This window comes from Vanessa atalanta, chromosome 8, assembly GCF_905147765.1.
Source record: "Vanessa atalanta chromosome 8, ilVanAtal1.2, whole genome shotgun sequence".
Lineage (NCBI taxonomy): Eukaryota > Metazoa > Arthropoda > Insecta > Lepidoptera > Nymphalidae > Vanessa > Vanessa atalanta.
The window spans coordinates 4,961,820-5,191,748 of NC_061878.1; the positions used below are offsets into that span (position 1 = coordinate 4,961,820).

The 229,929-nt window shown below is 31.4% G+C and overlaps 13 protein-coding genes across 20 annotated transcripts; 7 read left to right on the forward strand and 6 right to left on the reverse strand.

Moving 5' to 3' along the window:
- Positions 1 to 11,898: 11,898 nt before the first annotated feature.
- LOC125066004 (zinc finger protein 273-like) lies at positions 11,899 to 18,369 on the reverse strand. Its single transcript, XM_047673881.1, has 10 exons — positions 17,939 to 18,369; positions 17,738 to 17,867; positions 17,534 to 17,663; positions 17,242 to 17,438; positions 16,889 to 17,067; positions 16,212 to 16,407; positions 14,570 to 14,685; positions 13,795 to 14,057; positions 13,529 to 13,556; positions 11,899 to 13,076 (listed from the first exon to the last, which is right to left on the reverse strand). Exons 1-10 carry the CDS (start codon positions 18,061 to 18,063, stop codon positions 13,010 to 13,012), a joined length of 1,431 nt encoding a protein of 476 aa, XP_047529837.1. The 5' UTR covers positions 18,064 to 18,369; the 3' UTR covers positions 11,899 to 13,009.
- Positions 18,370 to 19,342: 973 nt separating this feature from the next.
- Positions 19,343 to 25,402, forward strand: LOC125065763 (zinc finger protein 675-like). Its single transcript, XM_047673574.1, has 8 exons — positions 19,343 to 19,535; positions 19,629 to 19,758; positions 20,026 to 20,155; positions 21,287 to 21,411; positions 22,084 to 22,226; positions 22,627 to 22,828; positions 23,838 to 23,956; positions 24,908 to 25,402. The coding sequence occupies exons 1-8, from the start codon at positions 19,447 to 19,449 to the stop codon at positions 25,041 to 25,043; spliced, it is 1,074 nt and encodes a 357-aa protein (XP_047529530.1). The 5' UTR covers positions 19,343 to 19,446; the 3' UTR covers positions 25,044 to 25,402.
- A 68-nt stretch (positions 25,403 to 25,470) lies between these two features.
- Positions 25,471 to 27,979, forward strand: LOC125065949. Its single transcript, XM_047673809.1, has 2 exons — positions 25,471 to 25,735; positions 27,381 to 27,979. The coding sequence occupies exons 1-2, from the start codon at positions 25,471 to 25,473 to the stop codon at positions 27,977 to 27,979; spliced, it is 864 nt and encodes a 287-aa protein (XP_047529765.1).
- Positions 27,980 to 28,043: 64 nt separating this feature from the next.
- On the reverse strand, positions 28,044 to 30,613 carry LOC125065983 (zinc finger CCCH domain-containing protein 10-like). Its single transcript, XM_047673851.1, has one exon. The coding sequence runs from the start codon at positions 30,257 to 30,259 to the stop codon at positions 28,754 to 28,756; it is 1,506 nt and encodes a 501-aa protein (XP_047529807.1). The 5' UTR covers positions 30,260 to 30,613; the 3' UTR covers positions 28,044 to 28,753.
- Positions 30,614 to 31,335: 722 nt separating this feature from the next.
- Positions 31,336 to 34,782, forward strand: LOC125065761. The gene is made up of 7 exons (XM_047673567.1): positions 31,336 to 31,486; positions 31,556 to 31,766; positions 31,840 to 32,157; positions 32,630 to 32,735; positions 33,657 to 33,772; positions 33,923 to 33,984; positions 34,631 to 34,782. Exons 2-7 carry the CDS (start codon positions 31,581 to 31,583, stop codon positions 34,704 to 34,706), a joined length of 864 nt encoding a protein of 287 aa, XP_047529523.1. The 5' UTR covers positions 31,336 to 31,486; positions 31,556 to 31,580; the 3' UTR covers positions 34,707 to 34,782.
- A 4,824-nt stretch (positions 34,783 to 39,606) lies between these two features.
- On the reverse strand, positions 39,607 to 55,251 carry LOC125065869. The gene is made up of 4 exons (XM_047673717.1): positions 54,832 to 55,251; positions 45,689 to 45,823; positions 41,864 to 42,050; positions 39,607 to 40,508 (listed from the first exon to the last, which is right to left on the reverse strand). The coding sequence occupies exons 1-4, from the start codon at positions 55,004 to 55,006 to the stop codon at positions 40,451 to 40,453; spliced, it is 555 nt and encodes a 184-aa protein (XP_047529673.1). The 5' UTR covers positions 55,007 to 55,251; the 3' UTR covers positions 39,607 to 40,450.
- A 1,021-nt stretch (positions 55,252 to 56,272) lies between these two features.
- On the reverse strand, positions 56,273 to 64,242 carry LOC125065807 (E3 ubiquitin-protein ligase SMURF2). Its single transcript, XM_047673641.1, has 12 exons — positions 64,046 to 64,242; positions 63,909 to 63,947; positions 62,666 to 62,807; positions 61,904 to 62,004; positions 61,516 to 61,765; positions 60,403 to 60,615; positions 60,155 to 60,255; positions 59,840 to 60,072; positions 59,362 to 59,556; positions 58,823 to 59,062; positions 58,508 to 58,695; positions 56,273 to 58,165 (listed from the first exon to the last, which is right to left on the reverse strand). Exons 1-12 carry the CDS (start codon positions 64,098 to 64,100, stop codon positions 57,517 to 57,519), a joined length of 2,406 nt encoding a protein of 801 aa, XP_047529597.1. The 5' UTR covers positions 64,101 to 64,242; the 3' UTR covers positions 56,273 to 57,516.
- Positions 64,243 to 64,545: 303 nt separating this feature from the next.
- On the forward strand, positions 64,546 to 66,502 carry LOC125065715 (probable isoaspartyl peptidase/L-asparaginase GA20639). Of its 2 annotated transcripts, XM_047673492.1 has the most exons (7): positions 64,546 to 64,593; positions 64,885 to 65,081; positions 65,171 to 65,367; positions 65,450 to 65,563; positions 65,682 to 65,850; positions 65,992 to 66,093; positions 66,213 to 66,502. In XM_047673492.1, exons 2-7 carry the CDS (start codon positions 64,895 to 64,897, stop codon positions 66,383 to 66,385), a joined length of 942 nt encoding a protein of 313 aa, XP_047529448.1. In that variant the 5' UTR covers positions 64,546 to 64,593; positions 64,885 to 64,894; the 3' UTR covers positions 66,386 to 66,502. The 2 variants fall into 2 exon arrangements, with proteins under 2 accessions (XP_047529448.1, XP_047529447.1); XM_047673491.1 differs by lacking the exon at positions 64,546 to 64,593 and having other exon boundaries at positions 64,718 to 65,081.
- A 2,203-nt stretch (positions 66,503 to 68,705) lies between these two features.
- On the forward strand, positions 68,706 to 73,347 carry LOC125065739 (CDP-diacylglycerol--glycerol-3-phosphate 3-phosphatidyltransferase, mitochondrial). Its single transcript, XM_047673529.1, has 7 exons — positions 68,706 to 69,420; positions 69,580 to 69,735; positions 69,834 to 70,051; positions 70,304 to 70,374; positions 70,482 to 70,577; positions 71,436 to 71,562; positions 71,981 to 73,347. The coding sequence occupies exons 1-7, from the start codon at positions 68,844 to 68,846 to the stop codon at positions 72,104 to 72,106; spliced, it is 1,371 nt and encodes a 456-aa protein (XP_047529485.1). The 5' UTR covers positions 68,706 to 68,843; the 3' UTR covers positions 72,107 to 73,347.
- Positions 73,348 to 73,465: 118 nt separating this feature from the next.
- On the reverse strand, positions 73,466 to 155,426 carry LOC125065740 (rhomboid-related protein 3). 3 transcript variants are annotated; one of them, XM_047673530.1, is made up of 9 exons: positions 155,253 to 155,426; positions 155,007 to 155,030; positions 153,853 to 153,951; positions 153,034 to 153,099; positions 77,384 to 77,496; positions 76,651 to 76,768; positions 75,535 to 75,720; positions 75,022 to 75,345; positions 73,466 to 74,904 (listed from the first exon to the last, which is right to left on the reverse strand). In XM_047673530.1, the coding sequence occupies exons 1-9, from the start codon at positions 155,424 to 155,426 to the stop codon at positions 74,671 to 74,673; spliced, it is 1,338 nt and encodes a 445-aa protein (XP_047529486.1). In that variant the 3' UTR covers positions 73,466 to 74,670. The 3 variants fall into 3 exon arrangements, with proteins under 3 accessions (XP_047529486.1, XP_047529487.1, XP_047529488.1); XM_047673531.1 differs by lacking the exons at positions 153,034 to 153,099; positions 153,853 to 153,951; positions 155,007 to 155,030; positions 155,253 to 155,426 and adding an exon at positions 82,306 to 82,539 and having other exon boundaries at positions 73,471 to 74,910; positions 75,073 to 75,345; XM_047673532.1 differs by lacking the exons at positions 153,034 to 153,099; positions 153,853 to 153,951; positions 155,007 to 155,030; positions 155,253 to 155,426 and adding an exon at positions 82,306 to 82,537 and having other exon boundaries at positions 73,471 to 74,907; positions 75,073 to 75,345.
- Positions 155,427 to 157,596: 2,170 nt separating this feature from the next.
- LOC125065712 (spermatogenesis-associated protein 20) lies at positions 157,597 to 164,479 on the forward strand. 3 transcript variants are annotated; one of them, XR_007119638.1, is made up of 7 exons: positions 157,597 to 157,858; positions 159,392 to 161,014; positions 161,093 to 161,301; positions 161,432 to 161,652; positions 161,950 to 162,085; positions 162,716 to 162,898; positions 163,188 to 164,479. XR_007119638.1 is itself a non-coding variant. In XM_047673487.1 (6 exons), exons 1-6 carry the CDS (start codon positions 157,710 to 157,712, stop codon positions 162,829 to 162,831), a joined length of 2,454 nt encoding a protein of 817 aa, XP_047529443.1. In that variant the 5' UTR covers positions 157,597 to 157,709; the 3' UTR covers positions 162,832 to 162,979. The 3 variants fall into 3 exon arrangements, 2 of the variants coding, with proteins under 2 accessions (XP_047529443.1, XP_047529444.1); XM_047673487.1 differs by lacking the exon at positions 163,188 to 164,479 and having other exon boundaries at positions 162,716 to 162,979; XM_047673488.1 differs by lacking the exon at positions 163,188 to 164,479 and having other exon boundaries at positions 161,950 to 162,070; positions 162,716 to 162,979.
- Positions 164,480 to 166,648: 2,169 nt separating this feature from the next.
- Positions 166,649 to 173,226, reverse strand: LOC125065986 (ubiquitin carboxyl-terminal hydrolase nonstop). 2 transcript variants are annotated; one of them, XM_047673858.1, is made up of 8 exons: positions 173,132 to 173,226; positions 172,770 to 172,946; positions 172,218 to 172,453; positions 171,874 to 172,039; positions 170,338 to 170,448; positions 168,943 to 169,082; positions 168,127 to 168,759; positions 166,649 to 167,421 (listed from the first exon to the last, which is right to left on the reverse strand). In XM_047673858.1, exons 2-8 carry the CDS (start codon positions 172,887 to 172,889, stop codon positions 167,367 to 167,369), a joined length of 1,461 nt encoding a protein of 486 aa, XP_047529814.1. In that variant the 5' UTR covers positions 172,890 to 172,946; positions 173,132 to 173,226; the 3' UTR covers positions 166,649 to 167,366. The 2 variants fall into 2 exon arrangements, with proteins under 2 accessions (XP_047529814.1, XP_047529813.1); XM_047673857.1 differs by having other exon boundaries at positions 173,026 to 173,170.
- Positions 173,227 to 176,071: 2,845 nt separating this feature from the next.
- On the forward strand, positions 176,072 to 215,419 carry LOC125065585 (cytohesin-1). 2 transcript variants are annotated; one of them, XM_047673279.1, is made up of 9 exons: positions 176,072 to 176,213; positions 176,353 to 176,426; positions 201,930 to 202,062; positions 206,938 to 207,136; positions 207,718 to 207,979; positions 210,027 to 210,145; positions 210,627 to 210,738; positions 212,146 to 212,276; positions 212,390 to 215,419. In XM_047673279.1, the coding sequence occupies exons 1-9, from the start codon at positions 176,135 to 176,137 to the stop codon at positions 212,526 to 212,528; spliced, it is 1,248 nt and encodes a 415-aa protein (XP_047529235.1). In that variant the 5' UTR covers positions 176,072 to 176,134; the 3' UTR covers positions 212,529 to 215,419. The 2 variants fall into 2 exon arrangements, with proteins under 2 accessions (XP_047529235.1, XP_047529234.1); XM_047673278.1 differs by lacking the exons at positions 176,072 to 176,213; positions 176,353 to 176,426 and adding an exon at positions 180,359 to 180,867 and having other exon boundaries at positions 212,390 to 215,418.
- The last annotated feature ends 14,510 nt before the right edge of the window (positions 215,420 to 229,929 follow it).

Genomic DNA, 229,929 nt, shown 5'->3' on the forward strand with positions numbered 1-229,929 from the left:
GCATTATGTTTCAGTATTTGATTATTTGTATGTTTTATATTATAAATGTAACATTATTTACTAATATAATTCCAAAATAAATTTTCAGTGCCTTAAGGAAAGTTAACTATCAATAATAACAAATAAAATATAAGTTATCGGTCGTTCTTCGTTATCATTTGTAAGTGAATCTTTATAGCAGCGTAATCTTTACAAAAGTCCTGTAACTGTAAAGATTACGTGAATTCCACGATCTCGCAATAAATCCAGACGTGGATTACGTTTACGGCCTTAATAATGTCATGTCATACCTACCTAACCGTACCTACCTATATACCATAATATGGACTCTTTATGAAGCAATGTCTCGTTCCTCGCTACGCTCGAATATTACAAATGTGATGTTACTGGTATATAAATATGTGCGCGATTTATGTTGATAATTCATCTCGTTATATGTGGGGAAGTAAAACTGTATGTTAAATTCAATCATTTGTTCAGCTGAATTTGTAATAAGCTGGACCTTTACAGTAACCGTATAGTAAATATTTTAACAATGAGAAAATACATACTTTAATCATAAACTCACTATAAATTAGTGTAACGTAACTTACTCTAAGCCTATTCCGTAATAAAATAGGACTGGGCCCAATTGTATTACATTAATGACCTTAAATTAAAAGTTGAATTTTACCTCTAAGCTCTTTTTCGTACTGCATTATTATCACTATGATATTATCATTTTATTAAACTACTAATTGTGCTTTATATACTAACTATTATTACATAATCCTTCCACATGGAATAATACTTATGCGTAGCCGTCTCAGATTTGGAAATTAAGAATTCTATTATTTTATACTAATTTGATTTATTCCTAACAAATACAAAGGTGCATGATGAGGATGCGTTTGACCTAATATTTGAATGAATAAACAAACAGTTTCAGTAAATACAAATTACGGCCCTCTTACTGTGAACACACTGTGGACCTTTACTATTTGAAACCTAGCTGACCGTTAGTCAAGGTCCGTATAGCACAAAGGTTCGTTTGTACCCTACCATAGCGAGAATACAAACTTAATAAATAAGATTATCCTTTATCGTCCGGCGGGCGTTTGTTTTTATTTTTCCATTAATTTACAAAATTAAGTTTTAAATATTAATTAATATATTTTTTTAATTTTTAGTTAAAATTATTTAGAGTATTATAGAATACAAGGTAAACTATATTAATAGGTACAAATTTTATATAAATATTCATGGAACCTCAAATCTTAGCAACCAAGGTACAGAACCTTCAAGAGTATAGAAAATTACGTTTGGAATTGGATTTTTGAACAATACTGTATCAAGAATGAAAGACGAGGCGGGTACAAAAGATCCCTTATTACTATTATTATTCTTCTTTAAGATAAGTTGAAGTGCATCCAAGATAAATCAGACAATGAGATAAAAATAAAATAGAAAATCAGGCTGCTACTTTACAATACACGATGTATTGATTATTTGTATTTGAACATGTCTCAGAGATAAAAACTGAGTATAACTTCTGTTATACTCAGTTTTTCACTCAGTTTCACTCAGGAGGTTTAAACATATCATATCAAGTCAAATGCAAATCAATGAAGTCCGAACTTATCAAACATACATTCACCTGTTTTCGAATATAGTAATATTTTAACAACATCCAAAACAAAACGACAACTTAAGCGAAATCTAGGACAAAATTGAGAAGTCATAGATAAGTCATTCTTAATTGTTTCATTTAATATCGTTTTGGCGCCAGAGCGACAGAGAAGTGGAGATCCTAATTATTATGTTACAAATTAATTTGAACATTTTCGTTTCTATCAGTCAAATTTGTCAATAATATAGTTACTTTAAGTCGATAAGTACTTTACATACTTTGGAAAATAAGAAGACTGATGCGTTCACTAACAAAGATAAAGATTGGAATAAAGGCTTGGAAAAACATGACAGTCATTTTAACTCGTGTCCATTATAGAATAATATACGAACAAAGAAGTCATTGAGTTAAAGTGTAAAGGTTAAAAACAACACATAAAGTTCTCTGTGCAACGACAGGAAATGTTCTGCTCTTCAACAGTATTAAAAAAGTCCAAATAATAACGATTGATAACGTTAATGATCAATTAGAGCTTATTGACGATTGAAATTTACAATATTTTATTATCTGTCAAATAACTACTAACTGTTTATCCGGTTTAGCCGGGTTGAAAAATCGGCCCTAAAATTGTTAACTCGTCGAAATCTCTAATTCCCTTCTCTTGTTGACCCCCAGGGCAGTTGCTCCGATTGCAAACATTGTTTCAGTTAGGACAAATGCCACAAATTTATGAAGTAATTCGCTGTTTTATAAATCCTCCGCTTCTTATTTAGTTGTTTAAATATATTATAAAAAGCAATATATAAATTGTGTTTTATTCTATTAATGTAATCAAAGATATTGTTGGGGGAGATATTTATTACTTATGTGTTTGTCAGCGACTTAACTAAAGCAGTTTTTGTATTTTAATTTATTAATTATTAACTACATTTTCAATAAAGAATTACAAATGATAAAATTATTAAAACTGCACTTACTTCGTAGTATTTCAGAAGTTGTCCATAAACGATATGTAAAGTCGCTAGACAGTACATTACGGATGACCTTATTTTTCAACTTTTGTAAAACTTCTGTTTTAGTTCTCGTACGGGTTAATTATTTTTTTTGTGTTTAATTACCTAATACAAGACTATTATACACAGTGGATAGACAAGGTGGCAAAATTATACACATTTTGTATACTTTAGCCTACCCCAGCTATACCTATATATACCCTAGTACACTTTATAGATCAAAGCTTAATAGATTAAATTAATTTTGTAGGATAAATATTATGCAGGTATATAATTTATTAGAAATAACTGAATTAAATATATCCTTCGAATATTCCAGTCACAGTCAATTACTTCCTAAATATTCTTTTACGTCGAGAAACGGAAAAATGTGGTTCGCATTTTTGATAAGCTCGCTTTGTTCATTGTCAGTTCGCACCTTATTAAAAATACAGGAATATTACTGCGCAATACTTCTGTATAAAAGTCGAATACATTATTAATCGGATTGAGCTTATGATGAGTATTTATATATTAGTTAAGGTATATTTCAAGAATTATGTTTGAGTTTCTCGATAAGAGCTCCCCAACTTCGTTTAAAAAATATATCCGGTATTTGATAAATGAATAATGAATATGATGGCGAGACTGGCGTTTCATCGCTCGAGACCATAATTTTTTAGTGCTTTTGAGAATTGCGTACTGTTTGCTGTAAATGTCACTCTGGCGGAACGTTAAAACTAAAACTTGCCATCCGTGGTTGAGCGTCATCGACGGATCGCCGTTTATTTTGATTTCGCTGAAATTTTAATCAACAGAAAAATAATTACTTTATGATAGAACTACCTATTATTGCAACTTATAAGCCCATAAACAAATGTGTGTTATATAAATATATATATATATATATATATATATAGGTAAGTATAATAGGTAGATAGTTTTTTGATATCAGGACTTTTTTAGAGTTTTTAATGTACAGGCAATTTAAAAAGACAAATGTTCTATTGTTTAGACAGCTAGTAAAATAAACGATGTTCATACCGTAGTTTATACAAACTGATATATGGAATCATAATCGAGTTTTTCGTGTTATTCTTCATTATGTTATTCTCATTAGTTTTCTATGTTGGCTTGGGTCTGGGTGTTTGTGGTACCGTCGTTACTTCTGATTTTCCATAACACAAGTGCTTTAGCTACTTACATTGGATTCAGAGTAATGTATGTGATGTTGTCCAATATTTATTTATTATTTATTTATTATGTACATTTGTTACATTTGTTACATCGGAGGAAGTGACGGAATAGCGTTATCGTTAGTTGCAAATTTATAGTTTATTTCTAATTGGAATTGTTTTGATTGTATTTTATTTTTTTTAAATATTAATTTTATTTTTACCGATCAATTAGAGTTAATTCTGTAAATACGCTTGTTCGAGGTGGATCATTGAGAGAGGGAATAATTGTGTAGTGGAGATAGGACCGCTGTCATGAGAACGAGAGTCGTATGTCACAGAGAACTGTTTCACTTCAAAATATATATTATTATAAAAACAATTCTATAACACAAATAGAAAATGTATATCAAATCTTCAGCCTTACCACCCGTAACATACGACAATTGCAATCACCGTCTGCAGTTTCCCAAGGGAACCTCCCTTCCTAGCCCCCGCTTCGTCGAGGTAATTTTATTATACACTTGAAATCCTTTCGAGAAAACGTAATAAATTTCCCTCCTTAAATCAGTTGATGTTTGGAATACTTCGGGTTTATGTTCTGTACTTACTAACAAACTAACAATTTTGAAGCGGAAATACTAGAGGAGGGGTTAATTCGGAAAAGATGTATATTTTTAATGTTCTTTAAAACCACACTTATCTTGTATTCCGAATGTACTCAAAAGCGACTCTTCTTATTGATATGGAACAATAATATTAGATTCAGAATAAAAATATTCAATGTAGTATATTATTAATTTTCATTTTGTATTAACAGCATTTTCTCTCCGTCTACGATGACGAAATTAAACTATTATTTTGTCATCGTAGATGAAGAAAAAATGATTGGTCGGAGCACTCTCCAAATAAACGCTTGTAAAGCTATAGCTTTGCATGATATATCAAAAAACTTATAGACAAATGATGGATGAGTCCCTTCTATACTCGTATCTTTGGACGTCTGTGCGTTAGATGTATTAACAACCGCAAGCGAGACACTAGAGCCTCAAATCAATACTAATGTTAGTAAAATAATGAGTACAAAGAGAATACCATGCAGTGACATCGACATGCATGATTATATTTTATTTGGTTTGTTTGTATTTTAAGATATATCACGGGATAAAATTTGTGAAGTTTGGACGAATAGCTCGTTTACGAATATAAATATAGTAAAAACATTTTTTATAAATATAATCGATATAGAAGCATAACAGAAAAACTTGGAATTGTTGGAACATCAAAAAGACATCAAAAAACAAAGATCTTTAACAACTACGTTATTTATTTATAAACTTATTTCCAAAGGCACATTTTTCTCTCAGTGTTTATATTCAATGTTTTATTCATCATCGTTTTCTTTACAAAGTAGATTTTATTGCCTTGATATTATAAATTCAAAAACCGTACAATACTTACAAAAATTGTCTCTCTTAATAAAAATATATAAAGGAAAGTATACATTTTTCTAAAAAATACTCATTCAATTAATTTCGACTACACATTGGACTACAGTAAGTACAAGGATTTAAACAATTTATGCATATAGAGGAACTCTATTAAAAATATTACGATAGATATGATACAAGATTTTTTTTGAAAAAATGGTATTCAGTTGGAGCAAGGTCCGCTCATCTAACTTAGTGGTTGTTTGTTGTGCAGTGTGTGGTCTTGCGTTGTCGTGAAGCAGCAGTGGCCTAGAGCGATTGACCAATCTCGGTTATTTAGCAGCTAGTTCTTCATTCGTGGTTTGTAGTTTGAGCAAAGTAACACAGCCGTCGACGCTTGTTTGCAAGTTCAATTCACTCAATTCATGAGGTACCCATCGTTCAAGTTTTTTTACTTTTCCGATTTGCTTCTAGTGGATTAATACAGTTTTATCACTTACCCCGAATCCTGCAGCTATCTCCAAAGTGCTTTGTGATGGATCCGCTTCCACGATAGCCTTTAATTCTTCATTTTCCACTTTGGTCCTCCACGGGGTTAGTTCTGAAGGTCGAAATTTTCAGAACGAAAACATTGAAACCAAAAACGTACCGTGCTTTCTTTTGCGACACCAGCACCGTACACATCATTAATCCCTCGGGCTGTTTCTGCAGCACTGGTGCCACAGTAGAATTCGTACTCGGTAGATATACCGATATTTCATATTTTCCATTGTGCGGTAATAAGCGACACCAAAGAAAAAAATAATGAGGAAAAAACAAATGAATTACTGTTTTCAAAACTCAAATATACCAGCTAAATGAATTTAAAAATTTGAATTTGGAATTCTTAACCAAAGAGAAGATATTTCAAAGTGGTCAGTACAACAAATGCTAATTTCACATCTAAGAACCTAATATAATAAGCAGAGACACGAGGATCCAAAATCATACACTATAACTGTCACTCTATGTTAATTTATTGTTAGTAAATAATTTTAATTATGTTATTAGCACAAACGAAGCATGCAAATAATACACCAGATACGTTGTAATTTGCACTTTAATTAATTGTAATTTATGTCATGTGACAGCTATCACGTGACAGATGGTTTATGACTCACTTTATGAAACAATATCGTTATGTTATGAAGATATTATTCATGTTCACATCAGTTTATTCAAAATATGTCTCCTGTGTGACATTTTCGAAATAATATTTGCCTTTTGGCATAAATTAAGCTTAGAATATTGAATTTAAAATATTTATAATTGTATGTCACGGATACACTAATATTGTTATAAATCGGAAAGAGTTCTACTACAAATTACAATAAAGAACCCAATAGGAACAATGAAATTCTTTCATAAACTTTGATCGATCATTATTATAAACAGCCGTCGTAAATAAGTCTTTTAGGTATATAAGTTACAAAACATGTACTTTTTAACCTTAATTTTAAATTTATATTGAAAACCGTAATAATATCTGCATTAACTAGCTTTAAAAACTCTATGTCAGCGTAATTACTGCGGCTCCCGATAATTTCTATGAGCACAATTACGCAAGCATGTGAACGTTTCACATTGTAAACGTTGTTAATAAGCATTTCAAACTAACCCTTTGTTGACACTTACCAAGAATGTAAGAGCTCTATATATTACGTGTCTATAGAGCTCTTTACTATAAAATAAAGTAATCAAACTTGTCTTATGAACGAAAACACTAAATAAACGTTATTATTTTCCAAAGTAATTCTGAACCATCATGTTATTATTTGTCTATTTATGTTATTTTTAAGAAAGCTAACAATTAATAATGAGTGGACACCATCTCTATAGAAACGATATACGAAGTACTCACAAACAACTTACATCGTGAATTGTTCGCCAATCAAGAGATCTAAGATGTTATGTTCTTTGTACCTGCTTTTGCATTGGCTTTCTCATTCCTTAACCGAAATACAGAGAGAAATTCAAAACCCTGCCTTTACAATTATTAAGGCATTATTTGATCAATAGAATTTCGTTGTTTGAGTATCAGTGTTACCTAAAAATGCGATATAAAATAGTTTGAATGATTTCAACAAATATCAACATTAGAAAAAATAAATTGACAAACAATGATTGAAATCTATTTCAGTTCTGACATAAAGACGTTTAGTTATTCGTAGCACATAGTTATATAGTATGCTTTAGTAGCATTCCCGCGAGAATTCCTCCATTCGGTCTGATAACGAGGTGATTTCGTTTTCAGTTCTCGTCGTATGTCTTAGTCCTCGTAAAATACGATATTTCACTAACATTAGGTACAGCAAGATTATAGAAAAGAAAATCATTGTGTTAACATTTACTATTCTTTTTTAAAAATATATTTAATTTTAACAAATCTCATTTTAACACTATCACATTTTATAATCAATATTACAATCAATACCGTTTATTCAAACACAACAACTTTAAACTTAAAAAGAAAAAAATGCATTTTACCCAGTTACTTCCGTTAAATAAATTGTCGTTCTATCGTTTTTTTTTTCATTCCGACTTTTAGTTTCAGAGATAAGACTATAGGATAGTGACTGGATACGAGTAACGACATCTATAAGCATAATTACCATAGTAAATATAAATCAATCTAAATATATTAATTAAATTAATAAAAGATAATATATATTTATATTTTATCATTGATACCAGATATCAACTTAGAAGATACACTTATTGTCAATCTGTGTGTACAAGATAAAGAAGCGACAGTTGCAATGTATAATATATCTTCTATCACACTCGACACCGGCAGACAGTCGCTGAATAAACTTTAAATTATATGTCGGTGTATGTTAACTTGTGTTAGAAAATGTTTATTATTCTAAAGCAATGCTTTCGTACTTACTTCGAATTTAATTATTCATCCTCCATAACATAACTCCTATGGCAAATTAAAAAAAAACTTATTCTTACTAAAATATGTGTGTTGTTCTGCTTGAGTTATTTCTTAAAATCAAAACTAACACAACAGTTGATGAGATTAAAGTTGACGTTATATTATATATATATATATATATCAATTAGCTTCATATAATATATACTGTGTACTCGTATAGCTGGCGTAATAATTGTCAAGAGTAGAATGGACGCCCAATGTATTTAGAGAATTTATTACCAAATATTATGTATGTGCATGTTTTGGCCATTGTATTTCATCATCCTATACTATATTGTTAATAAACAATAAACATACCGTATAGGTATTTCCACGAAATACGTGGATTATTATGATTTCTGATAAATCTTTTAATAACTATAATAGCTTTGAGGTATATAAAATTGATACCAATTAAAAAGTTATAATAAATATTTTAAGTATACTTTTTATTTTTCCCACGTTTCGACATGGTTGCTTGTACCGCTGAAAGCTGTTAATCAGGAACTACAAATAAGTAAAATTTAGTATTTAGGTACATCGCGAGAGTTTTAAGCGTAACTACATATGAAACGCAAACAGTTCGCGAATACCAAAATGATATGCATAAATATTGTTTCAGATTACATGACTTGGAAAATATTTCTCTTTTAGCCAATAAATGAAATGATAAAAATATTCTTGATAAAATTTGCAGACGTATAAGCATCGCGTCGGTTATTTTATTACCTTTTTATCAACCACGTACCTACTTACAGCACTGCAGCCATATAAATAATCAGACAGACATTTTACGCTAGACATTTAGTAAAAGTCCTTTACCATTTGCCAACAGACAAATCTCGAGGGAAAATCTACACACTTGTAATTCGACGGGGATAAATTTCTTTCTGACCCTCATGTTATTCGAGTTGGTACAAATGTTACAATTAAGTCAACAATCAATTCAATCAACAAAGTAACTCAGTATATTTGTTTAATAGCTACGTGTTCTTCGAGAAATTATCTGACTTTCGCCAAATAAGCAGACAGCAGGCGATATGATTGGGAAAATAAACGAAACAAATACCTATTTTCTGTCTTACCAGGATTTAATAGAAAATCTTTTCTCTTTGTTTCTTGTCGCAGACTATATTATGGACGAGTAATTTATTGTTACTTATTTCTTTAATGATAGTGAATATAATAATGGTTAATTTGTAACTTTCCTAAGATTATTATTATAATAATAATTACCATCGTTAGATAAGCTATCGGTAAAGACAAAATGTCCCTTTTTCATGCTTATTCAACCACGCTGTTTCGCTAAGGGTTATAATCATCTGGCAGAATTCATCCAGACATATTCAGGTTTTTCGTCACTGCCGAGCACGAGATAAATTATAACTAACACAAATAAGACGAATTAGTGCTTGGCTGACATTTGAGCTGCAAACGAACCACATATTTTAACTGATGATTCGAATTTATCTTCAAAGCAAAAGACTTTACCTAAAAGTATTATTTAGGGGACAATTAGTTAAACAATATTCAGTCTTCTTCTTTCCATTATATGTAAATATCAATAACGATAACGCGAAAAATCAGTATTTAACTAAATATCCGCTAAATAAAGTTTATATATATGATTGTTAAATTGTAGGAGGATAGCGTAATTTTATTCAGGTTTTCAGGACTATTTGAATAATAAAAGGTATATAAAGATATAATAACCCTTTGCTATCTAGAATAATTATCGTCCAAAACGATCTTTTAGCTCGTTCTTATTTTAGAAGCTATACTACATAAATATTACAGCCCAACGACTGTCTCAATGCAACTAATAAAAATTAAATAAAGTACTTATAAGGTATTTACATAAAATTTGCTACTTTTTATATTTTTTTATGTGTGCTAACTTACTGATTCATTTGGTTATAGAACTTCGTGAAAACTCGTCTGGGAAGTTACCACTAACTCATACATTCTCCTGCTAAACAACAGTAGTGTTTTGGTCATCATGTTTGAAGGATGAGTGTAATTGCAGGTGCAAGAGACATAAAATCTCAATGTCTAAGGTTGATATATAGTTGAGTATAAATCTTGGAAATGTCGTATATATATTTCGCTTGGAATAAATACATTTATATATACTTACTATATACAAAAATACAAATGTGTATTTCCTAGATTTTCCGTAGACATTAAGTCTTAATAATCATTCATAAGTTTACATATAGTTTTGCCCGTTTTCACGGACGAATAAACGCATCATGCGAACTCTGCATGAATATTAATGAAACTTGCATGGCAAAAGCTTTTGACCTGAATACTATAGTACACTCAAACAGTAGCATATTTTAAGTTTTAGCACCCAGAGCCTACTAGGTTTGTTGCCCCATATATTAAGGGGAAAACGCAAAATTATGTTAATAAGGTCACATAAATTTTTTTACATTACAATCGAAGAAAAATAACTAGACACAGACAAATAACTTGCTCAGCATAATTTAGAAGTGAGGAAAGAGTTATATCACCTTTACCCTTGTGGTGTCAAGATGATATAATTAACTAGACAATAAGACTTTCAGGTCAAGGATCGGTGTTGTGTAAAGTATAATTTATTAAATATTCCAAATTAAAATATTTTTAGTTTTTAATTGAAATTAGCTGTTGGACATGACGCGTCAATGGAAGAACTCTTTTCCATACTGTCAAATCAAGAAGGAACAGCAATATACGTAACAACTAATTAATGTGGGATACCTGCTTCTGAAATAACCCCTACCACCTACCTTAATCTAACAACATCCTTAGTATCATAATTTAATTGCCATTTATAATTAGACTAAGAGTGTCCGTAAAAGTTAGGTAAATCTTCTTTTGGTACAATTGGCCTATCATACATAATATAGACAATTAGTTCTGTAAAATTTACGGTTAGTATGGGTGACAATTGTTTATAATATTTTACTCAGTTTTAAATTTTTATATATTAACTGTGTGTATATCCAACATTCTAATTATTTCATTTATTTATTATGATTCGTATGTCATTTTATTTTCTATAGAATTGTAAATAAAACCCATGGAAAATATATACGGAATAAATAATGTATTAGTATTACGATACTTGATATCGATTGGCTTCACTATAGCAGTGTAGCAGTTTTTCATAAATAACTACATATACATAAAACTACTCATTACATTCTAAAAAAGGCAAACTGCCCGTTTATATAGTGTTTATAGAAATAACTTAACCGATTTTTATTTGTATGTTAAAAACAGCGTTCAAAACACGCTGAAATGTAGAAATTTTTGAAAACATGCATTTTTAACAAATAATTTGTCAAATCTCACTAATGTTTTGTTTAGAATTTTAAATAGATTCTATTAATAAGAGACTAAACTTTTGTACAGTATTTTTTGTTTAAGTAACTGATAAACATTTGGCGCACAATACCTTCAAAAAATCTCTAATAAACGCTCTTAATATAATCGTCATTAATTGTGCCTTATTTCTTTTTAATTGAATATCCAAAATTTAAATGAATTGAATCAAGAATTATCAGAAATTACATTTATTTTAATATAGTATTGATACCAATAACTAAAGATTTTCATTTCCAAGTTTTTTAGTAGATTTCAAATCTACTATAGTTAAAACATTTTTGACGTTATGAACAGTAAAAATGGATGAAAGGACTGTGCCTACAGTAATAAATAAAAACATAAATTTTATTAAAGGATCTTTATTATACTATGATTAAAATAATTCATTCGTAGCTTACAAAATACATTGTAAAGATACAACTATAGTAATACAAATACAAATTATAATCTACTGAGCATAGTGTACATAATATCATGTTTGAGTTTGGGCTTGTTTGGGGGATGGTTCATACTAGGTATTTTCGTTCAGGGTCTTTGACATTTGTTATAAAATCTTATTAATATATACTTTCACTAGCCTAGACAAGCATAGTTTTATACGTGACTTTGAGAACATATTTAAACAATATATATTTAACAAAAAAATAAAACTTGAAAACAATGGCGAGTACTCTTATTACTAGCATTAACAATCTATAGATTTTAATTTTAAAGCATAGCATCCAGTAAATAACATGGTGGTCGTAAATCATGTAAGATGTTGATTTAGGGGTATGCCCAGCTGCTGAGAATGCGTTTCTGACATGTGATCGTGATTCGTGATCGAATGAACATAGTAACTTTAAAATGGCAAAGGTTTTACGATCTTAATATAAATAGAGATTATTTGTCCTACTAAAGAAAAATATCATTAAATCTATAACAACACGCCGACTGCAATAAATGTTACAAATTGGCGCTAAAGTTAGGTTAGTACCGGTAGCGTCAGCAAACTCGCGTTTATTATTTATGAATAGTTTTTACTTATTTTTTATTGTAGGTTTAGTTCGAGATTTATTACTGCGTTATTTTAGAAATTTTGGAGGATTGTACAATAATTTTAAAAAAAGAATTCGAAATTTGTAGTTCTAAGTTTCAAACTCTAATTTCCGTCACATTGTCATAGCGCATGACGTTTATTGTTCGCATTTAATTACGTTTTAGACATCAATGTTAATGACGATTAACTGACAGATATCAGTAGGGCATTTTCTCAGTGGTCAGCAACCCCTATTAATAATTTACCTATAAATGGAAAAATGAGCGGAAGAAATAAAATACGAGATAGTCATACCAACGATAACATTTATAATACGAAAATCGTGGTTTTAAAGTTGCAATGGCACACTATTCTATTTACATTAGTCAATTATTTGAACTTATACAATTCAAGTAATCTTCAAAACTTCACGCCTTGTATTAGTAACACTTTAAAAATACGCCATTCCTTGAGCATCATACATTTTCACTTCATCCTTCTTCAACGTCAAATCTGGCCTGAAATACATAATTATTAACATTATTTGAAATTTAAACAAATATCGCCAAATCTTGTGAAGTATATATGAATATTGTGTTTAAAATCAGTGGGTAAATCACAATTTGTAATCAATCAATCGAAATTTTTTATCGATAGTGTCAAACTAGTGATGGATCTAAGTGAGCACATGAATGATGCTATCATTAATACAGTGAAAATATCTATAATAATCAGCTATGTTTACAAATACTGAATTTTAATATTTTCAGAATATAAATAAATATAAATAAATATTATTATATTCGATTAACTCGAACGCAATTACTTGTAATAATAATCAAACGAAATAAATAATCGATTTTGTAATTTTCAATAATCATTAGAGTTGCCTGTTTTATAAAAAAAAAATTACACTTTTAGCAGCCCATATCTTCATTTTATATTTTTTTAAACAACATTAATTACTTACATAGCAAGCTGAACAGTCTGCTGCTGGGCTAAGAGGGAAGAAAATTATTGGTTTAATAAAATAATTTAAAACTTTTCCAGAGATTTTTCACACTTATTTAAATTTAAAACTTCATCTTGCAAACTTTGTAATATCTTTAAGTAAAATATTGAACAAAATACAAATCAAGAAGAAAGCTATGCTGTTCTATAAAATTTTTATACTAGAAAATTATTGTACTTGTTATTGAAACTTAGTTCCTTAGATAAATTTGATAAAGGTCTTACCAATAGTCGGCTGTTGTATGATTTGTGTCACATCAGAAACATACATAGAATGTGATGTTTGTATGAAATCTTTCGACTGGTCGATGAAGGTGGGCTGCTGAGGCTGCGTACCCACTATCTGCTGTTGGCGCCATTTTTCGAGCGCATCCTGATCTTCCTGCATCTTCTGAAGTCTCTCAAGTTGCTTGTACGTCGGTTCGCCGCCGATGTAATCTCGCTTCACACGATTGTGATTGCGGATTTCGTGCTTTCGTAGATCTGATCTGGGAATAAATACAATGTTATTTTGCAAACTTTCATTAACTTTAACGTATAATTCGAAATAACTTTATATATTACGTACGCACGTGACGAGTTCTACTTCCTCGTCATAAAAATCGTTTTAATTGTATGCAGAAAAAATATATAATTACAAAAAAATAATAATAATTTACTTATTTCACAAATTTACTCATTCACATTCACAATTTAAATTTGTAATAAGAATAGCTGTTAAATAAGCGACGTGAAGTTGTCTATTTCGACAGAATAGACACTTAATAAGTTTACAGAACAACTTCATCGTATCGTTTTCATAATACCCTGTGCGCGCATATCAGATAAATTCACTGGTATTATTTTCCATAATGCGTAAAAGAAGTATAACGTCAAAAAACAATATATACAGATGAGGCTTTATTTGTCACAAAATATATTAATATGAAGCTTTTTAAAAATGCCGTAAAGATATCAGACAAGCACATAATACAATATAAATAAAAGTCATTGGCCTAACTTGTAGCAGAAGTCTCTCCCACAGTAGGTGCAGGTGTGCTTGATGTTCATGTGCTTGGCGTCGTGGTGCTCCCACAGCGCCGTGCCCGTGCGGAACGCCTTCTCGCACAGCATGCACTGAACACACGTAGTTCACCGATAGCATTATACAATAACGTAATCATATATTTTAATGAATAAATAACATTATAGTTTACAGTGGCGGGATTTGGCGCTATCTGAAATACAGGTTTCCTAGTTCGGTTTCATTAATTTAATGACGAATTAGTCTTTTAGCTTTAATTATTCCGCCACCTGGGGTGTGGGCAATATCTTTTAAGTTTATCTTTCTTTTTTTAAGAAAGTAGATGTGTTTGAATGTTTGATATTCAATGCGATATATTTGTTAGTAGGGCTATGTGCAAGCCCATCTGACTAGGTACCACACACACATCATATAATTATTCTGCCCCCAAAACAGCAGCTTGGTATTGTGTGTTCTAGTTTGAATGGTGAGTGAGCTAGTGTACAGGCACAAGGGACAAAAAATCTCAGCTCATCTCGGTGGCGCGTATGAGGAATGATTAATATTTCTACAAAAACACTACGACGAATTGAAATAAAACTAGTTTTTTTTTTTAACGGATTTAATCGCGACTCAGACGGACAGTCTGCCCGTGACCACGAACACTGCAAAGTGCTCGAAACGTCAGGATGTTAAAATAAAATAATTAATATACGCGATTAAATCCGTTAAAAAAAAACTAGTTTTATTTCAATGTGTAATAATCGCGAAAATCTAAGACAACACTACGACGAATGCTGCGAGCGAGTAACTATTAAAATCATAAGAAACAACTGAAAGTATGTTAATGCTCAACATCTTAATTTCACATGTACTGCTGTGAAATTAAGACTTTCCGTCTAAAATAAAAAACGAGTTTTCATTATCTTTTTTTTAAATCTTGTATTCAAATAGAATGTACACATTTAACACTCAATTAATTATCTTTAAAAATGCATAATTAATGGTAAAGTTGCAATAAAATAATAATGATTGAAATTGGTTTAAATTAGGGATACATCCGATACCGATACCGATACCGATATATCGGCGATACAGCAGGTTTTCCGATATATCGGTATCGGCGATATTTTTCTGGCCGATACAACGATACTGTTCAAATTACATGTTTTAAAAAAGTAATGCAAGCGCGCCTCTTGTTTTGTCATTTTCGTTGCAAACGAGATAATACTTTGTTTTTTAAACAAAAATTTGATTATTTTTTTTTTAGTTACGAACTCTTATTAATGAACCTTAATTACCAATATTTACATTCCAAGTCTGTAACATTTTATTATAATATTTTTTTTTAAATAAAAACATTCAATCTACATGTCTTCTTACATTTATTTTACCTTTATTTAAATTCGATAAGTGTATCGGTATCGGTATCGCCGATATTTTTCTAAGAGTATCGGTATCGGTATCGTTTCGGCAAAAAGGCGTATCGATGCATCCCTGGTTTAAATAATTAAATTTAATTAAATGATAAATATTAGATTTTATCGAAAATCTTATAACAAATTTAAACACATTGTAAAAATATTATTCAAAAAGTGAATTGCTATAAATAAATATCAAAAGCAATATTTTAACACACCTTAAACTGCTTCTCCTGATGTGTCAGCTTGTGTTTGTTGAGGTTAGAGGGGTTGACGAATGTGGCAGGGCATTGTGCACACTTATAAGGCTTCTCGCCTGTATGCGTTCGCATGTGCATCACCAGGTAGTACTTGTGTTTGCACTTGTACGGACACAGGTCACAAAAGAAGTTGAAGGTGTTTGTGTGCACTAACCTTTAAATTATTTCTATGTTTAGTTGGAAAAATAAAAACATTATAAACATCATCTATTTGGAAATATAAATAATGTGATTAATTCAGTTTGGGTCTTCAGTTTGATCTGTCTTAAATGGACATATACATCTGCTATAATATCAACGTGGGAATGAAGCAAAATAATATAATTTTTAAATTTAGAAGCCATGTCCATTGCATACTTCACAAATATTTGTGGAGTCACCCTGTTGAATTTACTACAAAACACATTCAGACATGCCAACCTAATAAATAATTAATATATAATAATTTTGTTTATTATTTATTTATTTTCAGTGTTATCATTGTAACAAAACATTGTGAGGCGCAATCATTCTTATTTATTTATAACTTATGGTATATATTTTTTTCTGCCAACTAAAAAATTATATATTGCATATTTGGTCTGCAAGAGCAATGATTCAGTAATATTTAAGTTTAAATGTACAAAAATACTCACATATGGTTCTTAAGTCTTGCGATGATAGGGAACTCCTTGCCACAAGTAGGGCACTTGTGCACTACATTTTGCTCATGGTTGTGTCGCATATGCTGTGCAATGCTGCGCACAAGCTGCCCGCATATATCACAAGCACGCCTCATGCACTGTCTCTCACGTCGGTGGGCCACTAACTTTTCCTGTGAATAATAAATATCATTATACATTACTTACATTGAATTTGTGTTTATTTATATTATATAAACATTATGTTTTAAAGGAAATTCGATGACATTTGTTATAAAGCATAAGGTCTAAAATTATATTAAATGACAAAGTAAAAAAAGTGTTATTAAAATATTTTTGGTGATTACTTTATTGGGAAATATCATATCACATGGTGAACATTTAAACTCTTTTGTTTTGGGATCTTTCTTTTGCATCAGTCTTTCTCTTCTTCTCCTTTCTTTCTCAGCCTTTTCTTCAGTTTCCATTCGTTTCAATTTCATTTGGTGCAATATTAATTGAAAATCATGTTTTGAATAAGGATATGAATGTAATAAAGGGTCACCTGTAACCATAACAAAATAAAATTCATTTTTTTGTTGATTATTAAGTCAAAAACAAAAAAGGTATGTTTCAAAATAATATTTAATATATATTTACCCATAGGATTTAATATTTTCCGGAATCTCTTATCAGATACTTCACAGTTTTTTTTAAACCTCATTGCTATCTTTAATGATTCAAGACATTCAGTACATATATATTTTGGTAAAGAGTCATCTGCATTTATCTAAAATAAAATTAAAAATATATATATTATAGTAGTAATGTGAAAAAACTTAGTGGAAATATGTGGAAACTTACAGTTATATTAGTGACACTGCGAATAGCTCCCATAATATCACAATCACTGATTTTGCTACTCAATGGTGTACAACCATTTCTTGCACAGACTCTACAGATCATTTCCTTTGATAATTTGACACCTATGTTACTGAAATATATAATTTATGTTATATCTAATTCAAAACTAATATAATTAAATAGTTGAGAAACTTTCTCTACCTGTCCATCGTAAGTTTTTCCCATTGATCACTGTAATGGCTAGTTTCGCCTTCGATAGAACTCGTACTCGGATATGTAACTTTATTTAATCTAGACATCATACTTTTCGTTAAATAAACAGCCATTTTTAATTATTATAAGTCTAGGATGGGTTAAATGCTATATTTTTGTAAATATATTTGAGTTAGCGATCGAATCAGTAAGTACGAATACTTCATGATAGATTTTTAAATATATAATAGTGTATATTACATAAAATTGTAGGTAAGGTTCTAAAACTAGTCATTTTAATATAAAGTGATATAACCTTGAAACTTGGAAACTAAATAAGTAAATCATTAAACTTAAATAAAAGTAGAGTTTGAAGCATAATTTATAAATAAAATACTATTATAGTAGTATAAACGGGGTACTTGGCAGTCAACACTCAACTTACACTCGACAGATGTCATGATGTCAAACAAGAGACAGTTGTTTAGGTAAGGTTGTGCATCACGCCGATATTTACACTATCGATATTCAAAAATGTATGCCTATTCCAATCGAAAATAGAATTAATATAAACAATCCTTAGATGTACGTATTCCATGCAATTTGCTTATAGCACAGCTATATTTTGCGCTACTAACAGTACCTGATTAATAAGTCTTCAGTTATACTAAATCAATACTTATATCCACTCTAACTTTACCACCAAGTTTGGATAACAGCTTCGTCACCATGCAAAACTACGCTATTTTAACGAATGATATTACATCAATTCAATCTCAAAGTTTGTTTATTTGGGTTTTGTTCTCTTATGGTTGTTAATGTATGTACAGACTATAGGTATTATTTAACAATACTCAATATAGGTTTAAATATTCAATTTCAATTAAATGTTGATATTTTTTGATTTATTAAAATATATGTAGATGTCACAAAAAAAATTAAATTTGTTTTGACACCCTACATACAAACGTACATAAATAATCAATATATATACCACTATTCTAGCAATCAACAAATATAGCCTATTGCAATAAATTTTACCTTCGTGAGCGTTTTTAAAACGACCAATAAGTTTTTTGTAAGGTCTGAGAAAATTATAATTATTATTTGTAACCACTGCCGCTGAACTTTTTATTTCAGAATAATCGTTTATCATTGTATTGTATTGTTTCACAAACAAAACGAGATTCTTCAAAATTTAAAACTGCCAGTTTATCTTATTTAAATTAATAACCAATAGCACACAGTGAAAACACATTTAACATGTAATTTATTACTAAGTTAGCTGACTGAAGGATATATGTATATAAGTAAAAGCTATAATAATTGTGAAGAAGAGGCTGAAAAATGTAACATGTTTGACTCCACCAAGTAAAAAAAAAATAAGAAAAAAATGTCAATGTGACAGAAAAACAGACGCAACTTTTATCATATTTTTAACAAAAATAATTAATTCAAAGAATAATATCTACGCTTTAATATTTTCGTCCGCTAATTGTTGACAAATTCAGACAAAAATGACTTCCTTATTGTTACTAAAGTCAATGCTGTTTGCCAGTGTTTTACAGAAAAATAAAAAGAAAAAGAAAATAAAGATTAAGAAACCGTAAGTTTTTCGTATTTCAAATAATATTGATCATATAATTATAATGACTGAATCGACATTTATATTTTATATATTTTAAATCTATGATTTCAGAATACCACCTTCAGTCATTGACTTAAAACTATGCAGGATATGTAATTTAGGCAAAGGCGAGATTCCAATATTTGATAATTGTACGCAACCTAACATATCAGAAGAAATAAGAAACTTTTCCGGTGTAACAGTATGTATATATAAGATCTTAGATCATATGGTCAGTGGAACATTGACTATGTAAGGAGAGTCTCATATGTCCTGTTGTACTAATTTCCAAAAACACTTTTTGGTTTTCAAAAATATTTAACAATAAAATATAATATAATAAATATAAAATATAATATAATAAATATTGTTATATGATTATATTAGGTTAAATATTGTTCAATACCCTAAAATTTTGTTAAAATGTTTCTTATTTATTTAGTCTTAGTTAGTCTTATTTTCTTTGCAGATAAATAAAACAGACAACTTACCTAAGCATTTATGTCAAAACTGCTTAGACCTTCTAAATGGATGTATTGTGTTCAGAGATATGTGCCAAACAAATAACAAAGTTTTGATTGAACTTTCAATCAAAAAAGGTATGCATGTTTATTACAATTTAATTAATTTTTATTTTTAAATTACTTTAATAACATACAGTTCAAATTTTTTAATAAATATATATTAAAGTGAAGAAGTCAGATAACTTCTGTAATATGAAATGTATAACAATAATGTCTGTAATGTTTTTACTCATAGAAAGATATGATTCAATTATTATAATGTTGCTAGTTTTATTGCATATAATATGAGTTTTCTGACTGAACAGAATAGTGTCACCACATCTCGAACTGTAGATTTGGTAAAACTAAGGTTTTTGTAATAATTATTATATGTAATAGAAAATCCAAAGCCTTCCTAAAAAATGATTTTATCCGGCAAGTAACTATTGATAAAAAATCCAAATTATTTTCCATACAGTGTTATAACACAGCCTATCTTTACCTTAAAAGCCTACCTTAAAATTATATAACTAAATATAATTAAATACATAATAAATATAATTGATATTAGTTATATGTGCTGTTACCAAAATATAACATTAAAGACTATAAATATTATTATTTTCAAGAAATAAAACCTATTGTATTACCAGTGTATATCAAGCTCAAAAACCTAGGCAAGTTGTAAAGTCTAGCAATAAGTAATCATTAAGACAACAATTGCTATGAAAAGGCTGTAATTATATTTACATTAGTAGTACCGCATCTAGCCATGCACTAGGGGTGCACATCACTTTTGATGCCCATCAATCATCACTATACTGGTGGCATAGTCACAGCCACCTACAAAATCTAAATGTAAGTCATCTATATTAGCATCTCTAGATGTAAATCTAAATATAACATTGGTTATTGGTGTCCTGCCAGTCACTTCCATGTTTCTTATAAGATGCTGACAAGATTTTATTTTGTGCTTAAATTCCCATTCCATTTGCATGCAAATATATCCCATAGCGCTCAAATGTCTGGTCTCTTTGCAAATGACTGATGCTATGCAATCGCAATTTGCAAATCTCTTACATACAGTTAAGTTGCTACAGGAGTGATACAATCCCTTAGTAAAGAAAGCCTTTGTCTTTAGTATGAGTACAACAATCTAATGACAATTATTGATTTATTTTTAATGTCATATTTAACAAATTATGATAAATTATTGTATAATTTTAGAAGGAAGTTTTGATGAAAGTATTGAAGAGAGTGATGACTCGTACAACATTCCTTCACCAAACTTCTCAGAAGACAACTCAGAGATCTGGGGGTGCACTTCATGTAATAAAGAATTTTTTGACATGGTACACATTGATAAAGTATTTTTAGTATTATTTTAAAGTATCAATTTTTCTTAACTGCATGTAAACTGTTTTTTCGAAATTAGTTATTCTATGTAATAGTAAAGATACGGGTTCTAAACTCGCTCATACCTTTTTTTTATAATATAGATAAGACAGTCAAATGGACCGTAATTTTAAGTGGTCTCTACTGCCACTGATATTGACGCTGTAAGAAATATTAACCATTTCTTTCGTCGCCAATGCGCCACCAGCCTTGGGAACTAAGTTTTAATGTCCCCTGTACTTATAGTTACACAGGCTTACTTCAAACACTACTAAGTATTACTGATTGGCAGTAGAATACCTTATGACATCTGATTTTTTATTATTATTTTTCCGGTATCTCAACCAATTTGCGCCTGCTGTATTCACAAGCAGATTGGTATAAGTCTTTCAAAACATTTACAAAATATGCGATCTCAGCAAAAATATGAATCCAATATTATGTATATTGTACATATAGTATAGTATAATTTAAATTTTATCTAGAATCTTATACATTTTTAAAGTGCAGAGCCTAACAGATAATTCTTAGATAAGTTTTAATTTATTTGAATACCCATTATGGTTGTTTTATATCCTAGAATGTAGAATTTATAATAGTTAAATTAAATAATTATCTAAAACTTACAGGTTTCATACAATACTCACTTAAGCAGTTGTAATAAGAGAACATCAGACGGACAAAAAGAAGCTGAAGATGGAAATAAAAAGACATTTTTGTGTGATATCTGTGGGAAGACTGCTCGCTCGAACGCTAACCTCCTTGTACATATGTATGTAATGTATATATAAGTCAATATAATACATATTGTTTATAATCGAACAATTACTTCTAATATGGTAAAAGTGAGTAATAACGTAGAAAAAATGTTTTAACATGGTTATGTCTGACTTTTTAAGACAGATTTTAATTATATTTACATGTTGTTTATTAAAGAGTATAAACTAGGTCTGTTAAAGAAATTTACAGCTTTCACTTCAGAATAGTGTTTCTCTTCGTTGTGTGTCTAATAACCCCGAGATAGGGAAGATATTGAAGAATTAATTTTAATGTAATTTGACAACATTGTATACAAAAATAACAGTTATCGTTGTCCCTTAAATATATAGTAACATCTAACAAATGGAGGTACATAAACAAGTTCTAGAATTAAACAGATATTTTAATTTTAGGGGTATTCACGAAAATATATTCCCTTTCAAATGTGACCAGTGTCCATATCAGGGACGGACGATGGATTTACTAAAAGTGCACAAACGAACCCACATGGCAGACAAACCGTTCAAATGCTCTCAGTGTCCGAAATCCACAACAACTTCCAGTAATCTCGCGAAACATATGCGACACGTACATAGCACTACTAGACCATATAAGGTACTCTATATACTTTGTTAATAGTTCATAAGTAACATTATTTATCAGTTATTTAACGGTGCTTATATTTGTTACTTGATAACCTGCGCGCTATGAGAATGTGAGGGAACCTTGTCAAAGTATATCGACAATGGCAGATGTTTCGTGTGATTGTAAAATTTTACTCCTGCCTTTTGTAATGTAATAATAATGTTATCATTAAAATATTTTTTCAACCATCAACTTCTAAAATAACTTATAGTACGTGTATCTAGGGATAGTAAAGATAAAACTTTGTCGATATTATGTTGCAAAAACATTTTACATTTGGACTTTTATATAAATACTACCTACCCGTTCCTACTTTATCCGGGTAAAATGAGCATTTTATTTACATTCCGATCACAGCACCATCTACTGGATCCAATCTAAATCATACAGGGTATTTAAATACACATCAAATCGGTCCAATCGTTTAGGAGGATTTCGGTTACGTACACACGTATAGAATATTTATATATTATAATATTGTCAAGGGCCGGATTAACTGTTTTCACGGGTTGTATAAAAGGGACACGGTTTCTAAAAGATAAAGCCAAAAATGTATATACTATACTTAAACAAAAAATACTGTACAAAAGTTTAGTGCCCTTACATATAATATAATAGAATCTTAGTTTAGTTTCTTACTAAAATCCTCAATAAATATTACCGATATTTGACAAAAACGCTTTTTTTATCAATAAAAATTAGTTGCAAAAAAGAGCAAATTTAATGTAAAAGTTTGTAATTACGATTAATTATAATTCTACATTTTTTAACATTGAGTATTGAAACGCGACGCCATAATTAGGATTCCGCGCCGAGCGCTCACAGAGGGCCCGTTTTAATCCAGGTTTCCGGGCGTGTTGAAATATTTTCGAATGCAATTAAACTTCAGCTTTAAATATTGTGAAGAAGCATCGAGCATTTTATGTAGGGTTTTCTATAGTTGAAATGCCTAACGTAATGAGTACTATTTTTGTTTCAGTGTACCTACTGTGATAAAGCCTTTTCGTATCAACATGATATGAAAAGGCATATACGAGACATACATTTACGGCAAGGCACGGTTGAATGTGACGTTTGTTTCAAGAAGTTTAACACCAAGTAAGTTTTAAGGTTATAATACAATTTGATAAATAAATATTTAAAAAATAATAATATTTGAAGCAATTTCGATCATGATTTCTTCAAGCCCGTCCAAATATGTACAACCCACTCCAGTAGCGTTGCTATCGTAGGGCCAGATGGTGCAGTGCACCAGGGCCCTTGAGCTCTGGGGGCCCTCTAACCTATGCTATGAAAAGAGCTTTGAATAGAGATGAAGTATAAATTTAATTTACTAATGATATGTTCAACCCACTGTATCCTGTATCCCATTCTTATTACTATCTATAATTTTGAATGCCAATATACGTTAAAGAGAGGGCGAAGACCCGATTCTTTTTCTATGCACCGGGGCCCTTACCCACCTAGCTACGCCACTGACCCACTCGATACATACACTACCGCCATACAGCAAAACTCAGTATGACTGAGTGAGCCAATGTAACTACAGGCATAAGGGACATGATTAATATTTCTTGTAGTGCCAAAGTCTATGGGTGGTGGCGACCACTTATCGTCAGTGGGGCATTGATATAAAATCAAATCAAAAAAATGTATAGCATAATACTCTATAATATTGTTTTATCGACTGCAACATTTATCAATCCGCAATAAATATTTGCTATCAAATCAGTTGCTATGCTTTAACCGTGGCCACGTGTGGCCTAAGTACCAGTTAGTATCTAAACGTTACTATAATGTCTGCGTTATTTTACAAATTAACCAGTAAAAAGTACATTAAAGATACATTTACGTTTTAAATTAATTAAGATCCTTCTTTATAGTTTTGTAGATGATTTTAAAAATAAAAATTATCTACTATTTAATCATTTAACCTCAAGCTAAACTAGTTAAAATCAGTTTTATTCTTTATCAGTTTAATCGTACCTAAACAGGGATTTAGGTTTTTTTTTCACTGACAGTTGATTACTGCAATTTTGTTGTTGACAGGAAAATTTTACAAGGGCATCGATGGAAAATTCATAAAATAAAAGGCGAACGACATGGACGCTTGCCATCTTATTTGCAATGTCAATTAGACGATGATAATGAGAATAAGACTAATGAGAGTGAACCGACATATTAATAAATATTTTTTATGATTACTTAAATATATTACTTAATAATAAATAATTTATTACTTTCACTACAATAATAATAATAACTATTTATTCTGATGTAGACAATATTTTTTTATTTTTATATAAAATTATCATTTATATTTCTGTAATGGGCATTATAATTTTTAAATGATTCTATAAATAAAAAGTTGTTTTGTTTTCTACTAATTACCATCGCATTTTTACTATGTATCATAAGCTTTAACCTTATCGTCTAAAAGGCACTGGACTTATTATCTTAAGTGAGTATTTTTATAAGGACAGTAACCTTAATAATTGTTTAATTAACGATATATTTTTTCTCTTAAATCAATGTTATAAAGTGATTCCTGTTTGAGACACACTCACTGGTTAGATTCGATACGTAAAGTTTGCTTGAACAGTTTGCTTGAAATGAAATATATAATTCTATTATTATTTATACAGAAATGTGTATCATTTGATCTCCCCAAAAGTGCTTGTAAAACAGACTTAACTATAGACAAAGATCATTATAATGTGACTAAAACTTATAATGTCGATGATGCCTATCCCACTGACGCTCATTACGATACTTACGGAAATCTATTCTTCGTCGAATATGGTCGGAACTTAAATGGTTATTATTTTAATATAAAAGTTATAAAGGACAACACAACTGAAGCTCAAAATATACCTGGTAAGTTATTCATTTTTTTTTTCACTGATAACTTTGATCATGTTAACAGTATTTCTACAGTGTCACTTCCAAGTTTCCAACTATGTTCTGATCTGCAATTGAACAATAAAAATATAGGTTTTCTGTGAAAATATTACTAGCAGATTTAAGCAAGCCCCCTGAGTCTTATCTAAGAGTACCCACCAAATTATTTTACAGCCATGCAAAACTTTGTATTACTGAATTAGGGTTTGAAAAGTTCGTCAGCTGAAAGAGTTAGGATAATTGCCTGAAAGAAACATCCTATATTCTCAAATACTCCATGTCGCGATTGTACATATGTTTTCTCATTTGAGTGCAGTAGTTTTATACTCCCAATGTCTACCATTTTCCTAACTTTATATTTAAAAAATACTGTCAATAACGAAGTTAGTCCTAAGCTTCTTTCACCAAAATATAAAGTCACGTATCGACTCTTCAATACGGAATATTTTAGAGTAGGATTCAACAACAGCGTCGGTAGCATGCGAAAGCGATACAGTATCATCCGTCGAGGATACGAAAAGGGTACCACTGGTTTTTTAGTGGGTATTTTGGTCTACTAGGGCGCGTTAGGCGTCCTGGGCACCGGCGAGTCCTTCATTATGTGGGGAAAACGTAACGAGATTCAACAGAAGCGTTGCTACCATTACGCTTTTGTTGAATCTCGCCACATAACACGTACATCCCGTGTACGCCCCCCGATGAGATAAAATGGGTACCTCTGGTTTTTAGTGGGTATTTCGGTGTAGTGGGATCTGCGGGCGCAACAGGAGTTCTCGCCACCGGCGACCACTGTTAAAATATTTTAAAAAAATTAGTGCTTAAAGATGTGATGTGCATAAACAAAATGATTTTAAAAATAAAGACTATTTTAAAAGAAGAAGAGACGATTATTTCTGGATATTTGGGTTTATGTTAACTTTATTATTATTCTCATCGCAATTTCCATAACGATATTTAGGTATACATATTTGTTTATTGAATTAATATTACATTTATAGTAACTTAGTGATAGGGTTTTTTGCAAGCCTATCTGGGTAAGAACCACCCACACGTCATAATATATTCTACCGCCAAGCAGCAATACAGAAATTATTGTGTTCCGGTTTAAAGGATGAGTGAGCCAGTGTAACACAGGCACAAGGGACATAACATCTTAGCTCCCAAGGTAGGTGACGCATTGGTGACCATCATTGCCAATTTGCCGTCCACCAACTTATATCAGAACAAAAGTACCAACTTGTTTTCAAACTACGTTCTTTTGTTTACCTAATCAAGTTAAAGTCTCAAGGTAATGAAAATAAATATAATAAATACAAGAGATGATCCATTGGTTATATTTGATATATCTTGACCGACGAACGCGGGTTAAAATGCAGTGACGGCGGAGACTTCTTGGATAAAATCCTCCACATGTTCATGACACATGACATGTTCCTTATTCAAAAGTACAATAAAATAGCGTAGTGGACTAAAATCAGATTAAGTTTAATTTATGTCGTCATCAACTCTAAATTGGAGAAAGACGCCTTTTTAAAATATATTTCATTTTTTTGCACCCTATACGATTTTTGTATCACGTTTCTTTTTAAATGAATAATAAAAATATCGTTTATTTTTACAGGTTTACCAGACGGTGAAAGTTATTCTATTGCTGTAGACAGAAAGGAGACAAAAGTATATTTTGGCACAAGTAAAGGAATTTTTGTTTACAAGTATGAATCAAATGAAGCCACATTAGTGTCCAGCCCCGATTTCAAATTAAACATGCTTTTCATCGACAAAGATGGAAATAAATACATCACTGATAGCCCTAACGACACTGAAGAATTGTATTTATTGGCAGGAGGTAAAAAAATACGTTACAGAAGCTTCGAAGCTCTAAACGAAATGGCCATTGATGAAAAGAATAATTTTTACTATATTAAAGAAGATAAACTTTTTGTACTTAAGTCTAATATCTCAAAAGCTATCTTTATAGGCAATGTGTCATATGAGGGCTTGGCACAAATATCTTTCTATGAAGAAATTATTTACGTTGCAAGTGAAACTTTATCATACATACACGAAAATGACAGCGGTCCTTTGAAATTGGTAAAAAATATTCCAGGGAAAGTCACAGCTATCGCATTTGATTGTTATGGTAATTTTATACTTGGGACTTTTGGAAAAATATTCAAGTATGAGGCCAACAACAATGAGTGCTACCACAGAAAAAGTTAGAAGAAACTTTGGAAAACATTTTTTTATATATATTTTTTTACTAAATAATAAAATAGTACTAGTGGAAATACTCCTTTTAATAATACAAAATAAATTACCTATTTTAAACTTCTAATTACATAAAACTTACAATGAAAATTCAAGCAATTTGTTTGCTTGTTACACACAAAAACCAGAAGAATTTAAAACATCAATGTGAACATATCACATTAATCACATGTCATTCAGTGTCAAATAATATGATTATTAAAAAAACTTAATAAGTCTTAAGTATCTAATTTCTTTATAGTTAGAACTCATCAAAAAACCTTAGCATAACTTACACTTACTAATACACAAAACATACCATATTTTGTTCTTTACTAAGATGTAAAGTCAATATTACGTTAAAATCTGAAATCTGTTGCCATTAACTCTTGTATATATTTTACATGTAATCTATTATTTTGTTTATGTAATACAAACAAACTAGTAAAGGATTTATCAATCTAAAATTTTAATATGGTGTGCAGTATAGTTTTTCAAATAAAATTGAGATTTTTCTCATGATGTAGAGACATGGTAAGTACAATATAATATTACAGCATGGAGATGATAGTGCAACCATTAGATAGTTCTTTACTTTTTTTTTATAATAACATGGACTTGGCTAAAAGATGTACAGCCTAGTACTAGTAGTACATATAAAATTAAACTAATGGCTGCATTATAAACTATTTAACTAATTATCTTCTAACACTTACTATAATATCTTTGAATTTCTTTTAATTTAATTTAGTGAGGCAGAATACTTTGTGAGATTATAGGAAATGTTAGGGGCTGAGCTTGTGAATTAGGCAAAGCCATAGGTTGACTAGTGCTAGAAATTGTTATCTGTTGAGTGGATGTTTGGTGAACCAATTGTGGTGCTGCAGATCCTAACTGTTGCTGTGCTGATTGCTGAGCAGCCAACTGTTGTGATTGCTGTGCTAGTTGTTGAGCAGATTGCTGGGCCGCAGCAAGGTGTTGAGCTGACTGAGCCAAGTGTTGTGCGGATTGCTGTGCAGCTAAATGTTGTGCTGACTGCTGTGCGGCAAGATGTTGAGCTGATTGTTGAGCCGCAGCTAAATGCTGCACTGATTGCTGGGCTGCATATTGGGAGGCTTGATGTTGAGAAGCTAGCTGTGGTTGCAGAGCTGATGTTTGAACTAATTGGCGAACTGCAGTTTGAGGGCCATTACTCATTAGTTGTTGAGTTGGTGGTGCTAATGTTAGCTGCGCTGGAGTCACAGCTACCACAGTCTGACCACCACCCATTAGTGTACCAGAATCACTAACTTGCATGAGTTGTTGAGCTCCAGCACTTGTAACAATTAAAGCTCCTGAATTCCCAACCAATTGCTGAGTAGTACTAACTGTTAGTATTTGAGGAGCAGGTGTCAACAACTGAGCTTGAGATGCTGCTGGACCTAGAGCCAAATTTGGTGTTGCTGCAGTGGGTACAAGTGGTAAAGCTCCGGCAAGACTAACAACTGGTGTCACACTAACTGTTGCCAGAGACACTGGTGCTGATGTTCCATGTCTTGATGTTATCACACAAGGTTGATCAGTCCTCACAGATGCAGTTTGTTCTAGTAATAATTCATTCATTGAAGTCAATTGGACATTTTTTTCTGTCAAATCTGCCACTTTCTTTAATAAAACACTAATGTTATCATGTAATAGTTTAACTTTATGGTCTAAAACTTCACAATTACCACACATACTAGTTGTAGACAATGTTTGTGTATCCAAAGCAGTTTCTTCATATGTGAATCTTCGTAACTTAGCCTCGGGTGGTGAGTTATCATCTCTCATGTGATGTTGATTTCTAGTGTAAATTGATGGCTGAAAATTACGCTTGTTAGTCATTTCATTACAGGATACATCCCTTACATGAATATATTTGCAGTCTTGTTTCGAACAAACTCCATGAATAAAAGCCTGACATATTATAGCAGTGTTTCGAGGGTCACGTGGAAATATTCCAGTAGCATAGAAATGTTCCTCGTCTTGTGCAGTACTGTGCAAAAATTTACAGTTAGGTCGAAAACAGCCTTTGTTTTGATAATCGTGACAAAATCGAAATAGTTCCTTTAAGCAAGACTTCGGTGGTATTTCATGTATAAATCGACAACTCTCTCGTGGACAGCATCCTCTAATGAAATCTCTGCAAAAGCTGCTAGCTGATGGAAACAAATTATCAGTATCTTCTAAAGAGTTCATTGTAATTACTGGAATTGTTAAACCTTTACCGATCATGGTTTTGTCGTATTAATGTAAGTCAATACTTATATCCTCCAAAGGTTCTACAAATTTTACTGACATAATATGTAGCCTTCCTGTTCATACCTTAAAAGCCATATAATTTTGGAAAAGTAATTATTTTGTTAATTTATACAGTCGTATTGGATGTCTGCATTATTTTCATATCAACAACATTAAATATATATTTATAAGGCATACATGCAATAGAACACTCAACCACACGAAAACATTTCACTAAAAAAATATTCGGAGACTTAATTCATAGTTAGTAATCTATCTTTTTAACTATACAAACATAGAATAATTCTATTGCCAAAAATTTTCGTGATTACACGGAAACAGGCTACAATTTTTTATAACAGAACACAGATTAACAACAGAAATTACAGAAATTCTTTATGGTACTTTCATAGTACTTTTCGTTCATCAAAATTGGCAATAATTATATAATTCAATGGATCATAATGCTAAATAAGCTTTTGAAATGGCTTTTATAATTGGACAGTAGACAAGCAAGGGATTCATATAGCGCTGCAAGTGTGCGTACCTTAGCTTAGTTTCTCATTTTACAAAGATAATTGTTTGCCAAGCCATTTTGGCGCAGATATTAATTATTACTAAGCGGTACCGCATTTCGGAGGGTAAGAGCAATAAAACGCACCCTGACTCAGTGAAGGTTTGCGTTATTGCAATATATAAGCCAAGTGGCAACAAATTCGCGATGTATTCGCTGATCGCTTGAACACATATTACAGTCAGAGCGCTGTCGATAAATTGGTCCAAAATCAGTATAAAAAGGTTTTGTTGCCATGAACTTCATTTCCATATTTCTTAAATACGACAAGATTGCTCGCTAAATGTAAATAGGAACAATGACCCAACGTAACCCTTATGGCGAATTTGTCCTTTAATGTGGCGGTTGTATATTAATGACATCTTTTGCAGTTTCATTTTGATGATAAAACGTATTTAAAAAAAATAGCTGTTGTCAATTGTCATTTCATATTTGACTTTATTGGTAAAAGGCAACTGGCAACATTTAACTCTATAAATAATAATTAAACAAAATGGCGTCTTGACGTAGAAAAACTTTTCTTAACTATTGTTGATACTTAAAATAATTTGTGTTTCTTGCTAATTTTAATTAAGTATGAAAAGTAATAAATAAATGATCGAGTTATAAAGCATAAAATAAATGGCCTGTTAATTTAGTATAATGAGGTAATTAATATTACACGTTTTATTGTTGGTTATTTAGTTTGTATTGTAAACAAAATATTTGTTTTTCAGGTAGTGCTAGTACAAAATATAAAAAATGTTTAAACAACAGATATCGCCAAGGAGCGTTCATCCTTACCAAACTACTGTTGTTCCGCGTAGTGAAAAACAATTTGCATCGGCCACACAACAAAGAGCAAAATATCCTTGGGCGGAAGATATTAACACGCCGGTTTGTCAAGTTGTAGCTACTGATAGTTCAACCTCTGAAAATGCCTACCATGTAAGTTTTATCACGTAAATAGTTTTGCAAACAATTATTTGTACATTTTAATTTATTTTTCTTTCCATTACAGGTTCCCCAATATTACCAAAGTACTCGAAGGGACTATGGTCCTCCGTCGCCTGTTTACCAAACACCATATGCTACCGGAACATGGCGTAATTATAAAAAAAGTGAAAACCTTCCTGTAAAAGTTATGCCGTCCAGTACTTATTCATTTCCTCCTTGTGCTTCTGCATTTTCACTGCCTCTCTGTGACATGGAGCATGCAAGAACTGTAAATCGTTCTCCTGCTCCGACAGTGCCATCAGTTAGCCCTGAGGTTCCTATTATTGGTGCTTGTGGTGGCCACTGCCCAGGATTTGAATATGTGTGCTATTATATATTACAGGTAAATATTTACACAATAGTGCTAAATTTGTTACAACAATATATCATATTTAAATGAATTTAATAGAACTCAATATATATGTGAACTTAACCAATATAGCAAGTCTTTTAGTTTCAAGCTTAAAATTGTTTTAAATGGATATGGTAACATTGTTGATGCAATTTTTATATAATAATGCTTAAGCTTTCTCCGAATATATTATATCCATATATTTAAAAAAAGTTATATGGCCAACTCCTTATAAAACATTGATCACAAGATGATGATGAGTTTATAGATAAGGGTACCACTGAATTTTCATATGCTTAATTTGTTTAAATCAAAGAGAAAGTAGGTCTTACCTCAGCGATATGACATTTACAAGCAGTTATTGACCTTCAATTTTATAAAAATATTCTGCTGAGAAATGATAGTCAACATTATTATTATTTATTTTATTATTATGAATAATAAAATTTTCCCTTTTTTCCAGGTGATATTTGTAGTAGGCGTATTAACTGGAATCTCTTTATGTATTGCTGGGATTGTGTTGAGGCGGACTAATCGTAATGGTGATTTAGGTGTCTTAGTTTATATAGGTAAGTGACTCGATCTTTTTTTTGATAACATTTAAAAAGGAATACTTATAAGATCGCTATGATGTCTGCCTGTTGGAGTATCTGTTTGTTTGTTTGTCCATCAAACAAACAAACAGATACACCAACATATTCGGGAAGGAGCAAAGATGTGAAGTTGAAATTAATACCATACATCGAGGACCTTGCAGCTGTGATAAAAAAAATCCTCTAAGTCTACATTTAAAAGATATATACATACACTAGGAAAGAAGAAGAATTAGAATCTATTGAGTATATTTTGTTGACCTAGCGTCAAAAAATTTGACAAAAAGCAACATCTTTTAGCACAAGTATAGGAAAAAATTTGAAAACCATAAATTTATTGGTTCAGTGTCTATTTGTCTATAGAAAGAAAAAAATTAAGAATATATTTTTTAAGAAATAACTAAAAAATCTGTGATTTGCCTAAAACTTAAAAGTATATTTTAAGTATGTCAATTAGTATTGTTTATTGTGAACCTTCAGTTAGGAGCCGAGATGGCCCAGTGGTTAGAACGCGTGCATCTTAACCGATGATTTCGGGTTCAAACCCAGACAGGCACCACTGAATTTTCATGTGCTTAATTTGTGTTTATAATTCATCTCGTGCTCGGCGGTGAAAGAAAACATCGTGAGGAAACCTGCATGTGTCTAATTTCAACAAAATTCTGCCACATGTGTATTCCCCCAAACCGCATTGGAGCAGCGTGGTGGAATATGGTCCAAACTTTCTCCTTAAAGGGAGAGGAGGCCTTTATCCCAGCAGTGGGAGCAATGCGAAAATTTACAGGTTGCTAATGCTAATGCTAATAAAAAAATGAACCTTCAGTGCGCGAGTCCGACTTGCACTTGCCGATTTATTTTTAATAATGGTTAAAATTGTAACAAAATGTTATCTTTTAGGATGCCTTTCATCGTGTGTATGTGGTGTTCTTCTTGGTGTCCAGTGTTGTGTCCGTCGTGAGATCAGACAAAGGAAATTGCGTGCCAATTTGCATATTCCTATGCAATCTCTGCAGGTACTGACCTACTTTTATATATAATCAATAGGAAGAATTTATATCATATTAAGATTTTACAGTGTTTTAAGTAAATAAAAATTAATTGATTGCAGATTTGTTGATTTAAAGTCTTCAATAATGTGATAATGTACTTTGAACTTGTTTCAGGAGGTCCCAGTCCAAGCTTGCCCATTACTACCGTCTACATTACCTCATAGTCAAGTATATAGGTGAAATACTTTATATATTTATATTTTGAACTTTTATTTTCATATCATATTCAGCAATACCTAGTATTGTCTTCCAGTTTGAACTACTAGGTTGGTAGGGCATTGGCAATTAAATCAATGTTTAATATGGTGTTTGGGCTTTGTGCTAGCCCGACTGGGTAGGTACCACCCATTCATCAGATATTCTACCGCTAAACAGCAGTACCTGGGGTTGTTGTGTTCCAATTTGAAGGGTGAGTGAGGCAGTGTAACCACAGGCACAAGGGACTTAAAATCTTAGTTCCCAAGGTTAGTAGCACATTGGCGATGTAAGGAATGGTTAATATTTCTTACAGCACCAGTGTCTATGTCCGGTGGTTACCACTCACCGTCGTAAGCTCGTCCGCCTACATATATATAAAAAAAATTATATTAAATATATATTTCTTACAGCACCAGTGTCTATAGGCACTTACCAATACTGATATAGTTGGACCAATTGCTGCACCACTAACCAAAACACTAAAATTACCAAGCAGATTTGTTAAGTGAGACTAATGAAAGTTTTTGTCTGTATATAACTCAATAGTATTCTAGGTTCATTTTACATTTTATTAAAATTGTATGTATTGAATTTATGCAATATGTTTTCATTTTTCATTCTCAGACCAACCACTGCCAATGTGTACCCCGAAGAAGACATAATTGGTGTTCCTTGGTGGCGCCGAACTACTAGAGACTGATTAGATTTAAGTATATTTACAAATCAAATACTTTTGTATCATTAGTGCTATTATTTAAAATAAAATAATATTGCTTTATAAAACATTTTAGTTTTATTTTCTGATCTAGTATGTTGGTTACTATTGGGTTTAACATTGTACAGAATTAATCATAAAAATCCGTTGTCACCGAAATATAATATAATGGCGTCACACTGAATGACTAGGTGGAATTGGACATGATGACTTTCACTATGTTTAAAAATATATTTCATCAATAATAATAATATAATCTCATCATCAATAATTAATAGTACAAGAGGCCGAGGTGCTTCTGAAAGTTGATGTAAAGAATGCTTTTAAATCCTTAGTTAGCCTTGCTTAACGAAGTCTTCTCTAATTTGCCTGAAATTTACCCTTACGTTTGGCAATGTTATAGTTCACCTTCGAAATTATTTTTTGGCGAAGACAATTCTTTCTAACGTAGGCGTTTTTTTAGCTTAGGTATCCATAACTGCATTTCATATTTAAAATCTAAATTAAATATTTGGTACCTAGATGATGGAACTATTGGAGGTAAAGTAGTTGATGTATTTGAAGATTTAATTAAAATTAAAGAACAATTTGTTAGTCGGTCTTAAATTGAATTTTTCAAAATATTAATTTTTTTTACGGAAAGTTTAATTCCCAAAATTATTAGTTCGGCAACGTATATATTTAATAAAATTGCACCTAACATAAAGAAATATTTATAAAGATAGGTACATTTGCCTCCTTGGTGCACCACTATTTGATGAAGGCCTATATAGCGCCTATTCTTAATGATAAAATTGAAATATTTTCGGACAATGTTGACAGATTGGGCATTTTAAATTCTCATATAGCATATACCATCTTAAAACATTGCCTTTTTTTTTTCGAAAATATAATGTACATTCTACGCGCGAGCCCAATCTGGAAATATCCTAGTCCTACCCTAGTAATAGTTGGTAACAATCAAATCGATGTCATCCTTATAAAAACTTTAGAAAAAAATCTAAATTTATCTCTTGATGAGTATTCTTGGACTCAAGCTACATTTCTCACTCCATTTGGTGGCATCGGCGTGAGGAAAATTTCAAGTGTTGCCCTTCCGGCCTTTCTTTCTTCTCTACATAGCATTTCAGACCTTTGTTCACAAATTTTAAAATCAAAATCAGTCAAAATCATAATATTTATGTCTGATTTTGATATTTTATGTCTGAGGCGATAGAGACCTGGCAGGTAAAGTGCCCTAATGATGATATCCCTAAGGAAGTTACAAAACAAAAACTTTCGGATTCGCCATTGGTCCACGTTACACTACACAGTTTGACACAATATTTAACAAGTGTCCAAAACCGTGACAGGCTTCTATCAGCTTTATTAACTAAAGAGTCAAGTCACTGGCTGAATTAATTACCCTCTAAAAATCTTGGGACACTTTTAGATAATGGATGTTTCCGCATATCAATTTGGTCACTGACTGGGAACACTGCTGTGCTCTAAGCACAGATGCCCGTGTGGAAAGGAGGTGGACTCTTACGGTTTATATGGTCTCTTTTGCCCAAGGAGTTCAGGCAGGCTTTTCCGCCACGGTTCTCTTAATGACATAATAAAAAGGGCTCTTGCCACCATCGACGTTCCTGCTCTTACTAAGCCCCTCGTGGAATTAGTCGTGATGATGGTAAGAGACCTGATGGATTAAATTCCCTGGGAACGAGGACGGGCCCGATTCAACAGGGAAATGCTGCTAGCATTCTTGCCAACATTCCACGCGGTCAAGATTAATACAGTAACTGTTTTTTATTCATATTTGTATATATTTAAGCACTTAATGTTATCAATTCTTATGTTAAAAAATTTATCATCTTTATAGTACAAATAAAATTGTACTACTAACTCACTAAATACTACTATTATACATTCAATATACGTACGAACCACCTGTTTAATATATATATACATATTAATCACTACTGGGCTATAGCCTTGTGAAGGCTGAGATTTAAAGAGTTGTATTCTTTGTTTTAAACTTTATAAAAATATGATATCGCCTCCTCGAGACGATTTCATGTTTTGATATAATCAGACGCGTGGTACATAACGTAATGAATACACGTATCATTTATTATTGAATGCGATTAATATGCTTTTGTAAGGCTTTTGTCGATTTAAAACTTGCCTCAAAAGCAACGGAAGTTAACTATAAGTAGAGTAGTTTCCCAGTGTTAAATAATTATTGTAGGTATGAATCAAAAATGTCTATGGTATAAAATAATGAAAAAAAAAACACTAAATATACCTATTATTTTAAAAATAATTATGTAACGTGCTTAATACATTTTAGAAATGAAACGGTTAAAAAGTAATTTGGACAAAGGTAAAGATTTTCATATTTATACATTTATGCATTTTTAACATATTGTCACGTTTTGTCTGTATAGTCCCAAAACGTACATAACTATACCTAGTGTTTTTGTTGGCTTATCTTGTTTTACGGAATATTGTGGCTACTTATCCCCCCCCCCCTCCCTTAGACATAAAAATCTCTATAATTTCATATGTTCGCAGTATCGTATTGTAATCCTTCTATCCGTTAATAAACAAAAAACTAAACCTATAGAAATAGCAAGCTATACAAAATAAATCTTATTTATATGACAGTAAAGTAGATATGTGTCTGTACAATGCACATAATAGTAGATATTACCCCAGCCGCATCACCAGGCGTAAAAAAACGATGCATCCTTTGTCTATTTCATGACCATCACAGACCCTTGATCTTTATATATTATTATATATATTGTCTTCCGTCGCAATCTGGTTCAGCTATATCAATTATCAGCACTATCATTGGAACCTTGACCCCTGCAACCATGTACGGCTAAATCATGTCTCTTTATCAGGTTATCTAGAAATAAACTGCTTAGTATGTACTTAAGAGTTTAACGTACTGTTGTAGTCGCAGTCGAGCAAGTGCACATCTCAAAGATGTCTACTTTTTTTTCGCTTGAAGTAATTGTCGTTCGCATTGTGGCGACGTTTGTCACCTGTTAGGCTATTAAGGTTAAAGCATAGCAACTGTAATTGCTATCAAATATTTGTTGCAGATTGGTATTAAATCAAATCAAAAAAATATAATTCAGTATTATGGACCTATGCAGTAGCATAATACTCTGTAATATTGATTTATCGACTGCAACATTTATCAATCCGCAACAAATATTTCATAGCAACAGTTGCTATGCCCTAACCGTAAGAGCCAACTGGAGCTTAGAGCACTGTCGCTCTTCACTAGGGCGCTATTGACAATGGATACAGCTTCAATGATTTTTTTTTTAAATCTCTCATGATGTACGGACAAACAAACATTTTCAGATCATTAATATAAGAAAGATGTTAAGGTATGGCAGCAAATAATAAAACATTTTATTCTTATATATTTATTTAAATGGAGATTGAAGATATTAAGTACACATAAATATTATAAAATAATTTATGTACTTTAAGTACTAAAAATAAGTATAAGTTAACATCATTCGACACACCATAAAAATCTCATTTGCACCACAAACAAAAATAAAATAAAATTGTATAGAATAGAAATAATACATAAACAGTTTATATTAACTTGATTATTAAAATATAGTATGCTTATGGCTAACTTGTGATTTGCTTAGCTAAATATTGTTTTTTATTTACATTCTTAATATTTTTTTTCTTTATTTTTTTTTTATTGATTTATAGTAATGTCATTCGAAATAATAAATTTGGATATTGCAGAGAGCCTAAAGTACATTTAATATCAATTACATTAAATTACCCTATATTTTCAATTAAATGCTATAGGTACAGTCCATCAATACCAAGTCAAATATACTTATATTTTTGCACAGACACAAAGATATCATCGAATTTATCATACAGCATTGTTATATTCATACCAATAAAAAAAAAAACAGTTATTTATCAGAATTAATTCGAAATGTCATTGTTTGGACATAAACAACCTACACTTAACAACTAATCAGGACGGTCTCAACACAAAATTAACACAATATTTATAGTAGTAATTATAAAAAAAAACTAACCTAAAGCTAAGTCCAATAAGGGTATTTAAAACATATTACATCATATTATTTTTTTTCTATAAATAAACCTCAACAGATTGTAAATAAAATGTAATTAAAAGGAGTAGGCATTATTTTGTCTATTGTATTAAATACTTAAACATTTTCATAAATCATAAAATGTATAGAATAAAAACAAATATTGAATATATAAAAAATTGCAGAAACAGATAAATAATATTAATGTATATTCTTATGGCTAACTTTCAAGTTTGTTAGCTGTAAATTATTATCATTTCAACTTGGTTTTTTACGACATACAAGTGATGCCATCCTATAAATTTTGCATTTCACATATAAATGTACCAACGCATCATATTATTGTGAAGGTGTGAACAACCCATTATTTATTCTTCCTTATAATTAAAAAAATATATATATCTAACATTAAGTTTTCTTCCAAAATAATAATTTATTTTTGTTGCCATATACACGGAGATATAAGTTGGTATTTGTGATGATTCAAATAACTATATCGACGAATTGTTACTGTTTTAATAATATTATTTTCCAAAGGAAACTTAATATCTACTATTAGGTAAAGTAGAAATGTTTCAATGCTTTATTATAATATACGTGAACAAAAGAGTAATCAGTAGTTTGTACGAAATGAACAAAGAGAAACGTTCAAAATACTCACATTTAAATTTCGGTTGACGTTTTATTTTTTATTTTGATATTCAATAAATGTCAAACATCAATGACAAATAAAAACCGGTTCGTAGCTATGAAAATATTTTTCGAATACATCCACTATTCTTATATGTACTTTTTGATATTCAATAAATGTCAAACATCAATGACAAATAAAAACCGGTTCGTAGCTATGAAAATATTTTTCGAATACATCCACTATTCTTATATGTACTATCTATTGAAATGCACATTTTATATATAACCAAAAATACGCCTACATTTTAGATTTGAAACATCAAAAATATGTATGCTACAATACAATGTCATTACACAACTTTATTACTGAAAAACGTTTATATATGGACATTATATCTAATTTTTAAAACTGGACGATAATTTGGCCACATGTCTTCTAAATTACCATTATCATCTACGAAAACTATATTTTATGAATATTGATCGTGTGTATAACATCAAGAAAATATATCTGTAATTTATAATTCTACCATTAAATAGAATTACATTATAGTTCTAAATTGAACACTTTACAAAAAATACTTATGACAAAGGCAGAATATTTAAACAATGTGTTGTTGTTTAATCAAACATAAGTCGGGTTCTACACGTGCCACTAAGATATATTAAGTCAAAAATAAAATAAAATGTAAATAAAATATCACACATATAAAACTGCCGCATATAATTTGTACCGTAAAATGCAATTCAACTAAGTATTGATATATTAAATAATACACCTCAAATTTTTGTCCTTTTCTGTATGAAAGGTATCGTTTCTGTTACGGAAACAAAACTGGTTAAATCCCTATCCAATTTTTAAAAGGCGATTGTAATAAAATAAATTCTTTCTTATATAATTTAAGTACAATCGTCCGTTTGAAAGATTGAAAATATTTTTATAGGTGGACATTTATGTTTCAGAACTCGTTTACAAGAATACCTTTTATTTTTTATCTTTATTTACGCCACAGACGGTCGACCATCAAGCATTTTGTCACTTTCTTCTGCACTGCTCAAACTGTAAAAAATGATTATATTGTATGAGCAACAGTTAGAGAAAGTTCTATTAAAACATCTTCAACAGGTTTTGACTTTTTACACACACAACAAATAAATTATTGGAAAATATTATAAGTGAATAATTATCAATGTGTTTGTTTTTTATTATGAACAAGTTTCTTTTTTTGCTACACAATCACTTTAATGCAAAGAACTAACAATTTTGTAAAAATATATAAATATACAACTGTATTCGAGAATTTGCAAAATTTATAAGAATATTAGTGTGTGTTACGAGACTAGCCCTAGTCTCCAATACGGTGCTACGTCATAGGATATCATAATTAATAATATCATTAATAATGTCACATTATTATTATTATTACATATTATTACAATTATTATTGTAATTAATTGATCAATAATTTGTACAACTTTAGTTGATATTATTTTATAACATTTAATACTGGCATGTAACACTATTTCTTATTTTAAAAGCGATTGAGCTGTCATAAGGAAAACAATTGGATGATTGGGGTATTGTAAAAAGATAGAGAGAGATTGAAACATCATGGTACAACATAATTTTATTTTGCCATCCCGAACTACTGAAATTACATGTGCTTACTAAATAAATAACGCACGAAGGTACTAATCGTGATCGCGTCACACATCTGTGACATTAATCACTATGTAGATCTCGATCGTAAAAAATCAGAAATTTACCAATAATAATGTTGACTGTAATTATTATTATATTTCAAAAATCAAGCATAAAAATAGCGTTTTGTATTTTTTACGATCGAGCGAGTCAAATATGTTTCAACAGATTTTTTGCTGTAAGGCTGTAGTTCCTAAAGTATATTCCACGAAACGAGCTCCCAAATGATATAGTCCTTGTAAACTAATTGGTTCTAGGAGCTCGTGGAATGGACTATAGTATGAAAACGAAGTGTAAACATCATAAACAATAGAGTTCGACACGTGAACCTCAGCTTCGTCAGAGGATTATATCACAATAGATACTGTCCTTTGTATTGTAAAATATACATAGATTTCTCAACTAGCATATATGTAATGTAACTTGCTATTATTTGCTATTTCATTTTAAGTATGTGACATTATTAGTGTAATGTGGTTTATAAATAGCTTGTTGTGTAACGTCTTTTAACGAGCAACATCAAACGTATTTAATTCGATTTACTCGAAAATACAGAAATTTAATGACTAAACTAAAATTCTTGAAACTAACAAAGAGCTGGCGATATTTTATTTTTTATACTCAATGTCAAAATGTATTATAGATTGATTGTGTACAACAGAATGATTAGTTTTTCAAATTAATTTAAAATATTATTAGTTGAGCTCTCTTACCATTCCTTGTTGTCCATAAGGTTTCGCATTTCGTCATCGGGCGCAGGCGGCGCATCTCGTACAGGCGCGTACTGCGCAGCAACCAATGGGTCCGTTGATGGGTTAAGCGCAGTTAGTGCAGCAGCACCGCTAGCTGGTGCCTCCTTGCCTCCTCCCCAGCGAGCCGACCAAGCCCATCCGCCTACTCCTATGGAAGAAACGATACTAGTGTTTTGATTCATTAGCAAATAAACTAAATGGTGACAATCTTTTTCAATTCCACTGAGTATGACGGCCTCGGCTGATTAGTGCCTATGTGGGTGCTGATTTCGAAGACCTGGGTTCAAATATCAGTTGGGATCATAATAGGGAGTCAGAACTTAAGCACATTTGTTTCGAAAAGCACCTGATCCGATATCGGTCGTGTTTCATTTCGTGACATGATACTGTCCCGACGAACAACGAGATAAATTAAGTGTGTGTGTTTGCGCGCATGCTTATTCTTTAATATCTCCTGCGCAGTTGGAAGGTCATTAAAATTGGCCGTCAGAGGCAAAATTCTGTCAGGAGGATATTACTCAATTTCACAATAAATATAAGTAATTAAATTGATGAATAGCCCACAATTATAGTAACTAGGGAACAGATTCCAAAATTATGCATATTTTTATTTAGAACTACTATTACTTATTTTATTCGGTAGGTACTAAAAGATTTGCATGTAAAGAAATGTTTTAGCGGATCTTTAAATAACTAATGGTATTAAAACCGTTAATTCATCTTGTATGAAATTAAACCAGAAAGTATAAACTTCCTTGGTTGGCAAGTGTTCAATGGAATTTTATTAAAAATTTACTCGTTACGAAAATATCTTGCCCTTTATATATATATTTTCGTTGTTTCCGTACACGCAATCGTTAAATCGTATTTGCACGTCACGTTTCGAGGATGTTTCTGAACGGAGAGTGAAGGGCGTTTTGAATACTAAAATGTTTACCTTCATATTCATAAAACATGCAAATCGTATAACGTGACAATTAAAATAATTATTATTCAATGTTATTAGCATTAATACTCACAAAATAATCGTTTCAATTACAAACATCCGCTACCAAATTACTTTCCAGAAACGATCATGTTAAGATTTTTTGGTTATTAAACTTTTAAATAAACCAAATAGACTTTGTTACTAGACCGAAGGGACGTTACATTGAAATGTATCACGCGATGTCCTTGGCCACACGATAAACTCAAAGAAAAAAAAAAGTGTTTTTTTTTTATTCTCTTTAATTAACTTAGTACCCATCGCATACTGGTTTGATATATAACAGTGTTTATTTTTTTCAAAATAAAGTTACGTTAGTGCATATTTAAAATTAATATATTAGGCATATTTTTTCTCTTTTACTTTCGTGGTAACTAATGATTAACTTACATTCGAGACCATAATTAATATTTAAAAGCAGTAGCGTCTGAGATCTTAAAATTGGAACTATTAAGGTCGTATACAATATTGTAAATTATTACGGCTTATGGATGTACTAATAAATTGATAAAATAATCATCATGCTTGACAATTGAAAATAATAAGAAAATGATGAACACCTCTGACGTAAACAAAGGAAACGCACAACCGCCTTTTTAAACATTTTTACAAAATAAATTGGAAATGAAAGGCTTTAAAAAAAATGCACTGAGCCAAATAAATAAGTAAAACGGAAATAAATAAATGTTTATATATTGATTATTTATAATAATGTACACAAATATAATCTTTAAAATATATGGCAATCAGATAACTTACATGAAATTTCAAGCAATCCGATAACGGAAAGGTCAAGGGAAACAGCGTGATTACTTACTTAGTTGACCTCACACACACCCGATACACATAAAGTTTTATCAAATTGATAGATTTCCACCTGTGTTTTACTTAGAAAATTACGCAAATGACCAACCATATTGAATTGCATATACCTAACTATTGTAAGTTTAATTTTTTACAACATATTGACGAGAGATACTTATTAAATATTATTCTACCAATAGGTGAAACTTGTTACATGAATACATTGTTAAATGTAAATTATTTATTTCTGATATTTTAAACAAATATTAATAATGCATTTTTTTATATTTGTTGTTTGTCGTATTATTTAAGTTGTTAATGAGCTAAATATTGCGTTATGTTGGATTAATTATAACACCACATCGCATATTACGGGCGGAACTCTAATACGAAGCTAAGGACATCTCATTTAACAATATGTGAGAAGTAGTTTATTTTATTAATATATATCTATATTAAATAGGTAGCCAACACAATGTACAATCTATATGTATATATATACTAACTAACTATCTAATTTGCTAATAACATACATCACAATTATAGGCTAACTCATCAAGCACAACTCTAGTTGTCACTCCAATTTTATTTTTTTAATCTAAACATCAATACATAAAATACATCAATTATAAAAAAGAAAACAATAAATAAATTTGAACTAGCGTATACGAAAAAAATAATCTAAGTAGTTTAAGATCTACACTGAAACAGATCAACACCCAACCAATAAACGTAGACAGCTACAATGACACTTTACCTCACCGTCGTCGGATAATAATATCATTATTTATATACTGTCGGTTGAATACTCGTCGTGTCGTCGTGTCGTGAAATCTATCAAGCCATTGTATGCCCGCTTTATCATTATCACTATTAACAGTGATGATAATAGACAAATCATCAAGCATATTCACTTAAACATATACACTATTGAATTGAAATATAACTTACTTCTATACAAAATAATGTTTTATTTTGTATAGAAGTACTCTCTTTTATTAAAATTTCGAGAACACTTAGTGTTTCTTTCGCATATAAAAAACAAAACAAATTAAGAAGAAAATACTATTTTTAAAGTCTTATTAAAGCCCATAGACACTGGCACAGTAAAAAATATAAATCAATTCTTGCATCCTCAATGCGCTGCCAACCATTACAACTATGATAATATGCCTTGTGTCTGTAATAACACTGGCTTTATCACCCTTACAATCAGTCATACGCAATGAAAAAAACGGTTGGCGGTTGAATAAAATGTGATAAAAGGCTTTTTCTAATGTGTACTTGTCCCATAGGGGTTGTAAGAAATACTACCAAAAAGTTGTTTATTAAATTTGACAAAACACGAACAAAACAATTTAATAATATTAATTTTATTTCGAATAATATGATATAGACCACCCAAGGTTTATGTAAAGATTAGGTGCTGCCTTGAAAACTTAAATTATTTTGACGCCTTTGAATTTCCTATCGCGCATCCCAATCATCGGAGATTAGAATCAGCACCCTTCGAGTATCGTACTTAAAAATATGTGCCTGATTAAAGCTATGAGTGATGAAATATGAATTTAACCGTTTTCAGCTTTAAATAAACTTACTCGGTCGCTTCGCTGGGCATTACATATAGAAAAGAGGAAGGGTCAACGGAATTCAAAATTATAGCTACCTATAATTATACCTATGGATGATTCCGCGTCAATTGACCATTGCCGACAGATACGTTCAGTAGTTTTCGCTTGATAGACGGAAAAAAATAATTTTGACACACAAAGAAAATATTCATCATATATATAAATATGTATATAATTTTGTGTGTATATTTGTGTGTATAGGAACTAAATATAATAAATTAATCTTTAATGAAGAATGGTCATCGAATAAGATTTGTTTCTATGTCAAAAGAAATAATATGTTCCTATAGGGTACAGTTTCTATAACAGTAGATATATTTACAATTTCTCCCTTCAATCTCGATTAGTAAAGAGTAAAATACTAACCTGCAAATAGCAGTCCAAGGCATAATATAACACCGCCAGCGATGAGGGCCCCGAACCCGTTATCGGAGTCTTGTGGCGTGGGCGTCGCAGGCGAGTTGGAATACTGTACACCACCGGCTATTAGAAGTGCAAGACCTGCAATAGAAATATAATTAAAAAAAAAATTCAAACGCATTTAATTAGTGATTTGCTGAATTTGATTTGGAGCCGAAAATAAAATCTGCTAAATTGTTATAAAAAATCCAATATAAATAACATGTAATTATCAATCATGTTTTTTTTAATTTAAAATCAAGCTGTTTTTTAGCAATTTTGAACTATTTATTATATCAGTGTGTTTGGATTTAAGTGGTTCAGTAGGGTAAATAGCTTATAATCAAGAAGAAAAACCCATCATTTTAAATTGCAACACACAAGTTCCAAATGTACAATTTAATTACTATATTTTATAATACGTCAGATAAGCGTGTTCTATTACTTGGTTATATACGCTCTCTATTTTCGGCATTTGGTCAAGTAACAATGACCGTTTAAATGGTTTAACCAGCTCAACACGCTGAATGCCAACTATAAAAAAAATGTTTGGTCCATTAATCAAAAGCACGATTTTATTTATTTAGCAAAAGTTTAACGAAAAGACGTTTGCGAACTAGAGTTTTTTTGTCAGCGTAATTAACAAGTCACAATAACCCGTTTAAGAGTATATAGAAGTACTTGTGATTGAATTCAATACATGGAGAGAAAACATTTTATAATTGTCGACGTTTATGGAATCTAGACTTTAAAAAATCAAATGCACTTGCATGTGTGGTTGTTAAAACAGGTAAGACCAGTGCAGGTCCTAAAATAGTATCTTTTTCAATCATAATTGTAGTCATGAGAAAATTTTCTACATATAATTGCCACGCTAAATCTAAAGTCAACCTAAAAAAAACTGTTTTTTTCATTCTTTCTCTTATTAGAAAACAAATAAATACTAAACGTTCATTCAATATTGAGTAGGAATTTGTTTTCTAATTTTTGCACAATTTTTTTGGTGATAACTTTGTAAATAACTTCCAAATAGCATTTGCGTCATAAACGACGATAAATTTTTATTTACAAAACTGAATGTACGTACGTCTCTTATTGGAGTCTGCGCTTTTTTCTACTTTTAAATAAAGATCTTTATACAAACATTTTCAATATATAGCCATCAGAATACGCACGTGCAATTGAGTGATTCATGTATGATTATGTGCAAATGATTTGTTCAAATAACGGGTTGTAAACCAGGTCAAAGATCTTTTAAGAATTAGGTACAAGCCCGCTATAAAAAATTCACATATATACCGATTCATTTTAAAACCCGAATCAAATATGGAATATTGAATGCACTTATTTAGGTAAGCTTTAAGCCGATTGAATTTAATTGCTTGAAGTTGTGTTTGCAGTGTGTCTCTTTTACATAAATAAGTTGATATAATATTATGTATATAGTTCACAAGAAATTTACAATCCTAATTTTTGTGACGCGATTTAAAGTTCACCTGTACAAGACAATTTACATAAATGAATGAATTAATATAAAAACTTTGGTGTGATGTAGCAACGCAGTTTCTCAGCTCAAGTATATTTTAATCAATTGTAAAATCATAGGAGTTTTTCATAATAAAGTTTTATTTAAACCGTGTGAGTACTAAAATAAAAAAGCTTAGTATACTAGATTGTATTGTCACAGCAACAAAAGCAGATTCTAGCTCAATTGGTTAAGTGGAACAAGTATGAAATACAGTTTCAAGATTTCACCCACACAACTGCAATATTCATGTTGACAACCTCTTTTTGACCCGTCTATCAAAACATTATGTTTTATTAATTCAATAGAGAACTTACTAATAAAGTAGTGATATATTATCGCATACGAAATTTATGACATAACAATACTACTCATATTATCATTACCTACTGACGGATGTAATTTGTCATAACATAGGTACTTTAAACATAGGCATTATTAAAATGAAGGTTATTCTGCAGTGGCCTATTTTATTATATGTAAATCATTGCAAACATATAATTTCTAGTGTAAGTTTAGTGGAAAAGCGGAGAAAATAAGATCAAATAAAATAACTGCCCATGTTTGACTCTGAACAAGCAAGTGATTGTAAAAATCAGTATCAGTTATGTATTTCGTATCGGAACACCGACACACGTCGAAAACTTGGTACTCTACTATATGCAATATATAGCAATTTTATTTAATGATATTTATCGAATAGGAATGCTTTACATAAGCGTTTATTTTATTATTTTCTAATAAACGGAAACAACTTTAAACATTACAAAACATTGTGAAACTGTAGTCCATTAACTGAACCATTAAATCGTTAATTTAATCGGAAAAATGCTTTATTGTTGTGTTATTAACACTCCTATGTTATCCGTTCAATTAGCAAAAAAGACAAACTACTGAGTTTCTTGCTGGTTTTTCTGGTTAGAATTTATATTCTAAATCGAATCGTATCAAAAGTATTTATTATAGCCTGATTGAATGATTATCAAAGTTTACTTTGATTCGTTTAAATAAAAGATATTAAATCTTCAGATATAAACACATTTTTACAATAACCTTAAGAATAAAAATAACAAAGGTTCCCTATTGCACTTTACAGAAATATATAATGAATGGAAGCTAAAATTAACCGCTTATACATCATTCAGTTAAAATTCTCGCAATGACCCAGTTAGTTCATAAAATAACCCTCGTGCATTCCTAATGAATATCGATTTCACGACACTGGTTTGCGTTAACCGCTTCTTTATATTTCAAGGATATGTTATAATGATAATTACAAAAAACATACCATCCTTAAAAAAACAACAGAAAGGAGCATTTTAAATAACCTTATAATATTTAAAAAGCGAATGATTAGAAGTAACATGTTATTTAAAAAAAAAATAATGCTTGTTAAAGAAAGTTAAAAAATTAATTAATTTGAAAATTCGATTGAACATTACAAACTTTAAATTAATTATTGATTTATATCATATTAATTAATATCAAATAAATAGGTATAAAATAAAATGATGAAATTTAAATAATGATTTTCTTATAACCTACTTACGCAAGTGTTCATGAATTACACTGATACCGAGAATTCGGTATTAGAATTAAAATATAACATAAACAGTCTAAGTTAACGGCATAAACAATATGTATTTTACATTACTTTAATCCCTTTAAATAATCATATTCATTTGTTTTTATAGTTTCGAAACCCTAAAGCCATTTGATATCTAAGATTATTGTTGGTTATAGGTCACGATCGAGGTGCGATCTTTATCGCTCGGTGGTTCATCGGTTACATTGCTGGTGGCTTGAAGAACCATATAAATGTATGTAGAACGACGAGCATAAAGTAAAATAGTCAAACTTAACCACAGTCTTCTGACACACTTGTCACTCGGAATTGCTCTCCTTTTTCAGTGTAAGTACATCATAAATCGATAGAAATATTGATAGTACTGTCAAATTAAGTAATTTAAAAGATTGTGTGAAACAAAATTAGCATTTTACTTGAAATGATTGTAGTAGCAGCCTGAAAGTGTTCCACAGTTGGGCTAAGACCCCTGATGAGCCGATTTCACCTTATAAATTCGATGCCGATTGTTGATGGATGTTTCGGCAGACTTGTAATGTAAATAAGTGTAAAGTATTTGTTATTGTTTGGAATTTTATATCACTTATCATTTTGTAATTTATTAAATAATATTAAAATGTGAATGGTGACAGAGACCGTTATCAACTCATTAATCATGCACTGTAAATGAGTTTTTAATGATGGTATTAATTAAATATGAATAGTAGTGTCTGTTTCTCAGTACTTTTAATTTATCTCGTAGTTATTTAAAATATAAAGGCTAACAAATGGGCGACCTGATGGTAAGTGGTCACGACCGCCCATGAAATTGGCAACGTAAGAAATAATAACCATTTTATACATTGTCAATTCGCCACTTCACGATGGACAAAATAAAATTTGATATATTTTGTGACTGAAATTATACTGCTTCACTCGGTTTTCAACCTAGAGCATTAGAATATAGCTACCCAGACAACACAAATGCGAAAGACATATTTATTACAATTACAATTTGATTAACAAATATTGACATTTACGAGGTTTTGATTGTCCAATGAAATAAATTATTAATGATTCTACATAAATATATACTTACGCAATGACGTACGGCGACAAAAACGTTAGTTTTAGTCATCGTACGTCATTAATATAATATTTGTTGTATGTACATATACCTTATTGTATCTTAGTACTACTAGTATCACAATTAATTCTATCTCTAAGAAAAACAATCAATTTCTAAAATAAATATAAAAAATATTTTTACATTTTTACTAAGGAGTGAATATTTAACAAAGGATAACTAACATTCGAGTGACCCAATTCGAAACACGTCACCCCTTATTTAGGACCAAGAAAACCGTTATGGGTGTCTTTCATTTAAAGAAAGCGGCCAGTTATAGTCAGTTTGCAGTACAGTAGCGTGGTGGCAAAGATAAGCCCGTGCGTATCGTATACAATTAGCTATACTCCTATATGGTATCGAGTGTCCGGTGCGGCGCTTGCGGTCGCTGGTGACTCATCGGGTGGCTGCGTGGTTGGATCACGAATCCTACGTTTTATATAGTAGACTTGTACTGTCTAGACAGACCGATGTACAACATAAGTAATCGTAGTAAGAACAAGTTATAAGAAGTATATAAACTAAGAATAGACACGCTTACCTAAGCTAGTCTATTCTTAGTTTATCTAAACATAAAACGAAATTAAATAAATATATCTACGTTTTAATAATATCAATAAAATTAGGAATACTTTTTAAGAGAACTTTGAAAATATATAGTTCCTAGAAATACTATTGTTACGTAACAGAACAAATGCGTTATCGTGACTCAGAAAATGGCGTAACTTCGTGATGTAGTTACTTCTGTTAGCCTTCAGAATCTTTTTACTCTTATAGGCACACGAAGGTCGACAAACTCGTCTGCGGCTCCAACACGTTTCCGTAATGTAAGTACCTCTTACTTCCTCGCTCCTTGCGATAAGTTGGTTGATTCTATAAACTATAAACTTTGATATGTTATATTATATAAGTTGCCGAAATATGATACGATTTTTATAATTAGACTAATTATTGACTGGCCAATTCTGTAACGTTGATCGTTATTGTTTTGTAATAAGATTCAATTAAATGTAAAGAAAGTCCTTATACTTCTTGTAACGGGTAGTATTTTGTTTTCTGATTGTACACGTGTAGTATTTTGTTACTGATACGGAACACTCTCAGTAAGACAGTGACAAATTGTCATTATTTCCAGTAACTTTATCGCTTTTTTTTAACTAATCATCATTATGAATATAAATTGCTTATTAATGACTTAGTAGTATTACTTCACCAAACTTTATTTAAATATCGTTTGCATATTTTTTTTTAACAATTTGAACACAAGTATACGTATTTAAAAGTATTTACCGACATCATACAGTATAATTATGTGCATAATTATAAAAATTATAGTGAATTCTGTTGTAACATTTTCCTGCATTTTGATTTCTTACTTCTGAAACACTTAAACTTTAACAAATAAAACTAAAAAGTACATTCACGGGCGGTACTGCAGTTTGTTGGTTGTGAGATATACCTGGAGGTTCCTTAAGATGTGTACGTTATCGTCTGAGCAAGAGATAAATTGATGATGATTCAATCATGATTGAATGATGAATCAATCATGCAAATAAAATTTTAGTAGTGCTTGCCCGTATTTAACACCGCAATCATCGGTTAAAATCTAAGTGTTCTATCTAGCAGGCAGCCGAACTGATTTTAAGTCGCCATGTTTTTGTTATCGTGGCATTCCAAAACAAATATGTTTTTTTAAATTATTATTTCAAAGTTCAAAAATATATTGATTTCAAAATCTATCGTAACTTGCCATTCGTCTCTATTATTTATTTTTTATTTTAAAAAAAAAACACATTAACTTGAAGATTTATTATATATTGAAACAGGTTCTACAATAATTTGGAGATAACAATCCACGATGAACTGGTTTTGTTAAAAAGCAAATTAGCCGACAGTTTCTATGAGGAAAGAGATGGAAATATAACTCGAAGTATTCAAACACTTCCTTAATAATTTATAAAATGTCTCTAAAATTGTTCTACGCCATTTACAGTAACTCATACTGGACATGTATTTAAACTAAATTTATAGTAAGTTATATTCGTTAAACTTGTAACGGAAAGTCAAATAGATAGTTATAGATGTTATATCATAAAATGATTGTTGAAGTTTGAATGGTCACACTGCAAGTGAAAGCCGTCTTTCGGCACTAATGTTTCTCTGCCCACTCCTTCAACCTACTACTTCCGTTGCTTCGACCCATTTTCGCAATCACTCTACATTTGGCTTTATGCATTTTAATCCCAGCTTGACGAATTTAATTCAATAATATGACAAAAACGAACTTAGTCACTTAATGTATACGAGGTAGGGCTTTGTGTAAGCTTACGCCATCGGGTGGGTACCACCTACTCAACGGTTATTTTACCGTGAAAAAGCTTGCTCTGTCTTGCTTTGTTCCTTTTAGAAAGATGAGACAGCCATATAGTAATTAAAGGCACAACGGATAACAAAATATCATTTCAAGTCCCCTTTGGTGCTGAACATTGACGGTAAGATTTTTTTTTAATGCTCGTCTACCTACCATTAAAAATGAAGCAAAAACGTTATACCGTTCAACTGAATACACAACATAATCAGGTCTTCAGATAATCCCATTAACGTTACCTACCCTTAAATAGTTTCGATTTCTGGTTTATTAGTAAATAAGGTAGAGAATAGTTAAGCGATTAAAATTATTATCATCAGTCGAACACATACCTACCTAAGAGCTAAAATATTCTTTAAAGAATCAATACTTCGGCATACCGCGCGGTCTTTATTCATTTTGTTTCTTTGTTTATCTCCACAATACTTTAAAGCTATTGTTACTTCGCATTTCATTAAAAATCCAATGTTTCAACGCCCTACATGATCACAATATCAATTTTACAAAACGCATATTTTATGCGTCTATATAGATAAAAATTACGACAAAAATTATGGTTGCAAATATTTAATGTACAGACATGGTCCCATAAGTTTCATTATATGTATAAATGACGTCATCACCCAGTACATGCTTTAGTGTCGGTAATAATATTCAAGGATGTTGTGTTGGCGCTATACAAGTTCGTAGCATTATAATTTACGTCCAGGAAACGGAAGGAATAAAAGGAAACAATAGTAAATACATTCATTATAGTACTTTTACTGTTTCTAGATTTATGAATATATATTTTAATAATATGAAAAAATGTAAATAAGCAATTTTTATTAGAACCCAACAGTCTGTCCCGACTTTGTACTAGTAGGTAAGAATTTAAGTGGGCGATATTTTTTAATCAATGAGTTATTACAATTCGCGAACAGATTGATTCTGTATTCTATCCCATTCCCATAGTGAGTACTATTATATTTTTTGATAGTGTACTAATGCATCGTACAACACGTCCCGCGTATTTATTCACGCGTCTACTAAAATATCTCGTAAAGAAGGACTGGCCATAAGTTGTAAATTAATATGTTTTCTTATATTTGATAAGGATTAAGGATGAAGATTTATTTATAATTTAGCTGTTTTGGCCCTACAAAACTGTCACATAGAGTTTTTTTGTATCTGTTATAGTTCTGGCAGCATTTGGTTCAATTTCAAGGACAAAAAAATGTTACTAAATTGGCATTTTAAGCTATATTATGGGCATCTAAACAAATATGTAACATACAATGTAATATGATAGCTCCATATCAATAAGATTAGTAGTTTTATGTTAAGCCAGAAAAAACTAAAGAACAAAACATTTAGTCAGAGCTGTAAGAGCATATTTCTGCATCTTTTATTTTATAGCATTTTTGGGTATGTAAATAGCCCTAATCCAGGGATTTTGAAACTATTTTGGGCAAGAGAAGTGAAAGCTTTTCCAAAATAAATTATAGTCTAATTCCTTAAAAATTTAGCTGATTATTTATATTAAGATTTTCAAAAAATATGTTGTGTTAATTAACATGGATCGATTTATATCTTATCACCCCTAAATCAGTTTTAATTTTTGTCAATTGCTGAAAAAAGCAATAATCACAAGTTCATTAGTTTTCTATGTTGTCTTGGGTCTGGGTGTTTGTGGTACCGTCGTTACTTCTGATTTCCATAACATAAGTGCTTTAGCTACTTACATTGGGATCAGAGTAATGTATGTGATGTTGTCCAATATTTATTATTTATTAATCACCCCTTGGGATCAAAATCAACCACGCTGGGAATGCCTGCTCTAATCAGATCTCATTATTTATATAACAGTTTTAAATGTTAAATTAAAGTATTTATATCTTAATAATATACCAACATCATAATGACCATAAATGAAATAATACAGGCTTAGCTGAGATGAGACATTACATTTGATACTAAGTGTGCAAGTGACAAGATACAGTGATAAAATTAAAGATGATAATTAATTACAAATGTTCCAACATTTTGTAGAAATACTATTTAAATAAAAATTATTTCTACAAAATATTTTCTTGTCTGTATGTTTTTTCAGTTTTTTTTAAAGATTTTCTAGATATATTTTGATTAAGGCATTTACGAAGTTCTGATGTGTATTACACCCAGTTAAATTAATCATTTCATATATGTCATTGATATTTAAAGTAATTGAACAAAAATAATGGTACTATTTGGACTAACTATGGAATTTCGAATACATTGACCATATTGACAGCTAAAATTCTGTTAAACCTTTTTCTTGAACACTATATTGTATTTTTCGATAAAGACATTTAGATTTAAAAAAATCGTATTTATTATTTTTGTGATGTAATTTGTTATGTTATGAATTATATTACTCAAACCAACAAAATCTAATTAGACTTATAAAAATGCAAAATAAAGGGTTCACTTAAATAGTTTCTAATTGGAATTATATTATATATAGTTGCGATTCAACACCATTGTTAGGAATTAAATGCTTACTTACCTATAATAAACAAAGTGCTTCCAAAGAGGCACAATGCCAGACGTATGCACACAACCCGGTTCAAGCTACTTGTCACCCTTCGTGAGAAGTAGCTGATTGGGCAATTCCAGCGTTGATCATTAGGTTGCTGTTCATAAGTCACCGTTGTTGGCTGATAAACCGCACTAGCAGGCATTGTGATTATTTTAACTAAAAATAACGCACAAAACTGTTTCACCACTTATATGCGTACGCACTTCACTTAGAATGAATCACTTATAGTAAATATCGTATAAGAATATACGTATTACATATATGACAAGTGCACCTTGATTATTGTCCACAAATATGTGGTAATTTTAATGAAAATATGTGTGTTAAATTCGCTATAAAACAAAGAGATGGAAGCTAGCCATCGAAATGGTCGCGATGCGTCGAGAAACTGACATACAGTAACCACAAAAGGGATCTAATGCGATGACATTAATGACAACGTTTGACAGTGACAATAATAGTCTATGGATGTTTCGTTCAACCAATCCACGTAGGGCGTAGGACATAAAGTAAAAATTATACACTGGGGAAAACTAAAGCGTTTTATTAAATTACGCTAAAGGTCTTGAAAATAGAATTTATGGGAATATAATAATGATAGTGTGCTTTGAATTTGAAACGTTACGAATTAAACTCTGGCCCTTATTAATACTCTAGAGAATCTTGTGAATTCATTTTATTTTTATGCTCTAATATTTTATTTAACTCTATGAGATAGTTAATAAGGATGTCTATCACGAATTTTGAATATTGTATATTTTATACAATACGTAGGTGGACGGATACCTGACCTATACGGGGTCCTGAAGTAAGTTGCGATCACCACCGCCTGTAGACTGCTGACTGATTGGTGCTTTTATAAATATTAGCCATTCCTTACATCGCCATAGCGCATAGACATACATTAGACATTTATGATCAACCATCGTCTACCTAATGTGATCCCCGACTAAATACTAAAATTTAGAATTTTTCTTTAAGAAATTCTTGCAGTATTACGTCTTTTGTCCTGAGCTTAAACTTTTTATGATTGCGTCTCATTAGTGGACATGTGTGTTTGTTTGTTTATATAGTGTAGGTATACGTGTATACGTGTTAGGCTTTTCTTGTGTAAGAATGGCTGGCGAAATCATCAGATATAATTTTAAGTTATTTTGAATTATCATACTACAAGATTAAATTGACCAACGAATCGGATATTTATTTGTTAACCATTATCTATTTAATTACGTAGTAAGAATATTCTTGAGTAATAACATCAGATTATCGAAATTAAACGTATGCGTATTACTAAGACTGAGAATAGAAATCGTTTGATACATAATATATTATATCTACTCACCATTGCGTATTGTAATGGATATAGGTTTAGGTGTAAGAAAATACATGGGTAATATTGTGCAAAAATATCATAGTTTATTTTGATGCAAGTTTGTTACCATTAAATCATTTTACATAATATCTAACAGTCATACTTTTCTAAAGCTAAGTCTATGTTGTTATTTAATAGGTAAAGGCACTCATTCTTGTTATAAATATTGAATATAAACTCATGTCACCTCATTAAAATATTTTTTTACAATGATACATTTATGACTATGCTTATGTAAAATTGTTGAATAAATGTAAAGTAAATTAAATAATTACCTAAACTGAATAATTAATTTGTTAATTGTAAAAGTATATACATATTATATTTATAATTCCTGTTTTCAAATAATAAGGCACCTTACTAGCAATTACCTCAAATCCAATAACTTAGTATTAAAATTAATTTAATACCTTGTAACAGAACACATCACTTGTGCTTTGTACTGCAACAACCAGTGACAAACAATAACACGGTTATATTATCTTAAACACGATCACCGATTTAAACATTATGATCGTTACAAAAAATGTTCTATCTACTATGTATAAGTTAGTTGTTTGAAGTCAATTATCAGGCCATATGGAATCATTACTACAAATTTTAAACATTGATTATGATTAAGTTACTAAAATCATGTACAAGCAGACAATATTTGTAAGAAATTTTTGACAATTGTTTCAATTATATAGTTGGTTTTTTTAACGAATATATAGAAATGAGAATTTCGATATTTTTTTATATAATTACACAATAAAGCGTTTCTTATAACTAAGAATTGAAAGTATACTTTTATTTGAGCATTGCACATTATAAGTATTAGCAAGACTTAAACAGTGCTTGAAACATTCTTCAAATGCAAAAAATGGTAATGTTTTTTTTTCCGGTACAAATGATTTTAAAACTCAACCAGATAATAAATAACTTCGAAAAGTACATCTTTAATAATAAGTTAAAAATAATGGAAGTACTTCTTAACTGTAAGGTGTATATTATATTATACTACGGGTAATATATTTCTTTAACAAAGCTATAATTGATTTATTAGTGTAAACTCTTGTATACAGTATATTATTATCAGACTTTTCGTCTATTTTATGCAAATTTCTTTTTTAATTTTGTCATGTCAAAATACAATCAATCCTGTTACTTCAGTCTCATAAATTGCTTATTCTTTTTCGTTTACGTCTTTCGTCTTAATAAAATGATACAGCCGTATCAATACAGCATGCAGCATGTACAAATATAGAACACAAATATCAGAGCCAAATAAGTGTATAATATCATTCAACGGCAAATCCAGCAGTTTCTAGAACAGCTTGTTTTAGTTTGTCGTGCAATTTCTCTTTAGTTGGATATGGTGGAAGATCGAGACGATTAAAACAAGTGTGAGCTTTTGGCAGCGAATCCGGTGAGGCATCAGCTACCAAATGAAGGGTAAATAATCTCGGAGCAGCTGCTCCCGTGGAACCTTGCAAAGCACGGAATCCTGCGAGTGGAACTCTTCTTGAACCAGTCACGAATTGCAAAAGCCTAGCCCGCATTTCAGCGTCAAATTCTTCCACTATTTCCCAGAACCAACCAACGATTGGCGCATCTGGGTTAACATGCTTTAAACGAGTATGACGACGCCAGTCCGCCGGGTCGAGGTCGGCTCTACCGGCGAGCAAGGGCTGCAGGTCTCGTGGAGACAGCGGTCGAAGGAGCTGAGGTGGAATGATATCTGCGAGTCCACGCTGTAAGGCCAGCCATTGACGTTCAGCACCTCGTGTGAATCTATGAGCGACGTATAGTCTTACGTAGTCTCGTTTATTCGCATCCGATACAGGTTCGTTGGTACCACCCGGCCTTAATTCCACGCTTCGTACAGCTCCGAATGATGAACACTCGACAGAAAAGGTTGTATCGATGACTCCAGCTATACTATTTTCCCTAAAATTGAAAAACTAAATTTTAACTAGGTTCCTATGAAGATTTTTGTATATACTACAGATTAATTCTGGTGTAATCAACAGTACTGTATTAAGAAGAAAATAAAATTAATATATATTTTTTTTATATGTAAACATATATTATTTTTATTTGAAAGTCGTATAAGTCTATGGTTGCGAAAAAACATAGCGTTTATTTCCACGGTGATTGATACCAATTTGTTTAAATAGTAATATTTTATTTATTAATGTACTAACGCATAAAGTGTTAAAATATTATAGAATAGATTCACTTTATATAGGTCACCAAATAGCAGTCTTCCAAAACAAATTATATACTTACAACATCCAAGACAATGATCGATGTAGTTCAGGATCTACATCACGTATATCTCGTAATGTAATTGGCCTGCCCAGCAACTGTTTGTAGAAAGGAGCTGTGAAGGCTGCGTCTAGTTGATGTCCGTGAAACAACGCTACTCCCAATATACGACCCGCAAAGTGGAAGTATGATAAATGCTCAGGGTTTACCTGAAGACAAATTGTTTCTTTTTATTTTATGTTGATTTCATTAATATCATTGCACATATAAATAATTTTTATGCAATATTAATTAAAAATGTTACAATTACAATATTCGTATGTTATATTAACTTACCCCTGAATCAGCATTGATTTGTAATGCGTATCTGTCGTCCCCGGAATTTGCATATTGAAAAAGTCCATAGTGGGGATTAAATAATTCCCTTCCTAATAAATGTAGCCATTCTCGGGCAACACCCCCATAGTCCAACCCTTCTTCACCGCGAAACTTCACTAGTAATCGTTTTCGCAACTCTTTGCCTCGTAACTTCATCACGAGTCGGTACGATTCTTCCAGTACTTCGTTACGTGATACCTAAAAAATCGTAGGATATTAAAATTTTCGCCTAAATATAGCTTTGAATTTAACATACTTTTTTATTCATTAACTTTAGTTTTAAACGTAAATAAATAATGAAAACTACAATCTAACTGATATTATAAAGGCGAAAGCCACTTCACCTCTTAACTACTCAACCGATTATCATGAAATTTCGAACAAGTGCTATGAGGGGTACAAAAATTAACATGCTGTATCTAGACAAGCCCCTCCCATAAACGCAGGCGAAGTCGCGGGCAGTACATTTATTATTGAAGTATAGCATTAAATAGTACTTCAATTCGACAATGTCCAGTTTGTGGCTGCAGAGCCTGCAGTTCGGCACGCAGGACCCGAGCCTTGGCTGCTAAGTCGCGTTTATATTTCGGTAAAGCGTCAGAGTCAGGTGGTTCGCTACTGGCAGGAGTAGGCGTCGGGGCAGCTGGCGGCGGGCTGGAAGTTGCTGGGGGGGCTGTTTCTGTAGGTGGGGTCTGCATAAGAGAATAATGAATTAGGTTGAGTTGGTTATAAGATGTCACGAATTTTTATACTTACACAATTACATCAAATCTTTGAAATTACGGTTTAATTAAAGAATTAAAAAAACACAAAAAAAAAAAACAATTTTAAATTTACGATAATTTTTATATATGTGTACATATCATTTAAGGAGTAACCACTGAATTACTTTGACATTAACATTGACATTTTAATTAAATTTCAAATCGTATTTGAACCATAAACACGAAGTATAATGAGTTGAATTAGTCTTACGAGGCGCGCTGAGAGCGCGAGGCGGGGGTCGGTGAACTGCGTGGTGCGGTTGTTGTGGTCCACGAAGTAGGGGCGGCCGGACGGCGCGTGGCGCATCTCCCAGCCGGGCGGCAGCGGGCCGGCCGCGGCCGAGTGGTGGCGCAGGTGCTGCGGCACGCGCGGGTCGTGCCACGTCGACGCGCCCGTCACGCTGTTGTAGAAGTACACTTGACCCTGAGCCGTCGTTCGCATCTCTGGAAGCGAATGGAATCCATGAAAACTTTATCTTTGGTAAAATAATTTCACGATTAGACGAAGATCGACAAATTTACATACCATATCCAGGTGGTAGATCTGTGGCTGCTATGGGCGTTACGGGGGTTGCCGTTGTTGGAGGCTGTCGACTTCGAACTGCTGTCTGTGGTTGAGGTTCTGGTCTGAAATTCAAGATAATCGATGACTACCTGTATTTCCAAATACTTATCATGCTCGGCGGCAAAGGAAATCATCAAACGGAATATAAAGAGAGTAGAGTATATAATATATTTTTTATCTGTTGTTTATATCGAATCAATTAATTTTACCTCAATGATATGGAAGCTGCATGGCTGACATCATTTTCTGATATGGGTGAGGATGGAGAAGCAGGTGACAGTGGAGTGGTGGGTGTGACAGGACTAGTAGGTGCTGGTGAAGGAGATGAAGGTGGTGTAGAAGTTGGTGGAGGTGATGCAGGATTTTGTTCAGCAGGACGATCCCATTGTGTACGACGCAACGCGTGATTTACATAGTACGGCCTGAAAAACAGAATAATAAAGTAAGAGAAAACTACTTATAGTACAAAATTAGACCAACAGAATCATGAATTGCATCATAGTACAGGATTACTTTCGAATAAATATTTTTGATAAGTATGCACTATATACACAAGTAGCATGCATAAGTATACACAACTTTTTAGATTAAACTAAATGAAAATGTTTTGATAGTCCATTAATAAAAAAAAAATTGGAAATAGAACTGCAGTAAAAGATAGAATTATAGCCGGGAAAATAAAATTTATTTGTAGTCTCAAATTCGTGTGTTATTTGAGTAAAATTTGAAATTAATTAATTTTTGTTTTCATTTTCGATTTACATTGATATAACCAATAGTATTTAGTATTAGTATTAAAAACTCAACAAAAGTTTCGTAACTATAAATATGGAAGAGTCTATCGCCGATGTGGGGATAGATATGATCAACGTTGCATTAAAGAGCGTGTTCCTTTTGGAGGCGGTTCGAGTATAGTGTGGGGTGGAATTTCGATGAACGGAACCTGTGTCCATTGACATGGTTCGTCAAAACGGTAGAGGATGTTTGACTGCACAACGCTATATAACAGAAGAAAATTTTACTGTAAAGATAATGCGTGACCCGCTGCCGCTGCACAATTTGAAAATATTGCGAAGAAGAGGATAAACATTGATGCAGTTTATGAGTCCATCGATCAGTGTATTAATAAAATAAATTTCATAATTAACATAACCAAATCAATACCTCCTTTCTCATGCTCTGTTTACAATATGTATTCACTAAATGATTATGAATCACCATTTTATTCAAGATGTAACTTTAATAAAATGATGATTCATTTTTAATAATATCATTAAAAAATGACTGACCGAGAAACATATTTATTTAAATAATAAATTTACCTGCCACTGGATGTAAATCTTTCTTCCCAATGTGGAGGCAGTGGTAAATTTGAACTGCTAGAATTAACTGGTGGGTCTCTGGGTGCACGTACATCGCCAGCTGGGCCTACCACAGCTAGTGGTGACCCTTCCCCAGCGGCGGATGCAGGTTCTCCTCTCGCACCATCACGAGATAGCAAAGATACAATAACTTGACCTCGTACTCCACATGTCTCTCCCGAATTGTCTTCGCACAGTTCAAGACATTGATCTGAATAAGTGATGATTAATGAGTTGAAGGAATAAGTGTAATTACTTAATTTAATTGTTAAAATTTATTTTCGAGTTCCATGTTCCATGTTCCATGACAAAACTTAAAAATCGTTATTAAGTGAAAGTTATTACTTACATCCTGTGTCTTTTAATTTATGTACTGTAGAGGGCAGAATACGAACACAACCAAGAAAACCAGAACCCTGTCGTTTGTGAATTTTACGCTCATTCCATACACTGAAAAAATGTATATTCGTCATTTGTAGAGATAAATTTCTTAACATATACACTCAAAATATAAATATTTTCCCAACTGGTATTCTTTGATACTGGCCAACCTTAATGACTCGCAAAAATAGTATGGTGCACAGACATATGACTCAAAGTCCAATCGGGTAAACACTATTTGTGTGGCATGGAATATAGCACTGCCAATTTCCTAATGTTGATGTCGTCCTAGCCGATTTCGGCGACCAATCTTAAGGAAGATCAGCCAAATATACAGGACAATGTTATAATAGCAATAGTATATATAGCACAGGTGTTTTTGCAAACCCAATTGCACTTTCATAATCCTATGAGACATTAAATTCAACATGATCAGAATAAATTCAGAGACTGGGCCAACAGCTTTACGTGATTTCTGAGGCATGGGAGTGTACACACATACAACAGGCAGAGTTTGGGTTGTTACAAAAAAAAATTCCATAGAAAAACTCAATAACATTAATTGACCCAAACTTGGGACTTGAACCCAGGAACTCAGGATCTGCAGCCTTATAAATGTTGCTAGACCAACTATTGAAAATGTTTATTGTCTCGAACCTAGATTTGAAACATTGTCTCTTCTATAAGTTAGAAACTCGTGAGATATAAATTAACAAGATTCTATATTTACCTTATAGTAATTCCATCACCTTTAGTTAGATATAGGTCATAATGTGTATTCCATTTTGGATCCAATGTAGCTTTAACAGCATTTGTAGAGTAAACTTGACCACTGCCATCTACTGATATTTTTGCAAATGGATCAGGCAATCCTGTAAAAAGAAGATAATAAGTTAAAAAAGTAGAAAAATTGTAATACAATTGATATTATTTATGAACAATATGGAGAATGGGTGGTCTACAGGTGTTATGTATAAAATCACTATGTCCTTTTTAGGGTTCATGTGTGTTCATACCAAATTAGAAATAGACAAAGATTCAGCTGAGTTGCTGCCATATTTATATTACTAGTATGGATTAGAGAGCTTTTGTTAATATTAATCAATGCATAAAAATTCTGCTTTAGAATTAATATATTTCTGAGGTGCAAGAATTAGTTCCAAACATGACATAACAAAACTGAATGTGATAAAATATGTAGTTATTTTTTTATTTATCTCTGCTCATGTGGGATTGCTGTTCCATCATGTTATGAGATTTAGGGATTAATGCACTCGGCACTTGTGTGTTTGTGAAAAAATATAGTTAACCATTGTTTTGATCAAATATAAATGTTTTTTTTTTCAAATTTAATATTTTCTATAAGTTGACAATTAGGCTCAAACTAACATTTTATGTTTTCATGTACGTAAATACTTTTATTGATAAATATTGCAAGTATGAACATATGGTTTATTATTGTTTTTTGGGTTGCATAATAATATAATTATAAACAACATAACAATGTGTCATTTCAATTGATTATATAAATTATGTGTTTGTGATAATTATGTGCAGAAAATTTTCTAAGTCAATCCTTTAATCGCCAATTAGTTAATAACTGTAGCAATCACATATGATCTTTACTTTTAATCGATAATTAACTAATTTCAATTGAAGATCTTATAATGATTAGATTTTCTTCATTGTTATTCCATAAATATCACAGTTATTTGCATGTAAAATATGTTTTTGTATGTTTATAGCACTACAATGCTTATATATAATCACATATTATTTATATTTATTATAGATATTTGTAATACATAGAGTAAATATAATTTAATAGAGACATATTAACAATGAAATAATATTTATATGACTTCCTAATGTTTGTGTATCATATGATTGCAATACTTCCTGTGAAATTATTCAATATAAGTAATCAAATTAACTACATAAATATATTTCTATATAAAGAATTAATAACTTACGAAATAAATCTCTCCGAACCAAATTTCTTGCGCACAGAACTAAAAAGAAAATAATCACGTTAATTAGGGAGTGACAGTCATTCTAAAATTCACATCAAGTTTTGGAGCAGAAATCAGTGAAAGGATCAATTACTTACTTGTTAGTCGAATTTTTAGAGCTCCATATTTACGATTCGACACCGGAGTAGACATTATTCTTTATATCAACTTATCATAACCGTAACAATTATTTATTTATTATTAAATATCGTATTTAATTTACAAACTTACAAACCACCATTTTTATTCACATCTATTTTTTTAATTGCCAGTTGCCACTTGCTACTAACTAAGTTGCCAGGATTGCTTCTCGTCACATTGCAAATAATGTTGTTATTATTCAAATTACAATTTAATTAATTAATGTGGTCATTAGTATTATAATCTCAATGAATACTGCAAAAGATTGAGTTAAAATATTAAATAATCATTTCGATTTGCAATTGAGTAAGGAGGTTAAAAAAACCATAGACTTTATTTAAGAGTAATTTGAAATGTCAGATTTATTTTTATCAATTTGTATCTATGATTGTTTACTTATCTTTAAAAACATGAATATGTACAGTTTCTAACTTCTTATCGTTACTATTTTTATCTATTATATTTGATGAATTATTCATAATTTTATCAAATTAACTGTTACGTCGTAGGTTTTCATCACTTTATCTTATCCTTTATATATTACTGCAAAATTTTGCCTAATTTAAATTGTATTGTTGTTATTACATATATTATGTTATGTTGTTAACATCAAACCCATATTATAATGATAATATAAACTGATTCGTACATCGTTTTATTGTTATTTGATAAACCATTATTGTTTGTCTGATAACATTAGTGTGATATCATGAGTTTACTTGTAAATTTATAATGTAAATTATTCACATGTACATTATTGTCTAACAGACAGTGATACAATATAATAATTCTTTAGAAACCTATAAATGGAGCCTATCATTATTGTTCATGGTGGTGCTGGGGATATTCCGCTAAGTCGCGTTCAAGGGAAATTAAATGGAGTTAAAGCTTCTGCGGCTGTTGGTCAAAAAATATTAGCACAAGGAGGCACTGCCTTAGATGCTGTAGAAGCAGCAGTTGTACTCATGGAAAAAGATGAATATTTCAATGCTGGTTGGCTATTTTTAATGAAATATACGTATGTACATCCAATTATGTATATATTTTCATCATTTTAGTCTTACCTTTCAACTTCTTTGTAGGCTATGGATCTGTATTAAATTTAAAAGGCCAAGTCGAGATGGAAGCTAGTATTATGTGTGGGAACAATCTTGATGTTGGAGCAGTTACTCTTATTAAAGATTTTCTTCACCCAATAAGTATTGCTCACAAAGTTCTCACAAATTCCCCTCATTCGTTGCTGGGTGGTGAAGGAGCTAAAATGTTTGCCTTGGAAATGGTAATTTATTCTCATAAAAAAGAAACATATTGTATTTAAAGTTTTATTGTATTTTATGATGTATTGTTTTATTCTGTTTCAGGGATTCTCTACAGTACCTCCTGAATCTTTAATAAGTGAAAATGCAAAAAGTGCTTTAGCTGAATTTTTAAAGCATGGTGAATTTGGTAGAACTGAAATAGGACTAAGAGATGAGGTATTATGAATTAACTTGTACATCTAATACTAAAAACTATATATTAATTATTTCATTGATGTATATAACAAGACAAATTATAATATATATTTCCATATCTATAGATTTGATTTTACAGGGTGGTGTTGGTACAGTGGGCGCTGTTGCAATAGACTGTAATGGTCATATAGCTGTGGCTACGAGTACGGGTGGAATGAGTGGAAAAGCTGTTGGTCGTATTGGTGACACCCCCCAAATTGGTAGTGGTACTTATGCTGATGATAATATTGGAGGAGTTTCTACAACAGGTTTGTAATGTATTATATTTTTACTCATTTATTTGTAAACAATGAAAATTTTGGTTTTGTAATATAGTATAATTAGTAGTATATTATAATTAAAATAATATTAATAAACATAAAAAATATATTATTATTTTGATTACACAGGCCATGGGGAATCTATTCTTAAATACTGTTTAGCACATAGTATTATCAAGCTAATGCAAAGTGGAAATGATGCAAATACAGCAACTAAATTAGCTGTAAATGGTGAGTACTTTTGTCAAAAATCTTTACTTTTTACTGTGGGACTAAAGGCTTGGAATTTATTCCACAATGCTGCTTCAAGTACCAAAATTATTTACTTATATTTTCTATTTATCTGGCAGGTATGACTAAACGGCTCAAAAATACAGCAGGTGCAATAACTTTATCTAAGAGTGGTGAAGTTGGAATAAATTTTAGCTCAAAGAGAATGGCTTGGGCTTATATTAGATCAAACAAAATATATTTTGGAATAGAACAAGATGAAATCCTTGAAGAGGATTATGTGTCTATATAAGCATTTCTTTAAATGTAAAAATTAAGGCAGTTTATGCGTTGCACATTGTCAATAATTACTGTTTTGTTATTTGTTATTGAAAAAACTATATAAATTACAAAAGGATAACTGTTAAAGTGATATTTTTACATTATATTAATAAATTATTTTATAAGCATTGCTACTTTTATTGATTACAAATCTATCTAAAGACACATCTGTAAGTTTTTGTCAGTGAGGGAACACAAATCTCCTCATTCATAAATATAGATTTACATAAAAACTTTTTTTATTGCAAACTTAGAACGCGCAGTGGTATGGTAGTGTTTATGTTGTACTGGCCGCCAAAAAATCGACTCACCTCCATTTTTGGTAAAAAAGCTATTGTATGGCTTTACACTACCACATATGTATATATTTTAACATTGATAATGGATACTTCTGAAGCAGAAGCTGCCCAAGTCGTAGCTCTTATTCGTAAGGGGTTAGCGAAATGTGGCTAGAAGACTAAAATTAAGTCGTTCAGCAGTGCGAAGAGTGTATAAACGCTATTTGGAGACGGGGGAGTATCGCCGGAGACCAGGATTTGGCAGAGGACGTGTCATGAACCCGACCGATGACCGTTTTATTGCTTTGACGTCTTTAAGAAACCGACATCTTTCGGCTGTTGACGTTCAAGGTAGACTCCGAGAAAGTCGTGGAGTGTCTGTGAGTGAAAATACTGTAAGAAGAAGACTTCGAGAGCAAAACTTAACCCCTCACAAGCCAGCGACAGGACCAAAACTCACAGCATCCCATCCACAAGCGAGATTACAATTTGCTAGGCAGCCGATTGGACACTGGACCAATGGGAGACAGTATTGTTCTGTGATGAAAGCTGAATGTCTATAGTAGGCTCCGATGAACGACGTAACCTCATGCGGGAGGACGCTACACTCAGTGTTGCATTCGAGAAACAGTCCGATTTGGTGGAGGCTCTACAATGTTTTGAAGAGGTATTTCTTTGACGGGACGTACGGAGCTGGTTTTTTTCTGTAATCGTGCTGTTAATGCTGAATCTTACATAACGGACATTCTGGAGCCTCATGTGATACCTTACGCTGCATATATTGGGGATAATTTCCAACTTATGCACGACAGCGCAAGACCTCACGTCGCTAGAATTGTTAAAGACTATCTCAGGGAAGTCGAAATTCCAGTTATGCAGTGGCCAGCCAATAGTCCGGACTTAAACCCGATAGAACACTTCTGGGATAAGCTAAAACGTAAGGTTCGAGCACGAAATCCAATTCCAGAAATCCTGGATCAACTGGAAGCTGCCCTAATTGAAGAATGGGAATGGACCCCACAGGTAGACATTAAAAAGCTAATCAGGTCAATTAATAGGCGTATGCAGGCAGTGATTAGGTCAAGAGGAGGAAACATTCCCTATTAAAGTAAGATTTAGGCATCCAAATTTAAAAACAAACAGCATAATAGTTATATACACAAAAAAAAAATTACGTAGAATTTTATGTTTTTGTGTTTTGTCACATTTTTACCTAAAAAACCTATTTTTGCGCACAATTTCTGTTCATTTTTTATGGTTAATTAAAATTTATTAAAATTATTGATCCAACATAGTTTTGTACACTTAATCAATAATAAAATCGAACTGAGATGATTCCGCGTTAAGAACTGGAAATAAACTAACCATGCACTTTGTGCACAAAGTAACCTTTTTTTATCAGTACTTTAAAAATATTCCAAATACCTTCAATAACACTTACAACTCCTCCAAATCAATATCAAGTGGGTAATAAAATGTTAAATGTATGCCCCATAAGTAAAACAATCCACCTAGTTCGTCGCATAGCTAAGATAACAACTTTGTAAGTAAAAAATTACGAGTGGGTCTATTTTTTTGGCAGGCAGTGTATTTAATATCAATATTAAATAAAAATCGTGCTTCACTCAGTTTTAATTATTTCTAGTAACTTTATCATATAAGTTAAATTTTAAGAAAATACAAAAAGAGGGCCTTCGAAATAACGATTTTGACATAATTATTATTATTAACTATTTTAATTACAATAAGAAAAAAAAAGTCAATTGTAAACTAAAATAATCACATCATATTTTTTTTAAGTCTGACGAATGAGCTACGTATTGCAATATTATTATAATTATTTGACATTGAGCGATTATTTTACAGTGATTTGCATGTTATTTGTTATATTTTTATCTCATATTGCGACAATTCTTTACATCTTATTGTTTTTTTTTTAAATTAACTGTGCTACCATATCGTTTTTGGACATTGACATTGTCATAGACATTTGACAATCAGGTGTTTTTGACAGCGAATATAAAATTGTAATTCACAATTGATTTTAAATAAAGAAAAATATAAATAATAAATACAGACGTTTACTTTTAAATTTGAAACTGTGATACTAGTATAAAATCAGATTAATCTTTTCATGAATTAGAGTTCAAAATGTCATTTCGATTTAAACCAACAGAATTACAACATTTTAATTGGATGTTTAATCTAGCACCATGTTTTCCTGTTAATGCCTCAAAAATAAATATTATAAATGATCCCAACAAATTTTATGACACCATATACGAAAGATTTAAAAATGCCAAACATAGAATTTCTTTAGCCAGTTTATATATAGGCACAGGTGAATTAGAAAAAAAATTGTTAGAGGTTACAGTACATAACGTTAGAAATAGGAAAGATTTAAATTTTCATGTTTTACTTGATTATCAACGAGGCACTCGGGGCAAAGATAACTCACAAACATTATTTCGTCAATTTGTAAATGGTATTTCTGATAGATGCCATTTAGCTTTGTATCAAACACCAAGACTTCATGGAACATGGTCTAAAGCTCTTCCCTCTCGTTACAACGAGATTGTGGGTCTTCAACATATGAAGCTATATATTGCTGATGATTCTATAATATTGAGCGGAGCAAATTGTTCAAATGACTATTTTCAACAACGACAGGATCGTTACATAGAAATTGAGGATCAAGATTTAGCAAATTTTTATTGTGAACTAATAGGTATGCTACCAGTAAGTTATTGTATTATTTTTTTTATTATAATTTGAGGTTTAATGAATAAATTAAAGAATGTTTGTAGAATATACATTATAAGTAAACAATGGATTGATAATCATTATTATTTGATTAGGTATATAATTACAGTGTTTCCCTTTACAGATGAAGTAGCAAAGCATAGTAAACCAGATCATTCTGATTCTATAACTAGTAATATATCTAAAGAAGTTGTTATTAAACAAGTCAATCAAAATATTACATATCTAATTAATAAATGGAAAGACAGACAAGCTTCTAAATTATCATCCCTCAATGAAAGTAAGTATAGAACAGTAACTGCTAACTTAATGCTAGGTTAGTTTTATATTATTTATCTGGTCTTTTGTAATTCATTTTATTATGTTGCTTTCCTTGAGGTATTAAAGATAAAGACACATGGGTATTTCCTCTGATACAAATGGGGGAATTCAACATAAATCAAGATGAACAAGCAACTTGTAAAATTTTATCTTCGGCACCAGAAGGATCTCTTTTTCGTTTAGCAACTGGTTATTTTAATTTGACTGAAAAATATGCTGATATTTTACTTGGAAAATGTAAAGCGAGTATAAGTCTGTTGATGGCACATCCAAATGTAAGTATTCACACTGTAAATTTCTGTAAAATAAGAATATTAATTTTATTATAATAATCAGTTTAATCAACAAATATTTTATGAAAGTTAAAATTTGTGAAAAAATTAAGACAAAACTATACTCAAGATATTAAATACTCAATTTATCAAGGTTTCAAGATATGTTAATTTAGATTTAAAATGGAATGAGTTTCAAAAATGTATTAAATTAATTATACACTTATTAACATGTTTTGCACTATTATGTTTTAGGCTAATGGATTCATGGGAGCTGCAGGACCGGCTGGTGGTATACCTCATGCTTATTCATTAATTGCAAGGAAGTAAGTGAAAATACTATTATTATTATTATACTTGAATTTATGAAGTAAAATTTGTCTAATTATAATAATAAATGCTTGTAATATTTTATTTATACTTTTTTTTGTAGATTTTGGCAGCAAGTTGTTAATTATGACCAAATGAACAGAGTACAGATATTGGAATATGAAAGAACAGGATGGACTTTTCATGCAAAGGGGCTATGGTCAGTTTTAAGACTTTTAATCTTTGTTGTGTTCATGTATTGTACGAATAGTATGAAATACATTAAGCTCGGACAAATGTTGCAAGGATAATTGACATTTTTGCTGTATAATATACTACAACATAATATAATAATATTATAAAGAAGTATAACTTGTTTGTGTATATATACCCTAAGGGTTATCTCAGAAACTAATGATCTTATCCTAAATATTTTTACTGGTAGAAAGCTACATCATTCCTGAGTGCTAAAAGGTATAAACTATATTTATATCATGTTTTTTTTTTATTAAAAATTGCACCAGTGAAAAGCTCGGGCTACTCGCTAGGAAAACAGAATGTGTCAGTAGATATTCTGATATTTGTAGGCAGTGAAGCAACATAAAAAAGTAAAGCAGCTTCTTCTATTCAAAAGAGGTGGATATTTCCCAGTAGTAATGCATTTACGGACTGTTATTGTGTAGCTAAGCCAAAATCAAAATATTAAGGGCTTTTCATATACATTTAACAAGTTTATGGTAAAGTTTTTTGGCGTATTTTCATCTTCTTATCAATTATTTTCCTTAATTGTAACTAATTATAATATATTACAACAATTTTCATTTAATGGTTCATAAACTATCTGACATTTCGGATGGCCATAAGGCTTGTGAACACATATGTCACATATGTTTGCATAATCATTCACAAATACGCATATGTGAATGATTTTGCAAACATATGTAATATTAAACAACAAACATAATTGCAATATGTAATTTTTAATCAACAAACATAATGATAATATGAAACATATATGTATAAATATTCATTATAAATAATATTCAACCTCTTTATTATAATGTGTTTTTTTTTTCAGGTACTATCCCCCAAGTAGCAATGTGCCGTGGGCGACGGTGGTGGGTTCTGCTAACTTGGGCGAGCGTTCAGTACGGCGAGACCTTGAAGCTCAAGCTGCAATATTTACCTCTTCACTCGATTTACAGGTAAATACTGGCTTTTACGACGATTGAGTAGCATTGCTTCTGACTAACGTCACGTCCGTTTGCGTAACGTTACTAGCTCGGGGTCCTCATCTTTCCGCTAGTCGTAACGGTGGTAGCCTGTTTTGTTCAGAGTTCTTTACGACGGGGTGGTAAGAGGCCAGGTTCACGCGCTAACTTTAATACAACGAAGAGACGGCAATCCGACAAGACTGAACAGGTTATAAGCATGACCAACAGCATATTTGCTCTATGTCATCAGTGTGAGAATTTCTTGGCAGAATAACTTTATTAGCCGAATCGAATGAGCTGGCTACTAGTTATATACCCAAAGCAGTTATATAATTGTTATTTTAATGTATCATAATTGTATGAAATATTAAATAAAATATTCTACAGTATAAATAATCGTTCCCAACAGGAAAGACTTCACAATGAGTGTTCAAGACTTCATGACTATGCTTCTGAATGTAGTACAGACTTGCAGAAGAGACAAGCGCCGTTATGGGTACGGGTTACTGTAGGATTATTTAGAACATATTTTTAAATGTAATTTTATATTTCAATGGAACTTGTAGTGTACACAGGATACCTTATATATGTACCTAATTCATATATTGAAAGTTCCTGTACTTGAGACTTTGTTGGCGTGGATGTTATGCAATCCAGGCTAGATTGAATAAAGGCAAGGTAACCTAAAGCCAAATATATTTTAAAAGACGCTGAATCTGCTAAGTTCGCCTGCCTTTTTCAATTAGGATACAGTTAAGGAATTGTTCCCAAAAGACATTAATAATAATTATTTATGTTTCTCTGTAATATTTATTACGAAAAAGACAAAACTATACTAATATGATATAACGGACGCAGGTCAGACATCCTAGTTTCAAAGTTAATTTAATACAATAAAATATATTATTTTTGTATAATTTTGAATAAGTAGTTTTGTATATTTTGTACCTAATGTTTTCTGAACCTTTGGATTTGTTTACAAAATTCTACAGATCACAAATTGAGAACGGAGTTATGGCTGTACATTTCTTTAGTATCTGGACAATACCGTTACACTGAGTTATCAGTATAATCAAGAATACATTGTGTTAAATTAATCTAGTCAGGTCTTGATCCAATAGTAATATTTTTAAAGAAATTGTGTTGCTAAAATGTTGTACCTATATCAAGAGCCAATTAATCTAGTTGTGAAAAAATTTTGCTTATCAAAATAATTATATTTATAAAATGAAACATAACATTGGCACAAAAAGCGGTCTCATCACTGTATGGAATAATTAGCCTTGTAGGTGATCTTGACCATTTTTTTTTTATTTTTCGATTATAAAAAAAAAATCAAAATTTCCGTAATAGCAATAAATTGTGTTATGTATGTTAGATTTCGTTTATACGTCTTATTGGTTTAGGCTTGATATTTGTATAAGTATCTCTCCAAATATTTTTTTTATTATTCCTGTTGGGTTAATAAGAAAATTCTATTTGAGTGTATAAATTATTTTAAGTATGAAATTAAATTGTATTTTAGCTACGTTTTAATGTAATTTTAATGTAAGGGTTGGGATACACTTGAGCTTAAAATATCAACATCCACATTAAAAACTCCCGTTTTTATATAAGATTTAAAAATAATTAAAAAATAGTACAAACTAAAATATACAGTATTACGCTTTAGTTAAATATAAAAATAGAAATATATTATTTTACGTTGCTTTATTCTTATTAAAAGTACTCTAAGAAAAATATCTCGTTTAACTGACAACGTAAAAAATAATCGCAACCTTAAACTGTGCACATGTTAAATAGTATAATTATTATGTTTTATTAATAAAATAAAAAAATGTTTCGTTATCAATCACTTTTAATCGTATTCAATCTTATTTTCTTCATATAATCACATAATTATAATTATCTCGATTCACACTTAAAATAAATTTAAAATAAATTAAATGAAAACACTCTGTAATAATTTATACAAAAAAATCAGTCGGTTCGTGACATTATTTGATTCATATTAAAATTATACAATTAATTTTACATTAATAGGAATCAGGCACATTATATAAATTATTTATTTACTAATGAGTAGTAACATATTCATTAAAACATTGAAGCGATATACCGTGATGGTACAGAGAGTACTTGCACGTGGACGAATTCACTTGGGAAGTTCAGACATTGCAGCGAACATAACAAAAGATCACGTAAAACAAAAACTCACTTTTGAGCATCCTTATTTCAGATTAATATAATCATTGCAATTGAGCAATCAGACAACATAAGCATATTCAACATTCATAAAGCATTTCTCTTTCAATGAGCAATTAATTGAAGCAAATTTCGTTGATATAAAACAGTTTTGATTTAATTCTACAGAACGTAAGAAATTTTCATATTCGAAGCATGGACGCGTTTTATTCTAATCTTTGGTGTGCTGGGCATAACAACGCTGACGCTCAACAAAATGCCTAGTTCAACGGTATTATTATATAAATCAATATTCACCTATGTATGTATAAAACACCTATAATTAAATAGACACGGCATTTGGTCGAGTTGTCAGTCCACACGGAACATATTATACTGTGTTGCGGTAACGCCTTCAACCTATATACTACGGACGCAGATAGTAGGTACAAAAATAGTTCACCTATCCAATACAATTAAGACTACTTAACAATTAAGTATAGCGAGGAGGCCTCGTTAGGAAATAACAGTGCAAAACATTGAAACGGTACAAACTATCTCTCGAAAACGCAGAGAGTGTACGATAAAATTAACAAAGATTCATAAATCTTTACTAAAACGGGCGTACGTCGGTACTCGACATCGAGCTCTCGGGCCTCCTCAAATAATGCTACTTATCGCGTATCACACTAAGGTAAATTGACTAGGCGTGTTGTGAGTCGGTCACACTGACGTGACTGTAATGTTAGGCTTCGACTAGGAGTAACAGAGCGCTCTACGAATACTCGGAGCTCGCTATTCATATAGCGCGGTTTGTGAGCCAGGCCGGAAGAGGTCGTAGTACATCTCGTACAGCACTGTCAGCGGGCGGAGCGAGCGCGTCGAAGCCTACCGGTGGCGGGCGGGCCCGAGCAGTCAGAAGCCGGCGTCGGGCGGCGGGTCGGGCGGCATGTAGTGCAGCTCGTCCACGGGCGCGCTGAACACGTTGTACAGCACCGCGAACAGCGTGCACGCCGCGTACGCGCCCAGCGCCGCCCACCACAGCAGGCGCTCCCACAGCCGCTGCTGCGCATGCTTCAGTACCAGCAGCCCGATGGTGAGCCCGGCCAGAGCGCCCGCCACGTGCGCCGCGTACGACACCGGCGGCGCCTCCTGCTTCAAATAAAACCACTTATTTTAGGCGGAATCAATTTAGGAACCATCTGTGTTATGTGAAGGCATAACTACGTTTTTATATATTTTTAATTAATGAAAATTAAACGGGACCATCGAGGATCTGAGGTCTGACGTATCGTCTGAAGCGTAACCTAAACTCACCTTAGTGTATCGGGCGTGTACCGCGAAGCCGACGTCACACGACGCAACGGCGAGGGCGGCGACGAGTCTCACTGCGCCGTAGCGCATGGCGTGGAAGTTGAGTAGCGCGTTGGCGAGGTGCGCCGCCAGCAGCGCGTACACGCCGCCCGACGCGCCCGCCAGGCACACGTCGGGGTCCAGCACCGACGCTGCTAGCGACCCGCCCAACACTCCCGCTAGGTATACCGCCCCGCAGCGCAGCGCGCCGTGCACCATCTCCAGCGGTAGGCCCACCTGTGTACGACACGCGCAATAATGTTTACTTCTATGTATGTATTTTTATTTTCATCGAGATACATCTAAAACTAAACATGAAAGATTCGACTTGGATTGGATCTATTTTGTAAAAAAATGTTGTACAAGATATTTATTTTCATGAGAAAGCACTAATCTATTTAAACTTTATAAATAAAATCAACTCACCGCCAATTGTACAAGAAGATTAAACGCGAGATGCAGCCAGCCAGCGTGCACCACGCTATAGGTGAGGAAGCGCCACAGCTCGCGGCGGCGATCGGGACGGAACACGAGCGGCGAGTCCACAGGCACGGGACCCGCCGCCGCCGCCACGCCGCCCGCGCCCCACGCGTACCACGCGAACACTCCTAGCTGGCGAGTTCATGACCGATTAATACAATGTATTACCACCTTGAGAATTGTATTGTACTATATGGTATATGTAGAAGCCAATCTTATATTGTAACGAAAAAAAAATTAAGGTCTTAGACATTTTCCTTGATCAGAAAGTATGATATGTTTTATTATCGAATTGAACACTTGAACAACTTAAGAGGCGTTTGTTCGGATTGGAACCTGCAACCTAATAAATCGACTGGGTAGTATCGGCAGAATATATCTATACTTTAACATTACATATATGTTAGAAAAAGATTGATGGAAAATTTGTTTCGTATTTCGTATCTACGAGTAAATACCTGGACTAAATACAATATGTATATAATAAAACATTAATAAACGTCATCTGAAATATTTATGAGTCTAACAATTAAAAATAAACTAGAAAAATACGGTTCTTATAAAGAAATATATTAATGAGAGAAATGTTATATGGGAGTCAAATGAGAAATTAAAAAAAATAATACAAATTACGCTATTTATGGACATGGTCATAAGTGTTATTCATAAAGGAAAACCCGTTAGCGCGGCCTATGTGTCTTATCATCAGCGGAGTGCACCTTGCAGAAATCGTGCGTTTGGAATGAATCAATGTGTGACGAGTGTCCGTAGTCCGCACACGGCGTGAACAGTTCGGCCAACTGTTATGATTCACGTAAACCGCTTGTTTGCACGGATGTGAAATCCGCAATTACACTTTTTAATTAACCGAGGTAACTGGAGCGGGGATCGAACAGCGGTGTTCGGCGCGTAGAAAGTGATGCACCGATTTTCTAGTTCCACTAACGGCAAATAATTCATATTCATAGCAACTGTGTTTAATTGAAATGTATGACCACCGATTTTTCTGATCGTTTAACGACTGCAATTAAGAACTATGAGATTACAATGTCTTTTATTTACCTCTAGCAACGTCACGCAGATTATGAAGAAGGGGGGTGGACAGCATGTGTACCGCTCTTGGTAGTATTTGCGGTCCCGCTCCTCCGGGAGTACCTCCATAGCCACAAGGTGCACCATTCTGAAATAGACGTAAACATATTAATCTGTACTTTGTGTAAAACTATTCCAAACGTTTTAACATGGCTATTTAAGATTTAATGTAAAACGAAAACCGATATCGACAACACATCCAACAAATATTAAATTACTTGCAAAATGACATAAAGTTCTTACATTAACGTTATTTATGGGGTCTATCGACGGTGTAGCAATTTATAAACCGTTTTATTACAAGAAAACACACTACATGTCAGGGTGACATGACAAATAAACATAAAAAATTATAGGAACGTCAATCAAAAACATGAGTTTATTTGAAATGAAACAGAAAACACTAATAATTTTGTAACTTAAATTATTTATTATTGCAGTTTGTTTGGTCACATTGCACTGGAAATTTAATATAAAAACATTGTAATGGGAATTAAATTGACGTCAGTGTGTTAAGAGTCACGGCGTACCAGATTGAATGTAGCAGAACTTTTTGGTGTCATTTTGCTAAAAATATTCCCGTAGACTAAATATGCGCCCTTTAAAAAACACATTTAATAAAATCTATGTAGTTGCCAAAATGTAAAAGTGTAAAAAGCGCATAGTTAAGGTACACTTAGGTATATTTAGTTTTTTTTTTTACCTTGCAAAAAGTGTAGGATCTTCTAATATAAGATGGAAGTCGTTTTCAGAGCTGACCTCACGGTCTCTCTGGTGTACTGCGCATCTATAGCTACGTGTGCGCTTGCCGCTCATCTGAAAAATATATTCAATTATTTTCCTTAGTCTTAATAACATAGCATAAAATTATATTAATTAAAACATTAGATTTTTCAAAATATCAATCACCACTCTTTACAATTATTATCCTTATTAAACGTAGATCAACGTAAGCAACTGCCGAATGAGTCATTCATAACTATTCCTGTGTACATGCAAGATTATAAGAGGTAAATAAATAAATATTTTTTTACGTCACATGAATAAACAAGTAGGTACTGCCCTCAAACTGTTATTATGATTCTTATATAATATATTTGAACTCATATTTATTATGATTCATAAAATTATCATTTTAATATATTGCATAGAAGAAAATAATAATGGGTGTGTAGCATAGTGTAGCGATATAATTATTAAAAATAAATTTAATTGAACTAACATTTTAAAAACACCTAAGTTAAAAAAACGTACATCAACTTCTTATTAAAAATATGAACATAATATATGAATTCTTATGACTACGTTTTACAGGATCAGCGTTAGAATATTTCGTCAACGGCAATCACTGCCCATTTAATGGCAAAAAAGAAACAGATGAATAATAAATTCATCACATTTTTTCTCATCCATTGGACACTATTTTATAGTTGGCTCAAACCGAACTTTATAATGTAGCCCTAAGGTGAATAATAAATATAAACTATTTTCTTAATATATTGGATTATTAGACAAACTTGCCAACTTTTGAACTAAGAGTATAATCTACGCTATTTTTAAACTGAATTAACTATGTAATGTCAAAAAGAAAAAGGAAAAACTAGATCATTGCAAACGGTACCTCAGCGAAATCAACGATTTACATATGACCCATAATAATATGGATAACTAAAAATATTCATTTTTTATGTTCGTAAGTTTTTACGTTCAAAAAACTAGTTTCACTAATGTATTTTTTTGTTATTTATATACTTTAAGTTGAGATATTAATAGCGGAAATCAATTTGACGCTTTTATTAATTTAACGGTTTGTGTAATCGTCTGATCTGCTCGATAAGTATATTGTTTAAAAGGAACTATTGAATTTCAATAGCGGCTCCGCGTTGAAATCGATTATAAGCGATATAGCGAAAATATCATTGTATTAAGTAAATAAATAGTCACCTCTATTGGGTATTTTAAAACAATTATAAATAATCTTCCTAAGAATATTTATGAAATAAGTGAAAGTTTTTTAGAGTTTAGTAGGTAACTGTAAAAAATATTGCCATTAATTTTTATTTTACAAACTATTATTTATTTGTTTAAATGTCTACGCAAGTGCTTATAAAATTTATTATGAATATTACGAGACATAAATGTTCTTTCTTATTATTTTCTTATTTTTATTCTGGCATGATGTCAATTATTCGTAATTAAAAATAAAATCAATGGTTATTTATTATGTACACTCACGTAACTCTACAAAACATTTTCTTTTGAAAATATAAAAAAAAATATGTCTTTATGTTATGGATTTAATATATTTCAAATGCTTTCTTTGAACACGTTTTTATTTCGGTATGACAAATAATATGTGAGACACTTTAGCTTTATGAGGGTGGATTAATGTCGCGTCGAGGCGCAGTTCGCGGGCCGGCGACGGCGGCGGCTAGCTGGCACGCGTCCAGGCCTATCGAGTTATCGACCGCCACCCTCGGAGACAGCATCGACATCGATAAACACATTAGTTCTTATTTTTTAGCTGTTTTTAAGACTAGACTAGCATGGGAGACTGTTATCTGCGATTTCATCAAAAATACTTTTAGAATTATTTTTAGTCGATTATTCTTTTCATTTCTTCAAATATACTTTAATTGATATGTACATCTGTAAAATTATTTAAATGTCGTCGTTTTCGGTCTCCTATATATATACATAAGTATATATTATAACTGTGGGAAGTAATGTGCTAAAAAGTTAATTAAATAACGTGTCGTATGTTGCGTAACTGTTTTATTCACAACTATTAACAAATCTAAAAGGATGTAAGTGCCAGTAGTAGTAGTAACAAGTACCTATGTAATATGAAAATAAACTAGCCAGTTACACTTAAGTGCCATAATTCGTTTATGAGCAAGTTCGCATAGTTATGGGGCAGTGGTAAAGAGCAGGTCGCAGGTGGGCGGCGCGGTCGGTGCGCCGGTGAACGACTGGTCTCGAGCCGCGAGTCGGCCCGCAATCCATCGCAGGCCACCGCATTGTCTCCGCAGTCGTTCAACTCAGTTTCCCACGACACTGCAAATGCCCAATGCCAAAACCTAAATAGCCTAGACGCGCCGCAGACGCCGGCTATATCTGTCGCGGCAACAGGGAGTATGTACGTACCTATATTTAATTTAAAAACAGTCACGAAGAATTTGACTATGTATTTTTTTTAACATTTACTATATTTTTTAAACTCCCGAAACTAAATGGCACAAACCCTTAATGGGATAATATCGATAGATAAGGAAAATCTTTATTCGGTATTCATTTTCTAACAATGTAATGAAAAGTTTACATTGAATCGAAAATATCCAATTAAACTAAAATAAATCAATTTAATCATAGAACAATAAATCGATACACCTCAGGTTTTGCGCGGGCTGGGCGCCAGTGGGCGCACTGAATCCAGCGTGGGCGCCACGTGACTCACGCCGACATCCGACACGTCCGATTCGTATCCGGAACCACTAACTAGGCACTATTGCCGTCTCGTCAAACGAGCGCGCGAGCCTACGCGACGAACTACCCATTTCAATAACTTACATTATTATTCATCATTTCGACTCACAAATATCATACGTGCAATGGAGAGGTCCCAATGCCTTTCAATTCTTATTTTAATCGAGTAGCATTTATTATTTTAAGTAAAGAGTATATTTGTGTATGTATTTGAACTAGGTGGCTATAGAATTGCTTAAACGGGTAAATTTAGCCTTATGTTTTATTTTACTATTAAGTATCGATTAATGCGGCATATTAGTTCGTCGATCTTTTTTCGTTCGGTTCCCTAGGTATTCATAGAAATTAAAAAAAGAAAGTTATTTATGTTAGTAGCTCCTATAGTGCTCTACTAATTTAGTAGAAGTAAATAAAAATACTAATAGTAGGTACATACCTATTCTAAGTATTTAGTTTTAGGATACACAAAGTATAATATAAATAATTTTAACTTCACAACAATTTACGAGTTTCGATGTCTATGGTCAATAAATCGACACAATCATTGGCATTTTATGAAACCATTAATTCCAAATTTCGATAGTTTTTAAAATATTGTAATGTATTGTTTGCGAGCGCTGCAGTTATGAAGTTAATGACTTCTTTAACTGTAAATTTTAACGAGAAGTTTATCTAAATCTAGCATATTAATGGTAGATTTAGTGTGGTGAACTGATGTGTTGGGCACGTGAACGCTGGGAGCGTTCCCACGCGCCCACCTTCGCACTATTATGTTTTAATCTCTTCAAGTCTCTTTGCATTATTACGATACCGTGAAAGTACCTTATACATTTTGCAAGCGAGAAGGCAATGCTTTAAACTTAGTTCATCACAGAGCTCTAAATTTTAAATAGCATATTTTACTATGACAGTTTGGTAGTAAATGGTAACGTATATTGTTTTTTTTAATTCATTGACGTTTTGTCCTCTATATAAGGGCAAACGTGTTGCGACATGTATAAGCTAGTTCCGGTGTATACCTATTGCGTCATTGTTAAAAAAAAAGAAGGAAATTGTCTGTAAGAGATATCAATTAGAATTTAAAATATTTAAATTTTATAAGTAGGATCATATTCAATATAATATTGGTAAAAAATAGCTAGTAAACATAGTATATCTGTATAAATACCTATTGAAGTTAATGTGCAACTTCGGTTACTCGATATTGATTTCGTGTTGCTAATTTTACTTTAGACCTTGCATGTAGTTCAAAGTAGAAAACAGCGTATATATTGAGTAGTCTTACTTAATTTGTTGCACACACACAATATGGAACATGCAAGCAGGTATGTATTATTTTTCATTGTGACTCAAATAATTCGACGTGTTGGTAAAATTATAAATGTTGAAATGGTGTTTCCTAAATGAATAGTTACTGTATTCATATGATCTTAATATAAATGTGTCATCTTGTTAAATAAATAATCTTTAATAAATAGAGCGTAAACTAAACTAAAATTTACCAAGTGAATTTATACGCTCGTCATTTTTGGTAAAAATAAGTATTGCATATTAGTCGATTAAAAATTCGAAATATTCTTCTAAGTCGATTAATACACAAAATTAAAAATCGTACAGTTTATTCAAATAATACATATTTTTCACAATATCTTCTAAAAATAGAATATTATATTTTGTAATTTAAAAATATGGTAAAAAAATAATCAATACATTTTAAATGACTAAACATACGGAGAACATTTTTTTAACTATATGGATATTTGGCAATGGATTTTAGTAAAACGATAACAAACGATTTATGGTTAGAATCGTACACGGATAATCGATATTTTTTTACTATTTTAAGAACAGCATGGATTCGAAGCTTTTTATAATAATAGAATAGCGGAAAAGGTTATTCTAACTGAGTTTAAATATACTTACACGAAATTGAAATAATTAAAACTATATATAAATCAGTTCAGTTCATTGTTATACATCATTCGTGATTAGAAACAAATTTATGTTTACTATATAAATCCATATAATGTGTAGTTTTACCTAATATAGGCGTTAAATGACATAATATAACAACAATAACAGATGTTTATATCATATCAAAATTGTCACCTGTCAAAAATAAGTATTTTTCAAACTTACCCATCACGTATGATTCAATGAAATTTTATCGACACCAAAAACAATTTTTAACGTTATTATATGTTCTACACAACACTTTTAATGTCACTATTTATGAGGTAGTTAATTATTTGTTTATTATATTTTTAATTTGGTAAGACGCTCGACGTTGAAGACGCGATCGTAAGTAGTAGTAGTTGGGAGTATGAGAAACACAACCTCCCCATACGAACGCACCGCGCAGACTGATTTCGCCGACGAGGCGATCGTCTCAGTTTAATTAGTATTGTTCGGTCCGCTGCTCGGCTCGATAGACTTTTTTTATGTTTAGGAGTGGTGGTTGCCATTTGAGAGGGTGGTTCCGGTTCCGAGGGCGGATAGTGCTTCGAAAAGCGTTTTTTCTTAACTTTAATTATTAATTCAGCTTTAAACCCATTTTTTACAAAATAATGGAGCTGTAAAAATCTACATCTTTTTACAGTGCCCTTGTAAGTTGCCGACTAAATTACTAATTAAATACTCGACAGACATACTTTATATCTATTCTAGTTTGTAACTTCTACGGATTAACTTATTTCCACAAAACAGTATCATCAAGAGCACATTAAAAGTCCACCCAAATGACGCGGCGGCCACGATTCATCTTGTGTGCATCATCGAATGTTTGTTTGTTTGTCACTCACGCTCGAACGTTTGAAAATATTCTGTATAATAGTCAATTATATCGTGGATAGAATATTATTTCTAAATTTATATGTAATAAACGAAGTAGGCAATTATCCAATAATAACCTGTTATAAAATATATTTCAAGGTGAATTCAAACTTAATTTTTCATCTGGTACTATATATTATACAATTATTTTTTAAAATTGTAGGTAAGGTTATTGCGATTAACGGATCCAAAGAATATACGAATTAGAATTAGTTTATGTATTTCAGTTTAAGCTTTTTGAAATTGAATGATGCCCAACTGTGGGACATTAACGGGCTGGTATTATTTTTAGGTACTACTATATCTAAGTCACGTTACTTAATCTAATACCATAATAATTTATTTTATATTATCTTTTTAACGATGTAACATTTGTACAATATCTACATATTTTAGTTTTTGTTTGCGTTTGGTAACCTGTTTTATATACAGGATATTTGTCAGTAACGTTGGTGTAAATAAGTATATGATGTTACAACATCTCAAGACCTCAATCAGTTGTTCCAATGTTTTCTATATGTCCATAATTAAGTTTTCATTTTTTAGAAAAATATTCGAACACAATGTTTTGACCATCTACTTAATTTATTCCACTTAAGAGGAGTTACCAGTAGATGTAGACGAATTAAATGTACATGATTATACTTATACTTAACCATTTAAAACCATCATTTATGAATTCATTTCTGCAATAATAGTGTTAAATATATTATATATACGAAATATTCTACCACAATATATAAAAACATTTCCATGAAACTTAAGTAACAATTACTTTATTGGGGCTTTTAAAGTCGGAAAATCATACAATAAAGAACGTTAGTAAACAATGCACGATTGCCTCAAAAGAAATATAGATAATAAAATTAAATAGATAAATCTATGGATTTATCTATTTAATACCATGACCATGTCAAAATATAACTCAAAATTAAAAAATATATTCATTCCATATTATCAATTGGTAAGTGCTTGTCAAGTTCGTTTGATAAAATCTTTACTGTTGATTAAAAATATAATAGAATCGTTTCCAAATATTAAGTACTGTTTAATCTGTATAATATAATCATTGCTTATGTTATCAAGTTATAAGAGGAGATGGCCCAGCAGAGAGAACTTATGGATCATAACGGATGGTCGTGGTTTTGTTTTAAGGCGCCTGTGAGGTTTCATATGTTTAATCATCCTTAGTTTGAAGGTGAAGTGAGAATCATGCAGGTGGAGTCAGCCACCACGTTCTTAGTGAAGGGGGCATTAGCTAAACTGTGATATATTTAGGTTCTGTGACTTAATGCTATCAAAGAACATTTTGGGATAATAACTAACAATAATATTATTGCATCGTATTATTAAACTATTCGTGCTGATAGTTTGTTTTCAAATAAAAACACATCTGGAAAGGATACACCTTTACATTTATATTTGTAATCCATTCCAGATGTTAAGCAATATGGATGATAAGGTCTGAAAGTATACAATAAGTAATGTATTGTCTCAGGTAATCAAGTAATGGCAAAGTTAGAGGTAAAACATTTGTTTTCAAATTGAACACGACGCGTACGGTACGGTGGTAAAACATTTTTTGTAAGAGTATAATTTAGTCTCTGTGTTCAGTTTTGGTCACATTTTGCTAATAGTTAACGTCAGGGCTGTTCAATGCTAAAGTACAATTAAACACCTACACTTTTTTCCATAGTGTCTGCGCCTTATATCATCTTACACGATGCGGATAATTATTTAACGTTTACTTTATTATTTATAGGTAATTATTGATTGTATAATTTACCATTGTGTTCACTATTCCTATTTATACAATTCTGTTTTGTGTCTTACATATTGAAATTTACCAGACCTGTTTGAATTTATTGTATTTTAGAATATGATTTAAGTGAATATTGCGTTAGCAATTTAATGTATTTTTACTTTATTATATTACGTGTTAAACTTCTATTATCTTATACAAAAAATAAAAAACTTATTTAATAAGCATAATCAACTTCATTTAATCTTTAACCACTTAAAAGTTAAACTATTATAAAATATTTAATTATTATTAATAGGTTTCATATTACACCATAGTGTTGAAATACTGTTGAATCTTTGTTTTTTCAAAATTTGAGTGCGTTTATATAATCTAATAGTAAAAAAAAGAGGCGAAATTGTACTTACAACTAATTCGTGACTTTATACTTTCTTATAATTATTATTTTTTTTTATTCTTTTGTCATTGTAAATGACTATAAAAAAAACTGTAGTCGTAATTCCTTTAAATAATTTATAATAAAAAAAATATAAATGATATTTCTGAAATAACTTTTACAACTTGTTATGTCTACTAAATATATTTAATGTACAGAACCTCATGTTTAATGTAAATGAAGAAACAGATGGATCGGCACAAATTTTTGATCCTGGTAATGACATTTCACGGTTTGTTAACACAATTCTCAAAGAGCTTATCGGTCAACACATGGGTGCCTAGTTATTAGCAACAATGGCAGGTGGGCACCATGAGGTTAATTTGCCCAATATTTATTCGCAAGATGGCGTCGACACAAATCGTAAGTCATTATGATCGCCATTTGGAGAGGTGCCTTTACTAATGTGCTTATAAGTCTGTAGGTGAGAATGCTTTTAGGGGCGTATGTAGGTTATAAATTTTCGTATTGGGTTTTAAAAAATCTATACAAAACAGTAACATTTATTTGTTCCCATTCAAAAATTCAAGTATTCAATTATTTTATAAATACTTAATATAATAAGCATTGTACACTATGAGCGAAGATTATGAGATTCTATTCGGAGCAGCCCATGTTTTTAATTAATTCATCTTGTGTTCGGCGTTGAAGTAAAACTTGCTTGTGAAATGACATCAGAACCCAATTTTAACTAATTTCAGCTATTTTAAAAGAAAGGAAAATACCTAATAAATTAAGAAATATTAATAAAACTTAACCAATAATGGTTTTCGATAATATAATACAACAAATATTAAATTAAAAATTTGAACAAAGAATATGCTACTAAAAAAGAGAAACTATGAAATATAATTAATAAATTAAATCACAATAACTAAATAAAAAATAAACAATAAAATCACAGCTACCATTATTTAAAATATTCAAAATAAATATATAAATAGATATGATATCATTTATAAACATTAAAACCCGACAATTGTAAGGCGTTAGCTTATAACAGATCTAGGGAAACTGTTATATATAGGGTTTACATTAATAAACAGAGTGATTCAAGGATGATTTATAATATGTGTAATAGATGCATTTCGTAGCCGGAAAAAATCTTTTTATGTTTCTTCTTCAATGTAAAAGTTGAATGTAGATCCTTATTGCATCCCTGTTAAATCAGGACGGGCTTATAGTTAGCTATAATTATATCTTTATATAACATGAGATTTTCTTTGATAACCGTTAAAAAAATAACTAGAGAAAAGGTATTATATAAATGAACGTACCATAACGTCACTAAAATACGTACCTCAAGATGGCTATAACTGAAAACTTTGACGTAGATAGTTGGAAGAATAAATTTTGATGTTTTTTTTACATTTCATCACACACAATTTAATCATAAAAAATCTAATTAAATTCTTAATACGAGAATCAATTTAAATATATTTAATCTTATTCGTGCTGCATATTAACATTTTAATTCATCATAGTATTGTTTTCAGTAAAAATGTTTTTCAAGTAAATGTCGTATTTTAAAATTTCACTTTACAATCCATTAATTCAAGCACACCATAATCGAGAACTGTTCCGTTTTACTACTGGAGGTAACGGGACGTCAAGGTACTGCATTAGTTAACGATCCCGACATATGGCGCGAGTCTGTCGTATTAATATAAAATTTTTGTTAATCTACTCCAAACAGACAGTCATTCCCCTTTCTACCATGGTCCCAATATTTTTGTAAAGTCATTAGTAGACTTCGAGTTTTTTGATTATTTGACTAACGGATTTAAACTAATAGAAAATTGAAAATTATAAAACGAATTTCTAAATGTATTTAATCGTAAACATATGCATAGTTAAGGTTATAACAGCTAAAATATGCTGCTAATCTTTACACGATTAGCGAAAGCTTGTTTTTTTACAAGGCGGTTAATAATAATCGTGGATCAGGTTGGTGGCTGATTGAAGTAAATTAGCTCCCGTCATAATTTGGACAAATCGATTTAGATCGGACGCATATCTGGCGGTGCTTTTGTCGAATGATTTAGTAGCGCCGGCAAATTGAGCCTTCCTGATCGACTTAAAATCGATACATCGTCTCTACACACATCCCGATGCCAATTACAAGGATTTGAATTTAATCGCCTTGTAATTTATTTAAAAGAACGATTTTATTAAAGTATTACCATTATTACATATTAAAAGTTTCTACAGTTTAAATTTGATAAATATTAGCTTTGCTATTTTTGATTAAATTTCATTTGTGTTACAAAATTTTTTACTTTTTCATTTTGTCAATTCGTAAATAACCTAAGATAGGTTTGTGCTATTTAATGTGATAGGATTTGTACATTACATTTTCAGAAATATAACATTCGTATTATATGTTGCGTAACTCTACTTTGCAACTCATAGAGCTGGAAGAAAAACAGTATAGAATAGCGGCTTGAGATGTGAAAGTGATTCAGTCAGTGAGTCATATGTTACACCACGTTACGCACGTCTATTGCTAATGTGATTGACCGGCCTTGCTGCCCGCATTAACCGAAATTCGGTTACGCTTACGACGACCGGCAGTACACTCTAGCTTCAATCTATCATATTCATAAGAAATACGACGTAGTTTGTCGTATGACTGGTCAATACTCAATATTATTTGCTTTTCTAAGAACTCGAGTACATTTGAGAACATTTGCTGTTCAGTGTGTTTAATAAGGTACGCTTGGCGTGTTATCGAAATGTTTAAATTGATCATTCTGCAGAATATGAATTTGTAAAAAAAATTATAATCATTTACATTTCCTATAAATGATCGGATATAAGGGAAGTTTAATAAACAATAACCTGGGGGCTATGGATGTGTTGTGCATTGCTCTTGACATGCAATCGGTCAAATCCGGATACAAGGCTCTATCACGGAACATGATTTGCGATCGATTTTAAAGACGCGATCGATTTTATCACTTTGAATGTTACTTACATCAAATATTAATTTTAAGTGCTTAGTGATACCTTTTTCAATAAATAAATTGCTATCAAACGTAAAAATTAATTTTGCCATGTTCAACATAGGAATATAATGTTTGCGATGTTCTGTGATACGGCATATAATGTAGATCGAAACGGTAGTATAGTCAATGTTCTGTTTTGAGTAAATTTGCATTTGAAATTGGAGCGCGATGGCACGAGAGCCCACGGCGGCGCTACCAACTGCACCATGCATGCTCCTACGCAATACGCTTCGTTATTATGATGATTACACGCCACTCTTAACCGTTAAAAATCCATACACATTAAAAACATGATACTATTTATTTAAAGCCATAATTTTGTATTCGAACCAAGAATATGATTATTACATAAACCTACCTACGTTTGTTTTCACGATAATATAATGATTGGTATTCTATTTTGAACAAGAACAATTTGAAATAAAATGTTTTTAAACAATTTATTTTTACATAACCTTATCAAAATAGATGACCAAATAATTGTAAGTATTTCGCTAAATATTGATCTTCAAATCAGGCAGGATAAAACATAAATTGTGTGGGAAGTGCGAAAAGACGTGTCAGCGCTGTGTCGGCTCTTACGGCTGGTTGACTGGGGCGGCGAATTTAACGCGAAAACGACTGAGCACTTTTAATAAATATTTTGTATTACTTTATTCAATAAATATGAATTGGGATAATTATAAAAATATAAATACTCTTATATTTATCAACGATTCTCCGAGCGCTGGAAAAAAATAGATTTTCGGCTATTCTCTTCTCTAGAATGTATGACTTTTTTTGTTTAAATCGGCGTTCTTGTTAGTGGCCAACTGATAGTAAGTGGTGACCATCACCACTCGCCGCCTAATCACCACTCACTTATGGAACTAAGATATTACGTATTAAAAAAGGTTCAAAATTATAACAATTGTTCACGTAAAAATAATTACTGCAAGGTATATATTTTTTTTATTACATGCATTTGTCGGGTGACATTCTGCCAACTTGTACATATATATCCCAAACCGCTTTAGATAAACCAAACGGAGCCTTTTCCCTACAGTAATAGAGATTTTGAGTGGTAGTTTTTAATCAAGAAATAATCTACTTATTTACTTACCTACTATAATTTACTTTAATAAGAAACAGTACCTATTAAACTCGGGACTAGTGACTGATACAGCGAGTCCTGTGTGTAAATTAGTACACAGCTTAACGATATACAGGTATTATATCATTATATTCATTTGTGTCGTATGTCAAGAAAATTAGTATTCCACATATGGCGTCAACGATATTACAGAGATGTTATTATAATCAAGGAAATATACAGTGTAAATATATGAAGTTCACGTTATAATACGATGCTGTTAGTCAGCAACAGGCAGCCAAAACACAGAATTGTTCCCGCTTACAATAGATGAGCTCGTATTTACATTACCCGGCGTGATTGTGCTTTTAATAGACAATGACCGTGACAACACGTGCATAATATATGAATATTGTATCTCGTCATATACCCTACAAGAACTACGACAAATACTGTTATTATTATACTTAATCGACGCATTCGTCCACTGGCTAGCTTATAAGGTGCAGATCTCGAGATCTCGGGTTTAAATACCGGACCAGTACAATAATATTGTTTTTTCGAGAGGCCAATTTCATAGTTATAGAAATAAGAGACTGCACCCGTGTTAATGCACTATCTCTCACACGTTATATATTTTCTATGAAGATCGCAAGTCATTGAGATTTGCTGCATTGGTCGATCGGTTATTATTATAAAATAAATATTATTTTTACATTTACATTATTTGTTTGTCATATTAATAAATCAATCATAGGTTTGTATTATTACTATATATACTGCTGCTACTATTACTATATAACTAATTTTATTTGCGCTATTTATTTATAAGTTCTGTGAAAATATCGGAAAAACCATGATCCTCACCTTCCCATCGTCTTGGAGTGGACGATTCGAAATTCATCGCCGATGATTAAGTATTTTATTTTTTGTTTCGTTATGTAACATTGTTAATAATATCTGTCATTTTAAAAATAATACATAAAAAATAGAGACTCACTAGACCTGTATATGTACTAACTTTTGTGACATAGGCCTATGCCTAGTTCAGGAGTCAGGGACTTTAGTAAATGTAACTGTGAGCTGTATGCTAAAAAAACCTCAACAATATTATTGCTATTTTATAATTGGGATTTATATGGGATTATTTTTCTTTTGTTAAATATTGGCGTTCAAAGGTCATATATTATAACAAGATTATGATATGTTTTAATAAAAATAATAGTAGTAAATACATTATTATTTAAACGTAGGCTAAATTTTGAATAATGTAAAATGATTATTTTGATCCATTTCTTAAAAACCACTGTTGTTATCAATTTATTTAAATATATCTTCTTGCTGTTTTTAACACAATAACTTAAAAAATTCTTCAACACCGAGTTGTTATCGGGATAGAAAGATGTCTTTGATTATAAAGAACACAATGTTTACGGTGCATAAGATTAATGCTGACTCTTAGAAAATAGTCTCTATGCAAATGTGTATCTCGTGCCAGCGACAGGTGACGTGCGGCAGCCTTAATTGTTTTTTGTGAAATATTCAAATATTATGACGTTTTTTCCCTTAATTTTTTATATTTGACTGGCGGGTGCGTACCAGGTGGTCTCAGAAAAAGTTCCTTTTTGCTATAACAGCTTGCTTTCATGTATAATGTGGTATATAGGATTGACTATGTAGTCAATAGCTTTTAGGAAGTAAGCGCTATATAACAATTTTAAAATTCAATGAAACACGAATATTTTATTATTATACATATATAGTGTATTATAATTAAAATATAATGATTTTCAATTATAAGTATATCATTGGACAGGATATAATGAATATATTAATTCATTAATTTAAATATAAAAATAAATATATATATTAAATTAATCGGTCACAAGAGTCGTTGTATGATTTTGACACATAAGTTAATATTATGTGAGATTTGATGATTGGCGATAAGTAAATCTTATAATTAAAAGAAACAGAGATAATGATGCATTTTTTATCTAAAACAGTTGTCAATGTGGTGACACTTGATCTTAAGGGGTTACATGCACTTTACTGTGTTTTAACGTAAATATTGTGACAAAAAGCGGCAAAAAATGCGTTGAACTTTCATCAGACAGCTGTTTCGTGTCTTTCGTATCGTGTTTGGATACTTGACAATATTCAAACGAACTGTTATTTTGTAAACAATATGTACATTGTACATACATATATTTCGTGACATTTGTATGTAGCTACCTATACATTCTTATTATATTTTTAAAATTATAGAAATAGCTGGAAAAAATAGTCATATCAGTAAATTTTATAGTTAGTATAAAAATAAAAAAAAAAATCTTTCTTCTACCATCTAATCCACTTGGCGTGTGCGGCTGGCGTGCGTCGGCGCGCGCGCACCTGCTGTACAATTATCTGGTCATTAGTCGGCACGGAACCCGCGGAAACCCAAAATTAGTGCGTGCACAACCCTAATCGTACTCCGCGAACTCGATCATTGTACAATTGAGGTAAAGCTAAGAAGAAATGTTAAGGTATAAGAGGCTTAAGTTCTGTGACCACACATGGTCCGATTTTTATCTCATAATTGCAGGTCTCGCGTTGAATCCTTCATTAGGGGCGTATAGGTCGGGCAAGGTGAGGGGTCCGGAGGGGGTGGTAGTGTGAGGACACAATGGGCGCCCCCCGCGGTATTGTGCGCTAATGTATGCGCGCGCGGCGTCGCCGACAGCGGCCGCGACGCCACAACACAAACATTTCAACGCATCTAATTTATTGTCGTGTCGCAGTGAGCCGTGCGCGCAAAAAATATTGTCTTAAGGAGCAGCTCTGCGAGGCACTTCGATAATGTCACGTGCGAGATTGTAGATCTACGATAACAGGGCATCAGCAGAGGATGGTAAAAAAATCTATAAAACAAGGTTTAAAGTTTTATAAACCAGTAAACACGTATTTAATTTCTCAACTCAATTTAAGCTATAAAGAATAGGAAAAAAATTAAATCATTTAATATGTGCATTAATAAATTGTTAAAATTGATAACGGCCCAGAAATAAATATTTGTCCTCGCTCCACCTTAAACAGAACTGAACTCAGATTTGACGGAGGATGACTCAGTTGTTGAGAGCAATTTTTGAATATTATAATAATATGTAAACTAGTTGTTGTTCCATGGAGCATTCATGCTGTTGTCGTCTATAGATACAATTAGTGACATTTATTAGAATAGCGATTGTGTTAGGATGAATGACTGTTTATATTTGAGTGTCTATTGAATTGAAACAATTACAATGAGCATAAGAAATACAAATGTAAGAAGAAAGTGTAAATAAATATAGTTTTAGTTCAAGATTTTATTAAATTGCTTACATTACGATATACCCTAAACGAAAAATTTGTTAATAAAAAACTCAGTAATCAAATCAAACCGAGATTTTATTACTTAATAACTTTTGTTAAAGTTACACTAACTAGTGAACATCGATCGATATCTTTTTTTAGGCTTTTTTCATTTATATAAAGTTGTACCTAAAGAATAACTTGCTTTAACCATTAATGTTAATATAATATTCGCTTAATATTTATTAAGTAGCAAATATAAACATATATATAACTTGGGCCACCCAGTTGTGAGATTGCTCGTTCTGCTCCTCAATTGGTAGCTGCAAAAACTACATTTGCATAGAGCGCGATGCTTGTGATAGCGGCCACCGCGAGTTCTACTCTCATCACTAGGATTAAGAATTTTTGGATAAGCTACTCGTATTAAAGTGACTAGAAATTATAAAATTATTTTTAGTACATTTGCACAAGTATATATCCCAATATCGTCTCTTGGGTCACAGCTAAAAATATAACATGGAAGTAATAACTTAAAACTATTTTATTCTTATTTGGTCTTATTTTATAATTAGCTTATTATAATTTTTGATAGATTGTAACGTTACAAAATTGAGATTTAAAATTTTTCCATTAAGGAAAAAATTATTGTCATTAAAATAATCTTATTTAAAGTAATAGACCAACGAACATTGTTTAAGTTTGAGTTGTTAAATCGTGATATTTCCATTCCTATTAAAATTTCAAAATATACAAATTAAAATTATTAATATTGAGTTTTACGTAATTGTGGACAAGATTCCTTTTTCGCATAGAAGATCTTACCATTCATGTCTACACTCTGCTCATGATAAACCCACTCTTTGGTTGCGGTGACGAATGTTGATGCCACCCACTGTACGCACGACCCCATCTGCCGCAGCTCCAACAAATACGATATTTATGTCCTTGGTTTATATTTATTTTACTCATTTAAGTGAGCCCTTTACTGAGCTGGCTTTGCATCTTCACTTCGGACAACTTCATTTAGAACCTATTACTTTGTTTTTTGTTAATTAAGAACAGTAGGTACCTAATGTTGCAGCAACTCATTGTATTTTTTTAGTTTTAATATATAAATAAGTTACTTTATAATAATGAACATAAATCTATATTTCAACCACATCTGGAAATATTTATTGATTTAAGATGTTATTTTTGTATTAATAAAATTATTATGTTGAAAATATTAATGTCACGATATAAATATTATATTCCAATATATAAAAACTAAAAAAGCCAAAAATTTATTAGAGGAGTCCTTTGGCCAGCGGTGCGACATTTAGTAGTGCTTACTTAATCTATATACTACTAGTTACTATCTTATGGGTTGTTTATTTTATACCCAAGCCCCATTGACCTGAATTTAAATTTCTATATAGTAGAAATATATTAATTGAAAACGTCCCAAAATAAGTTTATGCTTTTTACTAGACACAATTAACAATACATTTATTACATATATATTAATATAAAACTAATGTGCGTATTTTTATTACATAGAAGGTCGTCTCTCACCGCACCATACCGCAGAGTTAAGGTAATAAATTGCTTGGAATATAAAAATATAACCAATTAAAATTCTTCAGTACGCAAATCTAAAGCAAATTCCGATGTGGGGCTTATTTCAATACTTAATTGGCCGGCGTGTAAATTAGAGGACAATATAAAAATATACCGACGAGGGACGGTTGATCAGCGATCTCGGCTTTATTATCGTAAGATTAATCTGGTTCGCGCGAATTGTGACGATGCGAAATGCGTAATTTTTCAATGAATATTGATTGTGATTTACTTTTCTGCCATTACATGTTGTGCCTTAGTATTTGGTTTTAAAAATTATTACGGTATAAGAAAAAATAGTGGTCTTGACATTTAATGTTGTTTATTCTAATTTGAGCGTGTAAGGTCGATGGTGTAACTATCTTTTCAATAATTAAATAAATTAATTTATTTACCCATAACACACAAACTATTATAAAGTATTTTGTACCCTTTCATAACCCAAAATAAACAGAATCACTTGGTAACGCTTTCTAAGATTAACTTGTTCTCTTTTTTTTCCATTTAGAGTAAGTAAGTAAATGGATTAAAGAGATACGAAATTTATTGCAATTTCTTTAACATCAATATTATCAACGACCAATGGTTCTTTAGTTCATTGTGCCCGATATGGCAGAAACAAATTTTTCTTTTATATTGGCTCATATACAAAACAAAAACATATAATATTAATTAAAATTCAACGTATACGAGACAGCTCCGTGTAGCTGTGTCGAAGCACAGCACTTTTTTCAGTTGCTACAAATACCTCGGAAATTTGGCAAAATCAATAAACAATTAATTGAACAATCAAAAACAGATAAAAAGATGTGTATTTTATTTAAAAAAATTACTTAGGGGTTTGTGCAAGCCAGTCAACAAAAAAATTTTTTCACGTAAACATTAAAACGAAATGATGGTCTACGATCTTCCTGCTTTGAAATAATTTTAAATTCTTTCATTAGATACCAAATATGAGTGGTCCATTACAGACGCATTCCAGAGTGAAATTATTTATTTTGTGCGGGCGTGAGTTACTGGCAGGCCCGCCCCTTCGTTACTATGTTAATCGAGCTACCTAAACGGTATACCTGCTTTAATACCCTTTAACAAATAAACGAATAAACAATTCTAACTTAGGCTATAAGAATTTTCAATTGTGAATAGAGAAATTAAATATCATAATTAATATATTCGTAAATTCTGCTATAATATTTTTTATAGTTTTTCAATTAGATAACGCAATTATTGAGTTCATTTTTGGACTAAAAATCGAAGTGCAAAGGTTTACATTACAGGAACTCACGGTTCTGAATGTTATAATTAGTATACCTAATAATACTAGCCAGTTTTACGTAACGATTAATTATGAAAAAATAAAGGCTATGCTTGTTTCTATGTGTATATATTGACTAGTAGGTCAAAATTACAACAAGTTAAGTCAGAATTGTTAATCAGAGAAAGTAGGCCCTATTCTATTCTGAAACTAGTGAATTTGATTTATGTTGCTTAAGTCTGATTAGCGCCCTCAGAACATATTTTAACGACTTGATTACAAAACATCAAAATTGACCATCATAACATTTAATATAAATGTTTTATTATGATTTAATTTAATTTGCTCTGGTAGAAATTACCAAAATTCTGATGTAATCTGTCCAATTTTTTACAGATTTCATAATTTGTATATAATTAAGAATAGATAAGGAAGTAGACGGACAGACACAAAAAGCGATTTTGTTTTACATCATTTATTCGACAATAATTTTTATTAAGATTTTGTAGAAAACGTATATGAATTTGCATGTTTGTTCGAAATAAACTTTTTTTTCTACACTTATTTCCATTTTTTTATTGGTAGCACTAATATAATAGCTCGTAAACAAAAATATTTACTTTTATTTTAAAGTATTATATTACTTGGAATACCACAATACTGATTTCGGCGGTAGAATATCTGATGAGTGGTTGGTTCCTACCCAGACGTATTTGCCATGCCGTTGTTATGTCATAATATTGTTATTTTAATGAGCCTCCTATAACTCAGCATTAAAATGAAATCGCATTGGTATTATAATTTAGCGTGCTTACTTAAATAATCTTGAGTGTCGCTAAAAATTTACACTTACAAGAATGTTAAGGTTAGTTTAGATACTTTAGAAATTTTATATAGATATTCTAAAAAATTAAATACACTTTGCTTATTAAAAATGCAATGAAATTAAACATTTGTCAAAAAATCGAAAAGGTAGGATAATGTAATTGGTTATTAAAAAGTGCATATATCACTGGGCGCTGAGTGTGGAGAGGCGCATGCGCGTGGGAGACTGGATATGCCCGCCACGCCCCTTCATTAACATGCTAATGCTATCTGGAGCTGCGCTTGCGCACGCCGCCGCCGCCGGCGGTGGTACTGGATTGATATTATGTGATACAATTAACACTACCTATGAAATTATTAGATACCAGTGCATATAACTTGATTATTAAAAAAGCGAATGTATACCCTATCTTTACATAGTTGTATTTATTCTTCCCCATAAAACTGAGTTGCTAAGCCTTGATATTAAATTATAAGGACAATTAAAAGGCTATAAAGTTAAACAAAGGATATTAAATTTACCTTTTTTTATAGTTTATTAATTTAATATCAAAGCGAGAATAATTAAGGTCATTTTCAATTGGCCGTGGTGTTTGTTTGGGTATGTGTGTGGCCATAAGGCGGCGACAATGCTTGCTGTAATGTATGCGCGCCAGGGAGGTCCTCCACGTGGGAAGACCGATCCCACATACACCTTTCTCTTTTACCCATTAATGGACAATTGAGACAGGTGCCGTATTTGGTACTATTAGATTGTTCCTACGCCTACCATTACCATTAAACTTCATAATTTTCGTTAATGTGAAATCTATTGGAACACTTTTCAAGCAGTCGCTTCTGATTTTACTAAGTACTGGAACGACATGTACATAGTTTTGTTATTCGCGATGTCTATGCGCTACGTCCATATCGTAGCACCGTAGCATCTTGTCGCCGCTTGAAGCTCTATGTAATTCAATAGGGCTTTAGTATCCTAATAATAAAGTGCGTTTTTTAATTGGACGTGATTAAATCTTAATAAATCGACTGAGTTTCCCACACGCGGCACAATCGCTCGTAATTACGCCGCCGGCGGTTTCTGTAATTTGCCGATGCCCTGAGGGCCCATGCAAAAATTACGCTGTTTCAGCAACACATCTCCAAAGTGTAAGCTGTAGAGCAAGCAGCAGCTATAAATACTCATTACATTTATGTATCTAGACTAGCCTTTTTCGTAAGCTGCATTATTTTTGGAAAGATTACCAGAAAGATTGAGCATTCAATTGATTCTAGAATTTCTATCTTTAAATATGTGTTTTTGTTGTTAATTCCGGAACAACGATGGTAATTTAAGTTCTAGGTATAAATAAGATAAGTTTCGTTTACTTGGGCCACACATTATAGGACGATCGCGTGCGCGTGGCGGGCGTCTCGGCCGACCGCAAGCCGCGGCGTCTTGAAACACACTCTTCAATTATCAATCGTAAATTCCGATGCCACTACATTGACGATACAACGACTGCGGTTAACTTATTGTCTACCTGTCTTATATTTATCTTAACATGCTTATTATTTGAAAAGAAACTACCCAAACGTTTAGATTCGCGTTTTCCAAATAATAATTTTGATTGGCTTCCAATAAGTCATAAAAAGGTATAAAGTTAAATTATTTTAAATCAACATTTGAGTTACACGTTTAGCTTCAATTAAGATTTTATATTTCATATGACTTAAGGATTTTACCTGCGTTACAAGGAAATATTTTTGGGTACATGATATGGCCATACCAAAAGTAATTTATATTGGAATGTGATATAAGGAGGAGCCCGGGGGCACGCGCCGGTCGGGCGGTTTTAATCATCTTAACCCAGGCTAACTGCTGTAAAACACTACCGAGGTCCGCCACAGCATCAAGTAGGCGCCACGCCCGCGTTCCGCTCACAAACGTTTTAGATATTTATCTGTTCCGACATATATTATAAAGCAGTTATTACACTTTTTTTATTATAAAATGAAAATTTAATATTCAGATTTATTAACAGTCTTAACAATGCTGATGAAAGAATTTCAACCAGATTTTTCAATAAACTCACTCAAATATCAGTGTTAAGAGGACTACAAGAGCTAAGTGCCCTTGAGAATCGCACGCACACACTTACAAAATCGACGAAAACGGCAAGCCCGTGTACTAAGGGTTAAGCGAGGTAATGAGATTACGCCCAAATATTCTAATAGATGGCGCCAAACCGAGCGACGTAAGATCAATCATAAATCTCATAAAAAATAGATAGGACAACAGAATTATTTTTATTTCTTTCGATGTTAGTTAACAAATGATTATAAAATAAAACTGATTCAATTAAACTTACAACATTTTTATTTATATTTTGTATACAATAAAATAGACAGTTAGTTTTAACCTTTTTTTTCTATTATTTATATTATTATACCACAATTAGTTCTTATACTAAATATTGAAACATACCAATTTTTAACATTTTATAAAAGTTTAATGATCTATTTATATAATAAAATCGTAAGTGTTCGAAATCTGTAGTGTAGTGACCGTGGGGTAACATATAGCGTAGTATTTGTTCGTTTTATTAATATTGGTTCATAAAGAAAAAATATATATTCAATTTAAAAAAAAAAAAATCTAAATATTTACTAGAAAAAAATGTTGTCAATTCGATTTGGTTGAATCATTGATGAATGAAAGGTTAATCATAATAGGTTTAATCATAAATCTCATAAAAATAGATAGGATATTAGAATTATTTGTATTGCTTTTGATTGTTATTCGAAAATGATTAAAAAATAAAACTGATTTAATTAAACTTAAAATATTTTTATTTATATTTAGTACTACAAAAAAAAAACATTTAGTGTTAATTTTTTTTATTTAATTTCACTTGTATATATTAATGTTATTACATATTTCCTGGAATCTTGGAATAAATATTACACCCACTTTCAGCTGAAAGTTGGCACACATATTTAATCTCGATGACAATGCACGATTCATGAATTGCTGCTATATTCAATCCAATATGGCGGACGTTACAAAAAAATTTAAATTTATGAATTACGTACAAATGACACTTCTAAATATTCTAGTTCTCTGGTTCACAACAATTAAATTTTTTTTGTTACGACTTTACTTTTTTTTATTATTATTAAAATTAGTTCATACATAACTTTAATTCTTATTATAAACAATCGATAAAATTAAACTCTTACGCAATATAAATAGCTTCCGTGTTATTGTTTTCGACTTTCTTTATTCTGTAAAAAATAAATATATGTTAGTAATTACATTTTTATTAATTATAAAATTATGTATTTAAAAAATATGTATCTTATATGTCATAGTAGTTATAATGAAAAAAAAAATGCTTCGAGTTCATGGGGATCGAATGTAGTCACTTGATCCCCATGAAAGTCAATTGATGTTTTCTGTCCTTTGACCAAATACTCTATCGTAATTATTAAGAATGGTTCGAAAAATCTGATTATATGCGAACTGATTGCACATTTTTCTAATAGATGTTTTCAATATTCATAATTTATAAAAAAAAATATGTTTACTAATTAAATACTCTTACCTTTTAATATCGTTCATATGTATGTTCGGCGCTTGATTTATATAAACGTTTTTTAGTTTTCCTCACGCGTTTCACTTTATTTCCCATATTTACACAATTAAAATTTATAACAAATAATATAATAAAAAAACAAATGCCTAATTACTACTACACTATTTTAACTTAATATATTTATTTACAAGAAAGAATAAAATTTATTATAAGAAAACATGAAACAATGAATTTACAATTAAAATTACAAAAAAATATCTCGTAACGTAATGAATGATGCGGCGAAAAGATCGACACGTCTGTATAGCATCAGGCCTCGGCCGGCATTGTCTGTACACGGCGTTTACGCACACATGCGTACGCATTTTGTTCGAAAATAAGAATATCGGATTTAAAAAAAATCTATTGATTTTACTAAAAAAGTGACACCCAGGTTAAATAGTATATTGCTTGTAGAATAATCTGACAAAAAACCAGAATTATGGAACGTATATAAGTATAGTTATTATTGATTAAAAGATCTTTTTAGAGGTAACTTTGTGATTTTTTTCTATCTTACCAAATTAATTACATCATGTTTTTAAAATAACAAATACTTAGCATGTATCCTGAAGATTATCATATATTTTTTTCATTTGGTTTACTGCATTGGATCATATACTTTTTTGCATTATAAAACTTGCATTTAGCTCATGTAGTCCCCTTAATAAATAGCAACTCTAATTCCTGTTATATCGCCTCAAAACAGATTGTGTTACAAAACTAGTCACGAACATTTGAGCAATAAGGAGAAAATTTGAAGAAAAAACGGTTAATAAATATTGATTCATAACAAACGAATCTATTTGCATATTATTATAACTGCTGCGGGCCAATCGCACAGATTCAAGAACTAGGTATTTCAACATTATAAGATAAATATAGACAATTTCGCGGATTTCAAAATATCATAAATAAGTTATTTTTTGCTACATTACTTGCGACAATCGCACGGTTTGGATGCGAATCGATTCGTTCAATTCCCGTGTCATTTTTGAGTGTACGAGTGACGGTTGTCGGTTGGCAGTTGTCACGGTCTAGGTGTTGCCGGATACGGTTCTCACGGCGCCGGCGCCGGCTTTGACGGCAACAACCTCTCAACGATTGCGGTCTTTAACAGTGTGCATTATTGCTGGTTATCCACTTAGCATTGCGGACCTTTTAACGGAGAAGAATTCAGAACGTTGACATCATAATGACGACCATTTTTTAATATTTTCACTAGTTTCCGCCCGTAGCTTTGCTCGCATGTGAAGGTGAGAGCCGGGGCAGGTATTAAGTACCCTATGTCTTTTGTTCGCCTGAAAAAGTGTATCAATTGTGTAGTTAAGATGTGAAACCGTATTCCCATTCGTATTTATAATGTTATAAGTTAGGATGTAATTTGTATTATACCTAATCCTAAGTTGATTTCCAGAATTGATAACACATTAACTAAAGATTTAATATCGTTCAATAAAAATAATTCCTTGGCGTGTTTGTATAATATTAACCTAAATTATATTAATGTTGTAATTTTAACACGTAATACACAATTTACTTAAATTATATATATACGTGTTTCATTACTATATAATTTTAAATAAAAAAATATACATTTCAAAAGAATAATGAGGAAAACGAAGAGACTGAGGTTAGAGTCAACGTAGCGAATATGGGTCGGTAGAGTGCGCTCGCCCCCGCAATAACGGCGCGCTCATCTCATGTCTCTATGATGTTAATGTTTGCTTACTTCGTAGTGTTCCTATGTTGATAATGAATCTGATTGGTTTGCTTAACACGAACATCGCTTAATCAAATAGCTCGCCATTGTGCTCCATCCGTCGTATTTACTCGAACATTTTATGAGCATATTCAAGCGTTAAAATTTTGCGTGAAAGGTAATTAGCGTGCGCTTTCGGTGTTAAAATTAGTTTTTTGTTTAAGCGTAACTTTTTTTTTAAATCATACATTTTTATACTTTCCGTCTGTCAATTTTTACCCTTTTGAGGTTTCGCTTTCGTGATGATATTAAACAGTACATGAGTTCATTTATTTGGAAAAAAAATTTACACTTACATGTGTAACTATATGTTAATATATAATAATAAAGCGAATATCATTTAAAGTTAAAATAGGAAAATTGGAATTTATTATAACGCCATTATATAATTGAGAGTTAAATTGATACATCACTATTTCAACTGTCTGAATTATTATTGGCTCAAACATTCTCGTAGTATTGATTAAAAAATAATCCACCTTCCAAGGATTCATAAAATTTTCGAAGTAAATGTGTACTTTCAAATGTGCAAACAAATAGTATACAAATCTAATGCAATTAATCGTTTTAACATTTAAACCGACATTTAATTCGAACAGTTTAATACTTTCGATGGATCGAAATCGTTATTGATACAAAGTTGGTACGAAGCGGGGCAGGTGCGGGCGCACCTGTGCGAACGATTGTTGCATTCCGCCGATGTTGACTGCCGACCGCAGACTCTAGATTATCGGGATCAGGATTCTTCCTTTATAAGGTTCCGTACACATGTCATTAAATGTATTTGGTACTAAGAAAAAACCGTTTCATTTTATACAAAATACCTATGCTTATTTAAATATATGTTGTGTTCAAATTTCACAAAAGTCTTTGCCTTCTATATTTTTTTTTGCATTAGATAAATCAACTCGAGTCGTATAATTATTCTGAGCCTGATGATTTTATTCAGAGCTGCGTTACTAATGTAAAACTGTATGGCTACGATTAAAGCTATGTTGAGCGTACGCTTCCAGCGTCTCACTAACTGTAGTAAATTACTAACCGAACAACGATTACTATGACTGATTCCGATTTTTCGAAATTGATTACGAATCTAACCAAGTCCTATTAATAATTATCAATGTAATACAAAGGTGAAAGTATAAATTTGTAACAATAAATGCTCTATTATCACATTATACACCGAATTACAGCTTCTAACAATTATTTTTTACAAACAAAAACAATTGTTTACAGACTAAACATCTAATAGGTCGTAACTTGTTTGCTTTGAATTTAGCACATTTTGTATTTTTTTTTCGATGTGAATGGAGCTTTAGTTTAAGCTACATGTGATAACGAGATCTTGTTTTCCGCCAGTCGTTAAAGCGAGAACAGTCTCATTAGAAATGACAAACCAGTTCAAACATGAGTTAGACACAATCGAGATATGGGGGTAAACTTAGGGCTGTGATTTTTATCAGCATGAATTTTTTTTTAATTATTATTAGCAAACTTATTGATTTAAGAATTAAACATAAGATTTTATTTAACAGAGCGTCATTTAATAAAAACCTCTTAAAAAAAGAGTAGAAAGTTTTTATGCCAGATGCAAAATAATGAAAAATTATTTGTACCTAACAATATAATTCAGCTCATAATTTCTTGTAATAATGTAATGTTACAACTATTTTTGGTAATGATTCCAGCGATACTACTGCATAATACTGCACGTTTGTACTTATTTATACAGTTACTAGTGTCCTCAGCCAGTTAGATGCGCTTGCGCCGGACGGATGCGCCATTGGCCGCTTGCATACCAAGTGGTGCAATTCCGAAGCTCGTCAAATTAATTCTATATGTGCAGGATAAGACTCGAGCTTCAAACGCTTGAATTGCAAACGTATGTTTATTATTTGCATTAATATTGCAGTTTAAAATTAGTTTTAATTCTAGAAGTGCAAATTACATATCATTTTAATTTTATTATACATGTATCCAAGTATCTGTCTACCTGTCTGTCTGCATAAATATGTTTTTGAAAATAACCTATTTATCAACAATAATTCGCTTTACCTTGAATTTCTCGACGTTGTAAATAAAAGTAATTGTCTTCACAAGATTAAATATGAAAATAGAGTGTGACTTGAACTTTTTGAGGCCGAATGTAGTTATCTTTAATATTCTCGCGAGCTCGCTTATCTGAGGTATTTCCCCGAGAGTGGCGCAAGTGAAGAGGGCGCGAGGCGGTGGCAGCGGCACGCGGATGGACTCGCCTGTTTGAGGTTCCCAGGCGATAGCTGCTATCTTCCACAAACACCTCCTTGTTTGAACCAACCGACGCAACTCCATACGCCGCATTTACCATGACTTCTCAAAAAACTGACGAATTTCAACCTTATTTTACGCAGTATAGAGGTCTATTAAATTTTTGAAACTGAGGATTTGATATTTTTATGTTTAGAACATAACAAAGCATGATGTCGCTCGCCTGACACGCGTCGTGGCTTATCTCTGAATTTAAGAATTGTCACTCACCATTTGAATTCTAAATCAGCAAGTGTCACTGTTATTGGTACCAATATGTCATTCGGTACAGATGACCGAATAACGCTTAATGATGTTTCAGCTGAGCAATGATTGTAACCGTTTAATATAAATCGTGACTGAACATACGATTATAAATATAAAATACTGCTTTCTTCTACATTGCCGATGTTTTGTCGCATTAAAGTCCGCATAGCTGTTCAGGTGTAATAAATGTCACAGCACAATATAATATTGAAAAAGTAGGCAAGGCAACGTCTACTTTAAGTCTTATGCTGAGGCTTTAAATATTTATATTAAATAAAATTTAACACATGGAATAAGTGTTTAGAGCCCTCGGTCAACGACTTTATTCAGGTGTACTGATATAGTTATGGAATTTCATAGCATTGCGTTAGTACATATAAAATTATCCAGCGTATTAATATATTTTTAATTGTAAAAATGAAGACACCTGCTTAGAGTGCATCTGCAAGGCCACGTTATAGGTCACAAGGCCGACTCGTTGGCACGCGCCTTACTGCAACAATTCAAGGACTACAGTCACCTGCAATCTATTTATATAGTATAGAGGCCAATGTGTACTCAAGTGTTTATATGGACATTACAGTAATGAGTAAACTTATTTAAAATAAAATGCGTTGACCATCTTTAAATTTTAATAAATATTGAGATAAGTTTCTTATTTTACTTTAACCCTTCCCAATAAAAGAGCCTAGCTTTCTTAAAGTAATAATCTGACTCAATTTTTGTGAAACGAAAGTAAAAAGATTATATTTGAACAGTACCTACGAGTCTCGTCAGCTTTTAACGTTTCCGTCCATAAAGAGCTCGAAGGCCAAAATTAGTTCAGACAATTCGCAACACGAGGGGCACGCTGGCCGTCGCGAATCCTTTACAAGTGTCTAAATCTGGCGACATCCGCGTCGCCGTCGCCTCATTCACTTGCTCTCTTTAACATCAGCTTCAACTAATATATGCAGTAGTCACTTGCCTTTTTCTTTTGCATTAATTCCGCCGGATACATAAATCTGGTCGGTGGAATGCGTATGATGTTTTAACGCTATAGCTATAGTTTTACTCTGTTAGTTTTTAGTTTACGAAACCATATGAGAAAATTACCTTTGTTAAAACCACGCTTACTGACGGTATCACCCGTATATTTCACAGATTTTTATTATTTTAAGATTACACCTATCCATTTTCTCCCTTTTACCCCTCTAAATTTTAGATTACGATGGCAAGAGACGTGTTCTAAATTTTAGTATACTTTTACTGTGTGAAGCATAAATGATATTTATAATTTTTGTGTAAATAAATTGTACACTGGTAGTATGTTTAAATTAGCCCAAAATATGGTTTATTTTATTACTGTAACGGTAACTTTAATTATAAATTCGATGTATATTAATAACTTAAGTTCTTATTTTTATTTATTTATTTTATTTATTTTTGATGAATATATGATGAATATATATAGCAGATAAAATTGCGACGTTTTAATTCTGTTCAGGGATAGATAACATTACATTTAGCGCTATTATAGAATTATTTAAGTAACAGAGAGCAAGGTCTTATGTGTCGTAGGTCATAGGTAGAGGTCACCAGTTAATATCCATAAAAATTAAACAGTAACAAGTTTAAAAATCGCGTGTGTCACGCCACGACGGGATATGATTGACAAAAAGGAGGTAGGTCATCAGACTGTCTGTTAGTAACAATTAATATATTTGACGACCGCATATCTAAGTAAGTACGTATAGAACGTTAATTAAACATTATTTAATATATTAGTAGGTAAAAGCGTACTGTTATATTTAATAGGGCTTATAAATAATTGAATTGAGTTATTTTAACAAAATAGTACCACGGTCCACGAACTCAATCACACTAATAGTATAAGTAAAGAGTACTCGGGGCCTCGTTTTGCTTCTATAATTTATATTGATATAATTTTCAGTATTATACATATCCGACCAAATATTTATATGTATTTAGACGTCATTTAAGTTATTTTTTATTCATTTGTATTTTGATTTCGTACAACGTTCGTACAAAGTTCTCTTTTGGTACTATGTACACGTTACTAGTACGAATGTTTACGATAAATAAATGTTTTGTTATCTATAACAAAACGTCATAAAATATATATGTACACTTATAAGAATATCAAAACCTACTTATAAGATTTAACTAATTTATCATATGATAAAGTAAGTTATTTACAATTTAAAATTCTCTGTGACGGCTAAATAACAGATCAGTATCGAGTTAGTTTATAAGATAATTTATCGGATCGTTGTGGGCGGTGCATTAATAGCCAGGACAATAAAAGGCTCCATCTCGTGATGTCTAAATTATACGAGTTGGGCAGTAAACTCCAATGTTCTTATAACAGGAAAGATATTTTATTTGCAGTATTGTATATTTGAAAACAGATAAGCGAAGTGTTTTTTGTAATATAAGCAGTTAGTATGAAGTCATTGTCTAATGTAGGTGTGTTTATGTAAATAATTTTACATATGACTAATCACAAATATACGTGAATTTAGGAATAAAAGTATACATTTTTGGTGCTTATATTATTTAATAACCTACTAGCACTTTGACAATATCTTAAAATAACGAAGTGCCAAGATTAAAGTGTTGCCATAAGGGCCTACTATTAACGTAGTACTTTACCTTAAATTAAATTAGTTGTCATTACTAAACCAAACTAAAACATATACATAAAAAGTTATAAAATATTATAATGCAATATGACTTAAAAAAACATTAATATTGTAAGTTGACAAGGTGTTTTCTTTTTTTTTGACAGTTTTTTTTTTCATTAGTTATCTTTTTTTTGAGAATGGGGCCTGTATGTCCACAGTAGAAGACGAAGAAGTAGAAGAACGGAGAGTTTTAAATCGAATTATAAAAAGTCATTATGCTTAAATCGCCATTTATTAGATTTGTTAGCGATTTGTTCAATAGTTATTCTTAAAATACATACAATTTTGATATTTACACAGACACTTTGTAACATATTTCAAAAGCAAACACAGTATGTATTAACCGAGAAATAGAAAACTTGAAAACAACAAAACAAGAACAAAATAGTAAAATAAAAATCAGTGAACAAATAAATACAAATAAATCATAAAAGTCGAACAATCTTTCTCTCACTCTATTCGAAGTCAATTGTTTTTTATGTTAATTCATGTTAATTATTTAATTAATACCTGATCTATTTTTTACCAACACCTTATTGCTTTCCGACTTTACGTATCGTTCATCCCGTAAACATTCGGATACACTATCGTGTCTGTTTATCCTTCTATCACGGCCTGTTTCCTTCGAAACAAGCGAATGAAGATCTTTGAACCGATATATATCTAGTATAGTATACACAGTTAGTTGCCTCAAATCTATCTCGTTAATCAGAGATGTATAGTAAATAAACGAATTCTGATTTAAGATATCTTAAGGAATTGTAAGGAGTCAAATTAGAAAAAATAAGAAAATGTTAATATACGATATTTCAAATTAAAGGCGTTATTAGTAATACAAAATTATTATTATGATATTTTTTTAAATGCTTAGCTTAAAATAATGAAGCGATCTCCTACCCCGTTCCCAAGTTCAGAAATGTTTATGCCTTAAAATAGTAAACTAAATAATAAACGGAATATAAGTCGAAAACCACATTTTTTAACATGTTATTCTGTAAATTCCTACTTAATATAAACAGAATAGCAAAGAACGATTAATTATTTAGCTAATGAACTGGCCATTTTCAGAGTTATTATGTTTATACTTCAACAAAATCTTTAGCAATAGGTGTTTCGTTAATATTTGCAATTATTTACCAATTATTTATTTCCAATATTTTTACAGTAATTTATATTTATAAAGAAGTAACATTTTTAAGTTTGGATATCGGATTTCAATATGCCTTCACCTATATATAGATGGACTTCGATTATTATATGTATACCTATGCACTTCTCTTGTAATCAATGTAATGCAATTCAGACTAATGGAGACCAATTTGCAAGGAAAAGTGAATAAATAGTCGAGTCATATTTATTACAGAGCTTATATATTAATCTTTAATAAGGTAATTTTGTAGGCCTTAAAAATATCTGAAAGGAAAATGTGTTACGGCTAATTAACAGATTAAAGTATATCAATAAAATTATTTTAATATATTAAGCACCAAAATCCGACAGACATGGTCTTGACAGTCGAAATATTATCATTATAATTATATTAGTGTTTTTGACATCGATACCAATATCCTGTAATTATCCTACAACACTAGTTATTGTAACGTTTTATTAATATATCAAATAAATATAGCATATAGCTAATTACAATACAATGAACCTAAACATAATAGAGTGACTTGAGTTGTAAGAGCGAAAAACCTAATCGGTATTAAAACTTACATGAAGTAATTAATGTCATTACACAATCATAATGAGTATTAATAGTTTAGCTTGATTCTATTGTGAATAAACATTTGTAAAAGGAAAATATAGATGTTCCCATGACTCCTACGCAATGCGTAATTATGTTATTGCGCCACTCCGATGTGGCATTGTCCGATGTAATGTCTCTTCTAAATCAGGGCTGTTCAGTGCATCGTGTGTGTACTCGGTCTATTGTAGCGCAAGGTTCACACGCACTGTCTAATCTGCTCCCACGAAGTGGAGGTAGCGCTCATACTATTTGTATTTCTATGAATGCAAATAAACTTCCTGGCAGTTTAGGGCAAATTGTTACTTCAGATCTTTAGATTTACCACAATTACATTATTAATGCATAAAACGCTGGTTAAATGGCAATGCGGTAAATAATTATATTTATTGTCAATGGGTCGCTCATTTATCCGATGAATTCTAAGCGTTAATAAGCTCATACAAAAATGTTTTAGATATACAGTACGCCGATTATTGTATTGTAGTTGAAAAAGAGTAACTACTGAGTTTCTTGCCGGTTCTTCTCGGTAGAATCTACATTCCGAACCGGTGGTAGCTTCACTTAAAATAGTTTGTTAAATGACGATTCAAAAGTGCTTGTAAAAGCCTACTTGAATAAAGTATATTTTGATTTGATTTATCCGAATTAATTGGGACTGGAGTCGATTCGGATAATCAAAAATTCTGATAATCGGACATAGACTGGTAATAAAGAAAAAAAACTGTCACACACGGGATAAACTTTATTAAGTTTAAGAAACACAGTTCTAAAACCATTACAGTTGAAATATATCAAAATATATAAAACAGAACAAAAATATTTGGTTTTAATTTTTTATATTACGCTTAGGACCGATTCGGTTAATCGGCGCTCTACTGTAACTTTAAAAGGACTTATAAAAATCTCTGAAAATAAAAGTTGTAATTACTCAATTACAATGTTTAAGATTTCGTAAACATTTCAAAAATGTAGAAAGCGGAACGGACAGACTTAATTGTTCATGTAGATAGATAAAATTAATGACGTTTTAAATAATTTTTTTTCACAGCGGTTGAATGGTATAATTACACAATTTTTAATAGCTACGAATATTTAATAAGCATTCGTAAGAACAAGGTTCAATGAATTTGTTTTAAGTACTGTTTAAATAAAAAAGTTATATCTGACGAAGAGATGACAAACCGCAATTCAAAACAAAACTTGAATTTCCCAATGGAACGCAGCACACTATGTGGATTTTGGATCGTTTATTATATATTTATACGATATCGTAAACATTCTTCAACGTCAACAGTCGTGCAGCCAAGCTGTCTGTATAGAATGCGCTCCGTGTGCCGCGATCGTCTTTTAAATTCTTCATGTATGATGTTTTTCTGGAGACGCAACTTGAATCGTACGTAATAAAAGTATAATGAAACGTGTGTTAAGGCTACCTTTCATAATGATAAATTATATACGTTCGTTTGTACATTAAATATTAAAGTATTTTTTGTGGTTAAATTTGCTTTATTTTTTTTCTCTTATAACCGATGGAACCACTCATATTTTGTAAAGTAATTCTTTATTATCATTTTACGTGGTATAATGTTCGTGAAATATAAAATTATAAAGTTTTTCAGAGAGAAACAGTGAAATAAAACTAGTCTTAAAAAGAAACCGGTATGTTCAATCTTACATCGTTTTCCGCGCACGCGTCATTCATTCAGTGGCACATGAAGTTGCGCGGGCGCAGGTGGTCAATGTCCATTGATATTCAATACATCGTCCGCTTATTACGGCTTTTTCTCCCGTTTCCTGTTGCAGTGTCGACATACTTAAGAACTATTTTAGCACTGATATTGAAACAATACTAAATAAACAAGGGTTTTTGTAAAATCGATATGAATTGTGACATTCATGATTTAATGTTGTCTTAGATTTTCGCGATTATTACACATTGAAATAAAACTAGTTTTTAACGGATTTAATCGCGTATATTAATTATTTTAACATCCCGACGTTTCGAGCACTTTGCAGTGTTCGTGGTCACGGGCAGACTGCCCGTAGTTTTATTTCATGATTTAATTTATACAACATATCTATGGTTCCTAAAATAACTTAAAAACAATATTTAAAACATTTTAATTTAGTAATAGACTTTAAATAATGAAGAACTTTATTGATTATTGTTGCAATACTTAAAATACGTGTACGTATACGTACTAGATACAAGGCTTGTTTAAATATACCGTTACATATTTACTACACACAAATATTGAAATATAAAATCATAAATTGAATACCTTGGCCGTACTACATAATAATTAAAATGTACATCGTTAATGGTAAAGTTGGGAAATGGTTTTGAAATTTTTAAATGTGACAAAATCTAAAGTAAACATATATATATCAATATATATGTTAAGTGTTTCGGTATAATCAATTATTTTGATATTTGTTGTTTTCGATTTTTGTTGTTCTTCGAATTTTAAAGCATTTAAAAAACTATTCTACTAGTCAGCCACTGGACTGTCTGCGACCTCGTTAACGATCCGAAAGGATTTTTTTTTAAGTATAAATATTATGCTAAGAGGCAGACATATGCAGTTGATACCTCAATATACATCGTAACAGCTACGATGTATATTGGCATATATACTGTAACGCAAACTAGCACCGTCGTTGACTTTATTCGACTGAACTAAAGCGATTTATACTGATCTGACCTTTAATCGATATCGATGTTATAAAAAAAACTTTTATAGCGAATCGCCCACCAGCTTCCAGTTGAGCTGTATGGCTAGTACTTTAACACACTTTTATTCGCCTGTCTCTATCTTTGTATATAACGGCATCTTTGAACATAATTTTCACCTACTTAAAAACGTCGGTTTAAAATGAAATTTTGCTGATTTATCAAGGCTCGACGACAATACCATAATATGTTAACACCGAGCTGATCCAAGGTGGTAGACGTAAACCTGGAAACGAATTTGTGTCGTTTCGAACTGTGGGTAGTTTTTTTTATAATTATAAAATAAATTTTAAACATTCTGATACACTATTTAAAAATAATGAATAACAGTTTAAAATAGAGAATTGGCTTGATTATTACTTTTTGGTTTTTGGTGTTGCTGGTCCCAATAAATGCACGGTTATAGTTTTTTCTATTTTTTTTAAGTACGCTGTAATCTTCCAGACTTAGTTTGTAATAATTACCAGAATTTTATTCCAAAGACAGTATATTGACTCATTAATTTCTCTTTCAACGAGTAAACAATTGTTCTGTTATACAAATGATGCCAAAAAACGGTAAGCTACTAGAAACCTGATAATTATAATCGCTGGCATTGTGCTGTTAGCGTTTCGTATTTACTTTCTTTGGTAGGTAAGTAAACTCCCACGATTTCCTCCATCGGAAGCTTTCTCTGCTTGATATGAACGAATTGACAATAATAGCGGGGTTAGTAAAAAAGAAAACACAATAACGGGTAAACGTAATATTAGCAATATTACTTAGTTGGTTTTGCAAGATGATAATTCAACATCATGACAATTTTACATCGTTTTAGCCGTGTTTTGAAAACGTTTAAGTAAAATTATTATCGCTGATATGTATAGTAAGTAGAATATAAATACATTCTCTTTTATGTATACAGTCGAATAAGTACACCTCGCGTGCCGTGCAAAAGTTATTATTATGAAATTTTAGAGTTGAAAAATGAACACGAAATTTGTAGCCTAAACCTTACAGTAGGTGCTAAGCTAACTGTTAAGCATGTATTTTATAAAATATAGCAATATTATTGCCACACATATATATCTATATTACTATATACCAAATAGTTTTTATCATTTATATTTTCTCATTTCATTTGATTATTATGTCATTATTTCATTGATATATTATGTTGTCATTAAATGTAATGTATTCGCTATGTACTCTTAACTATTTTATAAAACCAATTGTTTGGTTTAATTCTAACAAAAACGTGTTCTTGCAAGGCAAATATCTGTATCTAATGACATATTTATTACCTAAAAACACAAAGCTATTATGTTTTGCATCTTAAAACCCGCATAAGTCACAATACAAGTTCAGTGTCGCTTATCCGAGATATTTATGTGACCACCATTGTAATTATAGAGAGTGTCTACCTACGACCTACTCTAATATTCTTTGGGATTAAAATTAAAATCTAATCGGAAACATAAATATATTGCTTAAAATATTTATTAAAAAATATTACAAAGGCCTAGGGGCCTTTGTAATATTACATATATATGATATATTACAATGGCATGCAGAAATTTTAAAACAACGATACAGGACATATGCTATGCGAATTATGCTCAGTTTAAATCAGCTCCGCGAGTCTTCTTAACGAGCAAGACAAAAAAGAAGTTGTTATTTTGTGTGGTTGTGTCAATTCCAAAATAAAGCATATATGACATATTTTTCATACATTATATATATCTATATGTATGTATATAATTGGTAAATAAATACCAATAAGATTTCTGTAGGTAGCGTTTTTAACGAAATATTGCTTGTTTGATTACGTATAAATGTAGTTGTAATTTCGATTAAGCACTAGCTATATTATTAATCCTTCTTTATAAGGTAATATAAAAATATTTAATGCCTCTTATCGACTCCGTCTAGGCGAGGCGAGGCAATGACCGCCCGCCCTCACACGCATTCAAATAATTTCACCGTCATATTTCCTATGGAAATATTGGCCTCCATAAAACGGTTCATGCTGAACATGCGATCCATTATTTAAGGCCGTAATACCAGTTACATGTTGTATTTGAAATGATTTTCAGTCGACTGTGAAAAAGTTACCCGTAACACGGAAACGGAACGACATCTATATCTTTACGTTTCCTCTAAATATTTTAGGCTTTATTTAGATTATTTGTTACATTATTTCAATCTAAATATTTTTACTCAAACTATTTAAAAAATAAAACTGATATAAACAGTATGAAGACTCGTAGAAAATATGTTCTATTCTTTCGTGGATATTACGATACTCATAATATATACTTAAAAGAAACATAATATATGTAACAACCGGTTTTCCCCATGTTCTGTTAGCGAGCCATTGGTATCGAATTGCGATAAATTCGGAGGGGAGGGAGTTGTCGTCGGAGGGACGTCGCGAGTCGCGACTAATGTCTTCCGCTTTTGATGGGCTTCATGCAATCACTTCACTAGACATTTCGTGAGTAATGGAAACAAAACTTGAAGAAATAATTTAAATATTTAAAGTAAGTTTGTTCTACCATTAAAAATATTTTGTTTAATAAATATATACTTAGAAAGGTAGGGCTTCTCGCAAGTCCGTCTGGGTAGGTAACACATTCTCATCATGTATCCTACAGCCAAACGGCAATACAGTACTGTTGCGTTTCCGTTTGAAGGGTGAGTCACTGTCACTACAATTCAAAGGGATATACCATCAGATGTAAGGATGGTTAACATTTCCTATAGCGCCAATGTCTATAGAAAGTAGTGATCACTTACCATCAGATGGCCCAATTGTAAGTCTACCATACAATTTAAAAAAAAAAAACAAATTTTGAAATACGTAGAAAATAAATAATGATTTTATAAAAACTGACACTATGCGTGGTAGGTAAGCTTAATACTAAACTTGTATAAAAAATATGTTTTCATGAGTAAATTTAGCGTGTAGGAAGAACCTTTGAGATAAAATCTATAGTAAGTATTATATATCAAGTTCCTCGGCGCCGTCTACCCAGATCTCAGAGCGTCATGACCTACAAAAATGGTAAAATGGGAATGTATACAGATTATTTATGACGTTCGACTCAGGCCTTTTTTGACGCATGTTTCTAATTAAAATTATGGGGAAAATGTTAGGCAATAGTATTATTGTGTTTCGTATTTTATTTTCGAAATGATTTGTTATAATATTATTTATTAATACATTTTGATTTGTACTACTTTTTTATATGGCTATAATATTTTAATAACTATTTGAAGCCACGGTTTCGCCCGTATAACGTTTAGTTTGTTGGTTATATTAGAGTTTAGTTATCATTATTTTTTTATAATAATAATAATATTTACTAACGAAAATATTAAATTATTAAGGAGCCGCAATAAAATTGTGTTTAGGTTAAAGTTCATATAAACTTCTGACTTTTCGAAGTTATGTTCGTACTATTTTTTTTTTTTTTGAATTAGGTAAATTTGGCATAACACCCTCTACTGCGGCTTATATATAAAAAATAGATAGATATATGGTTCCGCAGACGCAGACAGAAATAGATAGATATATGTTTTAGGTTTACTAAAAAACTTTTTTTGTGTAATACGTAGTAATTATGTATAACGATTTAGTCAACGCATGTGATAAAGTAGCTCAGTAGCGCTCCTTCTTCTAACTTGTTTAACATTTGCCATAACATACTTCAGGTCAAAATTTCAACATTACTAGGAAAAATATATTACTTCTGGGTAATTTACCTTTCTGATGGTGAAATAATTATAAAAATCGGTTCAGTAGATTTAGTCTTTATCGGTTACAATGGACACACATTTTTCCTTTTAATATCCATTTGGATCAATGCATTTTTTTCGGGATAAAAAGTTGCTTATATCATTTTCTGACACCTAAACTAATATAATGCGAAAGATATATCGATCCTTTGTACTGTCAAAGATGAAAACAAATACGGGAAACGTATATTTTACCCGGATAAGAAGTTATCTTAGTGCTGGAATAGACAATAATCTATCTCTGTGCCAAATTTGTTTCAGATTCGTTCAGTCGTTGTGGCGTGATTGAGTAATAGAAATCCATCCATCCAAACTTTCGCATTTATTAGTAAGATTAATAAAATACGACACTGTCTATTTAAAAATAATATATTTTTAAGTATTTTGGAAATTATTTAGTACCTTTTATTGAAAATATGAAAGTAAAGAAGGACATATGTAATTGAATATGACTTTTTTTATTTAATAGAGAATAATATGCTTCATTTTGCGTAAGATTTCTATAAACGAATTACCCTTATTATTGTAGTCACAATAGATGTTCACATGTTCTATTAACGTTCAACAATAGAAATTAAAAGAAGAAAAAAAACAAATTAAATTTAATCATATGTAATTGCTCACGAATTATTCTTTGACATTTTCTTTCTAACATTCAGTCCAATGGTCGCAAGCAATGGATACTCCCGTGAATTGACCATTATTACAATAATTTAGGGTTTAACAAAAGATTCAGCCAGCGTGATGTTGGACAAAATAATGACAAACTACGGTAACAGCCTGTACTGAACGGTAATCCTTTTAAGTTACATTTATACGACTATTACCTTTTATATAATACGGCTTAACAATACCCCAATACGTTGTCTTTATGTGAGTTGGTGAGTAAATCATACGTTAAAAGCACTTTTATTACTTAATAGACATAATGTGTTTATATGATATTGCCTTTATCATGGAGACATATTATTAATTTAATAAAAAAAAAATTGATTATCAAATTTGAAAACGATTTATTCTATTAGTTCTTAAATCATGTAATATAGAAGTAGATAAAAAATATAAATCTTTATATTCGACGCTGCTGATTCTATCTTTATATAGCTTTAGGTATATAATACATTTTTTATTTCAAATATTTTCATATAATTTAAGGATTACAGGATTTAATTCAGACAAATAACTTAAACTAATCTAAGTTGAACTATTTAATATTGAAATTGTTAAATTTTGACTTGAGGAAACCTTAGGTTATTACTTATATTATATGTATACTAAAGAAAGGTTATTTATTAATAAAACCTTTTATTGATTATAAAATGTATTTTATTCTAAGTTACAATTCTTGAATATGTATATTTGAATTTTGTGTATGTACATAAGAATGTATAATAGAAAGGGAAGCCAGACAGACTGGCGCCGTAACGCGTTACGTAACGAAGCGATTTACACTCCCATAAGAAGTTAGCACTTCAAAAAAATTTTATTCATTAGACAAGTACAGTCAAATATAATATTACAAGCAATCAGGACACAGCCTCATTGATTCCATGGTTACTTTTACAATTGATTTTGAAAATATGTCTAAAAAAATAGCAAATCACTGATACCTACCTACATTGTATAATCACTACATGTAATATATGTAGATCAATATGATCATTTACAGCGTCTAGTTTGTGTTGTCTAATAAGAAATAAGCAAGTATATTAGTAAAGTATATTTAATATCAGCATTGCACCCGTGCGAAGCCGGGGCCGGTCGCTAGATAGTAACTAAACCTTGTCAATATTTTTTTTCGTATTAATATCATTCTAAATGAAAACAAATATGATACATTAAAAAAAAAACGTCCATTTTGTTTTTACGACTTAGTCTTTGGTTTTACCGATGTCATGGGGTTTCACGGAAAGTAGCGTCACTGGAAGTTAAGTGGTTGTGAGTGGTGAACAGTTTCGTGCCCTCGTGTTAGTAAATCAAATAAGATGCTTAATTACGGCAACGACTTAAAATAACGTGCTTTGAAATGTTTCAGCAAACACGTCATGAACTATGATTAATTTGGTAAGAGGTTATAATATTAGAAAATAATGTTAATGTATCGCTTTATATGAAGCGTTTTGTAAATGAAACTTAAATCAAATCAAATCCAATACAGAACGGACACACGAGAATGCGAAAGTACCTAGTAGTAAGTCTGTCTATCTCTGTCTGTTACTCTATCACGGCCAAAACACCGAATTCGATGAATTGGTATGAAGCAAGCTTGAACTCTAAGGAAGTACAGAAGCTGTTTTTGTCTAACTGCTGACGATCAATCCCTTAATATGAGTAAAGCCGCAGGCAAAACCTAGTTAAATAATATTTTTTGATTTTGATGGTGTTTGAATTGAACTTAAACCATACCCATATAATACTATATTTTGTTTATATATATATAACATATATGTACATGACATGTAACAAATAACACTATAACATGTGTGCTGTTTAACAATAAGAGTAACAACGCTAATAGCTATACTTTTACAATACAAATAAGGCTAAATTCGTAATTTCTAGAGCGAAACATGTCAAATCACGGCACAGGCGCCGCACGCACACCTTGCCGTCCGTAAATTGGCAGTAGCACATGTCTTAGAAAAAAAGAATATTAACACCCGGCTAATGCTACATATTGGTCCTCAAGGGGTGCCCCATAGCAAGTAGTCGGCTGGATAAAAGGCAACACATTAGATAGTATCGAACTACTAAAATTACGTGATCTGAAATAGATCAATTTTAACAACGCTGTTTATAGCAATCTCCAAGAACATCAAGGTAGGGGAGAATAATATAGTTTTTTTTATATTTAAAATATAATTTATAAAGAGTTTTGCTATATTGTTTATTGAGAATATTTTAACATAATATATAAACAGAGTTAATAAATAAATACAATGTAAGGTACATTGTTTTTACATATACATATATGCACTTTCATTATAATCAGTTCGTGTCAAGCACAAACCAAGAATATTAGCAACAAATGTGTGTACGTGACATGTTTCTTGGATTTTCATTTTAGTTAATAACAAAATGTGAAGGCTAACGAAACATGTGTGTCAAATATTTGAATAGCAATTCCGGCTGGCACCTTAGCGTCCTTGCGCCAGATGTTATCGAAGTGGGCCAAACAAAGTGAATTGATTTGGTGCCTGCACATTCACAATTCATAGTGAGGCGGGTTATGGATCTATTAAAAGCACATTGTTCGTTATAAACACATATTTCTCGTCAATGTCAATTAGTAAGTTTATATATTTAGAACTTCAACATAAAATGTTTATATTCCTTACTTTAAGTCGAAATACCTGATACTAAATAATATTTTATTTACTATGGGAATATCATATAAATATTCTACATAATACTTATTTTACGATATGGTTTTACGGGTACAAATTCTTTACTCGATGGTTCAAATATCCGAATATCGAAATGGTCTTTATCGTTCTATTATAAAATAATCAGATAGATAATGCAAATAATAAACATTTGGGAAAGGTATCAGATAAATGGAGATACGATCTTTTAGCACAAAACAACCGATAACATCATTATACACTTCTATAGATAGACGGATCTTGTTACATAATCCTCTTTTCGTGTTTAAAATGGTAAGTAAGCTATGAGTTTAAAGACCGTGACTTCAAATTTATATTTTTAAAGGAAAAGAATATAATTTTGAATAATTTCAATGTATGAGAGGAAAATTAATTTAATTTGGCTATAATTAAATTAATGACTAATGACTACAAAACGAATTAGCTAAATATGTTAAACCAGGCAGTACACACTAATGTTATTACATTTAAAATAATTAATTTCTTCATAAGTATCAATCATTATAATATCCCGGAAACAGTGCGATAAAATCTGGTAGCCCTAGTTGTATTGGAGGCAGATAACTCGACCGATAAAGTTTCGCTAGCCCTGATTGTGTGACAAAAGGACAACAGGATTAAAATGTAAGTACAAAGGATCATAGCTAAAGCGCTAACAGCTAATCTCGTTTTACTTTTAGAATAATAAGATTATTTATAGTCTGGCGCTTTTGCTGATTCGATAAAGATATAAATCTTTTGTTGCGAAACAGAATACGTGTATTTCAAGGCGTTGTTCGTTGATTCAACTATGACACTATTGATTATATTAGATGTGAAGTATTATTCAATATCGTATTAATGCAAAACGTGACAATTTTATTAAAATTTATTCTTAGTAAATTCTCTGACTCGAAGAAGATTTTAGAGATGATGCCATTTGCAACGCAGTCTAGTATCTAGTAATTTCACAAGTGTTTTACGTGCTTTCAGAGGTATGGAGGTGCTAACTGAGGTAACTTGCAAACTAAGAGAATGAGAATCAAATAACTTTTTGTTGGTTCGATCGATGTTTTGGACGATAGTCACAGGGATCTGTTGCTTCATATCCTTGCTATCAGATCAACGATGCAGTTATATACAAATATATTAATTTAAATGCGTCAAGCGATCCCCGCCTTACCTAGACACCCTACACTAGTAATATACCTGTTCAGGCATCACGTATAAATGTTCCATGTCAGTCTAATACTAATATGTGCTTGAATGTTAACATGCAAACAATCCTTTCTTATTCCAAGATCAATAAGATAATTTATTTATATTTATTGTATTTTTCTGCTAGTGAATCAGCTTGAATTTCTAGCAAAATAAAAAATCTAAACACAATAATCAGCAATTCCAAATAAAATTATTACCTGTACTATTAAGTTAGTGCAAGAAATATTCCACGCATTTAGCAGTTGTTCTGCGTACAACAGTTTAAGCGACATGATTAGATTGAACTATCAACAGTGCATTGGATATATATAATACCCAACGAACGCATTCTCCATGCTACGTGAATGGATTAACTAAAAAACTAAATTACTGACATCGTAATCCTACAATGAGATACCAAACCATAACGAGTTATAAAATTTTATTTATAAAATGAAAATGTGACAAACGTTTAAAAAAAAATGAGAGATTTATCAATTTTTATTACTTTGTGATTGTTTGTCCAATTTAAAATTTAATGTTGAAAAAGTAGTCATTTTATTTAACCAATATTATAAATACGAATGCTTGTTCGTTTGGATGTGTGTAATTCAATCACGTTCAGTCATGACAATTGATCATTTATGAATATTCCATGGAACGATCGATAATATAGTGGAACCGAAGTATCCAACTATATTTATTTTAATTAAAAATATTTTTTGAATTACGCCAAGCAAACCGCGGTTAGCGAACCTAGTGAACGTAATTGTAACAACGGATAATCCTATGTATAGCTAAAATGATATACTTTTTATAATAAAAGTATTTTTGTGATTTTTGGTATTATCAAGTAACCTAAGCTCTCTCATATTCTTCTCATATTATAACCATTCACTTACGTCATTTCGTCATTCCTTAAGTCAGTTTTTCTGTATCTTTAACAGTTATGAAGGTCCATCATGTCATATACCAACCTGTATATTGTTTGATACATTTTTACTTTATCTGTTTTTTACCACTACCCGTAACATAAGCAATCGGAAACAGTTTTTAGGTATTCCCTTGTTTTTGCATCGCATAAATAAAACATTAGAGAAGGGTTTCTTCGACAGATGGACTCTATACCATGCTTATTCTCGTATTTCAAGATCGTAAGGAGTTTAAGATATTATGAATTAGTATTTCTCTGAAAATATTAATTAAGATTTCAAATTATATTTAATTTGTTTTGTTCAATAGCAAAAAATCCTCTCATCGCGCTATTATCGAATAACTTGAGATATCAAAACAGGACACTGGTAATATGTTATAAAACCGCTGCTAAAATATTTTATTTGTATTCTTTTGTTCTAGTCAGGAAACTAATATAAGTCTATCAACTAGCGGGGCTTCCTGCTTGAGTCAAGGGCCCATTAATCGCGCCGCTTTATTAAATTTCCTTCGTTTAAACACAAGAAGACGAGCAATTAATAAAATGGAATGTTAGATCAACACAATCTTGTGTCAACGAAGGAAGTAATACAACGTGTCATTCAACATTTATAAAAACATCCGAAAATACCACGAACGGGGCTTTTATGTTATTTTATATTACAAAAATAATTTGAAAGGGAAAATCAACTAAAAATTTACATACGGAATTTAAGAAATTATGTTTTAGTATTAGTACCGAAGTCATTGAAGTACAAATAAAATATGTAAATTTTATTGACATTGTATACGATTTTTTTTGACAGCATTGTTATATTAACAGCCTTGCTATTGGCTAGCTTATGATGTAGATCCCGTGGTCCTGTGTTCGTGATCAAGCAGCAGAAACACAAATCTTAGTCAGCCCTTAGCTTCAACTCACTACTGTTATGTTCGATCTCACGCCAACCCGATTATTAGAGTACGCGACCTGTGCTTGCTTGTACATTTGAGGACTGTATTATATCCTGTGCAGTTGAATTTTGCTGTTTTCCTCGACTATTTCTTATTTCTACAAGTAATACATATTCTGATAACCATTCCTTATTACTCATATAACTGGTTCAAGATCGAATTTCAGGATCTTTATTTATAAAGACATAATGATTACAAAGATTCTTGGATTTGTCATGTAATGACATTTATTAATATTTACTGTTATAATGCTCGATCAACTGTATCTAAAAATTATTATGGGATAATTTTTTTTATATCCAAGGTGTGATTTTGAATTCTCCCTCGCATATTTAAAAATAAACTGCGCCTTTTTTCATAACATAACTATTTTAATTTCGTCTATATATAGTTTGTGACAGATGCAACGCGATGAATGATAAAAAATGTTTGTAAGTCTTGTTATTAATTGTGAACACTCTACGCGTACTCATTCCATATGTGGAATTCAAATGAAAAATATGAAGCCGTAAGAAAAAACAACTGATCATGGTATACTTTTTCTACTGACGATATTGTGTATTCTAATTGTTCTGATATGTTACCGTGTTCTACTATTATATTGTTCTACAACCCATTACAGTAAATCCGCCCATCCCAGTTAAGTCCTTCTATCGAAAATTAGCTTTGGTGCTCGGTTTGGTGATCATGTTACGACTATAAGTTTACCTATATATACAGGATACCTTACGTAGTTTTTCTTAATAGTCGACGATAACGTACTGTTTTATCCACGTACATATCCATCTCGGTTTGGTTTAACCTAAATTTAAATCATATCAAGCTAGACTTCCGAAACAACAAATTGAAAAACATCATGTAACGCTACCATAATCTAATCAGCCAAGGCGAATACACAAGTTTATACATAAACAGTTGTTGTTATATTAGTTTTGTTACTTACTTAATGCTAAAACAAATACAAATTCAGTTATTTAAATTCCAGAAAATACGAGCTACATACCTTTATTCTAACAAAGTCACAGAGGATTCATGCAGCGTCACTGCTTAAATAATAAGAAGTATGTCGAAGCTGAAACTGTTTTACACATGAATATTTTTATCTATTTTTAAAACATAATTAATCACTGTTACTTGTTATTAACTCATAAGGCTTTCTTGAGCTTTATTTTATTATTTTTTAAACAATTACAATTTCGACGCTGTAGAGAGAATTTATTTATTTACAGTTGAACTTACTTTGTCTTAAATTTGTCTGGAACTGATTACTATAAAGCTGAAACAAATTATAATTTCTGTACCGTTATCAAGTTATTAAAACCTTCTAAGTACACTGTGATACTTATCCGAACGTTGAGGCATGCAAAACGGAAATGACCTATTAGATGGCGCAGCAGCTGACGCGGCGGCGCACGCGCAGCTGTCGGCCGAATTTCATCGAGAGATCGCGAAACGCGCCTTCCGCTTCCTGCTGATTGTGTTCTTTTACTTGGTTCCATTTAGGGCGAATGTGTATTGACATCGCGAATGCCGCGGTTAGGGGAGTATTTATTAGGTTCTTGTAAGTCAACGATTTCAGCGGACGTCTTGTTTTTCAATTGTTCGGGTTCACTTCCTCTGGCAATTTTATTAAAGGCACAGTTGGTATACAAGCGTACGTTTTTCTTTGTCTTTGATAGTTTTTCATTAAAGCGCGTACCTATTGACCTTTGTACTAAGTAAACCTAGAGTGACTTAACAATCAAATTAAAAAACTCGAGAATCTCGAAAACTTTATTATTTAGCCTTTGCTTTTACGATTCACATATTTTTATTATTAAACATTGAAATTTCTGGTAAGTTCAATTTATTTTTATTATTACTATAATTTCTATAGTAAAATTTTAATCTAGACAGTTATATAGATCAGTGTGAGTTACGAGGCGTTTAGAAGCGCTTGTCAGTCTACATTGTGACAACACGCTACTTGGGTCGGCTTCCACGGTAACTGCTTATGCATTGTCGCCCACCATTGTTTAGCAACAAGTGACTATTACCATGACTAGATCTACTAAGCTGTCGGTTCATATAATGCGACTTGTATGAAATTACAAGATATTCCTACACGCTTTGCACAAATACAATAGGTACTAGGTAGTTACATAATGACATTTGTGGTTTCGTAAGACGATATAAATTGAATGACTTCTCTCATACTATTATAATCAATCAAGAATATTCATTTAACTTCGTGTCGGCTAACTTAACACCTGAAAGTAATATAACAATAAGTAAAATTAAACAATTAATTTAATATTGTTAATTTTTTTAAATACAAAAACGTGTTTTAATCATGAACTTAGTTCAGTGTAAACAATTAAAAGTGCTCGAAAGCGGCACGCGACCTATTTGAATACCTGTGTGCTCATCATCGTAGTAATGACCGGAGAAAGAACAAGTTTCATTATAATTCCAGCTTTACCACCGAAGCGTTAAATAATTTCGTTTCGGAAGCAGGTGAGAAAGGTACCGAAAATAAATAGGTACAAGATTTACGAGATTTCTTATAATTAATTATATAAATAGTTGCATAACTTTTACTATACGTATGTACATATATATGCGTTTGTAATTAATACTATAACTGCTGGCTGCGGTAGGGTTGAAATTAAATTCATTTAAAAAAAAATTAAATTCGGTATGTTTTTGAATGTTGCAGAATTTCTACCATTGCATCCAGGGTTTGAGGTGTTTACATCCGCCGTCAAGCGAGAGTTTACTTCTAAACAGAAATTAAGCACATGAAAACTGAGATCTGCAAACAGTGACTTTCGGTTGAGTGTCATATTCTAACCATAGGCTCTCGAAATACTTTCATGCAATTATTAATATACTGTGTAGTAAAAGTAACACATTATATTTATGCACTATGGCAACATGTGTATTACTCGCTACCATCAATTTCGGAGGGTTTAATTTTAAAATAGAAACCGATATTTGGTTAATCCACACATTTGGGTGTACGTCGCACGTGCGTCCGCGCACCTGCCGCCAGCCTAGCACCGTCCCGCCCTTGGGGTTTCGAAACTATTCAATCTAGTTATTGATTAAAATTTTGCCATATGTATGCAATATATATACTGATCGGTAAAATATAAAAGTATTACATTAAAAATATTGTTATTTAAGTAAAATTACAGTTGAAACAAAAAATAATTAACTTAAACAGCACCGATCTAGATGAAATAAGACATAGGCCTTTTTTTTACTTCACCCCTCAAGGGAATAAATTGGGGGTGACGGTTTGTGTGCTATAGGTAAAGCTTTATCCACTTGGGTAAAGCCACAGGTTCAGCTAGAAACATATAAATACCTGTAGTGGTGTATCACACTACATTGGTCCGTGTACTTTTAATTGCATTGTTTTTGTGAATATGCTGATGGTGCTTCGAATAAATAAATAAATAAATTATAAACATACGTATTAACCAAGAATAAATTTTAAGATAGATATAAAAAATAACTTAAATAACTACCCAGTTATTCTGAAAAAAAATCTACCATCGTTGTTCCCAAAATACCTACATTATCTTTACCTCTATACTAATATTATAAAAGCGAATGTAACTCTGTTTGTCTCTCTGATAAATTTATTTTGATAAAATTTGGCACTTTTTATTTAATCAATCTTCTAAGGAACTAACTTTGAAGATGAATAGATTTATGCAAGTTCTTCAGTGTTGAAAAAAAAATGAGCTAAGACTTACAAAATACTGGAAAATTATGTGTAGTGTATATGTATGTTATAGTGTTTGCCATACTTTTTCTATAATTAATAATTACGATTTGCGATACAGAAAATAATTAGTTATATCAGGGTTTTTATAGAATAATGTCCTAATGGTGTTAAATATGGAGGGGATAAAATTCAATAAATTAATAATCTCAATTTTTGAAGATAGTAATGTGTAAATTCATCATATTAGTTAGTTCGCCCTAAAATGATTAAATAGGGGTGGCTGTAAGTTAAAATGAAGTTTCATTCCTTTTAAAGATAAAAAATTATACTTCTATATTTTTGGGCCTAGTGCTGGTAGAAGACAAGACTTTGGAAAATCGGAAGTGCGTACCGTGGGGTAAAAGACCTTCCACACTGCTTTAGGAAGCATTATTAGGATAATTAATACATTTTTTATCTATAATTGAAATATGCATAATTATTATAAATTTACCTAAACGTTAAAATAGCACATTAGCTATAGATTTTCGTGACAAGGTCAATTTGAGATGGTTCAAGTAGTATTTTAACAATTATAAGTAATATTTTCAACGACAAAATAAAATAATACGAAAAAAATCTTGCTTAAAAATTTTCTAAATGTTAAGATTTCATACGTTCAAATTATTTAAAATTGCTCGTTTATTTAATTTGGACAGATATCGTTTTGCTTAATCGGTGCCGTCGTCAATTAAATTGTTTTTACGAGCGTTTAAAAAGCTGTTAAACACCAATTAGCATTTATCGAACTTCCCTTTTCATGTTTAAAAGAAACACTAAATTACAGCAAGGATGATTGTTCATACGTATAGCATTTGTTCGGCATTGTAGAATTATTCAATAAATCAATTTAAATTAAAAGGTCATTATTTTTTTTATAACATAACCATGACATGTTTAATTGTTATTTCTTTTATAAATTAAAATAATTACTGAGTATAATACAGGAGAATTCCCTAGAAATACGAAACTTTATTTTTCAAATAAAAAAAAACGCAGCAGCTTAACATTAGAAAATCTTGATGGATTTTATCGCGTTTTATTTCATTATTATTCTACATAGTCATCACATTCACATCCCCGAGGTGCGGAGGGCTTGTTGAGGTAATGTTGTTAATGAGGGGAAAGGACAATGGACGTACGGAAGCTTGCGTATGTCCGCCGGATGTCAGACCACCGCCGAACATTGACGCTACCAAGTAATGATTTACACTATTTATTTATTATTCAACTACTTATTGTTTCGATTAAATACGAAACAGGCATAATAAATTAAAGTTACCTCTATAATTGGTGGTACTTTAGGGCTTTACTCGGTGATAGGACTTGCAAGACTGTCAGAGTACTCATCACAAATCGGCGAAACTTGATACTATTGTTATTCCAGCTTGTCGGGTAAAAGTAACATCTTAGTAATCCCAAGATTGGGGGCGCGAACTTACAAGGGCGCTGGCTATGATTAGGTGACCTATTTGTACCCATTTTTAATATGCTTTATTTAAATAGGCATTGTTATTTGCATAAAGTAGAATAATAGCATAGTATTTAAAAATTCTCTATTTCAATCCCCTTTCAATCGACAGGATGTATAATAAAAGAGGCGAAATACCATAATTTTTTCCCACGACCAACACAATTAACTCTTAATTGCATTTCCTTGCCTAAAACTTGTAACGTGATTATACGCAAGTTTAGCAGCTTAGGCGTCAGGCTGAGCGGCAATATACATTGTTTATGATACCTTTACATTACACGGCCTACACAATAAACGCAAGGTTCGTCTGTCGTGTGCCGGCTTTGTAATGGGCACGTAGGAACGCACCTTCGGGATAAAGTTGCTTTAAAACAACATTCTCACGTTCCGTATCTATTGTAAACACTAAACGCCGGGGGACGCCCGTTACGTTTCGTTTACTGCCTCTATTGTTCTATTCTACGCTTGTGAAATGTAAACAACGGTACGAAAGTCATGTTATTACTGAATGAAACAGTTTACAAAAATAAATGGAACGAATTTTGTGAATTCTTATCATAGAATGAAGCTATGAATGAATTCGAATCTTGTAATCTTGCCACGTACGCTTCACGACCGGTTGGGTTTTCAATTCACTACAACAGTACTGACGTCATTGAATAAATTAACATGAAGTTTACTTTACAAAAACACTTATTTGTACATAACATTAAAAAAGTGACAGTCCGTAAATGTCCCACAGTTGGGCTAAAAGCCTGCTCTCCACTTCAAGGAGTGGTGTTAGAGCTTATTTCACCACGCTGCTCCAATACGGGTTAGTGCATACATGTGGAAGAATCTCATTCGCCACATACAGGTTTTCTCACGATGTTTTCCATCACTGCTGAGCACGAGATTCATTATTATAAAGGCAAATTAAACCCAGATATGTATATTTTAATTTAAGTGTGTGTAATAATAATATTTTAATTCTTGAAGTAATAAGACAGATACTAGTAACCCGAATGAGTAGTATCTGCAAACATCCGAGAAGAAACTACTATTAGATAATTTTCGTATGCTTGTAACGTAATGTTAAAACTGTCTTCAATGGTTTGTTGTAAAATAAGGCCCGGCGAGTTGCGGTTGACGGCATTGATTGTCGTCATACGGCCTACGGATACGATAATTACGAGTATCGACTTCATTTATGTCCGGTCCGTTTTCCGAGAGACCTTCCGTCCAACGCTTAGTAGAATTTTCAATACCAACTGTACGTATAAACTGCAAGGTAAAATTTTAATGCTGCAAACAGGATGACTAAAAGCAAATCTTTGCAAACTCCATCTTGCAAAAGTTTTCGAAGTTTCTTCATTCATTCTATATGAATCATTCTTTAATTATAACTTTCTCAGAAACACACGACCCATTCCGATGCATTCGATGAATGCAACCAGAATTGTCAACTAACATATCACTAACAAACATTGTTATTTTATGCTTAAACTCATTGGAATATTGTTATGTTTTTTCATACTTATTATTAGTAGGTAGGGTTTCATAGATCCCCAAAATGAGTACCTACCGGCGGCCAACCACTCGCCTAGTCTACTGCGAACTAGAAATACTTTGTATGACTATAAAGGGGAATGAGGCAGTGAAATTTTAAGCTCAAGTGACATAATATCTAGTGACGTACATACATAGGAATTAGGAGTGTTTTATATTTCGTGCAGTACCTATTCTTTTTGCTAAACCATTAGTTGGTACATTTACCCAAGGCTTGTTAAAAAGTAGCTGTGGCGGCGACTTCGTGCGCATTTGATTTTAACAAATAAGTTATTGTCGTAGGAAAAGTTACTCCTTATTACACCAGCTTCCTGCCAGTGAAAGTCCCGTCAATATCTGTTCCAGAGATTAGCCGGAATAGAAAGACAGATAAAAATTAAAAAAAATGTTATTTTGGTATATGTGTACAAGGTACACATATACCAAAATAACATTGGTTATTTTAATATTACAAGCAGACACTCCAATTTTATTATATATTAAGATAAAGAACTAGTAAAAACATTAATTTAAACAATATAAATTTCCATTAAAAAATCCGTATCCTAATGAAGTTATTCCTCCTGGCTTATACCACGCTTGGAAATTTTTAATTGAATCAAATGCCTATTGTCTTCGCTCAAAGGCAATGCCCGTTATTTTAATAAGATCATTGCTTTAATATTAAAGCACGCCGTATTTTCGATGTTAATATAAGCGAGTGCGCATTTGAAACAATTTGTTATGGCTTATGTACGCTGTGCACGCGCAGTCGGCGGTAACGTTTTGGTGTCGCCCTTTGTGTCTCATTCATAACATTTAAAGTGCATGGATGGATGGATGCATGGGATATCCGCTGCGGAAGTCAATGGGTTAAGTGTGACTCACGAATAGAGCGATGATTGACACTGCTATAATTGCCCAAAGCTCTTCAGGGTAAACACAGGAAAAGGCTATTTTTTATTTTGTTAGCTACACATTATTGTCTGTATGAGGCATCATTACGTAGTATAAAACAAAATCGCTTACCGCTGTCTGTCCCTATGTATGCTTAGTTCTTTAAATTACTCAACGGATTTTGATGCGGTTTTAATAGATAGATTGATTCAAGAGTTTGTATATATGATACACGCACAGTATAGTAAAGAAACACTTTTTTAGAGGTTTCCAAAGTGATGTCGAACACATTTTTTGCGCTTACATTGCAAACGCTGGCTTTTCCCTACGAGATAGATAAAAAAATGACTACAGTATTAGTACACCTTAAAAAGGTCTTTAAAAAGTCCGTGATGGTATATATCTATCTCCTAGGGATAAGCCACAATAACTATTCTTTATCCCTTACTTTTTACGAGAAATAATGGCTAATTTTCGAAACAATTTTAAACAATACAGCATTAATCCTTATCCAATTAAGTACCTTAAATATTTTGTGCTTTTAATATAGATCAATATGGCCCTTTACAGATTTAAATTCGATTCAGGATTGATTCAGGGACATAGCGACTTGTATTGTCTAACGACTGAAACACTGTGAACGTTGTAAGACATTCTGTAGTATATTTAGTGGCATTGCACCCATGCGAAACCGGGTTGGTTGCTAGTATTACATAAAAAATACAAAATATTTAGTTAGTAAATAAAACAACTTTGAAAACATGATATGTGATATGGTAGTTTCATTACTTATATTAAAGTAATGACCAATCAGTTTGACGTAATATGTAGTCGAGCATCGACACGTTAAAAATAGTTTTTTTCGAAATTGAAACTTGTAAACAGTAGCGTGAACGTAATAAGTAGAGCTCGACGCTCCACTTTTTGCACTTACGTTGTTCGAACAAGTTTTACCTTGTATCAAATTATGCTTAACGTTTTATCAATGACCACTTAGCATGATTTTACACTTTGTTTACCTTTTTAGACGTTACGTAACTAAAGCCTCAATAACTCAGCAGGGCCGCCTAACAATGTACACTCGAAGGTTCACTTCTGGACAAGTGAGCTTTTACTATATAATAACTATTATATAATAGAGTACAAGTCAATCTGTCATATAATAGTGATAATTATTTTGGCCCAGTGGTTTGAACGCGTACATCGTAACCGATGATTTCGGGTTCAAACCCAGGCAAGCACCACTGAATTTTCATGTGTTTAATGTGCATTTATAATTTATCTCGTGCTCGGCGGTGAAGGAAGACATCGTGAGGAAACCTGCATGTGTCTAATTTCAACGAAACTCTGCCACATGTGTATTCCACCAACCCGCATTGGAGCAGCGTGGTGGAATATGCTCCAAACCTTCTCCTTAAAGGGAGAGGAGGCCTTAGCCCAGCAGTGGGAAATTTACAGGCTGTTAATGTAATACTACAAATATTTATTTTGGAGTAAAATATATCCATCTCGGGAATATATTATATATTTGAAGGTTGTTTAATGTCATATCTCGTTATCAATTCTTGGAATTTATCTGTGGGAGAAAATCCGAAACGAAGTGTTCTGTATGATGGCCTTGTTACACATGTTTAAACATGCTTCAAAGGTTGTAATGGCAATAGCTAGGTAAAGTAACCAAAGATGGTCCTTCCGCACAGATCGATATATATGAATTGAATATGAGATGCATAGATAAAGCAAAAATATTTTCTAGCGATTTATAAAAACAACCTAATTATAATAATAATTAATTTATAATACATATATAAAAAATAAATATAAAATAATCGTGATTGTAACTTTCATTGAAAAAATGAAAACAAATTAAAAACTCAACAAACGTAGGATGTATCATTTCAAAGCGTCTTGTTTCACAAGAATAACAGACAGAGCCTTTTCGCTTAAGTGCACACTCCGAAGTACTCACGTCTTTACAAATATGGAGCAAGAGCATTTTAAAACAGAAATCTTTTCCGACAGAGAAACCTTATCTGCATTAATGGACGCAATCGTAACTCTTATATCGGTCTCAAAGACAGTTAACACTCGAGAAAATCTTGATATCTTTATAATAATTATCTCTCATAATTGTGTAGAAACTAAGTAGAAATTCCGAGCGCGCGGCGTAGGTATTGTTATTTGTTACATTACGTTGTGTTACCGTGGGAATCTCGTCCAAGACTTTGGTGGGTGTTTGCAATTTGCACCTCGCGACCCTGTGCCGGCGCCGGCTACTTCGCACCCGCGCCACACTTCTGATGAACTACAGATATAAGCGATCCTTTATTGGTTTCAATTTGACCTTTTGTTTTTTGCGCCACGAAGGGAAAGTTTCTTGGATTTGAAGCAAACTTCGGTCATATATAACTTGATTTAGTAACATTCGGACGTACTTTGTTAATGTTTTCTTTTGGTGTTTTTGTTTGACATTTTGAATCTTACAAATTTGTATAGATTTGATAGAATCAAGGCGTTTCGTCTACAAATACCACTCTAATAAAAAAGTTTTGCAATGTTGGGTTGCGATTGCAATAATCGAATTACTGTTTTGTTCTTCGCGATTTAAGAATACATTGTATTGTATTTTTACATTAAGTTTTAATTGTCTTTTGTTTTCGTCTTCTATTGTGCATGAATAGAATATTTTTTATATTACACATATATTTATTATGTTTAATAATCATCTTTTTTGGTATTTTCATTAAAAAATAAATATCTTATAACAATCTCACACGTAAATGGTTGAAGTAAACAATATTACTAGATTTCAAAGTAATGTTCTCTCTATATCATTTATCGGAAGATAAGTATCGGAAATCTAATCAAATATTAATCCAGCGAAAGCGTTTTCATCGGAACATCGTTACGGAAAGAGACCTCTAACTCTAAGTCGTGGCTAACAAGCGCCAGAATGCTTTCCAAGCTGAACTTTGAACTACCACTGTTCAAACAAAGTGAGTTCTACCCGGGGTGTGATCTGTAACCGAGCCTTCTCCATTACGGATCGTGGGAATAAGCGCACAGTAAATTATTAACAAAAATATTGACATGCTGCCTACTTAAAAGATTTGACCAAGAGTTGTTTGCGCTGACAGTTTGCCGCTCCCAACAAATACTATTTTTCTAACTATATGGGAAACTGAGAAACAACATAAGGGTGTTTTCGACGTATTTGTTGTTATGGGAAGGTTGGAAGATTGAGTGAGCTTGTTTTATCTTTTAGAAATTTCCAGGTCCTTGTGCACTTTCACTTAACTAAGGATGATATAGTTTAATACGAATTAGTTACTTGCAGTTATGAAGCGATATTCATTTTTATCTTCTTAATATAATTTTTAAGGAAATAAAATTTGCTCGGATATACAGTGTACATTATTAATCACAATAATTCTGCAACTACATGTTATTATTTTTGTGTAAAAACACAAAATATTGAAACTTTTAATTTGTCGTCGTCGATTTATGAAAATTAGTATGATATATAAGTACGAAATACTTTTAAAGATTATTATTCGAAGTGGTTTCCATAAATATTACACGTATTTAACAAATTACAATTACGTATATTGATATTTTTTGTTAAAATTTAATTTAAACTTATGGAGCTATTGATGTCATTTTACTTTAATTACAGTTTAACAAATAATACGCACGATTCTTAGATTAATAACCACCGTAATGTAGTAATTAACTAAGCAATTAATAGGTCGAGTCCATGTGGCTCAGTGAGCGTAGCGGACGGAAATTTGTAGAAAAAAATGCGGAAAAAAGTCTCACCTTAGCATAATTCGATGGGAATCTCTGTCCCTGTTTCTAAGAATTATTTTGCGATTAATTTGACTTGATAAACATAAAGAGGAACCGTCTTTTGAGCGACTGGACGACGTTCCGTAACACTGCGCGCGACGCCTTTGATCACATTTCCTTATTATGTAATGATTTTATTTTATTGTTTCGCTAAATATTTCAAATATTAGCACATATTAAATCTTTGCTTTAAATATTTTATTTCATAACGAGAAGCAAACGATAATGGAACGATAATGGATAGTTCAATTTTTTAATTGTTCACGTCATATGAAGTACTTAGCTTTCTGAACAAATTGTGGAACCCTATGTGTAACACGCTTCTAATTTATAACATGTACGTTAAAAAATATATTTAATAAAAATATGAATTATGTGAAGTAATCTGTTAAAACGTTGAGTTTTGATAAAACGTATCATACGAATGCAACGTGAAAAAAAGTTAAATATCTATAAAACGTTCCCGAAAATGACATTAATTTTGTCATTGTGTCCTGATACTCATATTTATATGAGACTTATATAAGGATTTAACGTTTCATCAAATTTAGTGTATGTGTTGAATTTAAATACTCATTGTTTTTAAACATAAAGTTGTCATAATAGAGGAACAACGTGTAGATTAAGGGACTTGAGTAAACGACTTTATATTTTTTAATTTATTTAGTTTAAACATTCATTTCAGGTCCTCTCGAGTGAAAACACTGCGGTTCATATAATTATTCCCCTTTTATAATCACTTCCGAACGCGACGCGGGCGTATCGCGTCTTTCGTCCCGCAGGGCTGTTGCTTTAGTTTGCCCAGGCCTTTATGTTAACGGTATTTAGTTATAAATAAACCGGCTATATTATTCACCAAAGTCAAAATATCAATATTAATTGTAGGTCCGTGGTGGCGATGTTGTCAGCTAGCCTAGAACGTAATAATCTAAGGTCAGGCAAATGTCAGTTCATGACCCCAGGCCCTTTCTAGATGTTTAAGCCGCTTTTAGAATTTATTTTACACCAAGCGCTATTTGATACAAAATATAAATTAATTTCTGTTTATTTCGCAACTTTCCTTGTTTCATATGATTTTGTTTACAGCAAAAATTGCAATTTTTTTTTTTTATTAGCAGCCCGTAAATGTCCCACTGCTGGGATAAAGGCCTCCTCTCCTTTGAGGAGAAGGTTTGGAGCATATTCCACCACGCTGCTCCAATATGGGTTGGCGGAATACACATGTGGCAGAATTTCGTTGAAATTAGACACATGCAGGTTTCCTCACAATGTTTTCCTTCACCGCCGAGCACGAGATGAATTTTATAAACACAAATTAAGCACATAAAATTTCAGTGGTGCCTGCCTGGATTTGAACCCGAAATCATCGGTTAAGATGCACGCGTTCTAACCACTGGGCCATCTCGACTCTTATTTAAAATTGCGATTGTCTATTTTTTATATTTAATAAATTTAGAAGATTTCTTTCAGATATCAAAGAATATAAACGGTTGATTATTCATAGATATGTAGTATTAGATATATGAATAATAATCCAAATCAAAACAAATATCTCTTTTTATCTAGAATCTTGGATTGTGTTAATATTGTTCTTAGATTCAATAGTGTTTTTACGTTATTTGCTCAAGCCTCGGCAACAAATAGCGCAATGATTTTAAAAATATAGCTTTCAATACTTAATTGAGATTGATAACAAATAACAACAATACCTCTGTGTTAAAAGGATAAACGCCTTTAGCTACATTACCGTCTTTTGTAAAACTGAAAATCCCTAATAAAGAGTATCTGATTACATTTTTTTTTTAATTTAAAATGAAGTAAATTCGTTATAATTTAAATTAGCTTAAGAAAATGAAAGTATAGTTGTTACGACTGCATCAAATAATAAAAACGTGTTTTATGTCTCACTCCACGACATAACATACCTGGCCAAATTTCATTTTAATTCGTGGAACCATTTGGGCGCAATGGCAATATTAGCTTCCGAGTGTATAGTAGTCACGCTGTGAGTTAATCAATTGATTAGTCACAGTCTTAGCATTTCAGAGTGCGAATATATTTTTAAAATAGATTCATATACAGGTATAGTTTAATAGATCTTTAAAACAAATGTCTTTCATACAAATTGTTAACATACTAGCCGTATACCCGATTGGATATCTCATTGGTAACATTTAACTTCCGTATTTGTAATAAAAAAATGAAGAAATTCTCTTCAGAATTTATAAAAATCATATATTTTTAACTGTCAGAGAGAGATATGACCAACTTCCATATATACTTTAATCTTCTGACTTAATTTCACTCATTGAGGTGATGATTTTAGCAAGGTTTATTTTTAACTCATTAACAGAAGCCTATGTACCGACTCTGACATCAGATATATGATGAATCTCCATACAAACTTTCATATGTATGAAAATTTTGCATGAAATTTGTATGATGTTTTTATGATTTGTATGAGATAATTTTCTAAAAAAATATTTGTATGTCCTTTCACTTTTTAATATTATAGGTAGGCGGACGGATAAATTATCCGCCCGGTGGATAGTTAATCACCGCCCATAGAAATTAACGCTATAAGTAATATTAAATATTCTTTACATTATCAATACGTCACCAACATTGGGAACTAAGATGTTAGGTCCCTTGTGCCTGTAGTTCCAATGGCTCTGTCTGACTCACCCTTCAAACCGGCACACAACAATAATAAGTACTGGTATTTGGCGGACGAGTGGGTGATATCTACCCAATCGGGTTTTTACTAAGGCCAACCACCAAGTATCGTCCACAAGGAAATCCTGTGCAACATTTCATCCTGTTAGATTTAGACGGTTTAGACTGTGTGTTTAAGTCATTGTATTAAAATTGTATTAAGTATTCAATGTAATAATACGTATTAAATTATTTAATAATGTTAAGATAAACCCATTCAGATGAAAACTTGTTTTAAATCTCTTCTTAATTTAAAAAAGGTTTTTGGGCCGAATTATAATATACAATATATTACAACTCAGTTTATATTATAAATAATCCATATTGAATTCATATTAAAAATATTTTTAAATCGTTATTTTATCTCAAATCTTCTTTTCTCATTAAAGTATAGCAATAGGAATCGGATGGTACCGAGCATAGAGACGTCATAGGAGTATATACATACGTACTACCTAGTTGATTATAATTTACATAATATGCAAAGAGCTATTCCTAATGATGTATTCAATTATCATATTCTCTACTTATGGTTTACTGGAAGTAAGGAGGAAGTTTGTAATATGTCAGCGACGTGCGTAGCTACGACTACGAGCAATCATTCAATCAGGCAATTGATTGAGTCAGTTGTGAAGACGCTACGAGATTACTCATTATAGCCATTATCCAATAAACACTGGCGCCTGACATCGAGTGCATACAAGTACGATCAAGTGAAAAATTATAATTAATATCATATTTCACTTAAATTCGATATTTAAATATAATAGATTTTTGATTATTTTTTCTATACTGGCTTAAAAATTATAATATGTTTATGATAAATATCACGATAGTTATTTACTTATTTAATATAGAAATACGCAGCAATTTGTTGAAGTGAATAACTCATATTCGACGAACAAAAATAACCGAATATATTTAATTATTAATTTATTGTCAATAGAACCTACATGTTGTTTACTAAAACATTAAACGGATGCTCGCATTATGCGACCAAGGCGCGTAGCTATGACTACGGGCAATCATTCAATCACGCAATCGATTGAGTCGGGAGCAGTCGGGACACCGCGGGATTGCTCATTATGCTCATTATTCAATAAACACTGGCGCCCGACATCAAGTATTTCAAATTTGTATAAGGGCTTAAGTTATTGCAATTTTATATCAGTAATTTGTTGTTTCATTTGTATCCAATCTATAAAAATATATCTTATTTATATCAAAGATAATGACTAGGTATTTAGAAAGGAATAAATTAGTGATATATGATTAGTCGTAGATTTTTAGCATTACATCGTCTTCTTGGAATCAAGAAATGCATACGGCATAGTAATAAGTTTACAGGACATCACAAACATAAGTCATTCACTGGACATTCGAAGCATTTCCTCATTGCCGCACGCGCCGGCATGTCCCACGGCTTTCTTTTTATGGCGCCGTTTGCAGTATTAATGAACGTAATTCCTCTATTGCTTTTTAAAAGCATTCTAGTTATATATTTGATTTATTTCTTTTTACAACAGCATGGTAAAGTCTATCTATGAACGTAGCAAATTTTGTAGATGTACTTTATTAAAGCAAACTTTCAAATAGACATATAACTTTGTAAAAACACAGTATTAATAATTCCAATATTTGATATAATACTACCTTAAAGTAAATTATAAAACATACCCATCATGCTCCTTCAAACTGTTTGCTAAAAAAATTATGTTAGTCAAGCGAAGACTACCTTTGTATTTGAAAACCTCAATATGAAAAAGGTAAAGTATATTAACAAGATGAAGTATCTAAATATCTTTTCTTAAACTTTAACCCTAGAACAAAGATTTCGAATGGCAAAATTAGCGTATTTAAGAGAGAAGCGTAGGCGAGTCATGCGATCATTTTACGAGCACTTATTACCGTCATCCTGTCTTCAATTTCCGACTCCTACGAGTGATCTAACACTGACCTATATTCCGGGATACGATTATAATCAGGTTGATAGTCAATCAAAATGCATCGGTTAACAATGAGAACTAGATCTTCCTTTGTTACGAATACAAGTTCAATAGGCTATTTAATTTTTCTTTCAATTGCAAAGCTGGCTCTAAAACCAATAATCCTGTTTTTTTCCAAGCAATATAACCTTATTTTTCGGATCGACGTCGTTAAGTATAAGGGACGTAAAAGTAAGCTTTTTGCGTCGTCCCATTGAATCAATTTGATGTTTTTTGCTGGCGGATTCGGAAGCCGCAGGTAGAGGGCCTAGATCCGGGTCCATCTTTGTGTAACGCTATTCTTGTGATTTTGTTATGTTTACAAATTCGCAATTTGGGAAGCAATAACTGTCAGAACCCATCAGCTGCATTTTTCGGCCAATTGATGCCTAACATGTACCCTCTCATTGACGTCTAGTATTTACTTTGATCTACAAATAAGTTGTGTGTAAACTTTAAATTCCATTTATACAGTTTTTACTTTTTCAAATTATTACTTTAAGATTGACTGTAATACGATGTATAGGTTGCTATATATTTATATTAAGATAACGAAATTAAACATAAAAAATAGTTTACAAGAGTCGGTGCTGTATATAATGAAGTACAGGCCGGCGATAGTATAATAGTGACATGATTTACAAGCGTCACCGAGCGTAACTGCGAAACAGAGCGGTCGCGCGGTGGTATGTGGCGGAACTAACAATTCGTATTAGCATTTACGGTAATTTACGGTAAACTCGCAGTAAACAATTCTATAGTTAGATGCATTGCGTTTTTTATGTCGATTTATTTTTTCATGTCATGCCTTTAAATGTACATTAATTTTCAATGAGGAATCAAAACTTGGTAGTAGGTCATTGTGCAAGGGCGTCTGGGTGGTGGTGGTACCCACCTAGGTGGTACCTACCACTAAGCAGCAACACTTAATATTGTTGTGTTCCCTTTTGAAGACTGAGTGAGCCAATACAACTATATACACTAGAAGCATAACATATCAGTTCCCAAGGTTGACGGCGCATTTGCGATGGAAGGGATAGTTAAATCCTAGTTATCAATATTGCAGAAAATCCTGCCCTGGTGTAAAAAATGTATAGTTTATTTCGTTGAAATAAAACTAGTTTTTAATGGATTTAATCGCGTATATTAATTATTTTAACATCCCGACGTTTCGAGCACTTTGCAGTGTTCGTGGTCACCGGCAGACAATCTAAGACAACATTAGTTTATTTCGTTTCTTTAGTTATTAAATTTCTATATTGATATATTTTTTTATATCATAATGTGACTTCACACTACACTTCGTATAAGTAGAATTTAATTACTTATGAATAAAAATCAACTTGTCTTACAAACACGGTTTACGGTACTTTTTATTGATACTATCGTATGCATATTAGTTATGTCATTATTCTCATTGCTCTTAAACTTTAAACAAATGCAAGGTGAACTTCAAAATTGTAAATTGTTCATTTGCATTTCGTAATAGTGATAAACAAACAACGAGCTCAGAGTGCCAACAAAGTGTAAAAAATAGAAGGAGCATCATCCGTCATCGTTATAGGGATATAAGGTATAATAAACACCGTGCCGATTCCGCCCGTTGCCCGCGGCTACAGCACCAACAGCGCTAATGTTTACTTTGTCTCTGCGGCACGCTCCTATAGGTAATCCGAAATAACAAATTATGAAATGAATGAAAAACTCCGGTTAAGCTGTCGGCGATCCCTAAACATAATGTTTGATTGTACCCTAATGACAAGGCGCAGAGTCGAAGGCACCTTTTGTATAAAGCCGACGCGAATAATGACACAAAGGACAGAAATTAGTACTTATATCTATTATGCATTGAGTCGAAAATATAAACGAAGATAAGATGTCATGACTTCTACTAAGGAGGTCCTGGTAATTGAGCAATCATCTACTCTAGTCCATTGCGGTAAGCAATGCATGGAAATAAATGAAATTCACATTTTGTTTATTTTGTGGATGTTATGTTTATAAATAATAATAGATAAATTATTTTAGTAAAGTTATTAGAAAAACTATTTTACTTATGTTTGGTAATTTTTTTACACTTAAAGTCGTTAAGCAACTCTCAAGTATTTATATGTATGTGGATATTAAACTACTTATGTAATTATTTGAGCTGAGATGGTCCTGTGGTTAAAACGCGTGCACATTTCCGATGATCACGGATTCAAACTCAGGCGCGCATCGCTGAATTTCTATGTGCTCAATTTGTATTTATAATTCATCTAGTGCTCGGCGGTGAAGGAAAACATCGTGAGGAAACCCTGCATGTGTCTAATTTTAATGACACTCTGCCACATGTGTATCTACCAACCCGCATTGGAGCGGCGTTGTGGAAATAGTACCAAACATTTTCCTCGAAAGGAGAGGAGGCCTTAGCCCAGCAACAGTTTTTTTTATTTATCAAATTTAACCATTTATGATATAAAACTACTAAATTTCCCGGCGTGGTACGGTTAAAATCAAACTTTTATCCCGAGATATTTTAACCAATAAGAGATTAATAATAATTACAATAATACCCACAGATATTTTATAAAATTGTATAACTGAGAACAATCCAGGTGTCCACATAAGTATACGAACGAGTCCCCAAATTTATATGCTACTTATATTTAGGTCGCATCCATGTTTTTTTTTTCGCTTTAAGGTGTAAAATAAAGTATAAAGTAAGTAAAAAAAATATTACATCAAGTCGTTTAAGGGGGAAAATTACGGAATTGTATGCATACATAAATATTTCTTTATAAGGATTATGTACCTGTTTAGATTTATAATGATAAATTATACAGATAACGTCGTAACGGATTTTTTGTAGCTAAAATAGATTACATAGTGCACGCGAGCCGGCCATAAGTCGACCTTGCGAATGTCACCGGACCCGACTCTAGTGCACAATGATTCATGCTTGAATTATTTTTTGATTTTAATATCATTTTACAGTTCGCTGCCGATACGGTAGATATTGTGTATAAAATACCTATACAAAAAGTTAGGTTAGGTATTACAATGAGAGTTACTTTTACACTTTATATAAATTCTAAATCTATATAATCATTCCAAAATATATTAAGTACGTTTGTGTGTTTTTGTAACATGTGACTGCTTTGATATTGAAAATAGATTGTCGGCGGAAATCGAACCCATGACTACGTCCGACGCTGTCACGTTAAAGTTAGCATCAAAAGTTTTAAAGACGTTTCTACTGTGATATATAAGCAGGGTCATTAACTAATGATTAACCCACGGATATTTAGTAGGGGATAATCTATCAACTAAATATAGCTAAAATAGTCTATTATTGTTTTGAAATCCTAGTTGGGCTTTAAATGCATAACAATATTTTAAGTTATTTCATGTAAGTTATGACTATTTTTGAAGAACTACTATTAGGGTCTTTTTAATTACTAAAAAAAAATTAGACACACACATAAACGTAAACGTTTGATTTTAAATAGATTTGTTTCAACGATTAATTTATTATATCCTATTAGTGACAAGAAAAGTGAACTAAATTTTTCTAGCACAACACTCCAAGTGTTGCGACGCCGACGTGAGCGAGTAACAAAGGAGCTCGTCTAAACAGGCCATTAATAAGGAGGCGGCTCGGGACTGGCACTTCCGCTGCGTTCCGGGAACACCTACGCTGGGACAAGACAGGAATAGCAGTACATGCTTCCTAAGCTTAATAGCTATGCGCAATGGGTTAAACGTCTTTGATTTGTGCAACTACAGAGGCCGTTGTGACTTTTTGCAATTTTACACCAACACACATACCCAGTTACATATTTAAAGTACAGTGACAACATACGAACAAACTAATTTTAGACACATGTTTTCATTAATTACAATTTTCGATGTCATACACGATATATTAATTATAATACTACTTTATTTTTTAAATTAATGTGTAATGGGTTTGAGTGACAAGACCGATCCCGAGGATATGATCTAATCAAAACAAAGTCTAATTTTAAGTATTTAGACGATTGTAACTTAATTATTCCCAAAATTGAGTTACATATTATAGGGTTTAAAAAATAAGAACTTGTATAATTGTTTAAATGGTATTTAAAAACTCGCAATAAGAGAATAATTTTGTATACATCAACAGCGCGTAAATAAGTAATAACTATTCTTCCACCACGCTGCTCTACTGCTTGTCAGCGGATATACTAATGTCAGAATTTCTTCCGACATATAGGTACCAGGTTTCCTTACGATATCTTTCTACGTCACTGAGCACGAGATGAATTATAAAAAAAAATTAGAGCTTTAATAATTCAGTGGCCAGGATTTTAATACCAGAATCACAATTAAGATCTCGTTTTGCAATATAAAAGATGTCCTTTAGTCTGATAGCTTTATTTGTAGTAATTACTACAATTAATTACATTTCACATTTTAATATTGTAATACATACACGAGTACATATAAAACATTTGTATAATAACCCGATTGGGCTAATTTTAATTACTCATGTAGGTTTTTGTGCTTTTTATGATATTTTTAAGTCGTTTAATTTTATTTTATTTAAACTAAAATTTTTGGGAAACGAACAAACCTACGCAGACGGTCGTTAATGTAAATTGCGTTATTGAAATATAACTAAAAAAAGTCTGTACCAGTGTCGATTAAAAAACGAACCTTATTTTGCCTTAGTTCTAGTCTAATATAACGCAGTAAATACACCTAATTAAATGATAGTCATCCTCGTTTATTTGAATTAGTGAAAAACATTAACGTTTTTTGATTACTTCGTACGAGTTCCCATACCAATAATACGACTGCGATGACACTTTGGCTTCTCACATTGTGCGATAAACATATGTATAAGTGACGCGCGAGTATAATAATTTACTCATAAGAGATGATTTTATACATAAAGATTTAAAGACGTATTGCGATTATTACAGGGATTACATAAGTAGTTTATAAATAGAAATTAGCTAACGAATAGAATATATAAATGTAGTAATCTACGGAAACTATAGTATACCTATTATCTACCGCTTTAGAGCAACGTTGTTGTCCTAACTTTTATTACAATCCATCTATCCATTATAAGATTTCAACCATTAAATCAACACAACACAACAATTCTTATAAAACAAAAGGTTCGACCACTACTTTTTAAATATAATCTAATCCATCCAAAATATTCCGCACGATTTTAGAATCGATTTTTTGGTAATAAACGTGACCAAAGTTCTCTCAACGATAGTGGCTTTAATAATATCAAATAAATAATCGATCGAATCGCCATCGATCCAGAGCGTAGCGATGCGATACCGCGCACCTGTCACGACGGTAGATCACAACGTTTGATCGATGACGAATTGATTTCCTATTGTTGATGACTTCATCGGAATTTCGACTATATCCCGATTTAGTACATCCCTATCCATCCGAGCTTGACAATTGTTTACACACAGATGAGATTATTTATGGGAAAGAATGTCTGATTAAAACGCCTTTCGTTTATAATCTTCTTTTTACATGTATAATATCATTGGTTTATAATACGAAAGTTTTATATTATAAATTACAGTATAAGTTAAAGGTTTTATTCCATACATTTTATTTATGTTTACTTTTATTAACAAGACGTATATCATAAATAACTAAATTAGGGTATGATATTTTATACAAAAACGGCTTTATTAAATAGACGTCCTTAACTAGCGGTTGACCTTTATTTATTAACGTCCTTGGTGATATATCACTGTAGGCCACCGGGACCGCTCGACTCACTCCCAAGCTCTTTATTGAGACGTGTACTGGAGAACCCAGTATGTTTGTTGTACGGGTGACAAATAAACACCAATAAGGTTTAAATGGCCTAAAAACCATGAAAGCATACATTTAAAATGCTATTTTATACCCAAGGAAATAAAGTACATTTTTTTGTCTTCGTATGTTTGTTATGAGCGTCTACATGGTGTTTATTTGTGTAATTTTTCACGTAAGTGGGAGACGCGAACAGCGGGAGTTCGCCGACAAAGTCCCCGGGGGTGCAGCCACCGCTTCTAAGCGAACGCGCGCCACTGTGTGATATTAGTAATAACGCGACAGTATCCAAATAAATGTTAAGTTTGGACACTAGGGCCAGTGAATTATTATTGTCGATTAGCAACTCCTACACTCGGTTAATAATACTTGGATTTCCTTTAACTCGTTCAATTCAGTCTGTTGATAAAATTCATTAATATTCTACAGAAAAATCGTTCAAATATACATATAATATTGAAATATATAGAACGATAAGAATATAAAAACATTATAAGTACAATCATACTATTTTTATATTTTTTATCTATTTTTATAGACACAAAAGTATTTTATGTTGTACAATATTTTTGATCTTTATTGGCAATGAGTGTTGCGATATCTAGACAGTCACGTTTGACGGTGCGATGCTGCAGGTCAGGGCGGTGGCGGTGACCGCGTAGGCTCGCGTTTTGGACGCCGCTCCGCCCACCCTCGTCTATTGTCTACCCACATGTAGACGTGCAAGCGTGATCTCACTTTATCGGCTAACGATCTAATTAACGTATGAATTTTGAAGCTACCAAAATATCGCCCCACTTAATGATGTTGTAAATTATTATTTATACTCATAGTAATAGTACGTACAAACAATACTTTATTTACTACGTATTTGTACTACTACCGTTATTACCGGCTGGGCTAAGCAGAATATATTCCACAATTCATTATCATTCATTCATATTCCAATGTAGGTTGGTGGATACACTTGTGGCAAATGTCAAATGCTGGTTTCACAGACCTTTTTTTTACCGCAGATCATGAAATAATTTATAAAAATAAATCAAGTACAAAGAAATCAACGGCACTTATCTAGATTTGAACCCTCAATTGAGATTCACGTGTTTTAACCACTGAGTCACCTTGAATATTACCATACCAGTTTCATACACATAATTTAAGTCCCAAAATACCAATATATTCACCTGATTGACGTTTATGGTATTGCTCCGCTCCTAAAGGTTGTAGCGTGAATACATAATTTAAAATGCAAAAATATTTTTTCAAACCGAATTTCTTGTTCCTGAGATTACAGCGTTCATTCATACAAGCTCTATAATATAATAAAATATAAGCTTCGGAAGTAGTGACAAAGTATAATACCTCACAATAATTGCAATGAACCTACTTTACGAAGCTGACAATACGTGAATAGTCCCCTCGGATTAAAATGCCGACGGGCCACCACTGCGTTATCATAAATTCTTTTCAAAATGTCATTATTCAGTTTGCGAATATGGAACAAAGACGTCTATTTCTGTAGCGACTAATGTAAGGTAAACATCGCATTAGTGCTAAGGAACAATTGAACACTGTGTCCGGTCGGACTACGGCTTATGGTATATTTATGACGCTTTCCCAGTAATGGCGGATTAGGAACAAGGAACATCTTGTGTGGCGCGAGGGAGGATAAGTTTAGTTCCGTTTGCGCTAAAAGCATTCAAGATGTGATTCAGTTCAAGTATCATATCGATAGATTTACAGCTCACCCAAGCCATTTACGCACACGCTTTGAACGTTATAATTTTAATAATTATATGTATGTTTTTAGGACTTGAGGCTGCGAATTACAGTCAATAGCGTTATTAAGAGCTAGGTATTTGAGTAGGAACAATACGGTATAGTGAGGATGAAGAAAGGCTTGTGACGTGGGCGTGAGAAAGGTGCGGTGATGCATCACTGCTAATACGCTTAATAAATACGTGCGTCTGCGCAGCCTGTTTGTTAGCTATCCTTGAAAAAATTCATCGAACTAATTACAAAAAACATATGACCTATATAATCTAAATAATTTTTAAATTCTGATAATATCTTTAGCATAAGTATTTTAAGAACAGGGTTGGATATAAACTCTTTATAATCAACCGAATGTAACGAGTTAGGTTATAATATTTCGTATAATTCATTCATACATATTTAATTTGTCTATTAAATTATTCAATTCAAAGTATAATTATTTAATATATTTATCAAAATAATGTATGCTATGTCGTTAACCTCTTAAATCACAAAATTAAATCCATTTAAATTTATACAAATCTAGACTACGAAATTAGCCTTTAATGTAAAAGTCCACATTAATTCGTGGGAACGACAATAGCACATGGTGTGTGACCAGCTCCCAGCGCTGTGGCGATGGTACGATGGTATCTACCTCTCGCTACTCTCACGTCGCGCTAACTAATTGCTTTGTTCACCCGCCATGAAATTATACCATTTATACCCGCATACTTCAAAACAATGACCTGCAATGCTTAAATTTATGTTCTTTTTTTATATAATTAAGTACTAGGATATAACTATAGGCTTACAACAATCCGCGGAATATATTTTGAGTAAGATTATGATTAAAATTTATATTTCACTGTATTTGCATAGAATTTAATGATAATTCAATGTAATTATAAATAGGTATTTTTTACTACCCAGCTCTAGATCATCCCCTCAAGAAGAAAGGAAACTTAAGCCCAGCAATGGGACAGACTTTATACTTTTACTTTTACGATATTTTTATAAGGTGTTTAATAGTTTTGCATGTAATCCGCCGTATAAAGATTGTTTGATCTTTGTTCGATTATAAATGTTATATTGTTTTATTGGACTCCAAACATTATTTTGGGCTTGTTGTGATTGTCCGAGGTGATTCCACGGCGTCGGCGAACACACGCTCGAGGCAGTATGACGAATCCAATTAACAGCACTAACGAATACTGTCGGACGTACACTATTTATGTTTCCTCGCAGTCACACTGTAAATATTTAGTCCTGGACGCGTCTGGCGTAGCCCTTGTCTTATCTCTTTACTGGCCTGTAAACGATTTCATGAACCGCTCGAGCTTTCCTCACCGACATACAGGATACACGTTTGTAAATAATGATTAGAAAATGGCACCCAAAAGAGTATTCTTGAAAGCTTCCTCAGACAGTAATTTGTTTGTTTATTTATACCTTCGCGTTAAGCGGAAGATAGGCACGTGCTTCTGATACGATAGTAAAAGATTCTACCGTAAATCTGACATCGGTATACATACACAGGGGAGCGTGGGCATCGACAGGTGAAGTCGGACGATTATCTGCTAATTTATACGCACCGCTTAACTTCTGTTTTCTCGTATGATATTATTCATTTGGATACACAGTCGAGCGAGCTTGCTAAATATAGTGAGCATCGGCATTCCATGGGCGCCATCGTTTCGACTAACTGTTCAATTGTTGTATTACGCCTTTTTTATTTATCTTATTCAAATGTCATTTTGAGTCGGAGAAGGTTTGAAACTAGCGCTTATTTGGTGTCATGTTCACAGCCGTCACCGGGTGATGTCACCGGGCGCGCCATCATTATGAGAGGGCCCGTTTTGGAATCTTTACGAGCGACACCTCCACATTATATTCGCAATAGTTCATTCACCGATACAACGATATAGCTACATATCATTTTCTACAATTATCTATTGAACTTCCGTATCACTTTTATTTCTAATAAGTTGTCAAAGGTGTGTGTTTGTAACACCAGTACCAATATTTGAATTAATATATTTAATATGTGTCAACTACGATTTCGACTATACATTTTAAATGTATAAAGCGAGACGGTTCGAATCGTATCGTAATCGTACCTACTGGCACCTTTTCATATTATGACTTTCACATTCACGATTTGTGTAGGTTATTATAAAATATAAAATGTATTTTCATAAATATTTTTAAACAATAATGTGTGTAATGTTTAAATAAAAGCATCTCATCACAATAATATTATTTATACAGCCTCATTTTCTTCAGTTCGTTATAAAATCAAAATTTTATTTTATTATTTTTGGGTATCAGATAAGTTTAAAAAAAAGGTAACAGATTCGAGGAAATATAATAATAAAATTACATGATCAAACAATAAGATAATGTTATAATGAAATCTTCAGATTTCCTTCCCATTTTCATAAAAACTATTCTGGATACAGGTGTGTGTGACCACCGTCCGTGAAATGACTGTAAATTTGCTGTGGTGTGGTCCATCGAAAAAAATCGTTACGATTACACGAATCATCAACCCCTGCCGACGATTCTCTACGGTGACCTCCAAGGTTATCATCATTTGTCCTCCTGGGGCCTTTTCGGAGGGATGAACATTTATTACTAAAACTCTTAAATTATATCGTGACAATGAATGTATTTGGAATATTTTTATAAACAACAAATTGTGAGTCTTTAAAAATCTTTATAATTATAGAAATCTTTAAAAATTATATATTTTTTAAAAACCTTAATCGATGGAGACAATATTGTTTCAGAAGGCCAATTATAAAATTACCAATGTCTGCCACCTCGCTACCAACCCACCAATTTTATTTATTATACTCATCTGTTTTTAATAATCAGTATGATTTTATTTTTAAATCAGAATCAATCACAATATGAATGTGTTAAATACACAAAATTAGATAAAACAATACAAAACCTACTATTTGTAAAAGTGACAAGTATTGAAAACATTTAAAATGTGTTGTCAAACGGTAAAAACTTCGCTTGCTGATAAAATCGATACATTGATCTATATCATTATCAGTTGCGAACCCATGCTTTTTTCAGAATACAGTAACTTCGTTTAATAAACATTGTTTAAATATTAATAGCACGCACATTTCGATATTTTCAGTAAAAAACTTACATTTTTGATAATATCAAATGCTCTGTCATATCTATAACATCGCTTTTGTATGCTAATCTTAATGCACATCTCCCGAGATGGCTATCGGTTGGCTCGTCAAAAACAAGATTAAATTTCCAACTCTGGATAACTTAAATATCTAAATCGAATTGTCGACTGGAAACAATACAAAAATGAACAAAACAAAAATGTTCTTTACTATACATACACATATCGACATCCAAATATAAATCCAAAACTTGCTTATTGACCGAAAATGAATTTAAATATATATTTTTTTAAATTACGTAATTCGGTGGATGACAACATTTCAAATCCGATGTTTTCAATTAAATAATTCATATATGCCTAAATATTTAAATGTTATTTAGTAAAAGTGCTTAATACATTTGTTAAAAAGCGTCATTGAATCTGATAATGAATCGGAGCGGCCGACGACGATGTGGCAAAGGTTCGTCCGGGCGCCAAGATCGCAACGATACCGCCGATAGAACAGTAATCGTCAATAAAATCTCAATTTAGATGGCACCGATACCAGGTGAGTTACGGACGGACAGTCCGAAAGAACACGAAAACCTACTTGACGGAGGAATGCATCCCGCGACAGGACCTGCTAACGAATTAGGTACTTCAAATTGGGCGTTACATTAATTTTATTTTTTAATTTACGATATCTTAAGATAAGCTTTGGTCCTAAACGAGTCGGCTTTAGCTATCTTAATTTAAAAGTTTCACTTTGTCTTTCGTATGCTATGCGCTATACTACGGGTAAGTATACTACGGCTTTACTTTTACGAGTATATTATGTATATTACCACTACCCATATTAATGAAGAGTTGACATCTCGCTGACAGCAGCACGCCTACGCGAACGTTAAAAGACTTCGTCGTCTTTTTGCTACCACCTTGCCGTGAAAGATAAGAAGGACATCGAAGTGAGCATTTAAAAATAAATTTGTCGAAAGTGATAAATGATAGATATAACTTTTATTATTTCAAATTAAATTAACGATCCGAGCCGAACGTCTACCTTTTCTCACATTAGAGGTATCTTATCTGAAATGATTGCTTCCATTACCTCGGAGAACAGACACGTTGTTTTGTAGGTGAGGGAAGATAAAGAGATTAATGCGTAAAGCAATTAATTTTGATTGAGGTGTGTTTTATTAAGTAATTGTTTTTGTCCCTTTAGATATGTGAATTCGAAACGCACCGTGAAGTTCTAATATGTTTATAAATTATATTGCTTAACTTACGCTAAAGATTATTTTTATCGACATTATTTTTGTTTATGAATTAATATTTTTTATAATATGAACGATATATAATGATTTCAAATACCTATCATTGCTTGCGAAACTGTAAGCAATGTATATCTTGATTAAATCTTAAATATATTTGATTGTATCCAAGAGATAAACTTCTTCAAAAGAAATAATATAATATTATGAGTATTCTAAAGTGTTTGGCGTGTGGCTCGTTCCCACAGCGAGCTTTAATACATTTTCCATGTTCCAGTTAGCGCCCCATAAATTGATTAAAGGTCTGCGGCGGCGCTCAAGTTTTTTGTGCTATGAGACAGGTAATACTCAGCTTCTCGACGCAACCCAACATTCAAACACATATGTACAACTCAAACAACCAATAATACAAAAAGTGTATACTTTACTTTTAGACATTTTGCAGCTAAATTGCCATAATGGAGTGAACTAATTTCCTGACAGGAAATTGCTTTTCTTGACGAGTGCGTCCAATTTCCCTAAGAACTTAACACAAGTCAACATTTTAACATTCATCATCTATTTTTGTAGCATAACTAATCTGTAATAAAAATATTTTATAGAGAGTTCATATTTACAAAAACAAATATGCATTTGTTCAGTACCTGTAACTTTTGACATAAACAATATAATATGAAAATATGTATAGCGTTTAATAAATTAATAAACCTAGCGATACAAACGTATATACATATGTATGTATGTACTCTACAGTATAATGATGTATAAAAGAAGATTTAGAATATGAAATATCGAAATGAAGTCAGACAGTAATTTACTCGAGGAGTTTTGGTAAGTTCAAACAAAAAAGAGGAGGTGACAATATAAATAACAATTTGGCCCACCCCGTTCGAATGTGGATCGTCGGATTAGCATAAGAATGCTGCATCACAGACGCCCACGAGCCTCCACTGTCCCTCGTTGTGTCTTTATACGTCGAATTTAATTTTGATTTACGATTATCTATACAATTGTACGCAAAAGATTTTTGATGCGACTAAGAAATTATATCCAGAAAACGACAATGGGTGTCGTCAGTGCAGACCTTAATAATTTTATTTTATTTTATTTAAGGTAACTTAACATCATAAACGTTACCCTCGATAATGTTAACCGTTTTATGTCAACTTAACGATTTCATTTTATTGGTAACATTAAAACAAACACAAATTTTTATTTATACGGTATTAGATAAAATGTTTTATGAGATGAAATTTATGAAAATTTAATTAATGTATCAAAACGATTTTTCCCTGAAATTACAACATTTATCGAAATACTTATTTCCTTGTAATGCATTTATTATTTTGTTTAATAACAAAATTTATTTTAAATAAATAATTACGTCAATAAACAATAGGTATATGAGAAATAAATGAAATCTACCAAAATATATGAAAACTAATAAACTGAATTCGGAGAAGTAAAATTATAAGAACAATATATTTTAACATGCCAATTTTCTAAAAGTTATAATTTTACCTTAAAGCGTACGATACGTTTTACAATCTTCTTGAAATACTGAATAACTTAATTTTTATACCGCGTGCCTGCGATGGTAATAATTTACGGGGCACTTTTGGTCGACATAATTAAGCGCTTCTTAAGATTCCTTTATGCAAATATTGCTGGAAATGTACCCGTATAATTAATCGAGGGTAACCTTGCGTTTGACATTATAGTGATGTATGCGCCTTAATCATTCCGTCTAATTATTTTAAAACGCCTCTTAAATTAACTTGAAACCTTTTATCTGATCATCGTGACAAGTTTAATTTTACGATCATGATGAGATTTATATGTTTGGGTATTTTTATATTAAAAGAGCCATTACCATTACCTCATTTACTAACTTTATGTGATTCAATAAAGATATAAATACATTTTAATTTGGTATACACATTTCATTTATTTACTTCAAGTAATAATCAAAATAACCAGTATAAGTATAACTTACGAGTTGCAAACATTATGTTTTTAAAAACAAATAACTACAGAAATAGCTTATTGAGAATTTTCATGACAAGTAATAATTAACGATCATGCTCAACGTTAATACGCATTTAAGATAATATATTTTAGTAAAAAAAATAAATGTCCGTCTAATAAATCGTACTGAAACTTGTCTTATTTCGAGGCGCGACGGTAAAAACCCGATAAGAACGCGGACCCTTTCCTAACGCATTTTATTTCCGTAACTTTTTCGTTTAGTTTTCCTTGTCTTAGTTGATTAAAACGTTTTTTGGTACAGTCTGTTATCAAGGCTCACTTTTTTTAAACGTGCGCAAGCTAAACGTAATCGGCGTTTGGATCTTAATTTAGTTGTCTTGTATATCGAGGACGACGCTATGGGTTATATAACGACCTTACTTTATCCGACAAATGAAATAAATTTAAGTATTCCGCCTCATCACTACATTAATATTTATGTATTATAATATGCACTTATATACAATGACTATGACGGCTTTCTAGTTCTAATGGCTAGCTTATAAGATCGCATAATCCTGAATTTAAATCTCGGGTCAATAATATAAAGTTATGGGCGTTTTTGATTGATATTTTTTTAATTTTTACTAAGCTAATATATATATATTAGAGTTAGGGGTTAGAGAGTGTATTTGTGCTTGCACACTTTTGCTCTATAACACGCCCTGTGCAATGTAATATGCTTTTTAAGCTAAGAAAGGAGGTCTGATATGTATAAGTATGATAGAGCCAAGGCTCTGTCTGTATGTAGAACATACTATATGTATTTTATGGTTTGTGACTTAATCTCTTTTAATGTAACCAAAGTTCCCGATGATTCAGTCCGTGATTTAATAAGACTCCTATTTATTTAAGTCACTATCGTCCCCACACTGCGCCAGAATCGGGTTATATATAAGTTACATGATAATACTTTTTAATGCACTAAGTAAAATATGTAAACATAGAAATACTTATTTAAATTGCTGAGAACAAAGATTTAAATTCAACAAAAAAATATAGTTTTTTAACCGATAAAATATAATGTAACCCGAAGCAGTAATAAAAAATTAGTCGTGAAAAGAAACGTTTTACGACCTTAGTTTTTAATAGTGACTTATATATAATGTTAAACTTAATATTGTGCTAATCTTAATCAATTATGAATTACATACATACTATGTGTTTAACTACTTACTACTACTTACCACATTTACGAATTCTTGAAAAGTGATTGCTGGACTCGTCGCACTACGGGCTTTATCTAACAGTATCTGAAAAAAGTAGACCAAACTTACAACCTGTTAAACGTTTTGAAAAATGGTGCAAATGCATTAGATAGACAGGCAAAGAAATTGGACCAATATTAAAAAACAGCTCACTGTCACAAAGAGACATCAACATACATATACATATAATAAAAACAAATACAGCAAAGTTCTGGTAATCCGGACTTCGATAAACCGGACTACCGGTTTACGTTATTAATCTCGTTATCGCATAAGGCTAATTAAAAATAAATGCCTTCGTAAACTTTAGCATATCATATTAATAATGTTTTATTTTGTTGGTGAATGGCAAATGGGCCATAAGTAAGTAATCACCGTCGGCCATAGACATTGACGCTGTAAGAAATATTAACAAGTATTATTATTATTTATCCCTTACATCGTCAATAAACCACTAACTTAGAGAACTAAGGTGTTATGTGCCTTGTGTCTGTAGTTACACTGGCTCACTTATCCTTTAAACTGGAATACAACAATACGAAGTATACGTAACAAATACAGACGGACTAGCACAGAGCTCTCCAACTAACTATATCACAATTTAACATTTCAGATGAAAGTTTACGTTACCGACATATGTTATAAAAGTATCCTAATATTTATATTGAATACATATTTATCTAGTTTGGATTAGTGAAACTCTCCAATATTTTATTTGAAATTAATTAAACCATATTCACTCTTTAAATATTATGTTTTTTATATTGCTTCGAGGTAGTTTAACTTTTGTGTATTTACCTCACGCTTGTGGGGTTGCACCTGCGCTATAAAATCAGGATGTTGAAGAGTCTGTAGGAAGTCTGGCCACGGAATCTCGCCGAAGCCCTCCGGATCAAACTGCAGATAACGAACGTATATAATCGTTAATATAATATTCACACCTACAACATTCGATGCGGTCACGTATCCAGCCACCTATTTTAGTTTTCAACGGAGCATCTGAAACGTCATAATAACCGAACGTTCCAGGACTTTGTATTATTATGTGTATAATATTGTTATAATAATTTTGTCCATTTCTAAAAAGAAGAAGGCAAAAAAAATAAAGCGCCCTATCTGAGCAGTAGTATTATCTCAATGTTCCCTACGTGACAAGACATCGTTTGATCCGCGGCGCTACCGCCTCTTTTTATCTGCTTATAAAACTTTTTGTATCCCGCTTCTGTACATTTTAATCAGACAAAAAAAACATTCTTCAAAATTCGTTTCTACTTCGTAAACGATACTTAAATATGCGGTGCTTTAACTCTTTTGTTTATGGTATGCGTCAAATACTATATTAAAATTACGTCAATTCGATACACCATATTTTAAAAATAAATATGAATAGATACACCACTGTTACGTCATTGTTTTCGAATTCATAAAATACGATATTTGATTAATTGTCGTATAAAATATTTTCCCTCTCTGTCTCATACAACATTATTTTCGCATTTGTTCTGAAAATATTATTCTTTTCTCAAAGGATCGCAACAATATAATACTTTTATATAAGTATATATAACCTACTAATCGTTAGGACAATACAAAAATAAAGCACAGAGATTATTATTTATTTACTTATAATGAATTTATGTTAAACTAATTTATTCGATATATTTTTAAGTAAAAAAATATATTTATTTATATATATTATGAATACAATGTCGTTTATTTGATCATGGTCTATATTTGATGCGTGATTTCATACTCATTTCAATAAAAAACAGGTAGCAAACCAAACGATGATATCTTGAGAGAATCGAAATATGACATTTTTTATTGCATTATAAATTTAAAAAACTGTTATAAAATAAATTTAAGTATACATAAAAAAAATTAGAATGCTTATCGCGACGATTGAACGAAAATTAAATAAGTTAACATTAAAATAAAATTTCAAAACTTACTCTATCGAACAGGAGACGCCATTTCTGTAAACAAAAATCAAAATGGTATTAAAAAAATATATATATTCATAAATAGCATGATAAATTATTTTTCGTAAGAAATTTACATAATAGGGCATTAAGAAAGGTTTAGACATTATTTATATATGTGTGTATAATGTATATAGTATCTAGCTTTATATTTGAAAAGTTTATTATTTTAGGGCGAATAAAATAAGAATTGCATAAACGTAATTGAATACTTGCATCGTGCATCAACTCTCTTCTAATTTCCGCTTCGTCCAACTCCGAACCGAGATCTGTATGGTCTGTATCGTAAAGAGGCTCCGCGGCTCTCGAGAGCGAACCCAGTGAGTCTCGGGCTGATGCGAGTGATCCAGTGACCGTTGGAAGTACTCCCGCTTCAATTCCAGACTCCATGGAGGTGTTCGCTGAAAGGACAGTGGCAACGGGAGGTGCGCGGACGTCACCGCCACCGCCGCAGCCACTGCCCACCCACACGGACATACTACTTGCAACACCATCCACGCGGCGACGTTCGATTTATAAATTTAAAACTATTTATTGCTTACAAATTTGGCACCATTTGGCACTTTGTTCCTACTAAATCATGATACTCTACTTATTGATGTTATACAAAGGGGAAGTTTAAATTTTGGACAGATATGGACCGAAATTTTACTGTACGTTATGGACAGTTTAGGACTTAATGTGATAAATTGTGACGTTAGATGTAGATAGACCAAAAAATAAGATAAGGCACGATATTCGATTAAGCTCTATCCAGCGACTTGTGCGCCTGAAACAAAAAAGACGCAACGTATTTACAACTTCCAGTAGACACCAAAATAAGATACTGTATAAATTATAATAAATCATACGATTAGATGTCATATTATGTAAGATTGTTTTAACCATTATAAAATAAACGACTTCAATACGTGCATATAATACAAATGGAGTATTAACATATATAGCTCAGGCAAGAAAGTTCCAACTTTTTGTTCGCATTTGATTTTTAATTTATATATTTATAATGATAAATCTAGTACTAAACATTTATAAATAGAATTTATTAAAGTGTAGTATTAAAGTAACATTGACTACAAATATGATATTTTAGAAAAAGCTAATAAGAGGAAAGCGCATCGGTCCAAAGGGGAAGAGCCCTTAACGTTACCATGGCAACGTGCCGCAGATTCATTATTTCATTCACCGTTCAACACCCCCCTTGTTGAAGCACGTGCAAAATCAAGATAGTTTACGTGACCACTTAAAAAAATTTTGCTAATTTTGGTTTTTAGCTTCCAAATAGCGTTGTCAAAATATATTTTATAATCAAAATGCCAAATACCGACCACCCAGTAGTAGGTTTACAGATGATTGCCCATTTTAATTCAAATTAGCCAAGGTGACCTAAGCGATACATTCAAATGTTACGTCTATATTGAAAATTATAACATCATAAAAAATATACAACTGTCTAAATTACAAAATAAAATATTATTATAAAAATTGAGTAGCGACACATTTTGTTTACATTCGAATTTTGACAACAAGTAGTAATGAGATTTATTACTAAATCAACCACTTACCGTTATTCTATAATTGTTCACTCACTATCATAAGGGGAACTTCACAATGTATCGCATTTCTAAAAATTTGTAGTAGGACATTTCGTGTCAAGATCTCATTAAGTTTACGATTGCAGACATTAAGGATACGTCAAAACATGTCGTGTAACGTTGAAAGTGAGAATGGCGTCCACATTTTCGCGCATGCGTATACGAAAATCATTCCTCTGGAGAGATGAAGCAATTAATAACTTCATAAATACTTAAGATCCAAGTTGCCCAAAATTTAAGTTAGTCTACAATCGTATATCTTGTTATCACGTTTACAAGATTCATACAAAAGTTTCACTCGAATAAAAAAAAAATACCCTTATAAAATTTAAGAGCAACATCTTAATTCTCCAAAAAAAGTATAGAGCTTGGAAAGGCGATGTTATTTCAAGTAATAAAAATTAACTAAGAGGTACGTACAAAATCTTATAAAAACTGAGCTAATTAAGACAAAGATCATTATAAGAACTAAAAATTTATTTTGATTTAGTTGTCCTCGTCCAGCCATTTCAAACGCAGGCTTATTAAAACATGTTTATTCGTTGCGGATTACGGATGTCTTATCATAAACTGATAACCATTTTTATAAGCAGAAACAGAATATTTAACAGAACAATATATTTCCAGCCGTAAGACATATACAGATTGTTACCGTACTGCCACATAAATTATATATTTTGGCGTTTAGTACCGCGAACAACGGTTTTCTTTTCTCATGACGATAGTAAATTGAACTAAACGCAGAACACTGTCGTAAAATATCAAATGGTAACATTATAATAATTAAGTATTGCCTATTTTAATAATTAACATTATTTATACAAATAAAGTATTACGGTAAGTCAGTTTTCTAAAATTTACGAGTAAAATACAAAGTGAGTTCTTTCAGAATAGCAGTGCAGATATCTTTGTATCTGTTATGATGTCAAATGTCAAATACAATCTGCAGTCAGTTGTCACTTGTCAGTGCAAACTGTCTGCTGTCAATAAACTTTCAAATGTGAAATGTAAATGTAAATTTATTTTGTGGAAATTTATGGAACTGTGACGTATTTTATTATTATCACATCTAATTACTATGCCTACAGGCCGCGCTGTTTTGTTATTACGACGTTTGTCGACAGGTGATAATAGATTAAAAAATATTAATTTAAACCACCACACTTCAAAGGAGTCTTTATTTATAAACCCGGTTTGCTTAAATCGGTATTTAAGCTTTAGCAAAAGGTAAAAAGTTCAAGTTATTATATAATACTTAAGTCGAAAAGTAATTGTACGCTTATTTTGGTAGGTAGGTACAAGATAAGCTATATTATACCTATTAATAGATTAGAAGTGTTGTTATGTGACCTTGTTTTGTTTTGATTGTTTATAATATGGCATTCTGATTCATGTAAGTAATTTTATTAAAATTATAGCATAAAATTAATAAAAATTATTAATGTTATTTATAAAATGATGGCTAAAAGTGATTTTATGACCATATAATAAATTTTATCTTGAGTAAAAAAAAGTGGTTTATGGGTATCACTAAATATATAAATAAAACTTTGACTTGAAGATTAAAAATATGTTATTTTTTCATGGATAATGTTAAAAGTAAATTTTATATTGTTTTGAAAAGCATTAAAGGCAATAAAAGGGTAAATTATTTCTAAATATTATTTACACATGTGGTTATATTAAGCTTATCTTATATGATAAAATGAGCACTGAAATTTATACCTCATTGCAAATATTTATGTGAATTATTATTGTTTTAATAAACTCTTATTTAAGTATGATGTAATCTATATGGATTTGATATTTGTAATTGGTTTACAATTCCAACTAGTAGGCTTGCATTAATATTCTGCACATAAAGCTACATGATTGTACTTTATTTAATATTATTGACAATAGAATTGATATATTAAAAAAAGGTATTAATGATTGATGCAATACTTTGGAGCATTTATATAAAACACAAAAGAATAAATATTACTGAAAATATAATTTGCTTGATAGTATTGTATGTATAAACACACTTTACAAAATGAAAATAATATCAAATTAGTAATAAAAATTGGCGGCTAAAAAAATCTGTGAATATAGTTTAAGTTGGTAAGTTAAATCTTTCCTAATCCCTTTGTCATTTAGAGGATTAGGACTTAAATTACTGATGGAATTTTTGTTAAATGCATTCAGCATTAAAGTACTGTCATTTGACTCGCTATTCTTGGTGTGCCACTAAGGTTGCCTGAAACTAATCCACCAGCAAAAGCATTTCCAAAGATAGCATCAAGCAGACAATCAGCTCATACTAGTATGCCAAAAATTCAATGTAACAAGGGCAAGCAAATGATATTGCCATTTTTTAATTTTGTGTATTCATATACATATATAAAAATAAATACTTTCTTTTTTGTATTCTGAAGTCTTACATCATTATATACATATCTTATATACATCATTAATAGCTTTGAGGTGAATTTTTGTACAGTGCTTGTTTAAGTATAATGTTTATTAAGAGTACCATCAATTGTATTGTATATTTATTTACGCAAATATTTAGCTGTATTATATAAAGGTATTTCAATTTTTATTGCATGTTTAAAATTTAAGATCAAAATGATTTAACAATAATCTTACAAGTAAAAGTAAACGCATTAAAAAAAATATCCAAAAAATAAAACGAATCTTATATATTTACCTATTATAGAAAAGTGTTCTAAATGCAACTCTTATTTTTCTATATTAATACCTATCTTAAATTTTTAGATTTTCTTCATTTGGACATACTTATCTGTTGCCACCACAACGAACAAGAAGTATCAGTGATACTGTCATCAGAATGGCAACAGGTAATACAGATTCTAACCAAGCTGCAAATCCAAAACATACAAACAGATTGATTACTGAAAAATCACCATATTTATTGCAACATGCTCACAATCCAGTAGACTGGTATCCATGGTGCCAAGAAGCTATTGATAAAGCTAAAGAAGAAAACAAACTTATATTTCTTTCTGTGGGATATTCTACATGTCACTGGTGTCATGTTATGGAAAAAGAATCTTTTGAAAATGAAGATGTTGCAAAGGTTATGAATGAGCATTTTATTAACATAAAAGTTGATCGTGAAGAAAGACCAGATTTAGATCGAGTTTATATGCTTTTCATCATGGCAACTCAGGGAGGTGGGGGGTGGCCTATGTCAGTTTTTCTTACACCTGATTTACGCCCAGTAACAGGTGGCACTTATTTTCCACCAGAAGATCGCTGGGGACGCCCTGGTTTTAAAACAATCTTGTTGTCTTTAGCGAAAAAGTGGAAAGATAACCAGGCTCAGTTCCTTGAAGCTAGTAGTAATATTATGGATGCCTTAGAAAATATCTCTAAAGTAGATGTGGAGACTACATCGATACCCGGCGAAGCAACATGGAATAAATGTGTACGACGTTATATGGCGTCATTCGAACCACAATTTGGCGGATTCGGGACAGCTCCAAAATTTCCTCAAGCTTCCATACTGAATTTTTTATTTCACTTTTACGCAAGGGACAAAAATTATGCAGAAGGAAAAAAGTGCTTAGAAATGTGCTTACACACTTTAACTAAAATTGCTAAAGGTGGCATTCACGACCATGTATCCAGTGGATTCGCTCGTTATTCTGTAGATAATGATTGGCATGTTCCGCATTTTGAAAAAATGCTTTATGATCAAGCCCAATTAATGGTTGCTTACACTGATGCCTACCTTGCAACAAAGAATGAGTTTTTTGCAGAAGTTGTCCGTGACATAGTTAAATATGTAAACAGAGATTTACGACATGAATTAGGAGGTTATTACAGTGCAGAAGATGCAGATTCGTATCCAACATTTGGTGCATTACAAAAGAGAGAAGGAGCGTTTTGTGTGTGGGAGTATAACGAATTGGAAGCTCTTCTTGGACATAAAACAATTGGAGCTTTATCTTATTTAGAAATATTTTGTGATTACTTCAGTGTAGAAGAAAATGGTAATATATCACCTGATAGTGACCCTCACGAAGAGCTTACAAATAAAAATGTTCTAATCGTATATGGAAGTAAAGAAGAAACTATGTCGAAATTCGGTCTTACGCAAGATCAATTCAATGAAGTAATATCTGATTGTATTAATATATTGTACGAAGAGCGATTAAAGAGGCCAAGACCACATTTAGATACTAAAATTCTGTGCTCTTGGAATGGGCTAATACTCGCTGGCTTATCACAGGCTGGACAAGGCTTAGGCGAAAAAAGCTTTGTAGAAGATGCAATTAAAACTGCGCAATTCGTCAAAGAACACCTCTTTGACCCTAACACTAACACTCTCCTTCATTCTTGTTATAAATCTGATGATGGAAACATTGTTCAAACGTAAGTTGTTATTTTGAACAAAGTATTTGAAGAGACGGGTACACTTAAACAGTACTAATAAACATGTACCGGTTTCAGTAATCAGCCTATTCAAGGATTTTTGGACGACTACGCTTTTCTAATTAAGGGTTTGCTGGACTTGTATGAAGCATCTCTTGACTTAAATTGGCTTAATTGGGCACGTGAATTGCAAATGAAGCAGAATGAGTTATTCTGGGACGATGAAAATGGAGGATATTTCACATGTTCTACTGAGGATAATACTGTCGTTTTAAGGTTAAAGGAAGGTAATATATCTTTTATTTTTTAATTAAATATCAGAAGGCGAATATGCCCATAGATTTTGTCATTTAAAGAAATATTCATCATTCTTTTCACCATAAACTACACATTGAAAATTTATGTTAAATTTTACAGATCAAGATGGTGCAGAACCATCAGGCAACAGTGTCTCATGTCACAACTTACTACGCCTGGCAGCTTATGCAGACAAAAGCGCTATGTCCGAAGGAGGTGAACTAGAGAAAGAAATGGCAAAAAAAATATTAATGGCCTTTTCAAAGCGTTTAAATGACACGCCTACAGCTCTGCCTGAAATGATGTCTGCACTCATGTTCTATAATGATTCTCCTACACAGGTATGAACTGTTTATTATTTTTATTACTATTTATTATAAGTATACACATCCATCGTTTATCTTCACGGAATACACACACATATACAGTTTTTATCAGAAACACAATTTTTCCAGCATTTTAAGTGTTTCTACGCTGCTTGTATGTACGCATGTAAAAATTGAATTTGTAGAAAAGAGATTTATAATATCGGACATTGATCGCTCATCTTGATCTAATAGGACACCGGTCAGAATATTGTGTACAATTGTAGTATGTGGCTATCAAGTATTTAAAAGTATCAATTCAACATATTTCAGGTTTTAATAGCGGGTGGTTGCTCGGACCCGCGCACGTTGGAGTTGGTGCGCGTGGTGCGCTCGCGGCTGCTGCCGGGCCGAGTGCTCGCCGTGGCCGACCCCGCCGCCGACGCGCCCGCCGGTATGTCCGACATACGTGAGTCCTTCCGCTACTGATGTAGAGTTAGTGATTCATCTGATTACCATTTTATTATTACTCATAATATATATAACATATAATTTCGTGCTAGTGTTCTTTTAGTTCAAATAACTTTAATCTAAATTTTCACTATGAAGATTAGTCTTCTAGTTTATTTTTTTAACTTTAAACTTTACCATTTCATAAATTCAAACCATTAGTAAATAATACATTGGTAAAGAAGGCATATTATTCATTACAAGATTATATAGATGATAAAAAAGCGGGAAGCTAATACTTGTTGACTTCCAGGCAAAATGTATTATATACATATGTAATTGTATTTAACTAACTTGACTTTGTATTATTAAAATTTGAAAAAGAGTAACTACTGAGTTTTGCCGGTTCTTACTCGAATAAAGTATATTTTGATTTTGTTTTTTAACAAGAGTTGGTAAAATTGTCACAGACACTTGCGTATCTGTTTAGATTAATTGACTTCAAATGGAAAGGCATCGCATTTCAATGCGTTTTAAGAACCAAGGGATAAAAGAGATTTTTAAATAATAACTGTGATGTCTGTATATAACTTATTCTTTTTGAATGCGAACATTATCTATTAACTCCTGACGAGTTGCGCGTGTGCAGTGCTGGCGCGCGTGCGCAGTGCGGGCGACGTGCCGACGGCGTACGTGTGTCGGCGCTACGCGTGCTCGCTGCCCGTCACCGACAGCAAGCAGCTCGGCGACCTGCTCGACGAGTAGCGCGCATCGACAGGGAGGACTCTCGGTAGTACGACTGCTCGATGCTGAATTCTTTGACATTGTTTTATTTACGTATGTATATGTTACTGTAAAAGCTCGAACTAAGTTAAATCTTAAGATTTTCCAGTAAAATCTAAGATTTACCGACATGTTTTGGTAAATGTAAGTATTTATTATAAAGGGCGAGTTTTTCGGACTTTTACCATTCAAACCCTAACCTAACATGTAAATCCTAAGATTTACCAAGTGAATGATGGCAAAAGTTCGAATCCCAAAGTCTTATGGAAATTTACCGTTTATAATCGGTAAATCTTAGGTTTTACTGGAAAATCTTGAGATTTACCGTAATTCGAGCTTTTACAGTAACATATATATTTTTAAAGATTTTTTTTGTTCTCATAGATTTTATTTCAGTATTTGTTGTGATTTTTTGTTGTTTTATTTCAAGAATTCTCGTTTTTGAGTTATTTTGGATTTGGTGGATCGAAATGTAGTGTTAACTGCTAAAATAAAACTAAAATGTTTTAACATATTCTATGTCAAAATTATACGAGTACGTATCTCTTATCAACATTTTAGATGTATTTGATTTTATGCAATGACAATAAATACACCGTCATTAAAATACAAAATAGAACAATACATTTTGGTAGTTAGAAAATAATATTAAATAAAAAGTAACATACAATGACAATTATTATATCTCTATATCTAAATTCGATTACTTTATCAAAACATTGGTAAATTCTAACAAAAGTTAACCTTTGACAATAACAAACATGAATAAATATTTAGGATTTTATTGTTTTTATCTGTAAAATTCTAGGATAGTTTACCGTTCTTAGTGAAACGTTTATAAACCATTAAATCTATTCAAAACTTCCGTAGAATGCTTCAACTTGTTCTAATATATAGTAATAAAAAAAATATGTTCTATAAATTATTTAATAAATTCATTATTTTATGTATTTTATCCTAAACTAAATTTGGTGCAATTTCATAATTGATGTTTAACGATATTGGATATAACAATTTCTTGATAATAATTATTAGACATTTAAATGAAATATTTTCAGCCTTACTTATTATATACTGGTGTTTAGTGAAAACCTTGATTTATCTTTGTGCCATCCTCTATTCGTTACTAATGGAACCTTAAACAATGTTTATTGGTAAAGTCATTGATTTCGTAATCTTATCTAATATTTACTATTTTTGATCTCTAGTTTATAGGTGGTTAACTATACTTCTACGTAACAGAATAAATCAGTATGATAATAGCTTCGCAAATTAATTTTAGTAGGACACTTCAAATACTTCAAGTAACATAATTGCATGCCTAATAAAATATTCTTTCAGCTATTATTTCGAAATATACCTATGATTACTCCTCTATAAGTTGGGAGATATGTCTGAATAAATTGTGATAGCTTAGCTCGAATAGTCTCCATAGTGAAACGGAATAGAATTAATAATACTCATTGTTATTATTATTCTCAACGAATGAGACGAGTCCTTAGAGTATGTTAATTATATATTATTCTAATATATTGTACTATTGTACACATTTATTTTATTTATATTTCTTTTAGTAATTAGTCATTGCTAAGCAATTTTTGTTCACGTTATTATGCAATAAAATAAAAATAAAAAATAATTTCGTTTTATTTACATCTTCAATTTATCTATATATTATAAATATATATTATAAAATGTTTGGTTGAAAGCGCCAATCTCAGGAAGTACAGGTTCAACTTGAAAAAAATCCTTCAGTATTACATACCTCATTTATCGAGGAAGGCTTTATAACATAACTTTACCAATAGGAGAGGAGTATAAATTAAAAATGTTGTAAAAACAGGGCAAAATTATTCCTTTTGAGAGCGTCAGCTGCGTGCGCGGCGTAAACAGCATACAGTAAAAGGTTCGCAAAAATCATGTATGACATAACCAATCAGATTTGTTAAAAACAATGTATTATTTGCGAATTTGTTTTATAAACGAAATATTACTCCTTATCCAAATAAATGCAATATTCAGAAAATTGCCCCTTACATCATTTGTTTTCAATAAATATCAGGAGAAACAATAGCTGGCCGGAGTTGGAACGTCGCTAATGGTAGGATTGGTGGGCTTAAAGGCCTCCAGCTCAAAAACGGAGGCTGCTTTTAGAGCAGGTAATTAAAAAGAAATGTTTTCAAGACGATTATATTTTTATTTCTATTACAGTCGATACGTGACATGTTTGACATTTAGAAGTGATTATATTACAGACATGAATAATCACGACGAAAATTACACATATAACCATATTAAAATGTGAAGTCATCATAAAAGTTTTATGTAACGCTTTTACACGCAGAACTATATTTATTTTGATTAACATAGCGTGTGATTGGTTTAAATATGTAATTAATTATTCATCCTTAGTTTGAAAAAATAACAGATATTAAAAATAAACAACTTAACATTTTTATTTTGTAATACATTTGACAGATTATCACATGCTTGTAAACTATCAATTAACGGACTCAATAAACATTGTTTAATGGGTGTTTATCAGGTTATCATGGTTTCGCTAGTGAGATACGAAGTGAATTCTAACATGCTGATCTCTCACTTTCTATCCTCTTAGTTTTAGTTTAGTTTTAGTTTTCTGTTTAACCTATCACCCTCTAAGCAATATTTATTTGTAAAGCCGAAAATGATTAGGCTCGGATCTGATCACTGAAATATTAGTAAATGCAAATAAATTGTTACTTGAAACTAGCAAATTGTTAAGATAATAATATTGCCAACAAAAATCTGAAACATGCGATTTTTAACGCTCATAATGTTACTTGTTATGGACTTTTTTGTGCATCTACTTGAGGTGCGTTTTACTGTAATAGTTCGTTATTTAATTCTATTATTACATCATTGTGTCAATATATAAAATAATTTGATTTTTTTTTTAATATTTTGAACATGCCATGTATATAACATACAGCCTATATTTATGTTTAATAATTAATAAGATATTTGAAAAATATTGACATTTAAATGTACACAGAAATGTTTCATAGTTAAAATACATTTAAATAGGTACTTAATATACAATGCCTAGTTCTTATATACTATGCGGAATTTGCAAATATTTTTAAATTATTATTTTTTGTATTTCCTTTCTTCGAAATATTTGTTCTCTGTTATAGACAAAATATTTTTACGCACCTTAAATCAGCTCATAACGCCAAGTGCATTTTACAAGTACGTATTGAAGATTATTTAATGAATATATGTAATAATTTACATATTTATGTAGTTTTAATACATCTATAATAACTTTTACAATTCAAAATATACTTAGAAGTTCTCTATTAGTAATACTACTATAATTGTAATTGAATGTGGTGTTTTTTAAATGTGATAACAGTACTCTCTTACATTGAGTATTTATTAATTTTTTGCTTAAGACAATTTGCTAGATAATCAAGCGCTACTTACAACATATGGGAAGGTACTACAAGGAAATGAAATCCATAAGAACTACATTTAAATACATGTTATATAAATATTAAATATCACATTAAACTAATGTCAGTTCAGTCGGGTTACAAACTACGTAGACATTATACACACAGGAACGACAAATAACACTATCATTGTAAGAATACTTTATATTGTATAATATTGTTGAGACAAACACATCAAAAAGTTGACTTGAAGTTGAACTATTATCGTAACATTTAGTACATATATATATATATATATACCTGCCTACGTTTATTACCAAATTAACGATTTAAGATTACTTGCTTACGATTTAAAAACTCAGTTTCAATATGAGGTAACTAAAAGGGAATGTGTAATCATGGCATTTAATTCGTTTTTTTTTTTGTTTTTTTTTTTATCAAAGCATTAAACGTACAATATTTTTTGTAAATTAAAGTATCGTCTCATGTTCGTCAAACTCTCACAAATATAACCATTCTTATACATCAGGGACACTGAACATTACGAAGCAAATGCAAATAAAAATCGAGGTAGTTATAATTGTTCTGTAACATACACAAATTATTTAAACACTTTTTTTTTCTTGTTTTTGTATTTTTTATACATATGTCTATTGAGGGATTGATATTTGTGTGATAATAATATTGTTCATATAGAACCAGGAAATTAATGTCGCGATACACACGTACTTTATTTATGCTCAATAAAGCAAAGCTTGTTATAAAATTAAAAGTTAGATGAGAATTTTTTCAGTCCACAATAATAATAATTTACTAGTCACCAAAGGAAATATCTACAGTTAAAATTAAGCTTAAAACTAAAACTTCATAAATCTCGCAAAATATACAAGACTCCGTTACGAACATCTACGCACTAATATCACGCCAAGAAATATGACATTTTAACATATTTCATTTAGTATACAATTTAAAAGTGAATACTACGAAGCATGATTACAACATCGATCGATTGAATTAACTTCCCATCAAATGCCGATGGCGGTCAAAATCAGAAAACCAATCAATACTGTCATTGTTGATTTATGAGACTTCACACTCGTACTCCAAAACAGTCTTGTGATAGAAGAGCAGATACCTGAAACAGAATATCGATTTTTATTAAAAATCAATTATACTAACATTAAGCTAATAGGCTCTATATATCTCTATAAAGCTCCAATGACAGGAGGCGTAATTACAAATATAAAACTTTGACCTTGAATTGACATGATATCGTTGGTCGAGTAAAATTATTTGTTATAAGATTTTGGAAGTATATTGAGTGGATATGAGTAGTAAATATGTTAGTGGATTAGTGTGGTATTCCGGATCCGGTATCACTAATCGATTACTTAACTGCACATTTACGCAAATATCGCGCTGTTGCATGACTTTAAATGCAAAGTGCGCATGTGTGCGTTGTGAAGCTGTCCGAATGATTTTGTTCGAAGTACGACATGTGTGTGCATATTATAAGTATGTGTATGATTGTCGCACGCGTTGAAATATTCTTCGGGATGATTTTATAAGAAAATCTGTATCGATAAAATCTTGTTTTTTTTAATCGTTATAAACTACCTATACAATACATTCACTCGATTAACTAAAAAACAGTCCATTTTTAGGACCAAATTACTTTTGATAACCGATTTCGTAAAGTACAATACGATTTTTTCCAATGTTTGCCGATGCCCAGCACTTATTCTGAGGAACTTTTCATAAATAGTTTAATTTATTTCATGATTACATTATAAGAATGTATACTGAACGCGGATAAAAATTTTAATCCTTTTGTACATACCCTTCGCTGTCGAGAACCTCGCGGAGAGACGCCCTAGTGATCATGTGATCGTCACACTTAAACCAGCTGCCCTTCATCTGGCGCACGTAGGCCGTGTAGTGGCCGGCGTCCAGAGAGCCCAGGTGGTTCACGACCGCGAACAGGGAATAGCGGTTGTCCTCGAAGATCCCTTCGGGGGCGTTGTTGTTGTCCGCCGCGTCCACCGCCCGCCGGTGGGTCGACATGAACGGCGTCATGTCCAGCTCGGCCGGGAACGACACGAAGGCGGATATTTTCCGGTCGATTTGAGAGGAATGCTCGAAGCGTTTGAGGTGGAAACTCGCCACTATAGGCAGAGTTTCGAGGGTCAATTGTTTGGTTGATTCGCGATAGGCTCTGCAATTGGAGCATTTTATTTTAGCTGCCGATCCGAGGTGCTCGGCTCTGGTGAAGCGCTCCAGGCAGGCTTGTAGAGAGCCCGGACCGGCCACGTCCAGGCTGATATCCCAGAAGGGATCGATGGTGGTGGAGACTCCCGAGCAGGAAGTGCATACGACGTCACTCTGCAGGCCGCCGGTGAATATTTGATCAATGATGCAGTTGCAGCGACCATTTTCCTTCTTTTCTGTATCTTCGACACCGTTCATGCAATGTCTACAACAATTGGGTAATTATTACAAAAAAAAACTATATTAAAATGGGTTTTCAAGACAGACGAGAATTGACTATCGTATATACATCTATTTTATTATTTCTGTGCATGGTATTGATAAGATCCAATGAATGATCCAATCAATGTTAAAAATGGGATGAGTAATTTGGGAGGATGACTCGTACCTGTGCAGCACATCCAGCGTAGCGATGAAGAACTCGTGCGCGTCCTGCTGCTCGTAGCCGGCCAGGTGGCGCGCGTGCGTCCAGATCAGGTGCAGCAGGCGGTGCAGCGTCAGCGGGGTCTTCGCGCCGGAGTAGAATTCCTGGAAATTCAATTATTACATTTTAAAAAAACATGGACATGTTAGAAAAAGAAGTTCAGGAATCAAAAATACATTAATCTTATTTTACTTCACTTAATACTATTAAGACAGGTGGGAATGCGAATGGATCACCTCGTGGTACCTTTCATCTCCAAAAACTTTTTACTTATTATATAATAACAAGCTTTAATTAATGAAGTAGTCCTTAATTATTAAATATGATCCAGCCAAAATAGGATTGTAAAACTAAATATTGTAAATTATATTTTTAATACTAATTATTGGCCTTTATCTATAAGCAGTATAAAACAATGTCTACTTCTTATCCTGTCTGTATCTCCTTCTTTTTAAAAACCAATCAACGCATTTTGATATGTTTAAAGCTGTCCTGTACGCTATGACTATGGCGATCACTAGATAATCCTTAGAAGACAAATTAAAACAATTTTCTAGAAAACTGAAGATCTTAAAGACCTTAAAAAGGCATAAAAAGGCATGGTTCAAAACAAAATTTCATCTTAATCACTTCAGTGGATTAAGCGTGAAAAGGTAACAGTCTGTCTGTTACTATGACACGAGTTGCTTTCGCATTTATAATATTAGTAGAGAATAATAAATATACGTTATAAAGTAAACATATGTACCTATTAAATAATTTCTTGCTACGCTCACTTGTGACTTTCTTTAATAATAAATGGCACCCGTGCGAACGGTAGCAGTAAAACATTCAAAATTACAACACTAGTAAACATTATATTCATTCGAATATAATATGTACCTTATAATTAATTTCAATGAAATGAATATATATTTTTTTTTATTTCAAATAAGTATGTAAATACAAAACTGTGCTTATTGCTATCGCTAGTGTGAATTTTTTTTTTTTTAAATATTGTCTTTCTTAATAAAATACAGCTAACCATTTTGTCACAACCAAAAATCTACAGGTAGGTTTATGTTAGTTATGTACCTACATGTAGTTTATTTCAGTTAATTAATAATTGACGTAATTAAAAAATAATATAGCAGTCACAAAATGTTAAAAGAGAACAAAGGAAGCATACAAAGATGGTCCCCGATTGCAAACGCAATATGATACCGACGCCAATCAATAACATATAAATTCTATCTAAGCGTTGCACTATTCACTTCGAACTCTCAATAACGCTTCAACTTCAGTACAGATCTCAGGGCTTGTAATGCCCTGACAAAATCAATATTTCACGTGGATGTGATTTATTTATAGCGCAGTTACCTGGAACAGCTTGGAAACTTCACAAACAAGGCATTTTCCGGATCCTTGAGTTTTACACTTATGTTTCTCGCCTAGAAAATAATCTCGTAGCAGAGGCGTGTGAATTAAAGTCTGTAACAAATTATTTAAAAAATAAATGTAAAACTATGTTTACATGAATTATGTTCATATTTCATAATGTTAACAAAGGATAAATGTCAAGAGACAATTACAAAAACAACACCAAGGCATAATTTTGTCTTCTAATATTATCACGTACAAAATAAAATGTTAAAATAGGTACCTTTTGTAACATAGGTATTATTATTAATAACATATGTATAATTATAATTATTATATTTGTAACATAGGTATAATTATTATTTATTTTTCGAAGAAAATATTCAACATAATCTTCACGAAGTACATAAATAAACATTAAGTTAAATCTAAATATTTTTTTAATTTATTTAATCTTACACAATATTAAATAATTTATTAATATTATTATTCAAAACTTATTAAATTAAATGAAAATGTATTTAATAAAACGAAATAATACTATTTCCTGATTTAAACTCTCCTGACAATCCTCCATTCAAGCATAAGTTTTGAGTATCAAAAAGGCCATTTTTGGTTATTTTAGCCACTACTCACCCGTGCGTTTGCTAGGATATTGCTAGGCTAAACATCAATATGTTTTTTTATAAAATATACACCTAAAGCGCCAGTCATGAAATTTTCATTGAATTATTAAATAGTTTTTTCTACCAATTAAATATTTAAAAAATAAAAGCAACTATAGTTTGACCTATAAATATTCTTAGTAAACAATATATTACATACACATTTCTAAGAATGTAATTGTGATTATACAGGGAGAAACTTTCATATAACTTTAAGTCTATAGCAAATGTTTTGAGGGCATTTTTGTAAGCACAGCTAGTTAGTCATTTGAGTCTACTCTGGAAAAATGAACCATAATCAAACATTATTTTTTATAATATATATAAAAAATAATGTTTGTCCTCTATGTATTCTGTATTCCTAAACATTAATCTGATTCTGATGAGACTTTGGTAAAGTTTTCTGAGTATGCCAGCAAAGGTCCCTAACCCAAAAAATAAGCAGATTTTTTATTGGTGTTTGTCCTACAATATATATGGGTTATATAGAATTTATTCTACCCATATACATGTTTAAAAAACCCTAATAATAAAACTAAATAATATTAGAATATAAAGCGTAAACCAACCATGAAAATATGCAAATAATAACGCAATTTTACTTTCAATTCATTCAATTGAACAATCTACAAATCTACTACTTGTTCTATCTCTTTGTTTTTGGGTTGGTTTATTGCTTTATTTGTGAATGTATTAATGAAATTATGCTGAGGTAAAATTCCAAAGACTATCAACTGCAATATGAGGATCGCTAGGACTGTATTTTAATTAAATAGAATTGGTATATTATTTGCATTAAGCCATTACATTTCATCAAAATCAAGAAAAAAGATAGACCATCAATTATTAAGGACTAATGTATGAAACTTACCTGAACAATGCAGTTCATAAAGCAAGTAGAACCAAGGTTCTGTAGACCTCTCAGCCCAATAGTTGTGTGAGGACTGATTAGGCGACGTTTTCTCAGACGTCGAAGAGCTATAGCTTCATTATTATTAGGCAGCCATGGCGTAAATGGCACACTGATTCCTAAAGATCTAAATAAATAATTTATATCAGGTCAAGCAACATGTTACAACAATTATCTTGGTTAAGGAGTTATAGTATATTTAATTAAAATATCATCCATACTTAAACAGAATAATATTAAGGTAAAATTTTTGAAAGTTGTATCATTAAATTGATTATAATTTAATTGTTGAAGTCTATACTTACTTTGCTTCCTTCAATCGAAGTGTTCTAGAAATATCAGTGAACTCTCTATCATAAATATAATCTTGACATTGTGCACAGAATATATTTCCATAACTCAAGTCCACATATAAGAAATGTTTTTTAGTCTTGGAATGATCAAGGACATGTCCCCCATAACATGCAAAATATATGCAATGGAGACAGGAATGCATCCGAGGTCCTGTCTGTCCACAAGCGAAGCACAAACATGATGTAGCCTAAACAAAATTATGTAAATATTAAAAATAATGTTTGCTTAATAATATAAACAAAACTATGATTCAGAATATATACCAAATATTGATTTTGATATTAGCTTCTTATTTTAAAGTGTAATCACCAAATTAAATAAACAGCTGTTTTGAGGTCAAAGATTAGTAATCAGCTGACAATTCACAGCTGACAAAAGAAATTTTTATTCTTAACAACCACCGACACGGAGTTGTGACAAAAACAGTGAACAAGAAAACAAAAAACTGATCAATAATTATTGTTATATTCATAGATAACTATACTGCATTGTAGTTCATTTACCTTGTATCTCCTTGCTTCGTAGGAAGTGCATGACACAAAAAATGCGTGCACTATTTTATAAGGATTTGTTCCTTTAGCAGCCTTAAAATTATTTAAGTGTATACATCCACTGTCATTCATTGTTTCGCCTGTAAATTGTAGCACCGGCTATGCAAATTAGGACTTTTATTTACTGATCTAAAATGAAAAACATTATTTTCACGACACTTATTGATTTAAACTTTAAACAAATAATATACGATTTATTTCAACGAACTGTTTAATTATAACGTAGCATTAATAAAGGGCGTGTTCTTTTTTCCACACAAAAGATAACCATAGAACAAAATTCTTGAGTACAAAGACGAGATGTACAATCTCACCTCGTTAACGCACGGTTCGCTTCGCCCGACTGTAGCTCTCGCTAGCCTGGGAGTACTTGCGCCCTGCAGCTAGCTACCTACGCTCAAAACATAATAATATATAGTGCTATCTATTATATGGTCCTATACTTTATATACGTAAAATATATCTATATTCGATAGATATGTATATAAACCAAAAACATGGTACCTATCACCTTACGTGTATTTGCTAACTAGTCACAGGCTTAAATATATTTATTTTATTTCTAGTACCTAATTATTTATTTGTAGATATGTAATATGATGGTACTAGCAATCAATTTTAATAATTATATTGCTATTTGCGAAGATCAAATATTGAATTATGGAAATAATAAGTTTGAGTAGTGTATTTCTTTAATCATTAGCATAGTATTATTGTCATCGTATTATGTAAGGATACCGTATGTAATAAGTATATAAAGATCAACAAAGTCAGATAACTTTTACTCAATTACTACTACGTTTTATTTTTGGACCTTTTTGAGTAAGATTATTTAGTTAAGTAAATGTAAGAGAAGTTATTCTTATTTACTTAATACTTCTTTCTTTTACGTAATCTTTTATTTTAAATGTTACCAAACAAATGCATAAGCTTATATTAAATAATAAAAATATAATTACATTACAAGATTGTACTTAAAAATCTAAATCAGGAACATCTTATTTGAAAACGTTTTCTGTATGATACAGAAAATGAAAATAAATATGAGTGTTTAATATTTTATAATTAATTTATTCATGAGGTATATTTAAAAATAGGTATGTACCTAACTTATTTTTTACGTATATAATATTTTATTACATCCCAAATAATTAATACATCCGAAAAGAATATCTAATCTAACCAACAATCATCCATAAAATTAAGTTTCTTACTTTTATGTTTTATAGTACCTATAGTATTTGCTGAAATAAAAAAATCCTAATTACTGTAAAAATGTGACGTTATTTTGACATTTATTTGGTAAAGCTCAAACAGAATCACTACATTTTAGCTGTTAAAGCTCATTGGCTGGGCAAAAAAGAGTATACAAAGACTACGTTATATTTTTCAATTATCAAAATTAAAATGAGGTGTTTTGATAATATAATACAAAAATGTGTGTGTAAATTTAACAACAAATACAACAGCAATCATTGACAATTAAAAATGTATTTAATTGATATCTAGTTTGGTTACAAATTTTCTTCTATTAATGGAATTGATAATTAAAATACAACAAATGCAGATGGAGCACACGGAACAAACATTTGAACAAACATACAAAAAGGTTTTTTAAATACTCTAAATTTTTATATTACAATTTGTAAAAATCTTACATACACATTAAATATTTACTTTATATAATATATATTATGTTTTACATAAATAATAAAAAAAACAATGATATTAGTTTATTTATTTTAAAAATGATTATACATTCGTTTAACAGTAATATAATAAATGATAAAAAATAATAATAAGATAAACTTTACTTAAAACTAGAGATTAGGTTAGACAGACTTAATAAAAATATATATAAATGTACGTATCATATTAAAAGCTTTACACATTACTTATGGAATAGATAGAGATAGAATAGAGAATACAAGAAGAGATGTTGTTTTTGTTTGAGTTTGGCTAAATTATAATTTTGTGTATACTATTTTTCAAAAAATAAAGGTAATATTAAAAAATGATTCGTCTGAAATAATAAAATTACGAAATATTTAAATTTTAAATAAAATTTACAGCTTATAAATATATTTATCATACTCTTTTTACTCTATTATACTATTTTTTATTTAAAATTTACCTACTTTTTAACGTAACCTGACAACACCAAGACATATTCATTGTGGTTTTTTGTAACAAATCATCAGTAACAAATTAAAATTGAAATTAATTGCAAACTAAAAATAACACCAAAAAAAGGATATTCCATCATTATTTTTTAATATTAATTGGTAATAGGTTTTACAAAACTTTAACACACAATTACTCGAGTGACAGTACTTTTGACGTATCAACAAAAAGACGCGTCCAAAGTTTAGCTTTTTGTTTTGTATTATATATAATTTATACTTTTTTTTACATCACTATAATGATCTGTGAACTCCATCTTTCCTTTGCCTTTTATTTTATAATCCGAGTTAGTAGACAATAGTATGAGATCAAAAATTATTAAAACATTTAAATATAAAAACAATATTTTTTTAAATGATTTTATTTCTGTCTTAATTTCGACATGTTATGTTAATATTACGTGTAATTAGAATTAACTTACCGTTTGATATAATCGTTTATTATATGAAAGTAACACAACATCAAAATAATTTTATGTTGTCTTATTACTTTTTTGAACATAATAACGTTACTTTTATTATGTCTTCTTACAAAATATGCTGTTGAAAGGGACTTTTAATATATAAAAAGTTGTTTATAATGGTAAAATTTATTAAAAATATGTTTGGTGTTTAGTAGTTTTTGATGGTTGATCCTTACCCATAATCTTATTTTACAAATAGTAGGACTGTAAAAATATCTTTTCATGAAATTATTTGGGTATTTCAGTATGTACTCATATCAATTATATATTATTCAATATAGTTAGAAGGAAAATAGATCGGTGCTTTACTGTAACAATATATCATAATATAGATCTTATAGCCTGGACGATGTTGCCATTAAGACGTTTTTCCTTTGTGTTTGATACTTTATATTTTATATCGATATCTCGAAATTATAAAATAAATCTTTATATAAATACACTATAACAGTAATACAGTTATCGTTTTTATATTTATACAAAATGCAATGGTAATTAGTATTGATATTTACGAATTTAATTCGTTATTTTATGTTTAGTTTTTGAACGTGCCTTTAACTGGCTGACTGGTCTTTGACTGATGATAAGTACTTGAGTAGTAAATAAATATGGCTGCTAGTCAATTTTAACGATGTAAACTTTTGTTTACTGTTTTTAGTAAATATAAGAAATGATAAGTGAATTTGAAAATTTGTCTCTTGGAGGTAATAACGCTGCAAGTAACCATGCAGATCCATTTACTCATACAGGTAAACCTTTTAATGTTTATTTTGAAGAGGCGTTATAGCTTTTTGACCTCGATGAAATTGCTCTGTTAGGCAAGGCACTAAGTAGACACTGATTATAGTATGTGTGGTCATCTTATTAGCATTCTTTACTGTTTTACAGAGCTGACACCTGAGCAACAAAAGACTTTAATCGACATACGTCGCAGGAAAACGGAATTATTGTTGGAGATACAGGTTAGTGTAACTAAAACAGTATTTGTATTCTTTTGAAATACAAAAATGTTAATACAAAAAGCAAATTATGAAATTACATACCAATAGATTATTCAAAATTATTTTTGTAAATATACAATCAATGCTGGTTCACATGATTTTTTTTGTATGTGAAAAATTGTTTAAAAGAACTATGAACCATTCATTACTCACTACAAAGTTCAATATACAACAGCTTAAGTGAAATGTTTGAAACTAAATATTTAATTAGATGTTAAAACATTACAGTTACATTATAAATATAGAAATACATATAAGTAATATAATTTTGTACTAATGTATGGCTATTTTACAAGTAACCATTTGATCATATATATCATAAAATATTATAACTATTTATATAGATACCAGCCAGCTGAAAATAAAAGCATTTGTTTTTTTATTTTTAAATAAATAAAGGTAATCAGATCTTTACAATGAAACAAATGTTTATAAAATTTACAAAACTAATTAAAGTAGTGAAAAATATTCAGCTAAATATACTGCTGAATTAAATTTTTGTTCATTAATTTTAACAATTATCAAAATGACTGCTGAGTAATAACGGCAGAGTAGAATAGAACAACCTTATCTTCCTTGTAACCTTGTTATAAGCAAGTGATGTTATTTTCATTAAGCATTTAAATTTTTTCAATATCACAAAACAAAACCGCTAGCAAATGCATTACCAAAGTTAGGCAAATTCTATTTGGACACAGTTATAGAAATATAATATGCCACCCATGATGAAATTAAACCCAAACAATTTACGACCACATGAATAATATTTATTTTAATGAAAATTCCTAAATGGTTAAAATAAAAATAGAAAAAACTGATAGACTTATATAATACTTTCAGAATACAATTGTTTTTATTCATATTTTATGACATGGTAATTACTAAATGAGTTCATTATTATCACTGGAATCAATTTACTAGAATGAGCTATGAATTGATTTTTTAAGTACATTGCCTGCTCTTTTAAGTACATTGCGATATTTTAATTATATCATTGATAACATTAGATAAGTTATCATCAATTGGATAATTGTTTGACACAACAGAAAGAAAACTCTTACTGTTTACAGTATAAACATACTGCATATAAAAAGGGTAATCGTTTTTGTAATTTTAAAAAATAATAATGAAATCTGAACATTACTTTAAAGTATTTGAATACCTTTGAACAAATATACTTAATCATCATCCTTACAATTCATGATGTCAGTAGGCATACTCTAACCATAACAGGAAAAAATCCAAATATAATCTAAATATACATTTGACAGTAAATTAATGCTAAATCATTGGTAGAGAGTTTGATTAATCTATGATATTCACTATGGATTTGCTAAGCAATTGGGTTTTGAACTTCGACAAAACTGTTATTGGAGTTTTGGAAGTAAAATAAAAGTGGAAATAAGTAGTTAAGTGTAATAGTGATCTATTATAAATAAAGAAATGTCCATGTTATTAGCAAATGAAATATGTGAATCTAAGGTTTGTTTATCTTTTTTCCTACTTCCATTGAAATAGCATTCAAATAAAGCAATTTAGGGTAAAAGTTATTTGAATGAAGTCCTTATTAATTTTGTGTAACACATATTTTTTAAATAAATATACACATCCATATATCTATTTATCATGTAAATGATCGTAAAATAAAAAAACAAGTTGACTTTATATCAAAGTACAAAAAAAATATATATAATTATTTATATTGAAATATAACTCAATTAGATTTTGATTGAGTTACATACTTTTATCATATGCAGTATATTGCGTAATTCATAATGTCTGTTCTCAACCACTAGTCAATAACCTCGCGCGCCCTTGAAAAGGACCAAAAGTCCTTTAAGGATTTTAGTATACCGACGATTCCCCCTGCCCTTTCATTCAAAACACTGCGGAGCACATTGACGTAAGCCGTTACTGCTTAGCTTACTACGAACGAAAGAGAGGTATGTAGTTTAGCCAGTTTGTCAGTAACCATCGGACCGCGGTACGGGTGTGTTGTGCAGTTAATATACGCCGGGTCATATTATAGGGTATGAAACCTCGCGGTTTTTGTAACTTCCATAAAAACTGAAGTCTACGCGAAGTTAATTGTTTTTTTTTTTTTATAGTGACGTGTTATTAATTAGTAGTAAGTTTATCAGTGATATTGCGATTAAGTGGAAAATGTTACGACTACTTCGTCATTTGCCTTTGGTTTAATTTGATCAAAGATTTTGCCTAAATTTAGGTGGAGTTATCATTATTAATTTTTTGCATTTGGTTTCTATGTGGATGATTATCAAATGCATATTGCTTATCTGCAATGTTTACTGATCCTTTTCAATTGAATTATTTGACTAGCTTTCAATTCAAACAAGTTAACCTTCATGCTCAACTGTTACTAATCTATACTGTTAGGATAATAAAACCAATGTTTGTGTCTAAATCTAGAATAATTTAACTACCTGCTATTTGATTTTAGTTTTGTGTCACAAATTTTGCATATTTAAAAAAAAAACAACGCGAACGTGTGTACGTTTTAAAAATTTTATAAAACCTTAATGTTCTTTACAAATGTATTTAAAGATAAGTAAAATTAATGATCTTGTTATATATTTTGTCGGTTATTATTAAATTATGCTCCGTTATGTATTTTAATTGTTTTCCTTGACAATTTAGTTAATTATTCATTGTAGTGATTATTTCAGTACATTTATTTTTCATTTGCTGTAATCTGTTAGTCATACTATTGTAGATATGACATCAAATACAATGTTAACTTAATGACAATGTCCTTATCTGATTAATGCTATAGGATCCAGAAGGCGGACAATAACTGCATATAAAAATGTTACATACACAATAACAAATTATACATTTTAATACATTATTGTTACTTCGTTTATTAATTCAAATCGTTCAGAAGTTTATGTGATTCATTTATGCTACATTACGAGATACATATAATCTGACCTTTCTACATTACTTTAAACAACTTTTTGTGACTGAATAATTCCGTGGTTTAGTCCTGTGTTATCAAACATGTTTTAACCAAAATTAAATATGTTTCTGCGCAATAAAAAAACCGTTCTGTCATATTGGACAATGGACGTGAATCAATGTTGTTATCAAGTTTCCTTTGCCCGCTTCCGGACTAGAGTTCTCTTTGATAACAAATGACGATGTTCAGATTGGTTATAACATAATATTCCAACCACAGCGTGTTACAAAATACTCCACGGCATACTGTATTTCATAAATGCACGGAATGGTTAAGAGTTACATTAAATGTCACAACGTTAAGAGTATTTCTTTATTATTATTATTATCATCATAATTTAATAACGTCATAATTATAGCATATAATATTATGACGAACGGTACTTCTGAGAATCTAACGTTATCGTTTGTTAAAAGTTTTTATACAGTACCCGCATCTAAATTTTATAAAGTAATTAAAAATATATAGTAATAAATATTAATGCTTAACGTATTGCATTGTTATCATTAACTTGGTCGTATATTTTATATTTGGCCATGTTTAATTAGATATAGTAAACATCATTTTTGAACACTCAACTATTATTGTTGTACGAGTTCTTTTTATTTAAAATCAAGATTAACTTTAGATATTGTACATAAACATTGCATTATTTTAAAAATTATCGATATATGACGGAATTTGTCGCACACGTAGACGCGTAAAAAGATAATCAACTACGTATAGTTGTCACGGTGCCAAACTCGGTGGCGCCCGCGCCTCTCTTCAGTCGAGTGCGTTCCTTAGCGGGAAGTGTATGGCGCGCGATGTGTTTGCATGTTCGGTTGCTGTGCGGCGCGCTCTGGTGGCCGGTGCTGATGCGCTGCGCTCGCGCCGCGCGCACCTATGACGACGACTATGATCAGGTGTGTCATCTGTCACCGACCCTGCTTGTTGTGCACTATGAAACCAAATCCTTTACCGTATAGCTTCACCTGTAATTTGGCAACAATTGACGTAAGCGTTGACGAATGTTCGTAATCTTTAATATTTATAGTCGTACACTTTTCACTTTTTTTGCTTTATTTAGGCCAGTTTATTTAATGCTAGCAGCTTGTCGTCTTTAGATACCTACGTATGGTTGTAACTTCGTTGAAATCGAATTATTATTGAGAATAAATCCCAAGTTGTGTGAAATTGTGATGTGCGTGGTGCATTAGCGCTCCTCGAGTTATGTTTATCAAGGCCGCGCCAGTGGTGGCCGAAGAGGAGCGCCGTGGTTCAGTGTCCAATTGGTTTTCGTCGTTGAGACGTGGCGGTCGACGCAAACGTGAGGACAGTGCTGTTCCGACCGGCTATGGCTCATTAGGCAGAAGGAAGGATGGCACCCAGTCTCGCGGCAAGACGAGGTCGGCCTGGGATCTAACCACCGTCACCAGACTGGTCTGTATATTTATAAAATTCACTATCTGTAAGTGAAAGGCATTTTGTATGCACACAACTGGACAGACTACAAATTTGGCAATAATCCAAATGCGCTGGATCGATCACGCTTTTTGAGTCTGCGTGTGAAACGATTGCTGCAAAATTCAGTGACCTTCTGAATACATATATTATTGTTGCCCATCTTAGATAACTACTAATAAACACCCCACATGAACGTTGTTTTATATTTCTGTATTAATAATAATATCAGTATTTGATAACTTTCAAGTGCGGGTACGTTTCATTTTTAATGAGGGTAATGTATCCTCCCACGTGTATCGAAACCCTTTCTTTAGATTCTGTTTTTACTACAACAATAATTTGTTTTGGATTGGTGTTATCAAACTCAATGATTCATCACCGTTATCGGTATAGAGTGATAAAAGGTAGACCTCAATAATAGTTTATATATTTTTATACGATAAAATTTAGGAATGAATGGAAATACATATATAGATTGCGTTTAATCATGAAATCAAAATATTCCCAATATTGTGAATTACTCAGTGTGCCTGATGGAGCTTGAGCTCATATTTACATGTTTCAACTACCGCCAAATGCTTTTTTTAATACGCATAATAAAGGCATAATTACTTGTATACTTGAAGACTGTTAACATGATTATATGCATTAATGCTTAATGATTATAATTCGGGTTCTCTTCCGTTTGGTTCTATAGATGTATAACACTTATATAGTGTTTTTCAAAACATACTAATAACGACAAGTTATAATATACAAAAGATAGTCTTGTAAAGGAATATTGCTCGTAATGGTCACAATAATTAGCTCAGTTTCCTACGACGTATGTAAATGGTGTAGGCCACGGGTCGGTAATTAATTTAAAGTAGGGTCCTGATAATTAAAATGTTTCAAGTCAGTGCCCACTAAAAAACAACTTGGTTGTCTAGTTTGCCGTTTTTAAGCCTATCCCCAAAACATTAATAGCTCATTAAGCAGTAGTGGTAATTTGAACCCCGCTTGTAGCTTAAAAAATACTTAAACAAATTGGAGAATTAAAATTATATTATTATAAATAAATTAACAATCAAATACAACTAACCAACGGATCTTGACGTATTTGATAGCTTATTAAGCGCTAAATGAGATTATAAAAACTGCGATTCTGAAATCTCTGTGTTCGTTTGAAAAATCAAAACAGAAAATTGGTCGCCAACGATATATTTTAATCGATTTTAATTGGGACTTGTAATTGAGAATGGTCCAGTTTAGGTAACTGTTCCAATATAAATTATTTTTTAGCAATTCTATACATACATATATATTTAATAAGAAGGTCAACTGCACATGTAGAAATACATATGTTCAAAGAATACTATATTTCATGTGAATTACGTTTTGTTATGCCGTCAATAATTTGAGTAAATACCTCATGAAATCTCAAGTAGTTACCAGATTTTTATAATAATGATAATTTTATGTATAAAAGTACATAAAAACTAGCGTGATGACTTCTCAATATAACGCGTATATGTTAATTAAAATCAAACATGTGTGGTAATTGATGATGGCATTTAGTTTGGCTATATTAAAATTCAATCTGTAGTAAAACTGTCAAGAATAGTCAATTCCATATTTGAAAATTACAGTGGTTCTTTCTGGATATACATGATACGATACCTCTTCCGTGGCACTATTCTACAATGATTCACATGGATGTATTTTCGTTAATATAACTAAATAAAATCCATATCTATGTCACATGTAATGTCATAAAATGCTATATTTATTTTAAAATTATTTATCGAGTCGTTTCATTCTAAGTTTTATTCCTGGCTTATTTTCACTTTCAAGGTCGAGTAAATCGGGCTTTCGTTTATACTCGAATGAGTCAAGGCTCTATTTACACGTAGATGATATCAGAATACCTACCTCATGTTTGTATGCAAATCACGGTCATTGTCGCTTTACCTTTGTATTAGTATAAGATTAGGTGTGTATAGGTATGTGTTTCAAACAAAGGTGTATGGTAAAACATTGCCAAGTATGACATCATTAAATATACGGTAGCGTGTAACTAAAGGAATGTTAGTGCGACCCAATTATATGCACACGTGAAACTTTAAACAAAAACCGAGGCGTCGGCAATTTATAAAGCAGTCTGTATGGTCATCTAAATATTATAATGCTTAATTTTGTTAGTTTTATAAGAAATGTATATTTTTTTAAGTGCTACATGCAACTTTATTATTTGATAACATAAAAGATTTAAAATTATTCATCATAAGCATACATAAATGTTCAAAAGAGTCTATTGTTTTTAATGGCGGCGGTAGTGGCGCGCGGCGCCTGTATGAAGTGTCCGCATTGATTGCACTCGCCAATCGTGACTCACGTCATTTGTTTTTCAAGACGAGCACTTGTGCAAAGAAATAAAACAATTATATATATATATATATATATATATTTATATGTAGGTAATATAACCTCGTAAAAGCAAAAGCAGTGGAGCTAAGATATACGCCTAAAAATGTATGCAAATACATATTTCTGTAACCTCATGGAGGTTGACTGCATCAGAATTATTAATTACAAATAAAATTATCAAATTTTTTTTAGCCAATATTTAGATATTTGATAAATATTTGGATGTGTACCTAGCCTTTCATTCTTTAAATAAACTTTAAATTCGATGATAAATTTGGGAATTTCCATATGACGTGTCACGATTCTGAGATTTCACTTATGAGGCTTGAGTTAAATTGACTGAATAACCGTTACAGATTTAATTTATCTTTTAATGAAAAACATTCTCAAAGTAAGGAACCATTCATGCATAGCGATATATGCTTGTCATTTCCCTTTGTTTGTTTGCTTTAAATTCGCAACAAAAATTCATACGTGGTCTATTTTATACCATTCGTGAATATTGTTGAGCGAGGATGCTGTCAGAAATATGGATATTTTTCATTTGGAAATGAGGCGTAGAACATGCAGTACAAACATCCTTTTCGTTTGCCGCTAAAACGAATTCTCTTTGTCAAACGAGATTGTTTGTGGATTCTTACGAGTGTGACCCAGTTGTCTTTGCAATGTTGCCTACAATACAATTTCATAGACTTTTTTATTAAAGTTGTCGATGATTTAAGGCTATACCATCACGACCTAAATAAAATAAACCTAGAGTTTTTAAAAATAATATATTTTGTAATATGAATATAATATAAGAATAATAATAATTGAATATTATAATTTGGTTTTTAAATATATATATATATATATAAATGCATATCTATTTTTGTAGAAAATTAGAAAAAAGTTACAATATCCGCATTGCGACTGGCAACAGAAAATTTCTAGACTAATGATAGAAAGTGTAGTTTCGAACGATGCCAAATGTATTCACTTACAGAGGGATGACCTTAGTTCATTCACTGTATCGCTAATGAAAAAGACATATAATAAACTCTTGGTCGCAAGGTTGACGCATATTTATCACCGATATGCAAATTGTAAATATTCTCCTGCTCTATATTTAGTCTGTATCCTAATTGCCGTTTATGCTAAGTTATGGTCGTGATTTAAAAGTATAGGTGTGGTCTTTTACCCTTTCCTAAAATAATATTTATGCATAAAAAATTGAGTATACATATGTAATACATAAGTTTAGATTTATCAGTACAGGTTTATTAAGGCTTTGTTATCATTATAAAGTTTTGATCGTTTTTGTGTGTTAGAAATTTTGCCAATAATATTAAGATACTCTTGCCAAGTCTTATAGAGAAAGTTTGGGCTTACAGCCAAAGGTCATTTGCCCGTATATTGAAATAATACTTCTTTTTAAAATTACAATTTACAATTCGAAAAACATTCAATCTTTTCATTACCTCATATTAGCATAGTTTGTGTCAAGCTACTTGAAGTCCCTTGGAATGTATAATTATTGTTACAATATGAAAGTAGCCTAATCTAATAAATAATAATACTAAAGGTATGCTCCCGGTTGAGTGCTCGTGTGCGGGGAGGTGCTTTGACCTTGCCGGGGAAAGGGGGATTTGCGAACGTACCGCACGGTCACCAACTCGTCAAACGAGTTAGCTTGCATTGTTTCATAATGAGCTGTAGGCAACTTAGCTAGCTTATATTGAAAATAACGCCTACTCTATTAATACTGTAAATGCTATATTAGTAAAACAAACTCAATCTACCGTAACACTCCCACTATTATATTTCACTTACCCTCTTGTTTATTACACGGCCCAGTCAGTGAGCAATAAATGGTTGTATGTATATTTATACAATATACATTGTATATATTTTTGTTTGATAATCTCTATAATGTTAAGAAACTTACAGTTAAAATCTTCTAAGTTTGAAAATTAGTTGATGAGTTATTTATGTAGAATGATTTAAAAACTATATTACTTATGATAGAAAAATATTCTTAAAGGTATTTTTTCTGAAATAAATAACAACATGATAGTTTATTTAGCACGCAAAACGCAATAATAAATGCTTGTAGTAAAAAATAATCGCTCTAGTACCTACCGTTTTTGCTCGCCTACATTTGTGTATATCAAAGTAGTCACTGTCTTCTAAACAGATTTTTTTCATTACCGGTAAACGTTCGTGCTGGTGTCACTATCCATGTTTGTCATTATGAAATAATCTATTTTCAGAGTTTAACATAAAACATACTCAAATGGACTATTTAAGTTGCTACTTGAGTTCTGCCACATGTTTTATGTCGAGAGACTTTTTTTTTGTCTGAAAAATATCATTGACACATATGATATATGTATATATTTTACCGTGTCCTATATTAATTATTAACATAGCAAATTTGTTCTATTCGCACATGTATTTTCATAGCAACGAGTAGATACCGTTAGAAAAGCAGGTTATCTTTGTTTTCGCGACGGTCCAAAAAGATAAGGATCGTTAATAGAATTCTTCGCTTAAGGACGTATCAACTTTAGGTTACTATCATCTACTAATTTAAGTATGCACAAAAAGTATGCACTTGCGTATATATACTTTTTTTAATTTGGTTTCAATAATCTCAATTGTCGCCCGTATGTTATGTTTGACAATAATAGTAAAAGATATTATAAAATCAACCAACTAGACAATTACTAACATATTAAACAAGCAATAAAAGGAATCATCACTTCCTCTCAACGCCATTGAACTTATTTATCAAATAATTGACCGCGCCGAAGTGTTATAAAAACGCCCTTAGCACCGAATTAAATGAAGTCATCTTTTCTGTCTCAAATGGGTCATCATAGCGATATCTTATTGTTGCTATTAATCAATAAATTTCTGAGAACATTTGCTCACATTCCTATTATATGACGTGTTACTTTTATAGCTCAATGTTAGGCGCCTGTTTGCTAATTCTTTGGTATAAACAGCGTTTAGCGGTTACTTATAAAAATTATATACGATAAACAATATTTCAGACATGGTCATCAAAAATATGTGATACATTTATTTTATCATTCCCTGCCACATGGCTTCTCTGAAACCACTTGAAAACACAAATATCTCAATTATTCAAACATGTTTCTATCGTTGCGTTGCCTTATGTTAATTTTGCTTTAATTTTAGTTGACGGATTATTTGAGCGGCATGTGTTTTGAAACTAATTAGTGTTGTTTTCACCTGGTATAATGGTATTTCTTGTTAATAAAATTCTAGTTATTTATTTGCTCTATAGTTACTCTTTATTAATTACAACAGGTGTAACTTAATTGCGGTTTATATACTTACTTAATATTTACATTACTCTGAAAATAATAATATAATACATTCAGTTAGTTAAGATAAAAGATAACTATAATTTGTAAGGAGGCTACAATTATTATAACTGTATTAGAATTTGCATTTAACCGCAATTATAGTAAGTTGATTTTCCGCACGACGATTCGGCTTGTCTTATACGTCGGGTTTTTATTTAAGAATAAAACCAGCAGATAGAATTGATGAGTCACTAGTGTTAAACTGATCGTTATCCAGAATGCTTTAAATTCTAGTTTTTAAATCACGTGATATGATAGTTTATATTTCATTCCGATAAATCTAGTTAGATAAAAAAATTTGGAACGAGGAGGGGTGATAATAGACATTGTTGCACTTTGGTATGTTATAATCGGTGTTTTGAATTTTAATAGGGCTGAATGTCAATGGCGTTTGAATTTGTGGGGGCGTTGGCCGAGGTCTCCGCGTGAGCACCACGCGCCACTTCTCATACCAACTGTCTCATTAGCTCCCTCCGCAAATATTTTTATTTTTATTGCGTCTGCTTAGCCCTCGCTGGATATGAAAATAAAATGCAATGTAATTGTACTCACTGAATGTGTAGAACACTTTTAATTTGACTAGCGCAAGTCGCTAAACGTTCGTTTAGCGTTTGTTTTTTTTTAATTGAGATAGAACTCATTTAAAATAAAACAATCTATAATTATTATGTTTCGACTGTTTTAAAAGGAAGTTATAATTATTACGTATTCATTAACGAGAAATATGTTTAATACTGGTTTGATACGTGCAGGAAGCAGATAATGCATTGTAATTCGATGAATATTTTATCTCTTTCGACATTTTAATATTTTATAATATGTTCAGACTACGGACGATTTTATCGAAAAGTACTCACGTTTTGTACAAAAACCTTGTACATTATTTTACCTATTTTCTAAGATTTACAGTAAATGTTAGCGTTCATGAAGAGTTATTTGCTACATTATCTTTTACTGGGAGCCCCTCGTGTTTCTTTTCCTCTGGCCACAAGCATGTTAGCCAATCTGTATTCATTTACACATAGGTCATAAGAGTCTGTGTGAAGCAAAAATCTGTGGAACTCCCGGCGTTTAGCGACCGCGGGCCGGAAATATGAACCCATTGTTTGCGTCGTCTTTTTTGCTCGAAGTACGTGTTGCATTTGTTGTCATTGTAATGCACATTTCTTTTATTTATATGCACTAATTCCAAGAACTCAATGCCCACATTGTGTTGTATGAATGTATTTGCATAAACTTAGTTTATTTTTAATTTAAAAGGCTTAAAGTAGCTCTTAGTTATAAGTGGTATTTTGATTTTACAACAGTATAACAACATTTGTAAATAAAACGGTCGCCGCGTCAGTAAGAGCTATAATAATGGGAACGACGTTTTTATCAATAAGTTCTGATTCATTTCGCGGTATTGTGTCTGCGAGTAACGTTACTTCATTCGTATGTGACAATATCTCGGGCCGAGAAGTGAATGCGCGGGTCAAGAATGCGGTGACAGGAGCCGATCGCGGTCGAGGGGCACCCGAGTGTCTATACTTAAACTGATGAGATGACCGCAAGGGTTAGGAGCTCATGTACAAGTACTTGCCTTTATTACTAGTACACCTTCGACAGATTAAACGAAATGTATTATTGTATGAAAGAATATCCTTATAAACTCTCACATCAATTTAGTTCGGTTAAGTTCGTTACCGCATTAAGCGAATGGTACTTATTGATCCGACTTATGCGTCTGTCTGCCGGTCACAGGTCACTAACTTTAAAATGGCTAGTCATTGCAAAAGTAGATATTATTTAAGTTTGTATATATTCAAGAAATGCATTACGAAATTATATATGATGACAATAAAATACCTTGATTCAATTCAATGTTTGTTAAATAATCGTATTTTGTTTTGTAATATATCTTCTTTTATTATTCTTTATCAGTCGGTTTGTATGTGTGATCGAGTTGCTACTGTGTCGTAGTAGATTACTACGAATTTAAAAACAAATTGTAACGTATTATATATGAGTATGATTCACGGAATATTTGAGTAAGTAGTTGAATATATTTTTTGTACAAATAATATTATAACATTCGTTGATTAATTGAGGTTGAGCTTCCTTAGTCGTAAAGTTAAATTTCGAACAGAATACCGCGAGTCGCGACTTCTTGTCTTCTTTAGCTCCCCGCGAGAAGCCGGTCTAGTTAGAATAATGATAAAATAAATACTCCTGTCTTCATCGCTTTATAACATTCACTTATTTTATATATCGGTGTTTGTGTTACACACATGTTATCAGTTTTCAATAGAAATGTTTTCACGGTATGATAATATGGAGGTACTCGAATAATGTGCAATATTGTTTGTTGTTCGCGTCTACGCTTTGTTTTAATATACAAGTTATGAATAATGCTAGCCGAACACGATCAAAGTCCGCTCGTTACGTCTATACTAAATGTTCACATGAATATTTAATTATCGTTTGTTTTTAGTATATTGGTAGCAGATAGGTTAATAATATACACTTTTTTAATGATACACGACTCACTAAAATAATCGATGTTTCTATTGTTTAAAAGTTTTTGTTACATTGTTATTCGTATCTCATTGTAAGTATTTAAATAACAACTCGAGAGGTTAATCGTCTCTATCGCCCATATTGGCATTATGAGAAACTATGTGTCGCCCGCGACTTGGCTCGCGTTGTTGGATTTTGTCGTCAGGCGCTTGGCATAATAAGTAGCCCTTTGGAGTTCAAGCTTCCTTGAACCAAATTTTATCAAATTCGGGTCAATGATTTGGCCGTGAAAGAGCAACAGAAAGATCGACATATTGAGTTAATTTCGCATTTATAATATTACTATAAAAGTATAGATATTAACTGCCACTTACAATTTGTCCACGGGATCTAAGATTTGTCGCCCATAATACATTGGGTCAAGTACCCTTCAAACCAATACAAAGCTTGGTTGGTTTCTTGTCGAATAACTTATGCCTTGATAGTACCTAGTTTTTGTACTTTTATAAAACCGGACCACCTGTTTATAATAATCTCGTTATAAAATTCTAAAGCAATAAGTATTGTATTATTTATAAGTAATTAAATTACTGTGAAAATATCTGCAGGGTTATAACTGGTTATATCTGGTTTCAAGTTATTCAGACCATTTAATTCAGGCTTCAGTGAATCATATTATTCTTATTTTGATGCGCAGGAAATAGGTACTGCAAAAACGTAACAACGATGCACTTGTAGGATGTTTATAGCGTGCGAGGAAGAGCCTGTTATACTGCTTTTAATGGAATCACCTGTTACAGTTTAACATTTTACAACAATACTTCATTGAATATACAGTTATCATGGTGACTGTTTTAAAAATAATTACACTTGAAAAATCTAATTTACACACAATATTTACAAATAAATATAAAAATTAATGGGAGAAAATTTTTTGTTAAAAGCGATTAGTGATTTGTATTTCATAAGAAATATATACAAGCAAATAAAAATTTACTCGCTTATATTACATGAGTTTGATGTTTATTATAAGTTGTTTTTATCGGAAATAAACCCGAAGGTCAGATTAGTCTGTCAATCGATGATGTTATTACTTAGAAAATTCTTTGCGAATTACTTCATCACGTCGAGGTGATTGCATATATTATGTAAACAATACATTTTTTGTTTCCTGCATTTTACGTATTCCATCTTACACTGTGAACCTGTATACTGATTTCATAGTCTTCTTAGACCGTAAGCAAATAATTCCTAAAAACGGTATTAATACATATGAACTATCGGGATAGATCTAAAGAAATGTTGTATATAAAGATTATAATTACAATTTAACTATTTATATATAACAATAATAATTATTTATAATAACAATGAAGCGTACGGATTAATCAGAAAAATATTATAACGATTTTATCTCTTCCCTCAACTGTCATAAATAAAGTTATCCAATTCCGTAAAACTTCGCAACGGTTACTATGGATGGAATGTTCAGCAACTGCTAATACAAGTTGAGTTTCTGATTAACTTGATATAACTTTGACGTAAGTATATAAAGGAAAACGTATCATGTCGCTCCGATATCTCTTGTTTATCGTCGGCAAGACAATCGTTAATAATTCGATTAATTATGTAAAACGGCGCCAAGTTTCACTTTTCTATCGTTTATATGCTAATATAATTATAGATAATAATTATTAGTTGTTAATTTTTACAGAATTAACCAATCTATAACCGATACAGAACCAAGATATCTATCTATCATTTAACATAAACATACATATTTTTATAAAAAAAATATATATTTTAAAGGAAAATACACGTAAAATTAATCTATGGTGTATTTTATTTCAGTTACTTTTATGTAACGAGCAGCTTATCCTCTGTAATTGCTTAAATTACCGACCCTATTGAATTAAAGGATTGTATTCAAATTATCCAAATTATACGGATTCCCGTGTCCAATGGGAATTTAGGGAATCCATATAATAACGATCCGTTTTGATATATCAACTTCACTAGTTTTGTATATCATATTTAATTTCAAGTGCTTTTTTTTTCAATTTGAATTATTAATATTACTCAGTAACATAATTGATACTTTATAAGTTTTAAGTTTTAAATTTATTCTAAAATAAATATACAGTATATTTTGCTTTATTTATATTTTCGGGTAGGTTTCTATAATTACCTTTGAAATATCTCATAAAAATATTTTTTAAATCTAAAACAACCGCCGCTTCTGAAAGATTCTATGAGAAGAACCTGCAAGAATCTCTTTTAATAAGATTACACACATTTATAAATAAAGAAAGAATATCTTTTATATGTTAAGTATAATTAATATAATGAAGATACAAATGCCGTTTATTCTAAAGACTCGATATCGTCACGGAAAGTTCGTTAGTGAAGATTTGCTTTATTGTTTCTCAAAGTTCCGTTGCATTGTCTGAGATGTTTCAGAGGCGTTTAAAGTAATATATAGACGTTCGTTATCCCCTTTCACTATGTACATACATAAGGCTCGATTCCACTTGTTCTTGGCCTAGTTTTTGTATTTAGTATCATAAAAAATATTGACAGTTCTCGAGATCCAAAATAGTTTTATAATTTAATGAAAAAGAAAATTGTAGTTTTCTAAAAATCTTAATTAATGGGATATTAATGGCGTAACGATCATAAATCACTAACAATGCTTCCGAAAGAAACAAGTTCCATTGCTAATGAAGTGGCTTTCTAGAATACGTTAAATATCATAGTTCATCCTAATGGTCGGTCCAAATAGTATAAGAGTTGGCAGTTGGGCAGAAAATCGCCGCAGATGTAAATATCACTAGGGCAAACGAAATTATGTTCCAAGCAAAAATATCCGTATCACCTTTAAAGACCAGCTTGTAAAATAAATTCCTTAGATTGTGTTTTACCATTTAATGTCAACTTTTGCATTTTGTTACATTTAATTTCGCAAACAATATTTTGCTTTACTTCCCACGAACGTCCCGTTATGCTTATATATGTACATTGTACATATATACTTAAAGAGGGGCGCTCGTATGTTAAATATAAATGCTGGACAAATTTACACATATATTCATTGTGTGAATATTTTTTTTATATTTTTGTTATTAAATTAACTAAATTATTATTATTAATAATGTGATACTTTTAATTAATATAAAAAGTTAAAATACTGTAGATACATTTATGCTGATAATTAAAAAAACCTAATTTCTATAATATAGCCGAATTTTTGAAACATTTGTTTTTTAAATCATACTTTTAAGTGAAACCCTACACAACATTGGTGCCTTGGTCCCCTAAATGTTATTTCTCTCAAGCTTTTATAACTTCTTTTGACTGGACTTTTTGTGTCTGTACAAGATTTTTTGTCCCTGTTGTCGGTGACCAACTACTTCGCAGGTAAAGATCTAACTTATTATTATGTATATAATACTAAAATAATTTATTTAAAAGTACCAATTGAAATTTTATGATTCTTTTATTAATTGAAACTGTTAAAATTATTTCAATAATTACTATTTTTTGGTTTATATAGTATTATTTATTTATTTATTTATTTTTTATTTATTGGAAAAGTTACACCATCAATTTATCACTAAGCAACGTCTTTAAAGGTGTAAACAACATTATTATTATTATTATATAACCAATAAAATGTAATAGAATATACACAATAATGAAACAATATATTGCATACCAGATAACAACAACATGAAAGCGTGTTGCTTAAAAATTACAACATTATGAAGAATTAATGACCTAGGGATCTTTGCTAAAATGAATAATAATGGCTTGACCTTTTTCCTTTGTTCATAATGTTTATTTTATTTAAAGCTGAATTGCACGCTGACATGCATAATGTTTTATCATAATCAATATTTATATTTGGAATTAATTAATTAGACCAATTTGTGTACACAGGATGAGGATCTTGCGAAATAAGCAATGTATCATTACTAGAAGCAAAACATCATAATATAATTAACGGTTTTCATTAATACTTCTTGGAAACGTTGAAAAAATTACATCGTTTCCAGGACGATGTATTTTAAATATGCAAACAAGCATCCGTCTTTAGGTTCGGTCGGTACCGGCGCCGCTTTGTTTGTTCACGTGAAGACAACTCGTTACAACGATTTAAGCCAACCAATAAATACAAGTCAATATCAAGCAATAGTAGTCCTTATTGCATATGCTTTAATTTCAATATGTCTAGACCATATGCTTTAACATGTTACGTTTATATTTACTGCAGCTTACTTTGAAACTTGACCTAAAGTAAATGTATGGCTTAGTTACGCTAAACTTAGTTTTGATGTGTATTTTTATTTTAGCTTCTTTATAACTTTATATTGATATTTCATACGAGAGTTTTATTTAAAACGATTTCTAAAACTATTAGTAAATATGAAGGTCTATAACAATTAACAATAAACTAGATAGATTATTATCGTTTGAGTGTTTTATAGGTGTCGATATATAAATGAAATAAAGGTATAGTAAGTATGAATCGAAAACGTGATCCGCTTTTATTCACTTTTCTTTTAAATATAGAACAACTACCAAGTTCGGAATAATTTTGGTTGTAGCACGGAGTTATGGGCAGCCTATTTAATATCATGCTTTCCCTGTTTATGGATATGTTTGAATAAAAAATCACGAGGTGTAGACTTTCATTGATTTTATGCAACCACAGCACAATCCCATGCGTATCCGGCTGCGGAACAGAAGCTAAACTTGGGGAAAGTGAATTAATAGGGGAAAGTGTCGAAGGATTCGCGAACTCGTTCACTTTGTTCATGTCGACACGTCGCAAATTTTTCTATTTTATTAGGCAAAACTAAAAAGATGTGTAATTATGTACATTTTATTTAAGGGATTTTACATTATTGCAACTGCGGCTACGCGATATGAACGAATATTTTTCGTTGTCAATAGATTTGTTTTTCAAATTAAATTACATGGAAAGGAAATGTCATACGTTCGTATTCATGATCATTTTAGTTGTTGTTGAGGACATTTAATATGAAAACTAGCATGATCTACAATTAAATATGATTTTAATACTGTTTTTGCAATTTGTTAATCATTCCAAAAAGTATGTAGTGTGTACCCATGTAGCGCTCAAAAACACGATCTTAATTAAATAACAACATCTAATGCGGTTAACCGGTAAATGGGCCGAACGGTCGACTCTTCAGAGATGAAATAGCAAATAGATGTTGCAGTTTGAATAACGTGATTGCCAATTGCACTATTACTCTTGATATAGATTTATGATCCGATTCAATGAACCGGGATGGCTCATACATAGCATCGAAGGAGCTGTACGAACAAGTCGTTTCTAAGTCTTACTATACCGAATTTATTTTATTGCCTGATGTAAAGGCGTAAGAAAGTACGGTATCGTAATAATACGTACATGGAATCTATAAAATATATTCGTTTTCGTAAGATTTTCAATAGATTACTTTCCAAATATATCGACGGATAACGTTTTATTGTTCTAAAAATACTTTTATCTTTGCCTCTTATTTTTTATCGATCGTTTAACTGAAGCTATGTTTTAATTGAGGAAAGTGTGACCGCGAATTAAAATTATGCAATACTTTTCACGGGTCGACACATAATTGCGAATATGGCGCAGTTGAAATTACGAAATTTGATTCAACGGTGAAATTTTAATCTGTTTTACTTAGTTATATACGGTGATTGTGTTTATTTTATGAGTATTATGTATAAGGATGTGATATGATATTTTAATCGATTAGAGTTTAGAAAGTGAAAAAAATGTCTGAGTTGCAATTCAATTGCAATTAATAGGTTTAATACAGTATTGGTTTCATTATACAATGAGATAAAAAAGTAGCCGATACTATTATCAATATCAAATAAAGAAGATATCTGCAAAAAAGAAAAGAGGTATAATATTCTGTCATTTCATACATTAAATATTTGTGTTAATGTCCGTTTCTATTAAAAGACATTTAAGCGGCGTAATACATCATTAGTGAGCGTCAAGCTATTATCAGCTACTAATTTGTACGAGACTAGGCCGCGTGCTTTTCTGAATTGTCGTAACACACGGACCGTTTGAATCGTCCGTCTATTTATAATGCGACTAATCCTAATCGCTATGTGGCAGACTGTCTTGTCTGTCATAATATATTGATTCAGCTGGTGTGAATTTTTGATTAGACTATATGAATATTAATTTTAACTAACATATTTTATATTTTCGATGGCAATCAAAATATCTATAAAACTAATTCTTTTGCTTGTGAATTAAAGACAAATAACGTTTCGAATCAAATCCGTGTTTTTACTAATAGCAACCCTATTATTATTATTTTTTTACTCGAATGACGGTAGAAATCCGTTATACTCTGAATACGTCTAGACGAGATAGAGCCTTCTGATTGAACGAGTGTCTCTGTAAATTAATCTCCGCGACGGTGTCGATATTACACGAAACTCTCGAATATGTTATTAAATAAAACCATATAAATCAATCCGTCGGTGTCGGCACTTCATAATTATTCTATTGTAATGTATCAATCATTCGAAGACTGTAATTTGGTTGTAAACTAAAACTAAAAATGTATTAAATGCTGAGGTTTTATACACCATGCTTCCGCTGTTTTGGTGTCAATGATTGAATAGACAATAAAAACATTTGCGTCATGTTCAACTTTGAAATGGCGTTCTCTTCTAATTTTATCTATAAACATAGATATAACGAACAGATAAGTCATTATATAAATATTTCAATAAAACTGAATTAACATAAATTCTATGTTTTTTTTTTTATAAAATAAATTATTTTCTGTAACGAATATTAATAAAAATTGTAAATTTGTGTTATATAAGTTTGCTTTGCATTAATTAATTATTTTTCTTGTTCAAGCTCGACCGACGACTTCATTCATTGAGGTTTACTTCAAAGCAATCTCTTTTATTGGTGAAAGGTTCGATTACGTTTTAAAGTGACAAGATACGTTAGCAATTGTACTTTAAAGAAAGCTCGTTCTTGCAGCAAGAAATGAAATACATTTGCCTGTATTCGTTTATTATGGTAAAGTTACCATATTGTTTTGCGGAAATAATAACGAATAATAATTCGACAATGAGTTAACACTATATTAGGTAATATTTTTTTTAAATAAAGTAATATGTATTTTTTTAAACTATGCGATATTTTAAAATAACAAGACAAATTTAAAACTTTAAAACAAATGAATATACACAAGATTACTTTTTATCAGCACCAAATATGTGTGTGTGCAAAATTTCAGTTATATCTATGTGATTTGATATGATCTAAAATTTCAGTGATTTTAAAGTTAAACGGAGGAGGCGTTGCAATATTTGATTAAGGTATACTATTATCATAAATCCTAATTTAAGTCTGTTTATTTGTCTGTCTCCCTGTTTGTTGGTTGTTCCTTCACGAACAAACCAATGAACCGAAATTGATGAAATTGTTTTGACGCAAGCTGAACTCCAAGGAGATACATCTTTTTGTGTCTTATGATAGCGGCAAGCACCTAAAAAGCCGTGGGCGACAACTTAGTATTACATTACATATTGAATTAAAGAACTTTTAAAGGAAAGAAAAACAATTCCAGTACCAGACCTTCATATAAGCAGGAAAGATCTTATTTTGTAATGTACCTACACGTATTCGTTACCAATTGAATAAATAATGCTTCTCGTTTTGATTCCCGTATTGAGCATTAAGATTTCTAAGCGACATTTCAAGTTCGTATATAGGAATTCATCTCGGCACCTGCTGCTCTCAGCAAAAACTAGTCTAGACCGGGCGTAATAAACATAGTGCACTCGTAGGCATCGCTATAGGACTGGAACGACGTAGCATCTAATAATTGTTACCGCACTATACGATGTCGTCGACAGTATTGATGTAGTCGAGTATTTTATTATGTACCAGATTGCGTCTTTGCCTGCCTGCCTATCGTTTTTATTTATTTTTTCGTTATGTATGCATTTTAATAATAATATTGGACAACATCACATACATTACTCTGATCCCAATGTAAGTAGGTAAAGCACTTGTATTATGGAAAATCAGAAGCAACGCCGGTACCACAAACATCCTCAACTCACTCACGACTCAAGACAACATAGAAAACTAATGAACTTTTTCTACGTCGACTCGGCCGGGAATCGAACCCGGGACCTCGGAGTGGCGTACCCATAAAAACCGGTGTACTTCTCGACCACGGAGGTCGTAGAGTATTTTTTTTTATATTTTCTCGTATGCTTTACCTTTTTTTACTGCTGCTTCATTGTGCTATTAATTCAACACAATAATCAAGTGCAAATAACACACAAAATGGCTTGACCGGATTTGTATAATGCGATAATATACCGGTGAATATTTATAACCGCAATTTAATGTGAATCGGACACCATAATATAAATAAAATATAAACATGTATATCATTTTCGCTTTCTCTTATATTATTACTTTTATATATATGAGTTGATAATTCGGATCTTATTCGTAGGGCTTTCTTTAAGTCCGTCTGGGTAGGTACCGCCAATTCATCACATATTCCACCGTCAAACATAAATAGTTAGTTCCAGTTTGAAATGTGAGTGAGCCAATGTAATAAGGGACATAACATCATAGTTCCCAAGGTTGGAGGCGCTTTAGCGTTTCAAGAATGGTTAATATTTCTTATGACGCCAATTTCTGGGCTCAACTGTAAGATCTGATATCTATTTTATTAAAAAAAAAAATTACGACACCTTTCATGTCAAAATCGACGACGGTACGTTTAAAATGTTAGGTACATTTTATTATATTGTAATTACATTGTAATCGAAATCCTAAACACATTCGTAAATACCAGTTGAAAAATACTATGGAATCTCTCATAATATTATAGTTATGGTCTTTATATTGATATTTATACTAAAAGTATATTTATTATATAACTTTTCATCTAAAAACGCTCGTGTGCATTAAAATAGTACATTCATTATAAATCTCCTTAGTAACTAGTCCGGCAAAAAATGATTTATTCTACGGAATAAGTAATCCTGATCAGTAGCTGTGTATCTACTGAGACTCGATATAGTGAACAAAATAAAATAAAAGTACGTTGTAATCATATAACAGACTTGTAACATCGCAAGCTCGTTTGAAAGAAACAATGAGGGTAAATTGTAAACGCAAGGACGCAGATTGGCATTCACTCAGCTTCCTCCATTAACCTCTTACTTTGATAGATTCGAGCGAGGTGACTTAAACCTTTGGTTGTAGTTACATCTTGAGAACTAGAAAGTTAAGACTTTCGTTTAAGATATTTGAAGACTTATACGTTTAGTTGCTATAGACTTATTCGACAAGACAAGATTTTCAACATAAAAGCATATGGTTAGACACATAAACAGAATTGAAATGACTATATTACAGTCTCTTTAGTGTAGTAAAGCTGTGGATCTCGAGATTATCTTTCTTGAAATGCACAGTAGTAGTTTGTTTGTAATTTATAAGTTCTACGCTCCCGTTCCTCAGAGAACACATGATAACGTTGGATTGCCATCTTTTTGGATTATGCGAGCAAAAAAGGCATTAGTGTATGTATAGTCTATGGGCATTAGTGTATGCACACATAAATTTTGTATGAATATATTAAAATTAAACTACGTATAGACTTGTCTAATTTGTTATTTTATGTGCAATTTGAAAGTAACATTTAATTTCTTAGTAGTTAGCGTGATTCAGAAATGAATTTAAATCAAGTAAACGATGTATTTGTCATCACAACATTGTCTAGACGAGGAAGACTGATATCATGTCCCTTGGGGAATGGGTTGCCGACCGCAAATGATGTTACCGCGTCGCTAGACCGTATCGGGCCGAGCATTGTGCTGACTATGTCTACAGAGTTCGTAATTATCATGTTTTATATAAATTTTATGATAACAACATTAATAAATGCATGTTATATTTTATAACATGCTTTTGTGGTCAATGGAACCAAATTGCGCAGTATTTGATTTAGTCAGTCAACTATCTTGCTTATTTACTTGTGGTCTACTTTCAAATGTGCTATGAGACCGATACATATAATTGCCTTCAATTTGTGTGATTGGTTACTTGTCATTCATTGCTCGAATACATTATTATTTATTTATGTGCGATATTAAACTGCTTATTAAAATTATTTTTAAATACCCTATCTGGAACTTGAGTATAGTGTAATTATTACAATGCGATTTTAAATTGGGGAAAAGGAAAAAACGTATATAAACGTCGGACTCGTCGTTCAACATAAGTGTACTGCACTGGAGACGTCTTTACCACTATCCAACAATCTAGGTTCTGAAATAATAATTTTACACATTAAGTTAAAAAAGAAGTTTAATGCTAGAAAAAGGTACATAGTTACGGATGAGTAAAAATGCAGATTTTTAAATTTTAAAAATTGCGGCCTTTCCATTATCCTCTTTTGGTGGTAAAATGCAAAAAGCTATATTCTTTTGTACTATCCTATGTCGAAACGGGGTTGTCTAGGCATAATTTCAAAGAACGAATTGTTCGCTGGTAAATTTTGCCCCGGCGATGTTCGCCATTATTTGCGACTTACTTTTGTTGTAGCGTTAGTGAATGTAGAATTTCTTTTGTGCATTGTGATAGATGATGTTCGGATGAAAAATTGGTTGACGTGGTACCGGTCCTTTATATTGCAATCACAAGATAAGACTCGTTTTTAAATAATGCAAAAAATAATTATTCTTCACAAATATATGATATGAAAATTAATTTAACGATTAAAAAAATTAAAGATCTCTAAGAATCATATGTACAAACATGAATAAGAATATACATTCACAAAGGCGGGCAATAAACAAAGAAATTTTTTCATTAAAAATTCATAGTAGTTGTATCTACTTATTAATGGATGTATGCGGCTTTATTTCGCCACGAAGCGTTAAGTATTTGTATGAACCGTAATTATACGATGATGTTACTTGACGTTATAATATCACTGGTTATTAACTCTCAGATACCTAATTTAATTTTGCTCAATCACATTTAAAATTGCGGAGTTTGCAATCAGATGTGTAATGTTTTAATTATTCAAACATTTTTTTTGGAATACTTTATTTCTCTTGTAGATTTCCTATCATAGTATTTGTATTTCAGCTATATTATATATAAAGTCTATTATAAGTCGATGTCTATCTATATTTAAATTTAATAGTCAATTATATTGTTTCAATCAATCGATAGTAGATCGGTATCGGGTATTAGTTCAGTATTAATTAATAGCTTAGTGCTTAATTTAAATCAAGACTTAATGCATTTTTTAATTTGAACAAGGATTTCCTTATATCACAATTAGCAGACAGATAAATTGGAATATGTTATATTTATCTTGCAAATTCTAGTTAGAAGAGTTAGCCAAAATAAGGATTTATAAAGGTAAACAGTAAGCGGTGCTTCATAACAATATTATTATAATAAATGCAAAGATAAGAATATCTGTGTAGCCTACCAGAGCCACATAATCACCCAAGACACTCAGCTCTAAAATGAGACTAAAAAAAAGGATACGATTTTATTATTTCTAAATTTCTTTTGATTTGTTTATATTCCATTATTTTCATTTCATGTTATGTGAAACGTAAATTAAACAGGCTATTTACAAAATAAATTGGTATAATAAAATACGAACCCAGAGCAAACCTTATACTTCATTCATAGGTACATTATTATTATTTTATATATTACACGTTTGTTGGTCATAACATTGATAGTTATATATGTCATCGAATAAATAGTGGCATATTTAGTTGGTAGCAAATATAGCAAGAGTTTTGATAACGATAAGTTGCGGTCGGACCATTTTATTTACAAAAAAATGATAGTTTATTATTTAATTTGGCTCGTGGTATTTGTACTTATGATTTAAAATAACCCTATGTCATATGATATAATATCGTCATATCTAATTTAGTTGATGCTTTTAAGAAAATCACATTCGTACATATGTCGTTGTTTGATTAGTCGAATAATGTTTCAAAAGCGATTATTCAGATCGTTGCATTCGCAGTCAATTTGCGGTTTGCCTTGTCGCTGCGGTCTGACTCAGTCGAGTCAAAGAAATGCGTCATAAATTGTTATGACGTATAAGTGGGAAAAGCTTAGCGTGTTGTGGCAATATATTGCTAGGGTGCTTTCGAATTAAAATCAACAAATGTGTCACAAATTTTCTGCCTAAACGTTTGACTTGCGATCGTTCTTTTTGATATTTTTTTTATTTTAATTATAATATCGTTTTTCTTATAAATTATGACGTCAATATACTATTGAATAATTGTTAACAAAAACACGTATCATAGCAAAGGTTGAACTAAATTGTGAATTATCTACAATTAATATTTGTGTCTCCTTTGATTTGGCCACTTGAATATGTTATAAAACGTGTTTTGCGGTATTTATTATTTGTTTTTGTGTTATAATTTACATAAAAGTAACTTTAGTAGACTGGAAGTACAAAAACGAAATGTTGCGTGTCCGCTAATGTGTTTGCCGAATTCAATAATGTGCCCTTGTTAATGTAATTATTCCTAGAACATGCGACAAATTAGGTATTAGGTATAGTAAACATAAATAACTTAACAGCTTAGTCGAAATGATAAATGATAAGAATATATACCATTGGCCTTTATTGAAAATGTTTTTTTCTTTATTTTTAGCAACTCAAAGATGAGCTCGGTGAGGTGGTGGCCGAACTGGAGGCCCTCGACGGGCAGGAGGAGTGCAAGCAAAATAGTAAAGCCAAACAGATGAGCATAGGCAGGAAGAAATTTAATATGGACCCTAAGAAAGGTGAGGCATTGTTAACGTATACACGTTATAATATAACAGGTTTTTATTAAAGAGGCCTTTTTTAGAGCCATTCTTTATTGCATAGAAGTATGTAGTTGTAATTTTCCTGAGTTTACTGCGAGTTGCAACTCATGTCGAATATTAACTAGTATTAAATATAAATTCAGGTCTTTGATTCATTAATAAATATTGATCGTAAACGTAGGCAACGTATAAACTGACGAGATAACGAAATATTACACAGTTATTATGAAGGGGTTTTGCTTCATCGTTTACATCATCCAGCAGGTGCGCCGTTCCCACGGACGGACAATCTGCATTGTTGATATACACGGTAAATCGACTATGTTAGCATTTTTACACCTGTCATGTGAACGCGCAAACCCGATTTAAATTGCATGAATTGTTCTGTATGTAGATCATTCATAGAAGAATATACGAAGTGGGTTAAGTTTCTTTAGAATTTATAAAATTTATTGAACGACGCAGAAAACTTGCTGATATTGCTTTAGAATGAAGCATCTCTGATACTGATACTTAGCTTCCCGTTGACTTAACTCCACTTGACATAACCGAACCCTTCCGTCATTGAGTACCATTCAAAGATAACGAGCGTCGAACATTGTTGAAATATAGCCAATCAAAAGATATATTTGAACAGCTTACATTTGTTAATGTCTAAATATAATATTCATTACGTAAAACAAATTTATGCAATAAATATCTATTTAGGTAACTCGGCGACGCGATGTATTTTTTCAACTATTATGTATTTCAATCTATTGTTCAGATCTGTAATCATGGTTCTCATTGTTAGGAGCATTTCAGGGATTCATTAAACATACGTAGAATGCTTAGTCTGAATGCGTCGTCTCTAAGGATTTCGCTCTAAACTCCCTCTCTTTAGGTTAAAAGGTTGTACTTCACAATGCATTGAATGAAATATCTAACATTAAATTGAGGCCAGTTGTACGTCTCATTTAAATTCTTTCCAGTGCGCTCTCTTTTATATAAAATCCTGGCGACCTTCGCAGCAATTAATTAAAATAGTCACAAAGTTCGCTTAATACCGAGTTGATTTGTAATGTCTTTCGTAGAGACTGAGAATATGGTCTGACATTTTCCGCCTAAGTCCTGGAAACTAGTATAGAACAGGATTGTATGTAACTCAGTGCACTTGTTAGAAGTAAACACTGTTTTTATCGCAGCTTACAGTCGATTTCATTAGAAAACTTACATAGTTAAACGTTGTACAGAAAATCCACCTTGAAATTTGGCTGTACACTTAAATTACATCAAAAATTGCCTTTTAAAAGGTAATGGTATAATGGACATTGACATCCGATTGGTTGTTCGTATGTATGCAATTTATATAAATGAGTGGTCGCCCATTGGTCGATTTTAAACCGTAATTCATTGCTAATATATATAATGGAAGTTCAAGATACATTATTTTAAATTCCATTGAATTACATTTACTTTTTTGTAAGCCTGCCAATAGTTTGGAGATTATCTGCTATGGAATAATTTACGCTTTTATTTAAAAGATAGGTAGAAAAAATACTTACCTGAACGAAACCTTGTCATTATTACGGTAAAAAACTCAAGGTAATATAAAAAACAAACATTATTTCGTTTTTATTTTATGTATGTAGTATGAACTTAAACTAAGAATGTTTCAATTTAATTTCATATAATGTAATTCTAACACATTTATTGATTTTAGCATATTGAAATTGTTCATAATATAAACTTTAGTTAAAATCCAAATGGCCGAATCTTACACGTTTATGGAAGAGGATTACACTTAAAGAAGTGTTCAGTTTTCTTTTCACAAATAATGATTTAAAAATAATGTCACGTATGAATTACAATTCAATGGGACGAGTTATTATAAAGCAAATTAATATATCTATCTATAAGTATTAGGTAATATATGTATCTGTTAGTCTATAATGTACAGAGTAAGTTTATTTATTACCATACAAAGTGCGTTTCTAACTCTATTGTGTAATCTAACTGATAGATTGCATGTGCAATGCACATGTATAATGCAAACAACACATTATGATGACGACTCTTTCCTCAGGGAAATATTGGAAGTGGCGTTCATTCGTTCTCTAACTGAAATTAGTTGTATAAGGCATTTGGAAATACACAACGCTAAAAGGATATACATAATCGCTATTTAGATTGTTTAAATTTTAAACATCGAAGTTATGTTTCCTATGATTTTTCTTTTATTACTCGTATATAAAATATGTGGTTTAGCTTTTTATAAAGTTTTTATTATTTGATGTCATAGTAGGTGGAAGGGCAAATGAACCTGATGGTTAGTGTTCACTACGACCCTTGGACATCAGCGCCGTATGAATTTTTAATCTTTTCTTACATAACCAATGCGCCAACAAATTTGAGATGTTGTGAGACTAAGATGTAATGTCCCTTGTTCCTGTAGTTACACTGGCTTACTCATTTTTCTAACTGTTGCTTGGCGCTAAAATATATGGTGTGTAGGTGGTAAATATAAATATTGGACAACATTACATACATTACTCTGATCCCAATGTAAGTAGCTAAAGGGTGGTTCATTCAATCAATTTGTTCTTTGATTTCTTTAATAAATAGTCTTATGATTTTCTCAGAAAGTTAAGTGTATGGGACGTCAATTATTCTTGGAAAATGTTGTAAAAAAACTAAAAAAGAAAGAAAACAATTGTTACACTTTACCTGCTTGTTATGACGTCAACGTCTGCGTGGCTGATTAACAATTCCTCTGTTCCTGTAATCTTGAAATAGAAGCAGCGTCTAGACACGTGTTAATTTATACGTATCGAAGTTTACAATGAGTATAATAAAAATGGTTACGCGTTAAATATTAATAACTCAGGATTTATTACATAAATGAAAATGCTAAAAAACTCTAAAAAGATAATACTTTCTTAATATTATCTTTATCATAAGTGTTATTTCTTGGTAAAATGAATACATCAGAATCGGCCTTTATGTATAAGAACGAAGGAGTAACATCTGGACTCATTCACGTCTCGCCGCAGTTTCATTTATCATCATTAATATTGCTCATCAAGGTTAATAAAATCACAGCATGCTCAGAATTCGCGCAACGAAGTTGTTTCAATTTGGTAATGAAGGAGAAACGTTTGCAACTCCTAACAAGCGAGCTCGTTATTTTTGTTGCCGACCCTTTATATAAACGTCCGAGCCAATTGGTCCTGCATCTATCTTCACTGGATAATTTATCATAGTCATTTCCAATTCTGCATGCCTCGACATTATTTTATTTTTATTTTATTTGAATGGCACATCAACAGTACATACATTAAACACTTAACACTAAACTTTTAAAACTGATACTTATCTGATGTATGTACCAATTACAGACGTACACAGCACTGCTGAAGATTACTGTCTAGCTATGAACACACGTAACGTAGAAATAGTGACTATAAGCGATTATACATTTATTTTTACATCATTATCTTCGAGATCATTTAAAATATATATTTTTTATCATTATTTCAATATACATATTACTATTTTGTAAACCCCTATTACAAATTGCTATAAATATGAACCTTAATTAAGGAAACATCCGTTGTTTTTTTTCTTTGATTTTGCAATATCCGTTTTTATATTCAATACTTATATTTTATTAATATTTGTATTTCGAGTGCTTGGCAACCGACGCCTTCCACGTCTATTGAATTAATCTAAATAAGGAAGGCGTATGACGTCAGAAAGGAACTTGATTCAAGGATCCCGTGACGTCAAGCTGATAAAGTTTTTATTCCGGTATGTTAGCAAACACGCTTATCTATTGACTTTAAACGTTGTATAACTGTACTTAGTTTTAAATTTGCGAAGAGTATTTACGTCAGTCTTGTATTAACTTTAAAAATAAGATACCCTTTTTATTTCAAACATAAAACTCGTTTAATATAGGATTTGTAATGTAAGCCAACAATGTAGCCGTAACAGACGCGAAGACATTGCATTACTATCGACCTATATTTTAAATAAAAATATCAGCCAAGAACACCTTTTAATATCTAACCTGAATAATAAACAAGGTGGCAATTTCTACAGTACATAAAATCATATAAAAATAAAAATAAAATCTAGTGTGTATTTAGCTCGTGATTTTTGAATAAAGATTCTGGTCTATTCAAGGTCTCCTTGTCGGGATAAAATTTACATTTTTATGAAATTCTTAAGAATCAAGTCAAAGAGCCTTATATGAGTACAGAAGCTCACGTGAAAAGTTAATAACGTAGAATATTTTAGTACGGCATTCATACGTGTGAGAAAATGTTCACGACGTGCAGATGACGGACGCGATCTAATAAATTTTTGATTCACTTTCCACATAACCATACACGGAGGCGTTTATTTTAGGGACATTTTTAGATATACAATCATTCTTAGTACAAATAGTTAAAAATGTTGCATAAAGTAATATGATCACGGATTAAAGTTAGTCTATGTAATATGAAAATTGCTAATATAATTTATTCTCTGAGTAAGACCGTTTCTGTATTTAATGCCAAAAGTCAAACTGATATTTTACCCACGCATTAGTACCATGTCAAACGGAAATACTTGTATTGTTTGTATTTGTTGAAGGGTGACTGATTCAGCTTAATTACTGACGCAATTTATATCCTCTTAGTTTTTATAGATGGCAACACAGATCGGCTAAACGTTTTCTTATTATATAATGCCAAAGGTGTTATAATGAAAATCGGCTCTTACGTGTCCGCGTAGTCAATAATAATGTTCCACCTGGTGGTTAATTCGACCTTTCTTAATATAGCTTCATACCATTGAACATTAACGGTATTTTTTTTATTATAGGTATCGAATATCTATATGAAAATGGACTATTGCAAAGGACGCCGGAAGACGTAGCTCAGTTTCTCCATAAAGGAGAAGGGCTCAGTAAAACAGCGATAGGAGACTACCTCGGCGAGCGCTCGGACTTCAATGAGGCGGTGCTCCGGGCATTCGTCGAGCTGCACGATTTCACGGACTTGATACTTGTACAGGCGTTAAGGTACGTACAAGGGTCAAAATAATTGCTTGATTACAAGAGTGCTAAGTTAACTTTAATGATATAGGCAACTGTAAAATTATAGATGTCCATCAAATTGTGTATTGTTTTGTATAATTCTTTCGTAGTAGATGTGGTTAATGTTTTTATATAAAGGATGTGGTTATAGTTTTTATACTTATATAAAATTAGCTGTGCCCGCGACTTCGTGCGCGTTGTTTGAATTTAAGTTATTTGGATATTGTAGCGTGATTTTATTTTTATTCTATGTATTATTCTAAAATAAAAGTAGCCTGAGTTACTCTTTATTACATCCGCTATCTGCTAGTGAAAGTCCCGTTGAAATCGGTTCAGCTGTTCCAGAGATTAGCCGACACAAACAGACAGACAGACAGACCGACAAAATTGTAAAAAAATGTTATTTTGGTATATGTACCGCGTATACATACATATGCATTTAGTAACAATGGGTTATTTTAATATTACAAACAGACACTCTAATTTTATTATATGTATAGATAATATTACACTTTAATGATATTCACTCAATCACGCTCTTTAACAAAATGATATCCTGATTACAGACAATTCCTATGGAGTTTTCGTCTGCCCGGTGAAGCTCAAAAGATCGACCGCATGATGGAGAGTTTCGCTCAACGCTACTGCCAACTGAACCCCGATATATTCACGAACGCGGACACGTGCTACGTGCTCAGTTTCGCGATAATCATGCTCAATACGTCGCTGCACAACCCCAGTGTGAAGGACAAGCCCACGCCGGAACAGTTCGTAGCCATGAACCGCGGCATCAATAACGGTGGCGATCTACCTCAAGAATTGCTCTTGGTAAGTGCAGGGCTGTGTACATTGAACGTGACGTGCGATCTGTATTTTAATAATACGACTCATTTTTTGAGTTTCATTTGTTTGGTATTTTAATACGTTCTAAAAATTTGACTATTTATAATCAGAAAATAAAATCACGTTAAATATTTGATATTATATAAAATGATACGGTTTATAATTATATATAGTTACGGATGTAACGACAAATTAAATTTATGAATCGACCGTGTCAATACGGACTAAAGTAATGAGGATGAAATGAAATAATTTGTAATCGTTATTAAAATTAAAATTATATAAAACCTTCTGACAAATGATATAATTGAATATAATTGATTAGTTGTTGATTTGCAACATTTACCGTTACGTGTCCAGCAGGCCTAGTCGAGTTTTCTCACCTCGCATCTCCCATCTAACTAACGGTATAGTAAAATAAAATTCCGCAAAACATTTTACATTTGCCTACCAACTACGTTTAAAACTAATAAATATTTTTTAATAAAAAACTTATATAGGACCATATAAATGGTAGACGAGCTTGGATTTAGTATTCGTTGAAGTTCATACATGATACATAAATATATTTGTGTATTTTGATTTGACTTGATAAATCAAGATATCTAGGAAATATATATGAATAATCGATTTTAACGAAGAATTGTTTTATACATAATATTTTTCTTTATACAGATCACCTAAATAAATATATTCAAATCAAAATTAAAAATATCTAATGTTTAAATCATTTTGCCAATATTGTTATTTACCTTTCCAATTAAGGCTAAAGATTGTGCTAGGAGTGGGGCGATTTAACGATATCAATTGCAGTGGGGTCAAATAATATGGGTATTATATATTTTTTTTATAGTTGTGGATATTTTTATTAATTTGGAGTACCATGTAAATACTACTTTGTTAATTAACACACAATAGAAGATAGTTAATAACATTACATTTATTATCTGTAAGGGGAATACAATGTTTTTATTATTTTGACACATAAGAAAAAAACCATTTGTTATTTTGTGTATTCTTATAAAACAGCAACTCTAGTGTCAGTTAGTCAAATCACGGCAAACAATGTTCGTAATAAAAAAAAAGGTTTAATACATTCCATTAGCAACGTAAATAGCTAAATTATCAGTGTAATAGTTCGGTCTGTTAGATCAAGTATAAAGTCTATATGGAATAAACAAATGACCGAGAAAAAATAACATTTACATAATGAATAAAGCAACAAATTATCTAATATTTGTTAACAAATATACTTACTTACTGAGCTAATTACTTTGACCCAACCTTGTTTATTTCGATAAAATAAAATAACCCTTAATGACGCACTCTGATAGTGAAACGCTATAGATAGTGGTGTCAATAAAACAACTTCTTATCACAACACTAGTCTCGGCTCACGGCTCGTGTCTTGGCGTTTATTATTATTTATATTTTATTTGTCATCTTTTATTGGTAATTCCAGTTAAAATATAAAGGTATTAGTTTAAAGTGGATTTCTTAAAAAGAAAAGCATTATTGAATTTAGAGTTAAAATTTGAAATTTTATTCAGTATAATGTCTAGAATGTACGGACACGTCACATGTTCTTGATATTTTTATGACATTAAGCCTTTAAACGAGTCGTAATGATATTTTTCACTATCGAAAATACCAGTTTCTACAATTTTATTATACTTGTAGTTACTACATTGATAACATTCTGTTTGACGAGTTAGTCGTGGCACGGTGTTCGATACAAGTAGGTTGATAGTCAGTTATCGTTATATTGCTTAAAACTTTATTACTTGTTCGTTATTGTGTCGGTAACTGGCTCCTGTGCTCTTGAATAATATTCACACACACACAGGCACATACTTTTACTTTCAGAGGGCCGTGTAAAAGGTTAGTGGGCTAGAATAATCGCAGGCAGTAACAACTGAGGTTAGAAAGGAATGGTAGCTTTATAAACCCGTGATAATTGCGAATGTGAATTAGGTACATCAATATAAACTTTAAAATATTTAAATCATAACTTAGTGTTATATTTTTTCAGTCTCTATACGAGTCTATAAAGACGGAGCCGTTCAAAATACCAGAAGACGACGGTAATGATCTCATGCATACCTTCTTCAATCCTGATAAAGAGGGGTGGCTGTGGAAACAGGGTGGCAGGTATGTTGTCAAACTTTTATCTCTAAAATAATAAAAATATTATATGTTTTATATATTCTTTTTTATCGAATTTACGTTTGTGGCTTAAATTCTTTATAAGCTATTGTTCCACTGCTAAAGGAAGGCCATGTCTCGTCTTAAGACCTTATTCCACCACGATGTTCCTTCGAGATGATTATGATTATTATAAACATCAATGTACTCATGAAAATCCAGTGTTAAACACTAACTAACTAACAGATGAATTTTATCACCACGAGTAAATTGTAATGCGATTACGGACAATTTACTCGTGGCTCAGCTTAAAGCTATTTTCAAATACGCCATGTATCTAGTAAGACTAATATATAAATTTTATTGTACCTGTTGTGTAGAGCAAAGTATTAATGAGACAATTAACCTAAAAAAAAAAATAGTGTCTATGTTTGACAGAGCAGGCATCAGCTGCGTTACGTTTACATATGATGTTTTATTATTTCAGATATAAGTCCTGGAAGAGACGATGGTTCATACTAAATGATAACTGTCTTTACTACTTCGAGTACACGACGGACAAAGAGCCGCGGGGCATCATTCCATTAGAAAATATATCTGTAAGTAATACTTTAAACACATTATATATACACATTGGAGCTGACGTTATTAAATAATTCCATTAATTGATTAATAACCATTAATTGATTGATATAAAAATATTTTCAACTTATGTTAACTCTTTTTGTGATTCTTCTAAAAGTATCGTAATTAAAATATGCTTATGCTTTTCAAAAATATATAATAATATTCTATTCTATAATATAATAGATGCAAAAGTAATTTATTGTCAGTCTTTTTGTTAGCTAGACCACTGAATCGATAGTATGACAAAAATTAGTCTGTAATAAAGGTGTTTCGAGAAAAGCTGAATGTAAAGTAATATGATTTTTATTTAGCTTATACTTATTTCACAAACTATTGTCCATTTCAATATTTAACGTTTTCTGTAAACAGCTAAATCAGTTTCTATATTCATATAAAATTAAAAAGATAATAATTTATGATTATATCTAAGTTTACTAATTGTTTCATAAGACCAAGTAATCTTGGTCTATCTAAGCTTTAAAGTCTAATTATCGTTCTCCATTTGTGACATAACCATTTTATGAGCCCCTTTGTTTAGTTATGGATGTAATGGACATATTATTTCGCATTAAATAAGTTTATATATTTTATTATCAGATTTGGCCAACTTTGTTTTTTGTTCATATTTTGCCTTGAAGGGTGAATCGTTTGAATTATTTGTTAATAAAACTGCATATTAAAGATACATTTTATTTCGAAGAGTACTCAAATTCACTACTTGGAAATGAATTTTGTAAGGTATATCGATGTTTTATTACTAGCCGTGTATCCGACGGTATATCTCATCGTTAGCCCGGAAAATGGGTGCGCTGAAAATTTACATGAGCATTCGAATTACTATTATGATGAAAACGTACCGTATACTATTGCAAGGTCAAAGAATCATAAAGATGTATATAATTCAAATATTATTTTTTTAATTAATTTAAAAAAAAACTTTAACAATTTTATTTAGTCTTGACTCATTAACGGATGCCTAATACCGATTTTCATATTTCTCACATTAGGTATGACACATTTCCATACAAATTTTCATCACCTATTTAAACCCCCCTAATTAAGGATATATATATATAAAAATATCCATAGTTCTTAAAAAAAATCATTAGCAATTCTTGTACAAAATTCATCCTGTTAGACCTCATTGTGTTCTTAAGTAGATTTTTTTAATTTTCATTCTTAGGTAACCGTTATAAATAAGATATCTTATTATATCAATTATATTTTGAGGTTATTTTTTAATGTACATAATTTTTAACGTATTGTATCATTTTAATGTATATAAATTAAACATAAGTATAATACCTTTGTTTTTTTTTTTCAAAAAAGTAATCTATTGCTTTGAATTGCTCGATGACGCTTACGACGCCTCATTGCAGGTCCGCGCTGCGAGCGACCGCCAGCGCCCGCACTGCCTCGAGCTGTACGCCAGCGGCGGCGCCGACCTCATCAAGGCTTGCAAGACCGACTCCGAGGGGAAGGTTGTGGAGGGCAAACACACCGTCTACAGGTAGGCCACGATGCGATAACTATATTTAAAGACCATTGTAATAATATAACGAACAATTAACTTTGTAATATGATTTATATTTTTAGTTATATTTATAAAAAATATTTTTATAGAATGTCTGCGGCTACTGCTGAAGAGCGCGACGAGTGGATTGAATGTCTACGGCGCTCAATAAGTCACAACCCATTCTACGATATGCTCGCACAACGAAAGAAGAAGGCTCAGCACAATTTGCACTCCGGCTCGCACTAGCGCGCTAAGCCCGCACCGAGCGACCCCTCGCGCGCCAAGCCCGCACCGTAGGCACCATACATATAGCTAGTGAACTGTACATGAGTTGAACTCGGCCTACCACGTTTTAGAACACCAATTTTGATTCGTAAGAAGCTAGAGTTTCTTTTTCGAACTATACACGATGTTATAGCATCGAAGACTTGTTTGTTACTATGGGGTGTTGTTTTCTGATAATACGAGAAAAAAATGGGCAAATACAGAATAAAGTTCGTTGTTAAGGTTTGTGTGTAAATAAATAATTGAAAAAGTGATCACAAATTAAATGTGTAAGTGCGGTCACAAAATGGATTCGAACTAAAGACATTCTGTTGAGACAACTTTTTGAATTTTATTTCTTAGTTGTCAGTGATGATATGAAAATGGTTTCACACTGATCAGGCAGGCAGTTGGAGTAATATATACATTATATGTATCTTAAAATATACAGATTGGCAGAGTACAAGGATATTCATTACTATGATTTTACTTATGATATTAAAACAATTTTGGCCATCAGCGCAAACCATATAAAGATATATATATTATTTGGTATTATTACGAATTAAACTTAATTGATATTATTTTTATTTTAATAAGACTTACGTTCGCGAATGAGAAGTAGAAAACAGAGCTCAGAACATATATACTTGTATGTCATTAGATTTTTGAAGCCGCGTTTGTTGGCACAGAAACTAGTTAACGGAGTCAAACAGTTGTCAAGGTCCTTGTTACTGTTTATTTATAACACTGAGTGTAAATTAAACGATATTTATACGTTTTGCACTGATGGCCTGATTTAAAGATTGCATCAAATCATGTTCAAGATGTAGACGTCCATCTAGTTATAGTGGCATGTCTTTTAACTGATTTGTTACGGATGAAACCTGTTGCAGGATTGCTAACATTATTTATAAAATTAAGAGTAATATTATAACACCATTCTGCCAGCGAGATCGATCTTGATGGCTATTATAAGTAATGAAATGTGAACGTTATAGTCAATAAGTTTTTAGTTATTATGCATAAGGTTTTATTCGTAACAATGAGACAACATGAATAAAATTGTGATATTTACAGCCAATTCTACGACAAGTGATTATAGTTGTAGTGGAACGAACAATATGTTCATATATCATGGGCCATAGCTCATGGTCGGTGTTTATTGTCCATGTAAATAACAAACGCAAGACTGAAACATATGTAAACTATTGCATCTTGAATCGATTATATCACAAAATAATTAAATAGAATTTCATATTGAATTTATATCCTTTTGAAATTTTAAACTGGTCTAATTGTTCAAATTGTTTATTACTTCTCAGTCGTATGAAATGTTTGTATATGTTTTAACAATGTTGGTCGTTTTATGACATGATCGATGAGAGATACCGTGGATTACCGCCCTTTTATTGTAATTATTTGCGATTTCTTATTTGAAATATAGAATGTGATTGTTTTTTTTTTCGTAAATATATAGATAGGATTTTACAAATTTATTGATGCTTCTCGTTGCTTTGACAATAATTCGTTTGTTACAATGGTTTACCGTATAAAGGTCTAACCATAGGATTATGATATCATAAATATACACAATATAGTATATCATTAGTTGAAATTTGTATTCATTGAAAGTATTACATCATGTAAAAAATGATTAGTGTAGCGGTAGCTTTATTATAGTGTAATATAGTTATAATAAATCTTATAATGTAAATATGGCTTAATAGTTGATTTGATTAGAACGTAAGAGGGTTAGGAAATTGTTCAGAATATGTTGTTTTATATTTCTCATATTATTTTAAGATTCATACATGAATGAGTCATTTTTTTAAATATATTTTTAGTATAGGAATTATTTATACATATAGCTGGATACAAGAAGATTTTTATCATGTTGTAGTATAATTGATACTTGGGAATACATTTTTTATGAACTTATTGGTACCGCTAAACAAATATGTTAACTATATTCCGTATAATGATTATAACAATGTCATTCGTTCATTCATACACACATATACAATAAATACTCTCGATGTACACAATCTTCAGCAAGAACTTAACTATCTGATGTAATCTTTCATAGAAGAAAAATTATTATTAAATGAATGAATATCAAGAACTGAAAGGCAGTTTCTGTGCGTACTAGTTAATCTGAGCGGACCAAATAATTCATTTCTTGATACATTTCGTCGTTCTAAACAGATTATCAATGTTATTTGATACTCGTTATTTATTTCGGTCCAAACGATTTATACTCGTATATATTTACTAATACTTTTACTTACTTTTCATTTATAACTTTTCTAAACACAATAAAGTTGCTCTGTATTCTTCACATTTTACTTTATAAGACTTACGTAACTTGGGGCCGAAATTAATAATAGCTTAGTTATTTGTGCGTTGAAGGCAAAAAGAAAATTAATTTCGTTTCGTTGCAAGTTTAAATGAACATTGTTTATTGTTATGCAACAGTGTGTCAGTCGAAAACTTTTGTATCGTTATAAGTATGAGAAAAAATGAGTAATTTATTTATATGTTGCTAACTATTCATTGTTCCATGCAATATTTAACGTCACTTGCTTAATGGTAGCTATTGTTTGCCTATATAACAAATATAATGAAAAATTGACACATTTTTGCATAACATATTAAAGAAAATGTAAATAAGATTTATAATAAAGTCTAGGTTATAATCACATATTTAGGGAAAGGTGCCTAACGATCTGTAACTATTTAAGTTAGTTTAGTTACAATAAAGCTGTGTAAATTTGCGTAAATATATTAATTTATCTCAATCGTAATTGTAATTGTAATGATTTATATGACAACGGATATGTGCATAATAATGATGTAAATAATTTTGTATGAAAGAAATACATTATTATCATTATTTATTGCGTTGTTTTTTATTCTCGTCTAAGTAAGTATTGAATAATATGTTTTTATTTTAATAATCTTTATTACTCAGAAAATAGTACGAACTGTGAATACAATAACTTCGCTTCGTAAATCCTTTAGCTTATTTGCCATCTGTTGTAGCATTGAATATGAATTACAATAATTAATGTAAGTATGATTGCATTCCATTAAAGTATATTGTCACTATTTAATAACTATAAAAATCAGAATAAACTTTGCCGCGATTACGTAGTAAAAAATAATAAATTATACTGATATTGAGAAGTTTATACCATTTATAGAAATACACTGATGGGACTAAACTGGATAAAATTTCAGGATTACTTTCGAATTAATATTTTTGATAAGTATGCAAAAGTTTTAGATTAAACTAAATGAAAATGTCGAGACTGTCCATTAATCGTAAGAAAAAATAATATTTAAATATAGAACTGCAGTAGAAGATAAAATTAAATTTATGCAGTCTCAAAATCGTGTGTTGAGTAAAGTTTGGATTTTTTTCCATTTGTGGTTAAAATTATTGTTATCGAGCAACCCCTGTCATGAACAATTGTTTCAACTTCCCTACGAAATCGTTTCCTCACGTCAGAAAAAATCACGAGTGCACGAACGATAAGAAGGAGGCTTAAGGAAGTGGCAATCACTTTTTAGACCAGCAAATGGTACAAAGCTGTTTGTAGTTCACAGACAAGCTCGTTTAATATTTTCGCGTGGACATCTTAATTGGATTGAAGCGCAATAGGCCTCCATATTATTGACTGATGAGTGTAAGACACGTTTAAATGGTGCAGACGGTCGCAAAAAAGTCTATCGTGGACATGGTGGTATGGTGGGAAGATATATGATCAACGTTGCATTGAGGAGCGTAAAATGGATAAACATGGTTCGTTAGAACGGTAGAAGAGGTGGTTTGACGGCACAAGGCCATAACAGGTTATATAACAGAGGTTTTAGAAGCAGACCTGGTACCTTACATGGGATGAATGCCCGAGGCCGCTGTACAAGTTCGACAATATTGCGAAGAGGTTGGAATACGTATCATGAATTGGCCAGCACAGCCCGGATCTTAATCTTTATGAATATGTTTGGGGCAATTTCAAAAAAGCTATCTATGCGAGAAATCTTGTGCTCAAAACTGTGGCAGCACTAAGTACCTACAGCGATTTCACAATATTCCGCAAGCCTTTTAATAACCCTAATCAGATCTTTGCAGAATCAATGAGAATCTGTTATAAGGGCATGTGGAGGATGCACTTATTAAAAGAAAAATAAATCTGTACTTGTTGCTTCAATTTTTCTTTTGTTCAAAAAAATTAAGTCTAAAATCTTTATACAATCATACACTTAAGGATAGGATACTAAGCTGTTATGAACCAAAAATTGGGCTTCAAGTTAAATTTGTATAAAAAAGTTTAAACTTACTTACTTGAGCTACTTACTTGGTTAAGATGTTTATTTCAAAGACGTCTTAAACATTGATGCAGTATATGAGTCCGTTAGTGTGAATATATCAAATAGGACAAGCTCATTTGTAGACGTCTAAGTAAATTATGGACGCTAATTTTAGTGTATGTTATCCAAATATCGCAATTCGGTCGCTTATGAATAATGAACATTAATTTGCGTATAAAATAAACATTATTAAAGACTTCTTTACAAAAATGCGAAGTGTTGAGGTAAAGGAAGACGCGAGGCCAATATTAGAGAAATAAATTGAGACTTTTCCTGGTTAATTTTTTACGCATCACTTAGCGATTATAAAGACAAACTGCGCAGAATCAGTTAGAACGTGGACATTACACATGGTTTTGTTCATTGTTGTCAGTGAACATACTAAGCCTCTAGTGCATGTAGTTTCGATTTATTATGAATGACTCTTCAAAAATATAGGTATATACCCTAATTATTAATTCTATAGTCTATTGGAATTACAAAAGGATAATCTTAAATAATCTATTATGGTATTTATTATAGATTAAGAAAAAAAAAGTCGTTTTGAATGTCGGCGAAGTTGTTATCGGGACTTTGGAGATAAAATTAGAATGGATATAATAGTTAAGTGAATTAGTTCTGTATTTTAAATAAAGATATATACATCAAGAACTATTTGTATGTAGCAGATCTATAATTTAGCTAATCGCATGGTATGTGTCCAGCTGACGTTTCATTGTTATTTTCGTTGTTTCCATTGGAATAGGCTACATTATATTCACATCATATAGCCCTCTGGTGGACTGTTAAATACAGTACTAATAAAATGGGCATATTTCTATTAGCTTGTGTCTACATCAATGTTAGTCGAGTATAAATTCCATAATAATCATTCCTACCTGTGTGGTACACTAAAGCAGTGTAGAGTAGATCGAGCTAAAAACTTTTTAAAACGTATTTATTAGTTGAACGGACGGACAACTTTGTAATTATTTAAGTACTTCAAAGGAAAATCTTGCTTTAATAAGTCGTTTATGGATTGTTGATAAATACCTATTAATAATTTTAATATATATCTACAAATTATAACTTATTATATATTGTAACACTAAGTATATTAAACCGAGCCGAGCCGAGCCGGGCCGAGCCGAGCCAAGCTAAGCCAAGCCCAGTCATGCTGTGGAATTGATTAGCCGACCGATTCTTTTCCGAAAGTTATTCATTAGTAATTATCCAAAACGGACTGTCGCCCATGGCAACCAAGATAACAGGGGAAAAGAAAAGACTGGTATAGCAACGAGGAGTAAAAAATAACGGAGTGAAAAAAAATAAAAAGGATTGATGATAATAAAAGATATATAGTAATTATTATTGTCTTTCGTTTCAATAGTATGAAGTTGTTGCTATTCAAAATATGTTAATTGCTCGTTAGTAAACTCCAATAATTGTATTATTGTTTACAATGAATAATTTAAATTGATTTGTGTGGAAATGTTCAATGAAAATAATTGCCAGCTCTGACAATTACAAAGGTATATAACAATCTACTTGTAACAACATGTTATAAAACAAGTACTTATCTAACGAACACGTTTACTTGTCCTAAGAGTCAGGTATGTTATTTAAAATTGCATTTAAATTTAAACCCTTCAGAGACGTTATTGACATTAATTCAAAATGGAAATAGCCTAACAAAAAACTCTTGTTGAATTTACATCACTTTTTTCAAATATTGTGCATCAATCAATGTATTATCATATATATTTGATACTACTGAAGAAATAATTTTTACAAGGGTTTTTATTTTAAGACAAAAATTATTTTGAGTAACCCGACTAAACTTTACTTACGTCGCAAACATTGAATCAGGATTATAGAGAATCATGATTACTGGTTGTCTCAAGAATATTAGTTTTGAAACGCTACGATTTTATTATTATGTTACATCCATGGTGTGATGGTGGTCAGAATTTTTCGATCTAAACCAAAGATAACGGATGTAAGACCGGACAAGAACAACTGAGTTTCCACTGGCTATTAATTTGTGTGCATAGGATGTGCTCTACAAATTGAGTCCTTGTATTCTGTAAAATACTTCGTTTTATTGAGTGTTGTGGCATCCCACATAGGACGATATAAACAACGACTCGTACGTATGTAGGTACTTTCCGAGGCACATAGGATTTGTACCCTCGATCACGGGATCTAGTTAGCTGCTAAGCCAACGAGGTAGTCATTGCATTATTTCACATGTCAAACATAATCATCTTCAAAATCTAAAGTTTTGTGGTAGCTGTATGGTGTTAATTCAAGGACAAGCTTGTTTCTTGAATGCTGTGATTTATACGGGCAACGTTTATAGCTTCGTGATAGCAATTGAGTCAATGAGCTTTTCAAGGACGGCACGGACACGCACAAGGACCACAACATAGTAAAAATCAATATCTGTATAATTATACCCAAATCGTATAAATTAACGTTACCATTGCTATTACGCCTCTTTGTCATAATCAAACAAATACTTAGAATATATTCTATAATGTGAGTCAATTGAATTGAATATACATATTATCACTAATCGTTTTACTCAATCACAAACAATAAACTATTTCAATAACATCTTAACTAGTTGATACAAAGCATTACTCTTTGTTTATTGTATTAAGTAAATAGACAAATACGTGACTAACATATTATAACCCAAGGAGCTCGTTACACACATTTTAACAAACGCCTGTCCGACCGTGACGTTCAGGTTTGCTTCCTTTTCCGACGTCGGTGAAACGTTTGTTGCGTAAATACTGAAATAACTTACTAGAAAATTATTAGTATGCACTCAACTGCAGTGCACGTATACAATAAGCCTGTGTGTTAACGATGATTATAAAATCATTTGAAAAGTTGGGTTCATCATGATGTAATAGTAAAACGTGGTTACGACTAATGTACTATTGCTAAGTGGGGCTTGGGACAGCCCAGTGACCCAAACATATTTGTGGAAAGAGATTTGACATATTGACATCATTATTATACGTAAAACTAAAAGTTAATTAGCGAAAATGAATCATTCAAATCCATTGAATTTAATTACACATCGTTTTATTAATGACTATGCGTTTTCATTTCTTAATATTGAAGAAGCAGATTCGCAAACACATTGAAATACAAAATAATATCCATAATTGTTTTATCTTTTGTATGCTACATATAAGTAAAACCTTTAGTCAAGTTTCGGACATTTATATTTTTTTAAAACAAAAGTAGAATTTACAAATTATATAATTATATTTATTAGGTACAAAATATTATTTATAAGAACAGATATAGAAAAACATAAATAATAATTGCAGTCTTTACGGTATAATCAATCCTCATGCTTTCTAGTAAAAGTGAATTATCGAACATTTCTTTAAAGGTCTTTGCTTGAAAAAATTGGTACGCGAAAGTTAATTTCAAACTAAAAAAAAAACGGATAAGTAGGTAATGATGTCATGATGTATTGGTCCGTTCAGAAACATTATTTAAGAACAATTTAATCACAATTTAAATATTGATATAATTGAATAAGTAAGCAGTAATATAAGAAGCTATTTTAATGATAAATAAGTAACATTGTTGTTAGTAATATTTACTTTATTTTAAAAGAGGGCGGAAAGTAGAAAAAACAAACAAGATAATAACTAAAGAAATTCAATTAACGCGTACCAGACGTTCAATAAAACAATAATATAAAATAAATTGATATATTACGGAGTTATTTTTCTATTGTAGTTCAGTACACCTAGTTTATGTATTGAAGTAAATTCCATTAGCTACCAGTATATCAGCGTCGATCATGGTTCAATGCTCCATTGACATTGATAGCAAAGTGAGTGATTGAAGAAATTTCTCTAGTTTTTTGTTCAAAAGACAAGTCAAGATATATTTCGATCATTTATTTTTGGCTTATGCAATAAACTTATGTGTCCAATATGTTAGTGGAAAATTCAAATTTATGGATGTTTTATGAGATGGAAGATATAATACTCTGATATACAGGTAAAGTTATCTGTGCCAATTCGCTAAAATTCCACGCAGAAATTGTATAAATATTAAGTAATACATACTGATACAATGCACGTTGTATGGATGAATATAAATCTCTTTGTATGGATGAACTGCTCTTCAGAACCTGTTTGAGTCGCCTTGCATTCCAATTAGAAAACTTATTAATAACAAATCATACTACTCATGGTAGATTTTCCATTACGTAATAGTAAATTACGTCATACATAAAAATAAAAAAAGTAAAAAACTATCGATATAGGTAAGTTAAATGAAGTCATTGAGTAATGTTTAAATATTTCACAAATATATGTAAAAAACACTCGATAAAACTCGATATCGAGTTTTTACAATATGCATATTACAATGCATGTATTATTTATATATAATTTAATAAACAAGGATGTAACGGAGGCATTTGAATCCGATACTATGATGATCAACTGCGAAAGTTATTCCAATGCCATCGCACAACAAGTTTATTTACAAAATAAATATTTTACTGACTAGCTTTTCGTCTTGATTCCTCGCGGGTATATTCAAACTTTTATTAGGTAATGTTTTTGTTTTTAATATAAACTATATAAAAATATTACGATGCAATATTATTAATATCCCAGTGATACTACTTACTTATTTTTACATTTGTGTACCAACATAAACGTAAAAATGAACACATTTTAACACAAGGCTTAAAGTATAATCAATTGAATCTAAAACATTCGTTCTACAGATGTTGCTTCATAGCAAACTCGCTTAATATTTTTATATAATAATTATAGTATAAAGAAACATCATGATACAGTAAGTATAAAGTCATGAGATCTCTGCGACCGCACTGTCTTAATTATCATTACAATATATAATTAAATGTAATATAATGTAATTACATTAAATAATTCGTTGTATAATTAATTTGGGACGCGGAACATCTCGTGTTTTGAGATTCCGGGAGATTTTTAAGATTTAATAGTTTAACGTCCCTGTGCTTATAGAACTTATTTTACTGCTAATAGGACATGGAGTACCTACTTTTTATTTAATTTACGCTGATGATACTATATAGTAATATATGTCAAATATCAGTACTGTATAAAGTCATTACGGCAAGACCATGTATACTGTATTTAAACTTTAAAATATATTTATTTATAAATGCTTTATTGTAAAGTATAATTAAATTATACGAAGCATTCTTCTTCACCTAGACTCAAACCTTCATGATAGGTTATTAGTCGGTGTGCAAATAAATGTTCGATACAATGATATCATCACAAATGATGAATAAATTAAACTAATTAAACATCTGTGTTCATAAAACGTATGTATTCGCATTGAATACCTCATGACTCATTCCATCTATATTATTTGTCATGGTAAATACAATACACATTTTTATAAAGAAAATAAGTAGCTTGATATATAAATGAACAACTATTTAAACGTTACACTTAGATAGAGTATGGAAATTGGAAGGATGAATAAATTAGTTTTTTTTTTTTTATTTATTAAATTGTTTTTTTTATTTATTAAATTATTAAGACCGCTCGAAGACCGAGACCCTTCCATTGAACGCGATAAGGGTGTTTGAGGACTGAAATCGAGGCTTGCAATTCTTAATGCGAATTTACTTGATATAACTAGCTTTGGATCCATTGCTGATTCGTAAATAGACAAACGTAATAAATAAAAAAAAAATAAAAAAAATAGTAGCTTTTAAATAAGATTTTAAATATATTTATATTAGAATCAAGGTGAAGAAGAATTCAGTAGCGTTGAGCCCAGCTATTATAATTATGCTGTACAATATTCATAAGTACCTATATAAATAAATATATATTTTAAAGTTTATATAAATGTAATACGCACAATGTTTATACGGTATAATTTAAAAGTACTTAACGCATCAAGAACGTTTAAGAATCTATAATATACTGTTTTTCCCATGGGCAACTGTACAACGTGCTCACGACTCTCGAACCCACAAAATCTTCAAGTTTTAGCGATGACAGGAAAACCACGAACGTAGTTTATAGAAATGAGTAAAGATATTTTCTTGCACTCATCATTTATTTATTGACCTATTTCCTTAAATTGTGATACATACCTAGGCATTATTTTCTTTTTCAAGTTAAAATGGGTTTTCAATTATTTAATTAGTCCTTACTAATTAATTAAATAAAAAAAAACTTGATGAAAAACAGCTCGGATAAAAAACAATCTACCCGTAGTAATTATACGCAGACGAAAGTCATTTTTAGTAATACTGGAAATATTTATTGAAAAAGTGTTCAATTAAATTTACCTTACAAAATTATAATTGATTGAATCCTGGAAATCCTGGAAATGCACTGGTAATGGTAAAATAAATGAAAAGTTGTAATAATAAACTCCTATCAAGTATTCAGAGAAATAATATTTTTTATTCGTTTATTTGTTGAAGGTTGTAAATGTTTCAGGAATAAGTATGATGGAATGATAAAATGTAGTTTTATCTTCTTAGTATTTTGGTGCTAATTTTTTTCCTCATTTAGAAGTATTTTCATGGATAATTATCATTGGTATCGGTAGGCGGACGGGCACATGGGACACCTGATGGTAAGTGGTCACCACCGCCCATAGACATTGACGCACTAAAAAGTAATAACCATTCCTTACATTACACCAATGCGCCACCAACCTTGGGAGTCAAGACGTTATGTCCCTTGTGCCTGTAGATATATTTACGTTTAATAATATTTAATTATTAGTGAAAGTAATCACTTAAAGTAATCATTTTATTACATAATACATTGGTGAGTTTTACAATATAACTCACCATTGTATTGTGAATTGAATAAATGCATTAATTTGAATCAATCCAACGTGGACAGTTGCAGTAGGTAAATATGTAACCTTTTATGAATAACGATAAATTGTCATGTATTCCTTAAGTCTTCTATACATTTTCCTTTTTTTAAATTAGTTCCAATATGGTAGACGAGTAAGTTGACTACCTGATGGTACGTGGTCACCTTTATCCAAAGTCACAGGTACCTACTGTTATACCGGTATCCTACGGCCTGTCATTACACGGGTCTCCAGCATACGGGCGAAGTCGCTTATTTAATTGTACCGGCCCTTCAGATCTGTAACTTCAGAGGCGCGATATAAGTTCCGCTACTTGCTTGTTTATCCACGGAATTTCCATTCATCCATGTTTTTATGCTTGTTTCATCATTCCTTTTTATTTCAAATTATTAGGCTGACCGTCATTAATTATAAATTAATCTGATGGTAAGTGTCACCATTGCCGATTAGGCGTTGGCTCTGCAAGGATTCCTTCTACCTACAGGTAGAAGAACCAGTAATACATTACTGGTTCACTCAGACGTCGAACCGGAACACAACAATACTTAATGTTTGGGGGTAAATTGGGTCAGGTCATCATCACAATTCAAACCCAAAAAAAAATTAACGAATATAGAATTATATACTTATTATAAAATATTGTTTTTTGTAATTTAAATATTAAAGTGGTATAAAAAACACACAAAGATTTTAAACACACGTGTAATGATGAGATATATTAAACTTTTATTTAGATCATTTTTAATTATTAAGTCTGCATAGAAAACGGGAACGTGAACGTTATAAATAAAAGTTACGTCTCAAAACAGTCAAGATGCACAAATACAAAGTTTTAACTTTAACAATCTTGTTATTACTTTAAGACAGCATTTGAAACTTGATGAATTCGCTACGAATACGAAAAATATATAGGTATATTATTATAAAAATATGTATTCGTAACTTTAACGCTGTTATTCGAATTCGTTACGAAACATCTAACAAAGGCGGCGATGGATCGTTGTCGGCCAATTATAGTGTCTATGCTAAACATTATTATCGCTAACATTGAAAACATAGATTGAAAAGACAGCCGTGAAGCGTAAAATGTTTCACAAACGTTGACAGACCAAATGTAAATCAAGAAATTTTTTTTCAGAATAAATGTTTGTAAAGTTAATTTATTATTTTATTTTGTATAATAATATATGAAATGTCCTAACTGACTAAAGTCAATGCAAAACCTAAACTATAAGTCATAGAGATTTAATATTTGCAAAGAGACCTCTATTTTTAATGTAGGGTAGAGCCAGAGGCGCATTAAGGATGATGTTTTGCTATTTTTATTCGGGATTAAGTTCGCCCGATGTTCAATATATTGTTCTTTCCAACAAAATGTGTTTTATATAATGTTATATTTTTATATGAAACGTTTTTTAAATTAGTATAAGTGCTGCTATTATCTTTCGAGAAAATTGTGAAAAACCTCTGTAATATTGCGTACTAATTTTGTAGAAAATGTCTTGATCGACACGTTTAATAAAGCGTCAAATAAGAAATTAAATATTTTATAAAGTTTTGTTAAATTAAACGATTTGTTTTGAGTGTCTTAAATATATGTTTATATATTTTTGTATTGTTTTATATACATATAATAAAATAACCTCCAATACAATTGATACTTAATTTCTAATTAAGATACGGAAAATTTTCTTGGCTTATATATTACAGAAAATCTGTAAGAACTGTCGTAACAAATCTTTCAATATTGCGCGATTTATGCAAACGAGTTATATTTATAGTTGAATGTATTCATTATAAGTTTGTTTTGAGATCAATGATTGTTAATACAACATAAAATATTTATCATACCGTTTCCATTTAAGTTCAACACGCCCTTTAAATCGTATATTTTAAAATTCATCGTGAACAGTTCTATTTTTGGAACAAAATAAATATATTGGAAGCATCAATTTTGATATTTCGACATAATATAATAAAGGGGTGAAAATTGTAATGTTTTTCTAACTGTTTATCTACGATAATGATGATTTAACCTGACGCATAATTTTAATAATCTATTTATTTTCAGTATCTTTAAATTAACTGCTTCGATAAATAGAATTGAATTCAGTCGAATTATTTAAATTTCAATCATATAAATGTATTCAATAGTGTGTCTCAATGACCAAAATTGACCAAGCGTGCCGCGGTCCAATTTAAAGACCGCTTTGTAGAGAGCGACCGGCGACCGTATAATAGAAAGAGTACGACTACTTCGCAATATTGTGGATTTCCTTGTTATTATATTCAACTTGCTATTTCTTTGTGCATGTCAAGTTATACACGTAGGTAAATAAATGTAATAGTTATGAAAATTCGCCAGCGAAAAGTGCTATTTGGGAATTACGGTTACATTTGACATTACACTAATGTCCAATTTAATGAAATATGCAATGGAGAAATTTATTTTTAAAACAATTACGCCACTAAAGCAAGGTCACGCTAAAATATTATATGGCACATGTAGACCGCGTAAATGTAAATTATTCATTTATATTTTGACTATTGTTTGTATTTCGTGTAGGTTTTTTCATTAATGTTTTTTTAGAGATTCTATTTTTGCTTGTATTTGTGAACATACATATGTAACTATATATATTCATATTAGGTATATTTGTATCATATGCGAATTGAATTTCTCACGGATGAATATACATTAAAGATATATTTCTTATTTTATTTGTAAACTAAAGTAAGAAAGGCCTCCCACTTTTTCACATCTTAAAGAGCTTTGGAGCTTATTTCACCATGAAGTTCCAATACGGTTGAAGCAAGCCACCTACGAGCATAATTATGAATTTATTTTATTTACGTAATAACTTATATCATACATGTGAACATCAACACGTAGAGTAATAATTTACACTTGACTTTTAAAATTTGAAATTAATACTTACACATCTATAGTAGACATAGATCAATGTATAATTGGAAGAACAGATTTTTTTTGAGTATTAACGAAACGAATTTTCGTATTTTACCGCAACGTTTGACAGACAGTCTGACGCGATGTGGTGGGAATTCTCGCAAACGTAACGAACGTTTCCTTCTTTCATTTTCTTTTTATTTGTCTCGTTTCATTTTATCGAAATAAAAGTATTTTATCTCGGATAATTTCAAGATTATTAAGTTAAAAACCGGTTATAATAGTATTAATTCTGCATTTATGAAATAAAATATCTAATTGAGAATGTTTTTTGTCTTATTTTGTATTATGATTTGGACTTCTTTAATTTTGATATTAATTATAAATGGGTATTCCCTATTTATATTTTTTTTTCAATAAGTATCATTTGCATTGTAGATGAATCACTGAAATGTTTTGTGCTATTAATTACTTGTTTTCGATAGGACTTTAGCACTTGGTGCAGCATCACATACAGGGCCAGACCGTAAGTTTAGGGGGCTGGGCTAACATAACTTAGGGGCCCTAACTAAGACATATCTGAACGTAGACTTGAATTAACTTATTTAAATGGGTTTGATTAATTGTAGGACTTGCAGGGCTGCAAACAATACGATCTGTTTAATTTAATAAAGTTATGGATTCATCATCGTCTATTTTCGACTTTGACTTGACTTAGCTGGGGCCCCCTTGAATCCACGGGGCGGGGAAAAGCCACATGTTAGATCCGGCCCTGATCACATAGACCTAAATAACTGAAATAACAGATTTGTAATATGATCAAAATAAGTATTATAAAATATACTACATGACACCACAAACAAAGATTAAACTTGACCTAGACATTGTTGTTAAGAACCTGTTCGAAACTAGTAAATGACGACCATACGCGTCTAGCCTAGGCCTAGCCTGTATTTTAGACGTAAATCAAACAGACTTACTTAGTTTAAAGAGATAATTGACGTATTAAATTTATATAAAATTAACAAACATTACGTATGACTTGTTAGAGTTTCTTACTATATCCGCTCAATAAACATTTTGTGTATGTATGTATTTATCTTCTATTGTAAGAATTACCTAAACCGCCAAAGAAAGTATGTATCAGAAACAGCTCCACGGTTAGGTAAAAGAAAGATTATTTTATTAATTTAAATACCTCAGTAACTAAGACTCAAGGACACCAGTTAAAGGTTTATTTAATATGTGTCGCGCTTACATCATCTAACAATTTCTAGAACAATGAAACTTTATTTCTTTCAAAGAAAAATAAGTAATAAATGTTGCCAGTATATTTAGTGGGTCCAGCGTCACGCAACGTTTAAGCATTAATCAATGGCGCTAGTAAACTTGCATCCGGTGTGCAGAGAACAAGTTCCACAGTTAGTTAAACTGTAGGAATGCGCTTCAGTAACAACTCTCTAAATGTTTATACCGTATTTTATTTTTTTAGAAACATAATATTGTGTTCGTTTAATTAAAACAATGTAGAGTCTAATTATTTCATCCACGTTCTAACAGAGTGACTGCTTTACTCTTTTTTTTATGTAATAGATAGGCGGACCGGCAAATGGGCCACCCGATGTTAAGTGGTCACCACCGCCCATAGACATTGGCGCTGTTAGAAATATTAACCATCCCTTACATCGCCAACGCGCCACCAACCTGGGGAACTAAGATGTTATGTTCCTTCTGCCTGTAGTTACACTGGTTCACTCACCCTTGAAATTGAAATACAATAATACCAAGTATTGCTGCTATGGGTGGCACTTACCCAGACGGGTTTGCACAAAGGTAGGGACCATCAAGTAACTGTTGATTACCTACTTTGCTTTTAATTGTATGATAAATTCTTTCTTATTATATCATTTATTTATTAATTTTTATTGATGTCATTATGTTTCATTTATAAGTACCATTTGAAATGCCCTTTTCTAAGGTATTATTATTAATATTTCTATTTGCCCCTCTGACTGAGCGTGAAGCTCGTTCTAAGAGTAGGGTAAGTTCAAATGTTAGTTTTATAAAATTATTTTATTATTGCTTTTATATGCGAAATATATGGAACCATTATTAGAAAAAATACAAATAAAATATAAGTAAATATTCAGTTTTCAAGCTCTTCTGTAAAGTATACAAGTTTTAATTTGACTTTTCCACTTTCAGAATTAAACTAGCGAGTTTCATATCGCCTTTTAAATGGTTTTTTGTATAAGTTATTTAGGCTAGTTACAGTTTTTACAGAAATTTGGAATGATCTACCCAGTTTCATAACAATTATATTAATTCGGTTAAAACGATAAAATCACAAAAAAATAATTTCAAAAGACCGATATCTGATGTCTGTAAAGAAAAAAAACGCACGATACCAACATTGTCACGGTTCGACGAGCATGTGTTTCGACAGAAGGAAATTTCTAGTTTTGTTTTTTCTCGGTCAAAACGTCATAAACTTTATACAAACAAGCGTCAACAAGGTTGCACCTACTGTTGGCGTGCAGCCTCGAGAGCCAGCTACGAGCGTGGGCTACGTATGGAGCTATAAATAATGCAGTCTTTTTTTCCTTGATGTAGGCTACTGCGTCATACTGTGTGATTGCCCAATTTTTATTTTGTCTCTTATGGTAATAAGGACCGTGATAACATGTGTGTACATTGAAACGCTTTTGAGAAGGAGTATTTTTATACGAGAACAAAAATATATAGGTACAATCTATAATTTGATTTCGCAGCTTAGATTTTTTATTTTATTTACTCCTTAACTAATTTAGTTTAAAAGTATAAATCTGAAATCGTGATTCAAATATTACTATTTCGCATAAAAACGTTATTGTGTAAACTGTAAAATAGCGATTTTTACTGAAGCTCTTTTCAACTAAGTTACATTTTAAAAGACAGAATTATTCAATTATCCAAAGTAGAAATCTAGCTTCATAAAAATCCCTAGAGGTACAAAAAGGCTATTCAAAGCATTCCCTGTATATATCCCGACGCTCAATATCACGTGGCTAGTGAAATCACGTGTTAACAAGGGTAATGTCATAATGGTCACGGATCACGTGGCACGTTTGCAAAATCATATAAATACATTTCATTATATACTATTCGGGCATAATTTGGCATTATGCAAACACATGTTGAACATATATACGGTTAAGCTAAAAGCGATGAAATAATTAAGAGTAG

What these genes read in the sequence shown, in the direction of transcription:
- LOC125065740 (XM_047673530.1), bottom strand. Translation starts at nt 155,426, where the DNA reads ATGGAGTCTGGAATTGAAGCGGGAGTACTTCCAACGGTCACTGGATCA. An exon ending in TGCAACCCCACAAGCGTGAG is followed by an intron (nt 153,100 to 153,852) that starts GTAAATACACAA and finishes TACTTTTTTCAG; the next exon opens with ATACTGTTAGATAAAGCCCG. An exon ending in TTCAAGAATTCGTAAATGTG is followed by an intron (nt 77,497 to 153,033) that starts GTAAGTAGTAGT and finishes TATATTTTTCAG; the next exon opens with ATGAGCGGCAAGCGCACACG.
- LOC125065761 (XM_047673567.1), top strand. Translation starts at nt 31,581, where the DNA reads ATGTTTAAACAACAGATATCGCCAAGGAGCGTTCATCCTTACCAAACT. An exon ending in TTCCTATGCAATCTCTGCAG is followed by an intron (nt 33,773 to 33,922) that starts GTACTGACCTAC and finishes AACTTGTTTCAG; the next exon opens with GAGGTCCCAGTCCAAGCTTG. An exon ending in CCTCATAGTCAAGTATATAG is followed by an intron (nt 33,985 to 34,630) that starts GTGAAATACTTT and finishes TTTCATTCTCAG; the next exon opens with ACCAACCACTGCCAATGTGT.
- LOC125065715 (XM_047673492.1), top strand. Translation starts at nt 64,895, where the DNA reads ATGGAGCCTATCATTATTGTTCATGGTGGTGCTGGGGATATTCCGCTA. An exon ending in AAATAGGACTAAGAGATGAG is followed by an intron (nt 65,564 to 65,681) that starts GTATTATGAATT and finishes TTGATTTTACAG; the next exon opens with GGTGGTGTTGGTACAGTGGG. An exon ending in AACTAAATTAGCTGTAAATG is followed by an intron (nt 66,094 to 66,212) that starts GTGAGTACTTTT and finishes TTTATCTGGCAG; the next exon opens with GTATGACTAAACGGCTCAAA.
- LOC125065739 (XM_047673529.1), top strand. Translation starts at nt 68,844, where the DNA reads ATGTCATTTCGATTTAAACCAACAGAATTACAACATTTTAATTGGATG. An exon ending in TTTCATGCAAAGGGGCTATG is followed by an intron (nt 70,578 to 71,435) that starts GTCAGTTTTAAG and finishes TTTTTTTTTCAG; the next exon opens with GTACTATCCCCCAAGTAGCA. An exon ending in CCTCTTCACTCGATTTACAG is followed by an intron (nt 71,563 to 71,980) that starts GTAAATACTGGC and finishes CGTTCCCAACAG; the next exon opens with GAAAGACTTCACAATGAGTG.
- LOC125066004 (XM_047673881.1), bottom strand. Translation starts at nt 18,063, where the DNA reads ATGGCTGTTTATTTAACGAAAAGTATGATGTCTAGATTAAATAAAGTT. An exon ending in GGGAGAGACTTCTGCTACAA is followed by an intron (nt 14,058 to 14,569) that starts GTTAGGCCAATG and finishes ATTTATTCCCAG; the next exon opens with ATCAGATCTACGAAAGCACG. An exon ending in CAGACTGTTCAGCTTGCTAT is followed by an intron (nt 13,077 to 13,528) that starts GTAAGTAATTAA and finishes TATGTATTTCAG; the next exon opens with GCCAGATTTGACGTTGAAGA.
- LOC125065807 (XM_047673641.1), bottom strand. Translation starts at nt 64,100, where the DNA reads ATGTCTACTCCGGTGTCGAATCGTAAATATGGAGCTCTAAAAATTCGA. An exon ending in TCTAAAAATTCGACTAACAA is followed by an intron (nt 63,948 to 64,045) that starts GTAAGTAATTGA and finishes TTTTCTTTTTAG; the next exon opens with TTCTGTGCGCAAGAAATTTG. An exon ending in AAATCAATGCTGATTCAGGG is followed by an intron (nt 58,696 to 58,822) that starts GTAAGTTAATAT and finishes ATTTGTCTTCAG; the next exon opens with GTAAACCCTGAGCATTTATC.
- LOC125065869 (XM_047673717.1), bottom strand. Translation starts at nt 55,006, where the DNA reads ATGCCTGCTAGTGCGGTTTATCAGCCAACAACGGTGACTTATGAACAG. An exon ending in AAGCACTTTGTTTATTATAG is followed by an intron (nt 45,824 to 54,831) that starts GTAAGTAAGCAT and finishes TTTCTATTGCAG; the next exon opens with GTCTTGCACTTCTAATAGCC. An exon ending in CTTATGGACAACAAGGAATG is followed by an intron (nt 40,509 to 41,863) that starts GTAAGAGAGCTC and finishes CATTTTTTACAG; the next exon opens with TTTGAGCAGTGCAGAAGAAA.
- LOC125065712 (XM_047673487.1), top strand. Translation starts at nt 157,710, where the DNA reads ATGCCTACAGGCCGCGCTGTTTTGTTATTACGACGTTTGTCGACAGGT. An exon ending in GATGGAAACATTGTTCAAAC is followed by an intron (nt 161,015 to 161,092) that starts GTAAGTTGTTAT and finishes TACCGGTTTCAG; the next exon opens with TAATCAGCCTATTCAAGGAT. An exon ending in CGCCGGTATGTCCGACATAC is followed by an intron (nt 162,086 to 162,715) that starts GTGAGTCCTTCC and finishes GCGCGTGTGCAG; the next exon opens with TGCTGGCGCGCGTGCGCAGT.
- LOC125065983 (XM_047673851.1), bottom strand. Translation starts at nt 30,259, where the DNA reads ATGATCGGTAAAGGTTTAACAATTCCAGTAATTACAATGAACTCTTTA.
- LOC125065763 (XM_047673574.1), top strand. Translation starts at nt 19,447, where the DNA reads ATGACTTCCTTATTGTTACTAAAGTCAATGCTGTTTGCCAGTGTTTTA. An exon ending in ATAAAGAATTTTTTGACATG is followed by an intron (nt 21,412 to 22,083) that starts GTACACATTGAT and finishes TAAAACTTACAG; the next exon opens with GTTTCATACAATACTCACTT. An exon ending in GCACTACTAGACCATATAAG is followed by an intron (nt 22,829 to 23,837) that starts GTACTCTATATA and finishes TTTTTGTTTCAG; the next exon opens with TGTACCTACTGTGATAAAGC.
- LOC125065986 (XM_047673858.1), bottom strand. Translation starts at nt 172,889, where the DNA reads ATGAATGACAGTGGATGTATACACTTAAATAATTTTAAGGCTGCTAAA. An exon ending in TTATGAACTGCATTGTTCAG is followed by an intron (nt 170,449 to 171,873) that starts GTAAGTTTCATA and finishes AATTTGTTACAG; the next exon opens with ACTTTAATTCACACGCCTCT. An exon ending in ACGCTGGATGTGCTGCACAG is followed by an intron (nt 168,760 to 168,942) that starts GTACGAGTCATC and finishes CAATTGTTGTAG; the next exon opens with ACATTGCATGAACGGTGTCG.
- LOC125065949 (XM_047673809.1), top strand. Translation starts at nt 25,471, where the DNA reads ATGAAATATATAATTCTATTATTATTTATACAGAAATGTGTATCATTT. An exon ending in TGAAGCTCAAAATATACCTG is followed by an intron (nt 25,736 to 27,380) that starts GTAAGTTATTCA and finishes TTATTTTTACAG; the next exon opens with GTTTACCAGACGGTGAAAGT.
- LOC125065585 (XM_047673278.1), top strand. Translation starts at nt 180,658, where the DNA reads ATGTTTATCAAGGCCGCGCCAGTGGTGGCCGAAGAGGAGCGCCGTGGT. An exon ending in TAATATGGACCCTAAGAAAG is followed by an intron (nt 202,063 to 206,937) that starts GTGAGGCATTGT and finishes TTTTTATTATAG; the next exon opens with GTATCGAATATCTATATGAA. An exon ending in TACCTCAAGAATTGCTCTTG is followed by an intron (nt 207,980 to 210,026) that starts GTAAGTGCAGGG and finishes ATATTTTTTCAG; the next exon opens with TCTCTATACGAGTCTATAAA.